Genomic DNA, 223,462 nt, shown 5'->3' on the forward strand with positions numbered 1-223,462 from the left:
CCTCCTGTGTGGTGAGCTCAGTATTATCTATATATTAATGCCCCATATAGCAGACGTCCGGTGACTGGTGATAATTCCCTCCTGTGTGGTGAGCTCAGTATTATCTATATATTAATGCCCCATATAGCAGCCGTCCGGTGACTGGTGATAATTCCCTCCTGTGTGGTGAGCTCAGTATTATCTATATATTAATGCTCCATATAGCAGCCGTCCGGTGACTGGTGATAATTCCCTCCTGTGTGGGGTCTATTTGTCTCCAAGAAGAGAAAATTCCACGTTACAATCCACACATAAAAGTGTAGAAAAGGGGCGCGGGGTAATTGCGCCCGTAGTGCGGAGCAAATAATGCTGTAACCCTGACTGACTGAGGAGAAGGAGCCACAACGTTCACACTGACTCCTCCCCCTCCATGTGACCGATCACATGACTGTGACCTCATCACAGGTCCTGTGCGCACAGAACAGCCATATATGTGGTGGCGGCGCCGCTCCGTACGCCTCGTACACGCGCGGCTCCGCTCCGTACGCACGCCTCGTACACGCGCGGCTCCGCACGCACGCCTCGTACATGCGCGGCTCCGCTCCGTACGCACGCACGCCTCGTACACGCGCGGCTCCGCACGCACGCCTCGTACACGCGCGGCTCCGCTCCGTACGCACGCCTCGTACACGCGCGGCTCCGCTCCGTACGCGCGCACGCCTCGTACACGCGCGGCTCCGCTCCATACGCGTACACGCGCGGCTCCGCTCTATACGCACGCCTCGTACACGCGCGGCTCCGCTCCGCACGCACGCCTCGTACACGCGCGGCTCCGCTCCGTACGCACGCCTCGTACACGCGCGGCTCCGCTCCGTACGCACGCGGCTCCGCTCCGTACACCTCGTACACGCGCGGCTCCGCTCCGTACGCCTCGTACACGCGCGGCTCCGCTCCGTACGCCTCGTACACGCGCGGCTCCGCTCCGTACGCCTCGTACACGCGCGGCTCCGCTCCGTACGCCTCGTACACGCCCGGCTCCACTCCGTACGCCTCGTACACGCCCGGCTCCGCTCCGTACGCCTCGTACACGCCCGGCTCCGCTCCGTACGCCTCGTACACGCCCGGCTCCGCTCCGTACGCCTCGTACACGCCCGGCTCCGCTCCGTACGCCTCGTACACGCGCGGCTCCGCTCCGTACGCCTCGTACACGCGCGGCTCCGCTCCGTACGCCTCGTACACGCCCGGCTCCGCTCCGTACGCCTCGTACACGCGCGGCTCCGCTCCGTACGCCTCGTACACGCGCGGCTCCGCTCCGTACGCCTCGTACACGCGCGGCTCCGCTCCGTACGCCTCGTACACGCGCGGCTCAGCTCCGAACGCCTCGTACACGCGCGGCTCCTCTCCGTACGCTTCGTACACGCGCGGCTCCGCTCCGTACGCCTCGTACACGCGCGGCTCCGCTCCGTACGCCTCGTACACGCGCGGCTCCGCTCCGTACACCTCGTACACGCGCGGCTCCGCTCCGTACACCTCGTACACGCGCGGCTCCGCTCCGTACACCTCGTACACGCGCGGCTCCGCTCCGTACACCTCGTACACGCGCGGCTCCGCTCCGTACACCTCGTACACACGGCTCTGCTACATCCACACTGTAAACCCCTCCTGACCCCACACATAAACTTCCCCTCATCCAGCACCATGACAACCAGCACAGCAGAGTCCTGCATCCACTGAGGCCCCTGATCATGTGACCCCTGACTCCTCCCCTCCTGTGACCTCATCACAGGTCCTGTGCACACAGAACAGCCATATATGTGGTGGCGGCTCTGCAGGTGGAGGTACGTGGAGATCCCCCATTATTGGGGGCAGGGGGCATTAACCCTTTCAGCAGTGAGACTGTTTTGGTGTTGTCATTTTATAAGAATCATAAAGTTTTTGTTCCTTTTCCTTTAATAGATACGTATGAGCCAACTATGAAAGGCAGCAACATGGAGACACATATTCCTCACATAGTGCCACCCCCCCCCCACACACAGTATAATGTTCCCACAATACTGCCATCCCCCCACACACAGTATAATGTAAGCACAGTACCGCCATCCTCTCACACACTATCATGGTCCCCCAGCACCCCAATGTCACGCTGTCTCTGTGTACTGGAGGTAGGGGGCCTAAGCTGACCCTAAGCTGGGGCCCTGACTAATCCCTCTACCTGGAGGTACTGTTAAAGGTACAGAGGTCCAGGCCGCCAGCGTAACCCCTACCTCCTGAGGTTCCCTGCACCAAAGTAATCTAGTCCTGAGAAGGACCCCTGATCACAACAAAAGGGGACAGGTAATAATATGCCCACACTCAGTACTTAGACGAACGAGACAGTACAAGGGTAAAACCAAAACCACCTTGCATACAAAAACTACACAACTACAACAGAGGGAACACCAACGGGAAAGGAGATAAATGATAAAGCGAGGAAGGGAAAAAAAACACTCCAAATACACTTAGCTCTGAAACTCCAAATACCACGATCCACTCTGTTAGTCTGCATGAAATGCTTTCACCGACACTTCCCTAACAGACCGGCAGGCATTTGAAGGAGTCCCACTACAGCAGCATTGATTGCAGCTGGGCGAGGCTGGACCTCGTCTAGCACAGAGAGAGAGAGAGTTAACTCCCTCACTGCCGAAAAACACAAAGCACCAAAACCTCAGCTGCGAGAAGTCAGGCTGTGTAATCGTGACGAACTTCGTGGCGACACACCCGTGACAGTACCCCCCGCTTCTACGAGGGGCCTCCGGACCCTCAGGGCCAGGTTTATCCGGGTGAGTCGTGTGGAAGGCCCGAACTAATCGGTCTGCGTTAATATCCGACGCAGGAACCCACATCCTCTCCTCAGGACCATACCCCTTCCAATGAACCAGGTACTGAAGGGACCAGCGATTAAAGCGTGAATCGATGACCCTCGATACCTGGAACTCCAAGTTACCATTGACCACCACTGGAGGGGGAGGTAAAGGTGACGGTACCACCGGCGCCACATACCTCTTAAGCAATGATCTGTGGAACACGTTGTGAATTTTAAACGTAGGGGGGAGGTCAAGACGGAATGCCACCGGATTAATTATAGAACTGATCCTGTACGGCCCGATGAACCTGGGACCCAGTTTCCAGGAGGGAACCTTAAGTTTTATATTCCTGGTAGACAACCATACCCGATCGTTCACACTTAGGTCCGGACCAGACACTCTCCTCCTATCAGCCATACGTTTGTATCGGTTCCCCATAGTATTCAGATTCTTCAGCACCCCTCTCCATACTGAAGCGAGTGATGAGGAAAATCGTTCTTCCTCAGGAACCCCCGAAGAGCCCCCCCTACTGAAAGTACAAAACTGGGGGTGAAAACCATATGCCCCAAAAAACGGGGACTTACCAGTGGACTCGCTCCGCCTATTATTAAGAGCAAACTCTGCCAGAGGTAAGAAAGAAGCCCAGTCCTCCTGGTTCTCTGACACAAAACACCGGAGATATGTCTCCAAGCTCTGGTTCATACGTTCCGTCTGACCATTGGTCTGAGGATGAAAAGCCGATGAGAACAATAAATGCATCCCCCGCCGTGTACAAAACGCCTTCCAGAATTTGGACACAAACTGAGACCCCCGATCTGACACCACCTCGGAGAGTACCCCGTGAAGCCTCACAATCTCCCCAATATACACCTGCGCAAGAGTTTTAGCATTAGGAAGAGCGATAAAATGTGCCATCTTGCTGAACCTGTCCACTACAACGAGTATGACCGTTTTCCCGAAGACGGAGGGAGGTCCGTAATAAAGTCCATAGACAGATGAGTCCAAGGACGCTCCGGGATCTTCAAAGGTAAGAGGGCCCCAGACGGACGGGTATGTGAGGTCTTAGAGCGCGCACAAACCCCACAGGACGCGACAAAAGTTACCACCTCCTTATGTAAGTTAGGCCACCAAAACCGACGCGAGAGGAGATCCACAGTTGCTTTACTCCCCGGGTGTCCTGCAAAAACTGAGTTATGGTGTGCCTCGATCACCTTTTGTCGCAACTGATCTGGAACAAACAGTCTCCCCGGAGGTCCAACAGGGGCGTCCCCCTGAGCCTCCAATACCTCCTCCTCAAGCTCAGAGCATACTGCCGAAACCACCACCCCCTCCTGAAGGATAGGAATCGGGTCGTCCGTATTCCCGGCCCCAGGGAAACTACGAGATAAGGCATCCGCCTTTCCATTTTTTGACCCAGGACGATATGTAACGACAAAATTAAACCTGGTAAAAAACAACAATGACCACCTAGCTTGTCTGGGATTCAGACGTTTCGCGGACTCCAGATATAGCAGGTTCTTGTGATCGGTGATGACGGTGACCGGATGGACTGCCCCCTCTAAAAAATGGCGCCACTCCTCAAAAGCTAACTTAATGGCCAAGAGTTCCCTATTGCCGACATCGTAATTCCTCTCAGTGGACGACAATTTTTTAGAGAAAAAGGCTCACGGATGCCACTTACCAGGGGACGAACCTTGTGACAATACTGCTCCCACCCCTACCTCGGAAGCGTCTACCTCCACAATGAATGGCTGTGACGCATCAGGTTGAATGAGTATGCGTGCCGAGGCAAAACATTTTTTCAAGGAGCAGAATGCTTGACAAGTCTTGTCAGACCACCTAGTAAAATCCGTCCCCTTTTTAGTCATGTCTGTGAGAGGCTTAACCATGGACGAGAAATTACGAATGAACTTCCGGTAATAATTAGCAAACCCCAGGAAACGTTGTAGTGCCTTAAGATTCTCTGGCCGATCCCACTCAAGAACTGCCCGCACTTTCCCAGGGTCCATACGAAAACCGGACGCTGAAACCAGGAAGCCTAAAAACTGGAGTTCCTGTACGGCGAACACACACTTTTCCCATTTGGCATACAGTTTATTATCCCGCAAGATCTGTAACACCTGCCTAACGTGCTCCTGATGAGACACCAGATCCGGCGAGTAAATTAAGATATCATCCAGATATATGACAACAAACTGTCCCACCAGGCGGCGAAAAATGTCATTAACAAAGTGTTGGAACACCGCCGGGGCATTAGTCAGACCGAATGGCATGACAAGGTTCTCATAATGCCCCTCCGGAGTGTTAAACGCCGTCTTCCACTCATCCCCCTCCTTCATCCTAATCAGATTGTACGCCCCCTGAGATCCAACTTAGAGAACCATTTGGCGCCCACGATCTGATTAAAGAGATCGGGAATAAGTGGGAGCGGATACGGATCTCGGACCGTAATCCGATTAAGTTCACGGAAATTCAGGCAAGGGCGTAGGCCTCCATCTTTCTTCTTAACAAAGAAGAACCCCGCGGCCACCGGTGAAGATGAAGGTCTAATATGCCCCTTAGCCAGACTTTCTGAAATATAATCCTTCATGGCCTGCCTCTCAGGACCAGAAAGGTTATACAACCTAGCTTTAGGTAACTTGGCATCAGGGAGCAGTTTTACAGAACAGTCATACTCGCGATGAGGAAGTAGTTCCTGACACCCTTTCTCCGAGAATACATCCTCAAAGTCCGCCAGAAATGGAGGTAAGACCCTAGGAGTAACCGCACCGATGACCGTATTCATGCAGTTTTTATTACAGAATTTACTCCATTGGCTTATCTCTCTGGATTGCCAATTAATAACCGGGTTATGCTTAGTTAACCAAGGAAGGCCCAACACTATAGGAGTGGGAAGACCCTCCAACACGTAGCAAGACAACAGTTCTTTATGTATCGCCCCCACTTGAAGTTTTACGTTATGCACAGCTTGCAAAAAATTTCCCTGACCGAGAGGCCTGGCATCAATCGAGAATATGGGGATGGGTTTAGCCAACATATTCAATAGCATACCTTGAACCCGGGCAAACCGAGCGTCCACCAGATTAGCCCCGGCCCCACTATCCAGAAGAACAGATATCCTCTCAGTTCTCGTACCCACCACCACCTCCGCCGGTACGAGAAACTGAGACGAACCTAGGGACGAAATACCTACTCCCAGATTGCCGTCCACCACACAACCTGGGATCAACAGTTTTCTGACGACTCTTCACTCTGCAAGGGACGGGATGGACACCCCCCAATAAAATGTCCCTTTCTCCCGCAGAAGAAACACCTTCCTGTCTTATGGCGCACCACCGGTACCCTCCCCCGAAATGATGTCCCTCCTAATTGCATAGGCTCCTCTGGACTGACCAGGGGAACCACCATATGAGGGGACCTTGTAGGAGGTGGAGTCATCACAGGGGGTAGAGTTATCCCGCACCTCTCCCGAAGCCGTCTGTCAATGCGAATAGCAAGGGCCATAGTGGCTTCCAGTGACGCGGGAGAGTCATACTGTGCCAACACATCCTGTAATTTGTTGGATAAACCTTGACAAAACTGGCTCCTAAGAGCCGGGTCATTCCACTGGGTGTCAGTGGCCCACCTACGGAACTCCGAACAGAATTCCTCCGCCGGACGATCTCCCTGCTGGATCCTACGTAACTTAGATTCAGCAAGGGAGATCCGATCCGGGTCATCATATACAAGACCCAGAGCAGCAAAAAACCTATCCACTGACTGGAGAGCCGGGGAGCCCGGGGGAAGAGAGAACGCCCAAGATTGTGGGTCCCCTTGTAGGAGCGAGATGACAATTCCCACCCTTTGTTCTTCACTCCCCGATGACCGAGGCCGCAGCCGAAAGTACAACTTGCATGCCTCCCGGAAAACAAAAAACTTGTCCCGCCCCCCAGTGAACCTGTCAAGGAGAGCTACTTTAGGTTCTGGTCCGGCTTGCTCCTGAGGATACAAAACCTTGGACCGAACGTCCGCCAGCTCCATGGACAAACTCTGCAACTGCCGAGCTAGACCGGCTACTGAATCCATGGTAGCTGGAGAAAATCTAAGTGGTCGGTGAAAATGTCACGCTGTCTCTGTGTACTGGAGGTAGGGGGCCTAAGCTGACCCTAAGCTGGGGCCCTGACTAATCCCTCTACCTGGAGGTACTGTTAAAGGTACAGAGGTCCAGGCCGCCAGCGTAACCCCTACCTCCTGAGGTTCCCTGCACCTAAGTAATCTAGTCCTGAGAAGGACCCCTGATCACAACAAAAGGGGACAGGTAATAATATGCCCACACTCAGTACTTAGACGAACGAGACAGTACAAGGGTAAAACCAAAACCACCTTGCATACAAAAACTACACAACTACAACAGAGGGAACACCAACGGGAAAGGAGATAAATGATAAAGCGAGGAAGGGAAAAAACACTCCAAATACACTTAGCTCTGAAACTCCAAATACCACGATCCGCTCTGTTAGTCTGCATGAAATGCTTTCACCGACACTTCCCTAACAGACCGGCAGTCATTTGAAGGAGTCCCACTACAGCAGCATTGATTGCAGCTGGGCGAAGCTGGACCTCGTCTAGCACAGAGAGAGAGAGTTAACTCCCTCACTGCCGAAAAACACAAAGCACCAAAACCTCAGCTGCGAGAAGTCAGGCTGTGTAATCGTGACGATCTTCGTGGCGACACACCCGTGACACCCAATCCCCCCCACACACAGTATAATGTTCCCACAGTACCGCCATCCCCCCACACACGGTATAATGTTCCTACAGTACCGCCATCCCCCCACATATGGTATTATGTTCCTGCAGCACCGCCATCTCCCCACACACAATATAATGTTCCCACAGTACCGCCATCCTCCCACACACGGTATAATGTTCCCACAGTACCGCCAACCCCCCACATATGGTATTATGTTCCTGTAGCACCGCCATCTCCCCACACACAATATAATGTTCCCACAGTACCGCCATCCTCCCACACACAGTATAATGTCCTCACAGTACCGCCATCCCCCACACACGGTATAATGTTCCCACAGTACCACCATCCCCCACACACAGTATAATGTTCCCACAGTACCTCCATCCCCCCACACACAGTATAATGTTCCCCCAGCACCTCCATCTCCCCACACACAATATAATGTTCCCACAGTACCGCCATCCCTCCACACACAGTATAATGTTCCCACAGTACCGCCATCCCTCCCACACAGTATAATGTTACCACAGTACCACCAACCCCCACACACAGTATAATGTTCCCCCAGCACCTCCATCTCCCCACACACAATATAATGTTTCCACAGTACCGCCATCCTCCCACACACAGTATAATGTTCCCACAGTACCGCCATCCTCCCACACACAGTATAATGTTCCCACAGTACCGCCATCCTCCCACACACAATATAATGTTTCCACAGTACCGCCGTCCTCCCACATATGGTATTATGTTCCCCCAGCACCGCCTTCTCCCCACACACAATATAATGTTCCCACAGTACCGCCATCCTCCCACACACAGTATAATGTTCCCACAGTACAGCCATCCCCCCACACACAGTATAATGTTCCCCCAGCACCGCCATCTCCCCACACACAATATAATGTTTCCACAGTACCGCCATCCTCCCACACACAGTATAATGTTCCCACAGTACCGCCATCCTCCCACACACAGTATAATGTTCCCACAGTACCGCCATCCCCCTCACACAGTATAATGTTCCCACAGTTCCGTCATCCCCCTCACACAGTATAATGCTCTCACAGTACCTCCATCCCCCCACACACAGTATAATGTTCCCACAGTACCGCCATCCCCCTCACACAGTATAATGTTCTCACAGTACCGCCATCCCCCTCACACATATAATGTTCTCACAGTACCGCCATCCCTCTCACACACAGAAAAAAGTTCCCACAGTACCGCCATCCTCCCACACACAGTATAATGTTCCCACAGTACCGCCATCCTCCCACACACAGTATAATGTTCCCACAGTACCGCCATCCCCCTCACACAGTATAATGTTCCCACAGTACCGTCATCCCCCTCACACAGTATAATGCTCTCACAGTACCTCCATCCCCCCACACACAGTATAATGTTCCCACAGTACCGCCATCTCCCCCACACAGTATAATATTCCCACAGTACCGCCATCCCCCACACACAGTATAATGTTCCCACAGTACCGTCATCCCCCTCACACAGTATAATGCTCTCACAGTACCTCCATCCCCCCACACACAGTATAATGTTCCCACAGTACCGCCATCTCCCCACACACAGTATAATGTTCCCACAGTGCCAACATTCCCACATGATGATAGTACAAGTTGCCCCCCACAATATGACACCACCCACCTCCTAATAGATAAAACCCTCCCCTCCCCCATTCCTGATGCAGATACATATGACCCTGGGACACAGCACCGACCTCCGGGATCAGTTCCCCAGTCTGGAGATGTGGATCCGGGCCGGGGGGCCGGTGCTATAGATGTATGAGGGGCTGTTATCTGCGGTAGGAGCTGTACATTGTAATGGAGACATTCTGGGGACAGATTATTCCAGAAGTAGAACGTCTTATCTCTTTAGTGAATGTCGCTGTATTTTATCTTGTTTGTTTTCTCTTTATAATTTAATGACATTGTTCTAGGACTCCATTGTTAGGCTCCGGCTGTCATGGAGATATATTGGGATGTGTCTGTGGGGAGCACAGGGCTCCCCCTCTCTGTGCCCCAGATATAATGGAGGAGGCTCTCTGCCTCTGTCTTTCTGCCTCTAATAAAATAATGGATGTTGTATTTCAATTACCTCAGATATATAGAAGATGTCTTTTCTCTATATTCATCAATAATGGAGAATATTCTCTTTCTTGCTAAAACTGTGATATTTATTTTTCTTTTAAAAACGTTAAACTTTTTTCCACATTCCTCATTAGTGTGATCATACGACATACAAGCTTCTGATTGCTCAGGTGATGCACTGTACTACTGTAGTGCGGTGTATTATCCCTGCCTGTCAGAGTAATACTAATGGCCCCATACACATCAGATAGCTGTTGGCCAAACAATCATTTGATTGATGTCTATTTCTTCTGACTCCCCCACACACAGCTGTTTTACTTGGCCAAGCTTTCCTGTGATCTTTACAAGAGAGTCATTGGCAGAGGATTATCTCCAGGGAGAGCAAACAGATCAACTGGTGAAATTCAGCATAACAGATCCTTCTCCCCTGACATCATATGATATGACTAGAGGCCAATTCCCCCGAAATCAGCGGTTTTTGCCAGTTTTAGTCTGTGTATGGGAGCCTTCAGAGGTAACTTATTGTTCTCTCAGGGTAAGGGGCAGATACATGTGGCCATATATACAACACCTGTTGTTTTGCAGTTCGCAAAATATAAAATTTGTTTGTTTGAAGATGCCCCAGTGAAGCTCCTATAATGTCTACTGTCTAATCCAGTCACAGAAATCACAGTCGCCACATACAAAAGTGCCACAGGTTCTACGGTCTAGCCAAGTACTTTCCTGTGTCAATTTTTTTTATAGGAGCAGCGTTTCTCCTTGTGGAGAATGACATTCCGGCTCTGGCGTGCCAAGGTAAGGAGTCTTATTTGCCGTGCAATATACTTCTCTGGAAAATTGTATATGCAGATTGCTTCTTCAGAGATGATGAGGACTTGAACTCTATACCACCACCTATTAGAAGCAGCAATCCTACAAGTCACAATCGACCCTTTAACCCTAGAACGCATACCTGGGGCCTCGCAGGCCCGCCCTGTTAATTGTTTTCTATTTTCTGCAAGATTACTTTAGTTAGAATTTTGAAACTCTAGGTATTCCTCAGGTATATAGTTGTTTGTCATTTGAGTTTGAGTTATTCCATGTTATTTGCACACGGGCCTAAAAGGCCCCAGGTATGTGAAAGTGTAGCTTTTTATGGTCATGGGTTCTAGGGTTAACAAGTCTTGCAATATGACTTAGGATAATAGCCAAATTAGAATTTCCATTTGCAGACACGGTGTTTCGAGTATTGGCCCTCGTCAGTTCAAAGTAACTCTGAACTGAGGTCTAAGGGGCAGCGTTTCTTCTTGTGGAGAGTGACATACTGGCTCTGGCGTGCCAGGGTAAGGAGACTTATTCACTGTGCAATGCTCCTCTGGGAAATTTAATATGCAAATTGCCTCTTTATAGTGGAAGAAAACTCAATAGCTCACCTTGGCATGCCAGATAACACCGATTTTAAGAACACATAGTGTTCGAAATGCGTATGGTTTTTCCTCCTGTCCAACCCAATTTTTGATTGGATGTATCAACACGTTATATATATTTTTTAAATGTTTAAATAAAGATTTTTTTTCTATATTTTAAACTGGAGCTGGATCAACTTTTTTCTTCTGTGCGAGTTCATTTCATGTTTGGCAGTAACGGGACTTCGTGCTCCAATACTGGACGACAATTGAAGTCTTTCGTAGGGGTGAGCTGAAAAAAAAACTTTGTCGTCCACTAGTTAACACCGTAATAAAAACAACAACAAAAAAACACCAAGGCAAAAAACAATACTGTATCATCGTACCGCTGAACATAAAGTGGAATAAAACGCGATGAAAAAAAGGAATGTAAATAAAAATGGTATCTCTGAAAACGTCATCTTGTTCTGTAAAAAACAAGCCGCCATACAGCTGTCTCAGAATAAACCGATGCAAAAATAATTCTTTTTTTCTATAAAATAGTTTTTATTGTGTCAAAGCGTCAAAACATAAAAAAAACTATATAAATATGATATCGCTGTAATCATACTGACCCGAATAATAAAGCTGCCTTATCAATTTTACCACACACGGAACAGCATAAAAAGAAATTCCTGAATTGCTGGTTTTTGTTCAGTCTGCCTCCCAAAAATCGGAATAGAAAGCGATGAAAAAATGTCTTGTGCCCAAAAATGATACCAATAAAAACGTCAACTGGTCCCACAAAAAACATGCCTTCACATGACTGTTGGCAAAAATATAGAAAATTATTGGTCTCAAAATATGGTGATGTGAATATAAAAAAAAACATCTTTTAGTGTGTGACAGGTGCCAAACATAAAAATCAATATAAATCTGGTATCGCTGTAATTGCACCCAAAGAATAAAGTCGTCTAATCACTTATACCGCACAAGGAACGGCGTAAAAAATAAAACCAATTCTTCACCTGCTGCTGATTTGTTCATTCTGCCTCCCAAAGATCGCAGGAAAGCTTGTCTCACATTTATTATACACTGAGCACTTACACCGTTTTTCCTGTAAATCTCTAAAATACTTCATTCAGACGGAACCCCCGGGGGAATATTCCCTATTATGAGGCAGACGGAGGCACTGTGGACGTTGTCTGACCTGTGATCCCGCGATGTCCGTCTTTTTAGGCGTATATGAAAGCACAGTCGATCACAGTTTTGTGCCCTTCTGAAAAGGATACCACTGAACAGAGATCAGACGGAGTCAAGAGTAACTCTGCTGCCTCATTATAGTGAATGGATCCCTCTGGGGTTTCATCTGAATTGCGTCACTTGGAGATTTAGATGGAAACCTCAATATAATTGCTCAGGGTAGAGTGCCGTATAAATGTGATCCCAAACATTATGTAAAATGTTCCCAATAAAGGCTTTAACTCAATCCACAAAAAAAGCCCCCACTCAGGTCCGTCATCTGTTAACGGAAATATAGAATGCTTACATGTTACTGGTAGTACAAAGGCTCTGAAAAAGCGCTATGGCTCCTTGACACCCAAAAGAAATTCAGCAGATTCTGCACTCTAAAATCCAAATGCCCCCTCCCTTCTAAGCCCCACAGCTTGCGTAAACAACATTTAGCGTCCACATGTTTGGCATTTCTGGAGTGATGAGCAGGGCTGTGGAGTCGGTAAGCCAAACCTCCAACTCTTGAGTCCTCAATGACAGCGACTCCAACTCCACGACTCCGACTCCCTCATACATGGCTCATGTTTAAGTGATAAATTTACTGTAGCACAGATTAATCTCAGCTAAAAGTCTAGACCCTTAGATCAGGAATAAGATAGACATTTATAGAACATTTCATAACTTTCCCAAATTCTTATGAAAAAATATTCCCCACAAACGGCATTGAACTACTGTACCCAATTTATTATATATTTTAGGAGTCCGAGTCGGTCCATTTTATACCGACTCTGACTCCACCAAAATGGGCTCCGACTTCATGACTCCGACTCCCACTCCACAGCCCTGGTGATGAGAGCTCAATAATTTACAGGTGGATGTCTCCAGAAGCATGAGCTGGGCACTGCCACGTGTTAGTGACTACAAAGTACTGGGCACTACAATGGCAGTTAACATTTTTCACTCAGCAACATCCACTACTGCTTGTTTTTGGAAAACACCCATTTTAGTCAAAATCGTCACTATACCTGTAGATAAATTCCAAAACGGGTATAATTTCCAAAATGGGATTACTTGAGAGGGAATTCTGCTAATCTAACACTTAGGAACTGTGTATATGGAGTCCGCAAACTATTCTAGGAAAATCTGCGCACCGTCCATCCCGAGTCTCGCTGTGCGGCTAACCAGTACTGTACAGCCACATATATGGTATTTCTACATTCAACAGAAATTGTGATACAAATTTTGGTGCCATTTGTACCCATTTCCCAGTGTGAAAATGTGAAATCTGGGGCTTAAACAAAATCTTGGTGGTTAAAATGTAATTATTTTTTCTTCACTGCCCAATGGTATAAAATTCTGTGACACCTGTGGTGTCAATATGATCACTGCACCCCTAAGATGAGTTCATTGAGAGGCGTAGTTTTTAAAATGGAGCCACTTATGGGCGGTCTGCTGTGACATAGCTCCCTCAAACCAGTCCAGCGAAATCTGAACTCCAATATGGAGCTTCTTCCCTTCTGAGCTTGGCACTGTGCATCAAAAGTAGTTTTTGACCACATATAGGGTATCTCTGTACTCAGGAGAAATTGCACAACAAATTTTGGGCTCCATTTTCTCCTGCTATCCTTGTGAAAATGAAAACATTTTGGGCTAAAACAACATTTTTGTGGGAAATATATATGTATGTTTTCACTTTCAAAGATCAACGTTGTAACATTTTATGAAGCACCTGTGGATTGCAGACCTTAAGGGGTCTAGTTTCCAAAATGAGCTCACTTGTGGGGGGGGTTCGACTGTTTAGGCACATCAGAGGCTCTACAAACGCGACATGACACCCGCAGACCATTTCATCGAAATCTGCATTCCAAAACGTCACTCCTTCTTTTGAGCCCTGACTTGCACCCAAACAGTAGTTTTTCCCCACCTATGGGGTATCGACGCACTCAGGAGAAAATGCACAACAAACTGTATGGTGCAATTTCTCCTGTTACTCTTGTGAAAATCCACAAGAGTAAATTTGGGGCTAAAAGAACATTTTTGTGGGAAAATTGTGTTGTTGTTTATTTTATTTTCACAGCTCTACGTTATAAACTTCTGTGAATCACTTGGGGGCTCCAGGTGCTCACCACACATCTATATGAGCTCCTTGAGGGGACTAGTTTCCAAAATGGGGTCACCTGTGGGGGGTTTCCACTATTTAGACACATCAGGGGCTCCCAAAACGCAACATGGTGTCCATTTATGATTCCAGCAAATTTTGCATTAAAAATGTCAAATGGCGCTCTTTCCCTTCCGAGCCCTGCTGTGCGTCCAAACAGTAGTTTTCACCCAAATATTGGGTATCTGCTTACTCAAGAGAAATTGCACAACAATTTTTTGTTTTCTTTTGTTACACTTGTGAAAATTAAAAAAATTAGTTCGAAGGTAAAATTTTTGTGAAAAAAAAGTTAAATGTTCATTTTTTTTCCTTCCACATTACTTCAGTTCCTTTGAAGTACCTGAAGGGTTTATAAACTACTTGAATGTGGTTTTGAGCACCTTGAGGGGCGCTGTTTTTAGAGTGGTGTCATTTTGGGGTATTTTCTGTCGTATAGTCCCCTCAAAGTAACTTCAAAATTCCCTAAAAAAATGTTTGTGTAAATTTTGTTGTAAAAATGAGAAATTGTTGGTCAACTTTTAACCCTTCTAAGTTCCTAACAAAAAAATCATGTTTCAAAAATTGTGCTGATAAAGCGGACATGTGATAAATGTTATTTATTAACTACTTTTTTGTGACATAACTCTAAGATTTAAGTGCATAAGAATCAAAAGTTTGCTAATTACAAAACTTTCACCAAATTTCCTTTTTTTTACAAATGAACACAAGTCATATAGAATAAATTGTACAATTATCATGAAGTGTAATATGTCACGCAAAAACAATCTCAGAATCAGTGGTATCTGTGGAAGTAGGCTTTGTGATGAAAGGGTTAATTGTCCTTTCTTTTCCTGGCATGTAGGAGTGATTGTTCATGCTGATCAGAAGCATTAAAAAAGACTGAATCCATAGTTGTTTTGGGACACTCTCTGGATGAATCTTCTCCTTAAGTCCATTTTCTGCATCCTAAAGTCTTCAATTTGTGAATAGTTTCTTCTAATTCGGAGATATAGTCCTTTAGCTAAACTTTTTTTGGGAGGAACAGGGTGATGACTTTTCCTTTTTAATAAATTGTTTGTGGCAGTTGGTTTATGGTATGTGCAAGTTATCAGATTTCCTTGCCAATCCCTTCTAATGGTGAGGTCTGGGAATGGCAACTCTGTGGTGCTCATTTCTGGCACGAATTTGAGGCCAATGTTGCAAATTGGGATTCTGGTTTGACTTTTATCCTAAGTCATAAATTAATTCAAGGCTCATTAAAGGGTCAATATTGAGTTGTAGAATTGCTACTTCCAATAGATGGCACTTGAGTTATAGTCCTCTTCATCTCTGAAGAGATAATTTGCATATTTAATTTCCCAAAGGAGCATGCAAGGCGTTTAAGTCTCTTCATACTGGCGTGTCAGACCTGGCTTGTCACTCTCAACAAGGAGAAATTTTACCCCTTAGATCCCAGGCCAATATTATTGATATTTAGGCACTCAGCAAATGAATTAAACTCTTTAGTGGATCTGGACCATAGAATGAACACATCGTCTGTATATCTGGCCTAGAATATTATCTTAGAGTTTCATTAAGCCTCCTCCTAGAAGATTATGTTTCCTCCCACTAGCCCAGAAGGAGATTTGCATAAGACAGGGCACAGGGACTCCCCATCGCGGTCCCTCTGAGCTGGTGGAATATCTTCCTATTAAATAGGAAATGGTTATGGGTAACAATAAATTGAAGTAATATGGAAAGAAATTGGTTATGTTCACTACATTGGTTCTAGATTTAAGGAAACAATTACCCGCCACAATCCCTACTTCATGGGGAGCACTCCTATATTATGCCTCTTCATGTATGGAAGCCAAATAGTGTTGTCCTCTATGACCATACCATCCAATTTCATCAAAAGATCGGCTGTATCCCTGACTTATGAAGGCATTGAAATGACAAAGGGTCGTAGTATCTTGTTTATTTAGATCTCTGTGTACTGATGAATGGAATTTACTCTTGACACTATACATCATCCTCTAAGAGGGTCTAGCCCATTGTGAACTTTGAGGAGAGCATAAAAAGTGGGAACGGTTGGACAATTGGATTCCATGAATTCAAATTCCCTCTTTGAGATAATTTTTTTTTCTTTCAAGACACATCAACCAAAATTTTAGTAAGAATGTTACTATATTTAGACTTTGGGGGTAAAACTAAAGTGGAATTTAGAAGACTCATCAGTGAACATCTCGGAGACATCAGACATAAAAGGGATATCCCATCGCTAGACAAATTAGAGAGTATCATCATGGTAACAACAAAGCTACAGTATCTCCTTTTGTATATTAGAGGTTGTCAGACAAAATATCAGAAAAGTAGATTGGAATAAACTAATCCTCCAAATAGAATGCCAATGAATTTTCCGTTTGGACTCTCGCCCCCACGGGATTGAATGAACAGTTGGCCTTGGTGGTTTTATTTAGGATCTGTATATGGGAATTTCTACTGTAAGCCGGTTACACTACTTCTGTCTCCATACAAGAGAGCCAAGTTTTGCATTGCTAGACACCTCTTATCATGGTGTACACCACAGGTGATATCTACTGTTCTGTGAGCCCCAGGTTTTATTCCACACACTCATGCTTCCAATATTGTACTGACTGATATATGTATCTACATTATACTAATCTGCCTATTTTGGGCTTTTTCAGAGAGATTACAACTGTATATATATTGATTCTGATTATATCTATTTTAGCCCTTAATAAGATATGTAAATATCTGCAGTAACTTATATGAATCTCTTGCATTATATGTTTTCCCTTATAGATGTTAATATCGCACCTGCTGTGACATTTATTGGCTCGCCCTGTTGTATATTTTGTAAACTGCAGAAATATCTTATTCTTTGCTACGCTGCGCGGGCGCCTCCTTCAGGCAACTGACTGTTGCTTTGACAGTGGGAGGCGTGCACTCAGCATCGATGGACTCATACTTCATATGCACCAGTAAGGGGCGCTGTTTTAGACATCCTAACTTTATGTGAGGCCCAGGACACATGCACGAATCGTGATCTTGACCTCTTGTGTCTGGAATACCTGCGCATGCGCCCTGTAAGATCCTGCTGCCGGTGTACATGCGCTTTATTTGAGGAAACTTTTTTATTTTTCTCTGCATTAGCCCTTTAGCATTCTAGCATGACCATTTCCTTTTTTTAGTTTGATGTGTGGTCTAAAGTATATAGGTTTTACTAGTAGATGTCAGGGAAATAAAGCGCAATGTAGTAAAATGGTAAAGATAGTAACACATTAATGATTCTGCACTACTCCTGTACCATCACTGCTTGAGTCCTCCGCCAGTCTCTGTATTTCCTGGTCAGTCCCAAGGAGATGACTTGGTCAGGAATTCAACTGATGTGCCTGTCCATACAAGACAAGAGAATACAACATCTACAAATTGTATCTCCTCATATGTGTCTTCTTAGTTCCAGTAATTGTATTATTACACAGGATTCTTTATGATGTTACATCGGCTCCTCTTCTTCACATTCAGGTCCCTATGATATCTGATCGTCTCAGTGGAGATCTTCTATATTTAGAATTTTTTTTTTATTTACCCATCAAGGATGGATATGGAGAAGAAAAATATAGTGGAGAGGCTATTACACCTCACCCTAGAGATCCTCTTCCGGATTACTGGAGAGGTGAGAGATTCTGATGATGTCACATTATATCATTCTTATCTATGGAATAACACGGACAGAACTGGAGAGGTGAGGACTCTGGAAATGTCTGTAGTGATATTTATTAATGTGTCTCTCCATAACCAGGATTACACAGTAGTGCAAAAAGCCTCTAATAAGTACTGTCATGCCCCTATGTCTGAGGGATGGGGAAGACCCCTGAGCCCAATCATAGGGCCTCCACCTCACCCCCTGATACATGAGGACATCAATGACCAGAAGATCCTAGAACTTACCTACAAGATGATTGAGCTGCTGACTGGAGAGGTGAATTCTTGGGAATGATGAGATATTATACAGTAACGCTATGAATGGATTAGGGGTATGACGGTATCATTGTATTTGGCAGGTTCCTATAAGGTGTCAGGATATCACTGTCTGTTTCTCCATGGAGGAGTGGGAATATTTAGAAAAACACAAGGATCAGTACAAGGACGTGATGATGGAGGTCCCCGAGCCCCTCACATCACCAGGTAATAGACAGGACTAAATACACACGGCTTATAATTATCTGTATGTAAAAAATGAATTCAGTCGCTGTATGTGTTTCCTCCAGTTCTATCCAGTAACAGGACAACACCCGAGAGATGTCCCCGTCCTTTTCTTCCACAGGACTGTAAACCAGAAAATCACAATGTTCCTCAGGATCATCAGGTAGATGGAGAGAAGGTGTCATGAGATCTCCCCTATGATATGTAGACAGCTGTGAAGGTTTTGTGTTCAGTCTTGTTTTATCCACCAATATTATATGTACTAGCTATTGAACCCATTCTATGCCCGGGTGGCGAGCATTTTTATTGGTATATGGTCTCCCATGCTGGTATGTGCTGCCCCCCTCCTGGTATTTGTGCTGCCCCCATCCTGTCCCCACCATGCTATCCTGGTGGATAGCATGGCACCCCTCATCCCTATCCTGGTATGCATGGCAACCCTCACCCCCCAATCCTGGTATGCATGGCACCCCTCACCCCCAATCCTGGTATGCATGGCACCCCTCACCCCCAATCCTGGTATGCGTGGCACCCCTCACCCCAAATCCTGGTATGCGTGGCACCCCTCATCCCTATCCTGGTATGCATTGTACCCCATCCCTCATCCCTATCCTGGTATGCGTGGTATCCCTCACCCTGGTATGCCTGGGCTCCTCACCCACATCCTGGTATGCATGGCACCCCTCAACCCAAATCCTAGAAGGCATTGCACCCCTCATCCCCAATCCTGGAAGGCATGGCTCCCCTCATCCCCAATCCTGGTATGCATGGCACCCCTCACACCAAATCCTGGTATGCGTGGCACCCCTCACCCCAAATCCTGGTATGCGTGGCACCCCTCATCCCTATCCTGGTATGCATTGTACCCCATCCCTCATCCATATCCTGGTATGCGTGGTATCCCTCACCCTGGTATGCCTGGGCTCCTCACCCACATCCTGGTATGCATGGCACCCCTCATCCCCAATCCTGGTATGCGTGGCACCCCTCATCCCCAATCCTGGTATGCGTGGCGCTCTCACCCCCCAGTCCTGGGTATGTGTGGCCCCCTCACCCCCCAGTCCTGGGTGTGCATGGCCCCCTCACCCCCCCCCCCCAGTCCTGGGTATGCGTGGCCCCCTCACCCCCCCAGTCCTGGGCATGCGTGGCCCCCTCATCCCCCCATTCCTGGGTATGCATGGCCCCCTCACCCCCCCATTCCTGGGTATGCGTGGCCCCCCTCACCCCCCCAGTCCTGGGTATGCGTGGCCCCCTCACATACAAAAAAATAATCACTTATACTCACCTTTCTTCCCTGTGCTCCAGCGCTGCGGTGTCCTGTTCTGCCGGAGGCCGGGGGAGGAGTGTGGCACCGGAGTACGCGCGTGCTCATACCGCGCTGTCCGGTGCCATTTTGCTGAAGACACACTGCAAATGTGTCTTCAGTAAAATGGCACCGGATAGCGCTATGCGCATGCGCCGATATAGTGCCTCACTCCTGCCCCGGTCTCCTGCGAAGAGAGGCGCCGCGGCAGCGCTCCTCCTGGTTAGGTAAGTATGTAAGTATGGGGCCGGAGATCGCGGTATGCGTTCAGTGTCTACTCATACCGTGATCTCCGGCGCCATACACTCCTCTTACCTGTTACGGCTGGATGCGTGCTTCTGTCTGGAGCCAGACTGCGCGTCGCGCATGCGCAGTCCATAAAGGCTTCAGACAGAGACATGCATCCCCGGTTATATTATAGATTATACTTGTGTAATGAGATTGGTGGAGATGGCAGGATTAGAGCTGATCATAGATGTGACTTGTACAATATTTGTTTCAGGGTGAAGATCTGACCCATATTAATACTACAGAGACATATGTGAGGGGTGATGAGCGGTGTAAAGAGGAGATTCCTACAGATAACCGCCCAGGTGAGTAATAACCACTGAATGCAAAGAAGTTACAGATACTTCTCAGTCATCAACTTTCACTGCTTTTTCGATGGTGTAGTACGAACATATCACAATCATGTTATCACCATTCTGTCATTAGACCCCTAAATGTTCCTCCACTCGAAACTTTTCAAATTACTTTGGCCATCGAAAGCCCTTCTTCTATAGAGCTCACAACCTGGAGGATCCCCCAACCTCCTGGAATCAGAAGATGTTGACTCTTACCTGCCCAGATCTGTAAACACAAAGCCAAATGACAGTGTATGTAGACTGTGGGGATGCAACAAACTTAATACATCTCTACCAACTGGGCTTCCCATAAATAACTGAAACGACACAACTTCAACTTTTTGATGGGTGGGGTTTGGCCACAGCTTTTATTCAAACATCATAGTCTTATAAAAACTTGTACTTTGGTACAATGGGTAGAACGCCCTTAGTTGGGATACCGGTGGCGTGGAGCTCCATACCTTTTAAACCATTCTGGTACTTAATGACCGCAGTGACTTTCATGTAAACAATAACATTTCCAGATCATACATATATTTATTATTATATTTTTTTTTTATATAAGAGTAGTGCATAAAATAGTAATTATATAATTATTTTATGTAAGAGTAGTGCATAAAACAGTATACAATAACATAGGGCAGGAGGGTGAGTCTGTGCTATCACCACCAGGAGCTCCACTTACGTTACAGCCAAGACTTGACTGTCACTGGCAGGAGTGGTGCCGCATTGCCCTGGCTGTTTAACCCCCTAAATACAGCAATCGATATCGATCGCAGCATTTGGGAGGCTAGTAGAGGTAGGGGACTCCCTTTCCCGTATGATCGGCGCCCCCACGACATTATCACGGGGGCCCGATCGTTGTCATTTTCAATGACAGAAGCATGGTCTAAGAGGCTTCTCTTAGTGTAATACTGACAGGAATAATGCATTGCATACAACTCTGTCAGCAGAGAAGTAAAAAAGTTATCTCAGAATATAGCAATACATTTTTATTGTGTAAAAGCAGCAAAACATAAAACCAATTATATAAATGTGGTATCGCTGTAATCATACTGACCCAAAGAATAAAGCTGCCTTCTCACTTTTACCATATGGTGAGCAGCATAAAAAAAAACTAAAAACTATTCCTGAATTGCTGGATTTTGTTCATTCCCGAAAATCGGAACAGAAAGTGATCAAAAAATGTTATGTGCCTGCAAATGCTATAAATAAAAACATCAACTCGTACCTCAAAAAACAAGTCCTCATATGACTTTGTCTGCAGAAATATAGAAAAATTATAGCTATCAAAATATATATATATGTATATATATATATATATATATATATATATATATATATATATATATATATATATATATATATATGCATATATATATAAAAAAATAATAATAATTTTTTAGTGTGTGACAGCAGCCAAACATAAAAAAACTAGATACCATATTTTTCGGAATCTAAGACTCATCGGACCATAAGACGCACCCCATATTTTGGGGTGGAAAATGGGAAAATATATTTTTTTGTGAGATGGGGGTCCATCTTATAGTCTGAATAGGTCTCTTACCTGGGGGGCGGTGGAGGCAGGGTTCCTCAGGAAGCCAGCAGAAGTGTAGCAGTGCAGAGGGCCCTGGGTGAGAGAAGGCGGTTCCCCAGCAGCAGGGGGTTGCGGTGGTGGTGGAGAGGCATAGCAGCAAGCAGGGTCCTTCCGTCAGGAACCCAGAGATGCTGTGGGCATGGTGTCGGCGGTGAAAGCAGAGCGCAGTGCACTACTTTTCTGGTGGCCATCTTCCAGGAGCTGTGGTCTACAGGAAAATGGCTGCCCGAGCCGGCGCATGCGCAGTATGGGATCTCAGTGGCCATTTCCCGAGGCCCACGGGATCAGGAAGATGGCTGCCGGAGGCAGCGCATGCGCAGTTGAGATCCCGGCTGAGTCTAAATTCCAGTCTGCGCATGCGGCCGCCAGGAAAGCTCTGCCTGACCGCCAATACTGGGCCTACAGCATCGCACAGCTTCTGCAGCCGCCGGTTTCCAGACGGAGGGACCATACTTTCTTGTGATCCCGCTCCACCACAGCCGCAACTCCCCGGTAAGCCTGTATTCGGACCATAAGACGCACCCCCTATTTTCCTTCCAAATGTGGGGGGAAAAAAAGTGTGTCCTATGGTCCAAAAAATATGATAAATCTGGTATTGCTGTAATCGCACCAATCCAAAGAATGAAGTAGGCTAATCACTTATAACGCACGAGGAACAGTGTAAAAAATAAATAAAAACAATTCTTGATCTAAAGACCTACTATTGATTTGTTCACTCTGCCTACCAAAAATCGCAGTAAGACTCGGCTCACATTTATCCTGCGCCCTGCGCTGAGCGTTTGCACTGGGTTTTTTGTGTACATCTCTGAAAAATGGGATTCAGATGGCCCCCAATGGAAGATTTCTTATAATGAGGCAGATGGGGGAAACTGTGGATGCCATTTGGCCTTTGGTATACATTATTTTAAACGTGTATGAAAGTGCGGTTGGCCACAGTTTGGTGCACCTCTGAAAAGAAGTACACCGCTGACTAGAGGCAAGACAGAACCCAGAGTAACTCTGCTGCATAATTATACTGAATGGATCCCTCGGGGGTTTCATCTGAATCATGTCATTCGGAGATTTAGATGAAAAGCTTGATGTAAGTGCTCAGCGTAGAGCCAGGATAAATGTGATCCAAAATGAAATGTAAAATGTTCCCAATAAAAGCTTCAACTCAATCCACAAAAATAGCCCCCACTTAGGTCTGTCATCTGTTAACGGAAATACAGACGGCTGCCTCATTATTGGTAGCACAAATGCTGTTGACAAGCACTATGTCTCTGAGCCCCCCAAAGGAAATACCCCCTTCCCTTCTGAGCCCCAGTGTACCTAAACCACATTTAGCATCCATGTTATTGGCATTTCTGTAGTGATCAGAGCTCGCTTAATTTATCATTTAATTTATGGGTTGTGTGTCTCCAGAAGCACAAGTTGGGCACATTGTATGGTTACTATAATGTACTGGGCACTACATTATACTGGGCACTATAACATACTGGGCAGTGCATTGTAGGGGCACTATAATGGTAGATTTGCAATTTTCACTTAGCAACACCCAATGCTGCTTGTTTTTGGATCACTACATCTGTGGATAAATTCTCGGAGGGTTGTAATTTTGAAAATGGGGTCACTTAAGGGGGGATTCTGCTCTTCTGGCACTTATGGGCTCTGTATATGGAGTCTGCAAATTATTTTATTAAAATGTATTCTCCAAGAGTCAAATAGCGCTCCTTCTCTCTCAAGTCTTGCCGTGTGGCTAAGTGGTACTGTACAGCCACATGTGGGATATTACCAAGCTCAGCAGAAATTGTGTGACAAACTTTGGTGCCATTTTTACCCATTTTCCTGTATGAAAAAGTAAAATCTACTGCTAAAACTAAATTTTTGTTTTAAGAATGGAATTATTTCATCACTGCCCAATGGTATAAAATTCTGTGACACACCTGTGTGACACATTCTGTGACACTGAACCCTTAGAAGAGCTGAGAGCTGTAATTTGGGGTTCCTGCTGTTCTGGCACCTCAGGGGTCTGCCAATGTGATATGGCATCCCTAAACTATTCCTGCAAAATCTGTACTCCAATATGGCGCTTCTCCTTTTCTGAACTTTCCACTGTGTCTCAAAAGTAGTATGGGGTATTGGCCTACTCAGGAGAAATATCTTATCAAATTTTACCTTTCATTTCCAACTGTTCTCCCTTTTGAAAATTAAAGCAACATTTTAGTTGAAAAAATGGTAATTTTCCAAGACTTAGCCCAAAGTTAGACAATTCTGTGACTCGCCTGAGAGTTAAAAATGCTCACTACACCCCTAGATGAATTCCTCAAGAAATGTAGATTCTAAAATGGGATGACGTGTGGGGGGTTCTCCTGTGTTGTTTTTACATGTTAGGGGCTTTTCAAATATGACATGGAATCCGTTATTTATTCAAGCCAAAATTACGCTCCAGAATTCAATCCAGATATGTTGGGTATTGGCAAATTAACGAGGAAATGGACCGAAAAATCTGTTGTGTGATGTCTCCTTTTACCCTTTTGAAAAGAAAAAATTGGGGCTAAAGAAATATTTTGGAGGGAAAAATGTATTTTTTCATTTTCAACATTATAAAATTTTGTAAAGCACCTGCAGATTGAAGGAGCTCACCACACCTCTAGATAAATTCCTTGAGGAGTGTAGTTTCCAAAATGGGGTCATTTGTGGGGGTTTCCACTGTTTAGGCATATTATGGGCTTTGCAAACACAACATTGTGTCCGCTATCTATTCCAGCCAATTTTGTGCTTCGAAAGTTGGATGGTGCTCCATGCCTTCCGAGCCCTCCCATTAGCCCAAACAGTAGTATTCCACCACATATGGGATATCTGTGTACTCAGGGGAAACTGCACAACAAATTTTACTGTAAATTTTCTACTATCCTTTTGAAAATGTAAAATTTGGGGCTAAATCAATATTTTTGTGTGAAAAGTAAAATTTTCATTTTTTCCTTCCACATTGCTTTCATTCTGGTGAAGCCTCTAAAGGGTTAATACATTTCTTGAATGTGGTTTTAAGCACTTTGAGCCATATATTTTTTAAAATGGTGTAACTTTTTTTTTTTTTTCTGTCACATAGGCCCCTCAAAGTCACTTTAAATGGAATTTATTTGGTCCCTAAAAAATTGGTTTTGTAAATTTTGTTGAAAAAAATAGAAATTGATGATACAATTTTAACCCTTTCAACTTCCTAACAAAAAAAATAGCTTAAAAAGGATGCTGATGTGACATAGACATGTAGGAAATGTTATTCATTAACTATTTTGTGAGATATAACGCTGTTTTAAGGGCATAAAAATTCAAAGTTTGAATATTGATAAACCTTAATGTTTTTTTGTAACATTTTTTATATTTTCATAAATTAACAAAAATCTACCAAAATGTACCACTAACATGAAGTACAACATATCTCAGAATCACTGGGGTATCTTGAAGCATTCAGTTTCTGACTACAGTAGTTAGTGCCCAAAATATGTTCAACCATTTCCCGCAGCCAGTTTTCTGTTCCTAACCAGGCACTATTTTTTTAAAATCTGACATCTGTCACTTTATGTGGTGATAACTTTGGATGCTTCTTCTGATTATAGTGATTCTGAAATATTTTTCTGTGACACATTGTACTTTATGTCTCTGGTCAATTTAGGTTAATAGATATTTTGCATTTATTTTTGAAAATACCTGAAAATTGCCAAATAATTTAGAAAGATTGGTAATTTTCAAACTTTAAATTTTTATACTTCTTAATTAGATAATGATACCAGATAAAATAGTTAATAAGTAACATTTACCATATTTCTACTTTAGTTCGGCAGCTTTTTATCAACATTCTTTTATTTTTTTTCGTATTATAGAAGGCTTTAATTTACAAAAGTTAGTTTTTTGGGTAACAAATCACTTTTGAAATTACTTTGAGGCGCCTAGATTTTAGATAGAACCAGAAGGGCAGAGAAAATACTAAATAAATAGACACAAGTAGTAAACAGGCCAGGATCACAACAGGACCAAATACACAAGCCGAGAGCTGAGCATAGAGAACTGAACCAGAGGAGAACAAGGCTGTATCTGGAAGCTTCCATCAATATGCTTTGAGCTTTAGTTGGATGTCGTGCTTTCCAATTACCTGAAGCAGGGACCTGATTATTCCAGCTGGACTGCACACATACTGCCAGACTGGATGATAGTACTGGTCCCAGACACCCTAATGTTAGTGACTGAACAGAGCCTGAGACATCTAGAGCTTTTGGTTACAAAGTCTCCTCCATAATCAGCGCCACCTGCAAAATGAATGATGGTGGCGACTGGAGATAGGAGCAGATCACAGAGGAGATGTGACACACCATTTGCAGAAGCCCTAATGGTACAGAATGGCAGAAAACCAACGCAAAAGAAAATCTCATAAAGTGATTCCATTTTGTAAATTATAACCATTAGTGAATTAATCTATAGGAGTAGTGACTATTTTGACAGCTGAGTGGGGGCTTGATTTTTGCGAGATGAGAAGTTTTAATTGGTATCATTTTTACTTATGGTACATAACATTTTTTGGTGGTTTTTCTAATATTTGGGAGGCAGGATGAATAAACAGTTGAACACCACGCTCCACTGGTTCCTGCTATGACTTCTGCTATTAGACTGTGAACTGTCTTTATCTTAGTGAATAGTTCAATTTTGCTACATAACTTCCCATTTCTATGGCCATTTTGAGTAGAAATGTTCAAAAATATAAATTTCAAGGATTTTTTAATAATTGGTTTTATTTCTTGGCAGATGACTGTACCAGGAGATCAGAGGGACAACTGACATCTTCAATTTTTAAATCAGATGACCTTGAGATCACACAGGATACAATTGAAGTGAATGCCATTACTCCAGATATACCATCATCCCTTCACAGCAAAGAGATATCATCTGATTATTTGAAACAGGTCCTATCTTCTGATTCATTACGGATTACTAAGAAAATTAAAAGGCAGAAAAGAGGCATTGAAAAACAAACTGCTCTTAAAGCAAAGAAGCCAATTACACATTCAGAATATGAAAATAGTTGTCACCTTGAAACATCTTTTGTTAAACATCAAAAACTTCACACAGAGAAGAGATTTTTTTGTTCCAAATGTGGGAGATATTTTAACCAGAAATCCAATCTTATTAGGCATGAGAGAATTCATACTGTTGGGGAGAAGCCATATTCATGTTCAGAATGTGGGAAATGTTTTAACTGGAAATCGATGCTTGTTAGTCACCAGAGATCTCACACACGGGAGAAGCCACATTCATGTTCAGAATGTGGAAAATGTTTTTACTGGAAATCATTGCTTGTTAGTCACCAGAGAACTCACACAGGGGAGAAGCCATATTCATGTTCAGAATGTGGAAAATGTTTTGTACAGAAATCACATCTTGTTATACATCAGAAAACTCACTCAGGGGAGAAGCCTTTTTCATGTTCAGAATGTGGGAAATGTTTTGTACGGAAATCACAACTTGATAGACACCAGAGAACACACACAGGGGAGAAGCCTTTTACATGTTCAGAATGTGAAAAATGTTTTGCAATGAAAGCACACCTTGTTATACACCAGAGAACACACACAGGGGAGAAGCCATTTTCGTGTTCAGAATGTGGGAAATGTTGGGCAGACAAATCAAGTCTTGGTAGGCACCAGAGAATTCACACAAGGGAGAAGCAATGATCATATTAAGAATGTGGGAAATGTTTTGAACAATAATGCTATTTTTGTAAACATTTAAAATCCGGGAAGAAGCCATTATCGTACCTGGCGTGTAAAAAAAATGAATTACTAGAAAATATATTTTGTTAAATATCCAAAATAACACACACATGGAAAAACTATATATTTAAAAACTATAATATTGACATATTGTGCAAAAACCATGTAACAGACAGTCGTATAATTAAACGAGCAAGGGAAATTAATTTAGAACTTACTGTATTTTTTGGACTATAAGAAGTGATTGCCTCTTATAGTATGGAGGCAGCTTCCTGCAATGGAGGAGAACACTGAGACAGTGTCCTTCCCGATCACTGAGAGAACTGCTCTCTCCTCCTTCCCCACACTGATCTATGTGATCGGTGCAGAGCAGGAGAGAAAGATACCAGGACCTGCACAGAGGCTGCTCATTTTGAGTGAACAGCTGAAGAACCTTCCACCTGACTAGCCCCCGAACCTTTCAAATGACCTGGAAGGAACTGCAGAATGAGGTAATTTATACACAATAAATATATAGCCAGGAGGACATCCTCTAACCCTGAGGGTGGTTTGCACATTAATGACCGGGCTAATTTTTACAATTCTGACCTCTGTCACCTTATGAGATAATAACTCTGGAACGCTTCAACGGATCCCAATCATTCTGAGATTGTTTTCCCGTGACATATTGTACTTCATGATAGTGGTAAAATTTCTTTGATATGTCTTGCATTTATTTGTGAAAAAAATCGGAAATTTGGTGAAAAATTTGAAAATGTTGCAATTTTCAAAATTTGAATTTTCATGGCCTTAAATCAGAGAGATATGTCACACAAAATAGTTAATAAATAACATTTCCCACATGTCTACTTTTACATCATCGCAATTTTGGAACCAAATTTTTTTTTTGTTAGGAAGTTATAAGGGTTAAAAGTTGACCAGCGATTTCTCATTTTTCCAACAAAATTTACAAAACCTTTTTTTGGGACCACATCATATTTCAAGTGACTTTGAGGGGTCTTTATGACAGAAAATACCCAAAAGTGACACCATTCTAAAAACTGCACCCCTCAAGGTTCTCAAAACCACATTCAAGAAGTTTATTAACCCTTCAGATGCTTCATGGGAATTTTTGGAATGTGGAAGAAAAAAATTAATATTTAACTTTTTTTCACAAAAATGTTATTTTAGACTCCAATTTTTTTATTTTCGCAAGGGTATCAGGAAAAAATGGACCCCAAAATTTGTTGTGCAATTCCTCCTGAGCACGCCGATACCCCATATTTGGGGGAAAAGCACTGTTTGTATGCACGGCAGGGTTAAGAAGGAAAGGAGCATCATTTGACTTTTTGAATGTAAAATTTGCTTGAATAATTAGCGGACGCCATGTTGCGTTTGGAGAGCCCCTGATGTGCCTAAACAGTGGAAACCCCCCACAAGTGACACCATTTTGGAAACTATACCCCTCAAGGATTTTATCAAGGGGTATAGTGAACATTTTTAACCCAGAGGCATGACACAGAATTTGATAACATTAGGTCATCATATTGAATAAGTTGTCATTAGTCTCGAGCGCAAGTGCTCGCTACTTGAGTTTGCATAGGATACTCGGGTATGCACCAAGTATCGCGGCTGCTCAAGTGACATGCTCAAGTCCCCACTCGCATGTTTCACAGTTGTTAGACACCCAAAAAAACATGCGGGGATCGCTCCTACATGGCAGGCCATTCCCGTGAGTTTTTTTGGGCTGTATAACAGCTGCAAAACATATGGGGCGCAGACTCAAGCATGTCACTCGAGCACCCGCTATACTCGGTGCATACCTGAGCACCCGATGCAAACTCAAGTACCGAGCATTTGCGCTCAACACTAGTCGCCATATAGTCGTCATTTTTTTTCTTTACTTTTGAAAAAAAGCCAACCACAACCCTAACCCTAGCACAACCCTAACCGGGTGTCAGCTGTGACAATCAGCTGACAGCCGGCGGCGATCACCCCACACCGCTTGTGTGTGGGCGCGATAACATTCTGCATAATAGTACGTCCCTGTCCCAATCGGTCCAGGGCACAAGGACGTACTATTACCACAAATGTCAAAAAGGGGTTAAACTATAACTTTTAATTATTCCAATAAAAAAAGAATTGTCCAAACATCCATTTACCTATATGTCCTGCCCAGGATAAAAATATGGTGCTTCTTCAATTCCGAGCACCTGCCGTTCACCCAAACAGTGTTTTTCCCCCACATATGGGGTATTGGCATGCTCAAGAGAAATTGCACACCAAATTTGGGATCCATTTTATCCTGTTACCTTTGTGAAAATAAAAAAAATTGGGTCTAAAGTAAATTTTTTGTGAAAAAAGTTAAATTCTACATTGCTTCAGTTCCTGTGAAACACCTGAGGAGTTATTAAACTTCTTGAATGTGGTTTTGAGTATCTTGAGGGGTGCAGTTTTTAGAATGGTGTCACTTTTGGGTAGTTTCTGTCATATAGGCCCCTGGGGGGCAGGATGGATATATGGGGAGGGTAGGCTGGGATATATGGGGGAAAGGCTGGACACATGGGGGTCAGGATGGATATATGAGGGGGCAGGTTGGACACATGGGGGCCATGATGGATATATGGGGGGGCATGCTGAACACATGGGACCAGGATGGATTTATGGGAGGGAGGCAAGCTGGACACATGGTGGCCAGGATGGATATATGGGAGGGAGGCAAGCTGGACACATGGTGGCCAGGATGGATATATGGGAGGGAGGCAAGCTGGACACATGGTGGCCAGGATGGATATATGGGAGGGAGGCAAGCTGGACACATGGTGGTCAGGATGGATATATGGGGTGGCAGCCTGGACACATGGTGGAAAAGTATAGATATGGGGTGCAGGCTATACACATGGGGGCCAGGATTGATATATGGAGGGGGGGAGGTTGGACACATGGGGGCGAGGATGGATATATGGTGGGGGCAGGCTGGACACATGGGGGCCAGGATGGATATATGGTGGCGGCAGGCTGAACACATGGGAGCCAGGATGTATATATGGGGGGCAGGCTGGACACATGGGGGCCAGGATGGATATATGGGGGGCAGGCTGGACACATGGGGGCCAGGATGGATATATGGTGGCGGCAGGCTGAACACATGGGAGCCAGGATGTATATATGGGGCCAGGATGGATATATGGGGGCAGGCTGGACACATGGAGGCAGGGATGGATATATGGGGGGCAGGCCGGACACGAGACCCAGGATGTATGTATGGGGGGCAGGCTTGACACATGGACGCCAAGATGGATATATGAAGGGAGGGCAGGCTGGACACATAAAAAATATTGATATCGCCGTGTCTGGAATGACCCGACCTATAAAACTATTCCACTAATTAACCCTTTCACTGATCATCGTAAAAAAAGTAAAAATACTACGTTTTATCATCATACCGCCGTGCAAAAAGTTCAATAAAACGTGATCAAAAAGACATATGTAAATAAAATGGTACCACTGACAACGTCATCTTGTCCTGCAAAAAACAAGCAGCCATACAACTCCGTCAGCGTAAAAATAGAAAAGTTATAGTTCTCATAATAAAGCAATGCAAAAATTTGTTTTTTTATTGTGTAAAAATGACAAAATATTAAAAACAATGTAAATTTGGTATCGCTGTAATCGTACTGACCCGAAGAATAAAGCTGCCTTATCAATTTTACCACACGTGGAACGGCATGCAAAAAAAAAATTACTGGTGTTTTTTCATTCTGCCTCCCAAAAATTGGAATAGAAAGTGATCCAAAAAATGGCATGTGCTCAAAAATGATACCAATAAAAAAGTCAACTCGTCCCACAAAAAACAAGCCCTCACATGACTCTGTTGGCAGAAATATGGAAACATTATTGATATCAAAATATGGCGATGCAAAAACTAGTTTCTGCAAAAAAAAGCGTCTTTTAGTGTGTGACTGCAGCCAAACAGAAAAACCTGGTATAAATCTGATATCACTGGAATCGCACTGACCCGGAGAATAAAGTCGTCCAATCAATTATACCCCACGAGGAACAGCATAAAAAATAAATAAAACCAATTCTTCATCTACTGTGGATTTGTTCATTCTGCCACCCAAAGATCGCAGTAAGGCTCGGCTCACATTTATCCTGCGCTCTATGCTTGAGCACTTACACCAAGGTTTCCGTGTAAATCTCTGAAATATGTGATTCAGACGGAACCCCTAGCGAAAGATTCCCTATAATGAGGCAGAGGCACTGTGGACGCCATCTGCCCTGTGATCCGGCTGTGTCTGTCTTTTTAGGCGTGCATGAAAGTGCCGCCGGCCACAGTTTTGTGCACTTATGAAAAGAAGGCCAATGCTGAGCAGAGAGCAGATGGAGTCCAGAGTAACCCTGCTGCCTCATTATAGTGAATCAATCTCTTGGAAGGGGTTTATCTGAATCACGTCACTCAGAGTGCTCAGCATCAGAGAGCAGGATAGATGTAATCCAAAATGTTATGTAAAATTTTTCCAATAAAAGCTTCAACTCAATCCACAAGAAAAGCCCCCACTCAGGTCCGTCATCTGTTATGGGAAATATAGGGGGATTTCACGTTACTGGTAGTAGAAAGGCCCTGGAAAAGCGCTATGACTCCTCACACCCCAAAAGAAATTCAGATAATTCTGAGCTCCCAAATCCAAATGCCCTCTTCCCTTCTGAGTCCCAGTGTGCCTAAACCACATTTTGCATCCACAAGTTTTGCATTTCTGTAGCAATGAGAGCCCGCCTAATTTATGGGTGCATGTCTCCAGAAGCACGAGCTGGGCACAATGTACTGGTCACTACAATGTACTGGTCACTGCAACGGCAGTTTGCAATTTTCACTCAGCAACATCCACTGCTGCTTGTTTCTGGAAAACACCTATGAAGTCAAAATCGTCATTACACCTGTAGATAAGTTCACAAAGAGATATAAATTCCAAATTAGGGTCACTTGAGGCGGGAATCTGCTCTTCTAGCACTTAGGGGCTCTGTATAAGGAGTCCGCAAACTATTCTAGGAAAATCTGTGCTTCAGAAGGCAAATAGCTCTCATTCCCTCCCAAGTCTCACCGTGTGGCTAAGTAGTACTGTACAGCCACTTATGGGGTATTTCTACATTTAGCAGATATTGGGGGACAAATTTTGGTGCCATTTTTACCCATTTCCCAGTGTGAAAATGTAAAATCTGGGGCTAAAACTAAATTTTGGTGGGAAAAATGTAATTATTTTTTCAATGCTGTCACACACCTGTGGTGTAAATATGATCACTGTATCCCTAGATGAATTCATTGAGAGGTGTAGTTTGTAAAATGGGATTACTTATGGGCGGTGCGGCTGTTCTGGCTTCTCAGGAAAATATGAACTCCAATATGGTGCTTCTTCCCTTCTGAGCTTTGCACTGTGCCTCAAAGGTAGTTTTCGACCACATATGGGTATCAACGTTCTCAGGAGAAATTGTACAACTAATTTTGAGTTCCATTTTCTCCTGCTGTCATTGTTAAAATGCAAAGTTTAGGGTTAAAACAACATTTTTGTGGAAAAAATATATATTTTTTAATTTTCACAGATCAACGTTGTAAAATTCTGTGAAGCACCTGTGGGTTCAAGATCCTCACCAGATCTAGATAAATTCCTTGAGTGGTTTAGTTTCCAAAATGGGATTACTAGTGGGGGGTTTCCACTGTTTAGCCACATCAGGGGCTCTCCAAAAGCGACATGATCTCTGTGGACCATTCCATCAAAATCTGTATTCCAAAACATCACCCCTTCCTTTCTGAACTCTGCCATGCAACCAAACAGGAGAAATTGTACAACAAACTTTGGGGTCCATTTATCCTGTTATTCTTGTGAAAATGCAAAGTTTGGGGCTAAAAAACATTTTTGTGGGAAAAATGTGATTTTTTTATTTTTTTTTTATTTTTGAATTTTCATGGCTCAACCTTATAAACTTCTGTGAAGCACCTGAGTGTTCAAGGTGCTCATCACACAACTAGATAAGTTGAGGGGTATAGTTTCCAGAATGGTGTCACTTGTGGGGGGTTTCCATTGTTTAGGCACATCAGGGGCTCTCCAAATGCAACATGTCGTCCGCTAATTATGCCAGCAAATTTTACATTCATAAAGTAAAATAGCGCTCCTTCCCTTCTGAGCCATGAGGTGCGCCAAAAAAGTGTTTTTTCAACACATATGGGGTATTGGTGTGCTTAGGAGAAATTGCACAACAAATTGTATGGTCCAATTTTTTCTGTTACCTTTTTGAAAGTAAAAAAAAAATTGGGTCTAAAGGAAATTTTTTGTGAAAAAAAAAAGTTGTTTATATTTTCCTTCCACATTCCATTAATTCCTGTGAAGCACCTGAAGGGTTCATAAACTTCTTGAATGGTGTTTTGAGCACCTTGAGGGGTGCAGCTTTTAGAATGGTTTCAAGTTTAGGTATTTTTTGTCATATAGACCCCTCAAATTCACTTCAAATGTGAAGTGGTCCCTAAAAAAATGGTTATGTAAATTTTGTTGTAAAATTGAGAAATCGCTGGTCAACTTTTAACCCTTCTAACTTCCTAACAAAACAAAATTAGGTTTCAAAAATTGTGCTGATGTAAAGTAAAGACAAGTACCTGCTCACCCTCTGTTGCTTGTGTCCAGCCCGGGGTGTGCGATCAGCGCTACTGCTAGTGCTCAATGATAGCTGAGAAAAGAGAGTTGATCTAGCACCCAGGAAGCCAAGTGTAATGAAAACCATATGGTTACTTTATTTCTTTCATTGTTAAAATCCAAACGATGAAACAATTGGCAGAAAATAGGACTTATACTCCAACCACAAGGGGGGAATATAGGGGAAAAAAATTACCAGACGCGTTTCGAACGTGAGCACGTTCTTAAACTTGGTATGAATAGGTGTCAAACAATTGGGTGGATACCTTTTATATCGAGCCTAATTGGTAACCAACATTGCAGGTGAATAAGGTGACTGCACAACATGGTTACATGGATCTAAAAACAAAGGAGTAGAAACAACAGAATCATATATTTAAAAGCACTGAGATACCAAGATTAGTAGTGCAACATGAATTCTCTCCCAAGATTAAGACCCAGGGGAATCCTGGCGTCTAGTTCAAAGATCCAACAAGCCTCGCGATTACAAAGCGTTTCTTATCTATTACCATAACGAATATGTCGAGATACATGTTCAATAACATAAGTTGAAAAGAGGGTTGTGTTTTTTATTATGGTGATTAATAAAGTGTTTGGAAGCACTAGAGTCACTGCGATTAGAACAGTGGGTTATATCATATACAGGTGTATCTCACAAAATTAGAATATCATCAAAAAGTTACTTTGTTTCCGTTCTTCAACACAAAAGTATATAGAGACATTACAAACAGAGTGAACTATTAGTTACAAACTGTGGTCCACGGGCTGCACCATGCGACTATCCTTCCCCGCCCGGCGTCCAAAGTTGCCAACTGTTCAGAAATTCCAGGCCAGTCTATAAAAATATGGCAATTTTTTGCCGGGTCCATAAAATAAATTTAAGGTGTCCATGATTTATTTATTTTATTTTTTTACACTTGAAGAACTTATGCAGATAATTTTGACAAATTTTCATAATTTCACAGTGAATTCAGCTATTGTCTTAATATCAGATTTATGGGCCGTAGGTATGTATAATTTACAGTCATAATGATTTATTATGATTTTCCAATTTGTCAATAAAAATTCTCTGCCTTTCTGTGATTTTTTGCTGTCCAGAAAAAGTAAAAAGTCAAGTTGGCAACCCTGCCGGCATCCCACTATATAGTGGAGGAGGCAACCCTGCTGGTGTGAATATATTGGAGAAGAACGGAGTTGCTGGCTCCTCCCCTCCCACTATTTAGCGCAAGCAACTATGACAGAAGACGCGATGATGTCACTACATTGTGTCTGCTTTGCAGAGCATCAGTGCGCGCCAGGGGAATCGGAGCAAGATAATTTTTTATGTGTGAATGTGTGGGGTCTCATACAGTTGTGGTAAGACGACTCGCTCGGCTGCTTCCAGAATTAGACTCAGGACACGGTTTCCTCTGCAGCTTTATTGTAGCAGCATATGCTCTGCAGAGTTAGCAAAATAAACAGCCTTTCCAGCGTAACGGCAAAGCAAAAACATAAAGTATAGCACATTCCATAAGTGAGCGGATTCAGCCCGCTCTCGGTATCACAAGCCATTCAGGCAAAGTCCTTTTGTGGAGCTCTCTAGCTTCCACACACAGCCTGGAGACTTCACTCTCCAGATCACACCCACAGAGAAAAACACAGTGTCTGAGCATTTATACTTGCTCAGCCACACCCTGAGGGGAGGTAGTGTGAATGACTTCCCACCCTCTTTGCCATTCACAAAAAATACACCCTTTAAGTGAGTTAACCCCCAGCATATAGCATGCTGGCAGAAAGTTTGTAGGTTTCAGTTCACATAGGCTAGCAGCCGGAGTGACACATACCTACCCTCGTATATAACACCAGTGTCACACAGTATATAGGGGGGCTGTGTGTGGGAACTAATACTCTATAGGGGGTGTGACAGAGTCACTGGTGATATATGTGAGGGGAGATATGTTTCACTGCGGCTACTAGCTTTAGTGAACTAAACCTACAAATTTCCTCCAGCATGCTGTGTCTTGGGGATTAAACCATCATTTTAGAAGGGAATGTTTTTCTGTGAATGACATTGAGAAGGGTGGGAAGTCATTCACTTTATCTCCACTTCAGGGTGTGGCCTACTGAGACAGACTAAGGGATCTTTTTAAACGCTTAGGAAGCCTTTGAAGGTGTTTTTTGTTAATTGTTTTAATCTACTGTGTTTTTAATTTCTTGTGTTTTCATTGGCTGTAAGCCATAATCATCAACATTATCAGAAATAAACATTTGAAAGTCTATGTGCCCATTATGCAGAAATGCTCCGGATTTTCCGGAGCGTTTCTGCATCTCCTTGGCAGAAAAAACGCATGCAGGCCTCCATTGGTTAATAAATTTGATTTCCATTGATGATTTTTGTGTGATTTTGTTGTCAGCACATTCAACTTTGTACAGAACAAAGTATTCAATGAGAATATTTCATTCATTCAGATCTAGGATGTCTTATTTGAGTGTTCCCTTTATTTTGTTGAGCAGTGAATATATACAGTACAGACCAAAAGTTTGGACACACCTTCTCATTTAAAGATTTTTCTGTATTATCATGACTATGAAAATTGTACATTCACACTGAAGGCATCAAAACTATGAATTAACACATGTGCAATTATATACTTGACAAAAAAGTGTGAAACAACTGAAAATATGTCTTATATTCTAGGTTCTTCAAAGTAGCCACCTTTTGCTTTGATGACTGCTTTGCACACTCTTGGCATTCTCTTGATGAGCTTCAAGAGGTAGTCACCGGAAATGGTCTTCCAACAATCTTGAAGGAGTTCCCAGAGATGCTTAGCACTTGTTGGCTCTTTTGCCTTCACTCTGCGGTCCATCTCACCCTAAACCATGTCGATTGGGTTCAGGTGTGGTGACTGTGGAGGCCAGGTCATCTGGCGTAGCACCCCATCACTCTCCTTCTTGGTCAAATAGCCCTTCATTTCTTAAAGCAATGATGGCCACTCGTTTTTCTTTACTTAGCTGCTTTTTTCTTGCCATAATACAAATTCTAACAGTCTATTCAGTAGGACTATCAGCTGTGCATCCACCAGACTTCTGCACAACACAACCAACCCCATTTATAAGGCAAGAAATCCCACTTACTAAACATGACAGGGCACACCTGTGAAGTGAAAACCATTCCCGGTGACTACCTCTTGAAGCTCATCAAGAGAATGACAAGATTGTGCAAAGCAGTCATCAAAGCAAAAGGTGGCTACTTTTAAGAACCGAGAATATAAGAAATATTTTCAGTTGTTTCACACTTTTTTGTTAAGTATATAATTCCACATGTGTTAATTCATAGTTTTGATGCCTTCAGTGTGAATGTACAATTTTCAGTCATGAAAATACAGAAAAATCTTTAAATGAGGTGTGTCCAAACTTTTGGTCTGTACTGTGTGTATATACATATAGATATATATATATCTATATATCTATCTATATATATCTATCTATATATATCTATATCAATATCTATATATATATAGATATATATAGATATATATAGATAGATAGATATATCTATATATATATACAGGCTGGACCATTTATTTGGATACACCTAAATTAAATCGGAATGGTTGGTGATCTCAACTTCCTGTTTGTGGCACATTAGTATATGGGAGGGGGAAAACTTTTCCAGATGGGTGGTGACCATGGTGGCCATTTTGAAGTCGTCCATTTTGGATCCAACTTTATTTTTTTCAATGGGAAGAGTGTCATGTGACACATCAAACTTATTGAGAATGTCATAAGAAAAACAATGGTGTGCTTGGTTTTAACGTAACTTTATTCTTTCATGAGTTTTTTACAAGTTTATGACCACTTATAAAATGTGTTCAATGTGATGCCTATTGTGTGGGATTGTCAATGCAACCCTCTTCCACTCTTGACACACTGATAGCAACACCGCAAAATAAATGCTAGCACAGGCTTCCAGTATCCGTTGTTTCAGTTTTCCCCATCTCATATACTAATGTGCCACAAACTGAAAGTTAATATCACCAACCATTCCAATTTAATTTAGGTGTATCCATATAAATGGCCCACCCTGTATATATGTAATTTTTATTTATATAGCGCCAACATATTCCGCAGCACTTTACAATTAAGTAGGGACATATATAGACAATATAAACAATACAATGTATCACACTTCAACAGTTAAAGGAGGAGTGAGGGCCCTGCTCGCAAGCTTACAATCTATATGTAAATGGAGGGACACAATTGGTTGAACATGTTCATCAGCCAGTATCTGTCTAAGAGCAGTTACCGTGTGCTATTGCATGCATGGAGGATATGGAAACAGATGAATACGCAGGGGCAGAGTAAGATTAATATTTAGGAGGGAACAGGGGAGAGTTAGGTTGGTGAGTTGAGGTGATAGGCTTGTCTAAACAGATGTGTTTTTAAAGCATGTTTGAAGACATGGGGGCGGTACGAAAGAAGTCTGGCACGGTACGAGAGAAGTCTTGGAGACTGAGGTGTGAAGTTCGGATCAAGGAGGATGTTCGTATTAGATCAGTTGCAGAACGGAGGGCACGGGAGGGTTGATAGAAAAGAGGGATGAGATATAGGTCGGTGCAGAACTGTGGAGAGCTTCGTGGGTGAGAGACATGAGTTTGTATTGTATTCTGTGGTGAATGGGTAACCTGTGCAATGGCTGGCACAGGGTAGAGGTGTCGGTGAAGCGTCCTGATAGAAATACGATCCTGGCTTCTGCATTCAGAATGGATTGGTGAGGGGAGAGTTTGTTTAGAGGGAGACCGATTAGAAGAGAGTTGCAGTAGTCCAGACGAGTGAGAAAAGTGAGAAAGGGTCGAATTCTGTAGATGTTTTTAAGGTGCAGGTGACATGAGTGAGTGAATGATTGAATATGGGGAATAAAGGAAAGTTGTGTGTCAAATATGACTCCAAAATGGAGAGCTTGCTGCTTGGGCGTTGTGGTGGCGCCACCCAGGGAAATTGAAAAGTCAGGTATAGGTAGGTTAGCAGAGGGAGAAAAAACAAGGAGTTCAGTTTTGGAGAGATCCAGTTTCAGATAGAGGGAGGACATGATGTTAGAGACCACGGACAGACAATCACTGGTATTTTGTATTAGAGTGGGGGTGATGTCAGGTGAAGAGGTATAAAGTTTGGTGTCATCAGCATAGAGATGACATATATGATGCATATACAGCAGTAGCACCTATGTAATGTGTATATAAAGCAGCATCACCTGTATAATGAATATGGACTGCTGTATATACATTATATAGGTGCTACTGCTGTGTATAATTGCAGTATCACCTACATAACATACAGTATATACAGCAATCTTTATAAATTATATAGGTGATACTGCAATTATACACAGCAATAGCATATATATAATGTATATACAGCAGTCCATATACATTATACAGGTAAAACTTAATGCTGTACATACATAAATGTTCTCTATTGGGACTCACCCAGATCCCTACGATTGGGTAGTAAGGTGCTGCAGCGTGTTCGTATCAGGGTTGCAGATGAGCAGATCCCTGGGGCCCGGCTCCGGCGAACGATCTCTGGGGCCCGGATCCGGCGAACGATCTCTGGGGCCGGTGAGCAGAGCGCAAACTCTGCCTTCAAAAAAAGGTTCTGATGCTGGTACAGGCCAGGCCAGCGTCAGAGAGCCCTGTGCGTGCTGTGGCGGCCCTTTAAAACTTCTTAATAAGCCTGTGTGCGTGCTCTCTCCCCTGTATGCACTGAGAATGGCCGCTGTGGCTCACACAAGCGCTGACAAGGGCTGCCTTGGCACGCACGGCGGCCTTATCAGCATGTGTAAGTGGGAGCGCGCACATGGGCTTATTCAAAAGTTTTAAAGGGCCGGCGGCCCACGTTACAGCCCAGAGCCGCCGGACCCCCGGGCATATGCCCGCCTTGGCAGATTGCCAATCCGGGCCTGCTAGCTATGAGCGCGGACCCCTGGGCGGCCCTCATAGCAATCTGGCAATGACGATCATGTGACGGGGTCGCCGATGTGGGGAGCCAGTGATGCGCTTCCGGGAAGCGCAAGTTAAATGCCGCTGTCAGAGATTGACATTTAACTAGTTAACAGCCGCGGGTGGATCGCGATTCCACCTGCGGCTTTTAGGGGCACATGACAGCTGTACAGATCAGCTGTGAAGTGCTCGGAAAGGTGCGGCCTCAGGGCCGGAGCCCGCACCAAAGGGAGGGAGCTGATGTGTGTCGTACTATTACGACACACATCAGCTCCCTCCCTTTGGTGCTGATGTGTGTCGTACTATTACGACTTACATCAGAAAGGGGTTAACACTTACTGGACACAGCAGGTGCACAATACAACTGTCAACATAGTCCCCTACTGGGGCTGATTGTAGCAACCGTGGAAACACACTGACGTGTAGAGACCAATTCATTTGAATGTGTCTAGGTGTGTAAGTGTCTCTGGTGCTTGTGAAAACTGGCACCACACGTTGCACACAGATCAAACCCCATTGTTGCGCATGCTGGAAGTCACTGGAGCAGAAGTCACAGAGAGCTAGAGCGCAGCAGTAAAATAGACCAGGGAGAAAAAAACGCACCTTAAGCTATAGGCGCATTGCACATGTGCGGGATGTGCAGCTCTAGACTGCACGTCACAGGACCCTGTAATGTGCAGGGGAGGGGGGAAAATTTACATTAATTAGGTAGGCGGGAATTTTTTGGCGGTCCCTGGTTGCCAAGCCTAGGAAAACGGATTTTATAAAAAGATATTTCTCTGCAATCAGACTGTTAATATGAGCCATACAGGTATGTATAGATTTACATTTCTATAACCTGTATGCCCATATTAGAGGTCTGATAACTCCCGGGGGGGGGGGGGGGGCAGATTCCCTTTAAACACTGCCTACATTCCTGCTCTAATCTAAGCTCTTCCTCCTAGATCAACTCTCCCTGAACTGCTTCCAGAAGATAGTGTAATGAGCATCACATCATCGGGTCTTATATAAGACCTGATGATGTGATGCGACTGGCCAACCACAGTAATGCCAGTAGAAAACATGGCTACGGCATTACTGTGAATAACAGGCAATCCTGCATGTTTATTGGCTAACAGCCACGAAACATGCAGGGACTCGAGCACCCGCGATACTCGATCGAGTAACGAGCATACCTGAGCACCCTGATGCTTGATCCAGTATTGAGCAGTGGCGAGCACGCTCTCTCTTCACTAGTGAGGAGCAAATAATGCTGTAAACGTGGCCAAGAATCTGTGTTAGACCACATTCACATGTTCAGTATTTGGTCAGTATCTTACATCAGTATTTGTAAGCCGAAACCAGATAATAATAGAAACACATGTACCACTGGTGCATTTTTCTCCCACTCCTGGTTTTGGTTTACAAATATCAATATAAGATACCGACCAAATACTGAACGTGGCCTAAGTAAGAGACCGGGAGAAACTCATGCCAAGATGCCACAAATCTAAAACACAGAGAACACCGGACCCCCGGGAGTGAGCTCAGGGCAGATAGTGGGGCTGTAAGGGGAAAACTGGGTGTGCCAAGGAAGGAGGAACAATAATATAAACACAGCTCCGTACACTTCGTTCACACGGGGCTGCGCTTCGTACACCTTATACACATGCGGCTCCGCTCTGTACACACGTGGCTGCGCTCCGTACACGCGCGGCTCCACTCCATACACCTCATACACACGCGGCTCCGCACACCTCGTACACGCGCGGCTCCGCTCCGCACACCTCGTACACGCGCGGCTCCGCTCCCTACGCCTCGTACACGCGCGGCTCCGCTCCGTACGCCTAGTACACGCGCGGCTCCGCTCCGTACGCCTCGTACACGCGCGGCTCCGCTCCGTACGCCTCGTACACGCTTGACTCCGCTCCGTACGCCTCGTACACGCGCGGCTCCGCTCCGTACGCCTCGTACACGCGCGGCTCCGCTCCGCACACCTCGTACACGCGCGGCTCGGCTCCGCACACCTGGTGCACGCGCGGCTCGGCTCCGCACACCTGGTGCACGCGCAGCTCGGCTCCGCACACCTCGTGCACGCGCGGCTCGGCTCCGCACACCTCGTGCACGCGCGGCTCGGCTCCGCACACCTCGTGCACGCGCGACTCCGCTCCGCACACCTCGTACATGCGCGGCTCCGCTCCGTACACCTCGTACACGCGCGGCTCCGCTCCGTACACCTCGTACACGCGCGGCTCCGCTCCGTACACCTCGTACACGCGCGGCTCCGCTCCGTACACCTCGTACACACGCGGCTCCGTACACCCCGTACACACGCGGCTCCGCTCCGTACACCTCGTACACGCGCGGCTCCGTACACCCCGTACACACGCGGCTCCGCTCCGTACACCTCGTACACACGCGGCTCCGTACACTCCGTACACCTCGTACACACATGGCGCGGCTCCGTACACCCCGTACACACGCGGCTCCGCTCCGTACACCTCGTACACACGCGGCTCTGCTCCGTACACCTCGTACACACGCGGCTCCGCTCCGTACACCTCGTACACACACGGCTCTGCTCCGTACACCTCGTACACACGCGGCTCCGTACACCCCGTACACACGCGGCTCCGCTCCGTACACCTCGTACACACGCGGCTCCGTACACACGCGGCTCTGCTCCGTACACCTCGTACACGCGCGGCTCTGCTCCGTACACCTCGTACACGCGCGGCTCTGCTCCGTACACCTCGTACACGCGCGGCTCTGCTCCGTACACCTCGTACACGCGCGGCTCTGCTCCGTACACCTCGTACACGCGCGGCTCTGCTCCGTACACCTCGTACACGCGCGGCTCCGCTCCGTACACCTCGTACACGCGCGGCTCCGCTCCGTACACCTCGTACACGCGCGGCTCCGCTCCGTACACCTCGTACACGCGCGGCTCCGCTCCGTACACCTCGTACACGCGCGGCTCCGCTCCGTACACCTCGTACACGCGCGGCTCCGCTCCGTACACCCCGTACACGCGCGGCTCTGCTCCGTACACCCCGTACACGCGCGGCTCGGCTCCGTACACCTCGTACACGCGCGGCTCGGCTCCGTACACCTCGTACACACGCGGCTCGGCTCCGTACACCTCGTACACACGCGGCTCCGCTCCGTACACCTCGTACACACGCGGCTCCGCTCCGTACACCCCGTACACGCGCGGCTCCGTACACCCCGTACACACGCGGCTCCGTACACACGCGGCTCCGCTCCGTACCCCTCGTACGCGCGCGGCTCCGCTCCGTACACCTCGTACACGCGCGGCTCCGCTCCGTACACCTCGTACACGCGCGGCTCCTCTCCGTACACCTCGTACACGCGCGGCTCTGCTCCGTACACCTCGTACACGCGTGGCTCCGCTCCGTACACCTCGCACACACACGGCTCTGCTCCGTACACCTCGTACACACGCGGCGCCGTACACCTCGTACACACGCTCGGCTCCGCTCCGTACACCTCGTACACACGCGGCTCCGCTCCGTACACCTCGTACACACGCGGCTCCGCTCCGTACACCTCGTACACGCGCGGCTCTGCTCCGTACACCTCGTACACACGTGGCTCCGCTCCGTACACCTCGTACACGCGCGGCTCCGCTCCGTACGCCTCGTACACACGCGGCTCTGCTCCTTACACCTCGTACACACGCGGCTCTGCTACATCCACACTGTAAACCCCTCCTGACCCCACACATAACCTTCCCCTCATCCAGCACCATGACAACCAGCACAGCAGAGTCTGCATCCACTGAGGCCCCTGATCATGTGACCCCTGACTCCTCCCCTCCTGTGACCTCATCACAGGTCCTGTGCGCACAGAACAGCCATATATGTGGTGGCGGCTCTGCAGGTGGAGGTATGTGGAGATCCCCCATTACTGGGCGCGGCGGGCATTAACCCTTTCAGCGCTGAGGCTGTTTTGGTGTTTTTCTGCTGCCACTTTATAAGAATCATGATGTTTTTGTTCCTTTCCTCTGATAGATACATATCACCCAACTTGAAAAAAAACATTGCTCCCATAGTACAGTGCCCCTTTCTTGCCCCCCACATTCAGTACAATATTCCCACAGTACCACCATCCCCACTATACAGTATAATGTTCCCCAGTACCGTCATCACCCCCACATAGTATAATGTGAGGCTTGCAAGGGAGACCAAAAGCAATAGAAAAGGATTTTGGGGGTATGTCAAAAGCAAAAGAAAAGTCAAAGATGCTATAGGATTTTTACAGGATGAAAAGGGTGAAGTGATCAAAAAATGATGTTTAGAAGGCCGAACTTTTAAATTTCAATTTAGCATCTGTGTTCTCTAAGAAATCAAATGAAACATCAACTGATCTTGACAGCTCTATCGAAAGAATAAAATAATCCATATTATCTATAAACAGAAAGATGTGAAGGAAAGTCTTTAGTTAATTTAAATGAATTTAAATACTGAAAGAGATAGCAAAGGAAATTGCAGAACGACTGTCCAGAATCTTTGAAAATTCCTGTTGAACAAGAGAAGTGCCAGAAGATTGGAGAAAGACAAATCTTGTCCCTATCTTCAAAAAGGGAAAGAAGATGGAGCCAGGAAATTACTGGCCAGTGAGCCTTACTTCTATTTGATATTTGAACAAATTGTTAAACATGTATGTAAGTACTTGGATGAGAATACAGAAATTAACCAGAGTCAGCATGGGTTTGCAGCAAACAAGCCATGCCAGACTAATCTAATTTCCTTCTATGATGGAATCACTAACTGGGTGGATCAGGGAAATGCGGTAGGTATAGTATATCTCGACTTCAGCAAAGCATTTTATAAAGTATCTCATAATATCCTCATTGAAAAAATGATCAAGTATGGGATTGACAAGGCTACGGTTAGTTGGATTCATAACTGGCTGTGATCGTACTCAAAGAGTGGTAATAAATGGTTGCATATCCAATTGGAAGTGTTTCAAGTGGGGTACCACAAGGCTCTGTCCTGGCCCTAGTATTGTTCAATATTTTTATAAATAATAATCTATATAAGGGAACTGAACTTAATCTACTCAAATTTGCAGACCATGCAAAGGTAGAGGGGATAGCTAAAACTAGAGAAGACAGAAAGGATTCAGAAGGATCTCGATGTAATGCACACGCCCGGACTGACTGGCGTGTGCGTGTATATGTAGTGATTCCACTGGACTGTACCGGAGAGTGAATGCCTGGAGGGGCGTAACTAAGTATCCACCCGACCCGACCAAGGTCGCACGACGGCATACGACGCCAGTGCACCAATGAGGAACCGAGCAGAGAGACCAGGTGCTACTCCAGGCCAGACCCCAGACACGGTTGTTGACCCACACCGGGGAATACAGGAACAAGCAGGTTAGGCTGGCACACAGACCGGTGGCTGCTGGCAAGCATGACTGGTATGCAGTACAGACTGGGACTCAGGAACAGAACCGCAGATGCGGTGGACAAACACAGCAGAGTGAGGCGGCCCAGAGCGGCGAGCAAGAGCAGAGCAAGACGAGGCCGCCTGGAGCTTTGAGCGAGAGTGGAGCAGGACGAGACTGCCGGAGCAGTGAGCAAGAGTGGAGCAGGATGAGACTGCCGGAGCAGCGAGCAAAGGGTCAGAGCAGAGCGAGACTGCCGGAGCAGTGAGCAAAGGGTCAGAGCAGAGCGAGACTGCCGGAGCAGCGAGCAAAGGGTCAGAGCAGAGCGAGACTGCCGGAGCAGCAAGCAAAGGGTCAGAGCAGAGCGAGACTGCCGGAGCAGCGAGCAAAGGGTCAGAGCAGAGCGTGACTGCCGGAGCAGCAAGCAAAGGGTCAGAGCAGAGCGAGACTGCTGGAGCAGCGAGCAAAGGGTCAGAGCAGAGCGAGACTGCCGGAGCAGCGAGCAAGAGTGGAGCAGGACGAGACTGCCGGAGCAGCGAGCAAAGGGTCAGAGCAGAGCGAGACTGCCGGAGCAGCGAGCAAAGGGTCAGAGCAGAGCGAGACTGCCGGAGCAGTGAGCAAGAGCAGAGCGGAAACCGCAGGAGCGGTGAGCAAGGCAGAGCGGAAACCGCAGGAGCGGTGAGCAAGGCAGAGCGGAGCGGAAACCGCAGGAGCGGTGGGCGAGGCAGGGCAGAGGGGACAGGGCTCTGTTCACACGGAACAGACAGGAAGGGAAAGGCAGAATCAGATACCCACAGGGTACTTGCAGAGAAGTAGCGAGTGGACCACAAACTCACAAACGGAAGTACAGTGACAACGAGCAGGAGTTAGGTACGAGTTCAGACTCTGCAGAAAAAGGGAAGGTACGGACATAGAGAAAAACAGGAAACAGGCTAGGAGAGTATTCAGACAAGAACAGACACAGCAGCAAGATACAGGAGCGGGTCTAGGTATGCAGCCCCTAGAAGGCGGAAGGAACAGGCTAGGAGCGTGTTCAGACAGGGACAGACAAGATACAGGAGCTGGTCTAGGTATGCGGCCCCTAGAAGGCGGAACGAACAGGCAAGGAGCGTGTTCAGACAGGCCTGGAATTACAGCCTCCAGGAAAGGCAGAAAGACAGCTGGCTAGAGTGCACAGACAGGACACAGTTCAGACACGGGAACTGATACCGCAAGGCAAGAAACATAGACAGGACCTGGCACATCAGTGACAAGAAGCCAACTGACAGAACAAGATGCTCAGGCATGGATTTCAAGGAGGAGCTGGTTTAAATACCAAAATACCAGGTGACAGACAGCAATAGGCTGAGGACGCATTAGGGGTGTGTCTGCAGCAGCTACAAGAAACAGGAAGCTCGGCGGGCGTCGCCCTAAGCAGCCAAAGCAAAGCAGAGATTATGGAAAGGAGCCAGAGTGGCAGTCTGGACTGGAAATCAAGGGCGCGCTCTTGCACAGTGGGAGAAGGACCACTATGCAAGGACGCCGCCAGGTATGTTACACTCGGTAAGCTTGAACAATGGGTAGCGACTAATAGAATGGTATATAACAGGGAGAAATGCAAGATTCTACATCTGGGCAATAAAAACGAAAATGACATCTACAGAATGGGAGGAAGTAAACTAAGCAACAGCAAGTTGAAAAAGACTTGGGTATACTAATAGATCACAGATTGAACATGAAGCAACAGTGTGATGCCGCAGCAAAAAAAGTCAAACACAGTTCTGGGATGTATTAAAAGCATAGAGTCTAGATCACGTGAAGTAATTGTCCCCCTCTACTCCTCCTTGGTCAGACCTCATCTGGAATACTGTGTCCAGTTCTGGGCACCACATTTTAAAAAAGGCATTGAAAAACTGGAGCAAGTCCAGAGAAGAGCTACTAGGATGGTGAACTGAATGCAAGCTATGTCCTAGGAGGAACGGTTAAACGATCTGGGAATGTTTAGCTTACAAAGAAGGCTAAGAGAAGACTTAATAGCTGTCTACAAATATCTGAAGGGATGTCATAGTGTAGAGAGATCATTCTTATTCTCATTTTAATATAGAAACAAGAGGATCAATGGAATGAAACTGAAAGGGAGAAGATATAGATAATAATATTAGATTTTAGAAAAAAGGGAGATCAATGAGTGAAACAGGCTGCCACGAGAGGTGGTGAGTTGTCCTTCTTTTAAAATCTTCAGAGGCTGTACAGACATCTGTCTTAAATGGTTTAGTGAATCCTGCATCAAGCAGTGGGTTGGACACAATGACCCTGGAGGTCCCTTCCAACTCTAACATTCTATGATTCTGTCATTCTACTTGAGTGTACGAAGTAACTCGTCTTGTAGGATACTCAAATATAGCTCAGCATTGAGACGACCATCGATCCTGGTCAAGTATCCAATGCCTTTGGCTGTGAAACAACCCCATATCATTAGGCTTCCTCCATCGAACTTGACATTTCCTTAAATTTCTCGATCATTTAGCCCCTTTTTCCCTTGTTTCCTCCAGATCCATTTAGGGCTGTGGAGTTGGAGTCAGAGTCGTGGAGTAAAATATATAATAAATTGGGTACAGTAGTTCAATGCAGTTTCTGGGGAATATTTTTTCATAAGAATTTGGGAAAGTTATGAACTGTCCTATAAATGTCTGTCCTATTCCTGATCTAAAAGTCTAGATTTTTAGCTGAGATTAATCTGTACTACAGTAAATCACTTAAACATGAGCCATGTATGAGGGAGTTGGAGTCGGTGTCATGGAAATTGAGGAGTCTGAGGTTTTGCTTACCGACTCCACAGCCCTGGACCCATTTGCACCCATCAGAGCCTAGTCTATTAACTTTCATCTCTTCTCTCCAAATCACCCATTTCCAGTCTTCTACTGTTCACTTTTCGTACTTTTTTGGCAACTCAAGTCAACGCTTCTGATGATATTGAAGTCGAGGCTTCTTCACCTTTTTTTCAGTCACCATTCCAGACTTGTGTAATGTGCGTCACACGGTGATCTCTCTATTAAGAAACATACGAGCCACCTCCACTGCTGTGTTTGCCGCCCCAGAACTGATAGACCTTGTGATGAGCCAACTTGTTGACTCTGACATTGTGCCTGAACCTTTTGAATGGATGGACGGACTATATTTCATATTCTTTCAACTGTCATGGCACTTGCATAATGCAGTTTGGCAATTTTCTAGGCCGATAGACGGCTATCGATGAGCTGGATGATGTTGTTTTTCTTTTCTTGGGAAATTTTCTTCATGGCTGCTCCTTGATTTGAACCAGTGACCTTTCACTTGGGAATCAACCTAATAACATACTGAGCTATTAGGAAATGTGAAAACAGCCTGTGTTTTGTACTACAGTGGCTTGCAAAAGCATTCACCCACCCTTGACATTTTTCCTGTTTTGCTACCTCACAACCTGGAATTTCACTGTTTTTTGAGGGTTTGCTTAATTTCATGTAAAGAACAAGCCTACAACTATCAACATTTTGGTTTTCCTTTTCTTGTGAAGAAAACAACAAATAGGACGAAATAACTTTAATCTTCAGTGTTCATAATTATTCACCCCCCTAAAGTCAGTACTTTGTAAAGCCTCCTTTTGCGGCAATTACAACTGCAGGTCGCTTTGGATAAGTCTCTATGAGCTTTCCACAACTTGCCACTGGGATTTTTGCCCATTCCTCAAGGCAAAACTGCTGAAACTCCTTCAAGTTAGATAGTTTCCTCTGGTGGACCGCAATCTTCCAGTCTAACCACAGAGTCTCAATTGGATTAAGGTCTGGGCTTTGACTAGGCCACTCCAAAACAATTACACATTTCCCCTTAAACCACTCGAGTGTTGCTTTAGTAGTAGGCTTTGGGTCATTGTTTTGTTGTAAGGTGAAACTCCATCCCAGTCTCAAATCAGTGTCAGACTGAAACCGTTTTTGCTCAAGAATATCCCTGTATTTCGTACTATCCATCCCTGTCTCTGCTGCCAAAAACATCCTCATAGTATGATGCTGCCACCACCATGTTTCACCGTGGTGATGGTGTTCTTGGGGTGATGAGCTTTATTGGTTTGTCACCAGACATAGCGTCTACCTTGGTGGCCAAAAAGTTAAATTTTGGTCTCATCTCACCACAGGACGTTTCTCTAATACATTTGGGGAGTCTCCCACATGTCTTTTGGCAAACTCAAAACGAGCCTTACAATTTTTGCTTGTATATAAAGACTTTTTTCTGCCCGCTCTTCCATAAAGGCCACCTACATTGAGTGTACCGCTTATTTTGTTCATATCGACAGATACTCCAGTCTCTGCTTGGGAACTCTGCAGCTCCTCCATGGTTACCTTTGGTCTCTGTGCTGCCTCTCTGATTAATGCACACCTTGTTCGCCCTGAGAGTTTTAGTGGACAGCCCTCTCTTGGCAGGTTTGTTGTGGTAACATGTTCTTTACATTTGATGATAATGGACTTTATGGTGCTTCGGGGGATCACCCAAAATTGGGATATTTTTTTATAACCCAATCCTGACTTCCCAACAACTTTGTCCCTGATGTCTGTGGAGATGTCCTTGATCTTCATGTTGTTGTTTGATTAGTAGTCCTCTTGAATAATGGTGTTCCAGCCTCTGTGGCCTTTCAGAAAAGGTGTGTATATACTGACAGACCATATGACTCTTAGATTGCACACAGGTGGATTGCCTTTCACTAAGCATATGGCTTAATATGAAGGTAATTGCTTGCACCAGAAATGTTAATCATAGAATCATAGAATGGTAGAGTTGGAAGGGACCTCCTGGGTCATCTGGTCCAACCCCCTGCTCAAAGCAGGATTCACTAGATCATCTCAGACAGATGTCTGTCCAGCCTCTGTTTGAAGACGTCCATTGAAGGGGAACTCACCACCTCTCGTGGCAGCCTGTTCCACTCATTAATCACCCTAACTGTCAAAAAGTTTTTTCTAATATCTAATCTGTGTCTCCTCCCATTTAGTTTCATCCCATTGCTTCTAGTCTTTCCTTGTGCAAATGAGAATAAAGATGATCCTTCTACAATGTGACAGCCCTTGACATATTTGTAGACAGCTATTAAGTCTCCTCTCAGTCTTCTTTTTTGCAAGCTAAACATTCCCAAATCCTGCAACCGTTCCTCATAGGACATGGTTTGCAGACCAGTCACCATTCTGGTCGCTCTTCTCTGAACTTGCTCCAGTTTGTCGATGTCTTTTTTAAAATGTGGTGCCCAAAACTGTACACAGTATTCCAGATGAGGTCTGACCAAAGAGGAGTAAAGACCGATAATGACTTCACGTGATCTAGACTGTATGCTTCTGTTAATACATCCCAGAATTGTATTTGCCTTTTTTGCTGCTGCATCACACTGTTGACTCATGTTCAGTCTATGATCTATTAGTATACCTAAGTCTTTTTCACATGTACTGTTGATTAGCTCTATTCCTCCCATTCTGTATATGCTTTTTTCATTTTTATTGCCCAGATGTAGTACTTTGCATTTTTCCCTGTTAAAAACCATTCTGTTGGTTGCTGCCCACTGCTCCAGTTTATTTAGGTCTTTTTGAATCCTCTCTCTCTCTTCTCTAGTATTAGCTATCCCTCCTAGCTTTGTGTCATCAGCAAATTTAATCAGTTTACCCTCAATTCCTTCATCTAAATCATTGATAAAGATGTTGAACAATACAGGTCCCAGGACGGAGCCCTGTGGTACCCCACTTGAGACATTCATCCAGCTGGATGTGAAGCCATTTACAACCACCCTTTGAGTCCGATCACTAAGCCAGTTATGAATCCACCTAACAGTTGCCTGGTCCATTGCATACTTGGTAATTTTTTCAATAAGGATGATGTGAGATACTTTGTCAAATGCTTTGCTGAAGTCAAGATATACTATATCTACAGCATTTCCCTGATCCACCCAGTCAGTGATTCTGTCATAGAAGGAAATTAAGTTAGTCTGACATGACTTGTTAGTTACAAACCCATGCTGACTCTGGTTAATCACTTCATTCTTATCCATGTACTTACATACATGTTGTTTAATAATTTGTTCAAAGATCTTTCCTGGTATAGAAGTCAGACTCACCGGCCTATAGTTCCCTGGGTCCACCTTCTTCCCCTTTTTGAAGATAGGAACAACATTTGCTCTTCTCCAGTCTTCTGGGACTTCTCCTGTTCTCCAAGAATTTTCAAAGATTATGGAGAGTGGTTCTAAAATTTCTTCTACAATCTCCTTCAGTACTCTGGGGTGTAATTCATCTGGACCTGGAGACTTGAACTCATTTATGTTAGCTAAATATTCCCTCACAATATTTCTGTTTACTGATAACTTGGATTCCTCTATTCCTTTAAAAGGACAGTGAAGATCAGTTGATGTTACATTTTCTTTCTGAGAGAAAACAGATGCAAAATAGGAATTAAAAAGTTCGGCCTTCTCAACATCCTCTCTTACCATTTCTCCATTTTCATCCTGTAAAAATCCTATAGCATCTTTGACTTTTCTTTTACTTTTGACATACCCCCAAAATCCTTTTTTATTGCTTTTGACATCTCTTGCAAGCCTTAATTCATTGTCAGCTTTAGCTAACCTGATACGTGCCCTGCAGGATCTGCAGACTGCATTATAATCTTCTTTAGATATGCCTCCCTCTTTCCATTTAATAAACATTTCTTTCTTTCTTTTTAGCATGTGTTTAAGTTCTGTGTTCATCCATCCTGGTTTCCTTAAATGCTTCCCATTCTTCCTACTTTTCGGGATTGTTAACGATTGTGCTTTGAGAATCTCATTTTTAAAAATTTCCCATCCTTCCTGGACATTTTTGTCCTTAAGGACATCCAGCCATTGGATCCCTCCTATTCTCTTTCTGAGTCTCTTAAAATCTGCCTTTCTAAAATCTAACCTTGAAGTTTGAGTCTTCACATGTCTTCCTCCTCTAGTTATCCAAAATTCTATAATAGCATGATCGCTGCCTCCTAGGGTCCCAGCCACCTTTACCTCCTCAACCATTTCCTCCCTGTTTATAAGGATTAGATCCAAAGTAGCAGATCCCCTTGTTTTCTCCCCTACCTTTTGGAAGATAAAGTTGTCAGCAAGAGAGGATAAGAATTTGCTTGACCTGTTAGTTTTACTTGAGAGTTTAGGGGCTTCATCGCAAAAGGTGTGAATACAACTTCACATGACAATTTTTAGTTATTTGATGCCATATATTTAATTTCTGCCTATATTTTTCTCACTTCACTTCATCAACTTAGGCTATTTAGCGCTGATGCATCACACACAAATCAGATTACAAAAATATTTAAACACAGGTTGTAATGTAACAAAATCTGCAGGAAGAAAAAGCTTTTTCCACCATCAGGAGCAAATAGTAAAATTGCAGTGACATGACAATAATTTGCATAACTAATCATGTGCTAAATAGTTGCAAGTCAAATTTATGTACAGTTATATGAAAAAGTTTGGGCACCCCTATTAATCTTAAGCTTAATGTTTTATAAAAATTGGTGTTTTTGCAACAGCTATTTCAGTTTGATATATGTAATAACTGTTGGACACAGTAATGTTTCTGCCTTGAAATGAGGTTTATTGTACTAACAGAAAATGTGCAATCTGCATTCAAACAAAATTTGACAGGTGCATAAGTATGGGCACCTCACCAGAAAAGTGACATTAATATTTAGTAGATCCTCCTTTTGCAAAAATAACAGCCTCTAGTCGCTTCCTGTAGCTTTTAATGATTTCCTGGATCCTGGATAAGGTATTTTTGACCACTCCTCTTTACAAAACAATTCCAGTTCAGTTAAGTTTGATGGTCGCCGAGCATGGACAGCCCTCTTCAAATGATCCCACAGATGTTCAATGATATTCAGGTCTGGGGACTGGGATGGCCATTCCAGAACATTGTAATTGTTCCTCTGCATGAATGCCTGAGTAGATTTGGAGTGGTGTTTTGGATCATTGTCTTGCTGAAAGATCCATCCCCTGCGTAACTTCAACTTTGTCACTGATTCTTGAACATTATTGTCAAGAATCTGCTGATACTGAGTGGAATCCATGCGTCCCTCAACTTTAACAAGATTCCCGGTGCTGGCATTGGCCACACAGCCCCAAAGCATGATGGAACCTCCACCAAATTTTACTGTGGGTAGCAAGTGTTTTTCTTGGAATGCTGTGTTTTTTTGCCGCCATGCATAACGCCTTTTTGTATGACCAAACAACTCAATCTTGGTTTCATCAGTCCACAGGACCTTCTTCCAAAAAGAAATTGGCTTCTCCAAATGTGCTTTTGCATACCTCAGCCGACTCTGTTTGTGGCGTGCTTGCAGAAACGGCTTCTTTCGCATCACTCTCCCATACAGCTTCTCCTTGTGCAAAGTGCATTGTATAGTTGACCGATGCACAGTGACACCATCTGCAGCAAGTTGATGCTGCAGCTCTCTGGAGGCGGTCTGAGGATTGTCCTTGACTGATCTCACCATTATTCTTCTCTGCCTTTCTGATGTTTTTCTTGGCCTGCCACTTCTGGCCTTAACAAGAACTGTCCCTGTGTTCTTCCATTTCCTTACTATGTTCCTCACAGTGGAAACTGACAGGTTAAATCTCTGAGACAGCTTTTTGTATCCTTCCCCTGAACAACTATGTTGAATAATCTTTGTTTTCAGATCATTTCACAGTTGTTTTGAGGAGCCCATGATGCCACTCTTCAGAGGAGATTCAAACAGGAGAACAACTTGCAAGTGGCCACTTTAAGTAGCTTTTCTCATGATTGCATACACCTGTCTATGAAGTTCAAAGCTCAGTGAGGTTACAAAACCAAAAAAAGTGCTTTAGTAAGTCAGTAAAAAGTAGGTAGGAGTATTTAAAACAAGAAAATGATAAGGGTGCCCATACTTATGCACCTGTCTAATTTTTGTGTGAATGCAGATTGCACATTTTCTGTTAGTACAATAAACCTCATTTCAAAGCAGAAACATTACTGTGTCCAACAGTTATTACATATATCAAACTGAAATAGCTGTTGCAAAAACACCAATTTTTATAAAACATTAAGCTTAAGATTAATAGGGGTGCCCAAACTTTTTCATATAACTGTATGAGATAGCCAAGATGATTGTCTATCAAATGATATTAGTCTCAAATTTGAAGCAGTAGTGGATGGTGAGATATGGAGCCTGAAAGTCAAAAGTTCAAAACGTTGTTACCCTTTTGCTCGTCATTGTGTATATGTGGATTTATAGTCCACCCAAATTGAACATAAATTACTTCTCTTATTCCCTATCCTTGGTGACTCCCTGCATTACCTCGGAGATTGGCATTATAAAGTTAACACAATTGGCGCCCCCCCCTCAACAAAGACTATCCCTCTATGTCCCTGATTGAACCTCATTCTAATAGATATTGTTTAATCATGGGGAATCAAACATCCATATGTCAGATAACTCTATACTAATGGGGGTAATATATCCAGGTATCATATGACAAAGCACTATTTAACAGGTGGGTGGTGAGATATGGAGCCTGACAATCATTTGGCTGATGTCTATTCCTCCCGACTCCACCATACACAACCTTTCTACCCAGCTGAGCTTTCCAATGATCTTTAGGAGAAAGTCGTGGGCCGAGGATTATCTCCAGGGGAGCAAGCAGATCAGCTGGTGAAATTCGATATGCCAGATCCTTCTCCCCTGACATCATGTGACTGGAGGCCAATTCCCCCTGAAATCAGCGGTTTCTGCCAACTTTAGTCTAATGTGTATGGGAGCCTTAAGAGGTAACTTATTAGACGCTGCCTCAAGACCGTCCTAATAGACTTTTGTACATTGCAGACCTATTACACAGGTCTGTGACCAAAAAGCTGTTTGATTATTTTCATATTCCATTTCCTTCCGTTTCATACCCCAATCTTCACTCAGCAATTCGTCCCATCTCCCATGGCACAGATATACCAGTACCCAAAGCCCCTGCTACATTGGAAGAGATTCCGATGAAGGTGGAATCATACCTGAACCAGATGACGAATCAAGTTCTGACTTTGAAGATGATACAAGACCAAATTTTTTTTCCCAGGAGGGGATGAAGGATTTAGTAAGGCACTTGAATCTTCCCAAAGATGCCGCTGAGTTACTCGGATCAAGGCTCAAAAGCAGGAATTTAATGTTACCAGGAGAGTCTTTTTCTTGATTCAGACATCGTGAAAAGGAGTTCGTTCCTTACTTTGCCCAGGAAGACAAGTTGGCTTATTGCATCGATGTCAAAGGTTTGATGGGTCAATTCAAAATCCAAAATGATTTGGCGCAATGGCGTCTTTTTATAGTTTCGTCAAAAAGAAGTCTCAAAGCAGTTTTACTCAACAATGGAAGTTTTTACGCTTCCATCCCTGTAGGTCATTGTGTACACTTGAAGGAAACCTACGTGAACTTGTAATTGGTTCTTCGTAAACTTAAATATGAAGACCACAGTTGGCAAGTGTGTGTGGATTTCAAGGTCTTGTGCATGCTGCTCGGGCAACAAGCTGGGTATAACAAATACCCTTGTTTTCTATGTCTGTGGGACAGTCGAGACCAACAAAATTACGGGACCAACCAAGAAGAGTTAGCAGCCGAGGGTGCTCACAATAGGGGAAAAAAATGTCCTCCAAGAAACTTTGGTACCTCCCTATAAAGTTCTTCTACCACCTCTCCACATAAAATTGGGCTTGAGGAAGTAATTCATAAAATCACTTCCAAGAGATGGGGAATGTTTCAAATACTTAGTCACAAAGTTTCCAAGACTCTCGAAGGAAAAATTGAAGGAAGGTTTGTTTGTCGAACCAGACGTTAGAAGGCTTATAGCTGATAAAGAGTTTGTCAATAGGATGACTGATCCTCAAAAAAAGGGTGGATTGCATTTAAAGAGGTCGTAGAGAAATTTTTAGGCAATAAAAAAGATCCTGATTGCAAACAGATCGTCAGAGGAATGCTGAAAGCATTTCAAGCCTTAGGTTGCCTGATGAGTTTCAAAGTGCATTTCCTCCAGTCACACCTTGACTACTTTCCTGAAAATTTGGGAGCTGTGAGTGAAGAGCAAGGTGAACGATTCCACCAGGACATTAAAGGGATGTAAAAAATATACCAGTGAAAATGGAGCATTACAATGATGGCAGACTACTGTTAGATGCATCAGAGAGACATTTCAGATGCACTCACAAGCGTAAATGTGCCAAGAGGAGCCTCACAGGGAAAGAAAATGATTTTAGTGATTGTTAGTGAGCTCATTTCAGTTCAAAAATGATTTTCTTGAAAAATTTGTAATAAAATTTTTTTTATAAGTCTCTTTTCATTTATTTCACAGTATTGCCTTTTTTAACATACTGTAGTTACCTAAATTGTCAGGAAACGTGATGTCCTATGACAAAACGGAGGTCATTTTCGGATTAAGCGCACCAAAAAACATACGGATTACATGGAATAACCAAAACAGCTCTTGAAATTTTATTTTTTGCAGGCCTGTGTTATTTGGCATTTAGGAAACCTAGTAGACCCCCACAAATGAGCGGATGAGGAGGGAAAATGAGAAGTACAATGGAGCTCTGTCACTCTATCTACTTTATTAGATACCAGGGGTACTTTTGACAAATAATTAAAGTGGCAGGATTAGCATTACAGCTATGCCCATAATATATCTGCAGCAAACATGTATGATGTGCAAAAAGAGATCATTGTTTTAAACATCTGGCATAAAAGGTGCATCATGTGTCTCATGATTTTTGTGTAGTGTTTTACAAGTTTTTTCATTTAATATAAAGAAGCCTAAGGAGAAAATCCCAGAAAAAACATCATATTCATGGTAAAAAAAAAACAAAACATAAAACACTGTACATTTAGACATTTAGATTTTGGCATCATATAACTCCTGTCAGCTTTTATAAATGCCACAAACTTTAGTATCTCTTCTGATGTCCCAGAGGTGTTCACTGATGCGTCTTCTAAATTAATATTTTGTTTTTCTCACCTAATTTAAAGGACCGTTACATGTCGCCTTATGTATAACACCTGTTGTTTTGCAGTTCCCCAAATCTCTGATAAAACCTGTTTGTTTGAAGACGCCTCAGTGAAGCTCCTACACTGTCTAATGCAGTTATAGAAACCACAGTCACCATGTATGAATGTGTCGCAGGGTCTACGGTCTAGCCAAGTACCGTCCGGTGTTTTTTTAATTTTTTTTATAAAAACTGTGGACTAGTTGATCACTGATAGATCAACCTTTTATGTAGATGATATTTGGGTTCGCTGGAATGATAGCCTTTACATCCATATCCAATCGAAGTATGCCTCTGTTTTTTAATTATCCTATAGACCTGATTTGATTGATTGTCAAATTTGCCTATAATCCTTACTATTTTTTTTATTGTCCACTCTTTTCCTGGGGTTTAGGAGTGATTGTCTATCCTGATCAAGAGCATTATAAAAAGTTGAATCCAAACTTGTTTTGGGCTACCCTCTCTTGATGAATCTATTCTTCCCTCCATTGATGACTTTAGGATGCAGACAATCTGTGAACAGTTTCTTCTAATACTGAGATATAGTCCGTTAGGTACCGTATTTTTCGGACCATAAGACGCACTTTTTTCCCCCCAAATTTGGGAGGAATATGGGGGTGCGTCTTATGGTCCAAACCTAAGCTTACCGGATAGTTGCGGTGGTGGTGGAGTGGGATTGCATGGCCCTCTGTTCCCTCCCTCCCTCCCTCCCTCAGGAACCCGGTGGCAGCAGAAGAGGTGAGGTGCTGCTGGGTCGGTGTCTGGCTTTCTGCAGTGAGGAAGTGAGGCAGAGCAGCGAGCGCTGCTTTCCGGTGGCTGCGGACTTCAGAAGCCGTGATCTACAGGAAAATGGCCACCCGAGCCGGCACATGCGCAGACTGGGATCTCGACGGCCATTTTCCTGTAGATCACGACTTCTGGAAGATGGCCACGGCCACCGGAAAGCAGCGTTCTGCCTCACAGCCTCACTGCCTCTCTGCCTCACAGGACCGCCAGCGAAGCACCTCACCTCTTCTGCTGCCGCGGCCCCCCATCGCTGTCCCCCTAAGCTAGTGAAATATCTTCCCATTAAATAGTTATGGATAAAAATAAATTGAAGTATTTTGGAAAGAAATTGGTTATATTCACTACATTGAATGGTTCTGGATTTAAGAAAATATTTATCTGCCATGATCCCTACTTCATAGGGAATACTGCTATATTATGCCTCTCCATCTATGGAAGCCAAATAGTGTTGTCCTCTATGAACATATGTAGCGCCCCGAGGGTTCGGCCGCTACAGGGGTATTGCACCTCAAACCAGAGGTGTGATATTCCACTCCCGGGTAAGGATGGAGTATGGACCAGGGCTCAGTTAGCTGCATACAGCACACACACCCCATTTCCGAGGGACAGCTCAACGGTGCTCCCACTAGACAGAAGTGCAGGCACGACCGACTATGTCCCTGCCTGGGGTGGGGAGGGGGGTGGAACACCCAGTGCTGTAGGGGCAGATAGGGGTTGGTTCCTGAGCGTAGGAAGGAGCCCATTGGTTGCTGGTCACCTGGGCTCATGGTCAGAGGGAGGTATAAAAGGTGGGCACCATCTTAGATATAGGGTCGTTCAGCCAGAGGAGAAGACCGGGAGTGGAGGCTCTGTAGGAGCTCCACTCAGGAGCGGGCCTAGAGAGAGGCCGAGGGAGAGAGAGAGAGGAGGTGAAAGGGAGCTGTGATTAAGTCTCATCCCAGCTCCACGAGAAAGGAACAGAAAGGAACAGAGAAAGAGAAGAAGAGACAGAGAAACAGAAGGGCTCAGGAACAAGAAGGTGGAAGGGACCCTAAGAACCCACGAGAATCCAGGGTGAAGGGTCAGGCAAATTAAGGGTACCGGATCCCAAGTTGGTGGAGGAGAAACAACCCTCAGCCAAAGACCGGAAGCTGTGACCATTTATTGGTGCAGCACCTCATCAAACCTGCTAGGAAGGCACCTTAAAGGACAGCGGGGAACGGGGCCCACGTTTACCTGCGCAGGTCCGCGGCAGCTGGACAAAAGTGGGTCACTGGTGAGGCAGGCCAGAGAAAGGAAAGAAGGGGGTCCTGTGCCATATTCCTGAACTGCCTGGGAGTTGACCGAGCCCCGCACCTGGTGGACGCAGCACGGCTCGGGCAGTCCTTATCAGCTGAAGTGACTTGGAAACTAACTGTGAGTAAAGACCCTGGACTGTAACTTGTTGTCTGTGTGCTCCTTCGCGCCTCCAGCACTACCGGTACTAGGACTCTCACCACCATCACTCCCACCATCCACTACACTGCCCTGGGGCCGCACTCTTCCCGTGGGGAGTCACACTACCCCAGCTGCACACCTCATCAGCCCCAGCGGTCTGCATGCAGCGGCGGTTCCTAATAACCGCAATCCACGGGTGGCGTAGTCGGACATTATCTAAAGTACAGTAGCAGACTACCATTGGTCTGACCACCCTGAGCCGCGGGACCGGGCCGCCACTACTACTCCCAGCGTCTCCCTATTGCCCGGTTCCGCGTGCCCCACGGCCCAGGGGGCGAGTCACATACATCCAATTTCATTACGAGATCAACTATATCCCTGACATATGAAGGCATCGAAATGACAAAGAGGCGGAGTATCTTTTCTATTTAGATCCCTGTGTACTGACTAATGAAATATACTCCTGACGCTATAGATCATCCTCTAAGTGCAAGAAAACCGAAAGAAATGAACTGGAGTATAAGTTGGTATAGAATATGTAGGAGCTTGTTCACACTGGCCATTAAACAGACAAAACCTAAGATATAAACTAAATTAACATATTCCGTACTATAAGTAAAAGGCAAAAGTGCATATAAGTAACATATTGTAGTTACTAAACTCTGTTTTTGATAAAAAACAATTTTTAAAAAAAACGGAATAATAATAATAATAATTTTTATTTTTATAGCGCCAACATATTCCGCAGCACTTTACAAATTTTAGGGGGGACTTATACAAACAATACAGAATAAACATATCTCATATTGAAAGGAGTGAGGGCCCTGCTCGCAAACTTACAGTCTATGAGGAAATGGGGGGGGACACAAAAGGTAGAATGTACATATATTGTATAATGCAGCCTTGATATACTATATAGGATAAATAATACATGGACTGGTCGCCTGCCAGTATGTGTGCAGTCCTGACCGAGGCTATTATGTGCATGGTTGGTATGAACCTGAAATTGAAGAAGATTTTAATATGGGGGAAAACTGGGACGGACAACTGGGATGGACAGATAGTGTGTGGAGGCGATACGCCAGTCTAAAGAAATGGGTTTTTAGGATCCGCTTGAAACTGTGGGTATTGGAAATTAATTGAACTGTCCTGGGTAGTGCATTCCAAAGAATTGGCACAGCAGGCGAGAAATCTTGGAGACGGGAGTGGGAAGTTCGGATTATGGAGGATTTTAGTTTTAAGTCACTGGCAGAACGGAGGGCACGTGTAGGGTGGTAGACTGAGAGAAGGGAGGAGATGTAGGGGGGTACTGAAGCATGGAGCGATTTGTGGGTAAGCGTGATAAGTTTAAATTGAACTCTATATTGGATGGGTAACCAATGCAATGACTGGCACAGGGAAGAGGCATCGGTGTAGCAGTTGGCGAGGAATATGATCCTGGCTGCTGCGTTAACGACTGATTGGAGAGAGGAGAGTTTAGTAAGAGGGAGCCCGATAAGTAGAGAGTTGCAGTAGTCCAGACAAGAATGAATAAGAGCTACAGTAAGAGTTTTTGCCGAGTCAACGGTGAGAAAAGTCCTGATTCTTGAGATGTTTTTGAGGTGTAGATGACATGAACGAGCGAGTGATTTGATGTGAGGAGTGAAGGAAAGATCTGAATCAAATATGATCCCAAGACAGCGGGCTTGTTGCTGGGGAGTAATGGTTGAGCCACAAACGGAAATGGCAATATCGGGCACAGGTGGGTTAGTGGAGGGAGGAAATACGAGTAGTTCAGTTTTTGACAGATTCAGTTTTAGACTGAGGGAGGACATAATGTTAGACACAGCAGAAAGACAATCACTGGTCTTTTGTAGTAATGCAGGGGTGATGTCCGGAGCAGAGGTGTATAATTGGGTGTACAAGGTGTACCCAGTTAAGACGGTCCTAACTTCTAGTGGTAAAACCTTACAATGTGTCATAAATTACCTCAACGTGAAATAGGGTTGATCAGGACCAAGGCCCAACTATGGACACCCAGCAATGGGAAGCTATATAAACGTAATGTCCAGCTCGAAGAAAGGGAGACCTCACCCTTGTGTGCACTGAGTGCAAGGAACTAAAGCATTGAAGGCATTTACGCTCTTTTTTTAAAATAAAAAAACAGAGTTTACTAAGCGCCCTATGTTATTTATAAGACTTTTGATTTTTACCTATAGTAAGGTATATGTTCATTTAGTTTCATATGTTCATTTACGTTCATTATGTGTAAGGTTTTGTCGTCTTCTACGTGGGTCTAACCCTTTTTGTGAACTTCATGGAGAACATAAAAAGTGAGAATGGTGACAATTAGGTGCCATGAATTCAGATTCGTTCTTTGAGATTCTTTTTTTTTTAATCCAGACCCTCGACCAAAATTTTAGTAAGAATTATATTTATTACATTTTAGAAAGTAATTATATTTAGACTTTGGGGAAAAAAACTAAAAGGGAATTTAAAAGACGCATACCCCATTACTAGGCAAATTAGAGAGTATCATCAGGGGGACAACAAAGCTATCTCCTTTTGTATTTTAGAGGTTGTCAGACAAAATGTAAGAAATGGAGATTGCAATAAACTAATCTTCCAAAAAGAATGCCAATGGATTTTCGGTTTGGACTCTCTCGCTCCCACGGGATTGAATGAACAGATGAACTTGGTGGTTTTATTTAGGATCTGTATATGGGAATTTCTACTGTAAGCCGGTTACACTACTTCTGACTCCATACAAGAGAGCCAAGTTTTGCATTGCTAGACACCTCTTATCATGGTGTACACCACAGGTGATATCTACTGTTCTGTGAACCCCAGTTTTTATTCCACACACTCATGCGTCCAATATTGTACTGACTGATATATGTATCTACATTATACTAATCTGCCTATTTGGGGATTTTGCAGAGAGATTACAACTATATATATTGATTCTGATTATATATATTTTAGCTCTTAATAAGATATGTAAATATCTGCAGTAACTTATATGAATCTCTTACATTATATGTTTTCCCTGATGGGTGTTAATATCGCACCTGCTGTGACATTTATTGGTTCCCTTTGTGGCATTTTTTGTACACTGCTGCAACTGTTGGTTTGATGGTAAAGGGCGTGCGCACGGCATTGATGGACTCGTACTGCCCATGCACCAGTAAGGGGCGCTGTTTTAGACATCCTGACATTATCTGAGGCTCAGGGCACAAGTGCGAATAGCGATCTTGACCTCTTGTGTCTGGAATACCTGCGCATGCGCCAATGAAGATCCTGCTGCCGGTGTACATGCGCTATACACCTTTTGGGGACACTTTCTCACTGCATTAGCCCTCTAGCTTTGTCGCATGACCATTTTTTTGTGTGTGGTGTGTGGTTTAAAGTATATACAGTACAGACCAAAAGTTTGGACACACATTCTCATTTAAAGATTTTTCAGTATTTTCGTGACTTAAAAATTGTACATTCGCACTGAAGGCATCAAAACAATGAATTAACACATGTGGAATTATATACTTAACAAAAAAGTGTGAAACAACTGAAAATATGTCTTATATTCTAGGTTCTTCAAAGTAGCCACCTTTTGCTTTGATGACTGTTTTGCACACTCTTGGCATTCTCTTGATGAGCTTCAAGAGGTAGTCACTGGAAATGGTCTTCCAACAATCTTGAAGGAGTTCCCAGAGATGCTTAGCACTTGTTGGCCCTTTTGCCTTCACTCTGCGGTCCAGCTCACCCCAAACCACCTCGATTGGGTTCAGGTGTGGTGACTGTGGAGGCCAGGTCATCTGGCGTAGCACCCCATCACTCTCCTTCTTGGTCAAATAGCCCTTACACAGCCTGGAGGTGTGTTTGGGGTCATTGTCCTGTTGAAAAATAAATGATGGTCCAACTAAACGCAAACCGGATAGAATAGCATGCCGCTGCAAGATGCTGTGGTAGCCATGCTGGTTCAGTATGCCTTCAATTTTGAAAAAATCCCCAACAGTGTCACCAGCAAAGCACCCCCACACCATCACACCTACTCCATGCTTCACGGTGGGAACTAGGCATGTGGAGTCCATCTGTTCACCTTTTCTGCGTCGCACAAAGACACGGTGGTTGGAACCAAAGATCTCAAATTTGGACTCATCAGACCAAAGCACAGATTTCTACTGGTCTAATGTCCATTCATTGTGTTCTTTAACCCAAACAAGTCTCTTCTGCTTGTTGCCTGTCCTTAGCAGTGGTTTCCTAGCAGCTATTTTACCATGAAGGCCTGCTGCACAAAGTCTCCTCTTAACAGTTGTTGTAGAGATGTGTCTGCTGCTAGAACTCTGTGTGGCATTGACCTGGTCTCTAATCTGAGCTGCTGTTAACCTGCGACTTCTGAGGCTGGTGACTCAGATAAACTTATCCTCAGAAGCAGAGGTTACTCTTGGTCTTCCTTTCCTCGGGCGGTCCTCATGTGAGCCAGTTTCTTTGTAGCGCTTGATGGTTTTTGCAACTGCACTTGGGGACACTTTCAAAGTTTTCCCAATTTTTCAGACTGACTGACCTTCATTTCTTAAAGTAATGATGGCCACTCGTTTTTCTTTACTTAGCTGCTTTTTTCTTTCCATAATACAAATTCTAACAGTCTATTCAGTAGGACTATCAGCTGTATATCCACCTGACTTCTGCACAACACAACTGATGGTCCCAACTTCATTTATAAGGCAAGAAATCCCACTTATTAAACCTGACAGGGCACACCTGTGAAGTGAAAACCATTTCCGGTGACTACCTCTTGAAGCTCATCAAGAGAATGCCAAGAGTGTGCAAAGCAGTCATCAAAGCAAAAGGTGGCTACTTTGAAGAACCTAGAAAATAAGACATGTTTTCAGTTGTTTCACACTTTTTTGTTAAGTATATAATTCCACATGTGTTAATTCATAGTTTCAATACCTTCAGTGTGAATGTACAATTTTCAAAGTCATGAAAATACAGAAAAATCTTTAAATGAGAAGGTGTGTCCAAACTTTTGGTCTGTACTGTAGGTTTTTTTAGTAGATGTCAGGAAAATAAAGCACAAAGTAGTAAAATAGTAAAGATAATAACACAATAATGATTCCACACTACTTCTGAGCCACCTCTGCTTGAGTCCTCCATCAGTCTCTGTATTTCCTGGTCAGTCCCAACAAACTTGAGATACCTATGACCAATTAGTTGTTGAAGCAATGGCCATCATAGCTTGTGATTGGGAGCATGGAGGAGATGACTTGGTCAGCAATTCAACTGATGTTCCACTCTGTACGAGACAAGAGAATACAACATCTACAAATTATATCTCCTCGTATGTGTATTCTTATCTCCAGTTATTATATTATTACACAGGGTTCACATTCAGGTCCCTACAATACCGGATCTTCTCAGTGGAGATCTTCTATATTTAGAACATTTTTCTGATTTACCCATCAAGGATGGACACGTACAAGAACAAAATGGCAGAGAGGCTATTACACCTCACCATAGAGATCCTATTTCGTATTACTGGAGAGGTGAGAGATTCTGATAACATCACATTATTTCATTCTTATCTATGGGAATAACAGATGATTGAACTGTAGAGGTGAGGATTCTGGAAATGTCTGTAATGAAATGTATTAATGTGTCTCTCCATAACCAGGATTGCACAGTAGTAAAGAAGACCTCTAGTGAGCGCTGTAAGCTCCCTGTGTCTGAGGAATGGGGGAAACCCCTTAGCCTAATCACAGGGCCTCCACCCGACCCCCTGATACATGAGGACATCAATGAGCAGAAGATCCTAGAACTTACCTACAAGATGATTGAGCTGCTGACTGGAGAGGTGACACTGCTGGGAATGCTGGGACATTATACAATAATGCTAAGAAGGGATTGGGGGGGATAATGGTATCATTCTACGTGTCAGGTTCCTATAAGGTTTCAGGATGTCACCGTCTATTTCTCCATGGAGGAGTGGGAGTATTTAGAAGCACACAAAGATCTGTACCAGGACGTCATGATGGAGGTTCCCCAGCCCCTCACATCGCCAGGTAATAGACCGGACTAAATACACACGGCCTATAATTATCTGTATGTAAAGAATCAATTCAGTCCCTGTATGTGTTTCCTCCAGTTCTATCCAGTATGGGAACAACACTAGAGAGATGTCCCCGTCCTCTTCTTCCATTAGACTGTAAACAAGAAGAACCCGATGTTCCTCAGGATCATCAGGTAGATGGAGAGAAAGTGTTATGAGATCTCTCCTATGATGTGTAGACGGCTGTGAAGGCCTTGTGTTCCGTCTTGTTTTAACCACCAGATGTCACGGGTGTGTAAGAGGTGACAGACAGTCGCCCTGCAGTTTTTTGCAGGAGATCTCTACGTTTGGTATTACAGACATCTTCTTAGAGGCTGGCTGTCTCTAGGACCCAGCGGCTATCTCCCTCTGGCTAATTATCTCCCTGGCCTGGGTGTATAAATACCTGGTGTGTCTGAGAGGGAGGTGCCGACGATGTTCATTACTACTTTTGTGAGGCTTTAGCAAGAGCAGTACTTCGTCCTCTCTGGAGCTTGAGGCCGTGTGCACATTTGTCTGGAGTTGTCTAAACCTAAGCAACCCCAGCGCCTATTTGTCTACGCTTGTTGTGTAGAGAGTTTAGTGGAGATTGACTAGTGCTCATCTCCTCCCATCCCTAGCCTTAGCCATACGCCAGGGAAAGTCAGGGCGAGGCACGCGCGCGGCGATTGGTGAAGAGCCAGTATAGGGACGGTAGAGACAGGGTGACACTAGACCAGACTAGGAGGTCTCCCCTTTCCCTAGAGTTTTGTGTTGCACTAAGTCTTTCCCACACCTTGCGTGACACCAGATTTATATGTTTTATACTTGTGTGATGAGAACGGTGGAGATGGCAGGATTAGAGCTGATGATAGATGTGACTTCTCCATCTGTCTGTGACTTTTACAATATTTGTTTCAGAGTAAAGATCTGACCCATATTGATACTACAGAAACATATGTGAGGGGTGATGAGCGGTGTAAAGAGGAGATTCCTACAGATAATTGTCCACGTGAGTAGTAACCACTAAATACAGAGAAGTCACAGAGTCTTCTCAATCATCAGCTTTCACTGCTATATCAGTAGTGTAGTCCGGACAAATCACAATCATATGATCACTATTCTACTGTTATATTTCTGTATGTTCCTCCACCCAAAACTTTTCAAATTACTTTGGCCATTGAAAACCCTTCTTCTATAGAGCTTACAACCTGGAGGATCCACCTACCCCCTTTAATTAGAAGATGCTGACCCTTATTTGCCCAGATCTGTAAACTACAAAGCCAAATGACAGCATAAGTAGAATGTGCTGACACGTTAGGAAATTATTTGAAGAAAAATGATTATGATGGGCCTCTAAGAGAAAGTGGAGAGTAATGATGCTTTTGCCTTTCTAGAATCCTAAGGGTGGCACTTTTTACTGCTTCAGTCACAGTCATGGTCCTGTTCAAAATTATTCGCGCCCCCTGCATTGTGATTAATTTCCGTGACTGGCCTGACTTCGCGGCAATAGAGCCACTGTGAGTCAGTGGCCACATGATAGTTTGTGAGCCCGCACGCTATGCACGCCACTGTCTTCCTGCTCGCCACCGCAGAGCATGCGTACTTGTGAAAAGAAGCTGAGGACTTATACCTAGTTTCAGTGCGCATGCCCGGGGAGCTGATGGGCATTGCGCAAGCAAGAGATTTCAGAGGCCTTTGCCATGACATCAGGCCAGTCACGGCAATCAATCCCAATGCGGTGGGCGTGAATATTATGAACAGGACCATGACTGACTGTGACTGAAGCGATAAAAAGTGCCACCCCTATGACTGAAATGAAAGGTCTGTAATGCAATCTGCTAGTGATATCAAGTGTTTTTACACATATATACTGGGAGCTTTTCTTTGAGAAAACAATGTTAGTGATGCACATTGCATAACAACACACTGAGAGTAGTTTAAAACACAAAATGACATGACCAGTTCCCTTTAAATTCTTTTAAAACCAACTATAAAGTGGAATAAAACGCAATCAAAAAATCGAATGGAAATAAAAATAGTATAGCTGGAAACATCATGTTGTCCCGCAAAATACAAGCCACAATACAGCTCCATCAGCGGAGAAGTAAAAAAGTTCTAGCTTTCACAATATAACGATACAAAAACAATTTTTTTCTATGAAATAGTTTTTATTGTGTAAAAGCAGAAAAACATAAAAAAATTATATAAATGTGGTACCGCTGTAATTGTACTGACCCTAAGAATAAAGCTGCCTTATTCATTTTACCACACGGTGAGCAGTATAAAAAAATAAAAACAATTCCTGAATTGCTGGTTTTTGTTCATTCTGCCCCCCCCCCCCCCCCCGAAAATCGGAATAGAAAGTGATCAAAAATGTTATGTGCCTGAAAATGCTATCAATAAAAACATCAACTCTTCCCGCAAAAAACAACCCCTAACATGACACTGGCTTCAGAAATATAGAAAAATTATTATAATATAGAAAAACGTTTTTTAGTATGTGACAGCAGCCAAGAACATAAAATCTATATAAATCTAGTATCGCTTTAATTAAACCGACTTTTTTTCCACAAAAACGATATTTTAGCCGTAATTTTTTTATTTTCACGAGGGCAACAGGAGAAATTGGACCCCAAAAGTTGTTGTGCAATTTCTGCTGAGTACCCTGATACCCCATATGTTTGAGAAAACTACTGTTTGTGCGCAAGTCAGGGCTCGGAAGGGAAGGAGTGACGTTTTGGAATGCAGACTTTGATGGAATGGTCTGTGGGCGTCATGTCACGTTCTCAGAGCCCATAATATGCCTAAACAGTGGAAATGCCCAACAAGTGCCCCCTGTTTGGAACTGATCTACTGATTCCTGATATGTGAATTTTATAATGTAGTGTAATACGTCAGAAATGAATTTAGTAGTGCATGGAAGTATGGTACCTTCTGAACCATTCTTTCATGCACAGGCCAGTTTTGTCGGGGCAGGTGTCGCATTGATAAATGGTGTCCTTGCGTATCTCCCTTCGGTAACACACTCGGCACCTCTTTTGTGACTTACCTTTTCTTCCGCTTTAAGGGTCCTCCCCATGGGAAATGCTGGCCTGGTAGAATTTGAGGTCCTTCAGTTCCGGAAGTACTGGGGCCCACTCCGTCACCACTGCCAAATATCAGGGCCTCGATTACTACCTCCTAGTACTGAAGATATGAGGTTGACATCTGGCCTGCACATCATGATAGAAGGAAAGCGTTGTGCATTGCCATCTGTATGATGTGCGCGGCCAGCTTCTTGCACCACACCTTGGCCTTTCTCAAAGCACTGTACAGCTGGAGGACTTGATCAGAGAGATCAACTCCCCTCATGTACTTGTTGTACTCCACTACACAGTCTGGTTTGACGAACTGTGTAGAGGAACCTCGTACAATGCTTTGGGTGCTGCCATCACCATGTATGGTGGTCAAGAGAATGACATACCTGGGCTCTGCTCTCACCACTTGTGAGCATCTGCCCAATTACCTCTCTGATTTTTGCGGACAGAACCGCAGGCTCCGGTACCTCGCGCAGAGAGGGACTTGAAGAGTGGGATGCTGGTATAAAAGTTATCCAGGTAAAGGTGATAACCTCGATCCAGCATTGGGTGCACCAAATCCCAGACAATTTTCCCACTCACTCCCAGAACAGGGGGGCATTCAGGGGGTTCAATCCGGGAGTCCTTACTTTCATAAACTGTACACTTGTGAGTGTACTCTGAGGTGCTCTCACACAGTATGTACAGCTTAATTCCGTACCTGGCCCTCTTACTGGGCAGGTACTGTCGGAATCTGTTAGCACTGACGCCTTTCAGCGCTGTGGTCCTGGGCTCAAATCTCACCAAGGACAACATTTGTAAGGAGTTTGTATGTTCTCCCCGTGTTTGCATGGGTTTTTTCCAGGTTCTCCGGTTTCCTCCCACACTCCAAAGACATAGTGATAGGGAATCTAGCTTGTGAGCCCCGGTGGGGACAGCGATGATAATGTATGTAAAGTGCTGCTTAATATGTTAGCGCTATATAAAAATAAAGATTATTATTATTTAATCCAAGCCTCCCCTTAAAATGAATTAGGGACTCATCCATGCAGATGTCCCTTTGGGGCACATACACTTCAGCAAACTTGTTCTTAAAGTGCTCAATGACGGGCCAAACTTTGAAAAGACGATCAAAGTTGGGATCATCTTGTGCAGGACACCATGCATTATCGTTGTAATGCAAGAACTTGTGGATGGCCTCAAAACGTGTCCGGGCCATTCGGAACACTGGAGTGTTATACAAAACGTTAACACTCCAGTATTGCCGAACTTCTGGCTTCTTCAGGATCCCCATATGAAGGACCAGGGGATCATTTCTAGAGGAGACCAGTTAGAAAATGATGAGCAGTTTTGTGTCAAAAATTGTTGAGTGTACAAATTAGTTTGGCCCACCATGAGGGTAAGTGCACATGTTGTGTTTTTTCTGCACCAAAATCTGCTGATAACTTTTCTCTGCCAGGAGATTAGTTGCGTTTTTTGTTTCGTTTTTGCTGCGTATTTGCAGTGTTTTTTTCATTGTCCTGTCTCTATTTAGTAATGCACATAAAGTTGTGTGAAAAATAAGACTCCCATTCTATTTTGCCATCAAAAACGTTGCAAATACGCAGCAAAATATGCAGGTGCGTTTTTTGGTGTGTTTTTGCTGTGTATTTGTAGTGTTTTTTCATCCCCCCCATTACTTCCTATGGGTGAAATCGCTGAAAAAATGCTAAAAAACGCTGAAAGAAGTGACATGTCACTTCTTTCAGCTTTTTTCTAATCACTGAAAAGACGCAGCAAACCAAAAGCAACATGTGGGAACTGTGAATTCTGGTTTCTCATAGACTTTGCTGGTAATGCCAGACGCAACTGAAAATTTACATAAAAATCTGCAGCAAATACGCAGCAAAACACAACGTGTGTTCACATACCCTGAGGTTTACAAAATCTTCAGAGAAAAAGACTTTGAAAAAGTCTGTTTCTGTGAGGCCGGTGGTGTCGAACTTAATTCCTGATTCCGCTACAAAATAAGGAATCAATGGCTCATAATTTTCGAAGGGTGAGGTCCATACGGGGTCAGTAATGGGGGCGCTGGTTCATCTTCTCTCCTGGGGCGTCTGAGTAGTGGTTCAGCAGAACCTGAAGAGGACAAGAATGAGGAGTCAAAAAAATAAAGAAAGGTGGGATCCTCTCCCTCACTGTCAGTGTCGGAGGCAAGGAAAGCTTATGCCTCCTTCACTGAATAGCGGGTTTGGGAAGAGCGGGACATTTTTTTTATGTATGTGGTGTGTGTTTGTCAGTACTTTATTCAGTTGTGTGTGTCAGTGTGCTCGGTGTAAAGCTTTTTTTTCTGAAAGAAAAAAAAAAGGAACAACAGTGGTGCAAACAGTGAGCACGAGTGCGGATCAGTGAACTGCGTCACCGATCAACACTCATTGGCTGCTTGATGTGCACATACTGTGTAGGTGGGGAGGAAGTGTACAACAGCAAGCACGAGAGTGGATCAGTGATCTGCAGGAAGCACGAAAAAAAAATGCCAGAAGTCAAGCAATCAAGTCCTGATCAGCACTTGGTGGCAGAAAGAGAGATGGGAAAGGGAAGAGAGGGATTGGGGTGGATGAGGAGGGATCAAAAAATCTACTTACAGTTGCCTTCTGTCTGATGTCTTCTATCTGATGTTTTCTGTAGCAGCAGCAATTGTGGTGTCACAGGCTTCTGTGGCACTGCAAGGCCCAGCACAGCGCATGATCGGACAGCGCGAACGTCTTCTACAAAGGAAAAAAAGTCAGTAGTAAAAAAGTGGAAAACATCAAGCACGACTGCTGATTGGTGATTTGCATCACCGATCAACACTCGGTGGCAGCTGGATGCACGCATGGAGGTGGTGCAAAGTGGGGGGGGGGAGAAAAAATGGACTGGGACAAAAAAAGTCATGGAAAACAGCAAGCACAGATGTTGATCAGTGATGTAGTCAGTGATGTAGTCACTGATCAGCGCTCGGCCGCTGCAGGACGCACAAAAAAAAAACTGCCAAAAATCAAGCGATCAAGTGCTGATCAGCGCTCAGTGGCAGGGATGGGGAAAGGTGTAAAAGGAGGGGGGAAGACGGGGATTGGGGTGGATGAGGAGAGATCAGGTAGGGATCTACTTACTGATGACTTCTTTCTTCTGTGCCAGCAGGAGTGGCAATTGTGGTGTCATAGGTTTCTGTAGCACCATAATGTCCAGCATAGCGCACGATCTGACAATGTGACTGTACTATACAAAAGAAAGAGAGTCCATGGAAAAAAAAAGTGGAAAACAGCAAGCACGAGTGCTGATTGGTGATTTGCGTCACCGATCAACGGTTGGCGGCTGCTGGATGCATGCACAGAGGTGGTGCAAAGTGTGTGGGGGGGGGAGGAAATGGACGGAGACAAAAAGTCCTGGAAGCCAGCGAGCATGGACATTGATCAGTGGTTTGCGTCACTGATCAGCGCTCGGCCGCTGCAGGGCGCACGAAAAAAAAAAGCTGCCAAAAAATGAACGATCAAGTACTGATCAGCGCTCGGTGGCATAAAGTGAGGTGGAGAGGGGGGTAAAAAGAGGGGGGGCGATTGGGGTGGATGAGGAGAGATCAGATCTACTTACCAAAGTCTTCTCTCTTCTTCTTTCAGCAGCAGCAGGAGCAGCAGGCCGGAGCAGGAGCAGGTAGGAGAAGGTATTGTGGTTTCACAGAGGCTTCTGTGGCACCACACGGCCTAGCATAGCAGCGATGACTGCCCTGTACAAATCCTCAGCAACTGTGAGGAGATGCAGGGCTGTCATAGGGGGGTCATGGAACGGTGAGCCGCTGGTCACAGTACGGTCAACGCCCGGTCACAGTGCGGTCACGTGCTCTGATTGGTGCGATCGATGTCATTGTCGATCGTACCAATCAGAGCGGGTTTGGGGAAGGCCTGGCATTGCCAGGCACTAGTGCTCTTAGAGCGCCAATTCTAGGCTGCACATCAGTGTTTCAGGCAATCTGATTGCCTGAAACACTGAGAAATGCTGCGATTTGTTCAGAATTGAACAGCCAATCACAGTGATTGTGGTTGCGGGGGGCTGGCGACACCCCCCAGGATGATGACGCCATCTAGCCTAAGGTAAGATGGCTCCGGAAATTTAATGTGATCACCGCGACTTTGGTCCCGGACCGCATTAAACATTGTGTGTAATAGTACGTACCTGGTCCTAAAGTCCCAGAACGCAGGGACAATGTCAGTAAGGGGTTAAATTTTGTTGGAAAAATTAGAAATTGATCATAAAATTTTAACCCTTCCAACTTCCTAACAAAAAGAAATTATGTTTAAAAAATTATGCTGATGTGAAATAGAAATGTGGTAAATGTTATTTATTAACTATTTTGTGTGGTGTATCTCTGGTGTATCTCTGATTTAAGAGCATAAAAATTCAAAGTTTGAAAATTGCTAATTTTTAAAGGGTTTTTTTTGTCAAATTTTCCATATTTTCATAAATAAATGCAAATTATATTGACCAAAATTTACCACTAACATGAAGTACAACATGTCATGAAAAATCAGTCTCACAATCACGGGAAGCATTGCAGAGTTATAACCTCAAAAGTGACACTGGTCAGAATTTAAAAAATTGGCCTGGTCAAGAAGGTGAAAATAGGCTGGGCGGTCCCATTGTCTCTGCCAAATACCGAGATCTAAATTTTAGATACACTATTTTAAAAAGTTATTTTTAAATATATAATATTTCTTAAAGAAACTCTTCTGACAGAAAATATTGCCCCTACAATAGTTTACATTGCCAAGAGCCACCGAGCCCCATACTATTATTACTCCAGAGATGGTTCTCCTCTAGTTATTAATTTTTTACTAATGAAGACTGTTGAGTTTGATGATTTCAGTAGATGTGTTATTGTTTATAGTCACAGTTTTTTACTTCAGTAGCTACTGCCCAAAATCCTCTGATTTATCCACTTCCCGCAGACCGTTTTTTGTTCCTAACCAGGCCCCATTTTTCAAATCTGTCACTTTATATGGTGATAACTTTGGATGCTTCTTCTGATTCCAGTGATGCTGAAATATTTTTTTCTGTGACACATTGTACTTTATGTTTTTGGTAATTTTAGGTTGATATATTTGCGTTTCATTTTTGAAAACACTTGTCAGAGAAAATACAAAATCAGAAGACACAAGTATAGTCAGTAAACAGGCTGGGATCAGAACAGGCCAAATGCACAAGCCGGGACCTGAGCACACAGGACCGAACCAGAGGAGAACAAGGCTGTATCTGGCACCTTCTGGCAATATGCTTCGAGCTTTAGTAGGGTGTGGTGCTTTCCAATTACCTGAAACAGGTAGCTGATTATTCCAGCTGGACAGCCCACACACACGTACTGCCACACAGGATGGTAGTACTGGTCTCGGCCACCCTATTCTTATTGGCTGGACAGAGCCTGCGCCGCCCAGAGCTTCTGGTTCCAATGTTTCCTCCATCACCAGTGCCACTTGCAGAATGAATTGTGGCATTGACTGGTGACAGAAGCAGACATAGCAAGAGGAGATGTGACACACCATTTGTAGAAGCTCCAATGTTGCAGAATGGCATAAAACTAGAGCAGAAGAAAACCCCATAAAGTGACTCCATTGTGTAAATGATAACCATCGGTGAATTAATCTATACGAGTAGTGACTATTTTGACACCTGAGTCGGGGCTTGATTTTTACAGGATGAGTAAAAGTTTTTTTGGTATCATTTTCGCCTACATAACATTGTTTGGATGCTTTTTATTTCAATATTTGGAGGCAGAATGAACACCACATACCACTGGTTCATGCTCTGAGGTCTTCTATTAGACTGTGAACTGTCATTCTTTTTAGTGAATAATTCAGTTTTGCTACATAACTTCCCATTTCTATAAACATTTTGAGTAGAAATGTTCAAAAATATAAATTTCAAGGATATTTTATTCAAAAATAATAATTGGTTTTATTTTTGACAGATGACTATACAAGGAGATCAGAGGGACAACTGACATCTTCAATTGTTAAATCAGATGACCTAGAAATCACACAGGATACAATTGGAATGAATGTCATTACTCCAGATCTATCATCTGATCCTATGAAACAGATCCTATATTGTGATTCATTACAGACTACTAACAAAAATATAAGTCAGATAAGAAGCATTAAAAAACTAACTCATCTTAAAGCAAAGAAGCCAATTACACACTCAGAGTATGGAAATAGTTATCACCTTGATACATCTTTTGTTAAACATAAAAAAATTCACACAGAGAAGAAATTTTCTTGTTCCAAATGTGGGAGATATTTTAACCAGAAATCAGATCTTGTTAGGCATGAGAGAATTCATACTGGTGAGAAGCCACATTCATGTTCAGAATGTGGGAAATGTTTTAACTGGAAATCGATGCTTGTAAGTCATCAGAGAACTCATACAGGGGAGAAATCATATTCATGTTCAGAGTGTAGAAAATATTTTGTAGGGAAATCACACCTTGATAGACACCAGAGAACTCACACAGGGGAGAAGCCTTTTTCATGTTCAGAATGTGGGAAATGTTTTGTACGGAAATCACACCTTAATAGACACCAGAGAACTCACACAGGGGAGAAGCCTTTTTTCTGTTCAGAATGTGGGAAATGTTTTCTACAGAAATCATCGCTTGTTATACACCAGAGAACTCACACAGGGGAGAAGCCTTTTACATGTTCAGAATGTGGAAAATGTTTTGCATGGAAATCAAACTTTGTTAGACACCAGAGAACTCAAACAGGGGAGAAGCCATATTCATTCTCCTGTTCAGAATGTGGAAAATGTTTTGCATGGAAATCAAACTTTGTTAGACACCAAAGAACTCACACAGAGGATAAGCCATATTCATGTTCCTGTTCAGAATGTGGAAAATGTTTTGCATGGAAATCAAACTTTGTTAGACACCAAAGAACTCACACAGAGGATAAGCCATATTCATGTTCAGAATGTGGGAAATGTTGGACAGATAAATCAAGTCTTGTTAAGCACCAGAGAATTCACACAAGGGAGAAGCAATGCTCATATTAAGGGCTCATACCCATATGTGAAAAAAAAAAACGTTCCAATATTGGGACCAAAACAAGGACTAGTGTCATGCAATTTTCCTGCGAGTGCCATGTAATTTTATCACCTAGCATCATATTTACATTCGATTGCCATGCGTATGCAATCTGATTGCAATGCGATTTTAACATGGGCTTTTCCATAGGGGAATTGTTTAGGTCATTTACTCTATGGAAATATTCTATATAATGATGGATATATACAGACAGATACATACATACAGAAATACAGTTAGGTCCATATATATTTGGACAAAGACAACATTTTTCTAATTTTGGTTCTAGACATTACCACAATGAATTTTAAACAAAACAATTCAGATGCAGTTGAAGTTCAGACTTTCAGCTTTCATTTGAGGGTATCCACATTAAAATTGGATGAAGGGTTTAGGAGTTTCAGCTCCTTAACATGTGCCATCCTGTTTTTAAAGGGACCAAAAGTAATTGGACAGATTAAATAATTGTAAATAAAATGTTCATTTCTAGTACTTGGTTGAAAACCCTTTGTTGGCAATGACTGCCTGAAGTCTTGAACTCATGGACATCACCAGACGCTGTGTTTCCTCCTTTTTGATGCTCTGCCAGGCCTTCACTGCCGTGGTTTTCAGTTGCTGCTTGTTTGTGGGCCTTTCTGTCTGAAGTTTAGTCTTTAACAAGTGAAATGCATGCTCAATTGGGTTGAGATCAGGTGACTGATGTGGCCATTCAAGAATATTCCACTTCTTTGCTTTAATAAGCTCCTGGGTTGCTTTGGCTTTATGTTTTAGGTCATTGTCCATCTGTAGTATGAAACGACGACCAATCAGTTTGGCTGCATTTGGCTGGATCTGTGCACACAGTATGGCTCTGAATACATCAGAATTCATTCGACTGCTTCTGTCCTGTGTCACATCATCAATAAACACTAGTGACCCAGTGCCACTGGCAGCCATGCATGCCTAAGACATCACACTGCCTCCGCCGGGTTTTACAGATGATGTGGTATGCTTTGGATCATGAGCTGTACCACGCCTTCGCCATGCTTTTCTCTTTCCATCATTCTGGTAGAGGTTGATCTTGGTTTCAGCTGTCCAAAGAATGTTTTTCCAGAACTGTGCTGACTTTTTTAGATTTTTTTTTTAGCAAAGTCCAGTCTAGCCTTGTTATTCTTGATGCTTATGAGTGGCTTGCACCGTGCAGTGAACCCTCTGCATTTACTTTCATGCAGTCTTCTCTTTATGGTAGATTTGGATATTGATACGCCAACCTCCTGGAGAGTGTTGTTCACTTGGTTGGCTGTTGTGAAGGGGTTTCTCTTCACCATGGAGATTATTCTGTGATCATCCACCACTGTTGTCTTCCGTGGGCGCCCAGATCTTTTTGCATTGATGAGTTCACCAGTGCTTTTTTTCTTTCTCAGGATGTACCAAACTGTAGATTTTGCCACTCCTAATATTGTAGCAATTTCTCGGATGGGTTTTTTCTGTTTTTGTAGCTTAAGGATGGCTTGTTTCACCTGCATGGAGAGCTCCTTTGACCGCATGTTTACTTCACACCAAAACTTTTTAAATGCTAGCACCACACCTCAAATCAACTCCAGGCCTTTTATCTGCTTAATTGAGAATGACATAACGAAGGGATTGCCCATACCTGTTAATGAAATAGCCTTGGAGTCAATTGTCCAATTACTTTTGGTCCCTTTAAAAACAGGGTGGCACCTGTTAAGGAGCTGAAACTCCTAAACCCTTCATCCAATTTTAATGTGGATACCCTCAAATGAAAGCTGAAAGTCTGAACTTCAGCTGCATCTGAATTGTTTTGTTTAAAATTCATTGTGGTAATGTCTAGAACCAAAATGTTGTCTGTCCAAATATATATGGACCTAACTGTATATATACATAGATATAAATATGTCAGTGAGATATATATTCTGTGTTTAGCATGTGTTGCTTACTGTACATGTAATTTATTGTTAAAATTAAAGAATTTAAGAAAAAAATGGGGTGGGGTCCCCCCTAATTTTGTTCACTAGTAGAGGATAAGGGGACAGCTATGGACAGATGTTTGTAGCATGGGAAGGGGGTAATACCCATGGAGCTTCCCAGGCTATTAATATCAGCCCCCAGCTGTATACTTACCCTTTACTGGCTATTAAAATGGGGGACCCCCCCAAAAATTTGACGTGGGGTCCCCCTATTTTAAAAGCCAGCAAAGGCTAGGCAGACAACTGGGGGCTAATATTAATAGCCTAGGAAGGGGCCATGAATATTGGCTCACTTAAAACTACAAACATCAGCTCTCAGCCATCCCAGAAATGGCGCATCCATAAGATGCCAATTCTGGCACTTAGCCTCCGCTCTGCCCACTGCCTTGTTTTGCTGGCAAGTGGGGTTATAGGGTTGGGTTTGATGTCAGCATATATTGGAATCTTAAGAAGAAAAATAATACAAACCTACTGCAGTTCCCTGCATATTTAGTAAATGACATAAGAGATGGATACAAATAAGCCACCCAATTTTAGAGTCATTATGTAATAGAAAACATCATAGAGGGTGCTAGATAAACTAGTGCACTATGTCTGATACTAGCGGGGCCCACCCCATACATATCATGACACGATGTAAGAAAGTCCTCAAATGAACCACATGGAAGTCCCCATCCCATCTGCAAACACAACCTCACAAGCCCATGCGTATTGCTGCACTCGGCAGCTTCCTCAGGGAAAGTGAGGGGGGTATCCCAGGTGCCCAACATACAGTACAGACCAAAAGTTTGGACACATCTTCTCATTTAAACATTTTTCTGTATTTTCATGACTTTGAAAATTGTACATTCACACTGAAGGCATCAAAACTATGAATTAACACGTGGAATTATATACTTAACAAAAAAGTGTGAAACAACTGAAAATATGTCTTATATTCTAGGTTCTTCAAAGTAGCCACCTTTTGCTTTGATGACTGCTTTGCACACTCTTGGCATTCTCTTGATGAGCTTCAAGAAGTAATCACCGGAAATGGTTTTCACTTCACAGGTGTGCCCTGTCAGGTTTAATAAGTGGGATTTCTTGCCTTATAAATGGGGTTGGGACCATCAGTTGTGTTGTGCAGTAGTCTGGTGGATACACAGCTGCTAGTCCTACTGAATAGACTGTTAGCTGCTTTTTTCTTGCCATAATATAAATTCTAAGTAAAGAAAACTGAGTGGCCATCATTACTTTAAGAAATGAAGGTCAGTCAGTCCGAAAAATTGGGCAAACTTTGAATCTGCCCCCAAGTGCAGTTGCAAAAACCATCAAGCGCTACAAAGAAACTGGCTCACATGAGGACCGCCCCAGGAAAGGAAGACCAAGAGTCACCTCTGCTTCTGAGGATAAGTTTATCCGAGTCACCAGCCTCAGAAATCGCAGGTTAAGAGCAGCTCAGATTAGAGACCAGGTCAATGCCACACAGAGTTTTAGCAGCAGACATATCTCTACAACAACTGTTAAGAGGAGAATTTGTGCAGCAGGCCTTCATGGTAAAATAGCTGCTAGGAAACCACTGCCAAGGACAGGCAACAAGCAGAAGAGACTTGTTTGGGCTAAAGAACACAAGGAATGAACATTAGACCAGTGGAAATCTGTGCTTTGGTCTGATTAGTCCAAATTTGAGATCTTTGGTTCCAACCACCGTGTCTTTGTGCTACGCAGAAAAGGTGAACGGATGGACTCTACATGCCTGGTTCCCACCGTGAAGCATGGAGGAGAAGGTGTGATGGTGTGGGGGTGCTTTGCTGGTGACACTGTTGGGGATTTATTCAAAATTGAAGGCATACTGAACCAGCATGGCTACCACAGCATCTTGCAGCGGCATGCTATTCCATCCGGTTTGCATTTAGTTGGACCATCATTTATTTTTCAACAGGACAATAAACCCCAAACACACCTCCAGGCTGTGTAAGAGCTCTATCACCAAGGAGGAGAGTGATGGGGTGCTACGCCAGATGACCTGGCCTCCACAATCACCAGACCTGAACCCAATCGAGATGGTTTGGGGTGAGCTGGACCGCAGAATGAAGGCAAAAGGGCCAACAAGTGCTAAGCATCTGTGGGAACTCCTTCAAGATTGTTGGAAGACCATTTCTGGTGACCACCTCTTGAAGCTCATCAAGAGAATGCCAAGAGTGTGCAAAGCAGTCATCAAAGCAAAAGGTGGCTACTTTGGAGAACCTAGAATATAAGACATATTTTCAGTTGTTTCACACTTTTTTGTTAAGTATCTAATTCCACATGTGTTAATTCATAGTTTTGATGCCTTCAGTGTGAATGTACAATTTTCAAAGTCATGAAAATACAGAAAAATGTTTAAATGAGAAGGTGTGTCCAAACTTTTGGTCTGTACTGTATATACACACAATTAAAAGACTAAGGACTTACAGGTGGTGTGCCCTCATCCACTGGAAGGCCAGAGCCCAATGGGAATTGGATGTTTCGTCCCCGCACATTTCGTCCCCAGCATTTGGCCCCCAGGATGTTTTGCTCCTGCACATTTCACCCCAGCAGTTCGCCCTCAGCAGTTCGCCCCCGGATGTTTCGCCCCCAGCAGTTCGCCCCCGGATGTTTCGCCCCCAGCAGTTCGCCCCTGGATGTTTGTACCCTGTTTTGCCCCCAGAATTTTGTGTTTGGATGTTTCGCCAGTTTGTCCTTGTGGTTCATAAATTCCCGTCTGTCATCAATCCACATGTCACCTAAGTACTGTACAGAGTGCTGCACTTTTGTGACATGTTAAATCAACTGTTTCCATCAGAGCATTTTCCCTGCAATTTTAACAAGACATTTTCCAAAACGTTTCTAAAACGCTTTTGTGTTACAAAAACAACACGAAACAAATAAACGGATTCAAAAAATGTAGTGTGAATGAGGCCTGATTTATATTGGGAATGTAAACCACTCTAAAATCTAAACATTTTGTGAACTTTTACCTGACCCAGCACTGACCTGCTGTTTTGCAAGTTTTGTTGCAGATGTAACAATTTGCATGTCAGAAGTCCTGCAAGTTGCATTAGACTAGCTTTTATTCCATCTTTACATCAGAATATAGCAGTGTCTAAAATCTCTACAAAGAGAGGTGTACAAGCACAAAAAAATCAGTCAGCTTTCACCGCAATTCACTGTCTACAAGTATGAATTCAGTTCTATCCAAACGTGGGAAGAAGAAGTTGGTCTACGAGAATCACATTTACGTATTTTCCAAAAAAACGTCTGACGATGTCCATTCCATCTGGGTGTGTGAAAAACGGTCGACTTGCAAGGGACGTGTTTGGACCAATGAAGCATCTGGTGAAGTGGTGAAAGTAACCAATCCCCACAACCACGTAGCATGAGCAGCAAGACCTGAAGCAATCCGACCTGTCAATGAGGCGGTCACCAGGGCAAGGACAACACAGGAGACACCACAACAGATTCTCACAGAAGTCATTTCAGGAGCCCATTCTAATGTAGCACTTCTCCCAAGGAAAGCATCACTGAAGAGAACAAAACGATTATCAAGGCAACTTGGCAATATTCCAAGGTTGCCCCCAACCCTTGATCAACTTGTTATTCCCCAGGAGTTCCAGGAGATCAATATTGATGATATGCATGACTCTGGTAAGCATTTAACATTTCCATTATGCAGAATTATTGCAAAGTTTATGTTGCACAAATGTGAAAAGTGCTGATATAGAATACTATGTGATTTTTTTGCCTTAAAGGGAAACTTTGAGGATAGTTTAATGTAGAGTGAGGCCTACTGATTCCAACTATGCCTCACTTGTTTAGTTGCAGTCTGATTCTCTGCTCCACTTCAAAGTAGAAGTCCTGCCTTTGAGATACAGTGGTCTGTCATATTCATAAGCAGAGTGGTAACCTTGTCCTCCAACCATGATTTGCAGGTATCCAGCCATTGTCAATCACAGCCAGAGGACAAGGTTGTCGCATCAAACCCCCATCACTAGATATCAATTTTAGTGTAGAATTTTCTGCTATAAAATAGCTGCAGATTGTCTGCTGCAACTACTTAAGTGCATATGAATGTACCTTAAGGATTCATTAACATGTCTCCTAACCTCTGTGGATTATCCACAACTGTAGATATACAGCTATTCTGGTGTAGATAATTCTACACCAAAATCTCCATTTAGCTCTATGGATTTAGGTGCAGGTTTTAGTGCAGAATTTTAGCCCCTTGTCTGAATGACTGGAATCTTCTTTGCATAATGGTAGACTCCATACTAAATAAGGAAGGAGTCACTGACTGTGGTGGCCCCTCCCCAGGCTGTGGCGATTTGTGACCCCCCCCTTCGCTGCCCCTTACTGACCAGTGATCCTGAAGCCCACAGAAAGGTCCAATGAAGCGGAAGGGATGGCTGCCACAAGCCGTCCCCATGGATACATAAGCGCCGGGACATCCCACGTTACTTCCTTTCTTTGCTGGTCCCGGAGTCGAACGTCCAGGATCAGGTCAGATTGCTGAGGCCCTCCGGGCTGGGTTTGCACAGGGGGGCGAGCACTGGTTACAGGCCCTCATGTCGGGGCTCAGCGTGCAGGGTCATAAGTATCTTGGCCCTAGGCCCATAGCAAAGTTTTGAAGGGGCCTGGGCCCCCCTTCCTCCGTGATGCCCTGCCCCCTTTAGCCACGCCCCTTGCCAACAGCCTGAAATGAAGTTCCAATGCTGAATTAGTGCTGGGAAGAGGGTACACCATGCTCCGGTAGGTGCCTGTCACCTACCAGAGCATGGCAGGGGGTTAATTAATATTCACCACCTGTGCCACACGCTCCGTTCATCTGCTTTGATACAGGACCTGGAATGATGTATGCAATCATGTGATCGCTCACGTCTCAGGATCTGCATCAAAGCAGAGTGAGGAAAGCAGCGCAGCAGGCGGTGAGTATTAATTTATCCTTGCCATGCTCCGGTAGGTGACAGGCACCTACCAGAGCATGGTAGATCCAGGGGGCCTGGTTTTCATGGGCGCATTACACCCCTTGGCGGCAGGCCCCCTTAGGGCCCGGGGGCAGTGGCGTCCCCTGCCTACATGGTAGGTACGCCACTGCTGCACTGCATGTCATTTTTTTTAACTGTTCATTTTTTCATCAGCATGTGGATGGGATTTAGACATTTACGCTGCATATGACCCCGACCTAATGAACCATTGAGTTAGTATGCTTTTTTTTCACAAATACTTCTTACATGTTTGCTCGTTTTTCCTTATGTAAACCTTTTATTAGCATGGATTACTGCATTTTGTTAGTTTCTGGTGCCGTTAATCCTTTCACAACTTTGAAAATGTGACATTTTTGAAGCTTGGAAGCATTTTTAGACAGGAATATATCATTTTCCACTGGGACAATACATGTCGTAGAAAAAACTCTTGTTTAGCCCCTTCACACCAGATTTTGCTTCAGTTTTAAGTTTCTGTTATAAAATCAGAAAATCTGAAGTAAAATGTGAGTTTTTAATGTGAGATATGAACAACGGTTGCTTCTGATAAGGAGATTTTTTTGTGAATTCATCCCAAAATTCTTTGTCTCTACTTGTTACTTTTTATTTTGTCTCTCATTATTTCCTGTACTAATACTTTCACTTTTAATTAGGAAGAGGACACAGCCGCATCTTGATATTTGGAACAAGAGACAATCTCCATCTACTGGTACAAAGTAAAGAGTGGTTTGCTGGTGCCATGTTTTTCAGTACAGCAGCCCTGTTCAAGCAACTTTATACAATTCATGTAGTCCACAGCGGCCTTGTTGTTCCTGTAGTATACGCCTTGCTGATGGACAAGAGCCGTTCAACGTACCAGAGGTTGCTACAAGAGCTAAAGAAAATGCCACCTGGACTGCAGCCACACAAGCTGATGTTGGATTTTGAACTAGCTGCAATTCAGGCATTTGAGAGTGAATTCCCCAACCTTGAGAAGACCTGTTGCTTCTTCCACCTATCACAGTCAGTTTGGCGTAAAGTTCAAAATGAAGGACTCAAGGTGCAATATCAAGGTGACCATGAATTTGCTCGTTGGATAAGCATGATACATGCCCTTGCCTTTCTACCACCACAGAATGTTGTGCCTTCATTTGAAGAGTTAATGGAAAATCCTGACTTTCCACAAGAAGCAATACCCATTGCCAACTATTTTGAAGATACCTATATTGGTCAAATTACTCACAGAGGACGTCAGGCACCTTTGTTTGCAGTTCAACTTTGGAATATGTATGATCGAACATTGAATGATCAACAACGAACAAATAATGATGTTGAAGGATGGCACCGTAGCTTTCAATATACATGTGGTACTCTTTTCCCAAATATATACCGGCCGGTTCATTAACTGTCTGAAACATCAGCAAGAGCTCCACAGTTTAGAAATTATTCAGATAATAGGAGGAAATCCCACCACTGCAAGAAACAAAAAATATGCTGTAATTTTAGCAAGGGTTAAACGTATTGTGCAAGATTTAAACAATAGAAGCGTGATAGATTATCTGAGAGGCATTGCCTACAGCTTTGAATTTTAGTTCATGGTCACATATTTAGCTGTAAAATAATTCAAACATTAACACCTGCAATCTTTCTTTTCTTTCCTCTTTTTCTCTAACCCTTCCCCCTCTATACCCTTTATGTTTCTTGATTAACAGTTTTAATTTATACAGTTAAAGCGTAACTCTAAAAAAAAAAGTTTTGCTATGTTATAGTACCTGCGGTACTGATCTTCTTTTCCAATGGAGACCCCCTTCCAGCAACTTCACTTCTGTGAGAAAAGTCCCATCCAAGTTCCAGCAGCAGGCTCCATGTGATGCAGGAATTCAGTAGCTACTAAGGAGGTCGTTTCGCCTTAGCAGCAGAACTTGTGGACGGACTCTAGGGGGCGTGCAACTGTCAGGCCTCTTTCAGACTAACAGTTTTGCCGGCGATTATCGCCGCAGTTTAAAAACTGCGGCGGTAATTTCTGGCAAAACCACTAGATAGCACTTGATTTGCCCAATGCAAGTCAATGGGCTCAAATCGCGGGAAAGCTGTGCAGCAGAAAGCCATGCGGTTTTACATTTTAAAACATGTTCTATCTTCCTGGCGATTACCGCTGCGGTTTTAAACTGTCGCAGTAATCGCCAGGAAAACAGCAAGTCTGAAAGAGGCATCAACATGCTCCCTATGATGTATACAGGGCTGCTGGTTCACAGCCCCCTGCAAAGCTCCCCAACTCCCCATGTGCTCAGTCCTTTACTGGCTTTACACAGGGGGTGGAGCCCTCCTCTTGTCCAGGATAAAGCACATGAGGGGAGGGGGAAGGGGAACTTTCCAGAGGGCTGTGAACCAGCAGCCCTGAATGTATCACAGGAAGCCTGAATCCATCCACAATTTCTGCTACCAAGGGGGCCCAACTTCCTTAGTAATCACTGAAATCCTGCAGCACATAGAGCCTGCTGCTGTAACTTGGATGGGACTTTTCACACAAAACTAAATAAAATTTAGAAAAAAGTTATATATATTTTTTTAAAAAAGCTGCTGGAATGGGTCTCCATTGGAAAAGATCAGTGCCACAGGTACTATAACATATCACTTTTTTTTTTTTTTTTTTTGGAGCTACGCTTTAAATATATTGTTCTGCAATGTTGGTTGGTTTGACCAATTGTTAATATTTTTCTGTCTGTAAAGTTACTTATCTAGAAAATTTAAAGTTTGGAATTAAAAAAAAAAAACGTAACTTGACCACATTTATACATCTTAGACCCAAAATATGATTAGTGAGAAGTGAACCTGCTAAAGTTCAGTTCGGGCAGTTCCGTGCCAAACCACAAGAAAATCCGGGTTTGGGTTCAGCACCCCCAAACTATCATCTCCATTGAACTCAATGGGTATGGAGACTCAGAGGAGTGGAGAATATGTCCACCACATCCTCATCACTGACCAGATAGTAAAAAAATATATATATTGCTACTTACCCCTTTGCTGAGGTACCGGCAGACGCGGAGGGTCCTCTTCCATGCACTTTCACATTGTGTAAATATATCATCGTACCCGAGGGAATCCCTTTCAGGATTCCTAGCTAGGGATCCCCTTGGTCAAGAAGACTCTCCACGCAGGACCTCAATGAAGGAGAGAGAAGCGATTTTTATTTTCTGATGAGCAAACTCCGAACATTGCCTGTTTGGGGTCTGTGTGGTTGAACCCGAGCAGACAATGTTTGATACGAACCCTGAACTTTCCAGATCGGGTTTGCTCATCACTAGATACAGTATGATATGTAATGGATGACAAAAAGAAGCCATTAAATGTAACACCAGCAGCACTGCGCATGCACAGCAGTGTCTTGGTGAGAGTAGAGGCATCCTGCCCCCGGGATTGACTGATAAATGGGGCAGAAGTGACGTCATGTCGGTGAGCGGCCGGGAGACATTCGGCCTCACTGCCGCGGCATTCATCATGCTTCATGGATCAGTGATCCAGGCAAGATGAAAAGACAGCTGGAAGCAGGAGAAGACGTCACGGGGAACCACTAGACTGTACTCCGGGACCCAAGGAGCTGCAGCTGCGACAGGTAAGTATGTCAGTTTTTTTGTGTTCTAGGGTGATAATACTCCTTTAAGGCCAGCCAGAAGAGACACTGGGTGAGCTGCTGAAAAGGCAGCCACAGGTTCCACTGGAGCACAATTCTACAGCCTGCCACTGCTACTCACCGAGCCCAGGTTTTAGAAAGTTTCTTACCCAGCAATTGTGGTCATGTATATTTTACCCACAGGTATGTTCAACCCTAGATGTTTTGTTCCATGCATGTTGACCCCAAAAGCTGAAGGTGAAACATCTGGGGTCAAAATGCTATAGGCGAAACATCAGATGGCGACACATCCAGGGACAAAATGCTGTAGGTGAAACATCCGGGGGCGAAATGCTAGGGGGCGAAACATCCGGGGCGAAAAGTGCAGGGTGAAACGTGTGGGAGGGGAACATCCAGGGGCGAAACATCTGGGGGCGAATCTTCCTGGGGACGAAATGTACCTGGGGGCGAACTGATGGGGGCAAATTGCTGGGGGCGAAACTTCCTATAACCAAGCCCAATACTCAGATGTGATCAGAAAAGACACAATACTTATATATAATAGCATAATTGATTGTTTATTTATAACCACACACTTGGTGTATATTAGATCTGATACATATACGTATATATTCTTTATGTATTAATACCATCATAAGTATATTTGGGCCTGCTGCAATTTATGTAAACTTTATCATATTCCTGTATGTATTAATGCATTCCTTATCTGCAACCATGTGTTGATTTTATGTCAGGTTTTAATCATGTCTAACTTGTCTTGCTTGTAATAAAATTTTGATTACTTATTTTGGGTGTGCACATAGTTAAATGGATTCTTTTTCTTCTTAATTTGGCTCATAGCTTTTACATTATGGAGCACCCTATTTTTATATAGTGGTTGTGCATCCTATATCCATTTTTTGTCTCAAGTCTTCCTTTGCTCATCTCTCTGGTGTGTTTCGAGCACGCCCCATAGTTTGGTATTATTTGATTATAACTGTTGCATAATTGTGTGTTATTGTACGGTGTGTCAGTCATGGACTGGGAAGCTAGAGAGGCTTCTCGGGCCAACCAGTCGGCCAACATATTTTTACCTTTGGGTGAGAATAGAGGTAATGCATCGGATCCAAATTTTAAACAAATCTCAAAAGAGCTGATCTCTGCATATAAGTTGGGTATCAGGCTATTGTGGAATATTTGAAACTAGCCACTGTGCTTCGGGGGCTTAGGGTCCAGATTTTTCCGGCTTGGGAGCCAACATTAAGTTTCCAGACCTCATGGGAGCAGGAGTTGATTTGGTGTTCGACCATTGTCATTAATATGATCCTAGAGCACGATAGGGAACTACTTGCAAACACGAAAGTCAATATAAAAATCTAGAGAGTAAACTTAATACGTTTGATCAAATTGGGTTAGTACAGCCATTTTGGACTACATTGAAAGAGACGCTAGATAAGTTTGAGCAGGACATTATTGCTGGCAAGAGAAAAAAGTTTCAAAGAGATCGGATTGATTATGATTAGTGATGAGCGACTGTATTCTTTACTATCCGCTATTTGCACTTATAGTACGGTATTCGGGTTACTCGTTATATTGCGAGTATTTGTGTACTCGCCTCGCTATATTCGGATGTCTCGCCCTGCAGTTTTGGCGCCTTCTTTGCAGCCACTAAACATGCTGGGCTTCTTAACCAATCACAGTAATGCCGCAGACATCTTGTTTGTGGCATTACTGTGATTGGCTGGCCTGGTCTATTTAAGCCCTGCCACCGCTATTTTGTGCACATTGCGTCCGGAGCCTGCATTCTACAAGCATAGGGAGAGATCGCTGAGCTGCTAGGGAGAGTGTTTAGGCCTCTTGATAAAACAAAAGCCCTTTTCAGGGCTACCTGCAGTGTACGCTAGTTCAGTGTAGAGTAGGGATGGAGAGATACTCGAGCAGGGACAGTTTAAAGGAGCCGCTCACTAGCTCCATAATACCACCAAAAAATAGCTCTTTTCAGAGCTGAAGACACACAATAAAGTCAGAGTACAGGGAGGGAGAGATTGTATATTAGGTAGGGAGAGGTTAATGTGTTCTTCCAGTGTCCATCTTAAAACAGCTCTTGTAAGAGGCAAAGCAATATTTGTCCATCACACAGAGTAAGTAGCATTTTGTGCTGCCTTTTTTTTTTTTTTTTTTTTTTTTTTAGCACCGGTCTATTTTCCTCGCTGTTTTAGGGGTCAGAGCCTGGCTTCTGCTGTCCACATTAGTCCACTTAAAAATACGTTTAATGCCCTACACAAAGCCGTAGTCCAAACATTTCCGACTGCCTGCTACCAAGCACGCAACAGGCCATTTTACCCACTAATTTGGCTGTGACAGCTAGCTTGGCTTGTGCCATAGTTACATAGTTTATGCATAGTTACATAGTTTATAAGGCCGAAAAAAGACAAGCGTCCATCCAGTTCAGCCTCTTTCTTGTGCACTGCAGATATTCCGCAGCTTTGATCCAGGGGAAGGCAAAAAAAAAACATGCGGTATAGGCCAATTTACATCATTGAGGAAAAATTCACTTCCCGACTCCAATCTGGCAGTCAGATTAAATCCGTGGATTAATTAACTATCACTAAGCATAAGATGTAATTTTATTGTTCTCAAGAATGGCGTCCAGGCCTCTCTTGAACTCATTAAGTGAGTTGGACATCACCACTTCCTCTCCCAGAGAGTTCCAGAGTCTCATGGCTCTGACCGTAAAGAATCCCCTTCTATGCTGGTGCAGGAACCTCCTTTCTTCCAGACGCATAGTGTGCCCCCTCGTCTTTGTTACCATCCTTGGTATAAACAGGTCATGGGAGAGATCTCTGTACTGCCCCCTGATGTATTTATACATGTTTATGAGGTCTCCCCTAAGCCTTCTCTTTTCCAACGTAAATAGGCCTAATTTTGACAACCTCTCTGGGTATTCTAGTCCATCCATTCCCTTTATTACCTTAGTCGCCCTCCTTTGTACCCTCTCTAGCTCCAATATGTCTTTCCTGAGCCCCGGAGCCCAGAACTGGACTCGACCTCCTCATTTCCCTCCCATACATCCTCCCGTATTGTAGGCTTTAGACACGTCTTTACATATAGACAGACTCCACCCCCTTTCCGATTTCTTCGATCCCTTCTAAACAGACTGTAACCCTGTAAGTTAACTGCCCAGTCATAGCTTTCATCTAACCATGTCTCGGTTATTCCCACTATGTCATAGTTACCTGTAGATATTTCTGCTTCCAGTTCATCCATCTTGTTTGTCAGGCTTCTGGCATTTGCTAGCACGCAGTTTACACAATTTTGTTTTGTTCCAATCTTCTCCCTGTGGATTGTATTAGAAATTTTCTTACCTCCCTTCCAAGTATCTTGTCTTGGACCTTCTTTGTCGCACTTCATATCTTTCATTAGTATGTTCTCTGGTTTCATGTTCGTGTCCGGCGTTTTTCTTCCCATCCCCTCTTCTTCTAGTTTAACGCCCTCCTGATGAGTGTTGCGAGTCTCCTGGCGAATGTGTGTTTCCCGGGTTTGTTGAGGTGTAGTCCGTCTCTGCAAGGAGTCCGTCAAAGAGGTAATTCACACCGTGGTCCAGGAATCCAAATCCTTGTTGTCTGCACCATCGTCTCAGCCAGTTGTTCACATCAAGGATCCTGTTCCATCTCCTGACGCCATGCCCGTCTACTGGAAGGATAGAAGAAAAAACTACCTGCGCATCCAGTTCTTTTACTTTCTTCCCCAATGCTTCAAAGTCCTTGCAGATTGTCGGTAGGTCCTTCCTTGCCGTGTCATTGGTGCCAACATGTATCAGAAGAAATGGGTGGACCTCCTTGGAACTGATGAGCTTCTGTATCCTATCGGTAACATCCTTGATCTTCGCACCTGGGAGGCAGCATACTTCTCTTGCGGTTATGTCCGGTCTGCAGATAGCTGCTTCTGTTCCTCTCAGTAGTGAGTCTCCCACCACCACCACTCTTCTTCCCTTCTTGGCTGTCCTTTTTCTTGTCGCTTCTGGGTGCTCTTTTCTTCTTTGCTTGCTGGTAGTGCCTCATCCTTAGGTGTGCCATCTTCGTCCTCCACAAGTCCTTGGAATCTGTTTCTCAGTTGTGTGGTTGGTGGTGTCTCCATGGTCTTCTTGCTTCTTTTGGTCACTTGCCTCCACTTGTCTGCCTCTGGAGGTTCTCTGACGCTTCCTTCACTTTCCGTGACCAGTAGTGACGCTTCTGTTCTGTCCAGGAAGTCTTCATTTTCCTTGATGAGTTTTAATGTCGCAATTCTTTCTTCCAGTCCCCACACCTTTTCTTCTAAAAGAGCCAGTAGTCTACACTTCTGGCAGGTGAAGTTGGTTTCATCTTCTGGTCGATCTGTGAACATGTAGCACATGTTGCAGCTCACCATGTAGGTAGTCACATCTGCCATGCTGCTCCTTGCCCCTGCTGACTTGATGTCTGTCTTCTATCTTGTGATACCCTAGGATAAACAATTTCGGTGCGCGTTTGGCGATGCTTTCCAAGCAGCTGGTCCCGGCTTTACCCAACGATCTTCTAGCTGAGGGAGACTCTTCGCTTTTCCCAGAAGGCACCTGGAATATGCAAATTGTCCTCTTCAAGCTTCAATCCCTGGTTTGGCGATGCTTTCCAAGACGCTGGTCCCGGCTGTACCCAACGATCTTCTAGCTGAGGGAGACTCTTTGCTTTTCCCAGAAGGCACCTGGAATATGCAAATTGTCCTCTTCAAGCTTCAATCCCTGGTTTGGCGATGCTTTCCAAGCAGCTGGTCCCGGCTGTACCCAACGATCTTCTAGCTGAAGGAGACTCTTCGCTTTTCCCAGAAGGCACCTGGAATATGCAAATTGTCCTCTTCAAGCTTCAGGCTGTGTGCCCACGTAGCGTTTTTCAAGCGTTTATGCTGCGGAATTTCCGCAGCGGAAACGCTTGTAAAACGCTAGGTAATCCGCACCCCATGGTCCCCAAGGGGATTCCGCATGTTCTATGCACATGCTGCGGATTTTTCCGCAGCGTTTATGCTGCGTACAAAAATCCGCAGCATGTCATTTAATTTTGCGGAAGTGCAGCGGAACTCCCGCCATTGACTTGCATTGAGACGCACAGAAACCGCGACTGTACATTTTTACAAGCGGCTTCTATGCGTCTCTATGTGCGGATGGTACCCAGTTCTGGAGGAGAGGAGACTCTCATCCAGACCTGGGTACCATTGTACCTGTAAAAAAAGAATAAAATAACAAATAAAGTTTATACTCGCCTGTCCGGCGTCTTCTCTCTGAATGCCAGCAGTGCTGAAGGACCTTCGGTGACGTCACAGTCATGTGACCGCAGACCCTTCACCGCTCTGTCTCGCGATATGCCGGCAGCCGGGAACCAGCCAGGAAGCAGCGCTGCAGCCACGCCGGGGCCTCGGGGGTGAGTATAGCTTTATTTGTTTTAATTTTTACGGTTCACACTGTATAAATCCATGCTGTTTGCATGGATTTATACAGTGTGACCTAGTTGTCAAGCACTTTCCAAGTGATGCTATCGCCTGGAAAGTGCTTGTCAATCTGCATGCGGAAACGCATGTGAACCCGCATGTGGATCCGCATGTATTCTGCAGGAAAAACGCATGCACAATCTGCATGCGTTTTTTTCTGCCAGGGAGATGCAGAAATGCTGCAGAAATTTTCTGCTTCATTTCTGCATCGTGGGCACATAGCCTCAATCCCTGGTTTGGCGATGCTTTCCAAGCAGCTGGTCCCGGCTGTACCCAACGATCTTCTAGCTGAGGGAGACTCTTCGCTTTTCCCAGAAGGCACCTGGAAGGCACCTGGAATATCAACATCTGAAAATCTGTCAACAAAACCCAAAATGCCAAAAAAGCCTGTTTTTAAGGGACGTGGTGTTGTTAGTGGTGCTCGAGAAGGCACTCAGTCTGTATCAGGTCAGAAAAAGCTTGATGCATCCACTATGTTCCTGGAAAAATTTCCCAGTCTGGAACGTAAACGTGTGTGGAAGCCAGAAGAGCGAGAGTAGATTCTGTATTGGATAGCAGACAAGGCCTCTACGCATTTTCCAAGCAGCAACAAATCTTCCACAACCACACAGTCTGCTGTCGATACATAGAAGTTGCATGGATTTATATTGTGTGACCAACTTGTCAAGCACTTTTACGAGTCATGCTCAAAATCACTTGAAAAAGCGCTTGAAAAAAAGCATGCGGAAATGCATGCAAAAATGCTTCTCCCTGGCAGAAAAAACGCATGTAAAATCTGCATGCGTTTTTTCTGCCAGGGAGAGGCAGAAATGTTCAGGAAAAATCCGCATGTATTCTGCATCGTGGGCACATAGCCTGAAAGTTTCAACCAAGATGGGGAATGTTGAAAAATGCTAAGGGGAACTAAATGAACCAGATCAGATTAAAGAAAGATGGGAAAATTACACACAGAGCACCTCTACAAGAATAACTCAGTGACTCGAGAATAAATTGAGACTGGAAATGATAGTGAGCAGAACATCTTGAAAGACGAAGTCGTTGCTGCGATAAAGCTTCTGTCAAAAAAACAAAGCACCTGGATGTGACAATATTCCAATAGAGCTAATAAAGTCTTCTGAAGCTGCAGTTGATGTCATCTCACATGTTACGACACAGCTGTCTGGTGACCAGGGAGCAGGGGCTCCTACCCTGACCCTAACACTAGGGGGCGCCCTAGCTTGCCCTATTCCACGGGATACCTCTGAAGGTGAGGATGCAGTGGCCTCTTGAGTTAGACCTCCACTTGATCTCCTCCCCCACCCGGGGAAGAGGGGCACTACTGTGCACCAAAGTACACCCACCCGACGAACAGGTCAACACAGACAGGGGTAAACAGAAAACTCCAGGCACACAAAATATTCTCACACATATAACAGAGGGAATTACCGGGGTGTGAAGGTAGGCGGAATAAACCAAAATGGAGGAGGATAAGGAATATCCACGCATGCAAACCAGGCAACAGTCACAAGTTATTCCTCCAACACTCCTTGTCATATATCTCCTCACTCTACTTAGCCATGCAGGAAATGCTACCTCTGACAAGGATTTAGTATCAGAGCCCGGTATATAAAGGGAAAGGGAGTGGCTAACTGAACTCAGCTGTGCTCACAGCGAAATCCAACTTCGCCGCTTAACCCCTGTTCTGCCGGTAGAAATAAATACATTTAAAATAATGGAGAAATGCTTCTTCTCAGAGCTGGAGCAGGAGTCATCCGGCGCTGAGGTCTCCTGACTCCAAACTGTCGCGGTAACCCCGTGACATCACGCCTGTATGAACAGATATGAACAAATGGTAAATGGCTCAAAGACTGGATAAGATCAGTGTCTATTCCTATTCCAAAGAAGGGAGATACTACTGACTGTGGAAACTAAGGGACTATTACACAAATACCTTATTCCAGTAAAATTCTACTGAAGAACATACAAAGATGGCTACAGTCATACTTTGACAAAGAGCTGCCAGAGGAACAAGCAGGATTAAGAAAAGGCACAAGAACAACAAGAGATGTAATTGCTAACGTTACATGGATAATGGAAAAGGCCAAAGAATACAACAATACATTTATTTTTGCTTTGTTGACTACAACAAAGCATTCAACTGTGTTGATCATCAGCAACTTTGGAACACCATGAAGGATATCTGTGTTCCAAACCATCTGATCAGCCTCATTAGGAGCCTTTACATCGACCAAGAAGCAACAGTCCAAACGGAACGCGACGATACAGCATGATTCAAAATAGAGCAAGGCGTCAGACAAGGCTGCATCCTGACACCCTTTCTCTTCAATTTATTTGCAGAAGCTATTTTCAGGAAGACTGCGCTTGCTCAAAACGAAGGAATCAAAATTGCTGTACTTATCATCAACAATCTTAAATACAGAGTGTCAAGATGGAAAGTCTGAACATGGGACTCCTCAATACAAAGTAGACAAAGATATTGACTACTGCCAGGTATGACGGGGACACATTTGGGATGGACAGCGACAAACTGGAACTTGTAAAGGACGTCAACCTACTTTGATTAATGATCACCGGAAGTCAATAGGAGAAAAGCTATGGGCAAATCAACAATGAAGTCACTGGACAAGGTCTTCAAATCAAGGAACACTTCACTGGTGATGGAGACACAGCTTGTACATAGTCTAGTTTTTTCTATAGTAACGTGTGTGTCACGCTTCTTTCTGACGCAAGACGGAGCACGGTGAGACAGAAGGGGGAGAAAGTTCTGCCAGTAGGGAAGGACTCGAGAGGGCACCCCTGGTACTTGCCCTGCACTAACCTAAGCTCCCTAGCATCCCCAGATGAGTTCTTTCATCCCATGCAGTGATCACATTCCTATCCCTAAATAAGGAGAAGGGAGGTGTATATCGGGCACAAACATCCAAAATACTACAATAAATACAAAAATATTCAAAAAATAAAAAGATACTTCATCAATAAAAAAAACAGACACAAAGGTACAAATAAAAGCAAACAAAAGGTTGGGGAACACCATTTTGCAGCAAAGTACATTCGCCATATCATATTAAGCAAGGTAAGAAAAGAGACTGATTCCCAAAATATCAGAAAATCAAGCAGAGAATTAATCATAATAAATACAGGTTGCCCACAGCACTATTGAGCAATTCTTATAAAGTGTAAAATTTGTCAAGGTGCTTATGGTAACATGATATAAAGAGTGCAATGTTGAAAAAGATTTAACATAAATAACTGAGCAAAGATAAGACATTCAAGCAAACCACTGGATCTACAACCCACAATGTAGACTTCAAAAGGGAGAGAGTCACGGACCCCACAGGTTACACCCAGTGGTGTAGCTTCCATTCCCTGTATTACCCTAAGTAACACCCTGTCTAGTGAGTAGGACAGCAGGAACGCTAGCCCTTGTGTAAACACACAAAGAGGAAACGGGCAAGGAAAAAAGAAAACCGCAATTATACAAAAAAACTCCCAACAATTGAGTGGGATATAGAGAAGGAGAGGGTGTGGTAAACCAAATGGGAACAGAGACTGGGAGACACACACACAAACCAACTACATGCAGATATTTCCTGAAACAACTCCAAACACCTGCTCCTTTCTCAGCCCACTCCTCCAGTTGCAAACCCGGTAATTGCAAGCTATCACTGGCATTAACTGAAGCTTAGAGGAGAGTATTTAAACCAGAGGGAAGTGAGGAGCTCAGAACAGCTGAGACAACTAAGGACAAAGAACTCCAGGAGACAAACAGGACTGTTAACCCTTGCAAGAACAGAGCAAGGAAAACTAAACTGCTAATAGGAAGGAGAAGCAGTTCTAACCAGTGCAGATGTAAGTGTAACCAGACGCCGCAATCTTCTGGCCCCACTCCGTCGAAGTATCTCTGTGATGGTACCCCCCCTAAGAGGGGACTTCAGACTCTCAGAACCAGGTTTATCTCGATGTGAGGCGTGACAAGCCCAGACCAACCTGAACACATGAACATCAGATGCTGGTACCCACATTCTCTCCTCTGGACCGTAACCATTCCAATGTACCAAATATTGAAAAGACAAGCAAACAAAGCAAGAATTGTAAAGGACATATTGATACTCATGCTAGAGCAACTCCATTTTGTCTGCTCGCTTTAAAATCATGTTATTATCACTCCTTGCATAACATACATTCTTTCTTTCTCTTCCCATAGAACTTATCTCACACTAACCTTTTCTCAAGAGAACATTTTGTCGGACACGCTGTTATCTAACTTGTTTAGGCCAGGTTTGACCTTGTAAAATTTCCATAGTGCTTCAAACTAACAATGATAATATGACCATATATGTGTTTTCCGTAATAATTGTACTAACATCAGTTAGCCTATAGTATTGTGGTATGGCTGTAGAGTTGATTGGCTATTTGATATACTCAAAACAATATAAAATGCTAAGCAAAATAAATGGGATCAGAGATTCTTTGAATCCTCCCAATACAGAACATTGTTTCCGTTTGGTTTTCTGTGGATTGCAATCAACATAATAATTTGACACTCACTTGGTCAACCGTGAAGGGTTATTGCCCTCCCTTAACAGTTGGTGCCGTGACTCGAATCCCTAACCAGGGACGCCCCTCCACCTCTGGACGTCCACAAAGAGAGACCTGCCTTCAGCCTCCCCCACTGGAATTGTGACTGATCATCCCCCACAAAAAGCCACGGTAAGTGCACAAGTTCTTTACTAGTGACACTAACCGTTTGGCGTAGTTTCCACGTGGTGTGTGGTTGCTTGCAGTATCTCCGGACGTCCTGGTTGGATATAGTGAAAGGTGAGACTATAAGGGGTGTAGTCCCATTAGGGTCTGATACTATTTAACTTCAAAGCAGTATCACCTCTGATTGACAAGTGAATATTGTGTGAATCTTTCTCAGCTTCTGACAAAAATCCTTAGGAGAGACTGAACATTGTTAGTTTCAGTGGCGGCAGGTGATCGAAGATTGGGTAGGACACGCAAGTAGATATGCGTATATCGAGTGTCCGGAGCGCTGCTAAGTTGCAGAGCTGCAAAGCTGCTGCAAAAGTGCTCCTCCTTTCATTTTGCTGTGAAAGAATTCCCCCGACGGGAGGGGTGAGTTAGTAGTGGAACAGCTGGGAGCTCTGGCCAGACTCCGCTGTGCACAAATTAAGGATCTTTTTGTCAGTTGTAGTGAATAATCAATGTTTCTGTGGAGCAAAAAGAATTTGTCTCCCCCACAGGAGAGGGAGAATGTGAAGAATATCATGATCAGTCGAGAAGGGAAAAGATCATTTAAGCACGCGCCAAAAGTGTTTAAAGTGTTAAATTTTCCTGTGGAGGGGAGGCTTCAGCCTGTGTTGTGGGACGAAGGAATTCTCCACAATAGAGGAAAATTAGTTGATTGTGGATTGTTGGAAGATGCTGAAAACTTTAGGAAAGTGGCACATGAGATTTGTGATGAAGGATATATTGAAAAAGTACAGGAGGAAGTAGGTCCCTCTTCCCAAATTATGTGTCCACAATCCAAATCTAGAGCCCCTAAAGAAGCATCTCCCACAAATGTAGCAGCACCCCAGCCCCTGAATCCGGAAACTGAGCAATTTATACCTTATGAGATTAAATACCCTGCACTTCCCACTGAGAGTCAGCCACCATCATATAACCCAGACGGTTGGCTCTGTAATGTGTGTTGGGTCACTAATTCAGGATGGCGCAAGACGTGCTATAATTGTGGAGCACGTAAACCCGGTGTTGTAGCACCAACCTGCCCATTACTTAACGTAGACGGGGGGTATTATAAGCTACCACCCCCACCTGCCCCTGCCATGGTCCATACTCCATTCAGAGAGACCCAGGGTCCTCTGAACTCTTCTCTATTCACCCTCTCCCAAACTGGGGAAATAGAACATGGACACGAGTGTCAGGAAGTGGCGTCTGTTTTACTGAATAGTCCTTCAAATTTCTCCACTATACTGAGAATAGGCATGGGGAGTATACCACAACAGCAGGTTGGGATCATTGTAAACGCAGCAAATGCGAAACTGCAGCATGGGTGGGGGCTAGCTGCAGAGATATATCGTATTGGGGGACCTACAATACAAGCTGCATATAATGATTACATCCGTGACCATGGTCCGTTAAGAGAAGGAGAGGTGATGGCTACAAGAGCAGGACAGCTATCATGTCAGTTTGTTATACATGCGGTTGGACCAAAATATGATCCCCTGGATTTACCCAGGTCACAACACCTGCTTAAAGAAACAATCCAAAACACCCTGGCATACGCATCACAGCTTCATGCGGCCACAACCCTAGCCCTGCCATTCATTTCCACTGGTATCTTTAGATACCCAAAAGAGGTTGCGGCCAGAATAATAGGCGGGGCTATAAAGCAGTGTATTGCCATGCATCCAACTAAATTGAGAGAGATAAGACTCTTGGCCATCGACAGGGATCTTGTTGATTATGCTGCTCAATTAATCAAACCCACAATCAAACCCGATATCTGGTCTCCTCCAGTATTCCCCTACCTCCAAGATCTCCCCACAATCAGTACAATGGTAGTTGCTGCACCCGCAGTACCCATAGCACAGTATCCCTCCTTGCTCCCCCGGTATCCTCCTCCTCCCTTACAGCCCCACTATTACCCCATGGTGGTACCTGATCAGCAAGTAATGTATCCCGAGAGAAGACCAGTAGTGAATTCCCATCTTCAGTGTTGGAGGTGTGGCCGAGCAGGACACTTCCAAAGGGACTGTCACACCCCTGCTGGTCAGTGCACCACACAAGTCCCCGTATTCAGAAATAGGACACCCGGCCCACGGGACTTGTCACGAGAAAATGTTCCCAAGGACCGCCCATTCTGAAAGGAAGGCCAACCAGAGTCTGCCATCGTGATGCCCGTAATCACCCCCGGGCTCTGTTCATCTGTAGTTCTCCCAGTGGGAGGGAATCCATCCGGTAAAGTTCATGGTAGACACTGAGGCGGCCAACTCCATTTTAAAATCAATCCACTGAACTGACCCAGTCCAATTTTCTAACGACAATCTAATATTGATCGGTGTAGATGGCAGACCTAACAAACACACTCTCACCAAACCTATTCCAATTGGCCCATTTCCAGAAGTAATGGCACAATTTGTCATATCCCCGACCTGCCCGGTAAATCTTTTAGGAGCAGACCTCTTGTCTAAATTCCGATCCCGAATTCAATTCCAGGACAATGGTCAGATGATCCTTACTTTAAAAGATCCAAACTCTGATGCACACATAGAGGAGGTCTGCATCTTACGGGCACTACCCACGGTTATGATTAACATATCAGATACCAATGGAATGTTGAAATCTTGAAAAGTGGTGAATACATGTGAGGAAAGGTTGCGCTGAGTTTGTTGACCGAAGGAAAAAGTATGTAGATATGTGGAGGAACTTAAATGGTTAACTGAAATATGCGCGCTGCCAGATAAGCGCCCAGTTACAGCTGCTAGCATAGCAAAAACAGCCTTGGCTTGGTACAGAGCAGAAAATACAGACAATAAGGGAAAGACGCTATGTTATGTGTATTACAAAGCTACTGCTCTCCGATAATGGCGGAGTAATGAATTGTTGGAAATGTTCTAACTGTGGCCAGCAGAATCCATTGTCAGCAGATTATTGTGTTGCATGTCACGCGCACCGTCCAGGAGACCCACCCCTTGCCACTACCCAAGCCACTCCTAGTGCCCCATCCTCATCTGTTATACCTATGTCCGCCCAAAGTTCCAACCCTTCCTGTAGCGGCCATGTTGCTACACCCATTGCATCACCTCCAGCCTCTGACCATCTGTCCCTTTGGTGGTGGCCATCTTGGAGCACCCTTCCTGTAGCATGCTTCCTTCTGGTGGTAGCCATCTTAGCACACCCGGAATACAGGCCGCAATACACACTACACCCAGAATCCCAGAATGTGTATGAGGAAGATCATCATGATCAGTGTGTGACAGAGCATTATATGTGTTTATGTAAATTAATTTTCTATATGGTCATATATCCTTAAGCTTCTAATAGATGCACATACACGTTGTCTGGTTTTCAGTAATTGATCAAGCAAATGTTTTTTTTTTTGTTTTGTTTTTTTATTAGCATTCCACTACACAAAGACTGTCAGTTTCTGTTTGCATTTACATATCAAGGCAGGCAAATGACTTGGACGGTGCGGTCATGCTGCAGAATGCGCAGAATAGCCCTAATCAGTTTGCAAAAAACATGTCTAGCTGTCTGCTGCCGTGGCAGCTGGACAACTCTGAGGTAGTACTTTTACAATACGTGGATGACCTTCTTTTGTGTGCCCCCACGGAGCAAATGTCCATCAGGGCCAGTGTTAGCCTCCTCAAGCATCTAGCAAAATAGAATTGTCGAGTCTCAGCCTCGAAGCTTCAGTTTTGCCTTGGTCAAGTGGTCTTCTTAGGCCATTGCCTTACTCAGGGTGCAAGACATCTCACAGAAGAAAGGAAGATGGCCATCTATGCACTACCATTCCCAAAAGATCCCATAGAGCTGCAACGGTTCCTCGGACTATGTACATATTGCAGACAATGGATCCCAGACGCCTCACGTCTGATGCAGTCCCTATATGATGCATTAAAAGAAGACACTCTGGCTGATGTAAACAACAAGGAGCACCAAGAACTGTTGCAACAAGCCTTTGAGCAATTAAAGTCAAGGATAATGACAGCCCCTGCCCTTGGGAATCCGGACTATGCTCAACCTTTCCATTTGTATGTCTCTGAGACAGGAGGACATGCAGCCGGAGTACTCACGCAGAGACACTGTACAAAGCAGCGCCCAGTCGGGTATTACTCAGCACATCTGGACCCGGTAGCCAGAGCCTCCCCCAGCTGTCTACGAGCAGTTCACGCCACACAGCAGTTACTTGAAAAAACGGCAGACATCATCCTTGGACATGAGACTCACATTTATGCTCCGCACGATATTGCGGTTGTTCTGACTTTACAGCAACCTAAACATCTGTCTACACAGAGGCACCTGCGGCTGCAGTGTTCGTTGATGTTGCCAGAAAATGTGAGATTACATCGGTGCACCACCATCAACCCGGCTACCCTGCTACCAGCACCTGAAGGAGAGGGGAAAGAGGCTCCACCGCATGATTGTCTGGAACAAATTACTGCGGAGTCAACTCCGCTTGTTCTAGTGGGGGAAGTACCCTTGGATGATCCAGAACTTACGTTATATACGGATGGATCCAGATATGCTGACACCTCTGGCAGGTTTCATACTGGATATGCTGTCACAACTGAAGATACATTGGTAGAGGCTGCAGTCTTACCTCCCAGTATGTCAGCACAGGAAGCAAAGCTCAAAGCTCTGACTGCAGGTTCTCCTGTGAAAAATGCTGAAAGCGTCAGACAATTGATGGAAGCGGTGCAACTACCAAGACAGTTGGCTGTCGCTCCACATGCTCTACGCTCTAAAGAAGAACGCCAGTCGTGGAAGGAGGCGGGTGCTAAGTTGATAGATGGGCTATGGAAGAAGAAACAACTGTACTGTTTGCCTCGACTCCTGTAACCAGCCGTTGCGGCCTGGGCCCATGGACTGCTTAGTGGTAGTGGATATATTTTCCAGTTGGCCAGAATCATTCGCCGTTCCAAACATGACTGCCAAGACTACCGCCAAGAAGCTGGTCTCTGAAGTTGTTTGCAGGTATGGAGTCCCAGACGTTATCAAAAGTGATCAAGGACCAGTCCTTCCCTCATGCGTATATCAAGAAATATTTACCATGATCGGATCAACAGTGACGTTACATACTCCTTACCATCCACAGTCAAGTGGCAAGGTGGAGAGATTGAATGGCACACTGAAAAGGCAGTTGACCAAAATGATGCAGGAGACTATGGCCCAGTGGCCTGAGCTCCTTCCCATTGCACTATATCACATACGCACCACACCCATAGGGAAATACAAACTGTCACCCTATGAGATACTATTTGGGTCACAACCAGCCATAGCTAGATTTACCCCACAACAATTATCAGAAGAAACAGATTATGTTGTGCAATATGTGATTCAGCTTACCAAAGCCTTAACTAACACCCATGCGTTAGTATCATCTCCTATTCCAGATCCAGCTGATGCAGAAGGTTGTCATACCCTCAGGCCTGGAGATTATGTTTATGTGAAGAGGCATGTTCGGAAACACGGACTAGAACCATTGTATGACGGACCATACCAAGTGCTCCTGACAATCCCAACAGCTGAGATATTTTATGATAATATGTATGGTTAAACTAGTCAATACCTGGAATAGCCTACAACAGAGTACTGACCCCTTTAATAATAAGTTCATTATTCACCATCAGATTTTGGTACAAGAATTGAGACAATTAGAAAACAACCAGATCAGTGACTGTTGGATATGTACTCACTAACCAGTTTCAGCCGCTAGTATGCCCTTTCTGGCGGTCCGTCCCAGACCGTCATTATTGGAAAGATACATTCATAATCACTCATGGGTACATGCAAATCTGTTTATAAAAGGCACCAATGACACGTTATAAAATATCTGGTAACGTCCCTTGTAATGAATCTTCTTAATATAAGCCTAGTAATCCAACATGTGGCAATCCAAATGTTGGATATTGTAGCCCCCTGGGACAAATGCCTTCATGGTGTATGTTATCAAATAATACTGTTTTTATTGATTTGGTACATAAATTAATATTACAGCACTCTGCTTTATGGGATCTGCCATCAGCCACATATTGGGTCTGTGGGAATAATGCGTACAAATGGCTCCCGGTCGGAGTAGGGGGGACTTGTACGTTGGCCCGGCTAACTTCATCCCTCTTCATACAATTTATAAACGTGCCAAGGACAACACCCCACGCCCATCAGGAAGACCTCATTTAGTTCAAATGAGTATACCCGATAAGATAGTTAGTACTGTCTTCCTCTACCCTATGGTTACATAAATGTGGGACAAGTTAGTGGAAGTCACTGACTACTTAGATGACCTGATTTAGAATATTTTGGAAGTAATTAATACTACTGTTGCAGTGCAGAATCAACTTATTATAGTGGCTAATCAACATATCTTAGTGCTGGACTATTTGACAACAGCTCAAGAAGGGATGTATCAGGTTATAGGCCCAGCCTATTGACCCCGACTCTACCATACAGTTAAAGACTAAAATGGAAGACATTAGGAAACTCAGGGAAGAATATAACAAACATAACGAATTGACCAAAGAGTGTTGCATATTGTTGCTTGCTTTTTAATATATGTTTTACTAAAACTAGTCTTTTATTGTATCCCATTTTGCATGAGGAAAACCTGCCAGTCATCAGAAAGCAAGGAGGACACTGTTAACCGACATCCAGTGCTACTGTACACGGACCTCCCAGATGTAACCAGCATTGAGGACCTGGATGACAAGGGAATGATGACCTTTACCCTCTTGCCCCAACCAATTTCAGATCTGAGCTTATGATTATATCAACTAACAAGAGGGGATGGACATGCCGCGACAGCCTCAATTGGTAACAAGGGCACTAATTGAGTGAAGACTAATGTCCCTCAGGCTCAAAACATGACCCTGGGATAGCACCTCTATTGTTGATAATAACATAATTTTTAGGGGGGAATGTAAAGGACATATTGATACTAGAGCAACTCCATTTTGTCTGCTCGCTTTAAAATCATGTTATTATCACTCCTTGCATAACATACATTCTTTATTTCTCTTCCCATGGAACTTATCTCACACTAACCTTTTCTCAAGAGAACATTTTGTCGGACACTCTGTTATCTAACTTGTTTAGGCCAGGTTTGACCTTGTAAAATTTCCATAGTGCTTCAAACTAACAATGATAATATGACCATATATGTGTTTTCCGTAATAATTGTACTAACATCAGTTAGCCTATAGTATTGTAGTATGGCTGTAGAGTTGATTGGCTATTTGATATACTCAAAACAATATAAAATGCTAAGCAAAATAAATGGGATCAGAGATTCTTTGAATCCTCCCAATACAGAACATTGTTTCTGTTTGGTTTTCTGTGGATTGCAATCAACATAATAATTTGACACTCACTTGGTCAACCGTGAAGGGTTATTGCCCTCCCTTAACAGAATCAATAATCTTAGCTATCTGGAATTCCAGATTCTCATTAACACGGACTGGTGAATGTGGTGGTAGAGACAGTTCTGAGGAAGCAATAAATATTTTGAGAAATGATCAGTGAAACACATTATGAATCTTGAAAGTAGGTGGCAAAGCAAGGTGAAACACTAAAGGATTAACGACAGCAACTATATTATAGGGGCCGATGAACCTGCGTCCCAGTTTCCAAGAATGAACTTTCAACTTAATGTTCTTCTAGGACAACCACATCAAATCACCAACACACAGGTCCAGACCCACCAAGCGCTTCCAATCAGCCATACTTTTATATTTGGAACCCATCCTCCTTAAATTTTTAAGAACACCCTGCCACACTGATATAATAGATGAAGAAAAAAATTCCTCCTCAGGTACTCCTGAAGAACGATTACTATTGAAAGTGCAGAATTGAGGATGAAAGCCATTTGCCTCGAAAAACAAGGACTTGCTAGTAGATTCATGAAAACAGTTATTCAGCACAAACTCATCTAGAGGTAAATAAGAAACCCAATCCTCCTGATTTTCAGACACAAAGCACCTAAGATAAGTCTCAAGATTCTGGTTCACTTGTTCAGTTTTCCCATTAGACTGTGGATGAAAGGCGGACAAAAATGAAAGGTAAATTCCTAAACGAGCACGAACTACCTTCCAAAACTTTGATATAAATTGGAGACTGCTGATCAGAAACAATATCAGAGGGAATCCCATGAAGCCTCACAATTTCCTTAATAAAAATTTGTGCCGAACTTTTAGCATTCGGAAGTACAAGTAGTGCAATGAAATGAGTCATCTTGCTAAATCTATCCACCATCACTAATATTACAGTGTGTCTGGAGGGAATAAACAAGGGTTGAACCCCAGACGGATGAGTATCAGGAGTCTTAGAACCCGCATAAGTACTGCAGGCTGTAGACATAATCACGAACATTCTGGTGCTACATTGACCATGAAAAACCTCACATGAGAAGATCAGTGGTGGTTTTACTACCAGGATGTCCAGCCAGGACCGAATTGTGATGTTCTCTTAAAATTCTAAGACTGAGATTCACAGGAACAAACAGTTTTCCTGCAGGACAGGTGGCAGGGACGACCCTCCCCCGGGCTTCTACAACCTCCTTCTTAAAATCATGTAAAATGGGAATAGGCTCGCCACTATTTCCTTCCTCGGAAAACAAAAAGTTGAATCTAGTGAAAAACAATGACCACCTTGCCTGTCTAGGTGTAAGACATTTAGCCGATTCCAGATATAATAATTTTTTATAATCAGTGATGACCATGACCGGGTGTACTGCCCCCTCCAAAAGATTATGCCATTCTTCGAAGGCTAACTTTATTGCCAAGAGTTCCGTATTGCCGTTATCATAATTATTTTTGGTGAATGCAGTTGTTTACTAGGAGACGAACACTGTGATAATGCAGCCTCAACCCCTACCTCCGATGCATCAGCCTCCACAACAGTTGGGTAACGTCTGGTTGTATGAGGATTGGAGCAAAAGCAAAACATTTCTTCAAGGAATCAAATGCTTCACAGGCTGATTTAGATCATTTAGAAAAGTCTGTCCCTTTCCTGGTCATATCCATAATTGGCTTGGCCATTATCGAAAAGTCCTTGTTGAACTTGCGGTAATAGTTGGCGAAACCCAGAAACTGCTTTAAAACCTTTAAATTTTCAGGACGATCCCAATCCAGTACCGCCCAGACTTTCGCAGGATCCATGCGAAAACCAGTGGAAGATAATAAATACCCCAGAAATGGAAACTCTTGAACAGTAAACATACATTTCTCAGACTTGACAGTTTATTTTCCCTGAGTATTTGTAAGACTTGTCTCACATGTTCCTGATGTGACACAATGTCCAATGAATAAATTAATATGTCATCCAAATAGACTACCACACATCTACCTGCCAGATGTCGGAAAATGTTGTTTACAAAATGCAGAAAAACGGGGGGAGCATTGGTCAATCCAAATGGCATGACAAGGTTTTCATAGTGCCTTTGGGGTATTAAAAGCAGTCTTCAACTCATTCTTTTCCTTAATATGATTGAGATGATAGGCCCCCCTAAAATCCAGTTTGGAAAACCACTTGGTCGCGACATTCTGTTTAAAAAGATCCGGGATGAGAGGAAGAGGGTATGGATCACGAACAGTGATCCAATTTAGTTTGTGAAAATCCAAGCAGGGGAAAAGCCCCCCACCTTTTTCTTAAAGAAAACCCCAATGCCACAGGAGATGAGGAGGGTCTTATATAGCCTCTAGTAAGGCTTTCTGTAATGTAATCTTTTATGGCCTGCCTCTCAGGATCCAACATATTATATAGCCTGCTTTTAGGCAACTTTGCCCCAGAAATTAAATTGATAGAGCAATCATATGGTAGATTAGGTGGAATTCCTGACAATCTTGTTCCGAAACCACATCCTCAAAATCAGACAGATACTCCAGTAGAGGCCTGGTAGCTACCATGGATATACACGTGCATTGCCAGTCCACAACGGGATTGCTTGCCAGTCCACAATGGGATTGTGTAAGTGTAACGTTAGCCAAGAGAGTCCAAAAACCACTGGGGAGAGAAAGCCCTCTAGCACATAACAATTGATGGATTCTGTATGCATGGCCCCTACCTGTAGACATATATCTTGAACAACCTGAGTAAAATACTCTGGCTCAAGGGTGTAGAATCTATTGCAATTATGAGTATAGGTTTAGACAACTTATGAGGTAAAAAATCCTGGGTCTGGATGAATAGGGCGTCAACCAGATTAAACCCCGCTGTACTGTCCAAAAAGTCAGAAATAAACACCTTTCTTCTGCCTAAAAGGATTTTAGCTTGTAGAAAAAAAATGTGACATACCAACGGAGTGAATATGTACACCCAAGTTGCTATCCTCCACACAACCTGGGATCTTTAGTTTTCTGGCGACTGCGGTTACGTAAGGATGGGCAGGTACCAACAAAATGACCCTTCCCGCCACAAAAGAAACACTCCCCTTTTATGCCAAACTGCTGGAGGACTGGTGCAAAGAGTTGTTCCCTCCAACTGCGTGGGTTCCTCAGTGGCCTCAGACCTAGGTTCACTAGAAACATTGAAATATCTCTTTTTGTCTCTCTCGGAGACAGTGGTCTATATGGATAGCAAAAGACAAAGTGGCCTCCAGAGAAACGGGTCTATTACCCTCTCTGAAAGTCCATGACAAAATTGACTCAGGATCATTGCACCTATTTTCCGTAGAACATCTACGGAACTCAGAGCAAAACTCCTCCTCTGGCCGGTCTCCCTGCTGAAGTTGATTTTGATTCAGCCAGAGAGACACAGTCGGGATCATCATAAATGAGCCCCAGAGCAGTAAAAAAAATTCCTTGACCGTCTAGAGTTACTGAGAACCAGATGGAAGGGAAAATGGCCAGGCTTGGAGGTCCCCTTGGAGAAGGGAGATTACCATCCCCACCCGCTGCTCCATACTACCTGAGGAATGTGGGTGTAGCTTAAAGTATAGTTTCCCTAAATACCACTTGTCTCGGCCCTTAGAGAACCTATTCGGCAAGGCTAGTTTAGGTTCCAACGGGAGTTGCCCGGGAGCAGCAGACCCTAAACCTGGTGTCAAAGGTGGGCGCTACAAGGCAAAGACTCAAAGGGGATACAGACAGGGATAGAAGAAAACCGTAATCATACAAAAATACTCTAAAAAAATCAAGTGGGATATAGGAAAGGAGAGGGTGAGGCAAATCAAATGGGAATAAATACTGTGAGACACAAAAATAACTACACGCAGATATCTCCTGAAACAACTGAAAACGCCTGCTCCTTTCTCAGCTCACTCCTCCAGTTTCAAACAAGGTAGTTGTAAGCTATCACCAGCAACAACTGAAGCTTAGAGGAGGGTATTTAAACCAGAGGAAAGTGATGAACTTAGAACAGAGACGACTGAGGACGAGAGCTCCAAGAGACAAACAGGACTGTTAACCCTTGCAAGAACAGGGCAATGAAAACCTGAACTGGTAATAGGAATGAGAAGCAGTTCTAACCAGCCCAGATATACGTGTAACCAGACGCCACAATCTTCTGGCCCCACTCTGTTGCGATATCCCCGTGACAATATGGATATGAATCCTGGACGATAAAGAAATAAGACAGAAGAAGATCAATGCCTTTGAAATGTGCTGGAGAAATATGTTATCAGACCAGGGGATGGCAAGAAGAACAAACAAATCAATTTTGGAACAAATCAAGCCACACATGTCACTCGATACAAGGATCATCAAGCTACGAGTTACCTACTTTGGAGATATCATACAAAGAGAGCAGTCACTGGAGAAGGAGATCATGGTCAGAAAAATAGAAGGAACAAGGCGAAGAGGAAGATCAGCAACTGATGGCTTGATACAATCAAGATAATGGCGGAGAAGACCCTGGTGCACCTATCTAGGCTTGCACAAAATCGATCTTCCTACAGAGCGTCCATCCATCAAATTGCCATGGCTCGAGATGGAACTGAAAGTTCTTAAATAATGAGAAGTTTTCTTGTAACATCTTCACTCTGAATATTACTGCAAAGGTTCACACTTTGCATCCACTGAGGCCCCTGATCATGTGACCTCTGACTCCTCCCCTCCTGTGACCTCATCACAGGTCCTGTGTGCACAGAGCAGCCATATATGTGGTTGCGGCTCTGCAGGTGGAGGTATGTGGAGAGACCCCATTACTGGGCGCAGGGGACATTAACCCCTTCAGTGCTGAGACTATTTCGGTGCTTTCCTGTTGCTCCTTTCTATGACTCCTGACGTGCTGCTCCTCTTCCTCTGATAGATATGACCCAACTATGGAAAACAGGAAGTAAGGAAACCCGTATTCCTCACATAATACCAGGGGCATGGCTAGGGTCAGAAAAGATCAGGGCCCAGGTCCCGGGCATATGTTTTGCAGTCTACCAACCACACCAAACTAGAAATATAACCATAGATAGCACAGTGATAACTCTGAGCACAGACATTGTAGAATTTGTCACCTGCAGTCCTATGTAACACCACAGATAGCAGTGATAACTCTCTAAGTACAGATAATGTGGAATATGTCGTCTGCAGTCCTATACAACACCACAGATAGCAGTGACAACTCTCGGAGTACAGGTAATGTAGAATATGTTGTCTGCAGTCCTATGTAACACTACAGATAGCAGTGACAACTCTCTGACTACAGATAATGTGATATATGTCGTTTGCAGTCCTATGCAACACCACAGATAGCAGTGACAACTCTCGGAGTACAGGTAATGTAGAATATGTTGTCTGCAGTCCTATGTAACACTACAGATAGCAGTGACAACTCTGACTACAGATAATGTGGTATATGTCGTTTGCAGTCCTATGCAACACCACAGATAGCAGTGACAACTCTCGGAGTACAGGTAATGTAGAATATGTTGTCTGCAGTCCTATGTAACACTACAGATAGCAGTGACAACTCTCTGACTACAGATAATGTGGTATATGTCGTCTGCAGTCCTATGTAACACTACAGATTACCGTGATAACTCTGAGTACAAATAATGTAGCTAGATGTCACCTGCAGTGCTATGTAACACCGCAGATAGCACAGTGATAACTCTCTCAGTACAGATAATGTAGTAGTTGTTACTTGCAGTCCTATGTAACACCACAGATAGCACAGTGATAACTCTCTCAGTACAGATAATGTAGCAGTTGTTACTTGCAGTCCTATGTAACCCCACAGATAGCACATTGATAACTCTCTGAGCACAGATAATGTAGCAGATGTCACCAGGGGCGTACATAGGAATCATGGTGCCCCATAGCAGAAGTTCTAATTGCCCCCCCCCTCCCAAAAAAATGGAAATAATTGTCGGAGTCACAGAAGAGCAGATCTCACAACTTTCCAGCCTTTACATAGTAATTTTCCTCCTGCTGAAGTCCTAGATTCCTCTTTCATTGCCCTATAAAGTGTGATGCCAAGAAAAGTGTCCCCCAGGGCAAAGTATGCTGACTCCAACACACTATGATCCCCCAACTGTGAGACCTAGAGCTAAAGAGGATGGTACGTAATAAGGGAGGGTGTTATACATAATAAAAAATAAAACTATATAACTAAAGATGGCGCTATACATAATAAGTGAGTACACTATATACTAAGGGAGTATGCTATTCATAATAAGGCTACATTCCTGCATCTGTGTGCAGTGTCGGTGTGCTGCCCTGTTTTACAGACGCATTGAGCATGTCCTATTCTAATTCTCAAAATCAGAACAGAACATTCTCTGATCCTCAAAGATCTCATTCTCAGATCCATGATTTTCATGGATGTGTGAATGGATCTATAAAACTCTACGAGTCCGTGGCAGCACACGGACATTTCACACAAATGTGCAGCCTAAGGGATTTTACAGATAACATCACTCCACGTCACACAGTGCAATTACAGAATAATATTTATATCAAGCCACTTACCGCTGACGTCTCATCTGATCAAAGTCGGTTTCTGCTGCTTTTTCTCCATCTGGTCAGACCTTCATGTCGACATCTCCCAGCCACGACTCGTCTTGTCACGATGATCTCCAGCCTAGAAAATAACAAGGTCACATATATTGTATATATACATGTCTCACCCACACTGCAGCCCTGAATACAGATAAGTACCCCCCATTAATATACTATTAGCCACTTAGTAATCAAAATGTAAAGTGATAAGCAGCACTGTGCCCCCCATTAACTATAATCTCCGCCACCCAATAATATAAATTATTCAGTCTCTGTTACTCTCCCCAATTAACTATAAGGCTATGTGCACACGGAAAATATACAAGGCTTTATAGTACAAGCAAAGTGAAACCCCTATAATTGCTCTCTCCCAGTACCCCCATCATTGCTCTCTCCCAGCACCCCCATCATTGCTATCTCCCAGCAACCCCCGTCATTGCTCTCTCCAAGCACCTCCATCATTTCTCTCTCCCAACACCCCTATCATTGCTCTCTCCCAGCAACCCATCATTGCTCTCCCCAGCCCCACCATACTCATCATTGCTCTCTCCATCCCCACCATCCCCATCATTGCTCTCCCCAGCCCCACCATCCTCATCATTGCTCTCCCCATTCTCATCATTGCTCTCCCCAGCCCCACCATCCTAATCATTGCTCTCCTCATTCCCATCCCCATCATCCTCCTCATTGCTCTCCCCATATTCATCATTGCTCTCCCCATCATTGGTCTCCCCATCGCCACCATCCCCATCATTGCTCTTCCCATCATTGCCCTCCCCATCCTCATCATTTCTCTCCATCCCCATGATTGCTCTCCCCATCATTGCTCACACCAGCCCTATCAGCACCATCATTGCTCTTCCCATCCACCCCATCCCATCATTGCTCTCCTCAGCCCCATCATTGCTCTCCCCAGCCCCATCATTGCTCTCCCCAGCTGCCCCACTCCCATCATTGATCTCCCCACCCCATCATTGATCTCCCCAGCCCCATCATTGATCTCCCCAGCCCCATCATTGCTCTCCCCAGCCCCACCATTTCCATCATTGATCTCCCCAGCCCCACCATCCCCATCATTGCTCTCACCAGCCCCATCATTGCTCTCCCCAGCCCCACCATTGCTCTCCCCAGGCCCATCAGCCCTATTATTGCTCTCCTCCGCCCGATTATTGCTCTCCCCAGACCTATCATTGCTCTCCCCTGCCCCATCAGCCCCATCATTGCTCTCCCCTGCCCCATCAGCCCCATCATTGCTCTCCCCAGCCCCATCAGCCACATCATTGCTCTCCGCAGCCCCACCATTGCTCTCCGCAGCCCCACCATTGCTCTCCGCAGCCCCACCATTGCTCTCCCCAGCCCCATCAGCCCCATTATTGCTCTCCCCAGCCCCATTATTGCTCTCCCCAGCCCCACCATCCCCATCATTGCTCTCCGCCACCTCCCCTCCCCAGTGTTTCAGTAAAAAAAAACACTTACCTCTCTGCCCGTTCCCCTGCAGGCCGCAGCATCCTTGTTGTCTGCAACTTCCTCCCTCACACAGGCCCATGCTGCATGATGACGTCATCAAGCAGCATGTGCCTATGTGAGGGAGAAAGCGGCGGGAAGCAGAGGATGGATCCCTCCAGCTCCGCTGCCATTCTCCTCCTGTCAGCAGCGGAGTTGCAGGGATCGCTCACTGCCCGCTGCGAGCAGTGAGAAGCTGCACCGGCGGGGATATGTCCGCCCCTGAACTGCTATGGGGGCCCCCAGCTCACGGGCCCCCAGCTCACGGGCCCCATAGCATTCGCGTAGCCTCCCGCCATTGGCGGTACGCCACTGGATGTCACCTGCAGTCCTATACAACACCAAAGATAACAGTGATAACTCTCTGAGTGCAGATAATGTAGTAGATGTCAAATGCAGTCCAATGTAACACCACATGTCAGGAATTCGCAGGGATGACACCGTTGAGATCACAAAAATAACGCACAGCTGCCATCACTCTGTCAGGACTTAATCAGGGATTCGTGTGCACACGACCCCGAATACTCACTACATACTGTAGCTATCGGCAAGCAAGCAGAGAGCGTGTGGCGCAGACACCTCCGGATTCCAACACATGAAATATGTGTATACACCCCCGTACGGCCACAGCCAGCTGCACGATAGCCCAATTACGATTATTTGCTGCCACCACCGACCAAATTTGAAATATAATACAGGCTTGGTTGGATGCCTGTTTTCTAGTAGCGTATGGCTTCGGGGGAGGGAACAATTACAGACCAAAATAAACAGAACTTTTACATTTTATATTTAATCCAAAAGGGAGGCATTTATGAAAAATATACAAAAGGTTTTACAAAGGGGGACATTCACAGTACAGAATATACAGTTACACAAAATAAACAGGATTAATGAAGAACTTACTCGACAGATCGCAGAGACGATTCAGTCTAGCTGGAGGGGAGGCACCCCAATTGATTTGACCGTTATCGAACGGGATCCTTTGCTTATATAATCTATACCCCCCCCCCGGCAATGAATACTGACTCCCCTTTGGCTGTGTCTTTTATGCCGAAGGGGGAGACCTGCCCACACACCCCCTGTGATGACCTCATGTGGGCTGGGCTCCAGCCTTCATATTTTTATTAGAATCTCTAACTTCTGGGATAACTTATCGCTGGTTGATCGCAGAAGCTTGCAAGTGACGCCATATTTTCCATTATGAATTTACTTTTCTTTAGAGACCACACATGACATAGCTGCAATCTGTTATTTTGTACTTTTGCATTACCGCTCCTCGAAGGGCCATACAACTACGGAAAAAGATTCCTATTTTTCCTTAGCTGACCCTGCCGCTAAAAATGTGTGTCCCATTATTATCGGAACTCCCGATATTTCATATTTCATGTTGGTGCCGAAAAGCCTGGAGTTTGCAGCTGGGAATTGTCCTGGCTATTGTGAGTAGCTTTTGAAGCTTAACGAGATGCATCTTCCTCACCCAGGTGTAAATTTATCACAAGCCTGTGCCACCAGGAATTACATTTGTATGTTAATTAGTCTGGACATTGAGCTTGTTTTACTCTGACAAACAGTATAGAGGAGGGGGGATGAGGGGATTCAGAGGGAGAGAGAAATCCTTAATATTTTCTTAATACTTTTACAGATAAGACATTGATAACTCTCTGAGTACATATAATGTAGTAGATGTTACTTGCAGTTCTATGTAACACCACAGATACATTGATAACTCTCTGAGTACAGATAATGTAGTAGATGTCACCTGCAGCCCTATGTAACACCACAGATAGCACAGTGATAGCTCTGTGAGTACAGATAATGTTGTAGATGTCACCTGCACTCCTATGTAAAGCCCCCGTCTCACACAGCGAGATTGCTAGCGAGATCGCTGCTGTGTCACGGTTTTGGTGACGCAACAGCGACCTCACCAGCGATGTCGCTATGTGTGACACTTTGCAGCGATCAGGCCCCTGCTGTGAGGTTGCTGATCGCTGCAAAGTGTCCTGGACCATTTTTTTGTCGCTGCCCTCCCGCTGGTCAGCACACATCGCTGTGTGTGACCAGCGGGAGCAGCGATCATGCTGGTAACCATGGTAAACATCGGGTTACTAGGGGCACACGCGCACCTAGTAACCCGTTGTTTACCATGGTTACCACTCTGCTACAGTGAGCGGGAGGTTACTGCTTACTTTAACAGGCTGGTAACCATGATAAACATCGGGTTACTAGGGGCACACGCGCACCTAGTAACCCGTTGTTTATCATGGTTACGAGCCTGCTAAAGTGAGCGGTAACCTCCCGCTCACTGTAGCAGAGTGGTAACCATGGTAAACATCGGGTTACTAGGTGCGCGTGTGCCCCTAGTAACCCGATGTTTACCATGGTTACCAGCCTGCTCCTGCTTCAGCAGCAGGCTGGTAACCAGGAGCAGGACATTGTGGAAAGATTCTTTCCACGATGTCGCTGCTCCCCTGATCGTTGGTGAGCCTGCCTGTTTGACAGCTCACTAGCGACCACATAGCGACGCAGCAACGATCCCTGACAGGTCATATCGTTGACAGTGATTATACTCTTCAACAGAATTGTAACAAAGTGCAAAGATACATGCAACATGTTGGAAAAAAGTGCATTGCTTGGAAACTATTAACCACATAATTTTGCATTGTGTTGGCAAAAACTGTGAATGTAATAAGTGTAATATCAAAGACTTTTTCACCTGCATTCTGAAATAATTAGACTACATTCATATGCAGCATTTTTTTTTCAGCAGCCAAAACCTGTTTTTTTTGGCAGTAAAAAAACTGCCGCATAGATCACAGTCTGTGCATGCGCCGGCTTGGGCATTTCCGTGTAGATAACGGCTTCAGGAAGATGGCCGTCGGAAAAGCAATGCACGCTGCTCTGCCAGACCACCAACACTGGGCCCTGCAGCATCTCACCGCTTCTGCTGCCACCGCCGGGTTTCTAAGGGAGGGTGAGACTGTACTTCCTGCGATCCCGCTCGACCACCACTGCATCCCCCCACTGCTGTAGCACCCCCTTCTCCCACCCAGGGCCCGCAGCAGTGTGCCACTTCTGCCGCCGCAGGCTTCCTGAGGGACCATGCCTCCTGTGACCCCCACTCTGCTTTAAGATGGACCTCCATCTTATAAAAAATGTTTTTTTTTCCTATTTTCCACCCCAAAATTTTGGGTGCGTCTTGTAGTCCAAAAAATATGGTCAATTGTTTGTGGCAGTTGGTTTACAGTATGTGCTAGTTATCAAATTTCCTTGCCTATCCCTTCTAATGGTGAGGCCTTGGAATGGCCAGTCTGTGGTGCTCATTTCAGGCGTGAATTTGAGGCCAAAGTTGTTGGTATTCAGGCATTCAACAAAGGAATTGAACTCTTTAGCGGATCTGGACTATAGAATGAACACATGGTCTATATATCTGGCCTAGAACATTATCTTGGAGTTCCATCAAGCCTCCTCATGGAAGATTACCATTTCCTCCCATCAGCCAAGAAGGAGATTTACATACGATGGAGCACCTGTATCGGTGTCCAAAGAACACTGCAAGGCAGATTCAAGTATGGCACAGCAGACAACAAAATAAATCAGGCCGATCAAGACCAGCCAAGTCGAAAGGCACAGAGCCATTTGGCATTTGTTAATACAATGTGTAGTGATTCCATAACAACTGGTACACATCTAACAAGACCCTATCAAGGCTGATAACTGGTTGTCTCCAAGCCAGGGACCCCATAGTTTATCAAAATATTTACTTCTATCCCTTTTGAGGTATACCCCGCTTTCCAATGATATAAGGGATTCAACTTGTTTAATAAACTCTCTGCTTGTCGGGGGAGTTGCAGAAATCCAGTTTTCTAGCCATGTATAGTAATCGAGCTATGGCAAGTTTCCCAGTCTCAGGAGAGGGGAAAGTTTAGTAAGTGAGAGACCGATTAGTAAAGAGTTGCAATAGTCCAGACGAGAATAAATCAGAGCTACAGTAAGAGTTTTTGCTGAGTCAAAGGTAAGAAAAGTTCTGATTCTTGAGATGTTTTTGAGGTGTAGATTGACATGAACGAGCGAGTGATTTGATGTGAGGAGTGAAGGAAAGATCTGAATCAAGTATGGTCCCAAGACAGCGGGCATGTTGTTGGGGAGTAATGGTAGAGCCACAAAAGGAAATGGCAATATTGGGCATAGGTATAGGTAGGTTAGTTAAGGGAGGAAATACGAGTAGTTCAGTTTTTGACAGATTCAATTTTAGATAGAGGGAGGACATAGTGTTAGAGACTGCAGAAAGACAATCACTGGTATTTTGTAATAATGCAGGGGTGATGTCTGGAGAAGAGGTGTATAATTGGGTGTCATCAGCATAGAGATGGTACTGAAAACCGAATCTGCTGATTGTTTGCCTAATAGGAGCAGTGTATAAGGAGAAAAGAAGGGGGCCTAGGATTGATCCTTGAGGAACCCCGACTGTAAGGGGAAGGGGAAAGGAAGAGGAGCCGGCAAAAGACACAGTGAAGGAGCGGTCAGAGAGGTAGGTGGAGAACCGGGAGAGAGCAGTGTCCTTGAGGCCTATAGAGCGGAGCATAGTGAGCAGGAGCTGGTGATCCACAGTGTTGAATGCTGCAGAGAGATCCAGGAGAGTCAGCGGGGAGTAGTGTAGTGACCATTAGATTTAGCTGTTGGTAGATCATTAGAGACTTTAGTGAAGGCAGTTTCACTAGAGTGTAAAGAGCAGAAACCGGATTGTAAAGGGTCAAGACCAGGGCCGGCTCCAGGTTTTTGTGGGCCCTGGGCGAAAGAGTCTCAGTGGGCCCCTTTAACACATACCACGATACATAATGCACAGATACCGCAGAGAAATATATATATAGTACAATGGCAAAGATTTAATTTCTTACATTACATGAGCGATATCTATTGTAAATTCCACAATAGTTCAGAAACCGGCGAATCACTCCATGCAGAATACTGGCCCCCATATAATTCTCCATACAGGCAGTGCGCCCACATAATGCCCCATGCAGGCTGGGCCCCACATAATTCCCCATGCAAGCTGGGCCCCCCACATAATGCCCCATGCAGGCTGGGCCCCCCACATAATTCTCCATGCTGGCTGGGCCCCCCACATAATGCCCCATGCAGGCTGGGCCCCCACATAATGCCCCATGCAGGCTGGGCCCCCCACATAATGCCCCATGCACGCTGGGCCCCCCCCACATAATGCCCCATGCAGGCTGTCCCCCCCCCCCCACATAATGCCCCATGCAGGCTATCCCCCCCACATAATGCCCCATGCAGGCTGGGCCCCCCACATAATGCCCCATGCTGGCTGGGTCCCCCACATAATGCCCCATGCAGGCTGTCCCCCCCCACATAATGCCCCATGCAGGCTATCCCCCCCACATAATGCCCCATGCAGGCTGGGCCCCCCACATAATGCCCCATGCAGGCTGGGCCCCCCACATAATGCCCCATGCTGGCTGGGTCCCCCACATAATGCCCCATGCAGGCTGTCCCCCCCACATAATGCCCCATGCAGGCTGTCCCCCCCCACATAATGCCCCATGAAGGATGTCACCCCCCCATATAATGCCTCATGCAGGCTGTTCTCCAACCACATAATGCCCCATGCAGGATGTCACCCCCCCATATAATGCCCCATGCAGGATGTCACTTCCCCCCCATATAATGCCCCATGCAGGATGTCAACCCCCCCATATAATGCCCCATCCCCAGTCGCCAGTTATACTCATTTCTATTTGTGAAGCTTAGCAGGAGTGGTACTTCGCCCTCTCTGGAGCTTGAGGCCGTGTGCTTATTTGGAGTTCATCTAAAGCTAAGCCGTTTTTCCCCTGTATTGTCTACCCTTGTTATCTATAGAGTTTAGTGGAGGTTGACTAGTGCTCATCTCCTCCCATCCCTAGCCGTAGCCATACGCCAGAGAGAGTAGGGTGAGACACGCTTGCGACAATTGCTGAAGAGGCAATATAGGGACGCTAGTTGAGACCGGGTGACGCCAGATCAGACTAGGAGGTCTCCACTTTCCCCTTTCCCTAGTGTACGGGCTCCCTTTCCCTTTTCCCTCTGTGTTGCACTAGTCTTTTCCACACCTGGCGTGACAGTATGTTTCCCCTTATTATCTCCAGTAATTGTATTATTACATGGGAATCTTTATAATGTTACATTGGTCTGATCTTCTTCACATCAAGGTCCCTACGATATCGGATTCTCTCAGTGGAGATCTTCTATATTTAGAAAATTTTTCAATTTACCTATCAAGGATGGACATGGACAAGAACAAAATGGCGGACAGGCTATTACACCTTACCCTAGAGATCCTCTTCCGGCTTACTGGAGAGGTGAGAGATTCCGATGATGTCATATTACATCATTCTTATCTATGGAAATAACAGATGGACAGAACTGGAGAGGTGAGGACTCTGGAAATGTCTGTAGTGAGATTTATTATTGTGTCCCTCCATTACCAGGATTACACAGTAGTGAAGAAGACCTCTAGTGAGCGCTGTCAGGAACCTGTGTCTGAGGGATGGGAAAGACCCCTGAGCCCAATCACGAGGCCTCCACCTCACCCCCTGATACATGAGGACATCAATGACCAGAAGATCCTAGAACTCGCCTACAAGATTATTGAGCTGCTGACTGGAGAGGTGACACTGCTGGAAATGCTGGGACATTATACAGTAATGCTATGAAGGGATTTGGGGGATGACGGTATCATTGTATGTATCAGGTTCCTATAAGGTGTCAGGATGTCTCGGTCTATTTCTCCATGGAGGAGTGGGAGTATTTAGAAGGACACAAAGATCTGTACAAGGACGTCATGATGGAGGTTTCCCAGCCCCTCACATCAGCAGGTAATAGACAGGACTAAATACACACTGCCTATATTTATCTGTATGTTACAAATTTATTCAGTCCCTGCATGTGTTTTCTCCAGTTCTAGCGAGTAAGAGGACAACACCAGAGAGATGTCCCCATCCTCTTCATCTACAGGACTGTAAACAAGAAGATCCCAATGTTCCTCAGGATCATCAGGTAGATGGACAGAAGATGTCATGAGATCTCCCCTATGATGTGTAGACGGCTGTGAAGGTCTTGTGCTCAGTCTTGTTTTATCCACCAGTATTATATGTTTTACACTTGTGTAATGAGAATGATAGAGATGGCCGGATTAAAGCTGATCATAGATGTGACTTCTACATCTGTCTGTGACTTTTACAATATTTGTTTCAGGGTAAAGATCTGACCAAAATTAATACTACAGAGACATATGTGAGGGGTGATGAGCGGTATAATGAGGATATTTCTACAGATAACCAGCCAGGTGAGTAGTAACCACTAAATACACAGTTTGAGATTCTTCTCAGTCATCAGCCTTCATTGTTTTCAGCGGTGTAGTCCGGACACATCACAATCATGTCATCACCATTCTGCCATTAGACCCCTACATGTTCGAACCATCCGAACCTTTTCAAATTACTTTGGGCCTTGAAAGCTCTTCTTCTATAGAGCTTACAACCTGGAGGATCCACCTACCACCTGAAATTAGAAGACACTGACTAAAATCTGCCCTGATCTGTAGACTACAAAGCCAAATGACAGGGTGCGTAATATCAGCTGACCAGTTAGAAAATGATTTAAAGAAAATTATTATGATGGCCTCTAAGAGAAAGCGGAGGGTAATGATACTGTTGGCTTCCTAGAACCCTGATATCTTATTGGATGAATCTACCTTCTCTCCCTTCTGTGCTGCTGAATGTGCTCTTAAGGTCCCTATAAGACCAGGTCTAGTGTTTCTGACCAAATTTGCTTTTATGATCGACAAAATTAAATATGCAGTGAGGGCCAAGTGTGAATTTCTGTACAATAACAACAGAGTTTCCCTTTATCCTGACTTTTTAATTTCTTTTAAAACCGAGTAATTTCAAAGAGAATTTCGATAAACTATTCAGAAAACATTACACCTGTGCCATCATATATTTCTAGGCTGTGCCATGATGGGTGTAATATACATTTATTCACGTCTGCAGGAGATGTGTTGGCATGGCTCAAGCCCTGGTTTCATCACCCTATATCATTATTTCCATTATGTTTTCGATGCTAAGGAATTCAGGTAAACGCACAATCGCTCCTTTAATGGGGAGCACAAATACTTTCTCCACTTTTCTGGCAGGACTCATAGTAACTGTAATGGTCCACCATATATGAGTGCAACTCTGGTTTAGTGTGGTTACTCTGCCCCTGAACACATATTCTTGTTGGGGATGTAACGTGTTTTTTTATTCTATGTCTTTTTTCACAGGTTCATTCTTTATGGTACAGTAGTGTTCAAAATAATAACAGTCCAATATGACTAACCACATGAATCAAACAATTTACCAGTTGGTGCAGAAGATTCTAAGAAAACCAACAGACTCAGCATTCATTATCTGCATGTTTTTGAGTCTGTGTATTTGAATAATTAATAGTGTTGAGCCACCCCCGTAGTGTTCGAGTTTGGTTCGGTTCGTCGAACACCCGTGTGTTCGCCGAACTGTTCGTCGAATACCTTCGAACACCGTTAAAACCAATGGCAGGCAAACAAAAACACATAGAAACACATAGAAAACACCTTCAAAGGTGTCCAAAAGCTGACAAACTGCTCAGAAGACACAACTAACACATGGAAAAGTGACAAGTACATATAGTCATGCGAAAAGAAAAGAGGTGGAGGAGTAAAAGGAGGGGGAGACACAGATATAGGCATGTCATGCCCTTCTAAAATCCAAAAAGTGAGAAGCCGACACGCTCCTGCCCGTGCCACCTCCGTGTCGCCGGGTTTGTGCCAGAGCCGCGGTGAACCCTGACGGCCAGCCCCCCTCTCCCAATACTGGTGCCTGTCCGCTGGTGGGTCGAGCGAGCCCCCCTGTGGTGGAGGCAGCTCTAAGCTTTTTAATTTAAATTGTCTCTCTAATTTGAATGAATACACTTTAAATCCATTTACAAGGATCTATTGGAGGGCAAGTCTCATGCCAGCAGCCGCGTAATTCCAGCTCCAGTAGCGTCCACTAAAGCTGCTGCAGTTAAAAAGCTTTTATAAGGATCGAGCTCGGCTGTCCACCGCAAGGCATCCTACTGCCAGTCCCAGCCCCTATGGTTGCCTCCTGATGCTCTTCACTGAGTATCCCGTGGTCCCGAAGCATTTCCTTTGAAAAAATTAAGTGTCCAAACTACAGGTGGTGTAGCTTGCTTTAACAGCCGGGATAATCCGCTGACTAGCAGACACTGCTACTAGGCACAAAGTATTTCCTGGGCTAGATGCAGTTAAAAATTTGTAATTAGATACTCTCGTTGGATGCTGAGAAAGCATTCCATAGAGTCTCCTGGCACGCCATATATGATTCTCTTAAAAAGCTTGGGGTAGGGGTCTAGGGGACCCTTTTATAGCCAAAATCACGGCCCTGTATCACAATACGTCACCTAGGGTGAAGATAAATTGAACTGTAGCACCCTGAGGGCTCGGTTGCTACAGAGGTATTGCACCTCACCCAGAGGTGTGATATCTCACTCTCAGGTAAGTATGGAGTGTGGATCAGGACCCGACACCTGCATGCATTACACCACATTGCCGTGGGGCAGGGTGACCAATATGCCTCTGAGATGGGCACGACAGTCCCTGTCCCTGGCTGGAGTGGGGGGAGGGAACACTGAGGAAGGGGAACCCTGTAGTGCAGGAGCAGGGAGGAAGCAGTTCCTGGGTGCATTGAGAAGGGAGTATAAAAGGTGGGCACCATCTTAGTTCAGTGCAGAGAAGTCTGAGCAGAAGTGGCAGGGAGCAGGGGCTCTGCATGAACTCTGCTCCGGAGACGGGCCTAGTAACAGAGGCCCAGGCCTGGAAGAGGGAGAAGGAAGGAAGAGGAGCGGAGAAGGCTCCAGGAACGAGGAATGAAGGGATCCCAGGGGTGCGGACGGGCGAGTCGCCACCGCACGCCCGAATCCACCTGCGTGGAGCGGTCAGGCCAAAGGGGGAGACCGGTCCCCGAAACTAGTGGAGGCAGGAAACGACCCTCAGCTAGAAACCGGAGGCTGTGACATTTTATGTGGCGCAGCCCCTCGCTACACCCGCTAGGAAGGCACCACATAGGGTCAGGGAAACTGGCGCCAAGTTTACCAAGAGGAGGCCCGAGGCAGCCGGACAGAAGGGTTGGTAAGAAAGGCCAGACAAAGGACACACAAAGGGGGTCCTGTGAAGCGCTCCAAAGTTATCTGGGAGTTGTCTGAGCCCCTCACCTGGTGAGCACAGTACGACGTGGGCAGCCGTTACCTGCAGACGTGGTCTGGATAATAAGAACTGTGAGTAAAGGCCCTGGACTGCATCACTGACTCCGTGTCGTTACTGCTGCTGCCCTGCACCATCACCCCCATCCTCCGCATACACTGCCCTGAGGCTATACTCCTCCCGTGGGGAGTTATGCTACGCTCTGCTGCACCCACAACACCAGCCTCAGCGGTCTGCCCTGCAGCGGCGGTTCACTCTGACCGCAATCCACGGGTGACGTAGTCGGACATTTAAACATCAAAACCACATAAATAGTTCCGCCACTGGTTTGACCACCCTGAGCCACGGAACCGGGTCGCCGCCACGAAGACTACAACCACCAGCATCCACCAAAAAGGGTCCGGCTCCGGGTGTCCCAAGGCCCAGGGGTCGCGTCAGAACATTTTCATCACCTTTCACAATCACCAATGGGACAAGGCAGGGATGTCCTCTGTCCCCTCTCTTATACATCCTAGTGACGGAGCACCTGCTCTCATCAATTTGCTATAACCCCAATATTAGGTGGATTGAGGTGGGAGGCACCGAGTACAAGTGCTCTCTATTTGCTGATGATGTCCTAGTATATATCACTCAATCACATATATCCATCCATGCTGTTATGGCTGAAATAGATCACTTTGTTACATGGTCAAATTTTAAAATCAATGCAGCGAAGTCTGAGGCCCTCGATGTCTCCCTCCCCAAATCCATATAGGATTCCATCCAGTCCAACTTTCCCTTTGCCTGGCCCTCACAGGGTATCAAATACTTAGGAATTCCTATTCATAGAGACCTCTCCCATCTATGTTATCTTAATTTTGGGCCCTTTATTGAACAACTCCATACAGACCACGGTTGGCAAGTTAGAACTGTAAGATTCACTACGTGAACCACTGGTGTTTTGTGGAAAATCACATGTACACTGTGTTCCAAATTATTATGCAAAAAGTGTTTAGGAGTGATAAGGGAAGAATTTGTTTGTTTGTCAGTTAAACTCATTGATGGTGATGTGTGTCAGGGCTCTTTATATCACTGTAAGCAATTGCAGACACCTGTGCTAATTAGTTTGGCAGGTGTGTCCAATGAAAGGCAAGACTACTTAAGAAGGCTGTCTCACATTATTAAGCAGCCTACATTTTCTGCCAAAATGGGAAAGAAAAAGGATGTGTCGGCTGCTGAGAAGCAACAAATTGTGGAGTGTTTAGGTCAAGGCATGACTACAATCAACATTGTGCGATGATCAGGATGAAGTGTCTTGGCAATCAAGAAGCATGTAGCTGATTCACAGTACACACGTGTGCGTGCTGATAAGGGCAAATTGAGGACTCTTTCCTACAGGCAATTACGTCAGGTTAAAAGAGCAGCGGCAAAAAAGCCTTGTCATAGCAGCAGACAAGTTTTTGAAGCTGCTGGTGCCTCCAACGTCCCCCGAACAACAAGATGCAGGGTCCTTCAGAGGTTTGCAGCTGTGCATACGCCATCCTGTCGACCTCCTCTATCCACTTCACACAAGCAGAAACGGCTCCAGCGGGCCAAACATTACATGAAGACTGATTTCAAAACTGTTTTGTTCACGGATGAGTGCCGTGCAGCGCTCGATGGTCCAGATGGATGGAGTGGAGGATGGCTGGTTGATGGACACCCCACGCAAACACGGCTACCGCACCAACAAGGAGGAGGTGGAGTAATGTTTTGGGCTGGAATCATGGGGAGAGAGATTGTCGGCCCCTTTAGGATCCCTGAAGGCGCTAAAGATGAACTCCATAATGTATGTGGATTTTCTCAAACAGCACTTCCTGCCATGGTTCAAGAAGAAGAACCGTGTATTTCACAGCAAGATCATTTTTTTGCATGATAATGCACCATCTCATGCTGCACATAAAACATCTTCATCTCTGGCTGATATGGGCATAAAAGGGGACAAACTTATGGTGTGACCCCCCATGCTCCCCTGACCTCTACCCCATTCAGAACCTCTGGAGCATCATCAAAAGGAGTGTCTATGATGGCAGGAGGCAGTTCACATCTAAGCAACAGCTCTGGGAGGGCATTCTGTCCTCATGCAAAACAATTGAAGCAGAAACCATCCAAAACCTGACAAATTCAATGGACGAGAGAGTTCAGAAGCTCCTTTCGAACAAGGGGTCCTATGTGAAAATGTAACATCACCTAGAATAAAGTTTTGAGTTGAAAACTGTTTGATTTCAGTTTCTAATAACCTGCTAATGCTTATAATTTCAAAAATGACCATTGTTTTGGTCTTTATTAAAATGAAAAGGTTGATCGAAAAGTTTGGGGGATCTAAGAGTGTGGCAACCCAGTAGTCATGATTACTTCGAATTCTGACAATATGAGGGTCATGTTGCAGGTAGTGCAGCAAGAAGGCACTTATGTGTCTTGCGCATCTCGGAGCCCCAAAATTATTTTCCGGGCTAGATGCAGCTAAAAATTATTATTAATTTTAAATCTGGTGGAGCTTAGTATAGATGACCTAATAGGATCAGTGCTGCACACTGCTACAAAGCCCAAATTATTTTCCAGCCAAGATACAGATAAACATGATTAGTAATTTAAAAGCTTAAAACAGTTGGTAGGGTGATTTTAACCAATCATTAAGCTTTTACTCTCCCCAGGATGACACAGGGGTAGAAAAGTCGTTTCGGATCCATGATTTGTTCATCTTTATGAACGTGAGTCTGTCTACATTATCAGTGGAGAGCCGCATGCGCTTATCTGTCAGCACACCACCAGCAGCGCTGAACACACGTTCAGACAGAACGCTGGCTGCGGGGCATGACAAGATCTCCAAGGCGTAAGTGGCTAGCTCCGGCCATTTATCCAGATTGGAAGCCCAAAAAGAGCAAGGGTCCAGTGACACAGTCATGGCTTCAATGTTTACTTGGAGATACTCCTGTACCATCGTCTCTAGGCGTTGACTATGTGTCAGACTTCTTGTGTCCTGTGGCCTTGCAAAGGATGGGCTAAAAAAGTGGTGAAATGATTCCGCAAAATTGATGTTACCAGCAGATACTGTTGTTCTGTTACGGTTTGAGTGCTGAACACTCGACGGTCCCACGGTTGGCAAGTTGGAACTGTGAGATTCACTACGTGCACCACTGGTGTTTTGTGGAAAAGCACATGTAAGATTTTGCAACAGTCTCTGCTGATACTCCTGCATGCGTGCATCCCTTTCTATGGCAGGAATAATTTCTGCAAATTAACTTTTGTACCGGGGATCTAACAGTGTGGCAACCCAGTAGTCAGGATTATTTCTAATTCTCACAATTCGAGGGTCATGTTGCAGGTAGTGCAGCAAGAAGGCACTCATGTGTGTTGCTTCCTTCCTCTGTCCTCTCCCCCCAACCTCGCACAACAGAAATGTGATCAAGGTCTCCCTCATCTGATGAGTCTTCCATCAGTTCGTCCTCCACTTCTTCCTGGGCTCCTGCACCTTCCTCACTAGTTTGGCTGCTGCCATGCGCCCTGGTAAAACCATCTCCCCCACCCTCACATGCCTGCCGCCTTGGTGCTGCCGACCGTCTGGACCTTGCAGATGTTAGCCCTTCCGCATACAACTCCTCCTCCTCTACTTCCTCCACCTCCTCTTGTGCAACCACCTGACTCCGAATTCTGTTTAACATGTGCTCCAGCATGTAAATCACCGAATAGTCATGCTGATAATGGCATAGTCAGCACTAAACATCTTCGTCGCCATTTCAAAACTGTGCAGAAGGGTGCATAGGTCCCTGATCTGAGACCACTCCTCCAGCGTGATTTGCCCCACCTCTGGATCTCGTTGGCCCAGGCTATACGTCAGAACGTATTGCACCAGGGCTTGTCGGTGCTGCCACAGTCGCTGCAACATGTGCAGAGTTGAATTCCACCGGGTAGGCACATCGCATTTTAGCCGGTGAAGTGGCAGGCCCAATGACTTCTGTAGAGATGTAAGTCGCTGAGCTGCGGGATGCGAACGGCGGAAGTGAGCACACAGCGACCGTGCCCTCTGCAGAAGGCCATCTAGTCTGGTATAGTGGGCTAAAAATTGCTGGACAACCAGGTTCATCACGTGAGCCATACAAGGCACGTGTGTGACATTGCCCCGGCGAAGGGCCGCACCCAGGTTTGCAGCATTGTCGCACACGGGCTTCCCTGGTTTCAGGTCCAGTGGAGACAGCCATTCATGAAATTGGTTCTCCAGAGCTGACCACAACTCCTCAGCTGTGTGACTCACATTTCCCAGACATTTCAAAGTAAAAACCGCCTGATGACGTTGATCCCTACTGCCAGCATAGTAAGGAGGTGTGCAGGATCCCTTCTGCGCAGTTAGAAAGCTTGTGGCATGACCAGACAGGCTTTGGGTGCAGGTGGAAGACGGAGAGGAGGTTGAGGAGGCAGAAGCAGTGGAGGAACTTTGACATAAAGAGGATTGACGCACAACTCGTGGGGACGGCAAGACTTGGACAGCAGCCCCTTGTCCTGCTGTCACCATAGTTACCCAGTGCCCAGTCAGCGACATGTAACGCCCCTGTCCATGCCTACTCGTCCAAGTGTCTGTGGTGAAATGCACCCTGTCACACACAGAGTTTCTCAAAGAAGCGGTGATGTTGTGTGCGACATGCTGGTGGAGCGCAGGCACACCTTTCTTTGAGAAGTAGTGCCGACTGGGCATCTGGTACTGGGGCACTGCGACGGACATAAGGTCTGTGTCCACCAGGCGGAAAGGCAGCATTTTTGTAGCCAAGAGCTTGCAGATGGTGAAATTCAACCTCTTAGCTTTCTCATGGCTAGGAGGAAATGGTCTTTTACTTGTCCACATCTGAGGGACCGATGGCTGGCTATTGTGCTTAGACGGGGTTGATAAGGGTGTCCCCGGCAAACTGCCAGTCTGTGAGGAAGATGCAGGCGGACATGTTAGGTTGCCTTGATCCAAAGGTGGTGCTATCGATGTCGGACAGCGCTCAACACCAGCTGGTGTTACCACCTCCAAAGAAAATGATGACCTGCCAATCACGCTGGCTGTTGCGGGTAAAGAGGTGGCAGGTCTGCGCCCCAAAACAGGTGTGACTGCTGCCCCCCCAGTCACAGAGGATGAAGAGGCCGCGGATGCACAAGATATGGTAGACGGTGGTTGGCCCGGCCGGCTAGGCCGCATTGTAGCACACTGAGCTTCCCACTGCACATTATGCTTCATGTCCATGTGCCGGTTCATGCATGAAGTACTCAAACTATGTATTTTTTGGCCTCTACTTAGCTTTTGCTGACAAATGTTACAGATAACACGAGTTGGGTCATCTTTATCGATCTGAAAAAATGCCCAGGCTATGCAAGTCTTAGCACCCATGCGACCTGAAGAGCCACCACGACTTGTGGTGAGAGGCAGAGTTGTGTTTGAGGATGCAGTTGTTGACGTGCTTCCAGTACTAGGTCTCTGTCCAGGAAGGCGCAACCTGACCTCGTCGTCACTAGCATCTTCCTCCACCTCCTCTGCTGACCTCATCTCTTGGCTGACTGTGGGTTGACAGTAAGTGGGATCTCCAACCTCATCATCATCACCCTGTGCGTTATCACACCCGTCGTCCTCAGAGCCAACCTGTTCCTGCCCTGACAAAAAACTAAAGTTGTCGCTCCAATCAGGTATTTGAGTCTCATCATCGTCTTCCTCATTGTCTCCACCAACAGAAGTTACAGTTTGGGAATGAGGGTCTACATTATGGTCAGAACCTTCTGCGTCTGGTCCTGGATCCAACTCATAAAGATTCTGGGCATCAGTGCAGATCATTTCCTCGTCTGGATTCACAGAAGCGCTGGAGTCGACCTCTGATTCCCAGGCTATAGTATGAGTAAACAGCTCTGCAGACTCAACCATCTGTTCTACCTCATACTCAGACGGGCAGCTGGAGATTTGGGAGCTGTGAGGAAGCAAGTGCGATTGGGGTGACACCTTTGAGGACTGGAGTATTTGTGATGTTGAAGTTGATGTGGAGGAGAGCCCACTTAAAGGAGCACTTGATATCCGTTGAAGCACCTGCTGTTTTTGTGCCTCATCTGGAATTTGTAGCGATTGGCGTGGCCGTAAGAAAGGGATCTTATCACATTGTCCGCTAAAAGAAGTAGACATTTTAGTTTGGCTGGAAGATGGTCTTTCTTCTGCAGATGTTACTGTTGCTTTAACACCTACCCCATGGACACAACCTTTTTTCCCCTTCCCAACACGCCTATTCCCCTTTCCACCAGCAGCAGGCCTTTTTCCACTCATTTTGGTGGTTAACTAATTCACAACTCTGGAGTTGTTTGCACAAAAAAACAATGGATGGGAACCGAGCAGAGCTGAGTGGCCAAACTGTGGTATTAGGCCAAAACTATTGGCTGGGTTAGATGCAGAAAAAAATTATATTCAATTTGCAACCTGATGGAGGTCAGTATAGATGGACTAATAGAACAAGTCCCACATACAGCTAGAAGCCCAAATATTTTTTCAGAGGTAGATGCAGAAAAAAATTGTATTCAGTTTGCAACCTGATGGAGGTCAGTATAGATGGACTAATAGAACAAGTCCTACACACAGCTAGAAGCCCAAATATTTTTTCAGAGGTAGATGCAGAAAAAAAATATATTCAGTTTGCAACCTGATGGAGGTCAGTATAGATGGACTAATAGAGAAAGTCCCACACACTGCTAGAAGGCCAAATATTTTTTCAGAGCTAGATGCAGAAAAAAATATATTCAGTTTGCAACCTGATGGAGGTCAGTATAGATGGACTAATAGAGAAAGTCCCACACACTGCTAGAAGGCCAAATATTTTTTCAGAGCTAGATGCAGACAAAAAATTATTTTTAATTTGCAACCTGATGGAGGTCAGTATAGATGGACTAATAGAGAAAGTCCCACACACTGCTAGAAGGCCAAATATTTTTTCAGAGCTAGATGCAGATATAAATTATTTTTAATTTGCAACCTGATGGAGGTCAGTATAGATGGACTAATAAAATGATGCTATGCCCAAAAGATTTTACTTCACTAGGTGCAGTAAAAAAATTGGTATTCTATACACAGGTGGTATATCTTGCAACACAGATAGGCTACTCCACTGACTAACACACTCTGCAATAGGCCAAAAAGGATTAGCTTTGCTAGATTCAGCCAAATGCTGTGAAAAAAACTTGCACAGCACTGGCACAGACCTGCCTGGCAAAAACTGATAGGAACTGATGTAACCTAGTCCTGAAAAGGACTGCAATTACAATTAGTCTTTACTCCCACAATCTATCTATTTAAGAGCACAGACCTGCCTGATAAAAGTCGTAGGAAATGCTGTAACCTAGTCCTTAAAAGGACTGCAATCACAACTATTCCCTACTCCCAAGCTATCTGTAGATTTGTGCGAAAATTGGCTTGAAATTAACAAGGTATAGCGCACACAGCAACAGCGGTGCCGTCTAACACGCAGCTGCAGCAGTGAGAAAATGGTGGCGACGGGGAAAATGGCTTGGTCTTATAGGGCAAGGACATGTGACATACACTGCCAATGACACATGCCCTTGCTTGTGTGAAAAAAAGCACTTTGCTCCGTGTGTGCGCTGCTGATAGGCTGACAGATTGCACCTCCCCACTGTAAATGCGGGAAAGAGAAAAAAAAATGGAGATCTTCATTATTCCTGCAGAGATCCATCCCCTGCCCCTCCCCCCACCCCGCTGTACACTCAAACTGCGTATTAACATTAATTTTCATCATTACTGAGAAAAAATCCAGTTATGATTTTGGTGCACGAACAGTTATCGAACATAACCTCGAACAGCCGAATTTTTCTCAAATCGTTCGTGTTCGCCGAACGGCTCGAACACCGCCCAAAACAGCTCGAATTTGAGATTGGCGAACAGTTCGTCGAACAACGCTCCTCTCTAATAATTAATTGAAATGGGGTGTGTTCAAAATAATAGCAGTGTGGATTTCAATTAGTGAGGTCAATCATTTTGTGAAGAAACAGGTGTGAATCAGGTGGCCTTTATTTAAGGGTGAAGCCATCACATATTGTACATGCATTTCTCCTTGAAAGCTTGAGAAATATTGGTTGTTCGAGACATTGTTCAGAAGAACAGCGTACTTTGATTATAAGTTTTACCCTCTCCAAGCAACTTTTTAAAGAAGTGCAGACAATGATAAGCTGTTCAACTAAAATGATCTCCAATGCTTTAAAATGTAAAGCAAAACCAGAGAGACGTGGAAGAAAATGAAAAATAGCCAGAATGGCAAAGGCTCAGCCAATGATCAGCTCCAGGATGATCACAGACAGTCTCAATTTAACTGTGAATACTGTGACAGTTAGAAGACGCCTGTGTGAAGCTAATCTCTTAGCAAGAAGTCACTGCAAAGTCCCACTGTTAAAAAAAGACATGTACTGAAGAGGATACAATTTGCCAAAGAACGTATCAACTGGCCTAAAGAAAAATGGAGACATTTTTTGTGGACTGATGAAAGTAAAATTGTTCTTTTTGGGTCCAAGGGCCGCAGACAGTTTGTCAGATGACCCCCAAACTCTCCATTCAAGCCACAGTACACTCTGAAGACAGTCAAGCATGGTGGTGCAAGAATCATGATATGGGCATGTTTCTCTTACTATCTTGCTGGACCTATTTAACGCTGGACAATCCCTGAGAGTGTCCAGCCCACTTCCCTCACTAGATTAATGGAGGAAATAGGTTATGTGGATGTATGGCGTATAAAAAATCCTGGAGTACGACAATTCTCATGTTATTCCAGTTCCCATCACTATCTAGAATTGATTTGGCTATCGGGAACTCATTGGTACTTCCATATATACACTCGGCTGCTTATCTGCCCTGAAGTGTGTCAGGCCACTCCCCTCTCCAGATCCGCCTTTCGCTGGGCAGTCTGGATCACCTTAGTAGAACTCCCTGGCGTCTAAATCTCTTCTAGATCCAATTGATAGAAGGCTCCCTTCATACGAGTATTCTTGAATATTTTAACATAAATGATGATACTGCGCCTAGCCATATAGTCTGGGAAGCTATGAAGGCACTTGTTCGCTAACTATATATTATAGAAATTTGCATGAGAAAAACAAAAACTAGAGAGCTTATGAATAGTTTGGTGCGGGTCTTGCAGATGCGGAAAGTAAACTACTGATTGATCCCACTGAGGAGGCAAGGGTTGATCTTGAGAGAACACAGTCAGTACTTAAAGAGCATCTGATGTCACTAGCCTCTAATAAATGTTTTTTTATTAAACAGAGATTCTTCATGGAGGAGGAGAGTGCGGGACATCTTTTGGTTACAATTATTAGGGCTCAGGGAGTCACCTCACAAATTGCTAGTTTGACTTTAGATAGTTGAGAAGTGGTTAAGCAAAATTAAGACATCTTAAAGGCTTTATGTATTTACTATACTAAACTATACTCCCCGAAATCTATCCCTGGGATAGAGAAGATTGTGGAATTCCTTGTGGATATACCCCTTTCTAGACTGAATGATGAAGACAGAAGGAACTTGGTTGGGGATATATTGTTAGAGGAACTGGAGGAGGCGTTAAGTCAAAACAAAATGAAAAGGACCCTGGAGTAGACGGATTGCCGGAAGAGGTCTTTAAAATGTATGCCTCACTATTGATACCTCGTTTGTTACATGTAATTAAAGATGCAGAGGGAGGAGGATCACTAACTATGTGCGTGAGAGAGGCCACAATTGTACTAATTCTAAAACCTGGTGTTACGCTCGTGCCCGGACTGGGCAGAACAGAACCGCCGGAGCGGTGGGCAAAGCAGAGCAGAGAGAAACTGCTGGTGCGGTGAACAAGGCAGAGCAGAGAGAAGCCGCCGGAGCGGTGGGCAAGTCAGAGCAGAGAGAAGCCGCCAGAGCGGTGGGTAAGGCAGAGCAGAGGGAAGCCGCCGGAGTGGTGGGCAAGTCAGAGCAGAGAGAAACCGCCGGAGCGGTGGGTAAGGCAGAGCGGAGCGAAACCACAGGTGCGGTGGACGAGGCAGAGAGGACAGGGCTCTGTTCACATGGAACAGACTGGAAAATACAGGAAGAAGGCTAGAACACAGGAGGAAAATACGGAGGAAGGGAAAAGGGACAAGCATAACCAGATACACACAAGGTACTTCCTATGAAGTAGCGAGTGGACACAAAACTCACAAACAGAAGTACAGAGACAACGAGTTGGAGTTAGGTGCAGGTTCAGATACTGCAGGAAAAGGGAAGGTACGGACATAGAGACAAACAGTTAACAGGCTAGGATGCACTTCAGACAGGAACTGCTACTGCAATGAGATACAAGAACGAGCCTGGGTATACAGCCCCCAGAGTGGCGGAAACAGACTAGAAGTCAGAGATAACAGGTCTGGGTATGCAGCCCCCAGAGTGGCGGAAACAGACTAGAAACAGGACAGGACCTGGCAATTCAGTAGCAAGGACTAACTGAGTGAAGGTGTTGCTCATGTCCCTCCTTCTGGGTGGAGGGGGTTTAAATATCCAGTGACTCATAGCAATAGGCTGGGGACGCATTAAGAGCGTGCCCACAGCAGCTATTAGAGAATCAGGAAGTAACAGGGCCGCCGCCCTAAGCAATCAGACAAGAGACATGCACACAGCATGAACTGGAGCAAGGTTTGCTGGCTGGACTGACAGATAAGATTGCGGTCTTGCATAGTGGGAGGTGGTGCACTATGCAAGCACGCCGCCAGGGATGTTACAGTACCCCCTCCCTTTACGTCCCCTCTTCTTCAAGCCTGCAGCGGTCTTCTGCAGAGAATTTGGAGGCCAATCCTTCTCTTCAAGAGGATTACCTCTTCTGTCCACTAGAGGAAATGAAACTGGTCTCATCATCTTCGTGACTAGTATGCTTCCTCCTATCAAGCCATCCTCAGCAACAGATGAAGTGGGTGAAGTACCAGGAACAGCACACAGAAAGGTCTCTCTCCATTTGTTATCAGGTAGCACCCTGGTGGATTCAGGAGACAACTGGAGGTCCTCCGCCTGGTTGGAGGGGTGCAGAGACTCGGGGGTAATCACTGCTTCGAAGTACACTTTGCCAGGCTTACTGGATGAAGTGGGCGAAGTACCAGGTACAGGGTGTAGGAAAGTCTCTCTCCATTTGTTATCAGGTAGCACCCCGGAGGATTCAGAAGACAAGAGGAGGTCCTCCGCCTGGTTGGAGGGGTGCAGAGACTCGGGGGTAATCACTGCTTCGAAGTACACTTTGCCAGGCTTACTGGATGAAGTGGGCGAAGTAACAGGTACAGGATGTAGGAAAGTCTCTCTCCCTTTGTTATCAGGTAGCACCCCGGAGGATTCAGGAGACAACTGGAGGTCCTCCGCCTGGTTGGAGGGGTGCAGAGACTCAGGGGTAAACACCGCCTTGATGGACGTAGGACCAGATTTATTAGAGACGGAGGGTCCTTTTTTTAGGACCATCTTCAGACTGGTTTCAGAGATGACATGTCTGTAAGGCGGGACGGTACCTGAAGCCAGATCATTGGTACAATCGTCGAGACTGTGTGGGGACATCGCCTCCGCTTCTCTTCCTTCGGAGACTTCAGCGGACAGCGAGTCAGCGACTAGCAGATCTGGTGAAGAAGAAGAAGAAATGGCTGACTGTCCTGAAGATATGGGGACTGGACACCCCTTGTACCTTAGCAGTCCCCCAGGATACACTATACAGGATCTCCAGACCTGAGCGGGCACTAGATCTCTCGGCTCTGGACGACCTGTGGGTAAGCCAGTCAGCACCTGGAATGTGAACTTCTTCATATGTAATGCTCCAATCTGGAGCTTAATTTGTACAGACATATTTTGACTGTTTCTGAGTAGGGCTCGTCCCTCTGCTGACAATGCCCAAACCGGCTTCTAGAGTTGTCGGACGGAAATCAGACACTGACTCTTCAAGGCTTTAAGCCCGAAACTTCAAGTTAATCCGAGGCCTTCACTTGCCACGGAGACAGTCATGGTCATCTGTGGAGAGGAAACACTAACGCCAAGGGCAGCCTCTCCTATAGGCCTAATGTCTTCGGATTCTCCAACCTTCGCTGGACAAAGACCGTCAGGGGGTCCCAAACCACCGCAGCGGGACCGCAATCCGATTTTGTGACTGAGTTCTGGCTTCTGCTTTGCCTGAAGAACATAGTCATCCTTCATGGATTCTGTGCGGAAAGCTGCCTCTACAGGCTGGGGAACAGGAGGTCTTTGGGAGGACAGAACCTGGCGTGACGGTTTACCTCTACGCCTTGCAAGTCTGGACTGCCTCTTGAGGTTGGGAAGAGAAGTATTCTGTGGAGCATAGTCATCCTGTGTGGATTCTGGGTGGGCAGCAGTCTCTCGGGCTGGAGGACTGGTAGGCTACCTACACACATTACCCATCGGGGCTGCTCAAGGATATTGGGAAGAGAAGCTTTAGCAGAGGCTTCAGGATTAGGGTCATCGAAGACCATTAGAAAGGCCACCAGGAAGGCCTGCAGGTCAAAGATGATAGGATCCCATGCTTCCCATAGGGGGGTGATCCATTTCAAGGCATCACCTGCTAGATAGGACATCATGAATGCTATTTTAACCCTATCAGTAGGAAAATAGTGAGCATAGAACTTGAAATGCAGCATGCATTGCTCCACAAATGCACGGCTTTGTTTTGGATCCCCATAGTACCGTGGTGGATCCGCAGGAACGAGTGCTGATAGATCCATTTGGGCTGGTGCGTAAATCGCCTGGGCCATAGCTTGAGAAAAATTTATTTCTTGGTGCACGTATTCGCCAGACAAGGATTCAAAATGTCTCTGAGAGCGAAAGGCCGTGGGGCTCAACGGGAACCATGGCCTGAGCAAACTGTTACACTCGCGCCCGGACTGACTGGCGTGAGCGTGATTAGTGATCCCACTGTCCCATGAACCGAGGAGTGCCTGGAGGGGCATAACTAAGTATCAACCCGATCCGACCAAGGTCGCACGGCGGCTTAGTCGACTCCGTGGACCAAGGAGGAACCGAGCAGAGGGACCAGGTGCGACTCCAGGTCAGACCCCGGTCACAGTTGTTGACCCACACCGGGGAATGCAGGAACAGGCAGGTTAGACTGGCATACAAGCAGGTGGGTATTGGCAAGTACGGCTGGTATGCAGACAGGTAGGTACTGGCAAGTACGGCTGGTATGCAGACAGGTGGGCACTGTCAAGCACGGCTGGTATGCAGACAGGTGGGCACTGGCAAGCACGGCTGGTATGCAGACAGAGAGATACTGGCAAGCACGGCTGGAGTGCAGACAGGGAGGTACTAGCAGGTTGGAGTGCAGGCTGGATAGGGTCCAGTACAGACTGGGAGACAGGTACAGAGCCGCAGATGCGGTAGACAAGCAGAGTAAAGCGAAACTGCCGGAGCGGAGGACAAGGCAGAGCAGAGAGGAACTGCTATTGTTGGAAATTTTAGAAATTGCTGATTAACTCTTCACCCTTCTAACTTCCTAACAGAAATTTTTTTTCATAAATGTGGTAAATGTTATTTATTAGCTATTTTATATGATATAGCTCTGGTTTAAGGGCATAAAAATTCAAAGTTTGAAAGTTGCAACATTCTCACATTTTTTGACAAATATTCGATGTTTTCATAAATAAATGCAAATCATATCCACCATAATTTACCACTAACATGAATTAGAACGTGTCATGATCTCAGAATTACTGGGATATGTTGAAGTGTTCCCGAGTTATAATCTCATAAAATGACACTGGTCAGAATTGAAAAAATTGGCGTGGTGAGCAGGGTGAAAGAGGTTGGGGGCCGAAGGGGTTAAAAAAAGGTCTCCAATGTCTCTGCCAAATGCCTGAGAACTAAATTTAAGACACCTCAGCTTTGCCCTGTTTAAAAAGTTTTCTTTAAATGTATCATATTTGTTTAGGAAACTCATCTGACAGAAAATATTGGTCACTAGTTTACATTGCCAAGAGCATCCAAGACACATACTCAGGGGCGTACAAAGAAATCATAGGGACCCATAGCAGAAGTTCTAATTGCCCCCTCCCCAAACCCCAAACAAATTAATATTTAGAGGGGTTACAGAAGAGCATATCTCACAACTTTGCAGCCTTTACAAAGTAATTTTCCTCCTACTGAAGACCTACATTCCCCTTTCATTGCTCCCAACAAGTATGATGCCAACAAAAGTGCCCCACAAACATAGTCTGGTACCACCACAGTGAATTCTTACACAGTACCCTCCACATGCACAGTATAATGACCCAACTATACCCCACCTCAACTCCCCCGGCAAAGTATAGTGACCCCAACACAGTATGATTCCCCAACTGTGACCCCCACACAGCTCTCCATATAGTATGATGCACTTCATAGTTTTCCATATAATATAATGCACCCCATAGTCATCCATGTAACATAATGCACCCCCATAGTCCTCCATATAGTATAATGCACTCCCCGTAGTTCTCGATACAGTATAATGCACTCCCCATAGTCCTCCAAACAGTATAATGCACTCCCCATAGTCCTCACAGGCATCACGTGACCCCCGGCTGCAGCCGGCTCTGGCATCCGCTGATGTCACGTCACGTTCCGGCTGCAGCTGGGCATGACTCAGTGACACGCTCCCCGGTGATTGATGGGCTGGAAGAATTAGTGCAAGAAAGGGAAAGCGTGCGGTGGATGCTGGGCTGTGGCGCACGGGGGAAACCCCGCCCACAGCCCATCAATCACCGGGGAGCGTGTCACTTTGTCACGCCTGACTTGACGTGACATATACGGATTCCAGAGCCGGCTGCAGCCGAGGGTTATGTGATGCTTGTGAGCGGACAGTAATAGCGCCGCTCACAGGCATTAAAGACAACTAAAGGTATTTCCAAGAAAACTTATCTGCCCAGTTTAAATACATTGGGGGGCATTTTAAATAGTGGTGGACAACTTCTTTAAATAGAACCAGGAGGGCAGAGAAAATACACGATCAGAAGACACAAGAGTAGTCAGTAAAGGGGCAAGGATCACAGGAAAAAATATGCAAACCGGGAGCTGAGCACAGAAGACTGAACATGGGGAAAACAAAGCTGTATCTGGCAGCTTCCGGCAATGTGCTTTGAGCTTTAGTAGGGTGTGGTGCTTTCCAATTACCTGAAGCAAAGAGCTGATTACTCCAGCTGTACTGCACACACTGCTTTACTGCCAGACTGGGTGATACTAGAGGTCCCAGACTACCCTAATCTTAGCCACCCAGAGCTTCTGGTTCCAATGTCTCCTTTTTCACCAACGCTGCCCACGGAATGAATGATTTCGGCATTCCATCTCCCAGAGGAGAAGTGATATACCATTTGTGGAAGCCCCAATGTTGCAGAATGGCAGAAAACTAGAAAGTGTCTCCATTTTGTAAATTCTAACCATCAGGAAATTAATCTATAGGAGTAGTGACTATTTTGACACCTGAGTGGGAGCTTGTTTTTAGCGAGATGAGTAGAAGTTTTTATTGGTGTAATTTTTGCCTACATAACATTTTTTGGTGGCCTTTTATTCCAATATTTGGGAGGCAGAATAAACAAACAGTTGAACATAATGTTCCACTAGTTCATGCTGCCAATGTCTTAGTGAATAATTCAATTTTGCCACATACCTTCCCATTTCTGTAAACATTTTGAGTAGAATTGTTCAAAAATAAAAATTTCAAGGATACTTTATTCAAAAATAATAATTGGTTTTATTCTTGGCAGATGACTGTACCAGGAGATCAGAGGGACAATTGACATCTTCAATTGTTAAATCAGATGACCTTGAGATCACACGGGATACAATTGAAGTGAATGCCATTACTCCAGATATACCATCATCCCGTCACAGCAAAGATGTATCATCTATTTCTTTGAAACAGGTCCTATCTTCTGATTCATCAAAGACTACTAAGACTACTAAGAAAAATAAAAGTCAGAAAAGAGGCATTGAAAAACGAACTGCTGTTAAAGCAAAGAAACCAATTACACATTCACAATATGGAAATAGTTTTCCCCTCAAAACATTTTTTGTTAAACATCAAAAAAATCACACAGAGGAGAAAACATTTTCTTGTTCCAAATGTGGGAGATATTTTAACCAGAAATCAGACCTTGTTAGGCATGAGAGAATTCATACAGAGGGTAAGCCATATTCATGTTCAGCATGTGGGAAATGTTTTAAAGTGAAATGTTATCTTGCTTTTCACCAGAGAATTCATACAGAGGATAAGCCATATTCATGTTCAGAATGTGGGAAATGTTTTAGCTTGAAATCTTATCTTGCTATTCACCAGAGAACTCACACAGAGGAGAAGCCATATTCATGTTCAGAATGTGGGAAATGTTTTAGCTTGAAATCTTATCTTGTTAGTCACCAGAGAACTCACACAGTGGAGAAGCCATATTCATGTTCAGAGTGTGGGAAATGTTATAAATGGAAATCTTATCTTGTTAGTCACCAGAGAACTCACACCGGACAGAAGCCATATTCATGTTCAGAATGTGGGAAATGCTATGGACAGAGTTCACACCTTGTTAAACATCAGAGAACTCACACAGGGAAGAAGCTGTTTTCATGTTCACAATGTGGAAAATCTTATGGACATAGTTCACAACTTCTTAAACACAAGAGATGTGTCACGGGTATGTCAGAAGTGACAGAGAGTTGCCCTGCCGTTGGTTGCAGGAGGTCTCTACGTTTGGCATTGCAGACAGCTTCTTAGATGAGAGGCTATCTTTAGGACCTAGTGGCCACCTCCCTCTGGGTAATTAGCTCTCTGGCCTTGGTGTATAAATACCTGGTGTGTCTGAGAGGGAGTTGCTGACTATATTAATTTCTACTTGTGAGGCTTAGCAGGAGCAGTACTTCGTCCTCTCTGGAGCTTGAGGTCGTGTGCATTTTTGGAGTTCATCTAAAGCTAAGCCATTTTCTCCTGTTTTGTCTACCTTTGTTGTCTATAGAGTTTAGTGGAAGTTAAATAATGCTCATCTCCTCCCATACCTTGCCGTAGCCATACGCTAGGGAAAGTCAGGGCGAAGCACGCGTGAGGCGATTGCTGAAGAGGCAATATAGGGACGATAGACCAGACTAGGAGGTCTCCACTTCCCCCTTTGACTAATGTCTGGGCTCCCTTTCCCTTTTCCCTCTGGGTTGGATTAGTCTTTCCCACACCTGGGGTGTCAAAATGTCACACAGGGTAGAATCCATATTCATGTTCAGAATGTGGAATATGTTTTGCATGGAAATCACACCTTGTTATACACCAGAGAACTCACACAGACTAGAAGCCATATTCATGTTCAGAATGTGGGAAATGTTGGGCAGATAAATCAAAGCTTTATAGACATCTGAGAATTCACACAAGGGAGAAGCAATGTTCATATTAAGAATGTGGGAAATGTTTTGAACAATAATTCTATTTTATTAAACATCTAAAATCCCACATGGGGAGAAGCCATTATCATACCTAGAATGTGAAAAATGAATTACTAGAAAACATAGTTTGTTCAACATCAACGAAAACGCACATGGGGAAAACTATATATTTTATTGACAAATTGTACAAAAAACATATAACAGTTGCATAATTAAACAAGAAAGGGAAATTATTTTACAATTTACTGTATTTTTTGGACTACTAGATGCACTTTTAACACGAAACATTCTTTCTAATAAGTGATTGCCTCTTATAGCGTGGAGGCAGCTTCCTGTGACGGAGCAGAATGCTAAGACAGTGTCCTTCCCGATCACTGAGAGAACTGCTTTCTCCTCTTGCCCCACACTGATCTATGTGATCAGAGCAGAGCAGGAGAGGAAGATACCGAGACCTCCACAGAGGCTGCTCCTCTTGAGTGATCAGCTGAAGAACCTTCCATTTGACTAGCTCCAGGACCTTTCATGTGACCTGGAAGGAACTGCAAAATGGACTAATGTATACACAGTGTTTTTGTATGCAAATGTGCACATGTAGTAAAGTAAAGCTGTGTATGTATACAAATGTCTATATGTAGTAGACCTCTGTGTATGTAATTATATATATATATATATATATATATATATATATATATATACATACACACACTATATGGACAAACATGGTAACCCTTACTCCCACCCTTAGAAAAAATGTCCTCATCCCTATTCTTCATCCTATTCTTAGTGATCTGCCATTCATTACACTTACTTTCAGTACACAATTTCCATGTCTGAACATAGTCTGTAACTTCTCTACACTACAATAATAAACATGTTCATATTACACATTACTAGTTACATCTACGATCTATTCCTTCTTTGTGGGAACATCTGATGAGATCCATTTATTAAATCCCTTTCCCTGCTAAGTTTAGTAGTTTTTTAACCATCATTGGGAACTGATTCCCTTTAAACCAAGGCATGGAACCTGATATGTCGCCCATTTCTTCCAAACCTGCTGATTCATAAGCTTCCAAGCTCCAGAGACCATGAAATAGACAAGGAAATTCGGAGTTGCCAATCCTCTGTCTTTTGTAGACTTTTGGAGATGAAGCCTCTTCAGCCTCGGCTCTTTACCTCCACACAAGGTCTTTCAAACACATTTTCTATGATTTTAAATGCTATTGGTTTTGTATCTAAATTGTATTATTTGAGAGAACAGACAAAATTGTAGGAAAATAGACCAATATTTTCTTTCAATCAGGTTTTTTCTTATTATGTCTTTTTTTTAAAGGGAAATTAGAATTAAATGTCCCCAATCCTCCTTTCTCTTCTAGTCCAAAAATCTGGAGTTTGGCTATGTGCGCACAATCAGGATTTGAAGCAGAGATTTCCTGGGCATTTCTGCATCTCCTTGGCAGGAAAAATGCTGCAGAAAAAACGCACGGTTTTGACGCGTTTTTGGTTGCGTTTTTTGAAGCATTTTTGTACATCAATAAATGTTTTTTGGAGCTAAATAAAGTTATTTGGTGGGACATTGTTTAAACCCTTGGATTACCATCACAACTGGGGTGAGTATATTGGTTAAATGAAATGATTAAATAATGTGTCCGTTGTATTTCAAATAAAGTGTTTACTCTGCGTGTTTATTTAACTTTTTACTTTAATTAGGTTTGGTCATGAAAAGGTGTGATTGACACCTTGTCATAACCAAACACAAGAGCTGGGTGTCAGCTAATTCCATTCACCCAATCTTCATTAGCATTTCCATTCATGTAATTTATGTGACAGCTGTGAGCTGCTATTTTTAGCCTACGAAGGTGCCATTTGCAAACATGTTCCCTGGCTCACAGCTGTTAAGTTAGCACTAAGGAAAGACAGGAGATCTGTCCCTACAATAGAACTAAGCTGGATCCCTACGATGTAACGGGGAACCTGATCCTGCGATCAGACCCGCAAAAGTCCTCGGCTAGTCTGAACGAAGACCTATAGATGTGAAGAAGGGATCCCTACAAGAACTAGGGACTGGGAGAGAGATGGACACCTCCTAGCAGAAATTGTAGCAGTAAAAAGACAAACAAACAACATAGAACATAGAGGTCCGAAGACCAAGCAAAACTGACTGAGAAAGGTTACAAAGCACCTGGCTAGCTTAAGAGTAGAAATTACAATGAAGTCCAGCATGGCCAGGAGGGCGGAGCAGGATTAAATAGGCAAAAAAGGTCATGTGACCAGCAAGATAGAAAAAACCTAACAGGAGAGTTCTAACAGTACCCCCTCTTCTATGAGGATCTTCCGGATCCCCTAGGCCCAGGCTTATCGGGAAACCTCTTGTGAAACGCTCTGACAAGTCTGGAAGCAAAAACCATCATCCGCCCTCACCCATGAGTTATCCTCGGGACCGAAACCCTTCCAAGCGACGAGATACTGTAAACTCCCTCTATACCGTCTAGAACCCAGGATGCGGGAAACTTCATATTCCCCGTCCTCCACCACCGAAGGAACAGTGGCAGTGGCGTCTCTATTAGATACATCAGCTTTTTTCAATAGAGAAACATGAAACACCGGATTAATCTTCCAGGAGGTGGGAACCTCCAACCTAACTGCAGATTGGTTAACTACCTGAAGCACCTTAAAGGGCCCTACAAACTTGGGACCCAATTTTTTAGAAGGAATCCTCAACCGCAGATTCTTAGAGGACAACCAAACCATGTCACCAATAGCAAACAAAACCTCTTGCCGTTTCCTATCAAAGTACCTCTTACATTTTTTGTTAGTCTCCTGAAGATTACCACGTACATCCGTCCAAACTCTCTCCAAATCACCGGAAAAACTCTCCTCCTCAGGCACAGCCGATACCAATTTGGAGAATGACCCAAAAGACGGATGTCTCCCAGAACAACAAAAAAAAGGCGAACACCCAGCAGAAGAGGATGTATGGTTGTTAAGAGCAAATTCAGCAAGTGGCAGAAACTCAGACCACCCCTCTTGATTGTCTGCCACAAAACAACGCAAGAACTGCTCAACATCCTGGTTCTTCCTTTCTGTCTGGCCATTAGACTCAGGATGATATCCAGATGAAAATGATAAGTGAACTCCCAACCTGTCACAAAAGGCACGCCAAAAACGAGCCACAAACTGAGGTCCCCTATCAGAAACAATGTCAGTAGGAACGCCATGGAGTCTGACAATTTCCTTGACAAAGGCCTTAGCGAGTGTCTTAGCGCAGGGCAATTTGATGAAGGGAACCAAGTGACACATCTTGCTAAAACGGTCCACGACCACCCAGATGACCGTGAAATCCTCAGAGGGGGGAAGGTCAGTAATAAAGTCCATAGCCAGATGTGTCCAAGGTGCACTAGGAACCTCCAGAGGGCAAAGCAACCCCGCAGCAGGAGTATGTGAAGACTTAGATCTAGCACACACAGTACATTGACGCACCCACTTAATGACTTCCTTCTGCCATCCAGGCCACCAAAAACTGCGACCCACAAGTCTCTTGGTCTCAGAAATTCCTGGATGACCTGCCAACCAAGACTCATGACACTCAACAAACAAATCTCTCCTAAAGGTCCTAGGCACAAACAACCTCCCATGGGGAGTGTTAGATGGGGCATTCTCCTGTGCTTTAAGAATCTCATCTTCCAAAACGGAGTCCAATGCAGCAATCACAACACCTTCTTGTAAAATGCTCTCCTCCTCCTCAGCACCGACCATGGGAGAAAAGCTGCGAGACAAAGCATCAGCTTTAACATTCTTGGTACCCGGGATGTAAGTAACGGAAAAATTAAACCGCGAGAAAAAAAGTGCCCACCTAGCCTGACGGGCATTCAAGCGCTTGGCAGCATCAAGATAGATCAGATTTTTATGATCAGTGAAACCCTGAATGGGAAATTCAGCACCTTCCAAGAGATGACGCCAGTGTTCAAATGCGAGTTTAATAGCCATCAATTCCCGATTACCAATATCGTAATTAAGTTCAGTCTCAGAAAATTTTTTTGAAAAAAAGGCACAAGGATGTACTCCATCCTTGTTTTCCTGAGACAACACCGCACCGACCCCCACAGAAGAAGCATCAACTTCAACCAAAAACGGCTTAGTCACATCAGGCTGCATAAGGATGGGGGCAGAGCTGAACCTCTCCTTTAGAAACACAAAAGCTTCAATGGCCTCAGTAGTCCACTGAACCATATTAGCACCTTTCCTGGTGAGATCGGTCAGTGGTTTAACAATAATAGAAATTTTTTTAATGAATTTTCTGTAAAAATTGGCGAAACCCAAAAACCTCTGTATCGATTTCAAACCAATAGGCCTAGGCCATTCCTGCACAGCTTGAACTTTCACCGGGTCCATCTCAAAGCCCTCGCTGGAGATAATGTAGCCCAAAAAACTAATTCTCTGTACAGCGAACTCACATTTCTCTAGCTTAGCAAAAAGCGAATTGTCAATTAATAACTGTAATACCTCATGTATGCTCCGCCAATGAGACTCCAGATCCGGCGAATAAATCAAAATGTCATCCAAATACACAACCACATTTTTGCCGATCAAAGGTCTAAGGATGTCATTAATAAGATTCTGAAAAAATGCTGGTGCATTGGTAAGACCAAAAGGCATAACCAGATTCTCAAAATGACCCACAGGAGTGTTAAAAGCAGTCTTCCATTCATCACCCTCCTTCATGCGCAACAAATTGTATGCCCCCCGGAGATCAATTTTAGAGAACCAATTGGCCCCCACTAACTGGTTAAACAAATCAGGAATCAATGGCAGTGGGTAGGGATTGCTTACAGTAATTTTATTAATCTCGCGAAAGTCCAGACAAGGACGTAAACCGCCGTCCTTTTTTTTAACAAAAAAAAAAATCCAACAGCCACAGGTGACTTAGAAGCTCTGATATGACCGGCGGCCAAGCTCGTCTGTATGTATTCCTCCAAAGCCTTTCTCTCAGGAATAGTAAGATTAAATAATCGACTTTTAGGAAGAGTCGCTCCAGGGACAAATTCAATGGTACAATCATAGTCTCTATGGGGAGGCAAAATTTGCGACTCCTCCTCAGAAAAAACTTTCCAAAAATCCTGAATAGGTACAGGTAATTCCCCCTTTTCCACAGCAGCAATGCGCCCGTTACAACACTTGTCATAACACTTAGGGCTCCAGGACTTAATTTCATTGGTAGACCAATCCAGTACAGGATTGTGCAATTTTAACCAGGGTAACCCCAAAACTACTGGAGAAGGCAAATTATTCAATACCACCAAATCCAAATTCTCTTGGTGAATACCATTAATAGTGAGGGAAAATTCATAAACCTTGTGAGTAACACATTTCAAGGGAGAGCCATCGACAGAAACCACGGCAATAGGGGATGACAAAGGTTTGGGTTTTAATTTAAGTTTTTCCAAGAATCCCCCATCAATCACATTCAGAGTAGAACCACAATCCACAAATACCTGAAATTCAATTAATTCTTACTGAGCTGCAGTAGTAGCAGAACTTAGTGTTTAAACAGGCTATACGGGCGTAACTGACCTTTTTTTTTTTTTTTTTGTTCATACGAAGCACACAGTTCTTAATGAAATGGTCAGATTCACCGCAATAAAAGCACAAACCTTCAGAAAACCTGCGGTCTTTTTCCTGAGAGCGGGGTTACATCGCCCCAATCTCCATCGGCTCTCCAATGTTAGTACAGACCCTCTCAAGACTCGGAGCTGACATGGCAGAGGATTTACTCTCATTAACCCTTGCATGCAGTCTCCTGTCCACCCATATAGCTAATTGCATTGCCTCCTGCAAGTTTCCAGGTGTAGGATAAGCAATCAGCAGATCCTTAACCCTTTCACCTAGCCCAGCAAGAAACAAACTTTTCAAAGCTGAATCGTTCCACCCCACCTGAGCAGACCACCGACGGAAGTGAGTACAATACTTTTCCACATTACCTGATCCCTGCCTCAAACGTCTCAATTCAGTCTCAGCTGATGAGACACGATCAGGATCATCATACAACAACCCCAAAGCAGAAAAAAAACTATCCACTGATCTAAAGCACGGATCACTAGGTTGGAGAGAAAAGGCCCATCCCTGAGGTTCTTTGCGCAAAAGTGATATTATGAACCCTATGCGCTGTGATTCATCACCAGAGGATCTGGGTCTCAAACGAAAATACAACAAACAAGCATTTTTAAAGGAAAAAAAATCTTGTTGTTCACCAAAAAATAAATCAGGCAATCGTACCTTTGGCTCCACAAAATGCGCTCCAGAACAGCTACTCACGTGTTGTTGGAGCTCGGCCACCTCCAGAGAGAGTCCCTGCAGGCGTTGAGCCAAATCCTGAACCGACACCATGATGGAAACTGGAAGTCTTTCCTTAGAGAAATTTTTTGGCTGGACTTACTGTTATGATCTGCTACAAGCACTAAGGAAAGACAGGAGATCTGTCCCTACAATAGAACTAAGCTGGATCCCTACGATGTAACGGGGAACCTGATCCTGCGATCAGACCCGCAAAAGTCCTCGGCTAGTCTGAACGAAGACCTATAGATGTGAAGAAGGGATCCCTACAAGAACTAGGGACTGGGAGAGAGATGGACACCTCCTAGCAGAAATTGTAGCAGTAAAAAGACAAACAAACAACATAGAACATAGAGGTCCGAAGACCAAGCAAAACTGACTGAGAAAGGTTACAAAGCACCTGGCTAGCTTAAGAGTAGAAATTACAATGAAGTCCAGCATGGCCAGGAGGGCGGAGCAGGATTAAATAGGCAAAAAAGGTCATGTGACCAGCAAGATAGAAAAAAACTAACAGGAGAGTTCTAACATCAGCACTTTGGATGCAATGTATTTTTGTTGCATCCAAAATGCGGTGTTCTAATCCCGTACTTTTGTTGTCGGTACACCGCATATAATGACGCTTCAATTGGTCAAAATCTTCAGCGGAGACTAGCGCGTCCGCTAAAGAAATTGACATGCTGTGGGTGAGTTTGGGTACGTGGGGTCCCTCTATAAAATCTAACCAGAAAAGGCTAAACAGACAGCAGCGGACTGATATTAATAACCAGGGAAGGGGCCATGAATACTAGCCCCCTCCATGGCTATTAATATCACCCCTCAGCAGTCCCAGAAATGGCACATCCATAAGATGCGCTAAATCTGGCTCTTAGCCTCCGCTCTTCCCACTGCCCTGTAGTGGTGGCAAGTGGGGTAACGGGGTTTGGGTTCACGTCAGCCTTGTATTTTAATGAAATATATGGGGCGCCTTTGTAGATAGGTAACATTAGCGCGGTTGTAAAAATGCAGAGCGCTTTTGGTGCATGTACTGTGCAAGTGGTGTACCTCTAGAGTACAGAGGCAGCAGGGTTTAAGTGGGACGGAGATAAGTGGTGGGACATGTGCCCCACCCCCGCACTCTGACACACACACGCTCCCCTTGGTAAATAGTCACAGACTGATGTTACTATGGAGAGGTAGGATGTTCAGATTCGGGGCAGGCAATGCAGTAGGCAGAGGATGCTCCCCCTATGGGATGCATCCGCTGTATCACATATACGCCCCTCTCAACAAAGAATGATGAGTTGGCGTGCATAGGGGCGGGTAGTGTAAGAAGTTGCACGCCCTTTGGCCCCGACATCAACGTTACTATGGAAACATCAGACGCTGCTGAGAGGGTGGGCTGAATCATAGACTGGTGCCACCTATGAGCTCTCTGATCTCGGAGCAGTCCTTTCTGGCTGCGGGGAGTACGGGAAGTATCACGCACATGGGAGACGCTAAGAGAGGTATTTAAACAAGCATGATGCTCTCCTCTCCCTCATATATCTCCTTTTATGACTGAGCAGCACTAGGAAACCCTTATGCATATACTGCATTTTTTTTATAACTTCCATCTGTTTGTTCTAAGCAAGGATGGATAATAATTCCCTTTTTTTGCTAGATGAGTTTACTCACCTGATGAGACCCCACTATTGAGGCAGAAACGCGTTGGGAGGAATCTATATTTTTTTAAGGGGTAAATTTATCTATAGGCCACACTTGGGCACTGCTCTTGTGAGAGGAGGAGACTTGGAGGGCACGACAGGGTACGTAGGGCACACTGATTTGTTACCTATATTGTGGATAATCTACCTGGTACCCTATATCCATCTGACATTGGAAGCCCTGGGTGAGATCGTGATTTTATAATGAGCACTCGCACCATGAGCACTTTATTATGAAATTTTATTATATTTAATTAAAAGTTAAGTTTTATTTGTATACTCAGGCTGTTTACATAATTATGAACTGTTGAGTATAGGGGTGATATTTACTGGTATATCCCTAGCTGTTTCAAGAAGTGAACCTTATTTACCCTGACAGCTTTGTTCTTTCAGACATATGGAGGTGCCAGTGTGGATTCAGTCACTGCTTTGTGTATGGCTGTATGGCTTTGTGGTGGCTGTATCCGCACCACTGCCACTGACTGTCAGTATTTGATCAGTATTTGTAAGCCAAAACCAGGCGTGGAACAATCAGAGGAAAAGTATAATAGAAACCCGTCACCACTTCTGTATTTATCACCCACTCCTGGTTTTGGCTTACAAATACTAAAGGTAAAATACTGACCAAATACTGAACGTGTGAACGTGGCGTAAGTAAGAGACCGGGAGAAACTTCTATGAAGATGCCCCAAATCTATAACACAGAGAACACCGGACCCCCGGGACTGAGCTCAGGCGAGAGAAATGGGGCTGTTAGGGGGAAACTGGGTGTGCCAAGGAGGAAACAATACTATTCACACACGGCTCCGCAGAGGTATATCTAGGTTTTCTGGAACCCGGGGCAAGAATTCAGTTTGGCACCCCCCCCCCCCCCCCGCTTTATTTTCACACTTAGTCACGTGCCAACAAGCTGCTCTCCTTATTCCCCTCAATGTTCAGTGAAAAACTGAGAGAAGCTTATTGTCACGTGACTACAAGTATGAAACTTGAATATGAATGAAGTGGCCATGTGATAACTGATGAAACCTGCAAGTAGAGCTGAATCCTGACAGTGAGTATAAGAATAATTATAATAATTTTTATTTCTATAGCGTCAACATATTCCGCAGCACTTTTAGAGGGGACTTGTACAGACAATAAAAACATTACAGAATGACAATAATCACATAAATCAACAGATACTAGGAGTGAGGACCCTGCTCGAAAGTTTACAATCTATGAGGAATTAGGGGAGACACGAAAGGTGGATGGTAACAATTGTCAACCATCAGTGTAATAAAAAGGGTAATCATTTAATGTTAAATGAACCAGTCACCAACCAGTATATGAACAAGTAGAGACACAGTAGTCTACTAAGTGATGAGGTGTGTGAACAGAAGAAATGAGGGACCTGATTTGGAAGGAAGTTTTGTATGGGGAGAAAAAAAAGGGATAGTTAGATAGGTGAGGTGACAAGCCAGTCTGAAAAAATGCATTTTTAGGGCACCCTTAAAACTGTGGGTATTAGAGATTAATTGAAGAGTCCTGGGTAGTTCATTCCAAAGAATTGACGCAGCACGTGATAAGTTTTGGAGACAGGAGTGGGAGGTCCGGAATATTGAGGATGTTAATCTTAGGTCATTAGCAGAACCGAGGGTATGGGTAGGGTGGTAGACTGAGACAAGAGAGGAGATGTAGGGCGGTGCTGAAGCATTTAGCGCTTTGTGGGTGAGGGTGATGAGTTTATATTAAACTCTATAGCGGATGGGTAACCAGTCCAACGACTGGCACAGGATGGAGGCATCGGTGCAGCGGTTGGCTAGGAATATGATCCTGGTTGCTGCATTTAGGACAGATTGGAGAGGGGAGGGTTTAGTAAGAGGGAGACTGATTAGTAGAGAGTTGCAGTAGTCCAGGCGAGAATGAATCAGAGCGACAGTAAGTTTTTGCAGAGTCAAAGGTAAGAAAATGTTGAATTCTAGAAATGTTTTTGAGGTGTAGATGACATGAGTGGGTGAGTGATTGGATCTGGGGAGAGAAGGAAAGATCTGAATGAAGTATAACCCAAAGACAGCAGGCTTGTTGCTGGGGAGTAATGGTGGAGCCACACACGGAGATGGCAATATTGGGCATAGGTAGATTAGTGGAGGGAGGAAACACAAGAAGTTTAGTTTTTGAAGGGTTCAGTTTTAGATAGAGGGAGGACATGATGTTAGAGATGGCGGAAGCACAATCACTGGTGTTTTGTAATAATTCAGGGGTGAGGTTAGGAGACGATGTGTATAATTGGGTGTGATCAGCATAGAGATGGTAGTGAAAACCGAGTCTACTAATTGTTTGTCCAATAGGGATGGTGTATAAGGAGAAGAGGAGAGGGCCTAGGACCGATCCTTGAAGAACCCCAACAGTAAGGGGAAAAGGGGAGGAAGAGGAGCAGGCAAAAGATACAGTGAAGGAGCGGTCAGATAGGTAGGAGGAGAACCAGGATAGAACAGTGTCCTTGAGCCCGAATGTTGAATGCTGCAGAGAAATCCAGGAGAATCAGCAGGGAGTAGTGACTATTAGATTTAGCTGTTAGTAGATCATTAGAGACTTTAGTGAGGGCAGTTTCAGTGGAGTGTAAAGAGCGGAAACTGGATTGTAGATGGTCAAAAAGAGAGTTATCTCAGAGATAGCGGATTACACGGGTGTAGACCAAGTGTTCCAGGAGTTTAGAGATGAAGGGAAGATTAGACACAGGTCTGTACTTAGCAGGTCTGTGGTTAGAGAGCGGGAGAGAGGAGTTAGTAAAATCATTCACTTAGCAGAGCTGGGAGAAGATCAGGTCCTGCATGTTTCCATCTTTGTGAGTAGAAGAGATACTAAGCTGTGAAAGGCTGAAGGAGGAGGTTAGAGATAAAAGGTGGGAGGCAGATGGGGAGAGTGGATTACTGAGGGGGATATTGAAGTCCCCCATGATGAGGGTTGGGATGTCACATGATAGAAAGTGAGGAAGCCAGGTGGCAAAGTGATCCAAGAACTGACGGGAGAGGCCCAGAGGATGATACACAACTGCCACTTGAAGTGAGAAGGGCTGGTAGAGTCTGACAGTGTGGACTTCAAAATAAGGGAAGATAAGTGAGGGTACTGGGGGGGATAACGTGAAAAGTACATTTGGCTGATAGGAGCAGACCAACATCTCCACCTTGTCTTCTCTCAGGTCTTGGGGTATGTGAAAACTGTGTGCCACCATGCGAGAGAGCAGCAGCGGTGGTGTCCAACTGCTGGATCCAGGTTTCAGTAAGAGCCAGAAGGTTAAGGGAATTTGAAAGGAAAAAGTCATGGATGTAAGAGAGTTTTTTACATACTAACCAAGTGTTCCAAAGTATATTACACGCTGTTAGGATTGGCATGCTACAGGGCTTCATTTTGTAATTAAATGGTTCGTCTAGGTTTGAGATGAAAGTCTGTAGTCAGTCACTGTATGTGACTGTAGGCTTCTGAATTCTCACAGCGCATGCACTGCACACTTTTAGGATTCTCTCTTGCACAAATATGCGATTTGTATACTTCTGGTCACATTTCGACTATACTTGTCCGGCCTTGCTCAATTCATTTTCATTGAGTCATGCCACGCATATCTAGCCGGCATATGTCCGCTGTCAGGAATTCCCAGGTACGATATCCTACCGCTGCCATCACTCTGTCAGGGATTCATCAGGGATTCATGCACACACAACCACGATTACTCACTACGTAGCTATTGGCAAGTGAGCACAAAGCGTATGGCGTACACACCTCCGGATTCCAACGCATGGAATATGTGTATACGCCCCCGTAGATCACTACCAGCTTCACAGTAGCCCAATTCCAATTATTCACTGCCACCACTGACCACATTGAAAATATAATACAGGCCTGATCGGACGCCTGCTTTCTGGTAGCGTATATGGCTTCGCGGAAGAAACAATTACAGAGCTAAAGAAACAGGACTATTACATTTTATATTTAATTCAAAAGGGAGGCAGTCTTTATGAAAAATATACAAAAGGTTTTACAAAAGGAGTCAATACAGTCCAAAATATACAGTTACACAAAATAAAAATGAAGACTTACTCTACAGATCGCAGAGACGATTCAGTCTAGCTGGAGGAGAGGCTCTCCAATTCTGGCCATTATACCACCCGTTATACCACCCAGCAATGAGTACTGACCCACCCTCGGCTGAGTCTTTTATGTCGAAGGGGGATCTCTGCCCACACACCCCCTGTGACGACATGAAGTGGGCTGAGCTTCAGCCTTCATATTTTTATTAACATATCTGCGATAACTTCTCGCTGGTTGATCACAGAAGCCCAAAAGTGATACAATATTTTCTGTTATGAATTTACATTTCTTTAGAGACCACACATGACATAGCGGCTGTCTGTTATTTTGTACTTTTGCATTACCGCTCCCCGGAGGGGCGTACGGCTACGGACAATTATGCATATTGTTCCCTGTTGACCCTGCCGCTAAAAATATGGGCCCCATTATTATGGGACGTATAGAACTTCGAGATATTCCATATTTCGTGTCGGTGCCGGCCAGACTGCAGATTTCTGTTGAATTCTTTTGAAGCTAGGGCTACATCTTTCTCACCTCAGTGTAAATTTATCTCAGGCCTGTGTCACTGTTTACCACCTCTGCTGTGTGCTGCGATTTGCAGAGAGCAGTGTTAACTCTTTGTTAAGTCTTTGTTAACTCTTTGTTAACTCTGACAGATGGTCTATAGAGAAGGGGGGGGGACTTCTTTTGTACTGCTATTGGCATAGAAACAGCTCCATAGATTGTCAGCTCTTCTCCTTTGACAAATGGTATAGGAGAGAGGGAATGAAGGGTTTGGAAAAATCCTTAATATTTGCTTAATATTTTTATGACATCCGCATGTATTCAAATCACCGAATCCTGACAGTGTGCAGTGCGCACTGTGAGAATTCAGGAGTCTGCAGTCACATAGAATGACTGCAGACTCATCAGAAACTTGGACAACCCCTTTAACCCCTTAACCCCCGAGGGTGGTTTGCACGTTAATGACCAGGCCAATTTTTACAATTCTGACCACTGTCACTTTATGAGGTAATTACTCTGGAACGCTTCAATGGATCCCCCTGATTCTGAGATTGTTTTTTCATGACATATTGTACTTCATGATTTTGGTAAAATTTCTTCGATATCACTTGCGTTTATTTGTGAAAAAAACTGAAATTTGGTGAAAATTTTGCAATTTTCAAAATTTGAATTTTTATGCCCTTAAATCAGAGAGATATGTCACACAAAATACTTAATAAATAAATAACATTTCCCACATGTGTACTTTACATCAGCACAATTTTGGAACCAAAATTTTTTTTTGTTAGGGAGCTATAAGGGTTAAAAGTTGACCAGCGATTTCTCATTTTTCCAACAAAATTTACAAAACCATTTTTTTAGGGACCACATCACATTTGAAGTCACTTTGAGAGGTCTTTATGACAGAAAATACCCCAAAGTGACACCATTCTAAAAACTGCACCCCTCAAGGTGCTCAAAACCACATTCAAGAACTTTATTAACCCTTCAGGTGCTTCACAGGAATTTTTTGAATGTGGAAGAAAAAATTGAACAATTAACTTTTTTCACAAAAATGTTACTTTAGACCGAATTTTTTTTATTTTCACAGGGGTAACAAGAAAAAATGGACACCAAAATTTGTTGTGCAATTTCCCCTGGGCACGCAGATACCCCATATGTGGGGAAAAACCACTGTTTGGGCGCACGGCAGGGCTCGGAAGGGAAGAAGCGCCATTTGACTTTTTGATTGTAAAATTTGCTTGAATAATTAGCGGACACCATGTTGCATTTGGAGAGCCCCTGATGTGCCTAAACATTGGAGCTCCCACACAAGTGACCACATTTTGGAAACTAGACCCCCCAAGGCACCTATCTAGATGCATAATGAGCACTTGGAACCCCCAGGTGCTTCACAAATTGATTTGTAAAAATGAAAAAGTATTTTTTTTTCCCACTTTTTCATTTTTACGAATCAATTTGTGAAGCACCTGGGGGTTCCAAGTGCTCACTATGCATCTAGATAGGTGCCTTTGGGGGTCTAGTTTCCAAAATGGGGTCACTTGTGGGGGAGCTCCAATGTTTAGGCACACAGGGGCTCTCCAAACGCAACATGGCATCCGCTAACAATTTGAGCCGATTTTCCATTCAATTTGTTAGCGGACACCATGTCGCGTTTGGAGAGCTCCTGTGTGCCTAAACATTGGAGCTCCCCTACAAGTGACCCCATTTTGGAAACTAGACCACCCAATGCACCTATCTAGATGCATAGTGAGCACTTGGAACCCCCAGGTGCTTCACAAATTGATTCGTAAAAATGAAAAAGTGGGAAAAAAAACACTTTTTCATTTTTACGAATCAATTTGTGAAGCACCAGGGGGTTCCAAGTGCTCACTATGCATCTAGATAGGTGCCTTTGGCAGTCTAATTTCCAAAATGAGATCACTTGTGGGGGAGCTCCAATGTTTAGGCACACAGCGGCTCTCCAAACGCAACATGGCGTCCGCTAACAATTTGAGCCGATTTTCCATTCAATTTGTTAGCGGACACCATGTCGCGTTTGGAGAGCCCCTAATGTGCCTAAACAGTGGAGCTCCCCCACAAGTGACCCCATTTTGGAAACTATACCCCTCAAGGATTTTATTAGGGGGTATAGTGAACATTTTGAACCCAGAGGTACAACACAGAATTTTATAACATTAGGTCATCATATTGAATAAGTTGTCATTAGTCTTGAGCGCAAGTGCTCGCTACTTGAGTTTGCATCGGGTACTCAGGTATGCACCATGTACTGCGTGTGCTCGAGTGACATGCTCGAGTCCCTGCCCCGCATGTTTCACGGTTATTAGACACCCAAAAAAAAACATGCGGGGATCGCTCGTGCATGGCAGGCAATCCCCGCAAAGTTTTTTTGCCCGCGAAGCATTTGGGGCGGAGACTCGAGCATGTCACTCAAATACCCACGATACTCAATGCATACCAGAGCACCCGATGCAAACTCAAGTAGCGAGCACTTACGCTCAACACTAGTCGCCATATCGTCATCTTTTTTTCTTACTTTTGAAAAAAATCCTAACCCCATCACAACCCTAACCCCAAACCCAGCCCTAACCCTAGCCTTAACCCTAGCCCAACCCTAACCCGAGAGTTTATTTTTTACACCATTCCTCATGCAGTATAAGTGATTAGACGACCTTATTCTTCGGGTCGGTGAGACTACAGCGATAGCAGAATCATATGGGGTTTTTATGGCTGACAGCTGCCACACACTAAAAGACGCATTTTTTGTAAAATCTAGTTTTTGCATCGCCATATTTTGAGAGCTATAATTTTTTCAGATTTTGGCAGACAGTCATTTGACGGCTTGTTTTTTGCGGGATGAGTTGACGTTGTTATTGGTGTCATTTTCAGGCACGTGACATTTTTTGATCGCTTTCTATTCCGATTTTTGGGAGGCAGAATAAACAAAAACCAACAATTCAGGAATTGTTTTTTTTTTTTTTTTATTCTGTTCCGCATGTGGTAAAACTGATAAGGCAGCTTTATTCTTTGGGTCAGTATGTTTACAGCGGTACCACATTTATATTGTTTTTATATGTTTTGCACTTTTACATAATAAAAGCAATTTTATAGAAAAAATTATTTTTAGCATAGCTTTATTCTGAGAGCTATAACTTTTTTTATTTTTCGGCTGATGGAGCTGTATGGTGGCTTGTTTTTTGCGGGACGAGATGACGTTTTCAGCAGTACCATTTTTATTTATATTCGTCTTTTTGATCGTGTGTTATTCCATTTTTTGTTTGGCGGTGTGGTGATAAAGCATTGTTTTTTGCTTCGTTTTTTTTTTTTTACCGTGTTCACTGAAGGGGTTAACTAGTGGGACAGTTTTATATGTCAGGTCGTTCCGGATGCGGCGATACCAAATATGTGTACTTTTATTGTTTTCTTTGGTTTTTTTTTATAATATTTATTGATGGGTACATTATATATTTTTTTTTTGGTGGATTATTTTTTTTTTTTTTCTTTTTATATTTTTACAATTTTTTTTTTATTTTATTTTTTTCACTTTCTGACAGTTTTTATACTTTTTTACTTTGTCCCACTATGGGACTTTCACTTTTTTTTCTCTGATCGCCTGCATGGCACAGCACCATCCCTGTGCCGTACATGCTGTCAGCGCTGGACTGGGAGAAGATAGTTTGGAGATGCACTGCGCATGTCAAAAAATCTTCCTGCTGTCTGGTGACCCGGATGTTGTCATGACAGCAGACAGCGCTGGAGGCCGGAAGAGGAGGTGAGTATCTGCGATCACCTCCCCTTGCCACCGCAATGCTGCGATCGACTTCGATCGCAGCATTGCGGGGGTTAATGTGCCGGGAGCGGAGCGACCGCTCCCTGCACATAGCCCTGGGTGTCAGCTGTGACAATCAGCTGACACCCGGCGGCGATCGCGCCCGCACAGCCTGTGTGCGCGCGCAATCGCGATGACGTACTAATACGGGTCAGGCTCTTAAAGCCCAGGGCACAGACGTGTATTAGTACGTCTAATGTTGTTAAGGGGTTAATGCTCCTAACATAAACAAAAATATGAAAATTAGTCAGTATCACAAAAAACATTTACGTCCAGTCACCATGAGTTTTCACATCCACAGCTCACAGGGCCATATTTACCACTAGGCACTAGGAGTTCAGATATATATATATATATATATATATATATATATATTTTTTTTATTTATTTATTTTTTTTAACTCCCCTCTGTCTCTCTTCAGACTTAAGTAATTCTGGTGTTTTTCTGGGGGGAGTGCGTGGGTAAGGGTTGTGTTTTTTTTGCTTAGTTGAGGGCAGACAGAATGAGCTGCAATGTGAGGCAGTGAAAAAAAGAAAGCTCAGCGCTGATTAGTAGAATGGCAGTTAGGGTTAGGAGCGCTCTGAGTCTCCAGTTATCTCCTGCTGCTTCATCAGATCGTCCTGCAACAGCACAGTGTAAATACCTCAACTCTGCACTAACTCTGCTTGCTGTGCTCCTGTTGTGTGAAGAAATAAAGGGGAAGGCAAGAGACTCAAGACTCGCAACATCATTTCTCTGGGAGGGGGAGGGGACTGTGTCACACAAGAACTGGAGCTCTGGTGTAGATATCCCGCTCCTTCGCTCATATTCATGATATTATCTCCCCCTTCCTGTGTTCTGTAGACAGGACAGGGATATGGTTTCTAGATGTCTGATATGGTGTGATCCCTGACCTGTGTCTGGACCTGATGGTGGGGGTTCTGGGACGTGCAGATCTGTGACACTGCCTTGGAGAAAAATTGACACTCAAGCAGGCCCTTATTTGCCACTAGGCACCAGAGGTCTGATGTCTAGGGCGGCGGGCTGCAAGGGGTGATGCCTGGGTCAAAATTAAAAAAAATATACAGTATATATATTTTTTTCCTTCCTCCAGACTCTTTAAGAAAATTGGCGTCTTTCTGAACGAGGGAGGGGGCGTGCCGCATTAATTTGTAATTGCATCTTTAAGACTCGAAAACATATGAACCTCCATGTGCGCCAGCACTTCCGGGGTCAGTGAAGCTCCAATCAGCTCCCTGACCCCACGTGCGGTGGCGTGTTGCTGACATCATGGTCGCCTCATCACGCTGCCGACATCAATATAAAGTGCAGGGGAGGAGGACAATCCGAAGCACACTCACAGAGTACGGGGGAGGGGCACTGTACGGAGTACATGGAGGGAAGCTGTAACATTCCTGGTGGCGTGCTTGCATGGTGCACCATCTACCACCATGCAAGACCGCAATCTTACCTGTCAGTCCATGCTGCACTCTTTGTTTCAGTTCCTGCTGTGTCCATGTCTCTTGTCTGATTGCTTAGGGCGTCGGCGCGGCTTTCTGCTTGTTTCTTATAGCTACCATGTGCACAGTCCTAATGCGTCCCCAGCCTATTGCTGTGAGTCACTGGATACTAAATCCCCTCCATCCAGTAGGAGGTGCCTGAGCAACACTTTCACTCAGTTTGTCTTTTTCAACTGAGGTGCCAGGTCCTGTCCTGACTCTAGTCTGTCCGCCACCCTGGGGGCTGAGTACCTAGGGCCTTTTCCTGTACCTGTGACTTCTAGTCTGTTTCTGCCACCCTGGGGGCTGAGTTCCCAGGCTCGTTCCTGTATCTTATTCCCAGTTCAGTTCCTGTCTGAACAGTGTCCTAGCCCGTTACTTGTTTCTCTCTATGTTCGTACCTTCCCTTTGCCTGCAGTGTCTGAACTTGCACCTAACTCCAACTCGTTGTCTCTGTACTTCTGTTTGTGAGTTTTGTGTCCACTCACTACTTCATTTTAAGTGTGTATCTGTGTGTATCTGGTTCTGCTTGTCCCCTTTCCCTGCCTCCGTATCTACCTCCTGTGTTTTAACCATCTTCCTGTATTTTCCAGTCTGTTCCATGTAAACAGAGCCCTGTCCTGTTTGCCTTCACCTTCTGCTCTGCTTGTTCACCGCTCCGGCGGTTCCGCTTTGCTTTGCTTGTTTGCTGCACCTGCGGTTTTGCTCCGCTCTGCTTGTTCTACCGCATCTGTGGGTTTTGCTCTGCTCTGCTTGTCTACCGCATCTGCGGGTTTTGCTCTGCTCTGCTTGTCTACCGCATCTGTGGGTTTTGCTCTGCTCTGCTCGTCTACCGCACCTGCGGCTCCATTCCTGTGTCCCAGTCTGTACAGGTCCCTATCCTGCCTGCGTTTCTACCTGCCAGTACCCGCCTCTCTGCATGTCAGCCATGCCTGCCTGTGCCCACCAGTCTGCACGCCAGCCGTGCCTGCCAGTGCCCACCTGTCTGCATACCAGCTGTGCCTGTCAATATCCACCTGTCTGCATACCAGCCGTGTTTGCCAGTACCCACCTGTCTACATGCCAGTCTAACCTGCTTGTTCCTGCATTCCCCGGTGTGGGTCAACAGCTATGACCAGGGTCTGACCTGGAGTAGCACCTGGTCCCTCTGCTCGGTTCTTCCTTGGTTCACGGAGTCGACTGAGCCGCCGTGCGACCTTGGTCGGATCGGGTTGATACTTAGTTACGCCCCTCCAGGCACTCCTCGGTTCATGGTACAATGGGATCACTAATCACGCTCACGCCAGTCAGTCCGGACGCGAGCTTAACAGAAGCACTCGGTATTTAGGACATGGGGGGAGGGGAGCTCTGTATGGAGAACATGGGGGGAGGGGAGCTCTGTATGGAGAACATGGGGGTAGGGGAGATCTGTATGGAGAACATGGCGGGAGGGGGGTTCTCTATTGAGAACATGGGGGGAGAGGAGCTCTGTATGGAGAACATGGGGGGAGGGGAGCTCTGTATTGAGAACATGGGGGGTGGGGAGCTCTGTATGGAGAACATGGTGGGAGTGGAGCTTTGTATGGAGAACATGGGGAGGGTAGCTCTGTACGGAGAGGACAGTGTCGTGGTTTTCGTTTGAAGTGGTGGTGTGTCATATTTCACTAGGGCAGACAGTGTGGTGGGAATATTTATTGGAGAGAATAGTGTGGAAAACATGTACCATAAGTGAGACAGTGTGGGGTAATTTTTTGTGCAGGGATGTCAGTGAGGGACAATTACTTATTCAGGGGCACAACATAGGGCGTATATAGGAGCACAGCCTAGGGCTTATTTAGGGCACAGCGTGGGTGGTTATTTTTATTCAAGAACATTATAATGACTCTGCTATCTTTAAGGACACTGTTTTGGGATGTGCTGCAGAAAACCGGAGAAGATGGAAGACTGCAGAGACAAGATGTGGATGTGAGAAGTCATCATGGAGTCAGGTACTTAGATCTAAGGTGCATGTACATTGGTCAGCATTTAACCGACCCCTGAGCTGCTATATGAAGCCGATCCGCAGTCTCTTAATAATCTGTTTAGACAGGATGCGGCCTCATGTGCACAGAACAATCATTAACATAATTGTCCTGTGCACATATGAAAGCATTGTTCACAGCTGCACATGTGTACATAGGAGAATGTGTTGGTGATAACGGGGATATACAGTAGTGTTTAAAATAATAGCAGTGTGTTAAAAAAAACATGAGTTAAGCACAAAATCTTTATGCTAGTTTTTATTTCCATCTATTGGGAACATTGCATTGCACACTGTTTTCTAATTACAGAAAATAACAAAAAATGAACATTGGGCTGTTTGAAAAAATAGCAGTGTCTGCATTCGTCTTTACAAACTCACAATATTTACTCTTTGGGGGGGGGGTTAGCTTTTCTGTGAATCCCTAACCTAGTATTTAGTTCTATACCCACAGGTTTTTAGAACTGCTTCACATCTATGTTGCATAGAGTCAACGAACGTCTGGTACTTGTCAACTGTTATTTCAGCCCAGGATGCTTTGACAACATCCCACAATTTTTTGGCATTTGTTGGCTTTGCCTCAGAAATTTTTTTATGTCACCCCACAAGTGTCCTATCAGAGTAAGGTCCAGGGATTGGGCTGGCCACTCCATAACCTAAATTTTTGGGGGGCTGGAACCAAGATTTTGCTTCTTTACTGGTGTGTTTAGGGTCATTGTCTTGTTGAAACACCCATTTCAAGGGAATATCCTCTTCAGCGTAAGCCATTTTGACCCCTTCAAGTATTTTAATATATGCAAACTGGTCCATGATCCCTGGTATGCGGTAAATAGGTCCTGCACCATAGTAAGCGAAACATGCTCATATCACGATGCTTGCACCATCATGCTTCACTGTCTTCAGAGTGTACTGTGGCTTGAATGCAGAGTTTGGGGGTCGTCTGATGAACTGTCTGCGGTCCTTGGTCCCAAAAAGAACAATTTTACTTTCATCAGTCCACAAAATGTTTCTCCTTTTCTCTTTAGGCCAGTTGATGTGTTCTTTTGCAAATTGTATCTGCTTTTTTTTTATAGTGGGACTTTGCGGGGACTTCTTGCTAAGAGATTAGCTTCACACAGGCGTCTTCTAACTGTCACAGTACTCACAGGTAACTTGAGACTGTCTTTGATCATCCTGGAGTGGATCAGTGGCTGAGGCTTTGGCATTCTGGCTATTCTTCGTTCCATTCAAAACTTAGTCCAGAAACATGAGGTAAGACAACGTCTAAACTATGATACCACAAAAGAAGTCTATAGCAGCCAGTAACCGCCAGACAAGAAGAGAATCTGACAATATATATATAAAAAATGATAATTTTATTCAAATAGAAGACTAAAAGTACATTAAAATAGACAAGGGAATAAACCTCCAAAAATAGAGGGAATGGAAAACACAATGCGGTCTACTGCATACATATCATGTGAATAGGAGCGCCTACAGGATGTTACACCTAAATATGGTATAATACTGAACCCAAACAGCTGCTAGGCATCTGAAACAGAGGACCACTGCACCCTAGTGTTGCGCAAGTGCGGCAAGGAGAGTATATCCTCTGTATACACCAGGGTCAGGAAGACTGAGAAACTCAGAATGGCATAACTAGCTAAATAAGCTGCAAAGTGAAACCCTCATGAAGGAAAGGGAAGATGTATGTGATGCCAGTGAAGAGGGAACGGTAGTACCTGATAGCAAGGTGAATCCTAAAGCGCTGGAGACCTGATGTGTCCTCCCCACACCCGACGGACGCTGTTTCGCTATGTTGCTTCTTCCACGGCATGTCATACCAGGCGAGGGTCTATGTTAGGTATAAATGTAGAATCTCACCAATGGGAGCCTAGGGGAGCCTAACTGCCCAGCCTATGGGGTCATTATAGGGGCGGATGTAGAATCACGTTGTCCGGCGTCATAAATGACGTCATGCGGCTACGTCTGCGACTCTTATGGGGCCCATGAGCAGGGGAGGCCCCGAAGCAGCGAGGAGGGGGAGGGGGAACAAGGAGGATTGGTGAGTATTGTATTTACCCTATATACTTGAGTAGAAGTCAAGTAAAGTCCACCAGCGGTGGAGGAGCAGGGCACACGTAGTAGTCGACTGCTGCAGCTACCACGTGTGCCCGCTGCTAAAAGGGACATGAATATTCGCTCTTCTCCACTCTCAACGGCGTGGAGAAGAATGAATATTCATTCTCTGTCAGCTCCTGCAGACAGTGCCTGCTACTAAAGAGAATGCATATTCACTCTTCTCCACGCACATAGTCCCGGCGTGGAGAGGAGTGAATATGCCGGTAGCTCACCTCGGCGCCTGAGAGCGCACGCTGCTCAGATGCCGACATGACCTGCTGGCAGACAGGATGCAGCGCTGGAGCAGAGGTGAGGAAGGAAAGTGAGTATAAGTGTTTATTTGTTTTATGTGTAAACTGATTGAGCCATGCATACCAAGATTGGGGGATGAGGGGGTCACACATACCGGGATTGGGGGATGAGGAGGCCATGCATACCAGGATTGGGGGAACAGGAGGCCATGCATACCAGGATTATGGGGATGAGGGAGCCATACATACCAGGATTGGGGGATGAGGAGGCCATGCATACCAGGATTGGGGATGAGGGGTGCCATGCATATCAGGATGAGGGATGAGGAGGCCATACCAGGATTGGGGGATGAGGAGTGCCATACCTACCAGGATTGGGGGACAAGGGGTGCCATACGTACCAGGATTGGAGGATGAGGGTGCCATACATACCTGGATTGGGGTATGAGGGGGCCATGCATACCAGGATTGGTGATGAGGGAGCAATGCATACAAGGATTGGGGATGAGAGGGCCATACGTACCTGGATTGGGGGATGAGGGGTGCCATATGTACCAGGATTGGGGGTGAGTGGTGCCATACGTACCAGGATTGGGGGATGAGGGGGCCATGCTTACCAGAATTGGGAGATGAGGGGGCCATACGGACCAGGATGGGAGGATCAGTGGTTCCATACGTACCAAGATTGGAGGATGAGGGGTGCCATACGTACCAGGATTGGGGGATGAGGGTGCCATACGTACCAGGATTGGTGGATGAGGGGTGCCATACGTACCAGAATTTGTGGATGAAGGGTGCCATACGTACCAGGATTGGAGGATAAGGGGTGCCATACGTACCAGGATTGGGGGATGAGGAGTGCCATACGTACCATGATTGGGGATGAGGGACCAATGCGTACCAGGATGGGGAAATTTACCAATAGCTGCTGCATTTCCCACCCTAGGCTTATACTTGATTCAATAAGTTTTCCCAGTTTTTTGTGGTAGAAAGAGGTACCTCGGCTTATACTCGGGTTGGCTTATTTAAAATATACGGTATTTTAAAATCAGTGAGTACATGGTGCCCATAATACTGCAGGACTGTGGGGGCTGCATTTTACCCTATGGGGTGTGTAATATACTGTATGGAGGACTATGGGGAGTGCATTATATTCTATGGAGGTCCATGGGAAGTTCATTACACTATATGGAGGATTATTGTGATGCATTATACTATATGGAAGGCTATGTGGGGCCACTATAATATTTTGAGGGCTATGTGGGGGCCATTATACTGTATGAAAGCAATTATACGGTGTGAAGGTTTGAGATGGCCATCATATTGTTTGGAGGGATGTGTGGGAGTCACAGTTGGGGGATCATACTGTGTTAGGGTCACCATACTTTGCCTTGGGAGTTGAAGTGGGGTACAGTAGGGGTCATTATACTGTGCATGTGGAGGCTAATGTGGAGGAATGCATCATGGGGGTATCATACTGTGTTTGGGGGCACTTTTATTGGCATCATACTGTATGGGGGCAATGAAAGAGGAATCTAGGACTTCAGCAAGAGGAAAATTGCTATGTAAAGGCTGGAAGGTTGTGAGATCTGCTCTTCTGTGACACAGACAAATATTTATTTATTTTATTTTATTTTTTTTTTTTGTGGAGGGGGGGTCCAATTAGAGCTTCTGCTATGGGGCCCCATGATTTCTATGTACGCCCCTGGCAAACGCATTAGACAACAGGTAATTTCCAACTTCAATTTGACCAATAAAACCTGATGATTTTTGGAACTGTTTGCACAACCGATTTATATTACTGGACATGGATGAAAGAAAGCTTGAGGAATTATGGACACATATAAAGCATATGGAGACACGGGGGTTTCCTGTGGGCAAAATACAACACAGGGTGAGGGTAAAACAGTGTGGCAATACTTTATTGAACCACCAAACAGACACTAACAAAAAGAACAGTCCCAGCAACTAACCAAGATGGTGCAAGTTACAGAGTCTCACCCTTCCGCTGACTCACTGGGATTAGAGCACCTAGGACTCCAGGGCTTCCAGGTCCAACTACCTCAACCAGTGACACTCCAATTTTGGTGGGTGCTCACAGTGAGGAGGTAACGACAAATGTATCCCTGGGGGTAAGGTGGCCGGAGGGTCACAATTCTAGCTTCCCCAAACATCTCCTAGGGGCCAAGCGACCGGATGGTCCCAACCTGGCTTTTCCAAACATATACATGGGACCAGGTGGATGGAGGGTCACAATCCTGGCTTCCCCAAACGTCACCATGGTCTGATGGTCAATGGAGCAGATCTGTCTACTTCCATCTGGGGCCGTGGTCCCCTAAGCTGACATCCTGTAAAGTCAAATCTGTGTCCCTCTTGATGGAGCCATGTGTTCTAGCTTCTGTTCTGAAGAGTCTCTCAGAAAAACTCCACACCTGTAATTCATGTCATCATCCACAGCTCAGGGGGCAGGTGGGATGAGTTTAACTCTCATTGTTTGAGTATTTAATCAATCTACCTATAGTTGGTCCTCCTGTTTTGCAGGTCAACAAACTAGCTGTCCTGATACAATATGTAATCAGCATATTAGCAAACATCACTGTTCAATGACCTTGTGTCCCTGTCCTCCAGAGTTAACAGACAATAAGTTACAACAAATATCAACTCAAGTGTCAACATTCAGACAATTTGACAATGTCTCCTGACCTACTGAAAATAGACATCTAGATAATTAAAATTAAATTATGCAGAATTAGAATTAGGCAGAAGAAACACCCGCAGCCAAGAGACCCTAAAGATCATTGAAGAAGGACGAATGGCAAAAACAAAAAGTAACAAGAAGCAGACAACATCAGTAAAAGACTAAAGAGAGCCATTCGAGCAGACAAAGAATTGTATTACCAAAAGATAAGTACAGAGATAGAGAGCGGACATCTAAAGGGCAAGGCCAGGAAGGCATAGCAAAAGATCAAAGAAATACTATGAAAGTTTCAACCAAGAGTGGAAATGTTGAAAGATGTAAACGGGAACAAACTAACTGAACCAGATCAGATCAAAGAAAGATGGAAAGAATACACAGAGCACTTCTACAAGAATAACTCAGTGATACCAGAATAAACTGAGACTGGAAATGATAGTGAGCAGAACATCTTGAAAGACAAAGTTGTTGCTGCGATAAATCTTCTATCAAAAAACAAAGCACCTGGATGTGACAATATTCCAATAGAGCTAATAAAGTCTTCTGAAGCTGCAGTTGATGTCATCTCACGGCTGGGTGAACAGATATAAACAAATGGTAAATGGCCAAAGGACTGGATGAGATCAGTGTTTATTCCTATTCCAAAGAAGGGAGATACTACTGACTGTGGAAACTAACGGACTATTACACACTTACCTTATTCCAGCAAAATTCTATTGAAGAACATACAAAGACGGCTACAATCTTACTTTGACAAAGAGCTGCCAGAGGAACAAGCTGGATTAAGAAAAGGCACAAGAACAACAAGAGATGTAATTGCTAACATTAGATGGATAATGGAAAAGCCCAAAAAGAATACAACAAGGAGATCTATTTTTTGCTTTGTTGACTGCAGCAAAGCCTTCGACTGTGTTGATCACCAGATACTTTGGAATACCATGAAGGATATGGGTGTTCCAAACCAGCTGATCACCTCATTAGGAGCCTTTACATCGACCAAGAAGCAACGGTCCAAACGGAACAAGGCGACACGGCATGATTCATAGTAGAGAGAGGCGTCAGACAAGGCTGCATCCTGACACCCTTTCTCTTCAATCTACTTGCAGAAGCTATTTTCAGAAAGACTGCGCTTGCTGAAAAAGAAGGAATCAAAATTGCTGTACGAATCATCAACAATCTTAAATACGCAAATGATACAACATAAAGGACTGACTAAGGAGTGTCAAAATGGAAAGCTTGGACATGGGACTCCTCAATACAAAGTAGACAAAGATATTGACTACTGCCAGGTATGACGGGGACACATTTGAGATGGACGGCGACAAACTGGAACTTGTAAAGGACGTCAACCTACTTTAATGATCACTCAAGATGCAGCATTGACACCGGAAGTCAATAGGAGAAAAGCTATGGGCAAATCAACAATTAAGTCAATGGACAAGGTCTTCGAATCAAGGAACATTTTACTGGCAATAGAGACACAGCTTGTACATAGTCTAGTCTTTTGCGTAGTAACGTGTGTGTCACGCTTCTTTCTGGAGCAAGATGGAGCACGATGAGACTGAAGGAGGATAAAGTTCTGCCAGTAGGGAAGGACTCGAGAGGGCACCCCTGATACCTTCCCTGCGCTACCCTAAGCTCCCTAGCATCCCTAGATGGGTTCTTTCACCCCATACGGCGATCACGTTCCTATCCCTAAACAAGGAGAAGGGAAGTGTATATCAGGCACAAACATCCAAAATATTACAATAAATACAAAAATATCCAAAAAATAAAAAATTACTTTATTAATTAAAAAAAAACAGACACAAAGGTACATATAAAAACAATTAAAAGCAAACAAAAGGTTTGGGGAACCCCATTTAGCTGCAGGAATAATGAAGATCTCCATTTTTTTTCTCTTTCCCGCATTTACAGTGGGGAGGTGCAATCTGTCAGCCTATCAGCAGCGCACACACGGAGCAAAGTGCTTTTTTTCACACAAGCAAGGGCATGTGTCATTGGCTGTGTATGTCACATGTCCTTGCCCTATAAGACCCAGCCATTTTCTCCGTTGCCACCATTTTCTCACTGCTGCAGCTGCGTGTTAGACGGCACCGCTGTTGCTGTGTGCACTATACCTTGTTAATTTCAAGCCAATTTTCGCACAAATCTACAGATAGCTTGGGAGTAGGGAATAGTTGTGATTGCAGTCCTTTTAAGGACTAGGTTACAGCATTTCCTACGACTTTTATCAGGCAGGTCTGTGCTCTTAAATAGATAGGTTGGGAGTAAAGACTAATTGTAATTGCAGTCCTTTTCAGGACTAAGTTACATCAGTTCCTATCAGTTTTTGCCAGGCAGGTCTGTGCCAGTGCTGTGCAAGTTTTTTTCACAGCATTTGGCTGAATCTAGCAAAGCTTATCCTTTTTGGCCTATTGCAGAGTGTGTTAGTCAGTGGAGTAGCCTATCTGTGTTGCAAGCTACACCACCTGTGTATAGAATACCAATTTTTTTACTGCACCTAGAGAAGTAAAACCTTTTGGGCATAGCATCATTCTATCAGTCCATCTATACTAACCTCCACCAGGTTGCAAATTGAATATAATTTTTTCCTGCATCTAGCTCTGAAAAAATATTTGGGCTTCTAGCTGTGTGTGGGACTTGTTCTACTAGTCCATCTATACTGACCTCCATCAGGTTGCAAATTCAATATAATTTTTTTCTGCATCTAGCTCTGAAAAAATATTTGGGCTTCTAGCAGTGTGTGGGACTTGTTCTATTACTCCATCTATACTGACCTCCATCAGGTTGCAAATTGAATATAATATTTTTCTGCATCTAGCTCTGAAAAAATATTTGGGCTTCTAGCAGTGTGTGGGACTTGGTCTATTAGTCCATCTATACTAACCTCCACCAGGTTGCAAATTAAAAATAATTTTTATCTGCATCTAGCTCTGAAAAAATATTTGGGCTTCTAGCAGTGTGTGGGACTTGTTCTATTAGTCCATCTATACTGACCTCCATCAGGTTGCAAATTGAATATAATTTTTTTCTGCATCTAGCTCTGAAAAAATATTTGGGCTTCTAGCAGTGTGTGGGACTTGGTCTATTAGTCCATCTATACTGACCTCCATTAGGTTGCAAATTGAATATAATTTTTTTCTGCATCTAGCTCTGAAAAAATATTTAGGCTTCTAGCTGTGTGTGGGACTTGGTCTATTAGTCCATCTATACTGACCTCCATCAGGTTGCAAATTCAATATAATTTTTTTTCTGCATCTAGCTCTGAAAAAATATTTGGCCTTCTAGCAGTGTGTGGGACTTGGTCTATTAGTCCATCTATACTGACCTCCATCAGGTTGCAAATTCAATATAATTTTTTTTCTGCATCTAGCTCTGAAAAAATATTTGGCCTTCTAGCAGTGTGTGGGACTTGGTCTATTAGTCCATCTATACTGACCTCCATCAGGTTGCAAATTCAATATAATTTTTTTCTGCATCTAGCTCTGAAAAAATATTTGGGCTTCTAGCAGTGTGTGGGACTTGTTCTATTAGTCCATCTATACTGACCTCCATCAGGTTGCAAATTCAATATAATTTTTTTCTGCATCTAGCTCTGAAAAAATATTTGGGCTTCTAGCAGTGTGTGGGACTTGTTCTATTAATCCATCTATACTGACCTCCATCAGGTTGCAAATTGAATATAATTTTTTTCTGCATCTAGCTCTGAAAAAATATTTGGGCTTCTAGCTGTGTGTGGGACTTGTTGTATTAGTCCATCTATACCAGGGGTGGGCAATTAATTTTGCCAGGGGGCCGCATGAGAAATTGGGATGGTTTTAGAGGGCCGGACTAATATAATTAACTCCGTTCTACCCAATACTGTATATATACATATGCTATCTTTTCATAAACAAACAGTATGTTAAACAATGCAAAGATTTAAAATACAATGAAAATACGGAGGACCTAATTACATCATTATTTAATGATAAGATGTTGAACTGCAACCAGCTTGTGATTGTTCACTTTAGAAAATTGTTAACTTTAACAGTGTTTGGAAAAAACTTGCTATTTTAGGTCAAGATATCATGTTAGTTTTTTAACGAACGGCATCCCTTTAACTTCGTAAAGAACAGAAAATTAAACATTTCAATAACATGAAAATGTTCAATGAGAGTAATCTAGCCTGTTTTGGGCCTGAACAAGTTCATTGAAGTTAGGTTCAATATCTGAGGTGGATATGCGAAGAACAGCACACAAGTGATCATCACTGAGAGAGGATCTGTATCTGGATTTGTTGAACTTCATCAGTGAGAATGTTTGTTCACATACGTAGGTAGATCCAAAGAGAACCAACATCCTCTGAGCATGCCTCCTTATGTTTGGAAAGTTTTCCTCTTTGAGAGAAGAATAAAACTCCAGCAGTGATACTGATTTAAAAAGCTCTGCCAGTAGATTGTCAGACTGCAGATCAATGAGTTCTAACTGGACATCACTGGGTGCATTATCCACACAGCATGCAAAGGGAGAGGAAATCGTGTGCATTTCACTCTCAACTCCTTTGAAGTCTTCAAATCTTCTGGAAAATTCATCATATAAAGCCGCTAACATGGATGAATACTTGTCGAGGTGATCAGCTGATGGTGTGACTTCTTTCAGTGTTGGCACGTGAGTGAGAATTTTGTCCTTCAATTGGCTAGAAAGAAACTTCAACTTTCTCATGAAAGCTGTCACCAAGCTGAACATTTCATGTGCAAAGAGGCCTTTGCCTTGGAGCTTGCTATTTAGCTCATTCATTAGTGTAGTCACATCAATGGAAAAGGCCAGATCTGCCATCCAGTGCTTATCTGAAAACTCTGGGATGTCTTTGCCTTTCATCTTACAAAAATCCTGAATCTCAGCTCTCAGGTCCCATACTCTTTTAAGCACCTTTCCAAGGCTGAGCCATCTCACAGCGGTGTGGTAGCCTATGTCACTATGTTCACTTTCTTGCTCCTCCAACAGTGCAACAAACTGTCTGTGATTCAGCCCTCTTGCCCTGATAAAATTAACTGTCTTAGTTACAACATCAACAACATGGCTGATTTTTAGCACCGACTTGCACAGCACTTCTTGATGAATAATGCAATGCAAAAATATCAATTTCTGTTCTGGGTTTATTTCATTCACTTTATCTTGCATCCGCTTCAAAAGTCCAACGTTTTTCCCTGTCATATTTGGACAGCCATCGGTTATAACACTTACTAATTTGTTCCATTTTAGGCCCAGTTTGTCCATGGATGCATTTACTTCGGTGAACAAATCACTCCCTGTTGTGGTACCTTTCATTGATTGGAAAGCTAACAGCTCTTCGGTCATCTCAAATTTTTTTGTTATTCCGCGTACAAAGATAAGTAACTGGGCGGTATCACGGATATCACAGCTCTCGTCCAGAGCCATGCAAAAAAAAATAAAATCATCAACTTTGTTTTTCAGCTGAAACTCCAAATTCCCCGCAATGTCTTCTACCCGTCTTGTTACGGTTCGTCTGGAGAGGGGCACATTTGAAAATGCTTCTTTTTTCTCAGGACAAATTATCGCTGCAGAGTCCACCAAACATTCTTTGACGAACTCCCCTTCACAGAATGGCTTACTGTTTCTTGCAATTTTGTGGGATATTACAAAGCTTGTCCTGACGGCTGCATCCCTGGATGTGTGGAGCTTTGTAAAAAATCCTTGCTGCCTTTGCAGTTTTGATAGCAAATCTTCAGATGCCCGTGCCTGCTCTGCCTCTGTCAAGTTCTTGTATTTCTCTGCATGTTTAGTCTCATAATGGCGACTTAAATTGTAATCCTTAAACACAGCTATCTGCTCTCCACAAACTAAGCATACAGCTTTACCTTTGGCTTCAGTAAATAAATATTTAGAAGTCCATTCCTTTTTAAAAACTCTGCATTCTGCATCAATCTTCCTTTTTTTAATGTTAGCTGACATATTTAAGGGCTAACTGTGACCCGCAGATGTCAGGGTCTACTCTGGTGCAAGGATGATAAAGCTCACTGCGTCTGCTGGGACTCCTGTGGTTCCTGATGTATCATGAGAACAGGAGTGGTACACACATACCACGTGCTTCCTCCCCTGTCCCCTGCAGCAGCCACTCTGTTCTTCTGACACTCGGGCAGAGAATCGGGACTCCCATTGGAAGAATTGTCTGCCCGAGTGTCAGAAGAACAGAGTGGCTGCTGCAGGGGACAGGGGAGGAAGCACGTGTACTCATCATTCCTCAGGAACCGGAGGAGTCCCGGCAGACGCGGTGAGCTGTGTCCCGCGGCCGGTCACATACAGAAACATTCCCCCCTTCCTTTTCATAGCCAGTGTAACACAGCCCAACTCACATGCTCCAGAGACCATACAGTACGCCTGCCCTGCAGGCTCTGGAGCAGCACCAAGGCCCCCACCACAGCCCCCCTATCCCCGCACTGACTTACATAGCCGCTGCTCTGTCAGCGGTGCGCGGGATGAGTCACCGCCTCAGTCCATCCAGGGATCCCAGCTTCAGAGGTTGCGAGCTGCCCCCGCCCCCTAGACCCGCCCCCTAGCGTCAGAGAGGACGCGCCCGGCGTGTCTATCAAGCGCCCGGCGTGTCTCTAAGTCACGGCAGAAGGAAGGAACCGGAGGAGTCCCGGCAGACAAGGTGAGATCATGCATCCTTGCTGATCTGCCGGAGCGCCTCCGCGGGCCGGTCACTGACAGCCGGCGGGCCGCCCCTTGCCCGGGTCTGATCTATACTGACCTCCATCAGGTTGCAAATTCAATATAATTTTTTTCTGCATGTAGCTCTGAAAAAATATTTGGGCTTCTAGCAGTGTGTGGGACTTGTTCTATTAGTCCATCTATACTGACCTCCATCAGGTTGCAAATTCAATATAATTTTTTTCTGCATCTAGCTCTGAAAAAATATTTGGGCTTCTAGCAGTGTGTGGGACTTGTTCTACTAGTCCATCTATACTGACCTCCATCAGTTTGCAAATTGAATATAATTTTTTTCTGCATCTAGCTCTGAAAAAATATTTGGGCTTCTAGCAGTGTGTGGGACTTGTTGTATTAGTCCATCTATACTGACCTCCATCAGGTTGCAAATTGAATATAATTTTTTTCTGCATCTAGCTCTGAAAAAATATTTGGGCTTCTAGCAGTGTGTGGGACTTGTTCTATTAGTCCATCTATACTGACCTCCATCAGGTTGCAAATTGAATATAATTTTTTTCTGCATCTAACCCAGCCAATAGTTTTGGCCTAATACCACAGTTTGGCCACTCAGCTCTGCTCGGTTCCCATCCATTGTTTTTTTGTGCAAACAACTCCAGAGTTGTGAATTAGTTAACCACCAAAATGAGTGGAAAAAGGCCTGCTGCTGGTGGAAAGGGGAATAGGCGTGTTGGGAAGGGGAAAAAAGGTTGTGTCCGTGGGGTAGGTGTTAAAGCAACAGTAACATCTGCAGAAGAAAGACCATCTTCCAGCCAAACTAAAATGTCTACTTCTTTTAGCGGACAATGTGATAAGATCCCTTTCTTACGGCCACGCCAATCGCTACAAATTCCAGATGAGGCACAAAAACAGCAGGTGCTTCAACGGATATCAAGTGCTCCTTTAAGTGGGCTCTCCTCCACATCAACTTCAACATCACAAATACTCCAGTCCTCAGAGGTGTCACCCCAATCGCACTTGCTTCCTCACCGCTCCCAAATCTCCAGCTGCCCATCTGAGTATGAGGTAGAACAGATGGTTGAGTCTGCAGAACTGTTTACTCATACTATAGCCTGGGAATCAGAGGTCGGCTCCAGCGCTTCTGTGAATCCAGACGAGGAAATGATCTGCACTGATGCCCAGAATCTTTATGAGTCGGATCCAGGACCAGACGCAGAAGGTTCTGACCATAATGTAGACCCTCATTCCCAAACTGTAACTCCTGCTGGTGGAGACAATGAGGAAGACGATGATGAGACTCAAATACCTGATTGGAGCGACAACTTTAGTTTTTTGTCAGGGCAGGAACAGGTTGGCTCTGAGGACGACGGGTGTGATAACACACAGGGTAATGATGATGAGGTTGGAGATCCCACTTACTGTCAACCCACAGTCAGCCAAGAGATGAGGTCAGCTGAGGAGGTGGAGGAGAATGCTAGTGACGACGAGGTCAGGTTGCGCCTTCCTGGACAGAGACGTAGTACTGGAAGCACGTCAACAACTGCATCCTCAATCACAACTCTGCCTCTCACCACAAGTCGTGGTGGCTCTTCAGGTCACATGGGTGCTAAGCCTTGCATAGCCTGGGCATTTTTTCAGATCGATAAAGATGACCCAACTCGTGTTATCTGTAACATTTGTCAGCAAAAGCTAAGTAGAGGCCAAAAAATACATAGTTTGAGTACTTCATGCATGAACCGGCACATGGACATGAAGCATAAGTTGCAGTGGGAAGCTCACTGTGCTACAATGTGGCCTAGCCGGCCGGGCCAACCACCGTCTGCCACATCTTGTGCATCCACGGCCTCTTCATCCTCTGTGACTGGGGGGACAGCAGTCACACCTGTTTTGGGACGCAGACCTGCCACCTCTTTACCCGCAACAGCCAGCGTGATTGGCAGGTCATCATTTTCTTTGGAGGTGGTAACACCTGCTGGTGTTGAGCGCTGTCCGACATCGATAGCACCACCTTTCGATCAAGGCAACCTAACATGTCCGCCTGCATCTTCCTCACAGACCGGCAGTTTGCCGGGGACACCCTTATCAACCCCGTCTAAGCACAACAGCCAGCCCTCGGTCCCTCAGATGTGGACAAGTAAAAGACCATTTCCTCCTAGCCATGAGAAAGCTAAGAGGTTGAATTTCACCATCTGCAAGCTCTTGGCTACAGAAATGCTGCCTTTCCGCCTGGTGGACACAGAGGATTTTCGAGACCTTATGTCCGTCGCAGTGCCCCAGTACCAGATGCCCAGTCGGCACTACTTCTCAAAGAAAGGTGTGCCTGCGCTCCACCAGCATGTCGCACACAACATCATCGCTTCTTTGAGAAACTCTGTGTGTGACAGGGTGCATTTCACCACAGACACTTGGACGAGTAGGCATGGACAGGGGCGTTACATGTCGCTGACTGGGCACTGGGTAACTATGGTGACAGCAGGACAAGGGGCTGCTGTCCAAGTCTTGCCGTCCCCACGAGTTGTGCGTCAATCCTCTTTATCTCAAAGTTCCTCCACTGCTTCTGCCTCCTCAACCTCCTCTCGGTCCTCCACCTGCACCCAAAGCCTGTCTGGTCATGCCACAAGCTTTCTAACTGCGCAGAAGGGATCCTGCACACCTCCTTACTATGCTGGCAGTAGGGCTCAACGTCATCAGGCGCTTTTTACTTTGAAATGTCTGGGAAATGTGAGTCACACAGCTGAGGAGTTGTGGTCAGCTCTGGAGAACCAATTTCATGAATGGTTGTCTCCACTGGACCTGAAACCAGGGAAGGCCGTGTGCAACAATGCTGCAAACCTGGGTGCGGCCCTTCGCCGGGGCAATGTCACACACGTGCCTTGTATGGCTCACGTGTTGAACCTGGTTGTCCAGCAATTTTTAGCCCACTATCCCGGACTAGATGGCCTTCTGCAGAGGGCACGGTCGCTGTGTGCTCACTTCCGCTGTTCGCATCCCGCAGCTCAGCGACTTACATCTCTACAGAAGTCGTTGGGCCTGCCACTTCACCGGCTAAAATGCGATGTGCCTACCCGGTGGAATTCAACTCTGCACATGTTGCAGCGACTGTGGCAGCACCGACAAGCCCTGGTGCAATACGTTCTGACGTATAGCCTGGGCCAACGAGATCCAGAGGTGGGGCAAATCACGCTGGAGGAGTGGTCTCAGATCAGGGACCTATGCACCCTTCTGCACAGTTTTGAAATGGCGACGAAGATGTTTAGTGCTGACGATGCCATTATCAGCATGACTATTCCGGTGATTTACATGCTGGAGCACATGTTAAACAGAATTCGGAGTCAGGTGGTGGCACAAGAGGAGGTGGAGGAAGTAGAGGAGGAGGAGTTGTATGCAGAAGGGCTAACATCTGCAAGGTCCAGACGGTCGGCAGCACCAAGGCGGCAGACATGTGAGGGTGGGGGAGATGGTTTTACCAGGGCGCATGGTAGCAGCCAAACTAGTGAGGAAGGTGCAGGAGCCCAGTAAGAAGTGGAGGACGAACTGATGGAAGACTCATCAGATGAGGGAGACCTTGATCACATTTCTGTTGTGCGAGGTTGGGGGGAGAGGACAGAGGAAGGAAGCATGATTGTTACCTCGCCACCAACACAACAGGGACTTTGTGCTCCTGGATGCGCAAGACACATGAGTGCCTTCTTGCTGCACTACCTGCAACATGACCCTCGAATTGTGAGAATTAGAAATAATCCTGACTACTGGGTTGCCACACTGTTAGATCCCCGGTACAAAAGTAAATTTGCAGAAATAATTCCTGCCATAGAAAGGGATGCACACATGCAGGAGTATCAGCAGAGACTGTTGCAGAATCTTACATGTGCTTTTCCACAAAACACCAGTGGTGCACATAGTGAATCTCACAGTTCCAACTTGCCAACCGTGGGACCGTCGAGTGTTCAGCACTCCAAACCGTAACAGAAACACAGTATCTGCTGGTAACATCAATTTTGCGGAATCATTTCACCACTTTTTTAGCCCATCCTATGCAAGGCCACAGGAGACAAGAAGTCTGACACATAGTCAACGCCTAGAGACGATGGTACAGGAGTATCTCCAAGTAAACATTGAAGCCATGACTGTGTCACTGGACCCTTGCTCTTTTTGGGCTTCCAATCTGGATAAATGGCTGGAGCTCGCCACTTATGCCTTGGAGATCTTGTCATGCCCCGCAGCCAGCGTTCTGTCTGAACGTGTGTTCAGCGCTGCTGGTGGTGTGCTGACAGATAAGCGCACGCGGCTCTCCACTGATAATGTAGACAGACTCACGTTCATAAAGATGAACAAATCATGGATCCGAAACGACTTTTCTACCCCTGTGTCATCCTGGGGAGAGTAAAAGCTTGATGATTGGTTAAAATCACCTCACCAACCGTTTTAAGCTTTCAAATTACTAATCATGTTTATCTGTATCTTGGCTGGAAAATAATTTGTGCTTTGTAGCAGTGTGCCGTACTGATTCTATTAGGCCATCTATACTAAGCTCCACCAGATTTAAAATTAATAATAATTTTTAGCTGCATCTAGCCCGGAAAATAATTTTGGGGCTCCGAGATGCGCAAGACACATAAGTGCCTTCTTGCTGCACTACCTGCAACATGACCCTCAGATTGTCAGAATTCGAAGTAATCCTGACTACTGGGTTGCCACACTCTTAGATCCCCCACACTCTTTGATCAACCTTTTCATTTTAATAAAGACCAAAAAAATGGTAATTTTTGAAATTATAAGCATTAGCAGGTTATTAGAAACTGAAATCAAACAGTTTTCAACTCAAAACTTTATTCTAGGTGATGTTACATTTGCACATAGGACCCCTTGTTCGAAAGGAGCTTCTGAACTCTCTCGTCCATTGAATTTGTCAGGTTTTGGATCGTTTCTGCTTCAATTGTTTTGCATGAGGACAGAATACCCTCCCAGAGCTGTTGCTTAGATGTGAACTGCCTCCCGCCATCATAGACACTCCTTTTGATGATGCTCCAGAGGTTCTGAATGGGGTAGAGGTCAGGGGAGCATGGGAGTCACATCATAAGTTTGTCCCCTTTTATGCCCATATCAGCCAGAGATGCAGATGTGTTATGTGCAGCATGAGACGGTGCATTATCATGCATGAAAATGATCTTGCTGTGGAATACACGGTTCTTCTTCTTGAACCATGGCAGGAAGTGCTGTTTGAGAAACTCCACATACATTATGGAGTTCATCTTTACCCCTTCAGGGATCCTAAAGGGGCCGACAATCTCTCTCCCCATGATTCCAGCCCAAAACATTACTCCACCTCCTCCTTGTTGGTGCTGTAGCCGTGTTTGCGTGGGGTGTCCATCAACCAGCCATCCTCCACTCCATCCATCTGGACCATCGAGCATTGCACAGCACTCATCCGTGAACAAAACAGTTTCGAAGTCAGTCTTCATGTATTGTTTGGCCCACTGGAGCCGTTTCTGCTTGTGTGAAGTGGATAGAGGAGGTCGACAGGATGGCGTACGCACAGCTGCAAACCTCTGAAGGACCCTGCATCTTGTTGTTCGGGGGACGTTGGAGGCACCAGCAGCTTCAAAAACTTGTCTGCTGCTATGACAAGGCTTTTTTGACGCTGCTCTTTTAACCTGACGTAATTGCCTGTAGGAAAGAGTCCTCAATTTGCCCTTATCAGCACGCACACGTGTGTACTGTGAATCAGCTACATACTTCTTGATTGCCAAGACACTTCATCCTGATCATCGCACAATGTTGATTGTAGTCATGCCTTGACCTAAACACTCCACAATTTGTTGCTTCTCAGCAGCCGAAACATCCTTTTTCTTTACCATTTTGGCAGAAAATGTAGGCTGCTTAATAATGTGGGACAGCCTTCTTAAGTAGTCTTGCCTTTCATTGGACACACCTGCCAAACTAATTAGCACAGGTGTCTGCAATTGCTTACAGTGATATAAAGAGCCCTGACACACATCACCATCAATGAGTTTAACTGACAAACAAACAAATTCTTCCCTTATCACTCCTAAACACTTTTTGCATAATAATTTGGAACACAGTGTACATGTGCTTTTCCACAAAACACCAGTGGTTCACGTAGTGAATCTTACAGTTCTAACTTGCCAACCGTGGTCTGTATGGAGTTGTTCAATAAAGGGCCCAAAGTTAAGATAACATAGATGGGAGAGGTCTCTATGAATAGGAATTCCTAAGTATTTGATACCCTGTGAGGGTCAGGCAAAGGGAAAGTTGGACTGGATGGAATCCTGTATGGATTTGGGGAGGGAGACATCGAGGGCCTCAGACTTCACTGCATTGATTTTAAAATTTGACCATGTAACAAAGTGATCTATTTCAGCCATAACAGCAGGGTTGGATATATGTGATTGAGTGATATATACTAGGACATCATCAGCAAATAGAGAGCACTTGTACTCTGTGCCTCCCACCTCAATCCACCTAATATTGGGGTTATGGCGAATTGATGAGAGCAGGTGCTCCGTCACTAGGATGTATAAGAAAGGGGACAGAGGACATCCCTGCATTTTCCCATTGGTGATTATGAAAGGTGATGAAAATGTTCTGACGCGCCCCCTGGGCCTTGGGACACCCGGAGCCGGACCCTTTTTGGTGGATGCTGGTGGTTGTAGTCTCCGTGGCGGCGACCCGGTTCCGTGGCTCAGTGCGGTGAAACCAGTGGCGGAACTATTTATGTGGTTTTGATGTTTAAATGTCCGACTACGCCACCCGTGGATTGCGGTCAGAGTGAACCGCCGCTGCAGGGCAGACCGCTGAGGCTGGTGTTGTGGGTGCAGCAGAGCGTAGCATAACTCCCCATGGGAGGAGTATAGTCTCAGGGCAGTGTATGCGGAGGATGGGGGTGATGGTGCAGGGCAGCAGCAGTAACGACACGGAGTCAGTGATGCAGTCCAGGGCCTTTACTCACAGTTCTTATTATCCAGACCACTTCTGCAGGTAACGGCTGCCCACGTCGTACTGTGCTCACCAGGTGAGGGGCTCAGACAACTCCCAGATAACTTTGGAGCGCTTCACAGGACCCCCTTTGTGTGTTCTTTGTCTGGCCTTTCTTACCAACCCTTCTGTCCGGCTGCCTCGGGCCTCCTCTTGGTAAACTTGGCGCCAGTTTCCCTGACCCTATGTGGTGCCTTCCTAGCGGGTGTAGCGAGGGGCTGCGCCACATAAAATGTCACAGCCTCCGGTTTCTAGCTGAGGGTCGTTTCCCGCCTCCACTAGTTTCGGGGACCGGTCTCCCCCTTTGGCCTTACCCCTCCACGCAGGTGGATTCGGGCGTGCGGTGGCGACTCGCCCATCCGCACCCCTGGGATCCCTTCATTTCTCGTTCCTGGAGCCTTCTCCGCTCCTCTTCCTTCCTTCTCCCTTTTCCAGGCCTGGGCCTCTGTTACTAGGCCCGCCTCCGGAGCAGAGCTCATGCAGAGCCCCTACTCCCTGTCACTTCTGCTCAGACTTCTCTGCACTGAACTAAGATGGTGCCCACCTTTTATACTCCCTTCTCAATGCACCCAGGAACTGCTTCCTCCCTGCTCCTGCACTACAGGGTTCCCCTTCCTCAGTGTTCCCTCCCCCCACTCCAGCCAGGGACAGGGACTGTCGTGCCCATCTCAGGGGCATATTGGTCACCCTGCCCCACGGCAATGTGGTGTAATGCATGCAGGTGTCGGGTCCTGATCCACAATCCATCCTTACCTGAGAGTGAGATATCAGACCTCTGGGTGAGGTGCAATACCTCTGTAGCAACCAAGCCCTCAGGGTGCTACAGTTCCATTTATCTTCAGCCTAGGTGACGTATTGCGATCCAGGGCCGTGATTTTGGCTATAAAAGGGTCCCCTAGACCCCTACCCCAAGCTTTTTAAGAGAATAAAATATGGCGTGCCAGGAGACTCTATGGAATGCTTTCTCAGCATCCAACGAGAGTATCTAATTACAAATTTTTAACTGCATCTAGCCCAGGAAATACTTTGTGCCTAGTAGCAGTGCCGGCTAGTCAGCGGATTATCCCGGCTATTAAGCAAGGTACACCACCTGTAGTTTGGACACTTAATTTTTCCAAAGGAAATGCTTCGGGACCACGGGATACTCAGTGAAGAGCATCAGGAGGCACCCCAAGGCATAGGGGCTGGGACTGGCGGTAGGACGCCTTGCGGTGGACAGCCGAGCTCGATCCTTATAAAAGCTTTTTAACTGCAGCAGCTTTAGTGGACGCTACTGGAGCTGGAATTACGCGGCTGCTGGCATGAGACTTGCCCTCCAATAGATCCTTGTAAATGGATTTAAAGTGTATTCATTCATATTAGAGAGACAATTTAAATTAAAAAGCTTAGAGTTGCCTCCACCACAGGGGGGCTCGCTCGACCCACCAGCGGACAGGCACCAGTATTGGGAGAGGGGGGCTGGCCATCAGGGTCCACCGCGGCTCTGGCACAAACCCGGCGACATGGAGGTAGCACAGGCAGGAACGGACTGGCTGTGTTGGCTTCTCACTTTTTGGATTTTAGAAGGGCATGACATGCCTATATCTGTGTCTCCCCCTCCTTTTACTCCTCCACCTCTTTTCTTTTCGCATGACTATATGTACTTCTCACTTTTCCATGTGTTAGTTATGTCTTCTGAGCAGTTTGTCAGCTTTTGGACACCTTTGAAGGTGTTTTCTATGTGTTTCTATGTGTTTTTGTTTGCCTGCCATTGGTTTTAACGGTGTTCGAAGGTGTTCGACGAATATGATATAAACAACAGTGCAATGTTGAAAAAGTTAACTTAACATAAATGACTGATCAAAGATAAGACATTCAAACAAACCACTGGATCTGCAACCCACAATATAGACTTAGAAAGGGAGAGAGTCACGGACCCCACAGGTTACACCCAGTGGTGTAGCATCCTATCCCTGTCTTACCCTAAGTACCATCCTGTCTAGTCAGTAGGACAGCAGGAATGCTTGCCCTGCTCTGACGTAAAGACACCGAGAGGAAATGGACAAAGACAAAAGAAACCCACAATTATACAAAATAACACCCAAACAATCGAGTGGGATATAGAGAAGGACAATGGGAGACACACTCACAAACCAACTACATGCAGATATTTCCTGAAACAACTCCAAACACCTGCTCCCTTCTCAGCTCACTCCTCCAGCTCCATCCCAGTTTCCAAGAAAGAACCTTCAACTTAATGTTCTTAGAGGACAACCACACCAAATCACCAACACACAGGTCCGGACCCACCAAGCGTTTCCGATCAGCCATACTTTTATATTTGGAACCCATCCTCCTTAAATTATTAAGAACACCCTGCCACACTGATATAATAGATGAAGAAAACCATTCCTTCTCAGGTACTCCTGAAGAACGATTACTATTGAAGGTGCAGAATTGAGAATCGTGATGTACTCTTAAAATTCTAAGATGGAGATTCACAGGGACAAACAGTTTACCTGGAGGATAGGTGGCAGGGGCGCCCCTTTCTCCGGGCTTCTACAACCTCCTTCTTAAGATCATGTAAAATGGGAACAGGCTCGCCACTATTTCCTTCCCCGGAAAACAAAAAAGTTGAATCTAGGAAAAACAATGACCACCTTGCCTGTCTAGGTGTAAGACATTTAGCCGATTCCAGATACAATAAATTTTTATGATCGGTGATGACAATGACCGGGTGTACTGCCCCCTCCAAAAAATTACGCCATTCTTCGAAGGCCAATTTATTGCCAAGAGTTCCGTATTGCTGATATCATAATTCTTTTTGGCGAACACAAGTTTTTTGAGAAATATGCACACGGACACCTTTTACTAGGAGACAAACACTGTGGCAATGCAGCCCCAACTCCTACCTCTGATGCATCTGCCTCCACAACAGTTGGGTAACGTCAGGTTGTATGAGGATTGGAGCAGAAGCAAAACATTTCTTCAAGGAATCAAATGCTTCACAGGCTGATTTTGACCATTTAGAAAGTCTGTCCCTTTCCTGGTTATATCCATAATTGGCTTGGCCACTATCAAAAAGTCCTTGATGAACTTGCGGCAATAGTTGGCAAAACCCAGAAAATGCTTTAAAGCCTTTAAATTTTCAGGACGATCCCAAACCAGTACCGCCCAGACTTATGCAGGATCCATATGAAAATAGGTGGAAGATAATACAGTGGGTATGGAAAGTATTCCGACCCCTTTAAATTTTTCACTCTTTGTTTCATTGCAGCCATTTGGTAAATTCTAAAAAGTTCATTTTTTTCTCATTAAAGTACACTCTGCACCCCATCTTGACTGAAAAAAAACAGAAATGTAGAAATTTTTACAAATTTATTAAAAAAGAAAAACTGAAATATCACATGGTCATAAGTATTCAGACCCTTTGCTCAGTATTGTGTAGAACCTCCCTTTTGAGCTAGTACAGCCATGAGTCTTCTTGGGAATGATGCAACAAGTTTTTCACACCTGGATTTGGGGATTCTCTGCCATTCCTCCTTGCAGATCCTCTCCAGTTCCGTCAGGTTGGATGGTGAACGTTGGTGGATAGCCATTTTCAGGTCTCTCCAGAGATGTTCAATTAGGTTTAGGTCAGGGCTCTGGCTGGGCCAGTCAAGAATGGTCACAGAGTTGTTCTGAAGCCACTCCTTTATTATTTTAGCTGTGTGCTTAGGGTCATTGTCTTGATGGAAGGTGAACCTTCGGCCAAGTCTGAGGTCCAGAGCACTCTGGAAGAGTTTTCATCCAGGATATCTCTGTACTTGGCCGCACTCATGTTTCCTTCAATTGTAATCAGTCGTCCTGTCCCTGCAGCTGAAAAACACCCCCATAGCATGATGCTGCCACCACTATGTTTCACTGTTGGGATTGTATTGGGCAGGTGATGAGCAGTGCCTGGTTTTCTCCAGACATACCACTTAGAATTATCATCAAAAAGTTCTATCTTCGTCACATCAGACCAGAGAATCTTATTTCTCATAGTCTGGGAGTCCTTCATGTGTTTTTGAGCAAACTCTATGCGGGCTTTCATGTGTCTTGCACTGAGGAGATGCTTCTGTCGGGCCACTCTGCCATAAAGGCCCGACTGATGAAGGGCTGCAGTGATAGTTGACTTTGTGGAACTTTCTCCCATCTCCCTACTGCATCTCTGGAGCTCAGCCACAGTGATCTTGGGGTTCTTCTTTACCTCTCTCACCAAGGCTCTTCTCCCACGATTGCTCAGTTTGGATGGACTGCCAGGTCTAGGAAGACTTCTGGTGGTCCCAAACTTCTTCCATTTAAGGATTATGGAGGCTTTTGTAACCTTGGCCAGATTGGTGCCTTGCCACAATTCTGTCTCTGAGCTCCTTGGGCAGTTCCTTTGAGCTCATGATTCTCTTTTGGTCTGACATGCACTGTGAGCTGTGAGGTCTTATATAGACAGGCGTGTGCCTTTCCAAATCAAGTCCTATCAGTTTAATTAAACACAGCTGGACTTCAATGAAGGAGTAGAACCATCTCAAGGAGGATCACAAGGAAATGGACAGCATGTGACTTAAATATGAGTGTCTGAGCAAAGGGTCTGAATACTTATGACCATGTGAAATTTCAGTTTATCTTTTTTAATAAATTTGCAAAAATTTCTACATTTCTGTTTTTTCTCAGTCAAGATGGGGTGCAGAGTGTACTTTAATGGCTGCAATGAAACAAAGACTGAAAAATGTAAAGGGGTCTGAATACTTTTCGTACCCACTGTATCTATTATATTCTTAAAGAAAGCTACCCAGAACGATTTATACATATTCTTCAAAAAAGAACCTATTAAGACATTGTTAATAACATTGTGATACGATCAAGTGTAGGTCAATGTATCCTTTACTACAGCTATTATAATGGTACCAGACCATTATCTACATGTTGATATAGTAAGATGAAATGAGTTCCACACATCCCAAATCTTATTGAATTTTCCAAGCAGCCTCTATTCTGATACATTGTTCGCTCATAAGGTATAATTGAGTTTACCAGTTCAATCCAAGCTCCAAGAGATGGATGTAAATTACCCATCCAGCGTAAGGCTAATGTTTTCCTAGCTAAGAAAAGAGTCTCCCGTAGGAAAATTTTAACATGGTATCCCCATATCTTTTCTTCTAGCCCACCAAATAAGCACACTAGTGGATTAAGAGGAACAAGAGTAGATATAAGGAAGGTTAACAATGAGGTTACCTCATTCCAAAAGGATAGGATAGCTGGGCATCCCCACACTATATGTATAAAATCCGCATCCATTGTATGGCATCTTAAGCATTATAAAGTTTGAGACCGTCCCATTCTGAATAACCGTGACGGGGTCAGGTATGATTGGTGTACTCTATATAATTGGGTCATTTTGTTATTAGCCGATGGGGACACCTTGGTTGGAGTTTCAAGAATCTCTTCCCAATCTTCATCTTGGATATCAGGAATGAGGAGTTTCCATTTTTCTCTTACTGTCAATAGAGTAGAATCAATAACCACATACAACATGTATGTATATAGAGTGGAAATAAGGCCTTGGGGACCTTGTGATTTGAGGATCCCTATTAAAGGGAAGGACGATATTGTTTGAGTTATATTTATATTGCCTAAGTGTGATTGAATTGCTGATCTGAGCTGTAGATAGCGATCCCGTTATTTCCTATACATTTCTATGGGAAATCCATCTGGCGCAGGTGCCTTCCCTGAGGCCATATCCACTATAGCTCTATTTATCTCCTCTACAGTAAAATCAGCATCCATAAAGGCTTGTTGAGTGGGGCTTAATATGGGAAACTTTATGTCTGATAGATATTCAAGACATTCTAAGGTGTTAAATTCACCTTTGGAGCTACAGTATATAGTGTTTTATAGTAATCATGAAAACATTGGAGTATGTCATCTGTTCAGGTTACTATCGAGTTATCTGACTTTCAAATTTGAAGTATAGTGTTGGATGTGTTATGCTGGTGTACTATAAATGCCAGTAGTTCCCTGGTTTCCTAATTCAAAATGTGACTGGCGGGTAAAGAATAATTTACGCTAGATTTGGTGTCCATATTTTGGGTATATAACCTGTAGGAGTTAAACCATTCAATTCTATTTTCAGTTGTTTGATTAGCTATATAGGTTGTTTCCGATTTCCTCAGTTGTTTTTCCATTTCATCGTCCTAATTAGATATCACCCGTTTAATATAAGATATTGTAGAAGATAAACATCCTCTTTAATACGCTTTAAGGGTGTCCCAGAACAAGTTAATATTTCGGGGTTCAGGATGAGATGAAATGAAACAATCTAACTGGTCTAGTGTTTTATCGTTGGGGCCTATCAGTTTCAGCCAGAATGGGATTAGCTTCCAAAATAAATTATGATTTGTTTGGCCAAACCTAAGTTTAAGTATTATCGGACTATGATCTGAAATACCCCTGTTCCCATGTTCCACATCCCCCACCCACATTGCCAAGTTACTGGATCCAAATATATAGTCTATACGAGATAAAGTGCGTCTAGTGGATGAGTGGCAGGTATATTCTCTCGCATCAGGATGACGTATCCTCCACAGATCCAACCAGCCATTGCCCTCCATGAACATTGATAACTGGGAGGGAGAGGAGGTCACTCCAGAGACTACATCATCAAATCTGAGTCTATCAAGACAGTTTTCCATGACTAGGTTGAAATCTCCCATACACATAACATGTGCATCCGGATAATTTAGGGCAAAGCTTACCGCCTTTATAAGAACTGTCATATTAGCTGGGGCGGGTTATAGACACATATGACATAATCCTTCAAATTTACTGATGCATGTACAAAAATAAAACGTCCCTCAGGATCTCTCCGAGCCTCTTTGACCTCCCATCTAACGTCTTTGTGTATTAACAAGGACACCCATCTAGAGTAACTGGTGTGAAATGCATGGATGGACCATTGCAACCATGGTTTCTGCACACAACGAGCCGAATCTCTGGTCAGGTGTGTTTCAACCAAAGCTAAAATGTGAGGATGATGACGCGTAATCTGAGAAAAACTTTAATTCTCTTTCGAGGAGATTTGAGACCCCTCACATTCCAGGTCATACATATAATTTCAGATCCCATGTTCCCCTATCTAGATATGATGTACATTGTCACACAAGTTAAATTTTGCAAGCAACTTAATTGGTGTCTTGGCAACAGTATCTATATAAACATTAACTATCAAAACTAAAACAAGAAAGAACAAGATAAAGTTCAAAAAGGAGCACAATCTCATGCTCCTGCTGTATTCCAAAAAGAGGGTACCTTCATTGAACACAGTGTCTGGTATTGTTGTTATATTGGACACTGGTGGAAAGAGCTCCTATCGTTACAAGTACCGGAGAGAGTTCCGTTTCCTATGCCTTGAGTCCAAAAAGGAAAAGTGAAGAACAAAGTAAGTGTGGCACCCCAGGGGTCTGGTTTCCACAGTAACAAGCAATGTTATGTCTGAGAGCAGGTGGGAGGTCTCTTGGTCAGGGATCCTGTGCATGCCACACCTCCTGCCCAGTCCTGGGAGGGGAAGAACTTCCCCTATAAAAACCTAGGGCTGAGGCAGGGTTAGTGAGTAGAGAAGAAGTAGAGACAGAGAAGCAGATATAGGAAAAGAACATCAGGAGCTCTGTGGGAGCAGTACTACAAGGAGTCAGGGGCTGGCAGCTGTAGAGCTCGCCCTGACTGGAAAGTTATCACCGGACCCGGAGTCCGAGGCTGTGGGGACTAACTCCTATCCAGCAGCAGAAACCGACCGGCAGGGGATTGCAGGTCCTCTGGCCCAGAAACCCGAAGGCACGGTCACACGCATGGGACCAGCACCGCCGTCGTGGAGCGGAAGCTACTAGAAGGCCCCGAGTCACCGGCCATACGGGTGAGCACCACACGGTACACTCAGGGACGTGGGCTACTTATACCCGCCTCTAGCAAGGTAGCCGGAAGAGTATCGTTAGTTTGGGAGGCCTACAACTCCGCCTGGCCAGGGGAGATCCCATCTGCTCAAGGACTGACCAGGCCCCAATCGCTAGCCAGTACTCCGGGAGGGTCTATCTTTGTCACCAGTAAAGACCCTGAACTACACCGTACCGTCTCCGAGTGGTTCCTGCTACCCCCATCATCCACGTCGGCTGCCCTGAGGCCATACCCCTCCCGTTGGGGGTTATACTATCACGCTGCACAATCCTACCACCGGCCTCAGCGGTCTGCCCTGCAGCGGCAGCTCCTTAGCTGTACTCAACGGGTGGCGTAGTCGTCCAACATCTACCGCTAATACAGCGCCACTTAGTCTGACTCCCTGGGCACGGACGGGATCACCGCCACGAGACTACAACCCTCAAGAGATCCGGCTCCGGGTAAGCTCCCGCGTGCGCAACGCAGCGCGACACAGGCCCAGGGGCGCGTCATAAGCATATATACATACTCACACATATGAATATATACATTGTGACAAAGTCACTGGTAGTGTGTCTGAAGGGAGGTATGTGTTGCTAAGACTCTTAAGCTCAGTGATGTGAAAACCTGCAAGTTCTCCTGCACATTCGGTGCAGAGAGAGTTAATAGAACCACATTTACAAGGGAATGTTTTTAGTGGATAATGAAAGTGCAGGATGAGTCGTTATCCACCCTACCTCCCAATCAGGGGAGTGTCTGGGCTTTAAATAGCCAGCCCTGACACTCAGGTGTGTTCAGTACCTGGGGAAACTTTGCTCCAGGAAGTAGCTCACACGTGCTGTGCTGAACCTGTGTGTGGCTAATTGTGTGTGGCCAGACCTTGGCCCATATATGGACTTTGCTGCAAGTTTTGTATTTTGTTTTGTCTCTTTAGCCGAATGGGCTGTGTTTTTCTTTATGGACTTGAGGTTAGTTTATGACTGCTAAATAAACTAACCCGAAAATTTAAAGAGACAGTATCCCGTGTTTTACCTTCGCATACAGCCGAGCTTGTTGCTAGACCACAACATATAGGGATGGTGGCAGATAGGTCAGGGTTTCTTTCCATTTTCTCCTGTATGCTACTACAGCCATTCCATGGCCTCTGTCGGGGTTGTAAAAATTATCGAGGAACCCTCATAAACAATTCGGAGTCGAGCTGGGTAAGTCATTGAATACTGAATATTCCTTTCTCTGAGTTGTTTCTTGACCTCCATGAATTGAGCCCGTTGTTTCTGGAGATTCATAGAGAAATCCGGGAATATTGATATTGTGGCATTGTTGAATTTAATGGGACTTTTTTTAGTTGCCATGCGGAGAATAGTGTCTCTGTCCCTGAAATTTAGTAAGCGTGCCAGAAAAGGTAGCGGTGGTGTGCCTGGGGGGAGAGGTCTGGTGAGGACCCTATGAGCCCTTTCCACAGCAAATGTTGGAGAGAACTCATCCCCTAAAGTGTCTTTTGGTGAAGTTGATCTTGATTCAGCCAGAGAGACATGGTGGAGATCATTATAAATGAGCCCCAGAGCAGTAAAAATTTCCTTGACCATCTGAAGTTACTGAGAACCAGATGGAAGGGAAAATTCCCAGGCTTGGAGGTCTCCTTGGAGAAGGGAGATTACCATCGCCACCCGCTGCGCCATGCTACCTGAGGAATGTGGGTGTAGCTTAAAGTATAATTTGCAGGTCTCCCTAAATACCACTTGTCTCAGCCGTTAGAGAACCTATGCGGCATGGCTAGTTTAGGTTCCGACAGAAGTTGCCCAGGAGCGGCAGACCGTAAACCTGGTGTCAAAGGTGGGCGTTACAAGGCAAATGAATGCAGGTCTGCTTCCTGCAGACATAGTTTTTATAACTGCTCTGCCAGAGCAGCCACAGGATCCATAGTTGATCCAGATAAGGTGGGCCAGTGATAATGTCATGATTCTACCTGAAGTAAGATGGTGCACGGAGAGACAGAATGAGGAGGAAGCGCTGCCACTAGGAAAGGATTCAAGGTGCATCCGTGATACTTGCCCTGCATCACCCTGAGCTCCCCAGGGCCCCTAGATGATTATTTCACTCCGTGCAGTGTCTTACTCTAAGTACCACCTTGTCTAGTGAGTAGGACAGCATGAACGCTACTCCTACTCTACTCTCTGTAAAGACACAAAGGGGATACAGACAGGGATAGAAGAAAACCATAATCATACAAAAATACTCTCAAAAAATCAGGAAAGGAGAGGGTGAGGCAAATCAAATGGGAATAAATACTGGGAGACACAAAAACTAACTACGCACAGATATCTACTGAAACAACTCAAAACGCCTGCTCCTTTCTTAGCTCACTCCTCCAGTTCCAAACCAGGTAGTTGAAAGCTATCACCAGCAACAACTGAAGCTTAGAGGAGGGTATTTAAATCAGAGGGAAGTGATGAACTCAGGACAGCTGAGACAACTCAGGATGGACAGCTCCAGGAGACAAACAGGACTGTTAACCCTTGCAAGAACAGAGCAAGGAAAACCTGAACTGGTAATAGAAATGAGAAGCAGTTCTAACCAGCCCAGATATACGTGTAACCAGACGCCAAGATCTTTTGGACCCACTCTGTCGCGGTATCCCCGTGACAATATGGATATGAAACCTGGACGATAAAGAAATAAGACAGAAGAAGATCAATGCCTTTGAAATGTGCTGGAGAAAGATGTTATCAGACCAGGGGATGGCAAGAAGAACAAACAAATCAATTTTGGAACAAATCAAGCAACACATGTCACTCGATACAAGGATCATCAAGCTACGAGTTACCTACTTTGGAGATATCATACAAAGAGAGCAGTCACTGGAGAAGGAGATCATGGTCAGAAAAATAGAAGGACCAAAGGCGAAGAGAAATATCAGCAACCGATGGCTTGATACAATCAAGATAATGGCTGAGAAGACCCTGGTGGACCTATCTAGGCTTGCACAAAATCGATCCTCCTACAGCATTCATCCATCAAGTCGCCATGGCTTGAGATGGAGCTGAAAGTTCTTAAATAATAATAATGATAAGTTTTCTTGTAACATCTTCACTCCGGATGCGCACAGTTCACACTTTGCATCCACTGAGGCCCCTGATCATGTGACCCCTGACTCCTCCCCTCCTGTGACCTCATCACAGGTCCTGTGCGCACAGAACAGCCATACACGTGGTGGCGGCTCTGCAGGTGGAGGTATGTGGAGATTCCCCATTACTGGCGACATTAACCCCTTCAGCACTGAGACTATTTTAGTGTTTTTCTGTTACTACTTTCTATGAATCCTGACGTTTTTGCTCCTCTTCCTCTGATAGATACATACGACCCAACTATGGAGGACGGACACATGGAAGCCCGTATTCCTCACATAATACCAGGGGCATGGCTAGGGTCAGAAAAGATCAGGGCCCAGGTCCCGGGCATATGTTTTGCAGACTACCAACCACACCAAACTAGAAATATAACCATAGATAGCACAGTGATAACTCTGAGCACAGATAATATTGTATATGTCGTCTGCAGTCCTATGTAACACCACAGATAGCAGTGATAACTCTCTAAGTACAAATAATGTTGTATATGTCGTCTTCAGTCTTATGTAATGCCACATATAGCAGTGATAACTCTCTAAGTACAGATAATGCAGTGGATGTCGCCTGCAGTCCTATGTAACACCACAGATAGCAGTGATAACTCTCTAAGTACAGATAATGCAGTGGATGTCACCTGCAGTCCTATGTAACACCACAGATAGCAGTGATAACTCTCTAAGTACAAATAATGTTGTATATGTCGTCTTCAGTCTTATGTAATGCCACATATAGCAGTGATAACTCTCTAAGTACAGATAATGCAGTGGATGTCGCCTGCAGTCCTATGTAACACCACAGATAGCAGTGATAACTCTCTAAGTAAAGATAATGCAGTGGATGTCACCTGCAGTCCTATGTAACACCACAGATAGCACAGTGATAACTCTCTGAGCACAGATAATGTGGTAGATGTCTTTTTAGACACCACTTTAGGCACATGGCACATGGTTTGTAACATCAATCTATATATGTGTTATATGGTCTCAGCTACTGGTGATTGTGTCAGCTATTTATGAGCTGTGGGCCTTTACTAATACATTTGTATGTTTATCATACTATCTAATAATGGGATTACTGACCTAAGAGACTTATACATATGTAATCACACTGTTGACTATATATGAATTGACTAATATATTTAACTGCATTGATTTATTTATTTGACTATGTATGAATTGTTTGCATACTCATCTGTAATTTATTGGGATTTTACTGTGCCTTATATTGTCATCAGTTGTACCACACTGTCCAACGGTTTTAATGGGTTTTTAGGGGTTATTTTATGGTAATTTTGCTAGATGTGTTCAATAAAGATTTATGAGATTACAAATAGACTTCAGTAATTTGTATATAACTATCGTCTACATACAGTGGGTACTGAAAGTATTCAGACCCCTTTAAATTTTTCACTCTTTGTTCCATTGCAGCCATTTGGTAAATTCTAAAAAGTTCATTTTTTTTTCTCATTAAAGTACACTCTGCACCCCATCTTGACTGAAAAAAACAAATGTAGAAATTTTTTCAAATTTATTAAAAAAGAAAAACTGAAATATCACATGGTCATAAGTATTCAGACCCTTTGCTCAGTATTGTGTAGAACCTCCCTTTTGAGCTAGTACAGCCATGAGTCTTCTTGGGAATGATGCAACAAGTTTTTCACACCTGGATTTGGGGATTCTCTGCCATTCTTCCTTGCAGATCCTCTCCAGTTCCGTCAGGTTGGATGGTGAACGTTGGTGGATAGCCATTTTCAGGTCTCTCCAGAGATGTTCAATTAGGTTTAGGTCAGGGCTCTGGCTGGGCCAGTCAAGAATGGTCACAGAGTTGTTCTGAAGCCACTCCTTTATTATTTTAGCTGTGTGCTTAGGGTCATTGTCTTGATGGAAGGTGAACCTTCGGCCAAGTCTGAGGTCCAGAGCACTCTGGAAGAGTTTTTCATCCAGGATATCTCTGTACTTGGCCGCACTCATGTTTCCTTCAATTGTAATCAGTCGTCCTGTCCCTGCAGCTGAAAAACACCCCCATAGCATGATGCTGCCACCACTATGTTTCACTGTTGGGATTGTATTGGGCAGGTGATGAGCAGTGCCTGGTTTTCTCCAGACATACCACTTAGAATTATCATCAAAAAGTTCTATCTTCGTCACATCAGACCAGAGAATCTTATTTCTCATAGTCTGGGAGTCCTTCATGTGTTTTTGAGCAAACTCTATGCGGGCTTTCATGTGTCTTGCACTGAGGAGATGCTTCTGTCGGGCCACTCTGCCATAAAGGCCCGACTGATGAAGGGCTGCAGTGATAGTTGACTTTGTGGAACTTTCTCCCATCTCCCTACTGCATCTCTGGAGCTCAGCCACAGTGATCTTGGGGTTCTTCTTTACCTCTCTCACCAAGGCTCTTCTCCCTCGATTGCTCAGTTTGGATGGACTGCCAGGTCTAGGAAGACTTCTGGTGGTCCCAAACTTCTTCCATTTAAGGATTATGGAGGCTTTTGTAACCTTGGCCAGATTGGTGCCTTGCCACAATTCTGTCTCTGAGCTCCTTGGGCAGTTCCTTTGAGCTCATGATTCTCTTTTGGTCTGACATGCACTGTGAGCTGTGAGGTCTTATATAGACAGGTGTGTGCCTTTCCAAATCAAGTCCTATCAGTTTAATTAAACACAGCTGGACTTCAATGAAGGAGTAGAACCATCTCAAGGAGGATCACAGGGAAATGGACAGCATGTGACTTAAATATGAGTGTCTGAGCAAAGGGTCTGAATACTTTTCGTACCCACTGTATCTATTATATTCTTAAAGAAAGCTACGCAGAACGATTTATACATATTCTTCAAAAAAGAACCTATTAAGACATTGTTAATAACATTGTGATACGATCAAGTGTAGGTCAATGTATCCTTTACTACAGCTATTATAATGGTACCAGACCATTATCTACATGTTGATATAGTAAGATGAAATGAGTTCCACACATCCCAAATCTTATTGAATTTTCCAAGCAGCCTCTATTCTGATACATTGTTCGCTCATAAGGTATAATTGAGTTTACCAGTTCAATCCAAGCTCCAAGAGATGGATGTAAATTACCCACCCAGCGTAAGGCTAATGTTTTCCTAGCTAAGAAAAGAGTCTCCCGTAGGAAAATTTTAACATGGTATCCCCATATCTTTTCTTCTAGCCCACCAAATAAGCACACTAGTGGATTAAGAGGAACAAGAGTAGATATAAGGAAGGTTAACAATGAGGTTACCTCATTCCAAAAGGATAGGATAGCTGGGCATCCCCACACTATATGTATAAAATCCGCATCCATTGTATGGCATCTTAAGCATTATAAAGTTTGAGACCGTCCCATTCTGAATAACCGTGACGGGGTCAGGTATGATTGGTGTACTCTATATAATTGGGTCATTTTGTTATTAGCCGATGGGGACACCTTGGTTGGAGTTTCAAGAATCTCTTCCCAATCTTCATCTTGGATATCAGGAATGAGGAGTTTCCATTTTTCTCTTACTGTCAATAGAGTAGAATCAATAACCACATACAACATGTATGTATATAGAGTGGAAATAAGGCCTTGGGGACCTTGTGATTTGAGGATCCCTATTAAAGGGAAGGACGATATTGTTTGAGTTATATTTATATTGCCTAAGTGTGATTGAATTGCTGATCTGAGCTGTAGATAGCGATCCCGTTATTTCCTATACATTTCTATGGGAAATCCATCTGGCGCAGGTGCCTTCCCTGAGGCCATATCCACTATAGCTCTATTTATCTCCTCCACAGTAAAATCAGCATCCATAAAGGCTTGTTGAGTGGGACTTAATATGGGAAACTTTATGTCTGATAGATATTCAAGACATTCTAAGGTGTTAAATTCACCTTTGGAGCTACAGTATATAGTGTTTTATAGTAATCATGAAAACATTGGAGTATGTCATCTGTTCAGGTTACTATCGAGTTATCTGACTTTCAAATTTGAAGTATAGTGTTGGATGTGTTATGCTGGTGTACTATAAATGCCAGTAGTTCCCTGGTTTCCTAATTCAAAATATGACTGGCGGGTAAAGAATAATTTACGCTAGATTTGGTGTCCATATTTTGGGTATATAACCTGTAGGAGTTAAACCATTCAATTCTATTTTCAGTTGTTTGATTAGCTATATAGGTTGTTTCCGATTTCCTCAGTTGTTTTTCCATTTCATCGTCCTAATTAGATATCACCCGTTTAATATAAGATATTGTAGAAGATAAACATCCTCTTTAATACGCTTTAAGGGTGTCCCAGAACAAGTTAATATTTCGGGGTTCAGGATGAGATGAAATGAAACAATCTAACTGGTCTAGTGTTTTATCGTTGGGGCCTATCAATTTCAGCGAGAATGGGATTAGCTTCCAAAATAAATTATGATTTGTTTGGCCAAACCTAAGTTTAAGTATTATCGGACTATGATCTGAAATACCCCTGTTCCCATGTTCCACATCCCCCACCCACATTGCCAAGTTACTGGATCCAAATATATAGTCTATACGGGATAAAGTGCGTCTAGTGGATGAGTGGCAGGTATATTCTCTCGCATCAGGATGACGTATCCTCCACAGATCCAACCAGCCATTGCCCTCCATGAACATTGATAACTGGGAGGGAGAGGAGGTCACTCCAGAGACTACATCATCAAATCTGAGTCTATCAAGACAGTTTTCCATGACTAGGTTGAAATCTCCCATACACATAACATGTGCATCCGGATAATTTAGGGCAAAGCTTATCGCCTTTATAAGAACTGTCATATTAGCTGGGGCGGGTTATAGACACATATGACATAATCCTTCAAATTTTCTGATGCATGTACAAAAATAAAACGTCCCTCAGGATCTCTCCGAGCCTCTTTGACCTCCCATCTAACGTCTTTGTGTATTAACAAGGACACCCATCTAGAGTAACTGGTGTGAAATGCATGGATGCACCATTGCAACCATGGTTTCTGCACACAACGAGCCGAATCTCTGGTCAGGTGTGTTTCAACCAAAGCTAAAATGTGAGGATGATGACGCGTAATCTGAGAAAAACTTTAATGCTCTTTCGAGGAGATTTGAGACCCCTCACATTCCAGGTCATACATATAATTTCAGATCCCATGTTCCCCTATCTAGATATGATGTACATTGTCACACAAGTTAAATTTTGCAAGCAACTTAATTGGTGTCTTGGCAACAGTATCTATATAAACATTAACTATCAAAACTAAAACAAGAAAGAACAAGATAAAGTTCAAAAAGGAGAACAAAGTAAGCATATATACATACTCACACATATGAATATATACATTGTGACAAAGTCACTGGTAGTGTGTCTGAAGGGAGGTATGTGTTGCTAAGACTCTTAAGCTCAGTGATGTGAAAACCTGCAAGTTCTCCTGCACATTCGGTGCAGAGAGAGTTAATAGAACCACATTTACAAGGGAATGTTTTTAGTGGATAATGAAAGTGCAGGATGAGTCGTTATCCACCCTACCTCCCAATCAGGGGAGTGTCTGGGCTTTAAATAGCCAGCCCTGACACTCAGGTGTGTTCAGTACCTGGGGAAACTTTGCTCCAGGAAGTAGCTCACACGTGCTGTGCTGAACCTGTGTGTGGCTAATTGTGTGTGGCCAGACCTTGGCCCATATATGGACTTTGCTGCAAGTTTTGTATTTTGTTTTGTCTCTTTAGCCGAATGGGCTGTGTTTTTCTTTATGGACTTGAGGTTAGTTTATGACTGCTAAATAAACTAACCCGAAAATTTAAAGAGACAGTATCCCATGTTTTACCTTCGCATACAGCCAAGCTTGTTGCTAGACCACAACATATAGGGATGGTGGCAGATAGGTCAGGGTTTCTTTCCATTTTCTCCTGTATGCTACTACAGCCATTCCATGGCCTCTGTCGGGGTTGTAAAAATTATCGAGGAACCCTCATAAACAATTCGGAGTCGAGCTGGGTAGGTCATTGAATACTGAATATTCCTTTCTCTGAGTTGTTTCTTGACCTCCATGAATTGAGCCCGTTGTTTCTGGAGATTCATAGAGAAATCCGGGAATATTGATATTGTGGCATTGTTGAATTTAATGGGACTTTTTTTAGTTGCCATGTGGAGAATAGTGTCTCTGTCCCTGAAATTTAGTAAGCGTGCCAGAAAAGGTAGCGGTGGTGTGCCTGGGGGGAGAGGTCTGGTGAGGACCCTATGAGCCCTTTCCACAGCAAATGTTGGAGAGAACTCATCCCCTAAAGTGTCTTTTGGTGAAGTTGATCTTGATTCAGCCAGAGAGACATGGTGGAGATCATTATAAATGAGCCCCAGAGCAGTAAAAATTTCCTTGACCATCTGAAGTTACTGAGAACCAGATGGAAGGGAAAATTCCCAGGCTTGGAGGTCTCCTTGGAGAAGGGAGATTACCATCGCCACCCGCTGCGCCATGCTACCTGAGGAATGTGGGTGTAGCTTAAAGTATAATTTGCAGGTCTCCCTAAATACCACTTGTCTCAGCCGTTAGAGAACCTATGCGGCATGGCTAGTTTAGGTTCCGACAGAAGTTGCCCAGGAGCGGCAGACCCTAAACCTGGTGTCAAAGGTGGGCGTTACAAGGCAAATGAATGGCAGGTCTGCTTCCTGCAGACATAGTTTTTATAACTGCTCTGGCAGAGCAGCCACAGGATCCATAGTTGATCCAGATAAGGTGGGCCAGTGATAATGTCATGATTCTACCTGAAGTAAGATGGTGCACGGAGAGACAGAATGAGGAGGAAGCGCTGCCACTAGGAAAGGATTCAAGGTGCACCCGTGATACTTGCCCTGCATCACCCTGAGCTCCCCAGGGCCCCTAGATGATTATTTCACTCCGTGCAGTGTCTTACTCTAAGTACCACCTTGTCTAGTGAGTAGGACAGCATGAACGCTACTCCTACTCTACTCTCTGTAAAGACACAAAGGGGATACAGACAGGGATAGAAGAAAACCATAATCATACAAAAATACTCTCAAAAAATCAGGAAAGGAGAGGGTGAGGCAAATCAAATGGGAATAAATACTGGGAGACACAAAAACTAACTACGCACAGATATCTACTGAAACAACTCAAAACGCCTGCTCCTTTCTTAGCTCACTCCTCCAGTTCCAAACCAGGTAGTTGAAAGCTATCACCAGCAACAACTGAAGCTTAGAGGAGGGTATTTAAATCAGAGGGAAGTGATGAACTCAGGACAGCTGAGACAACTCAGGATGGACAGCTCCAGGAGACAAACAGGACTGTTAACCCTTGCAAGAACAGAGCAAGGAAAACCTGAACTGGTAATAGAAATGAGAAGCAGTTCTAACCAGCCCAGATATACGTGTAACCAGACGCCAAGATCTTTTGGACCCACTCTGTCGCGGTATCCCCGTGACAATATGGATATGAATCCTGGACGATAAAGAAATAAGACAGAAGAAGATCAATGCCTTTGAAATGTGCTGGAGAAAGATGTTATCAGACCAGGGGATGGCAAGAAGAACAAACAAATCAATTTTGGAACAAATCAAGCCACACATGTCACTCGATACAAGGATCATCAAGCTACGAGTTACCTACTTTGGAGATATCATACAAAGAGAGCAGTCACTGGAGAAGGAGATCATGGTCAGAAAAATAGAAGGACCAAAGGCGAAGAGAAATATCAGCAACCGATGGCTTGATACAATCAAGATAATGGCTGAGAAGACCCTGGTGGACCTATTTAGGCTTGCACAAAATCGATCCTCCTACAGCATTCATCCATCAAGTCACCATGGCTTGAGATGGAGCTGAAAGTTCTTAAATAATAATAATGATAAGTTTTCTTGTAGCATCTTCACTCCGGATGCGCACAGTTCACACTTTGCATCCACTGAGGCCCCTGATCATGTGACCCTTGACTCCTCCCCTCCTGTGACCTCATCACAGGTCCTGTGCGCACAGAACAGCCATACACGTGGTGGCGGCTCTGCAGGTGGAGGTATGTGGAGATTCCCCATTACTGGCGACATTAACCCCTTCAGAACTGAGACTATTTTAGTGTTTTTCTGTTACTACTTTCTATGAATCCTGACGTTTTTGCTCCTCTTCCTCTGATAGATACATACGACCCAACTATGGAGGACGGACACATGGAAGCCCGTATTCCTCACATAATACCAGGGGCATGGCTAGGGTCAGAAAAGATCAGGGCCCAGGTCCCGGGCATATGTTTTGCAGACTACCAACCACACCAAACTAGAAATATAACCATAGATAGCACAGTGATAACTCTGAGCACAGATAATATTGTATATGTCGTCTGCAGTCCTATGTAACACCACAGATAGCAGTGATAACTCTCTAAGTACAAATAATGTTGTATATGTCGTCTTCAGTCTTATGTAATGCCACATATAGCAGTGATAACTCTCTAAGTACAGATAATGCAGTGGATGTCGCCTGCAGTCCTATGTAACACCACAGATAGCAGTGATAACTCTCTAAGTACAGATAATGCAGTGGATGTCGCCTGCTGTCCTATGTAACACCACATATAGCAGTGATAACTCTCTAAGTACAGATAATGCAGTGGATGTCACCTGCAGTCCTATGTAACACCACAGATAGCACAGTGATAACTCTCTAAGTACAGATAATGCAGTGGATGTCACCTGCAGTCCTATGTAACACCACAGATAGCAGTGATAACTCTCTAAGTACAAATAATGTTGTATATGTCGTCTTCAGTCTTATGTAATGCCACATATAGCAGTGATAACTCTCTAAGTACAGATAATGCAGTGGATGTCACCTGCAGTCCTATGTAACACCACAGATAGCACAGTGATAACTCTCTGAGCACAGATAATGTGGTAGATGTCTTTTTAGACACCACTTTAGGCACATGGCACATGGTTTGTAACATCAATCTATATATGTGTTATATGGTCTCAGCTACTGGTGATTGTGTCAGCTATTTATGAGCTGTGGGCCTTTACTAATACATTTGTATGTTTATCATACTATCTAATAATGGGATTACTGACCTAAGAGACTTATACATATGTAATCACACTGTTGACTATATATGAATTGACTAATATATGTAACTGCATTGATTTATTTATTTGACTATGTATGAATTGTTTGCATACTCATCTGTAATTTATTGGGATTTTACTGTGCCTTATATTGTCATCAGTTGTACCACACTGTCCAACGGTTTTAATGGGTTTTTAGGGGTTATTTTATGGTAATTTTGCTAGATGTGTTCAATAAAGATTTATGAGATTACAAATAGACTTCAGTAATTTGTATATAACTATCGTCTACATACAGTGGGTACTGAAAGTATTCAGACCCCTTTAAATTTTTCACTCTTTGTTCCATTGCAGCCATTTGGTAAATTCTAAAAAGTTCATTTTTTTTTCTCATTAAAGTACACTCTGCACCCCATCTTGACTGAAAAAAACAAATGTAGAAATTTTTTCAAATTTATTAAAAAAGAAAAACTGAAATATCACATGGTCATAAGTATTCAGACCCTTTGCTCAGTATTGTGTAGAACCTCCCTTTTGAGCTAGTACAGCCATGAGTCTTCTTGGGAATGATGCAACAAGTTTTTCACACCTGGATTTGGGGATTCTCTGCCATTCTTCCTTGCAGATCCTCTCCAGTTCCGTCAGGTTGGATGGTGAACGTTGGTGGATAGCCATTTTCAGGTCTCTCCAGAGATGTTCAATTAGGTTTAGGTCAGGGCTCTGGCTGGGCCAGTCAAGAATGGTCACAGAGTTGTTCTGAAGCCACTCCTTTATTATTTTAGCTGTGTGCTTAGGGTCATTGTCTTGATGGAAGGTGAACCTTTGGCCAAGTCTGAGGTCCAGAGCACTCTGGAAGAGTTTTTCATCCAGGATATCTCTGTACTTGGCCGCACTCATGTTTCCTTCAATTGTAATCAGTCGTCCTGTCCCTGCAGCTGAAAAACACCCCCATAGCATGATGCTGCCACCACTATGTTTCACTGTTGGGATTGTATTGGGCAGGTGATGAGCAGTGCCTGGTTTTCTCCAGACATACCACTTAGAATTATCATCAAAAAGTTCTATCTTCGTCACATCAGACCAGAGAATCTTATTTCTCATAGTCTGGGAGTCCATGTGTTTTTGAGCAAACTCTATGCGGGCTTTCATGTGTCTTGCACTGAGGAGATGCTTCTGTCGGGCCACTCTGCCATAAAGGCCCGACTGATGAAGGGCTGCAGTGATAGTTGACTTTGTGGAACTTTCTCCCATCTCCCTACTGCATCTCTGGAGCTCAGCCACAGTGATCGTGGGGTTCTTCTTTACCTCTCTCACCAAGGCTCTTCTCCCACGATTGCTCAGTTTGGATGGACTGCCAGGTCTAGGAAGACTTCTGGTGGTCCCAAACTTCTTCCATTTAAGGATTATGGAGGCTTTTGTAACCTTGGCCAGATTGGTGCCTTGCCACAATTCTGTCTCTGAGCTCCTTGGGCAGTTCCTTTGAGCTCATGATTCTCTTTTGGTCTGACATGCACTGTGAGCTGTGAGGTCTTATATAGACAGGTGTGTGCCTTTCCAAATCAAGTCCTATCAGTTTAATTAAACACAGCTGGACTTCAATGAAGGAGTAGAACCATCTCAAGGAGGATCACAGGGAAATGGACAGCATGTGACTTAAATATGAGTGTCTGAGCAAAGGGTCTGAATACTTATGACCATGTGAAATTTCAGTTTATCTTTTTTAATAAATTTGAAAAAATTTCTACATTTCTGTTTTTTCTCAGTCAAGATGGGGTGCAGAGTGTACTTTAATGGCTGCAATGAAACAAAGACTGAAAAATGTAAAGGGGTCTGAATACTTTTCGTACCCACTGTATCTATTATATTCTTAAAGAAAGCTACCCAGAACGATTTATACATATTCTTCAAAAAAGAACCTATTAAGACATTGTTAATAACATTGTGATACGATCAAGTGTAGGTCAATGTATCCTTTACTACAGCTATTATAATGGTACCAGACCATTATCTACATGTTGATATAGTAAGATGAAATGAGTTCCACACATCCCAAATCTTATTGAATTTTCCAAGCAGCCTCTATTCTGATACATTGTTCGCTCATAAGGTATAATTGAGTTTACCAGTTCAATCCAAGCTCCAAGAGATGGATGTAAATTACCCATCCAGCGTAAGGCTAATGTTTTCCTAGCTAAGAAAAGAGTCTCCCGTAGGAAAATTTTAACATGGTATCCCCATATCTTTTCTTCTAGCCCACCAAATAAGCACACTAGTGGATTAAGAGGAACAAGAGTAGATATAAGGAAGGTTAACAATGAGGTTACCTCATTCCAAAAGGATAGGATAGCTGGGCATCCCCACACTATATGTATAAAATCCGCATCCATTGTATGGCATCTTAAGCATTATAAAGTTTGAGACCGTCCCATTCTGAATAACCGTGACGGGGTCAGGTATGATTGGTGTACTCTATATAATTGGGTCATTTTGTTATTAGCCGATGGGGACACCTTGGTTGGAGTTTCAAGAATCTCTTCCCAATCTTCATCTTGGATATCAGGAATGAGGAGTTTCCATTTTTCTCTTACTGTCAATAGAGTAGAATCAATAACCACATACAACATGTATGTATATAGAGTGGAAATAAGGCCTTGGGGACCTTGTGATTTGAGGATCCCTATTAAAGGGAAGGACGATATTGTTTGAGTTATATTTATATTGCCTAAGTGTGATTGAATTGCTGATCTGAGCTGTAGATAGCGATCCCGTTATTTCCTATACATTTCTATGGGAAATCCATCTGGCCCAGGTGCCTTCCCTGAGGCCATATCCACTATAGCTCTATTTATCTCCTCCACAGTAAAATCAGCATCCATAAAGGCTTGTTGAGTGGGGCTTAATATGGGAAACTTTATGTCTGATAGATATTCAAGACATTCTAAGGTGTTAAATTCACCTTTGGAGCTACAGTATATAGTGTTTTATAGTAATCATGAAAACATTGGAGTATGTCATCTGTTCAGGTTACTATCGAGTTATCTGGCTTTCAAATTTGAAGTATAGTGTTGGATGTGTTATGCTGGTGTACTATAAATGCCAGTAGTTCCCTGGTTTCCTAATTCAAAATATGACTGGCGGGTAAAGAATAATTTACGCTAGATTTGGTGTCCATATTTTGGGTATATAACCTGTAGGAGTTAAACCATTCAATTCTATTTTCAGTTGTTTGATTAGCTATATAGGTTGTTTCCGATTTCCTCAGTTGTTTTTCCATTTCATCGTCCTAATTAGATATCACCCGTTTAATATAAGATATTGTAGAAGATAAACATCCTCTTTAATACGCTTTAAGGGTGTCCCAGAACAAGTTAATATTTCGGGGTTCAGGATGAGATGAAATGAAACAATCTAACTGGTCTAGTGTTTTATCGTTGGGGCCTATCAGTTTCAGCCAGCATGGGATTAGCTTCCAAAATAAATTATGATTTGTTTGGCCAAACCTAAGTTTAAGTATTATCGGACTATGATCTGAAATACCCCTGTTCCCATGTTCCACATCCCCCACCCACATTGCCAAGTTACTGGATCCAAATATACAGTCTATACGGGATAAAGTGCGTCTAGTGGATGAGTGGCAGGTATATTCTCTCGCATCAGGATGACGTATCCTCCACAGATCCAACCAGTCATTGCCCTCCATGAACATTGATAACTGGGAGGGAGAGGAGGTCACTCCAGAGACTACATCATCAAATCTGAGTCTATCAAGACAGTTTTCCATGACGAGGTTGAAATCTCCCATACACATAACATGTGCATCCGGATAATTTAGGGCAAAGCTTATCGCCTTTATAAGAACTGTCATATTAGCTGGGGCGGGTTATAGACACATATGACATAATCCTTCAAATTTTCTGATGCATGTACAAAAATAAAACGTCCCTCAGGATCTCTCCGAGCCTCTTTGACCTCCCATCTAACGTCTTTGTGTATTAACAAGGACACCCATCTAGAGTAACTGGTGTGAAATGCATGGATGGACCATTGCAACCATGGTTTCTGCACACAACGAGCCGAATCTCTGGTCAGGTGTGTTTCAACCAAAGCTAAAATGTGAGGATGATGACGCGTAATCTGAGAAAAACTTTAATTCTCTTTCGAGGAGATTTGAGACCCCTCACATTCCAGGTCATACATATAATTTCAGATCCCATGTTCCCCTATCTAGATATGATGTACATTGTCACACAAGTTAAATTTTGCAAGCAACTTAATTGGTGTCTTGGCAACAGTATCTATATAAACATTAACTATCAAAACTAAAACAAGAAAGAACAAGATAAAGTTCAAGAAGGAGCACAATCTCATGCTCCTGCTGTATTCCAAAAAGAGGGTACCTTCATTGAACACAGTGTCTGGTATTGTTGTTATATTGGACACTGGTGGAAAGAGCTCCTATCGTTACAAGTACCGGAGAGAGTTCCGTTTCCTATGCCTTGAGTCCAAAAAGGAAAAGTGAAGAACAAAGTAAGCATATATACATACTCACACATATGAATATATACATTGTGACAAAGTCACTGGTAGTGTGTCTGAAGGGAGGTATGTGTTGCTAAGACTCTTAAGCTCAGTGATGTGAAAACCTGCAAGTTCTCCTGCACATTCGGTGCAGAGAGAGTTAATAGAACCACATTTACAAGGGAATGTTTTTAGTGGATAATGAAAGTGCAGGATGAGTCGTTATCCACCCTACCTCCCAATCAGGGGAGTGTCTGGGCTTTAAATAGCCAGCCCTGACACTCAGGTGTGTTCAGTACCTGGGGAAACTTTGCTCCAGGAAGTAGCTCACACGTGCTGTGCTGAACCTGTGTGTGGCTAATTGTGTGTGGCCAGACCTTGGCCCATATATGGACTTTGCTGCAAGTTTTGTATTTTGTTTTGTCTCTTTAGCCGAATGGGCTGTGTTTTTCTTTATGGACTTGAGGTTAGTTTATGACTGCTAAATAAACTAACCCGAAAATTTAAAGAGACAGTATCCCATGTTTTACCTTCGCATACAGCCAAGCTTGTTGCTAGACCACAACATATAGGGATGGTGGCAGATAGGTCAGGGTTTCTTTCCATTTTCTCCTGTATGCTACTACAGCCATTCCATGGCCTCTGTCGGGGTTGTAAAAATTATCGAGGAACCCTCATAAACAATTCGGAGTCGAGCTGGGTAGGTCATTGAATACTGAATATTCCTTTCTCTGAGTTGTTTCTTGACCTCCATGAATTGAGCCCGTTGTTTCTGGAGATTCATAGAGAAATCCGGGAATATTGATATTGTGGCATTGTTGAATTTAATGGGACTTTTTTTAGTTGCCATGCGGAGAATAGTGTCTCTGTCCCTGAAATTTAGTAAGCGTGCCAGAAAAGGTAGCGGTGGTGTGCCTGGGGGGAGAGGTCTGGTGAGGACCCTATGAGCCCTTTCCACAGCAAATGTTGGAGAGAACTCATCCCCTAAAGTGTCTTTTGGTGAAGTTGATCTTGATTCAGCCAGAGAGACATGGTGGAGATCATTATAAATGAGCCCCAGAGCAGTAAAAATTTCCTTGACCATCTGAAGTTACTGAGAACCAGATGGAAGGGAAAATTCCCAGGCTTGGAGGTCTCCTTGGAGAAGGGAGATTACTATCGCCACCCGCTGCGCCATGCTACCTGAGGAATGTGGGTGTAGCTTAAAGTATAATTTGCAGGTCTCCCTAAATACCACTTGTCTCAGCCGTTAGAGAACCTATGCGGCATGGCTAGTTTAGGTTCCGACAGAAGTTGCCCAGGAGCGGCAGACCCTAAACCTGGTGTCAAAGGTGGGCGTTACAAGGCAAATGAATGCAGGTCTGCTTCCTGCAGACATAGTTTTTATAACTGCTCTGCCAGAGCAGCCACAGGATCCATAGTTGATCCAGATAAGGTGGGCCAGTGATAATGTCATGATTCTACCTGAAGTAAGATGGTGCACGGAGAGACAGAATGAGGAGGAAGCGCTGCCACTAGGAAAGGATTCAAGGTGCACCCGTGATACTTGCCCTGCATCACCCTGAGCTCCCCAGGGCCCCTAGATGATTATTTCACTCCGTGCAGTGTCTTACTCTAAGTACCACCTTGTCTAGTGAGTAGGACAGCATGAACGCTACTCCTACTCTACTCTCTGTAAAGACACAAAGGGGATACAGACAGGGATAGAAGAAAACCATAATCATACAAAAATACTCTCAAAAAATCAGGAAAGGAGAGGGTGAGGCAAATCAAATGGGAATAAATACTGGGAGACACAAAAACTAACTACGCACAGATATCTACTGAAACAACTCAAAACGCCTGCTCCTTTCTTAGCTCACTCCTCCAGTTCCAAACCAGGTAGTTGAAAGCTATCACCAGCAACAACTGAAGCTTAGAGGAGGGTATTTAAATCAGAGGGAAGTGATGAACTCAGGACAGCTGAGACAACTCAGGATGGACAGCTCCAGGAGACAAACAGGACTGTTAACCCTTGCAAGAACAGAGCAAGGAAAACCTGAACTGGTAATAGAAATGAGAAGCAGTTCTAACCAGCCCAGATATACGTGTAACCAGACGCCAAGATCTTTTGGACCCACTCTGTCACGGTATCCCCGTGACAATATGGATATGAAACCTGGACGATAAAGAAATAAGACAGAAGAAGATCAATGCCTTTGAAATGTGCTGGAGAAAGATGTTATCAGACCAGGGGATGGCAAGAAGAACAAACAAATCAATTTTGGAACAAATCAAGCCACACACTCGATACAAGGATCATCAAGCTATGAGTTACCTACTTTGGAGATATCATACAAAGAGAGCAGTCACTGGAGAAGGAGATCATGGTCAGAAAAATAGAAGGACCAAAGGCGAAGAGAAATATCAGCAACCGATGGCTTGATACAATCAAGATAATGGCTGAGAAGACCCTGGTGGACCTATCTAGGCTTGCACAAAATCGATCCTCCTACAGCATTCATCCATCAAGTCGCCATGGCTTGAGATGGAGCTGAAAGTTCTTAAATAATAATAATGATAAGTTTTCTTGTAGCATCTTCACTCCGGATGCGCACAGTTCACACTTTGCATCCACTGAGGCCCCTGATCATGTGACCCTTGACTCCTCCCCTCCTGTGACCTCATCACAGGTCCTGTGCGCACAGAACAGCCATACACGTGGTGGCGGCTCTGCAGGTGGAGGTATGTGGAGATTCCCCATTACTGGCGACATTAACCCCTTCAGCACTGAGACTATTTTAGTGTTTTTCTGTTACTACTTTCTATGAATCCTGACGTTTTTGCTCCTCTTCCTCTGATAGATACATACGACCCAACTATGGAGGACGGACACATGGAAGCCCGTATTCCTCACATAATACCAGGGGCATGGCTAGGGTCAGAAAAGATCAGGGCCCAGGTCCCGGGCATATGTTTTGCAGACTACCAACCACACCAAACTAGAAATATAACCATAGATAGCACAGTGATAACTCTGAGCACAGATAATATTGTATATGTCGTCTGCAGTCCTATGTAACACCACAGATAGCAGTGATAACTCTCTAAGTACAAATAATGTTGTATATGTCGTCTTCAGTCTTATGTAATGCCACATATAGCAGTGATAACTCTCTAAGTACAGATAATGCAGTGGATGTCGCCTGCAGTCCTATGTAACACCACAGATAGCAGTGATAACTCTCTAAGTACAGATAATGCAGTGGATGTCGCCTGCTGTCCTATGTAACACCACAGATAGCACAGTGATAACTCTCTAAGTACAGATAATGCAGTGGATGTCACCTGCAGTCCTATGTAACACCACAGATAGCACAGTGATAACTCTCTAAGTACAGATAATGCAGTGGATGTCACCTGCAGTCCTATGTAACACCACAGATAGCACAGTGATAACTCTCTGAGCACAGATAATGTGGTAGATGTCTTTTTAGACACCACTTTAGGCACATGGCACATGGTTTGTAACATCAATCTATATATGTGTTATATGGTCTCAGCTACTGGTGATTGTGTCAGCTATTTATGAGCTGTGGGCCTTTACTAATACATTTGTATGTTTATCATACTATCTAATAATGGGATTACTGACCTAAGAGACTTATACATATGTAATCACACTGTTGACTATATATGAATTGACTAATATATGTAACTGCATTGATTTATTTATTTGACTATGTATGAATTGTTTGCATACTCATCTGTAATTTATTGGGATTTTACTGTGCCTTATATTGTCATCAGTTGTACCACACTGTCCAACGGTTTTAATGGGTTTTTAGGGGTTATTTTATGGTAATTTTGCTAGATGTGTTCAATAAAGATTTATGAGATTACAAATAGACTTCAGTAATTTGTATATAACTATCGTCTACATACAGTGGGTACTGAAAGTATTCAGACCCCTTTAAATTTTTCACTCTTTGTTCCATTGCAGCCATTTGGTAAATTCTAAAAAGTTCATTTTTTTTTCTCATTAAAGTACACTCTGCACCCCATCTTGACTGAAAAAAACAAATGTAGAAATTTTTTCAAATTTATTAAAAAAGAAAAACTGAAATATCACATGGTCATAAGTATTCAGACCCTTTGCTCAGTATTGTGTAGAACCTCCCTTTTGAGCTAGTACAGCCATGAGTCTTCTTGGGAATGATGCAACAAGTTTTTCACACCTGGATTTGGGGATTCTCAGCCATTCTTCCTTGCAGATCCTCTCCAGTTCCGTCAGGTTGGATGGTGAACGTTGGTGGATAGCCATTTTCAGGTCTCTCCAGAGATGTTCAATTAGGTTTAGGTCAGGGCTCTGGCTGGGCCAGTCAAGAATGGTCACAGAGTTGTTCTGAAGCCACTCCTTTATTATTTTAGCTGTGTGCTTAGGGTCATTGTCTTGATGGAAGGTGAACCTTTGGCCAAGTCTGAGGTCCAGAGCACTCTGGAAGAGTTTTTCATCCAGGATATCTCTGTACTTGGCCGCACTCATGTTTCCTTCAATTGTAATCAGTCGTCCTGTCCCTGCAGCTGAAAAACACCCCCATAGCATGATGCTGCCACCACTATGTTTCACTGTTGGGATTGTATTGGGCAGGTGATGAGCAGTGCCTGGTTTTCTCCAGACATACCACTTAGAATTATCATCAAAAAGTTCTATCTTCGTCACATCAGACCAGAGAATCTTATTTCTCATAGTCTGGGAGTCCTTCATGTGTTTTTGAGCAAACTCTATGCGGGCTTTCATGTGTCTTGCACTGAGGAGATGCTTCTGTCGGGCCACTCTGCCATAAGGCCCGACTGATGAAGGGCTGCAGTGATAGTTGACTTTGTGGAACTTTCTCCCATCTCCCTACTGCATCTCTGGAGCTCAGCCACAGTGATCGTGGGGTTCTTCTTTACCTCTCTCACCAAGGCTCTTCTCCCACGATTGCTCAGTTTGGATGGACTGCCAGGTCTAGGAAGACTTCTGGTGGTCCCAAACTTCTTCCATTTAAGGATTATGGAGGCTTTTGTAACCTTGGCCAGATTGGTGCCTTGCCACAATTCTGTCTCTGAGTTCCTTGGGCAGTTCCTTTGAGCTTATGATTCTCTTTTGGTCTGACATGCACTGTGAGCTGTGAGGTCTTATATAGACAGGTGCGTGCCTTTCCAAATCAAGTCCTATCAGTTTAATTAAACACAGCTGGACTTCAATGAAGGAGTAGAACCATCTCAAGGAGGATCACAGGGAAATGGACAGCATGTGACTTAAATATGAGTGTCTGAGCAAAGGGTCTGAATACTTATGACCATGTGAAATTTCAGTTTATCTTTTTTAATAAATTTGAAAAAAATTCTACATTTCTGTTTTTTCTCAGTCAAGATGGGGTGCAGAGTGTACTTTAATGGCTGCAATGAAACAAAGACTGAAAAATGTAAAGGGGTCTGAATACTTTTCGTACCCACTGTATCTATTATATTCTTAAAGAAAGCTACCCAGAACGATTTATACATATTCTTCAAAAAAGAACCTATTAAGACATTGTTAATAACATTGTGATACGATCAAGTGTAGGTCAATGTATCCTTTACTACAGCTATTATAATGGTACCAGACCATTATCTACATGTTGATATAGTAAGATGAAATGAGTTCCACACATCCCAAATCTTATTGAATTTTCCAAGCAGCCTCTATTCTGATACATTGTTCGCTCATAAGGTATAATTGAGTTTACCAGTTCAATCCAAGCTCCAAGAGATGGATGTAAATTACCCATCCAGCGTAAGGCTAATGTTTTCCTAGCTAAGAAAAGAGTCTCCCGTAGGAAAATTTTAACATGGTATCCCCATATCTTTTCTTCTAGCCCACCAAATAAGCACACTAGTGGATTAAGAGGAACAAGAGTAGATATAAGGAAGGTTAACAATGAGGTTACCTCATTCCAAAAGGATAGGATAGCTGGGCATCCCCACACTATATGTATAAAATCCGCATCCATTGTATGGCATCTTAAGCATTATAAAGTTTGAGACCGTCCCATTCTGAATAACCGTGACGGGGTCAGGTATGATTGGTGTACTTTATATAATTGGGTCATTTTGTTATTAGCCGATGGGGACACCTTGGTTGGAGTTTCAAGAATCTCTTCCCAATCTTCATCTTGGATATCAGGAATGAGGAGTTTCCATTTTTCTCTTACTGTCAATAGAGTAGAATCAATAACCACATACAACATGTATGTATATAGAGTGGAAATAAGGCCTTGGGGACCTTGTGATTTGAGGATCCCTATTAAAGGGAAGGACGATATTGTTTGAGTTATATTTATATTGCCTAAGTGTGATTGAATTGCTGATCTGAGCTGTAGATAGCGATCCCGTTATTTCCTATACATTTCTATGGGAAATCCATCTGGCCCAGGTGCCTTCCCTGAGGCCATATCCACTATAGCTCTATTTATCTCCTCTACAGTAAAATCAGCATCCATAAAGGCTTGTTGAGTGGGGCTTAATATGGGAAACTTTATGTCTGATAGATATTCAAGACATTCTAAGGTGTTAAATTCACCTTTGGAGCTACAGTATATAGTGTTTTATAGTAATCATGAAAACATTGGAGTATGTCATCTGTTCAGGTTACTATCGAGTTATCTGGCTTTCAAATTTGAAGTATAGTGTTGGATGTGTTATGCTGGTGTACTATAAATGCCAGTAGTTCCCTGGTTTCCTAATTCAAAATATGACTGGCGGGTAAAGAATAATTTACGCTAGATTTGGTGTCCATATTTTGGGTATATAACCAGTAGGAGTTAAACCATTCAATTCTATTTTCAGTTGTTTGATTAGCTATATAGGTTGTTTCCGATTTCCTCAGTTGTTTTTCCATTTCATCGTCCTAATTAGATATCACCCGTTTAATATAAGGTATTGTAGAAGATAAACATCCTCTTTAATACGCTTTAAGGGTGTCCCAGAACAAGTTAATATTTCGGGGTTCAGGATGAGATGAAATGAAACAATCTAACTGGTCTAGTGTTTTATCGTTGGGGCCTATCAGTTTCAGCCAGCATGGGATTAGCTTCCAAAATAAATTATGATTTGTTTGGCCAAACCTAAGTTTAAGTATTATCGGACTATGATCTGAAATACCCCTGTTCCCATGTTCCACATCCCCCACCCACATTGCCAAGTTACTGGATCCAAATATACAGTCTATACGGGATAAAGTGCGTCTAGTGGATGAGTGGCAGGTATATTCTCTCGCATCAGGATGACGTATCCTCCACAGATCCAACCAGCCATTGCCCTCCATGAACATTGATAACTGGGAGGGAGAGGAGGTCACTCCAGAGACTACATCATCAAATCTGAGTCTATCAAGACAGTTTTCCATGACTAGGTTGAAATCTCCCATACACATAACATGTGCATCCGGATAATTTAGGGCAAAGCTTATCGCCTTTATAAGAACTGTCATATTAGCTGGGGCGGGTTATAGACACATATGACATAATCCTTCAAATTTTCTGATGCATGTACAAAAATAAAACGTCCCTCAGGATCTCTCCGAGCCTCTTTGACCTCCCATCTAACGTCTTTGTGTATTAACAAGGACACCCATCTAGAGTAACTGGTGTGAAATGCATGGATGGACCATTGCAACCATGGTTTCTGCACACAACGAGCCGAATCTCTGGTCAGGTGTGTTTCAACCAAAGCTAAAATGTGAGGATGATGACGCGTAATCTGAGAAAAACTTTAATTCTCTTTCGAGGAGATTTGAGACCCCTCACATTCCAGGTCATACATATAATTTCAGATCCCATGTTCCCCTATCTAGATATGATGTACATTGTCACACAAGTTAAATTTTGCAAGCAACTTAATTGGTGTCTTGGCAACAGTATCTATATAAACATTAACTATCAAAACTAAATCAAGAAAGAACAAGATAAAGTTCAAAAAGGAGCACAATCTCATGCTCCTGCTGTATTCCAAAAAGAGGGTACCTTCATTGAACACAGTGTCTGGTATTGTTGTTATATTGGACACTGGTGGAAAGAGCTCCTATCGTTACAAGTACCGGAGAGAGTTCCGTTTCCTATGCCTTGAGTCCAAAAAGGAAAAGTGAAGAACAAAGTAAGCATATATACATACTCACACATATGAATATATACATTGTGACAAAGTCACTGGTAGTGTGTCTGAAGGGAGGTATGTGTTGCTAAGACTCTTAAGCTCAGTGATGTGAAAACCTGCAAGTTCTCCTGCACATTCGGTGCAGAGAGAGTTAATAGAACCACATTTACAAGGGAATGTTTTTAGTGGATAATGAAAGTGCAGGATGAGTCGTTATCCACCCTACCTCCCAATCAGGGGAGTGTCTGGGCTTTAAATAGCCAGCCCTGACACTCAGGTGTGTTCAGTACCTGGTGAAACTTTGCTCCAGGAAGTAGCTCACACGTGCTGTGCTGAACCTGTGTGTGGCTAATTGTGTGTGGCCAGACCTTGGCCCATATATGGACTTTGCTGCAAGTTTTGTATTTTGTTTTGTCTCTTTAGCCGAATGGGCTGTGTTTTTCTTTATGGACTTGAGGTTAGTTTATGACTGCTAAATAAACTAACCCGAAAATTTAAAGAGACAGTATCCCATGTTTTACCTTCGCATACAGCCGAGCTTGTTGCTAGACCACAACATGTAGGGATGGTGGCAGATAGGTCAGGGTTTCTTTCCATTTTCTCCTGTATGCTACTACAGCCATTCCATGGCCTCTGTCGGGGTTGTAAAAATTATCGAGGAACCCTCATAAACAATTCGGAGTCGAGCTGGATAGGTCATTGAATACTGAATATTCCTTTCTCTGAGTTGTTTCTTGACCTTCATGAATTGAGCCCGTTGTTTCTGGAGATTCATAGAGAAATCCGGGAATATTGATATTGTGGCATTGTTGAATTTAATGGGACTTTTTTTAGTTGCCATGCGGAGAATAGTGTCTCTGTCCCTGAAATTTAGTAAGCGTGCCAGAAAAGGTAGCGGTGGTGTGCCTGGGGGGAGAGGTCTGGTGAGGACCCTATGAGCCCTTTCCACAGCAAATGTTGGAGAGAACTCATCCCCTAAAGTGTCTTTTGGTGAAGTTGATCTTGATTCAGCCAGAGAGACACGGTGGAGATCATTATAAATGAGCCCCAGAGCAGTAAAAATTTCCTTGACCATCTGGAGTTACTGAAAACCAGATGGAAGGGAAAATTCCCAGGCTTGGAGGTCTCCTTGGAGAAGGGAGATTACCATCGCCACCCGCTGCGCCATGCTACCTGAGGAATGTGGGTGTAGCTTAAAGTATAATTTGCAGGTCTCCCTAAATACCACTTGTCTCAGCCGTTAGAGAACCTATGCGGCAAGGCTAGTTTAGGTTCCGACAGAAGTTGCCCAGGAGCGGCAGACCCTAAACCTGGTGTCAAAGGTGGGCGTTACAAGGCAAATGAATGCAGGTCTGCTTCCTGCAGACATAGTTTTTATAACTGCTCTGCCAGAGCAGCCACAGGATCCATAGTTGATCCAGATAAGGTGGGCCAGTGATAATGTCATGATTCTACCTGAAGTAAGATGGTGCACGGAGAGACAGAATGAGGAGGAAGCGCTGCCACTAGGAAAGGATTCAAGGTGCACCCGTGATACTTGCCCTGCATCACCCTGAGCTCCCCAGGGTCCCTAGATGATTATTTCACTCCGTGCAGTGTCTTACTCTAAGTACCACCTTGTCTAGTGAGTAGGACAGCATGAACGCTACTCCTACTCTACTCTCTGTAAAGACACAAAGGGGATACAGACAGGGATAGAAGAAAACCATAATCATACAAAAATACTCTCAAAAAATCAGGAAAGGAGAGGGTGAGGCAAATCAAATGGGAATAAATACTGGGAGACACAAAAACTAACTACGCACAGATATCTACTGAAACAACTCAAAACGCCTGCTCCTTTCTTAGCTCACTCCTCCAGTTCCAAACCAGGTAGTTGAAAGCTATCACCAGCAACAACTGAAGCTTAGAGGAGGGTATTTAAATCAGAGGGAAGTGATGAACTCAGGACAGCTGAGACAACTCAGGATGGACAGCTCCAGGAGACAAACAGGACTGTTAACCCTTGCAAGAACAGAGCAAGGAAAACCTGAACTGGTAATAGAAATGAGAAGCAGTTCTAACCAGCCCAGATATACGTGTAACCAGACGCCAAGATCTTTTGGACCCACTCTGTCGCGGTATCCCCGTGACAATATGGATATGAAACCTGGACGATAAAGAAATAAGACAGAAGAAGATCAATGCCTTTGAAATGTGCTGGAGAAAGATGTTATCAGACCAGGGGATGGCAAGAAGAACAAACAAATCAATTTTGGAACAAATCAAGCCACACATGTCACTCGATACAAGGATCATCAAGCTACGAGTTACCTACTTTGGAGATATCATACAAAGAGAGCAGTCACTGGAGAAGGAGATCATGGTCAGAAAAATAGAAGGACCAAAGGCGAAGAGAAATATCAGCAACCGATGGCTTAATACAATCAAGATAATGGCTGAGAAGACCCTGGTGGACCTATCTAGGCTTGCACAAAATCGATCCTCCTACAGCATTCATCCATCAAGTCGCCATGGCTTGAGATGGAACTGAAAGTTCTTAAATAATAATAATGATAAGTTTTCTTGTAGCATCTTCACTCCGGATGCGCACAGTTCACACTTTGCATCTACTGAGGCCCCTGATCATGTGACCCTTGACTCCTCCCCTCCTGTGACCTCATCACAGGTCCTGTGCGCACAGAACAGCCATACACGTGGTGGCGGCTCTGCAGGTGGAGGTATGTGGAGATTCCCCATTACTGGCGACATTAACCCCTTCAGCACTGAGACTATTTTAGTGTTTTTCTGTTACTACTTTCTATGAATCCTGACGTTTTTGCTCCTCTTCCTCTGATAGATACATACGACCCAACTATGGAGGACGGGACACATGGAAGCCCGTATTCCTCACATAATACCAGGGGCATGGCTAGGGTCAGAAAAGATCAGGGCCCAGGTCCCGGGCATATGTTTTGCAGACTACCAACCACACCAAACTAGAAATATAACCAGATAGCACAGTGATAACTCTGAGCACAGATAATATTGTATATGTTGTCTGCAGTCCTATGTAACACCACAGATAGCAGTGATAACTCTCTAAGTACAAATAATGTTGTATATGTCGTCTTCAGTCTTATGTAATGCCACATATAGCAGTGATAACTCTCTAAGTACAGATAATGCAGTGGATGTCGCCTGCAGTCCTATGTAACACCACAGATAGCAGTGATAACTCTCTAAGTACAGATAATGCAGTGGATGTCACCTGCAGTCCTATGTAACACCACAGATAGCACAGTGATAACTCTCTGAGCACAGATAATGTGGTAGATGTCTTTTTAGACACCACTTTAGGCACATGGCACATGGTTTGTAACATCAATCTATATATGTGTTATATGGTCTCAGCTACTGGTGATTGTGTCAGCTATTTATGAGCTGTGGGCCTTTACTAATACATTTGTATGTTTATCATACTATCTAATAATGGGATTACTGACCTAAGAGACTTATACATATGTAATCACACTGTTGACTATATATGAATTGACTAATATATGTAACTGCATTGATTTATTTATTTGACTATGTATGAATTGTTTGCATACTCATCTGTAATTTATTGGGATTTTACTGTGCCTTATATTGTCATCAGTTGTACCACACTGTCCAACGGTTTTAATGGGTTTTTAGGGGTTATTTTATGGTAATTTTGCTAGATGTGTTCAATAAAGATTTATGAGATTACAAATAGACTTCAGTAATTTGTATATAACTATCGTCTACATACAGTGGGTACTGAAAGTATTCAGACCCCTTTAAATTTTTCACTCTTTGTTCCATTGCAGCCATTTGGTAAATTCTAAAAAGTTCATTTTTTTTTCTCATTAAAGTACACTCTGCACCCCATCTTGACTGAAAAAAACAAATGTAGAAATTTTTTCAAATTTATTAAAAAAGAAAAACTGAAATATCACATGGTCATAAGTATTCAGACCCTTTGCTCAGTATTGTGTAGAACCTCCCTTTTGAGCTAGTACAGCCATGAGTCTTCTTGGGAATGATGCAACAAGTTTTTCACACCTGGATTTGGGGATTCTCTGCCATTCTTCCTTGCAGATCCTCTCCAGTTCCGTCAGGTTGGATGGTGAACGTTGGTGGATAGCCATTTTCAGGTCTCTCCAGAGATGTTCAATTAGGTTTAGGTCAGGGCTCTGGCTGGGCCAGTCAAGAATGGTCACAGAGTTGTTCTGAAGCCACTCCTTTATTATTTTAGCTGTGTGCTTAGGGTCATTGTCTTGATGGAAGGTGAACCTTTGGCCAAGTCTGAGGTCCAGAGCACTCTGGAAGAGTTTTTCATCCAGGATATCTCTGTACTTGGCCGCACTCATGTTTCCTTCAATTGTAATCAGTCGTCCTGTCCCTGCAGCTGAAAAACACCCCCATAGCATGATGCTGCCACCACTATGTTTCACTGTTGGGATTGTATTGGGCAGGTGATGAGCAGTGCCTGGTTTTCTCCAGACATACCACTTAGAATTATCATCAAAAAGTTCTATCTTCGTCACATCAGACCAGAGAATCTTATTTCTCATAGTCTGGGAGTCCATGTGTTTTTGAGCAAACTCTATGCGGGCTTTCATGTGTCTTGCACTGAGGAGATGCTTCTGTCGGGCCACTCTGCCATAAAGGCCCGACTGATGAAGGGCTGCAGTGATAGTTGACTTTGTGGAACTTTCTCCCATCTCCCTACTGCATCTCTGGAGCTCAGCCACAGTGATCGTGGGGTTCTTCTTTACCTCTCTCACCAAGGCTCTTCTCCCACGATTGCTCAGTTTGGATGGACTGCCAGGTCTAGGAAGACTTCTGGTGGTCCCAAACTTCTTCCATTTAAGGATTATGGAGGCTTTTGTAACCTTGGCCAGATTGGTGCCTTGCCACAATTCTGTCTCTGAGCTCCTTGGGCAGTTCCTTTGAGCTCATGATTCTCTTTTGGTCTGACATGCACTGTGAGCTGTGAGGTCTTATATAGACAGGTGTGTGCCTTTCCAAATCAAGTCCTATCAGTTTAATTAAACACAGCTGGACTTCAATGAAGGAGTAGAACCATCTCAAGGAGGATCACAGGGAAATGGACAGCATGTGACTTAAATATGAGTGTCTGAGCAAAGGGTCTGAATACTTATGACCATGTGAAATTTCAGTTTATCTTTTTTAATAAATTTGAAAAAATTTCTACATTTCTGTTTTTTCTCAGTCAAGATGGGGTGCAGAGTGTACTTTAATGGCTGCAATGAAACAAAGACTGAAAAATGTAAAGGGGTCTGAATACTTTTCGTACCCACTGTATCTATTATATTCTTAAAGAAAGCTACCCAGAACGATTTATACATATTCTTCAAAAAAGAACCTATTAAGACATTGTTAATAACATTGTGATACGATCAAGTGTAGGTCAATGTATCCTTTACTACAGCTATTATAATGGTACCAGACCATTATCTACATGTTGATATAGTAAGATGAAATGAGTTCCACACATCCCAAATCTTATTGAATTTTCCAAGCAGCCTCTATTCTGATACATTGTTCGCTCATAAGGTATAATTGAGTTTACCAGTTCAATCCAAGCTCCAAGAGATGGATGTAAATTACCCATCCAGCGTAAGGCTAATGTTTTCCTAGCTAAGAAAAGAGTCTCCCGTAGGAAAATTTTAACATGGTATCCCCATATCTTTTCTTCTAGCCCACCAAATAAGCACACTAGTGGATTAAGAGGAACAAGAGTAGATATAAGGAAGGTTAACAATGAGGTTACCTCATTCCAAAAGGATAGGATAGCTGGGCATCCCCACACTATATGTATAAAATCCGCATCCATTGTATGGCATCTTAAGCATTATAAAGTTTGAGACCGTCCCATTCTGAATAACCGTGACGGGGTCAGGTATGATTGGTGTACTCTATATAATTGGGTCATTTTGTTATTAGCCGATGGGGACACCTTGGTTGGAGTTTCAAGAATCTCTTCCCAATCTTCATCTTGGATATCAGGAATGAGGAGTTTCCATTTTTCTCTTACTGTCAATAGAGTAGAATCAATAACCACATACAACATGTATGTATATAGAGTGGAAATAAGGCCTTGGGGACCTTGTGATTTGAGGATCCCTATTAAAGGGAAGGACGATATTGTTTGAGTTATATTTATATTGCCTAAGTGTGATTGAATTGCTGATCTGAGCTGTAGATAGCGATCCCGTTATTTCCTATACATTTCTATGGGAAATCCATCTGGCCCAGGTGCCTTCCCTGAGGCCATATCCACTATAGCTCTATTTATCTCCTCCACAGTAAAATCAGCATCCATAAAGGCTTGTTGAGTGGGGCTTAATATGGGAAACTTTATGTCTGATAGATATTCAAGACATTCTAAGGTGTTAAATTCACCTTTGGAGCTACAGTATATAGTGTTTTATAGTAATCATGAAAACATTGGAGTATGTCATCTGTTCAGGTTACTATCGAGTTATCTGGCTTTCAAATTTGAAGTATAGTGTTGGATGTGTTATGCTGGTGTACTATAAATGCCAGTAGTTCCCTGGTTTCCTAATTCAAAATATGACTGGCGGGTAAAGAATAATTTACGCTAGATTTGGTGTCCATATTTTGGGTATATAACCTGTAGGAGTTAAACCATTCAATTCTATTTTCAGTTGTTTGATTAGCTATATAGGTTGTTTCCGATTTCCTCAGTTGTTTTTCCATTTCATCGTCCTAATTAGATATCACCCGTTTAATATAAGATATTGTAGAAGATAAACATCCTCTTTAATACGCTTTAAGGGTGTCCCAGAACAAGTTAATATTTCGGGGTTCAGGATGAGATGAAATGAAACAATCTAACTGGTCTAGTGTTTTATCGTTGGGGCCTATCAGTTTCAGCCAGCATGGGATTAGCTTCCAAAATAAATTATGATTTGTTTGGCCAAACCTAAGTTTAAGTATTATCGGACTATGATCTGAAATACCCCTGTTCCCATGTTCCACATCCCCCACCCACATTGCCAAGTTACTGGATCCAAATATACAGTCTATACGGGATAAAGTGCGTCTAGTGGATGAGTGGCAGGTATATTCTCTCGCATCAGGATGACGTATCCTCCACAGATCCAACCAGTCATTGCCCTCCATGAACATTGATAACTGGGAGGGAGAGGAGGTCACTCCAGAGACTACATCATCAAATCTGAGTCTATCAAGACAGTTTTCCATGACGAGGTTGAAATCTCCCATACACATAACATGTGCATCCGGATAATTTAGGGCAAAGCTTATCGCCTTTATAAGAACTGTCATATTAGCTGGGGCGGGTTATAGACACATATGACATAATCCTTCAAATTTTCTGATGCATGTACAAAAATAAAACGTCCCTCAGGATCTCTCCGAGCCTCTTTGACCTCCCATCTAACGTCTTTGTGTATTAACAAGGACACCCATCTAGAGTAACTGGTGTGAAATGCATGGATGGACCATTGCAACCATGGTTTCTGCACACAACGAGCCGAATCTCTGGTCAGGTGTGTTTCAACCAAAGCTAAAATGTGAGGATGATGACGCGTAATCTGAGAAAAACTTTAATTCTCTTTCGAGGAGATTTGAGACCCCTCACATTCCAGGTCATACATATAATTTCAGATCCCATGTTCCCCTATCTAGATATGATGTACATTGTCACACAAGTTAAATTTTGCAAGCAACTTAATTGGTGTCTTGGCAACAGTATCTATATAAACATTAACTATCAAAACTAAAACAAGAAAGAACAAGATAAAGTTCAAGAAGGAGCACAATCTCATGCTCCTGCTGTATTCCAAAAAGAGGGTACCTTCATTGAACACAGTGTCTGGTATTGTTGTTATATTGGACACTGGTGGAAAGAGCTCCTATCGTTACAAGTACCGGAGAGAGTTCCGTTTCCTATGCCTTGAGTCCAAAAAGGAAAAGTGAAGAACAAAGTAAGCATATATACATACTCACACATATGAATATATACATTGTGACAAAGTCACTGGTAGTGTGTCTGAAGGGAGGTATGTGTTGCTAAGACTCTTAAGCTCAGTGATGTGAAAACCTGCAAGTTCTCCTGCACATTCGGTGCAGAGAGAGTTAATAGAACCACATTTACAAGGGAATGTTTTTAGTGGATAATGAAAGTGCAGGATGAGTCGTTATCCACCCTACCTCCCAATCAGGGGAGTGTCTGGGCTTTAAATAGCCAGCCCTGACACTCAGGTGTGTTCAGTACCTGGGGAAACTTTGCTCCAGGAAGTAGCTCACACGTGCTGTGCTGAACCTGTGTGTGGCTAATTGTGTGTGGCCAGACCTTGGCCCATATATGGACTTTGCTGCAAGTTTTGTATTTTGTTTTGTCTCTTTAGCCGAATGGGCTGTGTTTTTCTTTATGGACTTGAGGTTAGTTTATGACTGCTAAATAAACTAACCCGAAAATTTAAAGAGACAGTATCCCATGTTTTACCTTCGCATACAGCCAAGCTTGTTGCTAGACCACAACATATAGGGATGGTGGCAGATAGGTCAGGGTTTCTTTCCATTTTCTCCTGTATGCTACTACAGCCATTCCATGGCCTCTGTCGGGGTTGTAAAAATTATCGAGGAACCCTCATAAACAATTCGGAGTCGAGCTGGGTAGGTCATTGAATACTGAATATTCCTTTCTCTGAGTTGTTTCTTGACCTCCATGAATTGAGCCCGTTGTTTCTGGAGATTCATAGAGAAATCCGGGAATATTGATATTGTGGCATTGTTGAATTTAATGGGACTTTTTTTAGTTGCCATGCGGAGAATAGTGTCTCTGTCCCTGAAATTTAGTAAGCGTGCCAGAAAAGGTAGCGGTGGTGTGCCTGGGGGGAGAGGTCTGGTGAGGACCCTATGAGCCCTTTCCACAGCAAATGTTGGAGAGAACTCATCCCCTAAAGTGTCTTTTGGTGAAGTTGATCTTGATTCAGCCAGAGAGACATGGTGGAGATCATTATAAATGAGCCCCAGAGCAGTAAAAATTTCCTTGACCATCTGAAGTTACTGAGAACCAGATGGAAGGGAAAATTCCCAGGCTTGGAGGTCTCCTTGGAGAAGGGAGATTACTATCGCCACCCGCTGCGCCATGCTACCTGAGGAATGTGGGTGTAGCTTAAAGTATAATTTGCAGGTCTCCCTAAATACCACTTGTCTCAGCCGTTAGAGAACCTATGCGGCATGGCTAGTTTAGGTTCCGACAGAAGTTGCCCAGGAGCGGCAGACCCTAAACCTGGTGTCAAAGGTGGGCGTTACAAGGCAAATGAATGCAGGTCTGCTTCCTGCAGACATAGTTTTTATAACTGCTCTGCCAGAGCAGCCACAGGATCCATAGTTGATCCAGATAAGGTGGGCCAGTGATAATGTCATGATTCTACCTGAAGTAAGATGGTGCACGGAGAGACAGAATGAGGAGGAAGCGCTGCCACTAGGAAAGGATTCAAGGTGCACCCGTGATACTTGCCCTGCATCACCCTGAGCTCCCCAGGGCCCCTAGATGATTATTTCACTCCGTGCAGTGTCTTACTCTAAGTACCACCTTGTCTAGTGAGTAGGACAGCATGAACGCTACTCCTACTCTACTCTCTGTAAAGACACAAAGGGGATACAGACAGGGATAGAAGAAAACCATAATCATACAAAAATACTCTCAAAAAATCAGGAAAGGAGAGGGTGAGGCAAATCAAATGGGAATAAATACTGGGAGACACAAAAACTAACTACGCACAGATATCTACTGAAACAACTCAAAACGCCTGCTCCTTTCTTAGCTCACTCCTCCAGTTCCAAACCAGGTAGTTGAAAGCTATCACCAGCAACAACTGAAGCTTAGAGGAGGGTATTTAAATCAGAGGGAAGTGATGAACTCAGGACAGCTGAGACAACTCAGGATGGACAGCTCCAGGAGACAAACAGGACTGTTAACCCTTGCAAGAACAGAGCAAGGAAAACCTGAACTGGTAATAGAAATGAGAAGCAGTTCTAACCAGCCCAGATATACGTGTAACCAGACGCCAAGATCTTTTGGACCCACTCTGTCACGGTATCCCCGTGACAATATGGATATGAAACCTGGACGATAAAGAAATAAGACAGAAGAAGATCAATGCCTTTGAAATGTGCTGGAGAAAGATGTTATCAGACCAGGGGATGGCAAGAAGAACAAACAAATCAATTTTGGAACAAATCAAGCCACACACTCGATACAAGGATCATCAAGCTATGAGTTACCTACTTTGGAGATATCATACAAAGAGAGCAGTCACTGGAGAAGGAGATCATGGTCAGAAAAATAGAAGGACCAAAGGCGAAGAGAAATATCAGCAACCGATGGCTTGATACAATCAAGATAATGGCTGAGAAGACCCTGGTGGACCTATCTAGGCTTGCACAAAATCGATCCTCCTACAGCATTCATCCATCAAGTCGCCATGGCTTGAGATGGAGCTGAAAGTTCTTAAATAATAATAATGATAAGTTTTCTTGTAGCATCTTCACTCCGGATGCGCACAGTTCACACTTTGCATCCACTGAGGCCCCTGATCATGTGACCCTTGACTCCTCCCCTCCTGTGACCTCATCACAGGTCCTGTGCGCACAGAACAGCCATACACGTGGTGGCGGCTCTGCAGGTGGAGGTATGTGGAGATTCCCCATTACTGGCGACATTAACCCCTTCAGCACTGAGACTATTTTAGTGTTTTTCTGTTACTACTTTCTATGAATCCTGACGTTTTTGCTCCTCTTCCTCTGATAGATACATACGACCCAACTATGGAGGACGGACACATGGAAGCCCGTATTCCTCACATAATACCAGGGGCATGGCTAGGGTCAGAAAAGATCAGGGCCCAGGTCCCGGGCATATGTTTTGCAGACTACCAACCACACCAAACTAGAAATATAACCATAGATAGCACAGTGATAACTCTGAGCACAGATAATATTGTATATGTCGTCTGCAGTCCTATGTAACACCACAGATAGCAGTGATAACTCTCTAAGTACAAATAATGTTGTATATGTCGTCTTCAGTCTTATGTAATGCCACATATAGCAGTGATAACTCTCTAAGTACAGATAATGCAGTGGATGTCGCCTGCAGTCCTATGTAACACCACAGATAGCAGTGATAACTCTCTAAGTACAGATAATGCAGTGGATGTCGCCTGCTGTCCTATGTAACACCACAGATAGCACAGTGATAACTCTCTAAGTACAGATAATGCAGTGGATGTCACCTGCAGTCCTATGTAACACCACAGATAGCACAGTGATAACTCTCTAAGTACAGATAATGCAGTGGATGTCACCTGCAGTCCTATGTAACACCACAGATAGCACAGTGATAACTCTCTGAGCACAGATAATGTGGTAGATGTCTTTTTAGACACCACTTTAGGCACATGGCACATGGTTTGTAACATCAATCTATATATGTGTTATATGGTCTCAGCTACTGGTGATTGTGTCAGCTATTTATGAGCTGTGGGCCTTTACTAATACATTTGTATGTTTATCATACTATCTAATAATGGGATTACTGACCTAAGAGACTTATACATATGTAATCACACTGTTGACTATATATGAATTGACTAATATATGTAACTGCATTGATTTATTTATTTGACTATGTATGAATTGTTTGCATACTCATCTGTAATTTATTGGGATTTTACTGTGCCTTATATTGTCATCAGTTGTACCACACTGTCCAACGGTTTTAATGGGTTTTTAGGGGTTATTTTATGGTAATTTTGCTAGATGTGTTCAATAAAGATTTATGAG

General features: G+C 44.2%; 1 protein-coding gene and 1 pseudogene across 1 annotated transcript; one reads left to right on the top strand and one right to left on the bottom strand.

Annotated features, from left to right (window-relative positions):
* Window positions 1-1,702: 1,702 nt before the first annotated feature.
* On the top strand, window positions 1,703-141,169 carry LOC141271400 (uncharacterized). Its single transcript, XM_073681489.1, has 16 exons — window positions 1,703-1,817; window positions 10,416-10,466; window positions 17,934-18,084; window positions 18,211-18,390; window positions 18,473-18,596; window positions 18,680-18,777; window positions 20,420-20,510; window positions 26,917-27,835; window positions 56,119-56,311; window positions 65,573-65,677; window positions 65,806-65,985; window positions 66,070-66,193; window positions 66,277-66,374; window positions 67,120-67,210; window positions 75,235-76,314; window positions 138,825-141,169. The coding sequence occupies exons 3-16, from the start codon at window positions 18,007-18,009 to the stop codon at window positions 139,556-139,558; spliced, it is 4,095 nt and encodes a 1,364-aa protein (XP_073537590.1). The 5' UTR covers window positions 1,703-1,817; window positions 10,416-10,466; window positions 17,934-18,006; the 3' UTR covers window positions 139,559-141,169.
* A 28,128-nt stretch (window positions 141,170-169,297) lies between these two features.
* LOC141271401 (general transcription factor II-I repeat domain-containing protein 2B pseudogene) lies at window positions 169,298-171,103 on the bottom strand (annotated as a pseudogene).
* Window positions 171,104-223,462: the final 52,359 nt, after the last annotated feature.

This window comes from Phyllobates terribilis, unplaced genomic scaffold (genome assembly GCF_046119375.1).
Source record: "Phyllobates terribilis strain yellow unplaced genomic scaffold, ASM4611937v1 Scaffold_5__5_contigs__length_657084704, whole genome shotgun sequence".
Classification (NCBI taxonomy): Eukaryota; Metazoa; Chordata; class Amphibia; order Anura; family Dendrobatidae; genus Phyllobates; species Phyllobates terribilis.

Bases quoted from the DNA above. Each gene is read 5' to 3' on its own strand.
- LOC141271400 (XM_073681489.1), top strand. From the start codon at position 18,007: ATGGATATGGAGAAGAAAAATATAGTGGAGAGGCTATTACACCTCACC. The intron at 20,511-26,916 runs GTGAGTAATAAC...ATTTCTTGGCAG, and splicing joins TCCTACAGATAACCGCCCAG to ATGACTGTACCAGGAGATCA. The intron at 66,194-66,276 runs GTAATAGACCGG...TGTTTCCTCCAG, and splicing joins CCAGCCCCTCACATCGCCAG to TTCTATCCAGTATGGGAACA.